At 44.5% G+C, this 280,982-nt stretch overlaps 3 protein-coding genes across 6 annotated transcripts; 1 reads left to right on the top strand and 2 right to left on the bottom strand.

The window, feature by feature from the left end:
* Window positions 1-11,324: 11,324 nt before the first annotated feature.
* Window positions 11,325-41,053, bottom strand: PGAP4 (post-GPI attachment to proteins GalNAc transferase 4). 4 transcript variants are annotated; one of them, XM_060237130.1, is made up of 3 exons: window positions 40,948-41,053; window positions 26,053-26,187; window positions 11,325-14,444 (listed from the first exon to the last, which is right to left on the bottom strand). In XM_060237130.1, the coding sequence occupies exon 3, from the start codon at window positions 14,310-14,312 to the stop codon at window positions 13,122-13,124; it is 1,191 nt and encodes a 396-aa protein (XP_060093113.1). In that variant the 5' UTR covers window positions 14,313-14,444; window positions 26,053-26,187; window positions 40,948-41,053; the 3' UTR covers window positions 11,325-13,121. The 4 variants fall into 4 exon arrangements, 3 of the variants coding, with proteins under 3 accessions (XP_060093113.1, XP_060093115.1, XP_060093114.1); XM_060237132.1 differs by lacking the exon at window positions 40,948-41,053 and adding an exon at window positions 26,646-26,739; XM_060237131.1 differs by lacking the exon at window positions 26,053-26,187 and having other exon boundaries at window positions 40,948-41,024.
* Window positions 41,054-72,504: 31,451 nt separating this feature from the next.
* Window positions 72,505-99,316, top strand: RNF20 (ring finger protein 20). The gene is made up of 19 exons (XM_060237128.1): window positions 72,505-72,694; window positions 73,132-73,299; window positions 73,391-73,538; window positions 74,377-74,559; window positions 77,606-77,724; window positions 80,646-80,792; window positions 81,469-81,546; window positions 81,639-81,758; window positions 87,062-87,241; window positions 87,782-87,917; window positions 88,894-89,015; window positions 89,428-89,822; window positions 90,882-90,999; window positions 91,797-91,946; window positions 93,735-93,947; window positions 94,208-94,333; window positions 96,451-96,591; window positions 97,240-97,341; window positions 97,906-99,316. Exons 1-19 carry the CDS (start codon window positions 72,566-72,568, stop codon window positions 98,080-98,082), a joined length of 2,952 nt encoding a protein of 983 aa, XP_060093111.1. The 5' UTR covers window positions 72,505-72,565; the 3' UTR covers window positions 98,083-99,316.
* Window positions 99,317-103,786: 4,470 nt separating this feature from the next.
* On the bottom strand, window positions 103,787-254,548 carry GRIN3A (glutamate ionotropic receptor NMDA type subunit 3A). The gene is made up of 9 exons (XM_060237134.1): window positions 253,727-254,548; window positions 183,744-184,348; window positions 177,426-178,473; window positions 145,825-145,970; window positions 142,147-142,262; window positions 129,727-129,878; window positions 110,682-110,846; window positions 108,043-108,116; window positions 103,787-104,433 (listed from the first exon to the last, which is right to left on the bottom strand). The coding sequence occupies exons 1-9, from the start codon at window positions 254,486-254,488 to the stop codon at window positions 104,097-104,099; spliced, it is 3,405 nt and encodes a 1,134-aa protein (XP_060093117.1). The 5' UTR covers window positions 254,489-254,548; the 3' UTR covers window positions 103,787-104,096.
* Between the last annotated feature and the right edge of the window lie 26,434 nt (window positions 254,549-280,982).

Raw genomic sequence — 280,982 nt, 5'->3', positions numbered from 1 at the left:
AGTCCCTTTAAATGTGATGGCCAGAACTCCCTTTGGCATTCAATTATGCTTGTCACAACCTTTCTGCTGACTCCATCCCCAAAGTCTCTGGCTGTATCCCCAAAATCCCCAGATATTTCTTGAATTGGACTTGGCAACCCTAGCAATAATAGGTAAAGTTTATACAGTCACCAGGTTCCCATTTGATTGGGGGTGGGGGAACAGTGTAGCAAGAAATATGTCAATAGGAGAAAATGGTATCCTTCTTAATTGTTCAGAGTAATAAACGGAGACTCTGTTATGCTCCATTTGCCTCCTCTCAAGCATCGGATTAACTAACTATCCTTTTCTTATAACTGGGGTGCAGTGTTATATCAGATAAATATATTCCAATATATTGCACTGTAGTACAATTACAGTCTTGGGCAACAGCTGTGTGTTGGAAACCGTTAAGTATTTTAATTTCATGCAGTTAAGTTTCATTTTTAAGTTATACTGCAGGTCTTTAAAAGTTCTTAAAAATCAACCTCCATCAAACAATTCAATTTTTTTTTTAAAATAACATGTCTCAGAAAAGTCAGAGAACTGTTAAACTTGGTAAAACTTACAGTTTATCAAAGAACTGCTGCCAAGAACTAGAATAACAAAATAACAAAATAGGCTTCCCAACCCTCCCACCCTGGCGGGGGACCCCAGGTTTTCCAGCCTCTTCCCCCGCTCCCCCCAAAAAGGGAAGCGGGGGGGGAAACAGCCCCAAGGAGCGTGGCCGCCTTGTCTCGCCGTTTTCGGGATCTGCTTCTCGAGCTGCTTTGGGGGACTCTGCGGGGAAAGGTGCTCTTTGGAGAGCTGGCGGTCCTAGACACCTTCCTGGCCCCCTAGCCCTCCCCGCCCGCCTGGCCTTTCTTCGGCTCGGAGCTTGCTGAGTTCCCCGGCGCGCTGATGAACCGCCGCGGCCTGGACGGCAAAGCGGGAGGCGCCTCCGGCCACGCGACTCCCCTGCTGCTGCCGCCTCTGCCTTCCCCGACAGCCGCCCCTTCGCCCTGGAAGGCCGATGGAGCCGTCTTCAGGAGCCCCCGAGGGAAGGAAGCGGCGCCCGCGACGCAGCCAAGAGCGAGCCCGCCTTTGCGCCGCTGGAGCCTGACTTGGAGGCGGCCGCCTCCGGCAGCGGCAACAGTCTGGGGCCCGCCGCGCCGTCTGGGCGCGTCCTGGGGGCCGCCTCCTGCGCTTCCTCCTCCTCGCCGTTCCCTGCGCAGACTACACGCCCCCGCCGTCCAAAAGCGCGGGAAGTGGCGGGGGGCGCCACAAGGCCTCTTCCTCCTCCTCTTCGCTGGAGTCCGTCCTCTACAAAGCGGAGGTCGCGGCAGCTGCCTCTTACAGCCCAGCGCCTTGCAAAGCCTCCGCAAGCTGCATCGTGGCCAGGGACAGCCTCAGGCTGCCCTCAACCTCCAGCACGGCGCCTCCGGCCTTGTACCAGCCCCTGGCCTTGCCGCCCACCGGCCTCAAAGACGGCTTCCCCCAACTCTACCCGCCTTATCTGAGCTATATAAGGTAGGAGGGGTGATCTCCCCCGGAAAGGTTTGCATTCTCCCCCCCACCCCCGCAAATGCCACACCACTTAAGCACCACAGCGTATTGTTGGAGGGAAGGAAGGCATTTAAAAAGTTGTGAGGTCCCTTTAATTTTGATGGACAGAACTCCCTTTGGAGTTCAATTGTGCTTGTCACACTATTGCTCCTAGCTCCACCCCAGTGTCTCCTGGCTCCACCCCCAAAGTCTCCTGGCTCCACCCCCAAAGTCCCCAGATATTTCTGGAATTGGACTTGGCAACCCTAGTCCAGTAGCACCTTAAAAGATCTATAACACTGATCAGGGTATAAGCTTTCGTTTTTATATCCAACAAAATGAACCTTAACTTACAAAAATTTATACTCTGGTAAAGTTTGTTGGTCCTTAAGGTACTTTTGGGCTCAGATTTTGTTCAACCACTACAAACTAACATGGCTACCTACTTGAAATCCTCTTCTAAGAATTAAATGGAGACACTAATTCCCTCCCCTCCCCACTGCTGTGTATTCCTATATTTGCTTGCAACTAAGTGGGCCTCTAGTTTTCAGACAGGGTTGTAGCCTGCCCTTTTAATGTGATGCTATTTACTAGGTAATGTTACTGATCCTCATGCAATGAAAACTTCAGCTCCTTATTTCCACAATTAGCCCTTTATGAAATTGATGAGACATTTTTCTCCAGGCTCATTAGTAATCCACATTCTTGTGCCTCCCAGCACTTCTCAGATAGGTAGCAGTGTTGCTCTGTAGCCAGACTCTTGTTTGGTCTAGAATTTCAGTAGCTTACCAGGAATTCCATGGGGAGGGGGGGAGTTTGTGAATGAAGCAGCATGAAGCCAAGTGGTAATTAATCCACACAAAGTAGAGGAAGCGCTCTAGCAGTTTTCTGGTTCTTGTGTTTTCATTAAAAATGGTGTATGAGGAGAAGGATCTACAGCAGGGGTGGAAAACCTCCGTCCCGAGGGCTGTATGTGGCCCTTGGGGATTGTTGGACCGAACCGAGCCATGTGGCAGCCTCCCTGAGGCCTGGCTGGCCTGCGAGGATTGTGGGACCCAACTGTGTTGTGCAGCAGCCTCCCCAGGGCCAGGCAGAGATCACAGGAGCCAGATGTACTGTGCTGCAGACTCCCCGGGGCCTGGCTGACCAGCCAGAATTGCTGCAGGGCCTGGAAAAGTTACTGTCACCGTTCAGTTTGCACTTGATTATCCCAGATGGTGTGGCCTAATATGCTAATAAGTGTGTGACCTTATATGCTAATATTAGGGGATGTGGTCTAATATGCTACTGTTTTCCTCAAAACAACTCCCATTTTTAACAAAAGATTGGACCAGGGGGTCCAGTATGAGCACCAAATGAAGGTGCCCCCATCCTCCAATATTTTCAATGAAGGGAAGGCATTTAAAAGGCACGTTTTCTTTTTAAATGTAATGGCTAGAACCTCCTTTGGAATTCAATCATGCTTGTCACACAACCTTGCTGCTGGCTCCACCTCCCCAGATATTTCCTGAGTCAGACCTGGCAAGTTCAAAACACATACCTTGCCCCTGTTCAGACAACATGGTGACCATGCATAGTGGAAGCATTGCATGTAGATATAATGTCTGAAAAGGACTCTGATGTAATGATAAAACCAGGACCTGTGTGAACTGAGTATTCATCTTAGAACATGTGTCCAAGGCCTTCACAGCACTGGCATCTGATGTGGAGATTGCAGAGACTTCCTCAGATAAAAGAACGGCTAAGTCTCCAAAAAGGCTGAAGACCTGTAGAAGGTGCTACTGAATACAGAATTCTAAAAAGTAGGATTCATTTTTCAAAAATACAGAAGTGGAAAAAAGGTACAATTAAGACTTTTGTGAAATAAATGTGTGTGTGTGTACACTGTAGTAATTACAGTGTACATATATTGTACATTTTACTGGCAGTATGTAGTAGATATGAAATATTTACATTTAATTTCTACTGCAAATTTTATTTGCATTAGTTGCATTACAGTAATAATATTGGAACTTCTATTAAATTTTCAAGCTACAAAAAGGACATTAACATTTTTAACATATTGTCTAATATTTAAGGGGGCCCACTTCATCAGGGGCCCACTTGCCATCGGGCAAGCTGACACCCTGGCCATTCTGCAACTGGAACTGGAGGAGGGCAAGGTTTGGGGAAGAGAGGAGCCTCAGTATGCTACAATGCCATAGAGCTCCCCCTTCAAAGCAGCCATTTTCTCCAGGGGAGCTGATCTCTGCCAGCTGGAGACCAGTTGTAAACCAGTTGCCACCTGGAGGCTGGCAATCCTATTTCTGTACTCAGCAAACTTTCAATTTTCCTGTGCTCCATGAACAGGCACACAGAGAATGGAGAAAAAGAATGTCTTGCTCATTTAATGTGTGGAATGGGCAGCTGAGGCTTTTCATGGTGTGGAAGTAAATAACATCCCATACAGCCTCTGTTAATGGGCAAGATATTTTTTCTCCAGGCACTTGCCCAGTGAAAGGTGCACCAATAATGCCATGTCATCCCAGCAGAACTTTGTATTCCACACATCCTTTGTAGATGCCTTTTCAACTGAGTTTCCAGCCTGGTTTTCAAGCAGAAATAAAATTGGTTGCTCTGGTGGAGACTGCCTGTGGTGTGAGGTAGATGGCAGATCGCCTCCTAGTGGTGTCTCATGGAATTCTAAAAGGCTTTGTGATACCACTGTAAACAAAAACCTAACGGCACCTTAAACGCTAGCACTTATTTCAATAAAGCTCATATAGAAATGGATGCTGTTAATCTTTAACATGCCACTGGAAGTTTGTTTTGTTTTTCAGTGACAGAGTAATATAGCTACTCCTTTGCCCTTTTGACACCACTGATCATGGTGGTATACTTCTGAATTGCCTAGTATGGTTGGGAGTTAAGGCACATCATTCTGTAGTTCTGCTTCAGTTGGACTTTGGAGGGTTGATTTCAGAAGATGGTGATGGAGGACCTTGGTATTTATGCTTTGGCGTGCCAGTCTAGAATAACATCATGTAGAGATTTGCTGGATTTATATTGGTGATACCCAGCTTGTATTTCTCTTTGTGTAATCCAGACGAACAACACATATCTTAAATAGGTGTATTGTGTCAGCAATGAGATAGACGGTATCTCATACATCCATGTAAGATGGAGGTACTGCTGGTGGATAGTGCACTGTACCATGGAAGTGGTGGATGGAGTTGTGTTCCCCATCAAAGAACAAGTTCACAGGTTGGGGATATTGTGAGATCCTACATGTCTTATGAACACACAGGTGCACTTTGTAGCCTGTAGCACCTTTTACCGGTGTTTCAGAGGGTAGCTGTATTGGTCTGCTCTAGAACAGCTAGATCGAAGCCCAGCAGTAGCACCTTTGAGATCACAAGGTTTTCAAAGTATAACCTTTCGAGACTCAAAGCTCCCATCATTAGATAACAAAGGGAGCTTTGACTCTTGAAAGCTTATACCCCCCCAAATCTGGACTTGGATCTAGCTGATTTACCAACTGAAGTGCCCCTCTGAGCTAGTGATGCTACAACTGAAGTGCCCCTCTGAGCTAATGATGGGCTTTTTGTGTGCATAAGCCTTAGCAGGTGCCTCCCACCATGCCAGCCTCAGATACCTGTCTTTGTGTAGTACTTCAAGCTCTCCATTGGCATCTAGTCCATTTCTAGGCACAATGGGGACTTTTTAAAAGCAGGAACGCAGAGGCTTGGCATCAGAGGGTGTGGCCTAATATGCAAATGAGTTCCTGCTGGACTTTTTCCTACAAAAAAGCTGTGTGAAACAACGGTGATATGGAGGATGGCCTAATATGCAAATGAGTTCCTGCTGGGCTTTTTTTGTAGGGGGGAAAAGTTCCTGCTGGGCACAATCCAAAGTGGAGATGTTGACTTTCAGAATCTGAAACCAGCAGGGGTGAAGGTATTTGCAGGACTGTCTTCTCCCATGAGCCTTCACATTGGTAGGGCTCACCACTGGAGGTCATTCACCCTTGCCTTTCATAGCTGAGCAAATGTTTGCTGATGTTATCAGCTGTTTATACATGTTCTTCTTGTGAATTCACCTGGTTCCAGTGCTTATATTTTTACGCGCCATTCTGTCAGTTTATTTATCATAGTGTTCATACTCTGTGTTAGAGCAGGGTGTTGAATTTGTGCTTCCCAGATCCTAGTTCCAACACTCTTAACCACCGCACTATGCTGGCTCTACATTCGAAGAACACCCACTGACTGACAGGAGAGTTTGGAGTGCACATCGATGCTGAAAGTTTTATTGCTTAGATTGGAAAAAATTCTTGTGAGCCAACTGAGAGAAGAGCACTGGCACGGATAGTTGTAATGAAAAAGCATTGCAGTGTAGCAGCTACAGCAGGGGTGGCCAACGGTAGCTCTCCAGATGTTTTTTGGCTACAACCCACATCAGCCCCAGCCATTGGCCATGCTGGCTGGGGCTGATGAGAGTTGTAGGCAAAAAACATCTGGAGAGCTACTGTTGGCCACCCCTGAGAACAGTATTTGACTTTGACAAGAAAGACCTGGGTTCAAAGCTCTGTCAACCAGAAAGTTCTCTGCATGACCTTATCACAGTTCAGTATGATTTACCTTACAGGATTCTTGTGAAGAGAGATGGGTGAAAGAACTATGAATAATGCTTTAAACTGCTTTGAGGGAGAAATTAAATAAAACCATAACAGATGAAATCTCTTCATTGAGTTGTAACATTGACCTTCAGGTCTAAAAGTAATTTCATTGCACAGGCTCTGTATTGCTTTGGGAATTGAATCCCTTGGACTAAAACAGGGGGGTGAGGAAATGAGGACTGTATTTAGGAAAACTGCACTGCTGTATTTTTATTTATTTATTTTAGGGAATGCGAAAGTTTCTTGTGGAACCACCACTGCATTCCCAAGATCCAACCCAAACATCACATGGTAACTGTGTGATTTGGACTTGTCTGACTCACCTGGGCCTCTGGAGGGCCCAAAGGCTCCAGACTCCTCTCCTGTCAGCAGATCTGGTAAGAGGGATGTCTCTTGCGGAAAGTACTGTCAAGCTGATGAGCCCATATTGTTTCCAAGGCAAAAGATGAACAGAGGAGGTTCACCATTGTCTGCCTCTGCATAGCAACCCTGGATTTCCTTGGTGATCTCCCATCCAAGTACAAACCAGGGTTGACCCAGCTTAGTTTCTGAGATATTACCAGATTGGGCTAGCCTTGCCTATCCAGGTCTTGTACATAGGAGCAACTGGGACACTTAGAACAATAGAAAGGGACAAAGGACTCCTCTACCATTTAACAGTCATATGGGAGATGGATTTCTGGCTTGTTCACTTTGTCATGCCATGGTGAGAAATATATATCCATCTACAATGTCTTCTACCCAACTATTAATGGTACACACAACATTTAGCTTTACAGACAAGTTCAGCAACATGTGAGGGAGACATAAAATTATCAATGAGAGCAATGACAGGGAGACATAAAATTATCAATGAGAGCAATGACAGATCTTATAAATAAATCGTTTTATTTATAAGATCCAATCCAGATGGGGATGCCATACAGAAGTTGTGAAATCACTTTGGCTTTGAATATTTTTATGGCAGCTGGCACAAGTTGGTTGCCTCTGCCATAAAAAAGCGAGCTATGGCAGATGCACTGATGTTAGCTATCTTCACTGCATACTTGCGATGGGTAGACTAAGTCACATTATTGTAAAAATTGTAAACCATTAAACCAAACACACATGTATTAATTTTTTTTATCCACTATTGCGTCTGAGGTTGGGGTCTATGATTCAGCCCATCACTTTCAGGGAGAGGGTCCCAAGTTCAGTCTATAGTATTTCCAGATCAAGAGTAGCAGCTACGGTATTTAGTGCCCATTCTATAAAAGTATTTGAGATCAGCTATCACATCTCCATCTCCGTCTCTTCAAACTTCGGTAATTGTAGTGAAGTGTGTCTCATTTAAAGAAACCCTGTCTATAGAGACGATTCAAAACACGTAAATAACACAAGGGGGCAAAAGCAAACTCCTCTTGCTCAGCACTAAGGTTCTGTTTGCCATCAGCCCCTGTCCATCGAGTAGCTGCCATTTATAGAAATTTAAAGAGATGTAGGGTCTGCCATCAGATCTCTAGCAGTATCCTTAGGTAGCTGTTGGGGGGGGGGGTGTCTTTGCCTGGAACTTTATAGAATAGCTGCCAATCCAAACACACAGAGAGAAGAGATTGGATTAACACCCTGCCCTTCACTCAGAGTAGTTTACAATCCCCTTCCCTTACTCTCCCCACAACAGACACCCTATGAGGTAGGTGGGACTGAGAGAGCTCTGAGAGAGTTATGACTGACCAACGGTCACCCAGCTTAGCTGCATGTGCAGGAGTGGGGAATCAAACCCAGTTCTCCCAGATTAGAGTCCGCGCTCCTAACCACTATACCAAACTGGGTCTCACTACACCAAACACTCTCTCAGCCAGGGATGGACCAATTATTTGACTCAGTATATAGATCCGGGTGGCTAGCTGTGCTGGTCTGAAGCAATAGAACAAAGTTGGTCCAGCAGCACCTTTAAGACCAACCAAGTTTTATTTAGAATGTAAGCTTTTGTATGCATGCATATTTCATCAGACTTCATGAAGTACGCATGCATACGAAAGCTTACATTCTAAATAAAACTCGGTTGGTCTTAAAGGTGCTGCTGGACTCCAGCTTTGTTCTAATGACTCTGTAAATTCATATGCTCCCAAAGATAGAAAACTAGATTGCTTTTGCTAGGTGTCAAAATATGCTTGATTAGTTTACTTCGGCGTGATACAGTACAACGGTAATTCAACTCTTTTTTTTAAAGTTTAGAAATTGCTTTTTTTAGATTAAATTCCCCCTGCACACACACTTTCAAACGACTGAATGGACGGATGGGTTTCAACAACCTCCTCATGAAATAACTGACACATGAAATAACCTTGCTTGCTTTCAGGTTTAACCTTAAGCAACACCTGAGCCAACATTCTTTAGTAGAACAGCAACCCCAAGTGGTAATGTGTTTTCCAGGTGGAAATGGACAGATAGTATAGCACAGATCTTGGGTTTATAGAAGATAACCTTGGTTGTGTTCAACACAGCAATCCAGTTTATTTCAATTTGTAATCTGGATTCAGAAAGGCAAACGAGAATGTTTCGAATAAAAACATCATCCATGTTTTTGGTTAAAATCCTGACAATGCACAGAGCCATTGTAGCATGGAGGTTAGTGTCGCACTAGGGGTGGAAAGACCTGAGTCTACTAGTCTCTGCTCTGCTATGAAGCTTGCTGGGTGACCTTAAACCACTCACTCAATGTAGATAGATCCAGGTGGGCAGCGATGTTGGTCTGAAGCAGTAGAACAAAGCAAGAGTCAAGCAGCATCTTTAAAACCAACACAATTTTATTCAGAATGTAAGCATTCGTGTGCTCTTCTAAGCACATTTCATCAGACAGTAGGATAGAATGGCAAGCAGTCCTAAATATAGAGAAAGTGGGCAGTGAATCAGCATGCAAAATCATGGAAATGTCCCTTAGCAGATTAAAAGAATCACAAGGCAGAGCCTAGCAGATTGATCTATTACAGTTTTTGTTTTTTTAGCTCAGTGGACACAGGCTGGCAGTCGCTAGGCCCTGCCTTGTGATTCTTTGTAATCTGCTAAGGGAGATTTCCATGATTTTGCAAGCTGATTCACTGCCCACTTTCTCTATATTTAGGACTGCTTGCAATTCCATCCTACTGTCTGATGAAGTGTGTTTAGAAAAGCACATGAAAGCTTACATTCGGAATAAAATTGTGTTGATCTTAAAGGTGCTACCTGACTCTAATTTGTTCTACCACTCACTCGCTCTTCTCCAACCTAACCTACCTCAAAGAAATGTTGCAAGTATAAAATGAAAACAGAGGAGAAAGCTTTGGAGGAAAGGGAGGATATAAATATAGACAGAAAATCCAAATCTTCCACACGATTTCTGTACAGAGCAAGATTTTACCCCTTGTCTGTCACAAACAACAAGGCTTATAGGCAAATTATATTGACATAGATTTTTTTTTTCAGATATAAAATTAACTGCCTGTTTAATTTGTATGAACTGAGACAGGCTACAGTTGCCTGTTTAATTTGTGTTAACTGAGACAGGCTACAGTTGCAACCTCCCTTTCCGTTAGTGCTAGTATTTCCACTCACAGAAAAGGGCTGCTTTTTTCTGTCAGTTCTCCCCTCTCACTGGAGTCCTCCCCTTATAACCCCCACAGAGTTCCTAGGGGTTCATTAACACATAGTGCACAATTCTGATAATTACACAATATGGCAGGAGAGGCAAAAGTCACTGTTTACACTACTCTGCTCTGCACATGCTGCGTAGGGTTGGAGCTGCACACTCTGGAGCCACTTGAACATGCAGCTCACAAAACAAACTTCACTGAGCCTAAATGCCCCCGCCCCCCCACAACACACACAGTATTTTCCTAGTTTGCAGTCTGTGAAGTTGGGGAGAGTCAGTAGCAAGGAGTGACCAGAGGGGCATGATAAGGAAGAAAATGTCTGCCTGATCAGCAGCCACAGTAGTCGTGCTCCCCACTGCTGCTGGGTGCCTTTAGATTTTAGTTTCTGCTCTGCCCCTGCTGCAGCTTCCTGATGTCACATAAGCCACAACATCTGACTACATTATTGCATTTGAAATCCAATTGCAGTGAAGGAGTGTAAGCAAGGTTTCCTTGATCTTGCCGTGTCATCTCGGGCTGGAAACAAAAAGTGCCTTATCTGCATGGAGCATGCTGTCAAGAGCACTTTTGTGAACAGCCTGGGGCAACAGAAAAGACGACCAAGAAGAATGTAGGTTTTGTGAAATCTTGTGCACCCAATGGTGTTGGAAAGTGCCTTTATGTCGCAGCGGACTGATGGTGACCCTGTTGAGTTTTGGATTTTGTGGTTTCACTAAACCAGGTCCCACTCTGTTTAATTTCTGAGATCCGATGAGACTGGGGTAGCCTGGGCCAACCAGCTCAGGGCACGCTCCCAATACGCTCACTTTGGCAGGCCCAAAGAAGACACAAATTCCTTTGGTGACAGGAGTCTACCAGATACCAACCAGAAATCTACCACTGGAACATAAGACAACATTCTGCCCACCTCTAGCCAGATTTGTTCCCAAAAGCATGATGACAGTTAGATCCTCCCATCCAATAGCAGAGAAGTTTTTACTTAACGTCCTTCTATTTGCATAACATGCTGCATGACAGCTAGTAAGAACAAGTATTGATTTTTCATTTAAGATCAGCGTACAAAAATTCAAAATGCATTCAGTCAGTCCAGACCAGCTGAGAGGTGTGGTATGATCTGACTGAAGGTCATTATCGGAGTGCTGAAATATACCTTGCCCTGTGTTGTGTAAGTGGAAATGCAAGATGGGATGCAGCTAAGAGGACACAGTGCGAGGGCTATCGGTGATGTTTTCGCTTGCACAAGAGTTGTTGCATATATAAAATGTTTGGTCGGATCCAACCAGAATGGTATAGAGAGGAACCAGCGTCCTTCTCCCATCCCTGCTATCATTTAAACAGGACCCCTCAAATGACATCTCACATTGCTAAGGAATATGCAGCAGTATAACACATCTTTCTTACTACATCTCTGCATAATTGTGAGCAGTCTCTAAGGGTTTGAACTCCACCTCTTCCCTTCCTTAAACTGGAGAGTCTGCAACAAGAACAGGTGCATAAATCAATTAATCCAGCCTGGAAAAGGGGAATTTTTTTTTTTTATTAACACATTTGTTTGTTACACATCAGCTCCTACTGAAGGAAAACAATTGAATTTGTATGTTTTAAAATTATTTGTGAAAACAGTGCCCACCCTCCTAAAGCTTGCAGTTCACATAGATTATCAAGCGTGCCAAAGAAGTATGGAAACACTTCCTTGAAGCTGTGCACATAGTCTGCATAAGGCACTTCTGCTTCTTAAGAAGCCGTTTACCACAGAAAAGTATGGTGGACGTCAGACTGACTAGCACCTGGGACCAGAAACGGCATACGAAGAAAGGGCAAGGGAACAGGAACAGTTGCCTGTAGGACAGTCCTGAATACCGCTAATCACTCGTGGCTGACTTGCAGGCAAGGAAGTGCTTGAACAGGTCGGGGCAATGGGAAGGAAATTCCTCCCAATTGCCTCATCTTGGGGAATGCATATAGTGGTAAGGCATGCCCAGGACAGATTGGAGGGAAGCAAGTCTGGTAAGAGCACAAAGATCATCCAGCCTACTTGGCTCTTCTACAGCCTGTGGTGTCTCCTCACAATGGGGGATTTGAACTTAAAATCGTCTCCCATGCATTGTGAAGTGGTACATACTGCCATCAGAGAATGGTACCATGTCCACAGAGGTATGATTGGCTCCCAAATAACCAGGAAGTAGATATAGACACCGGGTGAGATTTATGTATCAAATAGGCAGTGATGACCTCCACCTTCTTTCTCGATACCAATCTTTCATTGATATATACACTAAGGAAGGTAGTTACTGACTGCTTTGTCTTATTCTTAAAAGCAAAACAAGACACCTCAGGGAAGGGAAGCTAACTCTTGAAAATGTTTACATGAATAATGTATCTGGAAGCATTTATAAAGAAACTCTTCTGGCATTTCCTGCCAGCCACCAAGCTCTTTTCCTATAACATGCATCACTTAAGAGCTCAGGTTCACGGATGCCTCCTGTGCATCTATATTGCTGGCATGATGCAGCATTTCAGATTGCAGGCAAGAGGCTAAACGTTTTTATGCTCTCCAAACATCTCCCACAAACCACCCTTATAAAATCAGCATGTCGAGAAAAAAGGCTAATCTTGAACCCACCTGCTAATGTTGTAGGTGTAGAATTTGTTTTATATATGGGCTTTTCCTGCCTTTTCATTTTACTCACTGGCAAGTGCTTGTTTCTTGGGGGGAGGGCAGTTCTGCTCCACGTGTGTGTTGCTCCTTCTAGCTTCAATCTGCAGGGAGATATGCTGGACGTAAACCACTGTTAAGCTGAATTGACTACTAGAGGGAGAAAAACAGATGTGGAACAGACTCCCCCCCACCCCCCGAAAAAGGAACAAGCACTTTTTGTTCCTTTGTTTTGCTCGAGCAAAATGAGAATGTGGAAAACCCCCTTCACATATACATTTCAAAGTGACAGAGAAAGAAAGGAGGAACTCACTAATATGCAATGGAACAGAAGAAGAAAAAGCCTCTTTGACAATCCACAATCACTCATTTAAAGCTGTCGCTGAACTGGAAAAGACACAAAGCATTCACTGGCAGTACAAGAGGATGTGCTAGGATTTTCAAGTCAAACAAAGAGCTGAAATGAACAATTGAGGATTTCCAGGGAGGCTTCTTGCAATTGGCAATGACCCGAGATTGCAGACATTGCTGTGCCATCTATTCCCTTGTGCTTGCATGTGAGCAAAACCAGGCAGGTAGCTTGCCTGGCTTCTCCGGCCAGCAGAGCGACTCAGGCTCCACCTGCCTACCCACCCCACTCACAGGAAGCTTTGCAACATCAGAGCAATTTGGGATTGCCATTCATCCTGAGGCTAGAAAACATCCCCACGTGCCGGACCAGATTGGGCTCCACTACAAATGCCCGTTCACCCTTCACGCGCAAGAGCGAGTAAAGGGCAGTATCTTTGGCAAAGCCTGGGCGGCAGTGCAGTTCTTTCAGGTAACCCAAGGCACGGCGGGCAGAAGAGGCAGAGAACAGTATAGCAGGTGTGCAGCATTCTGTGACAGGCACGATGCTGTAGAGCGGAGGGGCCAAGCGGCGGAGTTCCAAAAAGTAGTGGCGTCCCACCAGTTCTACCAGCAGCATGCTATACAGGGCAAAGAAAAGCACAATAGGCCAACTGAGGCTGGAGCGGCTGGAGACCCAGGTGTAGACAAAGCCCAACAGGGACCCCATAAACATGCCTATTCCGAGCCACTCGAGGATCCTCATGGGCTCTGGGTTGATATAATGTTGCAGTCTCTCTGGATGATAGAGCTTCACGTAAAGAGCGTCTTGCAGGTGCGCCTTTGAGAACCGCACCTGCAACAGGTGATGCAAAACTGGAAAGATCTCCTCCTCAGGAACGGCATCGTCTTCCACCAGCAGCACATATTCTGGGTTGTAGGCTTGCAGTGACTTCTCAAGACAATAGGCATAATCCCGCTTCTCCTTTTCAAACTGGTTCAGCAAAAGCTCTGCCTTCTCATGGCCTCCATAGTGGTTCACCATAGCCATAAAATTGGATAGCAGCTTGGCATCCCAATGGCTGCCAGGATCCATTTCCACATTGCAGAGCAAGATCTGGTGGCGACGGCAGGAAGGGCCACATTTCTGGAGGAGGCGGTGGAAACGGGATGCTACCTGAAGGACATAGTGGAATTCAGGATGCCTCTGGACCGTGATGATGGTAATCAGTAACCATGGATGGAAGGCATCGCTGCCCAATCTTTCTGACGTATTTGGGGTCCGCAGTCTCTCAAAGTAACGGAGGGCGCTCAGACCGTCCTCTTGGTTCTGCTTCAGGAACTCTTGGCTCATTGGGCGCAGATACCAGCGCCGCACATAGAAATAGGAGTAGAGGAACTGCTGGCAAGTCAGTGGGGCAAGCACCCCAAAGGTCACAACGGTCAAAGCAAGGAGCTGCACGAATGGGTTGGACCAACGACACAGCCTCCTCCATGGCTGTAGATGTCCCCGTGGGAGCATGGCTGCAGTGCACAAGGGCTGGCAGTTGTGGGCTCATGCCTCAGGCCATTGTTTCCTCTGAGATACAGGATGGTGGTGATGGAAGGATATGAACAGTCTTGTATTTAACTGAGTTAATTGCAAGATTCAAGCCTGGAGAGAAGGGAAGACAAATTGTTATACATATCTATCAGCCTATTATATACCATAAGTAGTAGCCATTTTGACAGCTTTCATGGTAGAAAAGGAGCATATAAATCAAAATAAGCGCCAAATAAATATACCAGGGGCCAAACCTCACATGATGGGTGGCTATGGGATGACCTTGTTCAGACTGATGCAATTTTAGAGAATTTAATCATTTAAAAATGGCTGCAAGGCCCTGATACTGATTGGACCCACGAGATGGCAGCAACAGACAATCTTCTCCCCACACCCCATGTCTTTTAAAATGCTGAAACAAACCCTTTTTCTTTGCCAGAGCTTCTAATGGAGTTTAGACTAATAGCATCTTTGGGGAGGGGGGGGGAGTATCATGACCCAGATGGGGATGCCATCTGATGCTGCCACCACTCTGGATTTATGGTCCCTGGGGAAGTACCCTCCCAAGCCCAACAAAAAAATGCCCCTTTTAGCCGAGAAACAGGCATGATGACCAGGCAGAGAACATTAAAAAGATAAAGGTTTATTAATATAGGGATGGGTATTTAAACAAGGCAAAGTGCTTAACAGATATAACAGTGTATAAAGGAAAATCAAAATAAACCCTAACACAGCTACCTGTACTTCCCCTAGCCTGCTAGTCCTCAGGGCCCACAGCCTTTTCCCCAGGCCGACTGCCTGTGACTCACTCTACCTTCTGAGCCAAAGACTGTCCTCCCAGCCTGACTCTGTGAGAGAAAACAAAACATTGGACTTACCTGAAGGTTTCTTCTCTTCAGTTCTTCAGTGGGGCGAAGGCATCCAAACTAGTTAGGTCACACCCCCTTTTGCTTCAGGCAGGGCTATGCAAATTTTTTGGATATGCCTATTTAGGGAGAGCGAGGGTGCCCTTCCAGACGTGAAATAGCCTAGTCAAAAAAATTACTAATACCACTTATACCTGAACTGTGAATGAGACTTTAATAATGTAAGATACAGAACCAAGAAGGAAAAGGCAGTAGTGTAACAAGAGAATATACCTTTCTCTATGCCGTTCCCTACACACATAATCCTCTGTATGCATGACCTCCTTCCCTATGAAAATATGCAATTCTAAGCAGATTTTTTTTTAACATTTTAAACATTAACATCACAAGAACAGTGGTGGGTAAATTGGATGCCTTCGCCCCACTGAAGAGAAGAAATCTTCAGGTAAGTCCAACGTTTCGTTCTCCTTCAGTGGGGGAAGGCATCCAAACTGGTTATGTAACAAAGACACAGTCAGGGTGGGAAAAATTTAGGGTTCACTCGCTAACAACCTGCTGGAGGACCCTTCTCCCGAAGGCAGCCTCAATGGAAGACTGTTGTTCAATCCTATAGTGCCGAATGAAGGTGGCAAAGGAAGACCATGTGGCTGCCCTACAAATCTCCCCAATTGGGGCTCAGGTAGAAAAAGCAGCTGATGTAGCAGCTGCCCTAGTGGAGTGTGCCGTTATACCAAGAGGTGACCTCAGAGCCTGAAGGCCTGAGGTATATAGGCCTCCTTTATACAGCTTTTTACCCAATATGCTATGGTAGCTTTGGACACTCGTTTCCCCAAGTTTTGAATCCCATACAATACAGAGAATCAGAAAGCCTGAATCCAGCAGTTCTCTGTATATATGCTAGGAACACCCTACGGATGTCCAGCTTATGCCACTGTTTTTCTCGTGGATGGACTGGGTTTGGACAGAATGATGGAAGTGTGATGTGTTGATTTACATGAAAAGGGGGATTTAATTTTGGGACAAAGGTTGGATCTGTCCTTAGGACTACAGAATCCTCATAGACAGTGCAAAGCTCCTTGAGCACAGAAAGAGCCCCCACCTCTGACACCCTTCTAGCAGAAGTAACAGCAATTAGGAAAGCCACCTTCCATGACAGGTGTTTTAATTCAATGAAAGATAAGGGCTAAAAGGGGGGTTTAGTAAGAGCTGCTAAGACCCTTGATAAATTCCATACTGGGAACCTGTGCTGAACAGGGGGGGGGGGGGCAGCTGTGATATACCTTTCAAATACCTCTTGATCTGTTTGTTTGAAGCCAACCCCCCCCCCCCCCCAAACCACAGTTACTCAGGACTGCTGCTATTGCCGCCACTTGCCTTTTCAAAGTGTTGGGCTGTAAACCCTTTTTCCATCCCTCATGCAAAAAGGCAATAATGTCACAACTCAGTGGTTTAATTGGATCCACCTCTTGACCCAGAGCCCAAGTGTGGAAAGCAGCCCAAGTGTAATTGTAAATACGTCTGGCGGCTGGAGGTCTGGCTTGGAACATTATTTCTGTAATGTCCTTAGACAGACCTGAGAGTTCTAAATCCTGCCTTTCAGCCTCCATGCCGTCAATTGCAGCCACCCAGGGTCCGGATGGTAGATTGGGCCCTGATGAAGTAAATCCGACCGAACTTGAAGCTTCCATGGTTCTGTGATTGACAACTGGATCAGTTCTGAAAACCATAGTCTCCGTGGCCAGTAGGGGGCTAGGAGAATCACATCTGCCCTCTCCTCCCTGACCTTTCTCAGCACCCTGCTGAGAATTGGAAGTGGAGGGAAGGCGTACAGTTAACCCCCTTGGCCAGCTGAGATGTAGAGCGCCCAGTCCATCTGCTTCTTTCTTGGTGAACTGAGAGAAGAACTGAGACACCTTGCGGTTCTTGACTGAGGCAAAAAGGTCCATCTGAGGCACTCTGAAATGCTCTATAAGGTCTTGAAACACCTGGTTGTTCAGAGACGACTCCGCTGGGTCCACATCCTCTCAACTCAGTCAGTCTGCTTGTGTATTCAGAATTCCCTGAATGTGCTGAGCTCTTAAACCTGTGAGATGTCTCTTGGCCCATGTCAGGAGCTTCACAGCCTCTTGGTGTAGAAGCAGAGCCCTTGTTCCTCCCTGACGATTTACATGGGCCTTGGCGGTCATATTGTCCGTTCAAATCAGAACAAACTTTCCTGCCAGAAGTTCCTGGAAAGACAGCAATGCCAGGCGAATTGCCCTGAGTTCGAGAAGGTTTATGCTGTTTTGTCTCTCCTCCTTGCTCCAATGTCCTTGTACAACCTTGTCTCGGCAATGAGCCCCCCCAACCCCACAGGCTGGCATCGGTAGTTACTGTAATTTGTGAGTTCTGTACCAGGGGAACTCCACATGCCAAGTTTGCTGGACTGTTTCACCTGGTGAATGAGCTTTTCAGCTTTGTGGATAGCCAGACTAACCGATGTTTCTTCCTCCTGATGTCGTTCTGAAATGGAAGAAACAGCCACTGTAAAGTTCTTGCATGGAATCTTGCCCATGGCACCAAGTCTATAGCTGCAATCATCAGAACCAACAGTCATGCTAGGGTCATCAGAGGTACCTTCCTCCGTGCCTGTAGGGAGACAATCAGAGCCCTGATTGTTGTTCTCTTCTTTGTTGGCAAGAAAACCTTCGCCTGTTGGGTATCTATCTGAGCCCCTAGATGGGTCAAAATTTGCAATGGCATGAGATGGCTCTTGGGAAAGTTTATGAGAAAGCCATGTTCCTGTAGAAACTGGACCACCCTGTTGATGTCTGCTTTGCATCTCCTGTGGTCCCTGGCCCTGACTAAGCCGTCGTCTAAATAAGGATAAGTGTGAATCCCCTCTTTCCTCAAGACCGCTATCAGGGCAACAAGGATCTTTGTAAACACCCGGGGTGAGGAGGAGAGACCAAAAGGGAGAGCCTTGTACTGGTAGTGTTGTCCACTGAAAGCAAACTGAAGATATTTGCAGTGTGCTTGGTGGACTGGAACATGTAAGTAGGCCTCCTTGAGGTCCAAGGATGCCAGAAAATCGTTTTGATGTACAGCTTGGAGTATGGACCGCAGGGACTCCATACGGAACTTCAGCTGTACCACCCAGGCATTGAGATCTCTCAAGTTCAGGATGGCTCACCACTCGCCTGATTTCTTGGGAACAATGAAGAGGATAGAATATACCCTCTGTGAAGTCTCTATAGCACCAGTCTCCAAAAGGTGCTATATGGCCTCCTGCATAAGGTTCTGCTTGATGAGATCCTGTGGTACTGGAGAATGTATAAAATGGTGTAGGGGAAGTGATGTAAACTGAATCTTATAGCCTTTCTCCACAATGGAAAGGACCCATGGATCTTGAGTGGTCCTTCCCCACTGTTGTGCAAACTTCTGCAGCCTGCCGCCTATCCTGGCATCACGGTGCTTGGGGCCTGTGAACTGCTTTATCTGGAATCTGGAATTGTATGAAGAGTGCCGTCCACCTCTGTGGTCCTTATAGTCTCTTCCTCAGGAGGCAGGTCTGAAGGAACGAAAAGACTGAAAGGACTTAAACTTGTATTCCTTCTCCTTATTGGTGGAAATAGATGGCATCTTCTCTTTTGTCTCAACTAAGACCTTCTCCAAGGGACCCTCTCCAAACAACAATGGTCCTGAGAACTTTTCTGTGGATAAGCTGGATTTGGAGAAGGGATCCACCTTCCACTGTTTTAACCAGAGGTTTCGTCTTACCACCACATTGGCTGCTTGTGATCTGGCACAATATTGCATGGAGTCTTGGGAAGTATCAGAGGTAAACTGAGCTTCCCGTTTGATCTTCAGTAAAGACCTCTTAAATGTTAAGGGGTCTATGTTTGGATGTAGGAGGAGGTCATCAGCCCAGACTACTATTGCACAGGTAAAGTTTGAGAGAAATGTGGAAGCTCTAATTGCAAGAGAGGAAGCCTCATGTGCTCTTTTGAGGACTGTTTCATTCTTTCTGCCCACTGGGTCCTTGAGTACACTGCCCCAGAATGAATTGCCACCACCGGGACATCCACCAGAGGTACCTTTAAATCCTCCATGGTGTTATCTAGCAAGACATAAAGGCGCTTGGCCACTGGCTGCAGAGTGGTGCCACCCCCAGGCACTGCCCATTCCAATCTGATAACTTCTTCAAAGTTTTCTAGAAAAGGACAGGCAACTAAGGACTTACTGGGCTTCTTAAAACCTCTCTCATCTAGATTGGCTATAGCCTCAGAAGTCTCTTTTTCTCCTGATTCTATAGAATAGTTAAGAGTGGAAACCACTTTTTCCAGTAGTCTCTGATAATGCTCTGGCTGGAAAAGCCTGGTAGAGCTCTCCTTAGGCTGTACTTCTTCTCCAGACCATTCCCCTTCCTCTTTGTCAGATTTTGCAGTAGCTGAAGAGATGACTGACATGCTGCCTTCTGCCTCAGAGTCTAAGGTGTGTGGCTGATGTTTGTTTCTCTTAGGTGGAGGGAGGGGGGTCAGAGAGTCTTCTCTATCCAGCCTGCGCTTCCTCAGAGGTCTCCTAGCTTTCTTCCTTCTAGGACCCTTCCTCTGTGGAGATGATGCTGTTGACCCAGTAGGACCAGAAGCTGAGGAGGAGGAGGCACTGCGCCTCCTACGGTGGCTGGACGTAACAGATAGCTGCCGCCTGTCGTGTCTGTTTCCTGCCAGATCCCTCTGTTCTCCTGGCTGGTTGTGAGCTTGGGGCACTAGGACCGCAGGGGCAGCCACAGGAGCAGGAAACCAGGTTGTTCTCCACTGATTTCCCATCCAGTCACTAGGTGCCAGGCCATAGTATGCGGGAAAAAATGGCGTGGACGGCAGATTTGCGTTTTGCATGGCCGTTGCAGAAGCCATAGGAGGGAGGTAGGGAGTCCCATAACCGGAGAGGCCAGTCAGTCGTGGGTCTTGCCCAGGGACCACCAGGGGAGACTCACCACCTTCAAGAGCCTGAGCTCCGGCTGCAGGAATGGGCGTGCGATGAGTTGTCTCTAGCCCACTGCGCTGGGTGTCCTCGTTCCTCCCTGTTTGCCCAGAGGCCTCCCAGCCTGGGAGTCTCATGGGGGGGGGGGGGGGGTCCTTGCAGAAAGCAGCAGGCTGAGCCCAGAGGCCTCGGAGCTGCCTGCCGTGCCCAGCTGTTTTTTTTTTAAGTTTCAAAAAAAGAATTTATTGATACAATATAAAAGGTACATAGATAACAATAGGCTGATAACCCAGCATAAAGTACCAATACTGAGATTGAGGAAATAATTGCATACAACAACATCAAAAAAAGCAAAGTTATAGCAACAATTGACATGACATTAGTATAGTGTGATATCAGTCATTAGGACTTCTGTTGATAGCTGATACTTTTTCAATAAAAGGATGCCACTTTTCCATGAAAAAGGAGGAAGCAATTTGCTGAGGGTGGTGGGGATCAAGGTCATAAGTAAGTTTGTCTAGAACGAAATAGTCCCACAGTTTCAGCCACCAGGACTGCCATGAGGGGGAAGATTGCTGCTTCCAGACCATAGCTATTACTGATTTAGCAGCCAAAAACATATGTGAAATTAACTCCTCTGCAGGTTTAGGAATGCCCGAGGAACCTACGAGATTTAAAAGGGCATACTCTGGCGTAAATGGTGGTGAGTGCGATGTGAGTGTGTACTTCTTGATAAATTTGCCTCCAAAAATTCTGAACGGTAGGACAAAGCCACCAAGAGTGAAGAAATGTGCCACTCTGACCACAATTTTTAAAACAAAAGGGCGATACCGGGGTTTTTTATACCAACGTGTGAGAACTTTGAAGGCTTGGAGTTGTATGTTCATCGCCTTGGTTTTGTATATAGAAGAGCTCCAAATAGCATGCCACTGATCATCAGTCAGTTCTGTGTGTAAGTCCCGATGCCAGGCAGCCTGGTAAGAATGTGGTTTTGCGTTAAGGGGGCGGAGCAAGATTTTGTAGATTTTTGAAATCAAGCCCTTTATTGGGATTGAGTCACAAAATAAAAGTTTTTCCAAATCACCAAGGAGAATACGTAGAGGAGGGCTAAAGGGATACAAGTCTAATAAATGATTGAGTTGAAGATATTCAAACCAGGGGAGTTGAAGACCGGAATCAGCCCCCAGGGCAGCTTTTCCTTTTAATGTCCCCTCGGAGAGGATGTCAATGAAGTGAGTCAGCCCTAATTGTCTCCATTTTGCAAAAGATTTATTATGCAATCCTGGGAGGAATCTGGCTGGAAACTTGAGTCCAAAAAAGATTTAAGAAGCCGAGCACTAGCTGAAACTGACTTACTCCTTTTGTGGGACGATTTTCCCATAATCCGGTGAAGAATAAGATGTGGAAACCTGTGTCGGTGAGGGAGAGCGGGAAGATTGGGCTGGGAGCTTGAGTCTCACGCGTCTGCCACCATTCACGCCGATGCCACTCCCCCACCCAGCTGTTGATTTGGGATTGCAGCTGTTCCTCGTAGCCCATCCCCTTTGCCCGAGGCCTCAGACGGGTATGGCTTCTCCTGCCCCCTTTCCTTCCTCTCCAGAAGCTCCTGAGCTGAGCCCTTCTTGGTGGATTTTCCCTCCATCTGACAAGTAGAGGGTTTTTTGTTTTGTTCTGTTTTTTGCTCTGTGTGTGTGTTATCTTTCCGCTGAAGAGGTAGAGCTAGTCTCTAACGACCCTCCTGGAGTGGCAGGGCTATCGAAACAAGAAGGGCACCCTCGCTCTTCCTAAGTAGGCGTATCCAAAAAGTTGCATAGCACTGCCTGGAGCAAAAGGGGGTGTGACCTAACCAGTTTGGATGCCTTCCCCCACTGAAGGAGAAGAACGCAGTTCCACAGCACACAAAGTTTATGTACCCATCTCCTCACACAATCCCTGGACACTGATTAGTTACAGCAGGCACCAGGCATTGCGGGGATTGTAGGCTGCGTCTGCTTTCTACTCCCACGCTGGTCTCTAGGCCTAGGCCTTGTCTCCTAGTCCTGCACAGATCATGACAGGGGGTTATTTGCAGTTTTAATTTATTACAGATTATTTAAATCATGATTTGTAAACTGCCTCAATCCATAAGGAAAGGCGACATATAAATATCTTATCACATACAATTTGTATGCATTAAGATATTTATATGTCACCGTTCTTCATGGCAGCTTACAAATCCCATTTTAAATTGTAATTTAAATCACGGGTGGAGTGCATTGAATTCTTCCATTGTCTTTCTGTGTTAAGAGCTAACAGTGAGTGCTTCAAGAAGCCTACACTTCAGTTTGGATTCTATAAATTCCTCAGAGTTGTGTAAACCCACTGCAGTTCAAGTTCTAGGGTTGTCAACTCCGGGTTGAGAAATACTTGGGAGATTTTGGGGGTGGAGTATGGGGAATAATGCCACAGAGTCCACCTTCCAAAGTGGCCATTTTCTTCAGGTGAGGTGATCTCAAGAATTCCCCCATCCCATTATTGTTTCTGTCAGTCTGACAGAACCAGTTTCCTTCCCTCAAACTGTAATCTAACATTTACAGTAAATCTAACTGTGAGCCTGCCAGAATTCAACATCAAATGCTGACACGACAGGGCCTCAATATCTGCAGAATTTTAGCTTTCCCCCCACTTCATTAAAAAAAAAAAAGTCTTTTACAACATCCACTCTATGAAGAGTTCCGTAGAGCTTGAAACGCTGTGCTATGTCTTGTGTTCTTTGGATTGGCCTCAATTAAAGGCATCCCAAGATTTTGTTCCCTTTTGTGGAATTTGCTAACTTTTGCCTCCTCCTTCAGTCTATTCAGACTCCCAAATATTGGTCGCTTCTCCCATTTGGCCATTAGATTCTAGTCCAGTAGCATCTTAAAGATCAGCAAGAGTTTCAGGGTTTAAAGCTTTGGTGAGTCAGACATGTGTGGAAATGGAGGTCTCTGGGTCCTTTTATTCTAGTCACAAGGTGGGAAGGGTGTTGCAAAGAAGGAACTTTGGATACAGAGGTACAGTGCATATTGTAATCAGCTTGATTAGAGCAGACAAGAAATGCTGTGTGTGTGGGGGGGGGGGAGAAAATTAGCATCAGTCGTGAGATATGAAACTGCCACTCTTAGGTCAGCAATGGAATGACCTGAAGGATTAAAATGGGTTTTTTTGTGTTATGGTTTTTAGTGCTGGACTTCTGTTCATTTTGTTCTGTTTGCCCAGTTGACATTTGATGGCATATATATATAATGCTGGAAGAAGAACAAGTGAATGAACATGAGATGGTATGACAGGTATTGTTAAGTCAGGTTATTGTGTTGTCTGAGTGGATATGGGGACAGACAACACAATGATTGGACCTAACACAATAACTAGATCTTTTAACGGAAAGAACACTACAGGGAGGGAACCTCTCTCCTCTCCTCTTGAAAAAGCATTCCTATTAATTCAAGATATTGGATTTATATCCTGCCCTATACTCTGAATCTCAGAGTGGTCACAATCTCCTTTACCTCCCCTCTGCCCACACCATACACTCTGTGAGGTAGGCGAGGCTGAGAGAGCTCTTACAGCAGCTGCCCTTTCAAGGACAACTCCTGTGAAAGCTATGGCTGACCCAAGGCCATTCTAGCAGGTGCAAGTGGAGGAGTGGGGAATCAAACCTGGTTCTCCCAGATAAGAGCCCGTGCACTTAACCATTACACCAAACTGGCTCACATTTGCTTTTAATCTGCTTTTATCTTCATTATGGCAAACTAAGGAGTACCTACAGACTTTTCTCCAGGAAACATGGGGTAAGATGAAAGGTTTTAATGCCCCCTCTCAATCCCATACAATTATTTTCTTTTAAATTGCAACCTGGTAGCTGCATTCTGTTAAAAACAGCCAGGAAAAGAAAATATTATTGAATTACATGCTATTCTGCTCTTAAACTTTATGCAGAATCCTAAAGGGTTTTATGGGCCAGCGAAGGTAATTCCCTGCTCTGTGCAGAAAACCCAAAGCCAAAAGACTTCCCTTGAAGGGAAGTCCCAACCTCAAGAAACTGGTTGCAATCGAACTGTGTTTACTCAAAGGAATTTTCTCCTCATTCTCAACAAAACTCTGCCCTCCTGTAACTTAAGCCCATTAGATCTAAGTCCTGACTTTGTTCTCCTTCATGTAACAGCCTTTCAGGTGATTGACCAACACAATTGTGTCTCCCTCAACGCTTTCTCTTCTTCACTCTAAACATGCTCACTTTCTTTAACTGTTCCTCGTAGGACTTTGGCATTACCACCTCAGTCCTTGCCTTCCTATATGAGATATCTAATGATTCCTCATAATTTGCTCTAGATTGCTTTAATGCTGACCCCTCTCAGAGAGGGGGGGGGGGTTTAGTATTCTACAGTCTTTGTTCTTGTGGCCAACAGGGTAAAATAAAATCATAAAATACTTTCATAAAATCATAAAATGCTTTCATAAAATATTGGAATGCTCTTTTTTACAAAAACACCCTTTTAAAGGAATTGCTGGATCTTATTTGTTTTATCACATTTATCGTTTAATAATTTTCAAAGGGATGCTATCCCTATCTGCTGCTAGACGGTGATCCAAAATAAAAATTATCAGCTGCTAAAACCTTGTCTATTACATTTTCCTTTAGAAACTAATTTAGGATTCTTTTAGTCATTGCTCAAGATCTAGTGATCAGAAGAGATCTGAAAAGGAAAGACTAAAATTGCATTGATAGTTGCTGCATAACACTGCTGACTCATGGCCAGCTTATGACTGAGTGGCATCCTGAGATCCACTTCACATGCACTAATGCCCTGCCAGGTATTTCCCAGGGCGGGGTATAAATCTGCAATTCTTCTTCTTCCCCATCCTATATCTGTGGATCCTCTCACTTTTGCCTAAATGCATAATTTTCATTTTGTTACTTTCAGTCCAGCATCTCAACCAGGCCTCATTTTGGGCAGGCGCTCACAGGAGCAGAGCTCCTGAACCTCTAAATTTTATTGCACTCTTTCTTTCTCCCTCATCCTCCCCCCCCCCCCATCCAAATGCTTGCTTCTGGGCTCTGTTGTTCAAACCCCCATTAGAATCTTGCTAAGCTCTAAGATTTGATGAACTTTCTAATATTTTCCCCACAAAAAATGGAGAAATAACCAAAACATATAAAGCAGACGGATGGAAATCTTCATCATGCCTCTGTTGCCACATAGGAGACAGTAATTTAAAAAGTATGATGGGAGTAAGGTTTTATTATAACAATTATAATTCAAGAAGCATTCTAAGGTAGACGCTGAGCTGATGTAATTCAGTACACCTTCTAGTGATGTTGGGTGTTTGGCATATGCAAATGAGTTACACTGAGCTCTGGCACCTTTTTTTCCCTTCAAAATGACCTCAATCTCAGCATGTCAAGGTCATTTTGCGTTTTATTTTGGTCTTCCAAGATATCACCTGTCCCTCCCAGTTGTGTCACCTGCAAAGCTGATAAGGATTTCCTCTTGCCTCTCATCCAAGCCTCTGAAAGCAATGCAGAAGACTACAGACCCAGGACAGGGTTGTGTGGCCCCCCATTTGAGACCTTTCTCCAGAGTTAAGGTCTCTGAGAGCAGTTCACCAACCACTTGTGACAGCACCCAACAGCCCACAGGTAACCAATGTACTAAACAAATTATCTTGTGGAATTCTGTCAGTTGCTTTGCTGAAATTAATGTATGTTATACCTACAGCATCTCCATTTTCTATTAGGCTGCCAGACCAACAGAAATGCAGTGAAAAGAGTCTGGTGGGATTTGTTCTTAAAAAAAAAGAAAAAAATAATAATGCTGGCTTCTATTTATGCCCCAAGCTGTTTTTCACTATACTTACAGACTATTTCTTACCTGGTATCACAGTCAGATTGACCTGTCTGTAGTTTCCTCAATCCTCCTTTCTGAAGGTCAGGACAATGTCTCTGTCTCCAGTTATGTGACACCTCACCACTCCTCTGGGATTTCTCAAAGATGACACTGGGGCTCCTACAGTACACCAGAAAGTTCTTTGAGTACCCCGGGAGGCAATTCATCCAGTCCAAAGATGAACTCAATTAAGGTAGCTAGGTATTCTTGTAATCCTCTCACCATTCGTACCATTTGTGAGAAGAGGTTAAGGAAAACTGGAACTGAGTAGTTCCACCTTGTTTTTGTTGTCCGTTAATATTTCACCATTCTAACTAAATAGCAAGCGTACCGTTTCCTTCTGTTTCCCCTTCATTAGATTGTGAGAGATAACTGTGTCTCTCAGGACCTGACTATACAATATACAGGAGTGGTCTTTGCCAATGGGCACCTGCCCAAGGCCCTACTTGGGGGAGGGGGGGAGAGAACCACCAATGGCCATGGAGGGAAAAGAAGAGGAGGCTCCTGCTACCACCACTGCTTTCACCTACCTTAAGTGAGGCTCAAGCAGCCTGCTCTATGCAGCAGCTCTCACTCACCTTGCACAGGGTGAGGGCTGCCCCTTCCTCTTGCAGGGTAGTGCTGGTAGGATTGCCAGCCCTTGGTGGAAGCACTGAAAAGATGCGGAGACTTCTGAGACATCAGTTACTGTTTTGGAACAGGAAATGCTATTGAAATGCTCTAGGAATCTTTTTTAAAAAAATCTTACTTCTTACTCCAGTGAAAAGGAAGAAAGCTAGGCAAAGGTCTTTGCTTTGGGGGAGATGTGAGTAGGTGCCAGGAATCACACTGGCAGGTGCCACAGTGCTCTTGGGCATTGTGTTGGGAAAATCTAAGCTAAAGGCTAACACACAGTCTACAGTAAAGCTTCCAGAGGAGACTGCTAGGATATCCGGGGAGGAAAAGCATATGTTCTGGGAAAACTTCCTTCCTTTGATACAATATCCAGTCAGGAAACCAAATAAGGGAAGCCTGCACCTTCCCAAACAGTAGGGACTACCCAAACAAGATGAGCCACTTGGTTCACCACTTTAGACACTTCCTGAACTTATTAAAAATCATCCGTGAAATAGCAATTTTCTTGGGAAGTATAAGATTACAAAGCAAGTTTCTTGGAGCAGCTCTGCAAAAGCAACTTTCAATTCCTAATTTGAAATCACCTCCCGTTCGCAAGGTAGCATACAGAAGAGTTCAAGGAAAGTATCGACCCAAAGAGGCCACTATCTGAAGGAAGGGGCAACGCCCTGGCCAACCTTGTCCTGACTTCATCTATAGACTTAGAAGGCAGGCTTAAGCCTTCATGTATTTTGCCCTATGCAAGAATGCTGAGGGCCTCAGAATGTGCTGCCCTTTCACCTCCTTCCTGGAATACACATTTGGGGTAACAAGCTAAGGTAAACATCGGTCTCATTATTCTGCACTTTGTTAGCCAATGATTGTGTACAGAGGAATGTATAAGAATAAAGCAACGCAACCACTGTCTCAGAAGGGCACACAGACATGGACAGACTGGTGCGAGATCCTCTACCCTGAGTCGTGTGACATTCCTACAACTACCCCTCTAACTGAGGTCCTTTCTATATCTCTCTGTCTAGTGTTTTTTGACTGTTATTTTAGGATTTCTGGCATTGGCATTTTCACAACAGCAATAATAATAGTAATAATAATAAATGAAAATGCAGGAGCCACATTTCCTCACAGGCCTTTGGTGGTTGATGCAGTAAAACAGAAGGTCATGCAGCGATAGCCTTCGTAGTTGTCCTTGAAAGGGCAGCTGCTGTAAAAGCTCTCTCAGCCCCACCTACCTCACAGGGTGTCTGTTGTGGGGGAGAGGGGAGGTAAAGGAGATTGTGATTGCTTGGAGACGCTGAGATTCAGATTATAGAGTGGATATAAATCCAATACCTTCTTCTTAAAAATCCAATACCTTCTTCTTACTTGCAGTTTTTATAAACCTTTTACCAAACATATGTGTTTTTGTTTGTTAGCTCACCTCACACAGGGCTCTTGAAAACAGCTTCCAAGCAGCCCCACACAGGGTAAAGGCTGCCAACTCACAAAAGGGTCCAGGCAAGTAGGTGTGAAAAACCTCAGCTTGAGACCCTGGAGAGCCACTGCCAGTCTGAGCTTCATATGTTCATATGTTCACTTGATAATTGCTGTAGCTCAAAGTGATATTAAAGTGACACCAAAAGGGATCAGTTTAAACATCAGCCCTTCTGTTTGCAAGGAGGACGCCTGCCTATCCCTTTTACATACTGCAGTGAAATCTGTGCAGAATCTCTCTCTCTCTCTCTCTCTTTTATTTGGGATTTTGCTTTGGCCCAATGTGGCTACCTGCAACTTCTATTTAGGAAACAGCAGATAAAAAAGAGAGCCTATAAAACTGGAACAAACTGCCCTGGGGAAAGGCTATGTTCACTAGGTAATGTTAGTACATCTTTATATCCCACATGATTGTTATGATAGTTACCAAGGGTTTCTTCCCCTTGGCATCCTCCCTTTTAATAAACTTTAGCATCCTATTTGGTGTCACAAGACACTTGATTAATCACTGGCTTTTATAATGGCAATTTTTGGAAATGTCTGGCCCAGAGGTGGCTCTTTCACACACGTTATGCGGCTCTCGAAGCCACTACCACCCCATCAACTGGCTTGAAGAAAGCATTTGTTTCTTTAGATCACTTCTCTAAGCCACGTCAGCCAGCAGCTTGGAGAATGCATTTAAAGTTGCTTTCTTTCCACCTCTCTCTTCCCTCACCTATATTCCTTCCTTCTGGCTCTCAAATATCTAATGAGCATGTCTTGTGGTGCTCAGACATCTGACTTTTCTTCTGTGTAGTTCTTACGTTAAGCAAGTCTGGCCACCCGTGGTCTAGCCTGATTAAGGGCTGTGGACAACCTGACATCTGGCATCCTGTTTTCTTCTGCTCTGTTGGCTTTACTTTGACTGAAATACTTTTTATGCACTGCACAGTGAAATGGTGGAACCTGCCGCCATGGGATGCAGTGATGGCCACCATGCTGTAAGGCTTTAAAAGAAGAGCGGACAATGTCACGGAGGATGGGGCCATCAATGAAGACGAGGTCTGGTTTTGCTCTGGATCGGCTGTTGCAGACAATGCCCTACTGGGGCAAGCCTAACAGGTAGCACTAACAACCTATGTTAACTGTTACCTGTATCTGATTGCAGATAAAACCTATGTCCCATTACCTGTATCTGATTGCAGAAAGCCCTTTACCCACCCAAAGGAGAGATGCTCTTTATGACTCTACTCTATGAAAGAAGAGGCAAACCATTGTTTTTTTTAAAAAAATTGGACCACATCTGTAAAGAAAAAACGGCAAGCCTGGCTCGGGAATGGAAAACAAGTCCAGCTTCTCTTAATATATCAGCCTGTATCTCTCATTTTTATAGAACAAGGCAACACCCTGTTCTACAAGCTCAATAACCCAGCAACGTGGCTCCAACTCTAAATTTGTTCCCTGGAGGGAAGCATTCTTCCTTAGTACATCCTGAGTCTTGGGAAGTCATGCAGGCCTGGATTCACACATAGGTATCCCAGTCTCTGCCACAAAGATTATGCTTTGGCTTGAAACAGGTCCCAGTCCCAAAAATTTCCATCAGAGTTCACAAAGAGATATTCTGGTTGATGCCTATCTGTAATGCCGTGCAACCTACGTCTTTTTAAAGCAGCATGTAAGGCAGCAGTGGCTCAAGCTTCAAAAGGCTGGACATTGCTGGGTAAAACTATGCAATGGGCAAAGACAGCAGAGATTCACAGCAGCGGCTACCCGGAAGTGTCTGCGCTTGGAGAACGCATGCTGCATCTCCCAGCGATTAACACAGCCGGTTTAACCCAGAACACTGACATTCTGCAGCATACGTACAAGAGCGACAGGCTAATGACTGACTGCCAGAACCCTTCTCTTTTTAAAAAACGTTTATATTGGGCCTGTGGCAAGGCAGAGCTTGTGGTATTTTTCTGAAGCCTCTTCTACTGCAAACCAACTCTTTTATACATCTTTCTCTACATCCTGTGTGGGACAGATGGCAGATACGAACAGTTAAAACAATACTGGGTGAGGCTGATCACGGGTTTCTCGTTTGTGTCCTCTGAGAAGAGGCAACTAACAGTCACAAGTCTAGCCTCTTAACAGGACCAGCCCTTTGACTAGGCAAATGAGGCATCTGCCTAGAGCACGGGCCTGTGGGGCGGGGGCACCAAATTGGCAGCGGAGAGGCAGAAGACACATAGGGAGAAACGCAAGGAGATCAGAGTGTCTGTTTGCCGTGCCTTGCCAAAGCCCAGATAGATTGGACAATGTGTTGCCTTGCAAAAGCCACAGGAGTGAAAATGCTTGCACAATGACTCTGCTCATCTGTGTGTTTGGGTGGGGAGAAGGGGAAACTCAAGAAGACTGTCTCTGGAAGGTGTGTGTGTGTGTCAAGGATTTTAAATCTCACTGACTAGAGCTGTATAGGCCAGGCAAGAAGGCAGAGGGACACGGCTCTGTGAAGAAATGTGTGTGAAAGGGAGTAAAGCATTTGTTTGGAGTAAAACTCGACCCTCCTAGGCTGCTCTTTGTTTTCCTGTTAGTCTGGAGAAGTTGGTGAAAATAAAGATGGTTACATTCACTAATTCCTGTGAGTAAACTGCCCCAGAGAGATCACAAACATGTGGGCTTGCACTCTTTATTTTGGCTGCTCTCTCTCTCTCTCTCTGTGAGATTTTTTTTTTGGGGGGGGGAGGCAGTGCTTGCAACCAGATGCTGGGGGCTGAGGAAATGAAGGTTGTATTCAGGGGAACTTCCCTGCTGTATTTTTATTTATTTTAGGGAATGGGAAAGTCTCCTAGCTCCACCCCCAAAGTCCCAAGATATCTTCTGAGTTGGATGTGGCAACCCTATGCTCTGTTCTCCACAGGGAATGTGCTATGATTCAAATGATTCAGGCTGACTTGGCTTAATCAGAAATGAGCAGCATTTACTGTATCTTGCGATCATTGGTAAATCAAGTGTTCACTGATCAAGATTTAAGCACCATAAAGAATTATTGGGAGAAATCTGAGCCAATATAGTAAATTAATAAATGTTTAAGTACATTTTTATTTAGTACATTTTTATCCCACCCTTCCTCCAAGGTGCTCAAGGTGGATTACATGGTTTTTCTCTCCTCCATTTTATCCTCAAAGCAACACTGTCAATTACATTAGTATGAGACCATAACTGATCTAAGGTCAGCCAGTAAACTTCATGGCAGAGTGGACTTCCAGATTTCGGCAACGTGGCGTTGAGAGCGGCTCGGACCGACGCGTCCTGAGCCACTCTCAAATTGACACTTTGGCGGGGTCGCCCACGAAGGATGACCCGACTCTGGGAGCCAGGAAGGCTTCCAAAAGGCAGGAGGATCGAGTGGTAGATCGGGGAGACCAGAGGAGGCGGCTGTTCCCACGATCCAGTTTTCCTCATGCATCCCTGTGCTGATCGCCATTTTTAAATGGCAAAAGCGTCACCCACGGGCTTCTTCTTCTACCTTTTTTCACTCTGCATTCCGGACCTTCAAGTTCTATAAAGGACATGAGCTTCATACTACTGTGTTTTCTCCTCACATTTTATTTTACTTAAGACTGGTAATACTGGCAGGGAAAAAGAAAAATCAGGAGCCGCCCTGAGCCTGCTTCGGCGGGGGAGGGCGGGGTACAAATAAAATTTATTATTATATTATTATTATTATTTTCAGTAAGCAAGTGTCTGAGAAAGAGTGGGGGGAAACCCTCCCTCTTTCTTTTGAAAAAGTTTGCACAACCTGATGTATGGAGAATACCTGCATGTAAGAGACTTCACTAACTTACAGTAGATGACTGAACTTAAATGGCTTTTTAAAAACTTCTTGTGGGTGAGGAAAGTATTTTGCCTCTGGGAAAAAGAACTTTGCTGACAGATCTGAGAGCTGAATTCCAATTTCCATCAAGTGTTTTGATGGAATTTATAACCACGTAAAGAACTATTAAAAGCTGGTGGGGTTCTGATATTGACTATTGACTATAAGATATAATAGGAACTCTGGTGACAACAAGAATACTTGGCAAACTTTTTTACTTTTTAAAATAACAATTGGTTTTTAACCTTTCTTGTGGATATATATTATTTTATTTATTTATTTTTGTTTTGTCTTTACCTGTGGCTGGATTATTTTTTGGATATAGTTGCGAGAGTTTTGGTTTGGGACTCTGGTTTCCCCCCCCCCCCCACCTGTATGTTTTTTCCTTTGCATTTGTGGGTCCCCCCCCCTGCTTGGACTATTGATTTTTTTTGGGGGGGGGGCATGTGCTTGGATTACAAATAGGGCATTCAGCCTGGATTACAGATTTATGGCTTTTTCACCTGGATTATTGAATTTTGGTTGAATGCATTTGTTTTTTATATACATTTAGTTTTTGGGTGTTGGTTCCTCTTTAAGGTGGTTTGGATTATTACAATTTGAACTTGGGTCTCACCTTTGGATTACAAATAGGGTATTCAGCCCTGGATTACAGATTTATACTTTGCATCTTTTACATCTGAAATTTAGCTGGAAGATCAGTTGGTGATTTGGATTATAACTGAACTAGCCTTGCTTTACATAGCAGGCAATGGCTGCAGCTGCAGAGAACTGAACTGAACTGTTTTCCCTACAGACTATCTATTGTGGTGAACTGAAAAGAGACATTTATTATTATTTTTAGTAGTGTTTTGACTAATGCAAATTGTTGATAGAAACCAGAAAATTGTTTTCATTCTTGAACTGTTTGATAATAAGGATATTCTAGGATGCAGTTTATTTTATCTGATACAAACAACAACAAAGCATTCCAATACAAACGTGGAAGAAGTGTTATTGAATTTGTTGGTGTTTTCACTTTTCAGCAAGAATGAGTGGGCCTAAGGACTCTGTAAACAAAAGGACAACAAAGAAGGAAAACAAACGTTTCCTTCGCCTAATCCTCCATCTGGACCAGGTAAATTCACAATCATGCAAGGAGATATGAAAGAGATGCAAGCTGCCTTAATGACTGCTATAGTACAACTAACTAGTAAAGTAGACAACATTGGTGAGCAGATGACAGAGATTAAAAAACAGCTTGCAGAGAATACCAGACAGACAACTGAAACTAATAAGGCCTTAAAAATACTGGAAGGTCAAGTGACAAAGAATACTCAAAAGGTGGAGTATATGGAAAAGGAACAGAATTTACAAGACTCTAGACTCCTACAACTGGAAGCAGACACAGCTGCCTATATGTTAAGGTTTCAAAACATAACAGAAGAAAAAAAAATGAAGATTTACAAAACATTTTAAGTGAAGCCTTGGCTGAAATTTTACAGGTGACTCCTGAGAAGATGGAAGAAGAATTTGATCAAGTTAGATGAGTACCCTCAAGCTATACAAGGCGAAACAAGTTGCCCAGTGAAGTACATTTGAAATTCACAGGAAAGAGGATCAAATATGATATCTTAAAACAAGTAAGAGACAGACCAATGATGATAGCTGGAAATATGGTGAAAATTTTGAGGGAGGTTCCCTGGCCTGTGTGACAGAAGAGGAGCGAATACCAAGAGTTAACAGATTTTCTGAGAAGAGAAATACCTTATATGTGGTTAGTGCCAGAGGGCCTTCTCTTTACATACCAGGAGAACAGATATAGGATTAATTCCATCTTCAAAGCGCAGCATTTTTTTGAAAGAATGAAGGAAAAAGAAGGCAAAGAAAAGAAGGAGGAGGAGGAGGAGGGAGAAGTTTATGGGGAAGAAAATCCAAATGAACCATGGAGATATCATACAAGACGACACTCCAAAAAAGATAAAAAAGATAATGATAATTCAAATCCATAATGGCCTCAATAGTCTCAATTAATGTGAATGGACTTTCTCCTGCAAAAAGGAAGAAGACATTTAGATATTTGGCAAAATTGGAAATGGATATAATTTGCTTACAAGAAACTCATATTTTAAAGGAAGATCAACATCTCTTGAAAAACAAAAAATTAAGTAACTTATTTACAGCAACAGTTAAGTATAAGAAGAAAGGGGGAGTGGCAACATGCGTTAAAGATAAATTAAATCCACAATTGCAATTTGCCTCTGAAGATGGAAGAATCTTACTAGTGGAAATCTCTGTGGACAATAAAAAAACCCTATTGCCAAATGATCATCAAGAGAAATTTTTCCAAGATCTGCGTTTTAAATTAACAAATTTGGAATATGCAGAATATTGTTTAATAGGAGACTTTGATGCAGTTCCGGATAGACAATTGGATAGAAAAATGTCTAAACAGATGAAATGTAAAGGTTCTCAGTTGCCAGAAAGTTTTTGGAAATCAGCAGAAGAAATGGATTTGGTAGATGTATGGAGAACAAGGTATCCCAATTCTAAAGATTTTACCTATTATTTTGCCAGCCACCAAACCTGGTCAAGAATTGACATGTGTTAGCTTTTGGCAAGTTTGACTAAAGATCTAGTTGATACAGAAATCCAAACAAGAGTTATTTCAGATCATAGTCCTGTAATGATAAAGCTAAAATGTCTACGGAAGAGAAAAATATGGAACTTAAATACTTCAATTTTGAAAGATGAAGAATTTCTTAAAGAATCCAAGGCCGAAATGGACTATTTTTTCAAACAGAATATAATACAAGAAGTTAAGATGCAGATGGTTTGGGACACTGCTAAAGCTTATTATAGGGGCCTTGCAATTAGATACAGTAGTAAGAAAAGAAAAGAGAGAACTGAAAACTTTCAAAATTTAATGTCACAAGCCGGAGAAGCTGAAAGGAACCTTAAGAAACAACCAACAAAAGATGAATTCCAAAGAAGGTGAAAGAAACACAACACAAATTGAACTTAATTCTTATGGAAGAGATGAAGATCAAACTGAGATACGCCAGACAAAACTTTTTTGAACATGCCAATAAAACGGGAAGGTGGCTGGCGTATCGGAGAAAAGAGAAAGCCAAAGAATAATTACTTCACTGAAAGATGAGAATAATGAAGAGAAAAGTCAAAACCAAAAAATATATCAAATTGTGGAGCAGTTCTATAGAAACTTATATGAAGAGAAGCAAGTCCAGAAAATAGAGTTACAAGAATATATCAAACAAAATAATCTCAACAAATTTACAGAGGAACAACAAAATTTTTTAAATGAGCCAATAACAATAAGGGAGCTTGGAGAGGCAATGACATCTCAAAAGAATGGTAAAGCACCTGGTCCAGCTGGTTTACCTGCAGAATTTTATAAAGCTAATGAGGACTCTCTGCTTCTACCATTTAAGCATCTCATTGAAAAGATCCAAGAAGAAGGTAAAATACCAGCTTCATGGCAAGAAGCCACAATATCCTTGATCCCAAAAGAAAACAATGACTTGAAAGATATTAAAAATTATCATCCAATTTCCCTTTTAAATGTGATTATAATTTTTTTGCCGCAATACTGGCACAACGTCTGAAGAAAGTTTTACAATCTATAATACACTATGATCAAGCTGGATTTCTCCCTAAAAGATATTTAAAAGACAATGTAAGGCCCGTTTGTAATATTTTGGAATATTATGAGAGACATCCAGAGAAACAATTAGCCTTAATTTGCTTAGATGCTGAGAAAGCTTTTGACAACGTTTGTTGGCATTTTATGTTACAACAGTTGAAAGGCATGGAGTGTGGTGAAAATTTTCTGAAAGTAGTAAAAGCAATATATTCCTCACAAAATGCAAGGGTGACAGATGTTATTAAAATTCAAAAAGGTACAAGACAAGACTGTCCATTGTCACTTTACTTTGCATCTTATCTCTAGAGATGTTGAATAACCAAATAAGGAAAAAGACCCAAATATAAAGGGAGCTGTTATAAAAGATGAATATAAACTTAGAGCTTTTGCAGATGATCTAGTCTTCATATTAGAACAACCGATGGACTCAATTGACTGCCTTACAAATAAGATTAAACAATATGGCCAATATGCAAGATTAAAGATTAATAACCACAAAACAAAATTTTTGACAAAGAATATGACAACAGAACAAATTCAATCCTTTCAGCAGAAATCAGGATTTTTACATGAAAAAAATCGAATACTTAGACATTGTCATCTCAAATAAATGTAGCAGTTTAAAAGCAGATAGTTATGACAATCTACTTAAAGAAATTAAAAAAGATTTGAAAAAAATGGTATGACTTAAACTTATCTTTAATGGGAATAATAGCTTTAATAAAGATGAATATTTTACCAAGATTATTGTTTCTATTTCAAACTATCCCAATATTTTTAAATGATGGGTTTTTTCAGGTATTGAACAGGATGATTGCTAAATATGTCTGGCAAGGCAAAAAACCTAGAATTAAACTCAAAGCATTGCAGGAGAACAATTTTAATACCGAACCAAACTAAGAGCAGGTTTAATAATTTAATACAGGCCCAGATGGTTTACCATAATTTAATTAATTAATTAATAATAATTTAATTAATTTAATACAGAACCAAACTAAGAGCAGGTTTGGGACTGCCAAATTGGCAGTTATACTATAAAGCATCAGCACTGTTATGGGTAAGAGACTGGATACTCCTGAATGACAAGAGACAACTGCTATTAGAAGGACATGATTTGACTATGGGTTGGCACGCATATTTGTGGTATCAAAGACTTGAAGGTCACTCCTATTTTAAAAACCTTTGGTTTTGAAAATCTCTGTACCACATCTGGTCATGGTTGAAGCCGAGAATTTATCAAAAAATTCCAATATGGGTCTTGCCAGTAGAAGCATTTACTCATCCAAATCTTTTAACAACAAACCAGAACTATAAGTATGACTTGTTGGGAAAAAACAATCAACTGAAAACCAAATAAGAACTGGAAAACGTGGATATTAAAATGAACTGGTGGTTGAGAATGCAAGTTGAATCGAGATATGCCAAAGATAAGATAGGCTTTAATACAGAACAATATGTATTTGATAAAATTCTGTTGGGTCCACAAGAAAAGTTAATTTCTAAACTATATGCATATCTACTTCAAATGAAGACACAAGACGAAGTTGTAAAGGACTGTATGGTTCAATGAGCAAAAAACTTTGGATATAATATTGCATTAGAAGATTGAGAGAGACTGTGGAAATTCAATGTCAAATTAACTAGGTCAGTAACCTTTAAAGAAAATCTATATAAGATGTTTTATAGAAGGTATCTGACACGAAAGAAATTATGTAAGCTTTATACTAGTATGTCCAACAAATGTTGGAAATGTACCAAACAGATCGGTTCCTTTTTTCCTATGTGGTGGACATGTGAGACTGTGAAAGGATATTGGAAAATGGTTCATGAAATATTACAGAAGATTACCAAGACACAGATTCATTTTAAACCAGAACTATTTTTATTGAACATATTCCCTGAGGACTATTCCAAAGAAAAAAGACATCTGTTGGCGCACTTTAATACAGCATTTAGGATACTCTTGGCGCAAAGATGGAAGTCTCAAGAAATCCCCACGAAAATGGGCTTCGTGGAAAAAGTTTTGGAAACAGAAGAGATGGACTTCTTATCCCAGTTGTTAACTGGGAAATCTAAAGAAGAAGCAAGAAAATATTGGACTAAATTCTATGCCTGATTAGACGATCAAGATTCTTAAGATTCTCTGATGTGAACTTATTTTTTCTTTTTCCCCTGTATTCTATATTATAAAACGTGTTTCTATTGAAACAGTCAAAACTATTGGATAATTTTAACAAAGAGTATACTATAAAATGTGAAATGGAACTAGTGTAGTTGAGACAAAAATACTAGAGGATAATTTATAATAAGAAGTGATGGTAGAATTATAATTTTTGAAAGGTTTTTTTTCGGTAAAATAATGCCAGAATGTAGTGTGCTTTCTATCTCCCAATTCCCTACCCATGTCTTTTTTTCTTCTGAAACTAATAAAACATTTTGAAAATTATAACTTCATGGCAGAGTGAGGATCTGAGCAGGGTGCTCAGGGTGCCTTTTATCAAGGTAGAATACAATAGGAAATGGGATTAATTTCAGTGGAATGAAAAATAATTGGTTCAAATTAAGTATTCAGCAAGTGGAATAGCACACTGACGTTTTCAGATGTCAGGTGATGAAATCATGAAAATGCTTGTACAGCAACTGTCAAATCATGATTTCACTTTCACTTTAATTACAATTATATAGGGTTTTTTTAAGCTATAGCAACAGAGTCCCCCTGGCTTCCCCCATCTTTTGCCCACCTTGGTGTTTTTAATTGGGCTGGTTGCATAGAATTCTACTGGAGGATGCCTCTTCCACTATAAGAGCACCTGGAAATCATGGTGACAATTCATCCGTTTTCAAACATTAGCTTTGCCAAAGCAGAGCTGCCAAGAAGATCCTGGTAGGGCCCCTGTAAACTGGGCGTTGACTCAATATCATGCCTTATTATCCCACACCACACCTCATTATTTCAACCACTTTAGGGTTGTGCAAAGGCCTCGAGCAGGTGCACTGATCTCATGCTACATACATAAAAGTATTGCACTCATGTACTTACGTATATGCCTACTTTTTGCAAGTGTCTAAAATAAAATACAATCTAACCACAGGAAAAACACATCATTTTAAAACATTAAAACAATAAATAAAAAAGCATGAAAATGACATTAACCTCCTCCCCCCTGCCCCCACCAAGGCCCTGACTCCAAATGCTCTGCTCAACAGCTCTGCTTTACAGTTTCACTAGAAATCCAGAACTGCTTCCGGGAGGCTGTTGCACAGGTTTGCGGCAGCCACTGAAAAAGCCAGAATGTCATAGAGCGCACCCCAGCAGGGAGAAGCAGTTGTACCGAGTAGGTTCCCTGCGTGTCGCTGGCTGCTGCACCAATGTAAGACTTTCTGTTTTGCCATCAGGTTACGGCTGACTCGCAGTGACCCTCTGTAGGGTTTTCAAGACAAGAAATAAACAGAGGCAACATTTTTGGCTGACATCCTTAAATTTAAATCTGACCATGTATAAATGCATCTGTAAGCTCAGTTTCATTTTGATTTTATCTCCAATGTTTAAATTTTCTATTCTGTGTATTTTTATTTGCAACTGTTATGCCATTAAAGGTTTGGTATGGTAATAACCAGAGGCGGTTTGCCATTGCCTGTGTCTGCGCGGCAACCCTGGTATTATCAAAGATTTCAGGTTTTCACGGCTGGTAACATCATTAGGGTTTGTAGAATCTTTCGGGATCAAGTGCTGTGTTCTACTGGAGAAAAACTTTCTGGAAGGAAAACTTTCTCCAGTAGAACACGGCACTTGATCCCAAAAGATTCTACAAACCCTGGTATTCCTTGGACGTCTCCCATGCAGATACCAACCAGGGCTGACCCTGCTCAGCTTCTGATATCTGACAAGATCCAGGACAGAGAACATCCATGTGCACCTTACCAAGCTCAACTACCCTTTGACATTAGGAGAATCCAGGCTTCATTGCTCTATCCTAGGCATGTTTTCTGTAAAGAAAGCCCATCCAGTTTAATGGGGACTTGTTTTTGAGTATGTTATGTAGGAACTGCAACCTAAACCCTCTGGTCTGCAGTGAAGTCCCCCTTTGCCCTGATTTTTAACAGAAAAAAATTATTACAATCCTTTAAAATAAACCACGTTAATTTCCCTTTTTGCCTTCTTGGGGAATAACAGCAGGGATCAAAAGGATTAGAGGTACTCTCCTAGGTGAAGTGGGTGTGTGTACAGAAGGGAATGCAAATACCAACTCATCTGCGAGGAATACCACAAACATCCCCTAGACCGGCCTCATGGTGGCTAAAAGAATCCTACTGGGGGGGGGGGGGGAAGTCCCGGATTGCCTGGCAGCCGCAAAGTAAGAGGAAGGGGACTTCCTTCGGGGGCAACAGCGACTCACAGCAACCTCAGCAGCCCTGCTTTGCAGAACTAAACGGAGCAGAACCATTCACACGGATCCTCCCCCCGCCCCAACTTCAACAGAAATATTCAGCGACGTCCATATTTCAAGGGTAGCGTAGTGATCAAGGAACAGATCAGGTTCTTTCTCTTCGGCATAGCTGGGAGGATGCCGAGCGGATACGCAAGCCGGAGCTCTACGTGGGTCTACTCCGAATTCTACTCAGGTCTCGTTACGGGGCTTACTCCCAAGAAAGCGTTTGGAGGACCGCTCTGACAGTGAAGATCAGCTTCTGAGCGGACGAGCCTAATATTAGCTCTAGATTCCCGGGGGGAGGGGAGAGAACCAGTCGGAAACACCGACAGCTGCTCACCGGCTCACCCCGTCCCCCCTGCTCCCAGGTCCCTTTCCCGACCCCCAGCCTGTTTTCACGCAGCCCCTGGTCAATTTGGGTCGAAGATCTCGGCTCCTCTTTCTTCTCGCCCCACCTCTCCCGCAGCGCATCGCAAAGCCCGACGTCGTCGCGGTTGGGAGGGGGGGGGGTTCTTGCAGAACGGCTGGGAAGCCCATCCCGGCAGCCCTACCGGCGCCTCGGTGCCAATAACCTCCCTCCTTCGGCAACCCTCTTCTCCCCTCGCTCCCGACAAATGCACTGCGCTTCGCCAAATGAGAGCAAAGTCCCGAGAGCAGAAGACGTCTTCCCCTAGCTACAGCGCCCCTCGCATACCTACAAATGCCCGATTCGACTGGGGAGGAAGGAACCCATTGGAGTGGAAGAGCGAGCAGACAAAAGGCGACCCGCCGTTTCACATCCGCACCAGACCGGGCAACCCGATGCGGATATTTGTGCGCCAAGAATGCGCAGCAGAGACCTCTGCGTGTGGAACCGGGGAGGCTGGGTTGGGTTTCGTCCTTACCAGTTGCTTTCTTCCCGCTTGTTGCTCTGCCGGATCGCGTGCCTGTCCTCTGCTCCCTCTCCTTCCCTCTCCCTCTCTCTCTCTCTCGCCGGCCTCTCGGGTGGGATTAAAAGACACGAGGGCGGGACATGTGACCGCCGCTAGGCTGGGAAGAAGCAAAGCAGCGCCGGTGCCCTCGCTTTAAAAATAAAGTCGGTGTTGTGTTTCAAGCGCAGCCGTTAGGGGGACCGGCATGGCGAGCCCTGGGTTCAAATCCCACCGCGAGGAGGAGGGAGCGCTGCGTTTTCTTTTGGAGAGAAAAAAATCCGGAGTTTCTCATAATTACACTTCTGGTATAAAATTCCTATTCCCTGTTGGAACTACCCGGCCTTCTGCAACACTACAGTGCGACTTAAAAGGCACTTTTAACATAGGAAAGCATTTAAGCAAACAAAAACTGTCCAGCCGAAGAGTGTTTAAACGCTTGTGTTTTTTTTGGAGGGGGGGGGGGGGTGGGCGGCGGCATAAACGATAAAATACATTAAATAAATAAATTAATTAGTTAAAACCACAACAGATAAGGTGCTATAATACAAGACAGTGTATATCAGATGGCTGGATGTCATTTCAGGTTTCAATCTTGTAGGCCATTTGAAAAAGGATAGTTTTGCATGCCCTACGGAACTGATTATAGTCCCGCAGGGCTCGAACCTCCGTTGGTAATTGATTCCACCAATGGGGAGCCATTACTGAGAAGGCCTGCTCTCGAGTTGTTTTCAGTTTGGCCTCCCTTGGTCCAGGGATTTTTAAGAGATTTTGGGAGCTAGATCTCAGTGCTCTCTGGGGAATATATGGGGAGAGGCAGTCCCTAAGGTAGACAGGTCCTCAGCCATATAGGGCTTTAAAGGTAATAACCAGCACCTTGTAACGAACTCGGAACACAATTTGCAGCCAGTGCAGCTCCCGCAACCTAGGCCGCACGTGCTCCCACCGGGGTAGTCCCACTAGCAGCCTGGCTGCCGCATTCTGCAGCAGCTGCAGTTTCCGAGTTCGGTACAGGGGCAGCCCCATGTAGAGGGCGTTACAGTAGTCCAGCCTCGAGGTGACCGTTGCATGGATCACAGTTGCTAGGTCGCCGTGTTCCAGGAAAGGGGCCAACTGCTTCGCTCTCCTAAGATGGAAAAAGGCGGCTTTAGCAGTGGCTGCTATCTGTGCCACCATTGTCAAGGAAGGCTCCAGAAGCACTCCCAGGCTCTTGACCCTGCGCACTGGTATCAGCGACGCACCGTCAAAGGCTGGTAGGGAGATCTCCTCCCCTGGCCCGCCGCGGCCCACGCAAAGGACCTCTGTCTTCGCTGGGTTCAACTTCAGCCCACTCTACTTGATCCACCCTGCCACGGCTTGCAACGCCTGGTCCAGATTTTCAGGGGCGTCTCCAGTCCAGCTGCCCATCAATAGATAGAGCTGGGTGTCATCAGCATACTGGTGACAACCCAGCCCATACCTCCGGGCAATCTGGGCAAGGGGGCACATGAAGATGTTAAACAACATCGGGGAGAGAACTGCCCCCTGAGGCACCCCACAGTTGAGTAGGTGCCTCTAGGACAACTCTCCCCCAATTGCCACCCTTTGTCCCCGACCTTCAAGGAAGGAGGAGAGCCACTGTAAGGCTAGCCCCCGAATCCCTGCGTCGGCGAGGCGGCAGGTCAGCAGCCAATGATCAACCATATCGAACGCTGCCGACAGGTCCAACAGCAGCAATACCGCCAAGCCGCCTCGATCCAGGTGTCGCTGGAGGTCATCCATGAGGGCGACCAGCACTGTCTCCGTCCCATGGCCCGGGCGGAAGCCGGACTGGTATGGATCTAAGGTGGAAGTATCATCCAAGAAGCTCTGTAACTGCAACGCCACAGCCCTCTCAATGATTTTGCCCAAAAATGGCAAATTTGACACCGGCCGGTAGTGAGCCAATTCGTCCGGGTCAGATGTAGCCTTTTTCAAGAGAGGGCGGACGATTGCCTCTTTCAGGGGCATTGGAAAAGAGCCCTCTGAAAGAGATCTATTTATGATGTCCCGTAAAGGACATCTTAGCTCCTCCTGGCAGACCTTAATTAGCCAGTAGGGGCATGGGTCCAGATCACAAGAAGTTGGGCGTGCAGTGACAAGGATTCTGTCAACTTCCTCCAAGGTGAGTGGGCTGAAGTGGTCCAGGATCAAACCAGAAGACACGCACGGGGCCTCGAGTTCACTTACTGTATCTAATATGGCAGGGCAGTCGTGGTGGAGCGACTGGACCTTGTCCGCAAAAAATTTCGCAAAAGCCTCACAGCCTATCTCCAATTCCTTAACATTTGGTTTGCCTTGTGGCAATATAGTGAGGTTCCGAATTATCCTAAATAATTGTGCCGGGTGCGAATTTGCAGACGCAATCCTAGCTGCAAAGTATCTTTTCTTTGTGGCTATGACTGCCATCTCATAGGACCTCATAAACTCCCTATAAGATGTTCTAGTCGCTTCGTCACGAGAACACCGCCATTGCCTCTCTAGCCATCTAAGACCTTGTTTCAGCTGGCGTAACTCCGGGGTGTACCACGGAGCCAGCCTAGTCCGAGGTCACAGAGGGCGTTGTGGTGCGATCTCATCAATGGCCCTGGAGAGCCGGCTATTCCAGATCTCAACCAGGCCATCAAGGGGATCACCAGAGGGCCAGGGATCCTGCAGAGCTGTTTGGAACCATTCTGGGTCCATCTGGCTCCACGGGTGAGCCATAATGGGCTCGTCGCCTAACCAGGTTTGGGGTGCCGTGTCTACACAAGCCTTAAGGGCAAGGTGGTCCGACCATGGCACCACTTCAGTGGCTATATCATCCACCACAACCCCGGCCGCAAAGATCAAGTCTAACGTGTGTCCAGCCTGGTGAGTGGGAGCTGTAACAAATTGAGAGAGTCCTAGTGCCGCCATGGATGACACCAGGTCCATCGCCTGACTAGAGGCCGGGTCATCAGCATGAACGTTGAAGTCACCCAGAATTATCAACCTTGGGTGCTCCAACGCCCAGCCTGTCTCCGCCACTGTGTCACCCTCTCGTACCCAGGTTTCGGTCACAATGCCAGGTCCATGTCCTGTTCGAGTAAAAACTCTCGAAGGACTGAGATCTTATTATTAATGGACCTGGCATTGTATAACACCAATGACGGAGGCGGGTTAATTAACCTGGCCCTACTACCTGCCACCGTTGGGATGGGACGCAGATTGTAGGGTGAGCGAGCCCTGATTTGTCTCGGTCTCCCTCCCTTGTATCATCTGCTCCCACTGCCATACCTCCCCCTCCCCAGGAGCACTGGAATCCCTAGACCAGCCATTCCCCACTGGTGGTAGCTGCTGTCTTAACCGCCACCAATGCACAACAGTCACTAGTTCCCTCCAGCCCACTCCGCCCTACTAGGTCCCAACAGTCAAATCGCTCAATAAAACCCACCCCTCAATTTCTCTCGTATATTAATTGGACAAATAAATCATTTAAATCTAATGGCATAATTAAATTATAAATCCCACCCTATTAAATATCTTCCATTTAATTTGCCAATAATATTCATATAATATCAGACCCAATAAATATAATAAATCCAATGAGTTAACTAAAACCGATTTCAATTTTACACTAGTAGTTCCTGAGTGTGGAGGTAGGAAGTTGTTAAAGTGCAGTATAGTATAATATATAAGTTCTTCTTCATTAAAGTGAGTGTAAGTGCAAGGAAGAGTGTCGAGTGCGGTATAGTGTGAGGTGGGATGTTAAGTAGTAATGTGTTAAGGTGTTAGGAGTGATAAAGTGCAAGTCAGTGCACAGCCGGGGTGGGGGAGCCCAGTGCTGGTGCTGTAGCCCAGTGCTGGTGATGCAGGGGTTTCCGGTCAGGAGTCCAAGTCCGGTATTCACCACGTGACCTAGTGAACCCGGGGGGGGGCAGAGACCCCCCTCGTGTTCCCTGCCAGGTGGTGAGTTCCACTGTTCTCTTTGGTCTCCTTATTTCTGGAGGTAGCCGGTCTACTCTGAACTCCGCTCGGGGCCCCTGCTTCGCCCTTGCATCTGACTACTTTCATGGGCTCTCCTCCTTAGCAGGGGTGCCCCAGCTTTCTCTGCTGACACCCCGCACTCTCTCCGTCTTGGCGTCCGGCCGCATCGGCTGCTCAATCGCTGCAACTGTTTTTATAGGCGTCTCCGGCTCTGCTCGCTCTGCAGGCGTCGGCTCCGCTCTTTTCCAGCCCCACTCGCCCTGCAGGTGTCAGTTCTACTGCCCAGCCGCCTCCACCTCGCTCCACCTCACTTCGCCCGGCTCTGTCGGTCGCCTCCCAGTCCACGCCACTGCTTCAGCGTCCTCGGCAGGCCCCGCTCACCGCTGGCGATTCCGCTCGCTCTCCAATTATATCAACACACACACTGCAGACCCTCCGATACCTCTCCACTCTCTCTGCAACGGGATCAACCCAGCCGGATATTATCTATCGGGTGGCTGGTAAGCAGGTATGAATCCTGTTTAGGTTTTTTCAGGGAGCTCTAGCACCTGGGCTCCCGGCTCACCGCCATCTTTTCATCTCAAAAGAATGGCAAAACTCCTGGACCAGACGGTTTACCTGCAGAATTTTATAAAGCTTATGAAGATTCTCTGCTTTTACCATTCAGACGTCTCATTGAGAAGATTCAAGAAGGTGGTCAAATACCAGCTTCATGGCAAGAAGCCACAATATCCTTGATCCCAAAAGAAAATAACGATTTGAAAGATATTAAAAACTATTGACCAATCTCCCTTTTAAATATGGATTATAAAATTTTTGCTGCAATATTGGCGCAACGTCTGAAGAAAGTTTTATAATCTATAATACATTATGACCAAGCGGGATTTCTTCCTAAAAGATATTTGAAAGATAATGTCAGAACAATTTGGAATATTATGAGAAGCATTCAGAGAAGCAATTGGCCTTAATTTGTCTAGCTGCTGAGAAAGCATTTGATAATGTTTGTTGGCACTTTATGTTACAACTGAAAGGCATGGAGTGTGGTGAAAACTTTTTGAGAGTAGTAGAAGCAATATACTCTTCACAAAATGCAAGGGTGACAGTGAATGGCAAATTAACATGTTATTAAAATTCAAAAAGGTACAAGACAAGGCTGCCCATTGTCACCTTTACTTTTCATTTTATCGCTAGAGATGTTGAATAAACAAATAAGGGAAGATTCAAACATAAAGGGAGCTGTGATAAAAGATGACCAATACAAACTGAGAGCTTTTGCTGATGACTTAGTTTTTATATTAGAACAACCAATGGAATCAATTGATTGCCTTATAAACAAGATCAAACAATTTGGTCAGCATGTGGGATTAAAGATTAATTATCATAAAACAAAATTTTTAACAAAAAATATGATGACGAAACAAGTGCAATCCTTTCAGCAGAAATCAGGATTTCTTTATGAAAATAAATAAACAAATATTTAGGTGTGGTTATCTCAAATAGAGCCAGTAATCTGAAAGCAGACAACTATGATTAACTACTTAAAGAAATTAAAAAAGACCTGGAAAAATGGCATGATTAAAATTTATCTTTAATGGGAAGAATAGCCCTAATAAAGATGAATATTTTACCAAGATTACTATTTCTATTTCAAACTATTCCAATATTTTTAAATAGTGGATTTTTTCAAGAACTGAACAGGATGGTTGCTAAATATGTTTGGCAAGGTAAAAAACCTAGAATCAAACTAAAGACATTGCAGGACTCTAAATTAAGAGCAGGCATGGGCCTACCGGATTGGCAGCTATATTACAAAGCATCTGAACTTTTATGGGTAAGAGATTGGATACTTTTGAATGACAAGAGACAAATGCTACTAGAAGGACATGATTTGACTATGGGGTGGCACGCATACTTGTGGCACCAAAGACTTGAAGGCCACTCTTATTTTAAGAATCACTGGTTTCGAAAATCTTTGTATCATACGTGATCATGGTTGAAGACGAAAATTTACCAAAAAATTCCAAGATGGGTTTCCCCAGTAGAAGCATTTAGGCATCCAAATCTTCTAAAACCAAATCAGAGTTATAGATATGAAGACCCGTTGGGAAAAGATAATCAACTGAAAACGAAAGAAAAATTGGAAAGTGTGGATATTAAAATGAATTGGTGGTTGAGAATGCAAATTGAATCTAGATATGCCAAAGACAAGGTGACAGCTTTTAATACAGAGCAATATGTATTTGACAAAATTTTGTTGGGCCAACAAGAAAAGTTAATCTCCAAAATATATGCATATCTACTTCAAATGAAGACACAAGATGAAGTTGTAAAGGACTGCGTGGTTCAATGGGCAAAAAACTTTGGTTACAATATAGCATTAGAAGATTGAGAGAGACTATGGAAACTTAATGTTAAGTTAACTTGGTCAGTTAACTTTCAAAGAAAATTTATATAAGATGTTTTATAGATGGTACCTGACCCCACAGAAACTCTGTAAGATTTATACTAATATGTCCAACAAGTGTTGGAAATGTACTAAACAGATTGGTTCCTTTTACCATATGTGGTGGACATGTGAGATTGTGAAAGACTATTGGAAAATGGTGCATGAAATGTTACAAAAGGTTATGAAGGCAGATTCATTTCACACCAGAACTATTTTTATTGAATATATTCCCTGAGGACTATTCCAAAGAGATGAGACATTTGTTGACAGTGACACACTTTAATACTGCAGCTAGGATCCTTTTGGCGCGGAGATGGAAAGCTCAGGAAATTCCCACAAAAATGGACTTGGTGGAGAAAGTTCTGGAAACAGCAGAGTTGGACTTCTTATCCCAGCTGTTAGCTGGGAAATTTAAAGAAGCAAGAAAATATTGGATGAAACTCTATGCCTGGTTAGATAACCAAGACTCTTAAGATTCTCTGATGTGAACTTATTTTTTCTTCTTCTTTTCCTGTACTTTATATTATTCTTATTTGAATTGTTAAAATTACTAGACAATTTTAAAATTACTAGACAAATTGTTAAAATTACTAGACAATTTTAACGAAAGGTTTATACTATAAAATTTGAAAATGGATTTTGTGCAGTTGAGATAAAATAATAGGAGACAATTTATGTTAAAAAAAATGTGGAATTAAGTTTTTTGAAGGTATTCCTACGCAAAATATTGCCGGAATATATTGTGTCATTTTTTATTTTTTCCCATTCCCCATCCCTCTTCCTTTCTGAAACCAATAAAACTTTTTGAAAATCTAAAAGTTGTTTATTAATCTTAGAACTAATTGTTGACTCTGTGTAATTTGTTAAGTCTGCTGCCACACCTAGCCTCAGCTCTGCTGCGTTAAAGTCTTGAGCTGCTACTTTTATGTGGTTTCTCGCTGGCGGTACCAAGTGCAGAGAACTCAACAATCTACAAAGCTGTTCACAATACGTTCCAGTACAACACTTATCTCCATTCCAATGTAACCCAGTTGGTCTTGGGGTAGTGAATATACCTTCAATACAATTTGTGGGTGGGTTTTTTTGTTTTTTTACATGTTTGTCACAGGGTTGTTAAGCACACATTTGAAATGCTATAAGGAGCTGGTTCTAATCAAGCCTATGCTGGTGCACAATGATGCAATCTTGTTCCCCCTGCCCCTGTTTTGGCCCTGGCATCTAGACTGGCCCCAGGCCTTTTTTTTTTTTTAGGAGGAATGCACAGGGACACAGTTTTGGCTGGTTTGGCATCAGGGGGTATGGCCTAATATCCAAATAAGTTCCTGCTGGGCTTTTTCTGCAAAAAAAAAAAAGCACTGGCTGACCCTAAGGAAATAAAGTGGGATAACTATTTCTAATCAAATAAGTAAAGATTGACAGCAGAGACGGAGTAGCTGCACTTTGCGGAGCTTGGATATGGTGGCAGGGAACAGTGAAGGAGAGGGTCTCTAAATAGGGTTGGCAGCTCTTGGATGGGAAATTCCTGGAAATTTGGGGTGGGTGGGGCCTGGATAGCATGGGGTTTGAGGAGGGGAAGGCCCTCAGGGAGGTATAATGCCATGGAGTCCACCTTCCAAAGCAGCCATTTTCTCCAAGGGGCATTGATCACTCTAATGTGGAGGCCCACTGTAATTCCAGAATATCTCCAGCCACTACCTGGAGACTGGCAACCCTACCTCTAAAGTTCACTGAGTCTAAGCCAATGAGTAATAAATGAGACTCTTGTGCAATCACAAGGAACAGGGGACACTCAAAAACTCTGCTCCATTTTTAGGAGCTTCTATTTCTACTTTTATTATATTTTCTGTCTATTCAGCTTATTCTTATGCCTTAATTAACGCAAGCTTGAATAATTGTTTATCATCTCTTACTGCTTTAATAAGAAATCTGAGGAACCTCCTTTGAAAGAAGCTCCCTGCAGCTGTCTGCAGATTCTTCAGTGGGGAAGAAAAAACACACAAGAACAAGTCCAGACTCATACTCCCCCCACAAGTCAGCTAAACAGGTACACACTGACACCCTGATCTTATGGAAAGAGAGAGTAAGTGACTTTTCCAGCTTTGCCTCCCCAAGCAAATTAAAAGTTTTAGATTTTGATCGGGAAGCTCCTTTACTTTGGCTGACAAACTATGTCCAGGGGGTAGCTCTGTAAACGCCCAAACAGCACCCCATCTTGCTGGGGAGCCTGTAGCAAGGGAAGGGGAAACTGCCTAGAACCCACTAAATGACTACTTGCTAGGCTTTATAGGAGACCATTGTCTCCTCACTGGTGAAACAGTCATGGCTATTTATCAACATTCTAAATGTCCACAACCAGGAAATATGGAACTTCCCCCTGAACTTGCAATTGAATTGTGGCAAGGCTAACTAAACCGACTGGTCAACACCCCCAACTCAAAGCATGCAGAAACCACACAGCAAGTGTTTGAGAGGGGATGGAAGTGAGGGAAAGAAGTTATTGGTGCCACACAATGGCTCCAAAAAAGACAAGTTGCTCTGTATATAGCTGAAAATCACCTAAATAGAGGCCTCTGGGCAAATGGATGAACCACTGTGTTCTATTTGAATCTGCTCAAAGATTGGAGACGCAGCCTATTGATCCTGAAAAACTGAAAAACATTAACACCTAACACACTGCAAATTCTCCTAACCCTTAGACGCCCCATAATTCTGACAATGCTGCTTAATATGCAAAGATTCCTTGCCACATTTCAAATCTTTATTGATAGAGTTTTTGCTGACGAATGTGTTCATTCATTAATTCCTGCTAAAAAAGGCAGAATATCTGTCTCCCCTGGCCTTGAGGCTGCAGCTTCTGCAATAAGCTACCAACCTTTGCTCACTAGGGTTGCCCACTCTGGGTTTGGAAATACCTGGAGATTTTGGGAGTGGAATTTGGGGAGGATGGGGTTTGGAGAAGGGAAAGACATCCTCAGGATACAATGCCATTGAGTCCACCCTCAAAAGCAACCATTTTCTACAGGGGAACTGATATTGGACATCTAGTGATCAACTGTAGTAGTGGGAGTTCTTCCTGGAGGTTGGCAACCTTAATATGCTGGCAGAGTACAATCTAAACTGCAAACAGGTGTTGGAATACAGAAAAATCTAGTTCTAGATCCAAAAGTTCCTGACCCGTCAAAAGCCTTGCTTACTAGGGAATATATAAATATGGATTCCACCTTGAATGACCTAAAGAGGTCACTGAAAAAATTATAGTCCATGGCTGGCTCTTTATACCAACTTCTCCAGGGGAGAAATATAGATAATGTCTCTCTAGCAAATGAGAAAAAGATCCTGTCTCAAGCTCAGGATATTTCTGTATTCAACATCAGCTCTGGCCAAGCAAATAGAGCCGCAGATCCTCATAACTGCAACCAATCTAGTCTGAAAATCTCAACTCAACAACTGGACCCTGAAAGGCCCGGCACAATCATCAGCACTAGAAGAAATCCCACAATTGACCTAGCTTAGTGCCCCATGGAGGAGACAGACTGGACAGAAATACTTCCCTATGGCAACGCAATAGATCATGAGCTGGTATCATCACATCAGTTTCTACTTAGACCTCTATCTCTGTTTGGGGATGGAGAAATTTACCTCCCAGGCAGAATAATCCCAAATGGCTCCCATAGATAATATTGCAAATCAACCAATAAAGGAAGACACCCCCTCCCATGAACCCTTCAGACGAGGCCCCCAAAGGACTATTAAACTCCTAATGCGGAACACTGCCAGATGGCAATCCAAGTCAGATGACGCTTCCTTCAATCTCTTCCTAACCTGGCACAATATTTTCTGTCTACAAGAGACTTGGTGCCAAGAATCATTGCTAGCTGATAGATTTGATAAACTCAGTCACCCACCTTTACCTGGCAAAGGGAAGGGTAGAGTTAAGGGAGGCCTAGCTCTTCTTGTGTCTACAAAGCTTCATGTATTAATTACCATCAGGGCTTTCCTTGTAGAAAAAGCCCAGCAGGGACTCATTTGCATATTAGGTCACACCTCCTGACATCACCATTGTTTCACACAGGACTTTTCGTAGAAAAGCCCAGCAGAGACTCATTTGCATATTAGGCCACACCTCCTGACATCACCATTGTTTCACACAGGGCTTTTTGTAGAAAAGCCTAGCAGAGACTCATTTGCATATTAGGCCACACCCCCTGATACCAAGACAGCCGGAACTGTGTTTCTGTGTGTTCCTGTTCAAAAAAAGCCCTGATTGCCACCCTTGATCCATGTGGTCCTTGGGACCAGGTAAGTGTTATTAAAATAAATCATCATAGTTTCTTGATTGTTAATGTATATCTACCTTTCCAGGGCATTGGACAATCCTGACCACCTTTGAGGAATATCTAAATAAGCTCTTGTTCTTCTTTTTGGGTGCTTTAATCATACTCGCAGGTATTATAATTACAGACTTGGATCTGAGTGAGGAGCCAGCACCATCAATTCTGTTCTGACATCATGTACCTTGCTGGACTATGTAATGTACATGGAGTACACCAGGGGTACACCAGGAGAGCAATCACTTATCAGTCACCTCGGATATAAACATTCGGAGCCAATTAACACACATATCAGAGAAATCAAACGCTGACGCAGATTCCAAATTAAGGTATAGTAGAATTGTATGGACTGACAAAATAGATCAGCAAGAATATCTCAGCTCAGACCAAGCACTTCAACTCCTTAATGATGTGATCCTGGCTAGCTCTATCGAGTTGGCAATACAATCTCACCTATTGCTTAATTCAAGGATGGACAGGACTACTATCCAAATGTCTCCTTCTTGTGCTGCACTGGTACCCACAAAATTAAAATAAAAAACCTGATTTGATTCAGAATTTCTGGCAGGAAAAAAAATAATTGTCCAATTTCAGCAGCATAGACTGAGTAACATTAATTCAGTCTCTCCTGAGAAGTTAAGCAATGTGCTCAAGCTAGATGGGACTGAATAATTCTTCTAAAGAAATAATAATATTATCTCGGGCACAAACAATACACAACCAAGTTCCTCAGAACTGCTTTTCCTGCTTTCTCATGTATTGTGTCTTATAAGACATTCCTAAAATACACTGTGCAATCTTTGATAATCTGGTTTTCTTGGCCCTTCTGAAGGAACATCATGAAGGTGTGTCTGTGTATTAAGAAGGGAATAGCAAGTGTGACAAAATGAAAATGCTATGCAAAGTTCATTTCCCCAGAACTTTTGGGCTGATTGTCAAAAGTCATCCTATAGCAATATTTATTTATTTAGAGAATTTATATCCCAATTTTCTGGTGTTACAAAGGCCAAGGTGGCTAACAATATAAAACATAAAATTAAACTATGAAACTATTAAAATCAATCCCCTTTCTCACACCTACATCATTAAAATAATGTTAAAATAGTTAAAATGTTACAATACATACCCACTGTACTCTCATAAGGCCATGGCTGTTGGCAGGTGCTGTATCTTGGATGACGATGGCTCAGCCGACAGCAGCAGCACTTCCTGCCACCTGTGCACACAGTCTGGCCAGGGTGGAAGGAGGGTGCCACAGGCCTTCTTCTGCCCTCTGACCTCACAATGTGCTTGGGAAGGGACTACCTGGCAAAGTGTCTGTGGGATGGGCTTTTGTCACCAGTTCTTCCTCAAAAAAAATTTCTGGTGTGACTCAAGTCGTGTGAGGGGCACCCAATTCAGTGCCCCCTGTGGGCCTTCGCTCTAGGCAGTTGCCTATTTTGCCTAGTGGAAGGCCTAGCCCTGCACTCAGCCCAGACCCCTAGGGACTGGGGCTTGGCTATCATCGTCCCAGTATTTAAGAAGGGAGAAAGGACAAACATTTGTTTGATCTTGAATTGAGCATGGGGTTGAACTAGATGGCCTGTATGGCCCCTTCCAGCTCTGTGATTCTACGAAACCTTTCAAGGTACTGCGCAATTAGCCTTCTTAGTGTGGTTAGCACTTGTATTGGAAACTCTGGGATTGGATGGATCAAGAAAATATATTAATTAAAAAAAGAAAAGAAAATATATTAATGGAGGAGCAGGCAGGTTTTAGAGCTGGTCACTCAACTATAGACCAGTGTTCAATACTGCGTTATTTAACAGAGAAATACAGCTCAAGGCCATGAGGGGTGTTATATGCTGCTTTTGTTGATTTCAAAGCTGCCTTTGATAGTATTCCTAGACATGGGCTAAGCTTGAGAACTCCACAACTGATAAACTATTATACATACTTATCCACATGTTACATGAAAGTAATTTCTTTAGAGTAAGATGCAGTTCCCAGGGCCCCGTGACTGGTAGCGTCCCACTGGCAAAAGGAGTAAAACAGGGATGTATTCTGGCACCCCTACTTTTAACTTCCATATTAGCTCCATGGTGCAAACTTTATGAAGCTTCCATTCTTCTAAACTAGCAGAATGATTTCCCCCTTACTATAAGTGGATGATACAGAAATTCTCATCTCATTCACAAGGAGGCCTTAGGAGAGCACTTTGGGCCTTTACTGCATACAGCCAGGAGGAACAATTTGTAATAAATTACTAAAAAAAAATCTAACATCCTCACCTTTACCAAGAGGCATGAGAGACATAGATGGCAGATTGAAGGACAAGATATTGAACGGATTAGAGCCTTTAAATCAGAGGCTCCTGAGGGCCGAATCAGGCCCCCGAGCAACTGGCTGTCATCTGCTTCCCTTTCCCTCTCTCTTGCTTCCTTCTGCATCGCAGCTTGCTTTGCAAGGCTTGCTCAATTGCACAGGAGTTACAGAGCAAAACCTCTATTTTCTCCATTGGCTGAGGCTCCTCCCTTGGGGAGGAACAGTTTAGGGAGAGCTTGCTTTGCCAGGTTATTACAATTGCACAGCAGAGCTACTGAGCCATGCCGCTCTTCTTTCTATTGGCTGACGCTCCTCCCCCTCCTGGTCCCCTGGGGAAGGAAGGAAAGAGCCAGAGCTTCCTTTGCCCTGTTCCCAGGATCCCAAAGGAGAAATACCAAGAAAGCAGTGTAGTGTATGGCGTTCATAGAACGCCTTCATTCCAGACAGCGCAACCATTTCGTTATAACGTACCATCGTTAAAGCGTTAGTCCGCTAAAGCTGCGGAGGCAAAGGCGACGACCCGATGCCTCCGCGAAGAGCGCTGGTCATCCGCCAATCACAGCGAGTGGCGGGAAATACGGCTGGCCAGCATTGGACTGGCCAGCAGGGTGAATAGTTCCGGATCTGTATATATGCGGGACCCGGCCCGCGTGTTCTCTCTCTTACCTCGTGTTTGTACCATGCAATAAACTATGTTGCCCTACGTGCGTCTCTCAGACCGGTACATAACAGTGGCGACGAAGGTGGGATTTTAGCCCTTCGACAAGGGCTACGAAGGAGACGCCCGGGCAACTCGTCGTCCCATCGCTTCATCGCTGTATCGCTACTTCGCAACGACCGCCGCCATGACCAGTACCAGCGGGAACACCGGTCACATCGAAGCTTTCGACCACACGAAGCCCGAGGGATGGGAATCCTATTCGGAGAGAGTCGATTGCTACCTGAGGGCGAATCGAGTAACCGAGGACGGCATGAAGCGGGACGTGCTCCTGAGCGTCTGCGGGGCCGCCACCTTTGAGATCGCAAAGGGTCTCTCGGCGCCCGCCCGCCTCACGGAGAAAACGTACACGGAGGTCGTCCGCCTCCTCACGGGCCATTTCCTGCCGCAGCCGTCGCGGGTGGCCCGACGGTTCCTCTTCCACAAGAGGGACCAGGCCCAGGGAGAATCCGCTGCAGACTACCTGGCCGCCCTGCGCCAGATCGCCGGAAGCTGCAACTTCCCGAATTTGGAAGAGACCTTGGCCGATCGGTTCGCTTGGGGCCTCCGCGACGAGAGGCTCCAGCAAAAGCTCTTCGCAAAGGAAGAGCTCACGCTTCAGGGCGCCTTCAGCGAGGCCGTGGCCTTCGAGCGCGCCTCCCGGACGTTCTCCAGGGCCAAGTCGGAAGCCGTCCACCACGAGGAGCTGGACCCCCATCACCCGGACGAAGGAGAAGCGCTCCAGATGCACCGCTCGGCAAGACCAGCCTCCCGAGCCCCACAGCGGCCCCGGGCGAACGAAAGATCGAACCAACGCAACAACCAAGGAGCGAACTGCGCCAGTTGCGGCGACCCCCACGACCGGCGGGACTGCAAGTACAGGACCTGGGACTGCAGGAGCTGCGGGAAGACCGGTCACATAGCGCGGGCTTGCCGAGCCAAGCCCCACCGCCCGGGGCCCACCACGCACCACGAGGCCGCTGAGTTCCACTCCACGGCCTCCACCACGCTACAGGTAATGAACCTGCCCCTGGCCACCCCCAACAAGATTAAGGTGTCGGTCCGCATAGAGGGGGCCCCCTGCCTCATGGAGGTGGACTCGGGCTCCTCCATCTCCATAATTGCGGAGGAGACCCTAAGGCGGTTACACCCCGGCTACAAGAGACTGCTGCGGCCGGCCGACTTTGTACTGCGGGACTTCCAGAAAAACCCGGTCCAGATCGTGGGGTGGGCGAGGGTGCGCGTGGAGCGAGGGTCTTTCAGAGGCCCGCTAGATATCCTGGTAGTCAAGCGACCACTGGCGACCCTGTTGGGCCTCACGTGGTTCGGCCCCTTAGGAATCAGAGTTGAGGTGTCACAAACGACCATGGCCGGGGGGTTCGGGGAGGTGTGCCGAGAATTCCCAGAGGTTTTTGACGGGTCGTTGGGTAGCTACAAGGGCCCGGCCATCTCCCTGCCGCTCGACCCCACGGTCAGACCAACCCGGCTTAAGGCAAGGAGAGTCCCCTTCGCCCTAAAACCTAAAATCGAGGCTGAGCTGGACCGCCTAGTAGCACAAGGGGTCCTAGAGCCGGTCGATTACGCCATGTGGGAAACCCCCATAGTGACTCCGGTCAAACCGAATGGGGACGTGAGGATTTGTGCCGACTACAAGTGCACAATCAACAAGGCGCTCCAGGATAACCCCTACCCAGTGCCGGTTGTCAGCCACGTCCTGGCCGCCCTTGCGGGGTCCAAAATTTTTGGGAAGCTGGACTTGGCACAAGCCTACCAGCAGCTTCCGGTGGACGCCAAAACGGCCGAGGCACAGACGATTGTGACCCATAGGGGGGCGTTCAAGGTGAACCGGCTACAGTTTGGGGTCAGCGTAGCTCCGGGGATCTTCCAGAGTATAATGGACACTCTCCTCAAAGGGATCCCAGGAGTCCAGCCCTTTTTCGACGACGTTTTAATCGCCGCCCCGAACCCTGAGGAGTTCAGCGACCGTCTCAGGGAGGTGCTCCGTCGTTTCCAAACCGCTGGACTCAAGGTGAAGAGGGAGAAGTGTTTGCTGGGGGTACCGCGGGTGGAGTTCCTAGGATTCGCCGTGGACGCAGAGGGAATCCACCCGACCGAGGACAAAACCAGGGCCATCGTACAAGCCCCAGCCCCCACGAGCAAAGCGGAGCTACAGAGCTTCCTGGGGGTGCTCAACTTTTATCACACGTTCATACCCCACAAAGCGGCCATCGCGGAACCCCTACACCGGTTACTGGACAAAAAAGCTCCTTGGGTGTGGGGGAAGAAGCAAGCCGCTGCGTTCCAGGCAGTGAAGGACGTCCTGGTCTCTAACGCGGTGCTTCACCACTTCGATGAGCGCCTTCCAGTCATTCTGGCATGCGATGCATCACCGTACGGGGTGGGCGCCGTTCTGGGGCACCAACTATCGGACGGCCGGGAGGTACCGGTCGCCTACTATTCCCGCACCTTAACGTCAGCGGAGCGTAATTACGCTCAAATAGATAAGGAAGCCCTGACGATCGTAGCGGGGGTTCACAAATTTAACGATTATTTGTACGGTCGCAAGTTTACGATAGCGACCGACCACAAGCCTCTCTTGGGTCTGCTAGCCCCCGACCGGCAAACCCCCCAAATCCTGTCTCAGAGGGTGCTGAGATGGAACCAATTCTTAAATTCATACACCTACACACTGGTACACAGGGCGGGTAAGGCAATGGGCCACGCCGATGCCCTCAGTCGTCTACCACTGCCGGACACGGGGCCCGACCCAGCACCAGCCCACCAGGTGATGTCAATTGAGGCACTCCCTGACCAGCCCATACACGCTGCCGAAGTGGCAAAGGCCACAGGGAAAGACAAAACCCTAGCGAGGGTGCTCGACTGGGTGGTGAGGGGGTGGCCAGAGAGGGACCTGGGGGGAGAGTTCAAACCGTACAAAATGAGGCGGGAGGAACTCGCGGCCCACAAGGGGTGCCTGCTATGGGGGAGCCGGGTGGTGGTTCCCCCTCCCCTTCAGAAAAGGGTCCTTGCATCACTACATGAAACGCACCCGGGCATGGTGAGGATGAAGGCCCTAGCCAGGAGCTATGTGTGGTGGCCGGGAATGGACGGAGAAATAGAGGACTGGGTCCGGAGATGCAGTGCGTGCCAGGAATCGCGGCCGGACCCACCCAGCGCCCCGGCCACAAGGTGGGAAACCACTAGGAAACCCTGGTCCAGGCTCCACATAGACTTCGCGGGGCCGTTCCAGGGGCAGATATTCCTTATAATCGTGGATGCATACACAAAATGGTTAGAGGTCCTCCCTGTAGCATCCACCTCCTCGGCAGCCGCCATCCGAGCCCTGCGCCGGGTCCTATGCACCCACGGCATCCCAGACACCCTGGTCTCGGACAACGGGGCCGCCTTCACCTCGGGGGAGTTCCAGGCTTTCCTTCAGAGGTACCTCATAAGGCACATCAGGTCGGCCCCCTTTCACCCCGCCACCAACGGCCAGGCCGAGCGGATGGTCCGCACTACCAAAGAGGCCCTGGGCAGGATCGTGCAGGGCGACTGGGATCACAGGCTGGCCGCATTCCTTTTTGACAACAGGGTCATCCCAAACCCAGCCACAGGGGTCAGTCCCGCTGAGCTCCTCATGGGGCGCAAGCTCACCACAAGGCTGGACAGGCTGCACCCCGACCGGGCCGCTGACACACGAGGGTCCCCCGAGGTCCGAGAGGCAGCCAGGGGGTTCTTTGCCGGGGATCCAGTGTTCGCCCGCAACTACGCCGCGGGGCCCGAATGGGTGGCTGGGCGGGTGCTACGGGTCGTGGGCTCCCGTCACTATGAAGTATCCACGGAGGGGGGCCAGATCCTACGCCGGCACATCGACCAGATGCGGCGCAGGACCCTACCCGAAGCACCCACAGAAACTAGAGGGGCAGCCCAACCCGAGGAGCCTACCACAACCCCGCCGCCATCCATGTCACTGCCGCCTCCTACGGAAGCCAACCAAGCCCCCGAACTCGCCCCGCAACCCTCGGATGCTCAGGCTCCCGAGGAGACGCCGGGGCCCGAAGTCATCGCGACTCCGCAAGCCACCCCACGACGTTCAACTCGAGAGCGCCGGCCTCCGACCTACTTACAGGACTATGTTACTAACTGAGGGGGGAGGGGTGTAGTGTATGGCGTTCATAGAACGCCTTCATTCCAGACAGCGCAACCATTTCGTTATAACGTACCATCGTTAAAGCATTAGTCCGCTAAAGCTGCGGAGGCAAAGGCGACGACCCGATGCCTCCGCGAAGAGCGCTGGTCATCCGCCAATCACAGCGAGTGGCGGGAAATACGGCTGGCCAGCATTGGACTGGCCAGCAGGGTGAATAGTTCCGGATCTGTATATATGCGGGACCCGGCCCGCGTGTTCTCTCTCTTACCTCGTGTTTGTACCATGCAATAAACTATGTTGCCCTACGTGCGTCTCTCAGACCGGTACATAACAAGCAGCTTCCGTTGAGTGCTAATTTTTAAGCATGTTTTAAGGTTTGTGGTTTTTAAAAATCTTTAATTATGTTTGTCCTTTATAAAGTTTATATCTCTGCTACCTAATCTTAAATAGGCACACACACGGCACAGCCCAACATGACTCAGCCCGACAAGGTCTCATTTATGTCAGATCTGCCCCTCATAACAAATGAGTTCGACACCCCTGTTTTAAATATTTCAGTCTAGTCTTCCAGTCAACAGGGTCATGGAGAGCCCAAACACTGCATATGGTTGAGAATCTCCACAGAATGACCTCAACCATTCTTTCTTCTTTAGAAAAAGGGCTTCCTATATCCCTGTAGCAATGAAGGTTTTCCAGAGGAAGGTGATTGCCTGACTAATGTATGGCTCCCAGCTTTATATTTACAAATATCTTCACCTCTTGAAAGCAGTGCAAGATTTTGCAATCATTTTCTGGGTTTCTCAATGTATACTAAATGCTCTCCTCAGGCTGGAGGCAGGGATGGATTAACTAGAGGCATGCATCTGGGTTCAAACAACCACTTACTGGTTGCAATTAAATTGTAATTCGCATGGATTTACCCCTCTTATTCTTAGAGAGAGAACTATTGCTCAAATTGACTGAGAACTGCTGAAGGAAAGTTGCAAGAGTACGGTTTCTCCCTTCAGCCCTGTTACATCTAGGCTTTCAGAAAGCCAAAGTAAAACCTTAAGCAACAGATTTGGGAATTGGCCCTTTAAGTCTGATAGGGCTGGCTGCAGTGTCATCCTACAGTAACATACCTTTCCAAAAACCCTTTCTTTCCAGCAGGTTATTTAACAGCACTAAATACAGAAGAATATTTACTCTGGAACGCTTCAGCGGTCTGCCCTCAGTCTTGCTAGAAGGCAGATACCTCTGTATTCCTCATACAGAATGGTTGTGTCCCTGTCAAATGGGAAAGATTGAAACTGTAGAGAGCCTGTATTATTGCACTGCTCCTACTATATTGATATTTGCTCATATTATGGCACATCAGTTAGTAACCTCCCCAGGAATGTAGTAATCTCCACAGGAAGATCAGAGCAGTTTTATATCTGTCGTCTTCTCTCTGATCTTTCTTTAGAAATAACTCGCAATGTTGCAAAATTTTGTAGAAGAGCATGCAGCAGAATACATAGGAAAAGGAAAGGTCCCCTGTGCAGGCACCAGTCATTTCCGACTCTGGGGTGACGTTGCTTTCACAACGTTTTCACAGCAGACTTTTTACAGGGTGGTTTGCCATTGCCTACCCCAGTCATCTACACTTTCCCCCCAGCAAGCTGGGTACTCATTTTACTGACCTCGGAAGGATGGAAGGCTAAGTCAACCTCGAGCCGGCTACCTGAAAATCCAGCTTCCACTGGGGATCGAACTCAGGTCGTGAGCAGAGTTTAGGACTGCAGTACTGCAGCTTTAACATGGTTAAACAAGGCTGGATTATAATGCCACTTTATTTACAAAATTATTTGCTGATCCTAGTATTGCATGCAGCAAGGTTTTAAGCTGATTATATATTTAAATAAACTGAACTTGGTAGTCAACTGTGTAGCTGATCCTTCCCCCTTGTGGTCATGGGATACAAAAAGGGGTGCAAATTTTCTGGGAAGATAAGATTGGGAGGCTTTCCTCCCTTGTCCTCCACCAGTCAGCCTGGGTAGGTGGAATGCAAATGAACTTCATGGATCCACATTGAGAGTGATAAGGCTATCTGCACACTTCATTACTCCATCATTCAAACCTGACGGTTGAGAAGGAAACTCTGGAAGAAGCTGCTGTGCTCTATTGATAAGTCCTTGTGTGTAGTTGTAAAATGATGTCAGAGATGGTTAATTTCTAACATATTAGACCGGAAACCCAGGTTATACTGACCCAGGGCTAATGAGGACTTGACCTGCTTTCCAAAATTCCCTTTTGTCCTCCCAGTAGCTCCCAGAGTATATTCCCATGCAGCACAGCAACCAGGATGTGCCAGAGGTGGGAACCGCAGATCACAAGCTGTACCTGTACGTGTAGCAAAGGCATCCAGCTGGAGCCAGCCCAAGCAGACACTTGCTGTTTCGGAAAGAGTCTGATCTTCTCTTCCCAACATCTCATTACATGAAAAGTAAAGAAAAACAGATGGCTTTTAAAGGAGGGAGTGGGAGAAGGGGATGAATAATGCTGGAATCTTCAGTGTGGAAGATTTTAACATGGAATGGGAGGCATGGTATAAATGGAATGTCCGGCTGGGAGAACCCTTGTTCCGTCATGGAAGCTTGCTGTGACGTTGCCAACTACAGATTAGGAATTTCTGAGAGATTTGGAGGTAAGTCGCTGGGGAGAGTGGAGTTTGGGGAGGGGAGAGAGTTCAGCAGTGGTGTGATGCCGCTGTAATTTCCTCCAAGGGAACTGATGTCTATAGACTGGACGTAGTTTCTAGTTTGGGAAAACTCCAGGCCCCACCTGAAGGCTGGCAGTTTACCCCACTGGGCTATTTGGAGGATGAAATGGAGGAGAGGAGGCTGAGATGAGCCAGTTTGGGCCCCCACTAGACCAGAAAGTGGATTATAAATTAATAAGTAATGAAAGTGTAAAAGGGAAATATGACACGGGAGGCTGAGATAAAAAACAAACAACATTGAGGCAGAGAGGGCAAAAGGGGAATAGGGAAGGGACCCTCAGATGTAGAGAATTTATACTTCACCTGTCTCTGATGTTCGAACTTGATCTTTGGTGCTCTCAGGTTAATTGTGGAGGTGGAAGATAGTTTCTAGGGGAAAACTTGACTTAACTGGGGATTGCAAGAGCTACTATTTTATTTTCAAAAACGGTGGGATTTTTGACCATGTGGGTTGAGAGGAGGTGTAGGGATTACCTTACTGAAGCTTGGTCTAGGGCAGGGGTGGCCAAACTGTGGCTTGGGAGCCACATGTGGCTCTTTCACAGATACTGTGCGGCTCTTGAAGCCCCCACCGGTGTTGGCTGGCTTCGAGAAGGCATTTGCCCCTTTAAATCACTTCTCCAAGCCAGTCAGTTGGTTAAAGTTAGTTTCTTTCCACATCTTTCTCCCTCCTCCCATCTATTTCCTCTCCATCCCTCCAATTTCTGATGTTCATATCTTGTGGCTCTCAAACATCTGACTTTTATTCTATGTGGCTCTTCCATTAAGCAAGTTTGGCCACCCCTGGTCTAGGGTCAGTGGGAAAGGAGATGGGCTTACCTTTTTGTTAGTTTATTCGGGAAGGCAGCTTGATTGCTTGCTGTAGAATCTGTTGGCTGTTGTAACTCTGCATACAAGAGGATCTGGGGGAAGGGGAAGAGTTGAGAATTCTCTCACTCAGGTACACCTGGCAGTTGGCCCCACCCTCTCACTGGTTGGATGTTGAGCCTCTTTGACTGTTGATTTGACTGTTTAATTTTTGTATGGGAACTTCTTCTCTTCCTTACCTGGGCTTGGAGCTGTAGCAAGTTAACCTATTTTTGAAGTTAAAGTGTACACAAGTTCAATGTATCTACATGAATATGTCATGTAAGATGTCCTAGTTTTATGAGTAAAATTGGAGTCATATCATCTTTGTAATTCGTTTTGAACAGCATTTCCCCCTTAACAGAGAAACAAGAAGGATAAGAGATACTGCAAAAACCTTCTGTGTTTCCAAGGCAAATTGGTTTTTTTGTGTGTGTTCATTTAGCCCAGAGGTTTCCAAACTTATTTGGCCTAACACCCCCTTTTCAGAAAAAAAAATATTCAGCGCCCCCCTGGAAATCTTCAGCTCCGACTAGCACAATGGAAAAGTGCCACTGCCCAGCCTCTTTCAACCCAAAAGCAGCAGGTAGCGGTAAAGAGAGCCAGTTTGGTGTAGTGGTTAAGTGTGTGGACTCTTATCTGGGAGAACCGGGTTTGATTCCCCACTCCTCCACTTGCACCTGCTGGAATGGCCTTGGGTCAGCCATAGCCCTGGCAGAGGTTGTCCTTGAAAGGGCAGCTGCTGTAAGAGCTCTCTTAGCCCCACCCACCTCACAGGGTGTCTGTTGTGGGGGAGGAAGGTAAAGGAGATTGTGAGCCGCTCTGAGACTCTTTGGAGTGGAGGGCGGGATATAAATCCAATATCTTCTTCTTCTTCTTCTTCTAAAATGAGGCATTCTTCAGATGCTTTCTTCGAGGGCAATGTTTGCTCTGCAAAGAAAAAGTTTGCCTTGCAAAGAAAAGCAGTGGCACAGCAGTGCTGTCCAGGGCTTTTGGCTTGCAATCATACCACATAGGAAGGGGAAGTAAGGAGGCACCCAGCATTACCCCCTGGCAGGGTGGCACCCTAGGCGGTTGCCTACCCCGCCTACTCCCATGCACTGGTCCTACAGAAGACACTCTGTGTCTGGGGCATTGCAGTTGGTTGAAATCAACAGAAGCAACCACGTGGTAACCAGAGGACTGTAAGAAACCTGATGCTCTGCAGAAAACCTTTTGAGGAGAAAACTACAGGTTGGAACTCTTCAGAGAAGTTTGTGCAATTGCCTCAGTGCTTCTGCTGTCCTGACTTGAACTGTATTGCTGAGAGAGAAACTGCAAGCAACCTTGAGAAGTTGCTAGCTGTAGAAAGTATTGGCTAGGATAGACTAGTAAGTTTTTTTTGTTTCTGTGTTTCTTGTTTGTCTGTACGCCTCTATTTTTTTTATTCTGTCTTGTAAATAAATCGCATCCTTCTTATATTTTAATTGGAAGGATTTCTGCTCCTCATTACTAGTCTACTTGGGTGAATTCACAGCAGGAGGGGCCTGTTCCCTTGCCCCTCCTGTTCCTTATTGCGTGCGCAAAGCACATGCAGCCCAATGACATCACCAGAAGTGACATCATTGAGCTGCTTGTACTTCGCACAAGCACTCACCCTGCCCCCTCCTGCTTCAATGGGAGCCAGCCAGCTCCCTTTGAAGCGGGGGTGGGGCAGCCTGAGCGCTCGCAAAGAAGCGTCATCGGACACCAGCAGGTGCAGGGAGATGTAGCCTGGCAGGTGCATGGAAGCCGGCTAGGTGCGGGGAGATGGAGGCTGGTGGGGAGGCGGACGCCAGTGGGGTGCAGGGAGGTGGAGACTGGTAGGGAGAGGGGGTGCCCGAGGCGCCCGCCTACTTGGCCTACTCCCATGTGCAGGCCCTGACTAAGTAGAAAAAAAAAAGGAACCCTCTATTTTTGTTAATTGGAATTTTTCTCTAAATTAGAAATTCTGGACCCCTCCCAGAATCCTGAGAGCCTCGTGGCGCAGAGTGTAGTACTGCAGTCCTAAGCTCTGTTGACGACCTGAGTTTGATCCCTGGCGGTAGCTGGGTTTTCAGTTAGCTGGCTCGAGGTTGACTCAGCCTTCCATCCTTCCAAGATTTGTAAAATGAGTACCCAGCTTGCAGGGGGGAAAGTGTAGATGACTGGGGAAGGCAATGGCAAACCACCCTGTTAAAAAGTCTGCCGTGAAAATGTTGTGAAAGCAACGTCACCCCAGAGTCGGAAACGACTGGTGCTTGCACAGAGGACCTTTCCTTTCCAGAAGTGTGATGTTTTGACACCTCCCACTCCTCTTCTCTTCTCTTCTCCCTTTATGCTTCCACCGCCCCCTTATTTTTTATTCACCGTCTGCCAATTACACCCAAAGCTACTTCCGCCCCCCTGGATCATTCCAGCGCCCCCCCAAGGGGCAATATTGCCCACTTTGGGAAACACTGATTTAGGCCAAAAGAATCTTCTTGAATGGGTTTTAATCATGAACTGTCACTGGTTACTGCTAGTTTCCTTTGTTCTAGGAGGATCCTAGTGAGATACGAGCCACTGGGCTTTAAGGTTTCAGTTTCCTTGCCTCTGAAAAATGAGCTGTGTTAACAAATTTACTTGGATTAATTTCTGGGACTTGTGGTCTTTACTACGGTATATGGTGCATTGTAAACAGGATCCTATTTATGTAATTTCTTTATTGCTCAATGTGTCATGTTAATACTTATGCTATACTTCTGGTTCCAGGCTTCTAATCTCCTAATGCATTAGTTATTGAATGTCCCATTTTGTTGATTGTACTGACTCACTATATGTAATCTGCCTTGACAGATGAAGAATAAGCGAACTTTTGGTTAACATGGAAAATCGGCAAGAAAAAGCTGGTGAAGTAATCAAATGCTGCTCTGCATCTAGCATCCCCTGAACTACCCTTGTTCAAGCCACAAGATTGTTCAGCCTTGATCTACAACAGCATAAAGTAACAGTGCAGGGGGAGCAAGTTGAAGCGTAGTCATGATTGGGACAGAAGGTATCTCCCTGGTGGGAACACCAGCTTTTCAGCCTTCTGCTAGAACCTCAGCGAGCTTAGTTTGGACCCACTGATGGACCTTCTGATGGCTGGGTTTTGGTCCCTGTGTGACATAGAGTGTTGGACTGGATGGGCCATTGGCATGACCCAACATGGCTTCTCTTATGTTCTTTTGTCTGCTCCCAGTGCTGCTGCATGTCTGGACTGCAGCCCTAATCTTTTGACTGGAGGGCTATGAAAATGTTGATAAGGAGAAGCAGAGACCTGTCCTTGGATTGCTCCATGCAGGATTTCTCAGTCTGTCAGCTTCCCACACTCATTTGGTAGTCAATTGTTGGTGGTAGTGCATGCTGGTGGTAGTGACCTTTTGCCCAACAAGTGGAATGTAACAACAGGACATCATGATCATTGTGAGGAACTCATCATAGTGCCCTTTGGCAGTGGGGCTGTTGAACAGTTCTTGATGACAATTATGAATACCTTCTATCTTATTAATGTACTTGGTGGGGAGGTGAATGGGACACAGTGCATCTGTACCATTGCTGTGCTATAAAGCTATGCCTGATCTATGGGATTCAGAGCACATTCATGGCCAAACTGGATTAACTACAGGCCTAGAAGAGGGCACAACACCCAGTGGAGTAACATAGCCCAGGCTGACCCCCACACAATACACTCATCATTAGGCCACGAACACGGGTCATTTTGTAGAAAAAAAGGTGGTGGAGCTCATCCAGAGATTGTTATGCAGCTGCACCTACTAGTCAGTGGACAAGGTGGGAAGGAGGAGGTGGAACTCTCAGAAAGGTTCAGGAGCTGTGCTCCTGAGAGCTCCTGCTGAATCCGAGGCCTGGCCATGAAAGAGATGTGGGCTGTGTTGTAGTAGATTTGGGCTGTGTTGTAGTCTGTGTCCTGCTCTCCCTGTATCCTTTGCACATAGTGGCATCCCATGTCTGTCTATCAGGGGCATGTGGGAGCTCCCATATTGCTTTTGTTCACTTATTGCAGTCCTACATTCCAGGGATGCCACCTCTGCTATACATACAGTGCATTCTCCTGCTTGACAGTGCCCTAATGTGCCACAGTTGCATGTTTCACCTGTGCACATGGGATGCCCCAGGGGGAACATTCTGTGCAGTACTGTTTACATGTGGGTCTGTGCCGAATGAGCTACATGGGATGCCCCGTTGGGCAGCACAGACCAGTTTCTCAAATCCTAGACATAGAACCATTGATAAAACTGAAAACATTGGTGTGTGACTACAAGAAAGATTTCTTGTAGATAATGCTGGGCTGATTCCAATAATAAATCCTTGAAGCATGCCAGTTTAGCATTATCTCTTCCCACTTCGGGGAATTTAAAGCCCTTTCTCCATTTATTTCCCCTGTACTTTACATGGTTCAATTCATGAAATGTCATATTCAGAAGCAGGAGTTCTGTGTTAGAGTTGCTAATCTCCAGATGGCATCTGGATATCTCCCACTAGTACAATTGATCTCCAGACAACCATAATCCTCTGCTATTATATCCTGCTGAACTGAGCTTCCTTCCTTCCCCCAAACTCTGCCAACCCCACGATCCACTCCCCCAAATTCTTGGTATTACCCAACACCAAGCTGGCAACTCTAGCAATGATGTGATGCCACAGAGCCCACTCTTCAAGGCTGTCATTTTCTTCAGGGGAATTGGTCTCTGAAGTCTGGAGGTCAGATATAATTCTGGGAGAACTTCAAGTCCACTTTGACCTTGGTAACCCTACCCTGAATGTAGAAGCCAGCTTCTAAGGGAGAGACTAGAATTGTTGAAAGTACATCATACATGTTCCCATGACTTCTGGCCATCTTACATGTTGCTGGTTGTGAGCTATGAAGACTCATTACAAGGGCCCAATGAATCTCAGTGCCCCTTTACAATTACATACATACTGCAGAAACACTGGGCTAACTGCACTTTTTCTGCATTGCACCACTTTTCAATATACACATTTCATGTTCAAATACTCACCCCCTTTACATATCGGTTAATGTTCAAAACAATGTTTATAGCTATGGAGCCTCCATGCATACCAGATGCTTTGCCAAAATGGGGGAGGGGTAGTTGTATTCATGTTCTGCATGGGAGCTTCTTGGAGACATTTAGTAGATGATCAATGGAGGCATTATGGAAGTAGGATGCTTTACTAAAGATTAGTCTTGTTGGTCACATTATGACAAAACACTTTCATGTGTTCTAGAGACTTGTCTCATTGCAAAGGATTTGCAAAATGTCAAGTTCAACATACTTCTTCCCTAGTGTCAGGCAGTGGGGTTCACAACAAAAAAGACCACAGCTTAATGAGACCTTATAGCATAAATGGATTTACTGTGGTGAATTTTATGGAAGCATTAAACGCTAGAATCTGCTTGCCTTTAAGGGGCAACAAGCCTTTTTTTTTTTCTGTTTCACAGGAGACATTTCCCTGCTGCTCATTTATCTATGCTATGCTCATATTGGGAAAGTTTAAATCAGTAGTTTTATCAGGCAGCCTATCACTCAGCAAATCAATAGCACTGTCTTGGTAAAATAAGTCCTCCTCCCCTCTAACTTTTTATTGCTGGTTAAAAGTTGCCAAGTCCAATTCAAGAAATATCTGGGGACTTTGGGGGTGGAGCCAGGTTGTGACAGGCACAATTGAACTCCAAAGGGAGTTCTGGCCATCACATTTAAAGGGACTGCACACCTTTTAAATGCCTTCCTTCCATTGGAAATAATGAAGGATAGGGGCACCTTCTTTTGGGGCTCATAGAATTGGACTCTCTGGTCCAATCTTTTTGAAACTTGGAGGGTCTTTTGAGGAGAGGCATCTAACGACATACTGCAAATTTGGTGCCTCTACTTCAAAAAACAGCCCCGCAGAGCCCCAGATACCCGTTGATCAATTCTCCATTATTCCCTATGGGAATCGATCGCCATAGGGAATAATTAGTGCCCAGCAGACATTTCGCTCCCCTCCCCCCTTGCTGTCTGATAATCCTGAAGTGGGGGGAGGGCCTCCAAACCGGGGGATCCCTTGCCCCCACCTGGGGATTGGCAATCTTATTGCTGGTCTACTTCCCATAAGCGAAATCGTTTTCAGTTTAAGGGAACCCAGTTTTGTGACCGCCTTGACGTCTATGCACCTGGTTCCGTTAAAAACAACGGCCGCGCTGGCAATTAGAATTCACGGACGCGGGGGCGGGGGACAGGAGTGGGAGATGTGCAGCATCATCCAGAATTAAATGGCTTCGAGGGGAATAAAGAAAGATGGCAGACATCTTTTTTTCGGGGTGAGGTTAGCTTCCGATTGGCAGGACTCCACGGGATTTGGAGGCCATGTTGGATAAGGGCACGGGGACCGTGACGTTCCGCCGGTCGTCCGCGAAACTCGGAGGCCATGTTTGATGAAGGCAAAGGCGCTTCTAGGTGGCCGAAAAGAATGTGCGACCGGTTGTCATATTTCGTCTGGGCAGAGAGACAAGAAAGCGGATTGGTTTCATCTTCCCAATGACTGCTTCCGCCAGGGACGGCCGTGGGCGGTGTTAGGCCCGGCTGGGGAGCTGGTGAGTATGGCGGGATGCAGGGGCAGCGGGCTAGAGGAAGCTCGGCGATTGCAGCACGGGCGAGGAGAGCAGTTGAGATTGGCAGAGTGTGGAGTGACACAGCTGGGGTGGTGGTTCCGTGGCCGACTGCTCGCTGTCTGTGGAAGGAGTTGCGCACCCTCCCACCCCTTAACAACAACAATAAATACTACCTCTGGAAGCCTGGGGAAGGGGAATGGTTGGTTTTCATTTGAGAATTTATCACAAATAGTCCCGTGGCACCTTAAAGACTCTCGAAAAGCACACACTCTCGTGAGTCAGCTATCTTTGTGCGTAAATTTATAAAAGGAAGATGGAATTGGCGTGCCTCTCTTTCTGTTACTTGCAAATATACCTCCAGGGATGTACAGCTGTAATGAGGTGCACTCAGACTTGCAAAAGCTGAATAAGCCATGTTAGTCTTGAAGGTGCCGCTGGACTCTTGTGTAGTTGTGCTGCAACGTAATGCATTTTCATGCTGCCCTCCTTCAGAGGAGCACTGAGTGGTGCCTTTGGATCTCAGGCACCCCTATTTATTCCTTACAGCCAGAGATGTGGAGTGGAAAATTTCCCACTGCTTTATGTTACTATGGGGGGGAATGCCTATTTGTAAAGTCTCTTATTTTGTAAAGTTAATAGCAGTGAACAGACACCACTGTCAATACAATGTTAGGAAAGCTTGTCAGTTTTCAAGTTGTATTCTGTGTTCTACTGATGTGTAAAGGGGGGCATTAAAACCATAAATACATACATACATGAATTTTTCTCTTTGGCTATGCAAATCCAAAGCTAGAAGTCCTAATTATGTTTATATCATGAGCTTCGGGTGTGCTGACTTCAGTGGGTTTAGACAGAAGTACTTCATGGTATGATTGCTTTGTTAGTGAGTGAAGTTTTCAGTGTTTTGGGGTTTTCCCCCCATAAAATTAAGCAATATTAAGGAGTGGTATTATATATTATTTACATTTTTATAAATAGTATTTCAATAAAAAATAATATTCAGCTAACTTTAAACCACACTTGTTTTTTTCCCCTCACCAAATATTTCAATTACTGTATATAGGGAGATAAAATATAACATAGGGTGCTACTAAAATCTTACTAATATACACCAAAATAATTGTATTAGATTGGATCACATTCTATTTAGAGTGCTGGGAAATTTTCCAATTTATATTTTTCTAGGAAACCCACATCAGCACACACAACAACCCGGTGAGATAGATTAGGATGAGAAAATGCAGCTGGCCCAAGGTTACTCAGCTTTATGGCAGTGGCAAAAAGGGAGGTGGTTGAACTTGGGGGCCTTAGACCTAACCAAACAGTAACCACTGCACTGTGCTGCCTCTCCCCCTTGAGAAATACCATTCCCACAGAAGAGAAGAAGGATTTTAAAAAATGGAAGGGGGGGGGGGGAAGGTAGAGCTCCTTCAAAATTGAAGAGGCCACCACCTGCTGAATTTCTTCAAAGTTCCAAATATATATACTTTGGGTGTTTGTGTTTTCTCTTTTGTCAAATGCTCTGTACCCTTGTAGCTTGGTCTGTCAAGTTCTTCCCTTGGTACTCAGAAGATCTTCAGTATATGGTGTCATTAGTTTAGAACAGGGGTGACCAAACTGCGGCTCAGGAGTCACATGTGGCTCTTTCACATATATTCTGTGGCTCTCGGAAGCCCTCACTGCTCCATTGGCCAGCTTGGGGAAGTTATTTCTCTCTTTAAATTACTTCTCGAAGCCAAGCCAGCCAGTGGCTTGGAGAATGCATTTAAAGTTAAAGTTGCTTTTTCTCCCTCTCCCTCCTCCATCTATTTGCTTTCTTTCCACCTTTCTTTCAGTTTTTCCTCCCTCCCTTGTGACTCTCAAATATCTGATGTTCATGTGATGGCTCTCAAACATCTGACATTTATTTTATGTGGCTTTTATGTTAAGCAGGTTTGGCTACTCCTGGTTTAGAATAAAGCAGGAGCTCCCAAATGTTTTCTGCTATTTCTGGAGATCGTAGGGCAATGCCTTCACCTTGGGCTACTGCTGTGTATCTTGCCTAGAGATGTAAAGCTTCCAGACATTTTGAAACCCAAGTGGGGGAAAAGTAAGTTTTTGTACTATCAAACCTAATTTTCCACCTTAAAAGCATAAAATGCATCATTTATGACTGGCTTAACATGAAAAATTGAAATAGTTGACATATTTAGGGAAATTAAAAGTTATAAATGCTTTAGTTTTGTACAAGCAGAATTGCAAATATGCCCAATACTTAAGAGAAAACTGCAAACTGAAGCACCTTCTGCTATCTCAGCAAGCATACCTTAATTTTACTGCCTAGTTAGAGAAAGCAAAGTTCTCAATTAACCTTTCAGTTTTCCTCTGAGGCTTTGGTGAAGTTTCTGCTCCACCTGCCTCCTTCTAATCTTTTTTCTCCATCCTGCAAGGTAGGGCAATAAGCGACTTTTTAATCTAGTCTGTGGGTAAATTTTCCACAGTGGTTTGAGGGAGAGGTAAAAAGGTCAGCTGTGTCATGTCAAAAGAACAGGAGAAGGCTTACAACTGTTGAGAAGCAGTGAAGCCCTGCAAGCTTCCCTCATAATGATTGGTATCCTTCTAGATACAGAAACACATCTTGGACTTAGGAGTTGTATATGTCTACAGCAGACCCACTTTATCTTTAAAAGCTTTTTTAATACTTCCCCAATTTTTCAGTTTTTCTGTTGGAAAAACAGGGGGGGAGGGACTTCAGGAAAAATGGGGGGGGACCTCAGGAAAATCCTGGAATAAAACAATTTTTTCACTAAATGCCACCCCTCCCCCCCCCCCCCCCCAGTACTTCACTTTGCTAGTCTTGCCAGCAAGGGTCTGTTTTGATCCTTTGCCTTTCCTCCCTGTCCTTCTATTGTCAGTTCCATGTTTCTGCTTTCAGTCTTTCAGTCAGGCTGGGTGTGATCTCAGCATACTGGAGAAAGCTGCCATATCCCTTACCTGCCCTGCTGTATTTAACCCTATGCAAGGTGTCTCTCTCCTTGTTTGTTTGTTTTCTGTTTAACAGGTTTATATGATCGCTCTCTGGGCACCCTTACTCAAGGAGGCTCACAAAAATCTTTAGACATATTGGCCTAGAAATCATGAATTTGAGATCCATTGAGAAACAGCTGCTAAAGAATCATATAAGTGAAAAAAATGTACAAATTCATTTCCTGGATTTTCAGAACCATGTATAAATATTTTTAGTTTGAAAGCAATTTGCCCCAGGGTAAAATATTTACGTACAGTGTGTGACCCATGTGAAGTTTATTTCAAACATGCATTCACTGGTTGAAATCCTGGAACAAAACAGTGCAGGCCGAAACAGGGACACCATATGAAGGCTACTGGGATAGTAAATCTGCTTAGGATGGTGCTAAAAATAGAGAAGCAGCAACAATAAAATAAACTTTTGTCTCTTTCACGCAAAACCTTAACGAGTAGAAATCTTTAGCCAGTGAAGTCACCATGTCTGGAATTGGGAACAAACGAGTGGCGGCAGAGTCGAGCCCCTCAGGGCCTCCAGAGAAGAAGGCCGGGGTTGAAGACTCAGGGACCACTGTGGAAACCATTAAGCTGGGTGGCGTCTCCTCAACGGTTTGTATTTCTCTTCTGCCCTCTTTCACCAAACCCCGGGGAATAAATAAATTGGTTTAATTCTGCTCCTGTATTGTGGTGTGATCTTGTCTTTAGTCTCACCTTGACTCCGGTCATTCCTAAGGTCAGCTCAATCAGCTATTTGGGTGATTTGAAGCCCGGTGTGTATCAGATGCAGAGAAGAGATAACAGTATTAACTGATCTTTCCTCTCACATTACAGAATGTGCATACCTTAGCATATCTAGTTCAGAACTCTTTTACCTAACCAATGGGGTTTCTGCATGGAGCTTTTTTTGTGTGTTTGTTATATGGAGGGGCATTCAGTCATGTGACCCTCCAATTGCTATCCCAGGAGGTACAGCCCAGACTCTCAGACTTCTCATCTCAGCAAGAGAAGTGCCTTTGTTGTGATTAACCTTCTTGGGATGATTGCAGGAAGAGCTGGACATTCGAACTCTGCAGACCAAGAACCGCAAGCTGGCTGAGATGCTGGACCAGCGGCAGGCCATTGAGGATGAGCTGCGAGAGCACATTGAGAAGCTTGAGCGGCGGCAGGCCACAGATGATGCTTCCTTGCTGATTGTCAATCGCTACTGGAGCCAGGTCTGCTACCCATTTGTCTGCTCTGCAGTTCCATTTCCATAATGCGTTCGTTCTCCTACAGTTAACTGGAAGGGTTTTTGTTCTCTTTCAGTTTGACGAGAACATCCGCATCATTTTGAAACGATATGACTTAGACCAAGGCCTGGGAGATCTCCTGTCGGAACGGAAAGCCCTGGTTGTGCCAGAGCCGGAACCAGATTCTGACAGCAACCAGGAGCGTAAAGATGAGAGGGAGCGAGGTGAGGCCTGTGATCCTGCCTGTTTTTAAAAGATTATTATAAACACTCAAAATACATTCAGCCATGATACACAGATAAACACCATCTCATACAGTTTTATCAACTTAGGTAGAGATTTGAAATCTTAACCATACACCCAGTTCAATACTTCCTTTTTAATAGTCAGTAAAAAAGATCCAGTGCCAAGCACAAAGTCCTTGTGCATTTTTCTTCATACTGTAATCTGTCAGCATTGATTTCTTGCCCATGATTATTATAAACTTGATCATTATCTCCAGCCTTGGTAAAGTAATGTAGTTTTCAATGCTTGCTTAGCAATGAACAGTCTAGCTGCTGGTACCATTAAATATGATGCTGGGTACCACTGGTTCATGGGTAGCTGTTCTGCCCAAAAGACATATAAATGACATAAAGGGTATGTATATATATTTTACTCCAATGTCTCTAATCCCTTTCTGAATCCTATTCCAGTCACCTTTTGTAATACGGCATGCCCACCACATGGAGATAGGAGCCATTATGTTTTTCTCCTCTCCAGCACATACCTGCAGTGTTGCATACATTTTTGCTTATCTGCTAGGTGAACAGGCAATTTTCTCTGGCCTCTACATTTTTTTAAATAGTCAAAACACTTTTTAATACTTGTGCATACTTTGGCTTAACCTTCCGTTTTTTAAATCTGTCACCCAGCTTTGCAACTTGTTTGTGCTTTCCCCCATAATGCCATTTTCAGTAACTTAGGTATACCCTTGAGAGGTAGAAAAGAATGTCTTTTTTTGGGTTTATGGGACTATTGACATCATTTTGTGTCTTATTTCCTTGCCTTGTTGTTTCCTAGGGGAAACATTTGAGCCTGCGTTCTCCTTTCTGGCTACCCTGGCCAGCAGCACCAGTGAGGAAATGGAATCTCAGCTGCAGGAACGCGTGGAGTCTTCCCGCCGTGCTGTCACTCAGATTGTGACCATGTATGATAAGCTGCAGGAGAGAGTGGATATGCTGTCCCAAAAGCTGAACAGTGGAGGTATGGCATATATCGAAGACTCTTCCTCCTTGGGTAAATGTTTGTATCTGACAAAGGGTGTTCAACTGCTAAATGACAGAAATAGTATTTAGACAAATCCTCTCCCTTTGAAGTTGCCCTAGTAAATAATTGACAACTTATGAGACTTCTCCAGGTGTGCTGCACAGTTCACAGAAGCTGTCTGAAGAAATGTTTTCCTTTTACTCACTGAATGTTCCCCACAATGATTAAATGGGGCACTACATGAAAGGGCTTAAGGAACTGGTGAGGCTGGTGCAAGCCCGTCTTGCTTAGTCATCCAGCTAGCTTGTTCCTCCAGTAATGCATTTGTTTTGTAGAGTTCTTTTCCCTTCTGCTGTGGGTTATGATTCAGGGCACCACTGATGCCTGGCTTTATTCTTAATGGACTTTTTGCTTTTCCTACTTCATATCTAATGGTCTCTATCTAATGGCCTCTACTGAGAGCCAGATCCAGAACTCTTAGAAGAAGATGAAGAAGATAATGGATTTATATCCCGCCCTCCACTCCGAAGAGTCTCAGAGTGGCTCTCAATCTCCTTTACCTTCCTCCCCCACAACAGACACCCTGTGAGGTGGGTGGGGCTGGAGAGAGCTCTCACAGCAGCTGCCCTTTCAAGGACAACCTCTGCCAGAGCTATGGCTGACCCAAGGCCATGCCAGCAGGTGCAAGTGGAGGAGTGGGGAATCAAACCTGGTTCTCCCAGATAAGAGTCCACACACTTAACCACTACACCAGACTGGCTCTCCAGGTAGGGTTGAATCCTACTGAGAGCCAGATCCATTATTTTTTTCTCCCTCCTCCCTTGGAAAGCTGTGTTTATACAAAGTGGAGTTGGGCACTCCTATTCTTCCCATGCTGTTCATTCTGGCTACAGCGTTTTCTTTCTTTTTTTGTAATTGTATTTAATTACAAAGCAAATTAAGGAAGTGCACAATGGGCTAGACCCAGTGCAGAGTTCCTGCAGGTGCAAAGACTTCTGCCCACAAACAATCATGCTGGATCCAACCCAACAGTTTTTCTATGACGAAGAGACACAGCTATCAAAATGCAGCCATCAGATGCAACAGGGAAGACTCCTTGGAGTTTAGTTCAGTGCTGAAAAACAATTCAGTGGAATTTCCAGGATTCCTATAACCCTTTAAAGTTATTAAGTCAAGTCAAGTCAGCCTTTATTGGCATAAAAATAATAGTATGTTATTAAGTCATTCATTTTGAAGTTGTTCATTCTAGTTTGGCTGTTGACCATTCCCGATAATCATGCACATCTAAACTATTCCTGCCATGTTCCAGAATTTCCGCAGTACTTGGTCTCCACTGGTAGACTGGGTGAGTTCTGTTTTAAGAGCTGTAAATGTTTTCAAGCAGCGATGTGATAAAAACTAATTCAAAATCCATATTGGATTTCTCTAATCAGCTCTGCTATATCTAACAGTTAAATGACTAGTCCCCATGCCAGTCACAAAAGCTACATACAGTAGAAAAGCGAAGGATTTCTGCATTGGAGGGGTCTCCCCAAGTATGGGGAGGTGTTTTTTTTGCCACTGTATGACAGTGTTGGACTGGATGGGCCTTTGGCCTGATCCAGCATGTCTTCTCTTATGTTCTTATGGATAAAGAAATAGCTTGAAAATGAAGGGGAAGGGGGGGGGGAGGGACTCAAATACCCCGATTAATGACTTAGTGTTCTCCAGAAAGTCAGAATACTGAATGTGGTTAGAGTCAATTAAAGAAAATAAAGCAGGAAGGATTAGCTTGCTCAAGCCTTCGAGACCTTACAGAGTGTCGGAAGGGGATATTTTAGGACAGGGTGGCAGGTGTAATTCCTGATCTATCCCCACCCAACCCGTGCTTACTTGTGGACTCCCAGCCTGAATCCTTTACTGTTCCAGTTATTTTTCTGTTTTACTGCATAACCATCAGCAATGTATATCATTTGGATTAAGAAATCAACGTGTACTTCTCCTTCGGTGGGGCAAGTCATCCAAACTAGTTAGGTCGTGTCTCCTCTCATTCCTGGCAGGGCTAGGCAAATTTGTATAAACTGTATTGTTTCAGAGCGAGGCTGATCCTCCGGTTTTGATAGCCCTGCCGCTCCAGCTGGATGCTTGAGCCTAGCTCTGCTTCCTTGGAGACTCTTACCTTATTAGTATGGCAGACAGAAAACCTTGAAGAGAGGCCCCATCACCAGTCTTAAAGAGATCATTAAGACAAACATCTCCCGCCTGAGGTTCCAGGCATTCAGTACTGGCCGGCAGCAGATACATCTATGGTGGCGCAAGCTGCTATCTGGGCTGACAGACCTGAAACTTTGGCTCATTTCGCAGCTGGCCCCCAATTGCACAGGAGAAGTGCGACAGAGATCGAACCAGTCTGAGCCTAGACCTGCTTTCTTGGAGTCTCTTGCCTTGCTGGTACGGAAGACAGAAAGGCCTTGAGGAAAGGCCCTATTGCTGGTCTTAGAAGGAAGGAGGAAACCATTAAAACAGGCCTCTCCAACCTGAGGCTTCAGTCTGCACTCTGCAGCAGCATGGGCCTTTGTTGACACCGGCAGACCTGATGTTTCGGGTCATTCTGCAGCTGGCCACCATCTGCTGGAAAATCCTGACAGAGCTCTGCTGGGTCTGAACAGCCATGAGGATATTGCAAGAGATGGCCTGTCCTGTACAGACTCAGAGGCTTCTGGGCCTACAGGGAGTTAGAGGATTGGAACTGCAGGTGGGACCCCACTCCCAGGCTCCATAGGGGTAGGGGGATAAGAACCTCCAGCGTGAACAAGGGCTGATCCAAGCAGGGGCAGCAGCATGGCAGAGCAGCCCTCCCCAAAGTCTTTCTGAGGCCTTTCCCAGTGGGAGTAGCAGTTCAGAATAAGGGTCAGGTGATCTCATAAGCAGGACTGTGAGTGGCGAGTGGAGACTGGAGAAACTTGAACTCCCCCTGCTGACTGAGGGGTATCAATGGAAAATGACTGCAGAACCCAAGCCAGTGCTTTTCACAGTGGTGTCCCCAATGCATTTCTTCCTCCAGATGTCTCTCTGATGGAGGAGGCTGTCCAAGAACTGAACACCTGCTTTGCAAATGAGAACAGGCGGCTACAGGAACTGGCAGATTTGCTGCAGGAAAAGCACCGCACCATGTTGCAAGAGGTACTAAAGGAAAGGAATGCATGCTGAAACAGCAGCGCAAAAATGAAATGTTTTTGAATTGAAAACCAAACAATTGAAATGTTTACACCAGGGCCCTTCTGCTACTTGAGATACCAAGGAAAGGGAGGAAGTGTTGCTGACTGGGGGCATGTGTGCCGGCGGGAGATATGGTGAAACTGAGCGTCAAAGACGGGTTTCTGACCTACCACATCCCTGCAAGGATGATTCCACTGTCAATACAATATGATAACACCCGATACAATGGCCTTTTAAGACAATAATCCAATTCCATGTCTCATGTATTCTACCCACTTGGTCCCAGACAGAGACCCTGGGTTCTTTATTACTCCATTTCAATAATTTCTTCTTGGAGAGCCAGTTTGGTGTAGTGGTTGTTAAGTGTGCAGATTCTTATCTGGGAGAACTGAGTTTGATTCCCCACTCCTCCCCTTGCACCTGCTAGCATGGCCTTGGGTCAGCCATAGCTCTGGCAGAGCTTATCCTTGAAAGGGCAGCTGCTGTGAGAGCCCTCTCAGCCCCACCCACCTCACAGGGTGTTTGTTGTGGGGGAGGAAGGTAAAGGAGATTGTGAGATGCTCTGAGACTCTTCGGAGTGGAGGGCGGGATATAAATCCAATATCATCATCATCTTCTTCAGTGGTACAAGCTTCAATCAATTTATTCGGATGCGTCACTATGTAGTCACTACTTCAGTGTTTCACTCTCCAATATTTATTTCCTTTATGTAATTTACTTCATTAACAAATGATTCAGTAGGTGGATTCAAGCCTCTTAGTAAGTCAGTTGCTTACAGTATGTGGCTTGGATCCACCTACTGAATTCATTTGTTAATGAAGTAAATTGCATAAAGGAAATAAATACTGGAGAGGGAAACATTGAAGTAGTGACTACATAGCGATGCGTCCGAATAAATTGATTGAAGCTTGTATCACTGAAGGAATTATTGAAATGGAGTAATAAAGAACCCAGGGTCAGTGTCTGGAACCGAGTGGGCAGAATACACAAGACGTGGAATTGGATTATTTTCTTTAAAAGTCAAGTGTTGGGTGTTGTTATATTGTATTGTTTATAACTGTCACTCCATTTTGTATATTGCATATTGATTCCACTGTCCCCAGACCTGGGACTAGGGGTGTGCATTTGGGTGTACCTGAACCGGAAATATACCCCAAAATCACCTTATCGGTATTTTTGGGGTATATTTCAGTATCCCAAATGTATCTGGGGTTTTTCAGAAAGACCAGAAAAAAATCCGGGATATATTCGGGAATTACCGACAAACCCAAACAACAGCTGGAGCAGATTGCTCCTGCTACTTGGCTGCTTTTGGGCTTTCTTATGTGGTCCCTTTAAACGGGGGGTGTTTAAAGGAGCAGCAGAAGAAAGCCTGCAAATCAGGCGAGGGGGTGCACTCCCCGCTGGCTCAGCTGGGGCTCTTTTGGGCTGTTCAACCGAACTGCTGAAGAGAGCTGCATCAGAGCCCATGGGGAGAGTTCTCTCTGCAGGATCAGCTCCTTGGTGGGCTCTGTTGGGCAGTCAGGTTTAAATCAGACTGCCCAACAGAGCCCCAGAATTCTCCCCATAGGATCAGCTGTTTGGAGAGCTCTGCAGAAAGTCCAGTTTAACCCAGGCTGCCAAGCAGAGCCTTAGACTTGAGTGTTCCCCCCCTTTGTCTGTGATGACAAAACTAGATATTTTCATGGCAGATTGTAGCTTGCCATTATGTCAGAACTGCAAAACCATAGTCTGGACGTTCAAAAGCAAGATCAAACCAATGTTTGGAATTCTGGGTTGTAGGAGACAGAAGGTGAGCTGTAATTTTGTTAAATCCATGTATAAAAAGTAGAGAGAGCATTCCTCATAACAGTACTTGGCGATAACACAATTTCGCTAGTTTTTTCTAAGCTAGTTTAACACCTTTAATGGCTAAGAAATCCCAGACCCTTAAGTCCTTGGCAGGGTGTGGGTTCAAAAGTCCTCGACTTTTAATTTGGAACTGTTACACTGGAGGTTGAGATGTTGTTCCCCTGCCTTCTGAATAGTGTCATTTCCAGTTACATATTAATTTGAACTTCAGCCTGAGTTGAAACAGGTATAGAACTGCCACTATTGTTCCAGTATCAGCTCAGGCCCTGACCTTTGCCTTTGTGTCTGTTTGGTGGCCCATTGTTGTTGGTAAGAAGCTGATTCAGATTGGGAAGCTGTCTATAAGCAAAGAAAGGTCTCTTGCCTTCTCTCATATACTGAAAGAGGACTACTGTTATGGTTATAAACCATTGTGATGCACTGTAAGTTTTAGCCACACATTTAGAAGGCGGGACTGGAAACACAGCAGTAGCCTATTATAAGACAGCCCCCAAAGAGATAACAATTGTTGTCATCTATAGTTGCCAGTTCAAACTATTTCAATGCATTCTCCCACCAGCTAGAAAACTGAAATTTGGTAATATGCGCAGTGCAAGCGAAGTCCAAAATCGTGATGTTTTTATTTCTAATTATTTATTTTTAATGATCAGAATTTAGGAGATGACATTTGCCTTTATGGTGAGGTCAGGATTTTATGGCACAGGATGGCAAGCTCTCTTCCCTCTCGAGGTAGCTTGGACTTGGGGAAGGGGAGATTTTGTAATGGAAGCCAGAGAGATGATTTGAAAATAGCAGGTGTGTATTATATTTGGGCATGGGGATTTTTACTGATAGACTGAAAAAAAAAATTATCTCCAAATTTTTCTCCAGGATAGAATTTGTAGCATATTTAATAAAGGTGTCGAAGTAAAGGATTTAAAAAAAAATCTGTGGGATAAAAGTGCACAAAGTGAGGTTTAGGTAGTCACTCTGCAAATGAGCATGAAGAACAGCATTTCTTGCGTTGACCCATTTTCATGTTTCTTTTGCTCCAGTTTTCCAAATTACAAGGGAAGGTGGAGACAGCAGAGTCTCGTGTGTCCGTGTTGGAGACCATGATCGATGACCTCCAGTGGGACATTGACAAAATCCGCAAGCGGGAACAGCGGCTCAACAGGCATCTGGCAGACGTCCTAGAACGTGTAAGCACTAGGCCAGGCTGGGAGCTTTCCAGTGACTTAGCAGTGAGACTTTTTAGCTTTTCTGCTCCTTTGCACCATGGCAAAACTGGAAGTTATACATAGCATTATAGACTGTACGAGGCACATGAAGAGAAATTATGCATCACCACATGCCCAGTGGGTACAAGTTGCAGAGTTTGACCTGGCTCAGTACAGAATTTAAGCATAGAGTACCATACCCAACAAGGAGAGGAGCAATTCATTGGCTGCCTGCATTATGCAGGATAGATGCATTTGATAAGATCAGCTGACATCCTTAGCTCCCCCCTCCCTCTTCTGAATGTGAAAGCCAAGTTTCTAGCTTTCAGAGAGCCAGGGAGTGTTTTGACGGGTGGTGGAGAGGGGAGGCCACCTCCATCTTCACTAATCAACATTAATATTGACATTCATTATCAGATATCTATTATTAAGCCTGTTTATGTAAAACTCAGATTACCTGCCCATGGTGAAGAATGATGGTTAAAAGTCTGTCGTCCTTACCCATGAGTACTTGAAAGTAAGCTCCATTATACTTCTTGGGTCTCATTTATGAGTCAGCTTAAACATAAATGTAGACTGAAACCACTGTCTTGTATGTGTGAAGGCGAAAATTCTTCATTTTTGTTGACAAAAATACCCTTATGCATCATCTTTGCAGGTGAATTCAAAAGGATACAAGGTGTACGGGGCAGGGAGCAGCCTATACGGAGGCACCATCACCATCAACGCTCGTAAGGTGACTCTCACACTTATGCTGGGTGATCACTGGGTGAGAGATGCAAAGAGAGGTCTTAACTTGGATGGCCTTTTTTACATTCTCCTGTACAGTTTGAGGAGATGAATGCAGAGCTTGAGGAGAACAAGGAACTCGCCCAGAACCGCCTGAGTGAAGTGGAGAAGCTGCGTCAAGATTTCGAGGAGGTGACAAGTCAAAACGAGAAGCTAAAGGTAGTGAAAGTGCACTTCTTTTTCTGAATCAAACCCGGAGACATATGTCATTCTTGGACCCACCCCCAGTCTTGTATTTGCATGTATTTATTTGATATGATTATAAGCCTCTTTTTTATTAGAATAATAATACTCACAGCAGTTTTTAAAAGTTAATGGGTAACCATTAGTACAAAATGACAAAAATCAAAGCAAAAGTCAGGTTCTTAAACACAACACCCAAAGTGAAAGTTAGCATTTATAAATGGTGGTGGAAAGTGCTGTCAAGCCACAGCTGACTTCAGGTGAACCCTGTAGGGTTTCTAGCCAAGAGGTGAACAGAGGTGCTTTGCCAGCACCCAGCTCTGCATAGCCATCCTGCTCTTCCTTGCTGGTCTCCCATCCAAGTACTAACCAGGGTTGACCCTGCTTATCTTCTGAGAGCTGATGAGATGAGGTTACCCCAGATTAGAGCAGTAATAAAATAAGCAGTATAAAATCTCAGTTGAAGTAGGTCAGAATCAGTAAAATCAGTAAAATTATAAAAGATATTCTAAAAGCAATAAAAATAAATGGTGGTGGAAAGCTTGTTGGAGGGAGGAAAGAGTTAACCTGCTTTCTAAAAGGTTAGCAAGAAGTGACCAGCTGGACATGTGCAGAGACAGAGGGTGCATTTTTTCTAGTCTTTAATATGCTGCTAGACTTCTGTCTTACTTGCTACGGAGCTTAGGAGTCTGCTGAAAATACCCTGATTGGATTTGGTGATGAATATGCATGAGGTATTTTCAGAGGAACTCTTGGTTCCAGACACAGTTTCAGGTGGGTGATTAAAAGGAGGGAAGATCAGAAACTCATGCAAAGATGCAAACAGCAACTTCTTTTTATAGGCCAGGAAGCTCTGTCAGGCTTCTGTATTGTGAATGATGGACTGCTCTAGTGTACCAAAGAGGCCAGAGTTTAACCTCCCTTCTAGTGAAGGTTGTTTTGTTGGAAAATGGAAAGTCCAGGGCAGGAGGGGTGCAGTGGGTGGGTTCACTGGGTCCCAAAAGCCTTTAATTTGATTCTGTTTCTTGAAGCATTCTAGTGTAGTCTGTACAAACGCGCCTCTTTTACCTTGTTTTGTGAACTCTTTAGTAAGCCTTTAGTAACTTCATTTAAAGGCATCTGGAATTGAAGTTCTAATTTTGTTCCAAATATTATTTTGGCTTTATCTTAGTAATTACTTTTGGCTTTTTAGCCAAGACTGTAGATGGCAGTGTTGGCGCATTTAAAAAACAACAACAAAGCACAATGGCTATGTTATGTTGAAGAAACTCCCAGTCTGTAGGTTGTACGGTCTTAAAAATGAGTTCAGGATATGGTTCAGGCTTGATTGGATTAGGTTGTATTGGGTGCAAAATAGCTGTCCAGGGGTACCAAAGGCCTTCTGGAAGAGAAAAACCAATAAATAGTGACATTCCTTGTGAAAATGTAAAAGCCAATAGTTAGTCAGACATCTCCATAGCACTGAGTGGAACACATGCGTCTCTAGTAAGGCGGAGAGCAGAAGAAAAAAAATGTGGCATTTGTGTTAATGATGCTGGATATTGATTTTTCACTGAATAGTCGATGTTAGCCATATTAAGTAACATCACCTAGTGCTTGGAGGGCAACTGATCCCCATGAGCAAAGTCACATTTCTCCCTTAATGATTTGAGTGCGGTATTTCCCAAGAGTGTAGGTTGCTGATAAAATTCTAAACTTTGCAAAAGAATTCCCAAAATACCTTTTTATTCAGACTAACCAAAATAGCCAGTAAGTGTTTTGAATTTCCTAGAAACTGTCTGGAAACTTTGATGCAGTGCTGTCACCATGTGGCCAGTTAAGAAACGTGCAGAATGAGTTCCTCCCTCCCTTAGCAGCTTGATATATAGATCAAGTTCTCTTGAGTGTGTGGGAAGCAATTTTGGAGTATTAAAATAAATGCCGTTAGTGTTGTTTTGTGAGTTTCACCTTTTGTCTTAAAAAAAAAAGGCAGGGGTAAGTGGAACTGGTAATTTGCCCATTTCCATTAAAAAAAAAAAAAGAAATTCCATGGTTTAGGCAGATTTATAGCACAATCCAGAGGGAAGGGGGCTGAAAGCGCTCTGGGAGCAGACTTCCCGCTATGTGGGTGCCAGAAGCATTTGTGCTGTCCTATGACCGGCGCCGCCACAGTGGAGGGGAGTTACGTGGGCGGGGGGCCGCCCCAGCGCTGCTCCGCCCGAGGACAGCAGTGCCTGAAGGCTGTGCCCAAGCGTGGGCGGAAGTGAGGCAGAGCGGGGCACTCAGGCGGAGGAGGGGGTGGAGTTGGGGGCATGGTCAGACTTAGGTGGCTTCCTGAGCAGTTTGGGCCATGACACCGCCCCCCCTCCCCGAGAGGTGCAATGTTACGCCTGCAAAAACAGTGGCATGTCCCATAGGCACTTGTTGAAACCAAAACCAAAGGTTGCCTCCGCCGCTGTGGAAGCTCGCAAACCCCTTAGGGAGTGGCGTGATTGCCTCACCAATCCCCTCACACCTTGGCCTGGCGAGCCCCCTCCCCGTCGCCCAATTGCAGTTTCCCCCCTCCTAGAAATACTTCAGCTCTGCCTTGCACAACTCAGTTGTTAGGGAGAGGAGCGCATGGCGGGAAGTTCTGTCGGCAAGCTCCCGGCCATATGGACTTAGAGCAAGGGACAGGCAGGCACATTGGTGACGGGTTTTGCACCGTGCTGTAGCTTTGACAGTATCTTTGACTTACGTGGGGGAGAACGAGGTCTCTCCCCTGGGGCTAACTGCTCTTGTTTCCAGGTCTCCACAGGTTTTGGGCTCGCAGATGCTCTGCATGCGAGTGAGGACTGTTGCCCATGGCTGAGTAAGTTTCACTGAGCACCCCCACTATCCTCCCCCTCCCCTCGCTCTTGGCTGCTTTGCGTGCGAGCGTCTCTGGCACATGAACAAGGCAGTTGGCTTCGACAGGGGTCATTTGCTGAGCCCACTCCCCTGTGCTGCTGCTTTCCCCGTTCCCTTGGTCTGCCCTCTGCCGCATTCTTAACCCCTGGAAGGGCACGGGGGTGGGGGAGGTGCGTGGCAGCTGCCCCGATATGGGGAGGTGGGTCAGAGACTGTCCCTTTAAGAGAGCGCCCAGCTGAAATGCAGCCTGCTCTTCCAGCTGCCGCCCCTACAGGTGCTCTTGTTCTCTGTCTCTGTTTTGCAGGTGGGACTCCAACACAGAGGCTTCCGCATGTGTTGCTCCACCGCCTCCCCACTCCCTCAGCTGTTTCTGCCTGCCACTCGGAATGGAACCCCATCCACGGCGAGACTGCCCAGCGCGCACTAGGGAAACTGTTGCACTCTGTTCCGGAAAAATAAAGTCTGAGCTGTGCCCTCTGTTGTCTCTCCTGCTTGGCATCTGCTACACGTTCCCTGGGCAACCCTCCCCCCACTGTCAGTGGCCTCTCCGAGGGAATGCCTGGGAGAGTGGGGAGACTTGATTCTTGGGGGGGGGGGTTAGACGGGGGGCGTCACCCCTCAGCCTGCCCGGGCTGACGCCACCCCTCAGCCTGCCCGGGCTGACGGCCTACCCAACCGCACAGGGCTGTTGTGTGCAGAGCACTAAGGGGGGTGCTGCTGAAGTGAATGCATGCCCAGCGGCTCACACTCTGAGTTCTGCGGCCCCCAAGGGAGGTGTTCCTTGCACATAGCAGGGGGTGGCAGCAGGGCAACACCAGGGGAGGGGCTCCGGGTGGTGGTCTTTTGGATTTGGTCTGACTTCTCCCAGACACACATTCCAGCCACCGTCTAGGACAGCAAACTCCTGCACTTGGGACGTCCTGCTTGTCCACGCATGCCTCTGCCCACCTGCCTGCCATTGGCAGAGTCTCTGACAGTGGGAGGGAGTGGAAAGATTGACGGCCTCTCGGGCTTTCCGCCCCCTCGCCTGATCACGTGCAATGGGCTGGCCAATCCCGTGGTCCTGTGTTAACCTGTGCCCACCTCCACCTCGACAGCGGGCCAATGGCGTGCGCCTAGGCGGAATCACCATGGCAGTGGGTTCTGTCTCACTCGTTGGGCCGCTCTTCCCCCTCCATCTCCCCTTTGGGAGCCGACTGACCGCCGACGCTAATTCTGCACTCGAGCACAGCTACATGGTGGTTCTCTGGATTGGGCTGCCCGTGATCAGAGACCTCGCATAGCCATGAAGCTTAGTCAGTAGCCTTGAACCCATCACGTTTTCTCAAGCTACTTACCTCACAGACATGTAATGGGGGTAAAAGGGAGGGGAAATCTATCTCACGAGGGTGTTGTGATTGATATAGAGAGAAGGAGATGCTATGTAGACCCCCTTGATTTCTTTGATGGAAGAATGGGATAGAAACGTTTATTCTGCTAGATCTAGGTAGACTTCTAAATGATTCTCCATGTGCAAATTGCATCCTGAATACAAAAAAGTAACACATTAAAGATTTCCAAGCTATCATTCTTCGACGGAGACATGTTTTTCAATAACTTGTTTTCAAAACATAATATATTGGCGTGAACTAAATTATACAAATGTACCATTGTGTTTCAGCAGGCCCTACTCACATCCAGCAGTACTACTGTAGGCCTCAATTTGCTTCTCATTCTGTGGGCAGGAAAGGACGGAACCTGCGTTTTGAGGTTCATAGCACACTTGGAGTGAAACAAGTACTCACTAGAACTGGCCTGTCATGTCCATCCATCATATAAAGACAGGTTTATCCTGCTCCTGGCCTCCAATAAACTGGCCTGTTTCTATTATGGGGGCTAAATGGGGCGAGAAGAAATGATCTAACCAGCAACTCCTGACTTCAGACATTGAATCCTCCCAACCTTCACCCCACCAGCAGTTGACGTAAAAAAATTGAGATTTTGCATGTGTGTGTGTTGTGGCATTTGTAGCCATGAGCTGCAGACTGAGAAGAAGTGTGGTGCAATGGTTAAAGATGAGGACTGTGGAGACCTACGTCCAAAACCTCACTTAACCTCAAAGTTCTCCGTGGGGACCTTAGCCCAATCTTTTGGCCTAATGTATCTCACAGCATTATGAGGATAAAATGGAAGAAGAGAGACCTGTGAACACCATAGTGATCGCCTTGCAGGATGGTGTAAGGTGATGAACAGAGCTGTGGTTTAGAGGACAGTTGATGGTGTGAGGGATGATGTCTAAGTGAAACCTTATGGTGGGATATTGAGCTCTGACTTGATTCACTTTGCGGGTAGTCTTGTTGCTTTAGCTGTCATAAACTATGACTCGACACCCTTTCCTTTACTGCCCTCTCCTTTTCTGTTGCTCTGGCTAGGTGGATCTGAGGCGAGCTGTGGAGGAGGTGGTGAAGGAGACCCCAGAGTATCGCTGCATGCAGTCCCAGTTTTCTGTCCTGTATAATGAGAGCCTTCAACTGAAAGCGCAGCTGGACGAGGCCCGCACTCTGCTTCATGGTACCCGAAGTACTCACCAGCGCCAAGTGGAACTCATTGAGGTAACCGCCTCTTCTCTTTTTATTCCCTCCTAACTCATGGAGATGGTGATGCCTTGTGTTAACCGAGTGTCTGCTTGCTGTTAGCCAGAAGAAGACTGCAGATTTATACCCCGTAGTGCATATTTTGTGTTTGCTTATTTTAAAAATAAAACTAGCAAGACTGAATGATGGGGCTGGTGTTGGATTTGCCCCACTTTGGTTATAGGAGTCTTTTGTTGCTTGTGAGAGTTTGCTTCTCAGACTCCTTGCTGGGCAAGCTTGGAGGAACAAAGACAGCCTTTGTTACCAGAGCTGTACCTTAAAAGCATAACAGCAGCTGCCAGTTGGGCATTCTGTGGATGTGAGGAAAAGGCTTTACAGAGAGTGTTCAGAAGATCTGACAGAACTGAAGATACTTCATTAATGACTGCCATGTAAGCTGTGCAGTTAATTCCCGTCTCTCTTAATTTGTGGTCTCCAGTGGGGAGGGAAGGTCTTCCTCCTTTCTTCAGCTTCTCAGCTGTACCAAAGCTGGTTTCCTCATTATTTTTTCCCCTACAGCGTGATGAAGTCAGCCTGCACAAGAAATTGCGCACTGAGGTCATTCAGCTGGAGGATACTCTTGCCCAAGTCCGCAAGGAGTACGAGATGCTGCGGATTGAGTTTGAACAGACACTGGCAGCCAACGAACAAGCAGGTGTATTTATTTAGCTTACTGTGACCCAAAGTGGTCCCTGGGATGGTTTACCAATATTCATTGATGTATGATTATACAATAAATACTTCCACATTGAGTCTCATAGTATGAGACCTTGACAGATTTTGCACTATCTGTTTCAGGGCTGCAGCAAGCGTTGGCGGTTTTGCGCAGCAAACAAACTGCTAAAATGTTTGCTGCATGAAAACGCCGATGCTTGCTGCAGCCCCGGGGCAGATAGTATGAAATCGGAAGGAAGCCACGCTGAGAAGACAAACATGAGAGCGGCGTAAGGTGAGTGCAAAATCAGTCCTTATCTTGGATATGCAGTTTAACCTGCAGCCTCAGCTGCATGCATAAGCTGTTCAGTGCTGAAAGCCTTTATCAGTTTTTTTTTAGTTAAATCAACTTGTTCTGTAAAAACTGGTTAATCTATCAGGTCTTCCCCACATACTGGGGATTTTGCTTCATTTTAACAATATCCCTGTTTGAGAGGGTTTTTCTTCTAATTCTTGTTCAATACTTGCTTGTAGTGTACTCTTTTTCTTACTCTCAAGTGTGGCTATACTTTGCCCACCCCTTTTTTAATGAATCACCATGGTCAAATGGTTTAACTATTTCTCCATGATTATAGAGAGTTGCTGTAAAATCTTGAGTTAAATGGCCTTGTAGCCTGCATGATCTGGAGAAATCCAGAAATGGTGTGCAGAGTTTTGTATTTAAGAACCATAGAAGGCATGAGATGAGCTTCCAGCAGCCAGGAAGGGAGGTTTGTTTGCTTTGTGTATGTGTTTCTCTTGTCCTTTCATTTCTTACTCCTCTGGAGACAATGTAGTATTTTGCTTCCTTGTAAATTCTACAAGAAGATGCAATGCAGAACTTGGGTATCCATTTTAGATTCAGCAAGGCAGTTGTTAACACTAGAACTATGTAGAGCTCTCTGTAACTCTCCTGTGTGATGGCTTCTCTTCTGTAGGACCCATCAATCGGGAGATGCGTCACCTCATCAGTAGCCTCCAGAATCACAACCACCAGCTGAAAGGGGAGGTGTTGAGGTACAAGCGGAAGCTGAGGGAGGCTCAATCTGACTTGAGCAAGGTAAGTGAAACAGCAGAGGGAGAAGCTATTGGGGAACTGTGCTTGGTTAGGTCCAAAATTTTTTATCTGCTTTGAGGTGTCGAAGATGGACCTCTGGGGACCTGTGGAATTCTTTTTTTGTCTGACAGCTTCCAGAACTCCAGCAATGGCCTCAAACCCATGCAAACCGTAAACTTGTTCAGTTGTTTGCTAAGACTGTTGAGGTTGCATGTCAGTTCTGTAAAAGAACCTTGTGAGTGTGACAATGAGGATGGGTGCGTCAGGACCCATAGGGCACAAGCTTAGTGGACTGCAGGAGGAGGAGGAAACAGGGAAATCCTGCTTTGCAAAGTCCATGGATGGCAAGGAATTCCTGTGAGAAAGCATTGCTTATACGTTTTGCATATGTATGTCTTCCCTCCCATTCTCTCAGACCCGTTCCCGCAGCGGCAGTGCCCTCCTGCACTCCCAGTCCAGCACTGAGGACACCAAAGAGGAGCTGCCTGAGATCAAACAAGAGCCTGACGACATCTCTGCTTCATCCACGGCCTCCAAGGCTCCCCCCGAGGATACCTCTGAAACCAAGGCAAAGCGAGATGAGGAGGAGAGGGAGCGCGAGAGGCGGGAGAAGGAGCGGGAGAGGGAGAAGGAGAAAGAGAAGGAAAAGGAGAGAGAGCGGGAGAAGGAAAAAGAGAGGGAGCGGGAGAAGCAGAAGCAGAAGGAGTCTGAGAAGGAGAGGGAATCTACCAAAGAGAAGGACAAAGGGAAGCACGACGATGGGAGGAAAAAGGAGGCAGAACTGATCAAGCAGCTGAAGGGCGATCTCAAGTAAGGCGGGTCCTGCAGTTGTCATTACTTCATGGCAACCTGAGGTGGAGTTGGTGGGGGTTGAAGGGACATGCCATTGTTGAACTGTTTGTTTCTTCAGCAGGCCATCTGAGTGCTGCTTGTTATCCTTCTCTCAAGACTCCAAGCGGCTTGCAAGTAACCATGTAATAAACAACTTACGTGCCAGGCACGTAGAAAGTGGATGCAGAGCCTTCTTGGCAGTTGCAGGGACGACCAAGTTTCTTTTCAGATGTCCTTTCTGTATGATTGTCTACAGGGCTTTTTTTGTAGCAGGAGCTCCTTTGCATATTAGGCCACACACCCCTGATGTAGCCAATCCTCCAAGAGCTTACAGGGCCTACTGCGAGCTCCAGGAGGATTGGCTACATTAGGGAGGTGTAGCCTAATACGCAAAGGAATTCCTGCTACAAAAAAAGCCCTGGTTGTCTATATGTGGGAGGTGACAATAATGAAGCACTGGGTTTAGGAGTCATTGTGAACCCTGCCCAGCCCATTCCCATTCTTGTGCATTCACTTTGTACTATGTCTGAATTTACCAATGAGTCGTTTGTGGTTATTTCTTTACTGCCAGTATAGGCTATTGGAAAGAGCGTAAGTCAGTGGGGCTGTGGGTTCCCCCCCCATCCTGTTCAGTTTAGGAATTAGAAATATCAGATGGGGAGGAAGAATCTACCATTATTTGACAGGATTTGCAGCTTTTTTCCTCAGGAATGCCAGTCCCCTAGTTCTTTGAATGAGCAGTGATTGCTGTATACTTCCTCTGGAACACCCAGTTATGACCATGTCTGTAGCCAAAAACTGACATGTCTGTCTGTTTTTAATCGGCTGTACCAGATGTGTTTGGATGGCACTTTCCCCATTTTTTTTCTGAGCAACTTCTGAGAGTCTTGAGTTAAGATGGCTGTTCTAGTCCTGGCATGGGGGCAGGGGATGGCGGTGGAAGGTGCTCATGCTTCTTGATTTGAAGTAGACAGTGTTGCCCTTTTGCGGCCCTTGATAGAATTTTGCTATGTATCTGTTATCTTTCTATTTGCTTAGGAAGGCCCAAGAGAGTCAGAAGGAAATGAAGTTGTTGTTAGATATGTACCGCTCTGCCCCAAAGGAGCAAAGAGACAAAGTTCAGTTGATGGCTGCAGAGAAGAAGGCCAAAGCTGAGGTAATTCCATTCGCCATTGTCCAGTCTCCCTTGTCCAATAGAGAGTAGATTTGAAATGGATTCTGTTATATCTGCGAAGACCTGAGTTTTACCTCTTGAAACAGAGTTCTGTCTGGGGTGGCACCCACTCTAATGCTTTATTTTGGATCTAGGCAATCACAGCTCATTCCTTGAAAACATTTACTTTTCTAGAAAAAATTCCTCAAGGAGATCTTGAGTGAAGCCTGGTATGTTACAGTCGCTCTGACCTGGATGACCCAGGCTAGCCTGATCTTGACAGATTTCTGGAACTAATCAGGGTCAGCCCTGGTTAATCCTTGGATGGGAGACCGCCAAGGAGGTCCAGGGTTGCTATGCAGAGGCAGACAATAGCAAACCATCTGTTTGTCTCTTGCTTTAAAGACCCTACATGGTCACCCTAAATTGGCTATGACTTGATTGCACTTTCCCCAACCTTAGAATTCTCCTTCCCTTGACTTGGATAGCCCCGATATCATCAGATGTCAGAAGCTAAGCAGGGTTATTATTTGTCTATTATTTGGATAAGAGATGAGGCCATTATTTGGATAGAAGAACTCAAAGGAATATGGTAGCTGCTATGCAGAGGCAGGCAATGGCCAACCACCTCTGAACATCTTTTGCCTTGAAAGCCCCACAGGGTCCCCATAAGTCAGCTCTGACCTGATGGCCAAAACTCAACAGAGTTCTCATTAAAAAAGGAGAGAGAAAGGATAATCCTTTCTAGTTTTAAAAATCTCATTGCCCTTCTTCTGACATTCCTCTTCTGCTTGCCACAGTTGGAAGAGCTGAGGCAAAGACTGAAGGACCTGGAGGACAAGGAGAAGAAAGAGAGCAAAAAGATGGCTGATGAGGATGCCCTCCGGAAGATCCGAGCTGTGGAGGAGCAGATTGAATACCTGCAGAAGAAACTGGCTATGGCTAAGCAGGTGAGGAGTGTTTTCTTCTTAGGAAGAGTGGCAGTCACAGTCTCTGAGGTTTTGGACCTCTGGCTTCTTGCAGTAAGTGAAGGGTGATGGACTGGTGCAAGGGTGATAGACTCTGCTCCTGTTTCTTTACCACCAGTCTCTTAGTGATATTTCTGCTCTTTTCTTGGCCACCAGGTATCATTGGGACATCAGTTAGCTAGGAGGTATTTGCATCTTCTCCACTGTGTCTTGTATCTAATTTCAAACCTGGCCCCAAGAATTTGTACCCCAAAATCCACACAGTGAATTCAAGAAGGACCTGTGGGGAGTGGGGTCCCCAAGTTTCCCCAGACTTGCAGGGGGGGAAGTGGTGGTAGGAAGTGGGCGACAGAAAAAAAAATGCGCTGAGATCTCATGAGGTTCTAGGCCAGGAGTGTTGAACTCAGTTGCTCTAAGGGCCGGAGCTGACATAAGTGAGACCTTGTTGGGCTGAGCCATCTTGGGTCGGGGAGGTTAGGTAGCAGAGATATAATCTTTATAAATGACACAGGCAAACATAAAGTTTTTTTAAAATTTTTTTTAAATAAAACTTGCTTAAAACATTAGCAATTATTGGTCTTAAAGGTGCTTTCTTTGTATCCCTCCCTTGGGATTCAGGGAGCTGGGCAAAGGAAACTTTAGCTCTTTCAGGAGACCAGGAGGGAGGGAGAGAAGCTTTAGCCCGTAGAAGGAAGAGAGGCTTGGCTCAGTGGCTCTGTGCAATTGAGACAGCCTGGCAAAGCAAGCACTCCCTCCCCTCCTTCCTCCCCAAGGGAGGAGCCTCAGCCAATGGAGAAAATAGAGGCTTTGCTCTTTAGCTCCCAAGTTATTGAGCAAGCTTTGCAAAGCAAGCTGTCTTACAGAAGAAAGCAAGAGATAGGGAGAAGGAAGCAATTGACAGCCAGTTGCTCGGGGGCCTGATAGGAGCCCTCTGGGGGCCTGATGTGGCCCCCAGGCCGCATGTTTGACACTCCAGACTGTATGTTTGACTAGGCAGTCCCGCAACAGCTGCCAAAATTTCTGTGGTCATCACAAGGGGAAGAAGAATGGGCGAGCATAAAGATGGGGAGGGGAGGAGAGCCGGTACAGGAGGAAAATTAAGCAAAAGGCTGAGAAATGGGTATTGGAAGAGGGGAGGAATTCCTCTCCACCATAGGTTTTGTGAGCTTTCATTGTATGCATGCGTATTTCTACATAAGCAACTGAATCCCTGAAGGTGCACTGGAGCAAAGTGGGCTATAGGATGGGGAATCATCTTGTGAATTATACTGCAAAGGCCCAAGAAGGCCAATGCTGGAGAATGCAGTGGAACCTACTGATCTGATATGGGGAAAATACCTTCCCTCTCCTGTGTAGAACTATCAGTTCCTGAGTGTGAAAAATCAAACTGATCACAACATCTTCTGTGCTGTCAGTGGACCGTTTATTCAAAAGGCTTCACTCTTTCTAGTCACTCTTCTGATTTTCTAGTCTTTGGGTTGCAACTAGTCTAAGCTGAGTTAGCGTGAGCTAGCTCACTGGTTTTTAGCCTCCAGCTCACACATTTTTGTCTTGGCTCAGGAAGGATGATCCCAGAGCACAATGATTTATGTAGTAGCTCACAACTTTAATGCCAGTAGCTCCCAAAGTAGAGTTTTTTGCTCACAAGACTCTGCAGCTTAGATGGAACATTGGTTGCAACCTTGATGAAGTTTGTCTTTGGAAAGGGGCCTGGGTAGTTGCAGAAGGGCAGGGAGGAGCTCATGGCCTGACTTCCCAACCCATTTACAGGAGGAGGAGGCCCTGCTCTCTGAAATGGACGTGACGGGCCAGGCCTTTGAGGACATGCAGGAGCAGAACATTCGCCTGATGCAGCAGCTGAGGGAAAAGGACGATGCCAACTTCAAGCTCATGTCGGAACGCATCAAATCCAACCAGATCCACAAGCTGCTGAAGGAAGAGAAGGAGGAGCTGGCCGACCAAGTCCTGACCCTAAAGACTCAGGTAATTAATTTAATTGGATTATCGGAGGGGGAGCAGCAGGAAGCAAGCCCACCACCTTCTTGAGCCAAAGCATGTATGAAGACTGCAGCTCTTTCAGTGTTTGAGAAATTTATTTGACTGTATCATACTTGAGATTATGCATACGGCGTGTTTTCTGTAGGATTGTAGGATGTACAATTACCATTACCTTGGGACATATTTGGAGCCCCCGCAGGCCAAGTGGCTCAATGTGTCGTTCCCTCTGTGGTTGCCTTTCAAAGGTGGATGCCCAGTTGCAGGTTGTACGGAAGCTGGAGGAGAAAGAGCACCTGCTCCAGAGCAACATTGGGACGGGAGAGAAGGAGCTGGGCTTGCGAACCCAGGCCCTGGAGATGAACAAGAGGAAGGTAATGGCTGCTGTCCCCCAAAACTAATCCTGCCTGCCTGCTGCGGAGGGTTGAAAGGCAGCAGGGTGGATGCGTGATTCTGTTTGATCTCCTTGTGGAGGCTGCATTGCGAAGTCTCAGATAAAGCTGTAATTAGGGCACAAAAACAGAAATTATAGGCTCTCTGGAGTTTTTTTTTTTTTTAAAGAATAAAAAACAAGAAAGCAATGACCACAAAGCAGTATGACAAAAATGAGAAAGGGCAGTGGATGAAAGGAATAACTGAGCGCCAAAAGAATAAAGAGGGGCCAGCCAGATGAAAATAATGAGGCTGGCTGAGGTTTCCGGGGGAGAGAAGCGATGAGAATCTCGGGGAAGGAGAATGAACTGAGGGCTGGAGGTCAGGAGAAGAAGAGGAGGTAATTACAATGTTGTGAGAGTGTTCTCCGCCTCCAGAGATCACACATGGCATGGGTGGTGTCACTGTGTCTGCAAAAACTACACTTGTGAGGTGTATAAATTCCTGAGACAGAGAGGAGAGCCTTGCTGAGGCTCCTTAGCCCAACCCTCTGATTTTGACAGCAGCCTGCCAGAATCCAGGCATAGGCCTGCAGGGGAAGGAGGATACTCACAGAAGCTGGTGCAGGGCCAGCAGCCTGAGAGGATACCAATTCTGCATAATGCTGCTTTTCTAGTCTTGGAATGTGATAATGAGTGAGGCTTTTGACTTGTTTAGCTTTGGATCTGTTTGTGTGCATGCAGGCTGGTTCTTTTCTCAGAACATCCCTATAAAAGCTTAAAAAACAAACACAGAGTGTTCAGAGTAACACATGTGGACTTGGGATCAGAGTATGAGACAGGAGAATCCAGTTGGCAGCTGCGATAGCTGTCCTGTGGTGTTCATTGGTTGCTCACATGGCATCAGCGGTGCAGAGGATACATCTGTTATTTTCTTTGAAATTTCTAATTCCATCCCATTGGGAGAAAAAGATCTCTCATACTTACTTTGGGAGTTGAGAATAAAATTATCAGCATCTTCATGCCTTAATAACAACAACAAAAAAGGATATTCTGGAGTTAGGAAAGGTGCAGAAAGAGGTAACCAATGTGATCAAGAAGAAGAGTAGGTTTTTATTCCCTGCTTTTCTCTACCTTAAGGAACCTCAAAGCGGCTTACAGTTGCCTTCCCTTCCTCTCCCCAGAACAGGCACCCTGTGAGGTAGGTGGGGCTGAGAGAGCTCTGAGAGCACTGTGACTGGCCCAAGGTCATCCAGTTGGTTTCATGTGGAGGAGTGGGGAATCAAACTCAGTTCTCCAGATTAGAGTCCGCCGCTCCTTACTATTACATCGCAATGGCTGATCAAGGGGCTGGAGTGTTTTCCCTTATGAGGAAAGACAAAAAGAGTACAGGCATTTTTAGTTTAGAAAAACAGTGTGTAAGCAGGGGCATGACAGAGATACAGAAAGTAATGCGTAATTTGGAGAAAGTGGTGAAGAGAACTTTTCTTTTTTTAACCCATTACAGTCAGAGTCATCCGGCGAGCCTCATAGATTCCTGACAGTTTCTGTCACAAACCCCAGTGCATCAGTACATTGAATTCAGTGCCTCAAGATGTGGCAGTATCTCCTGTCTTTAAAAAAGGTGCAGACAGATAAATAGGTAATAGGTCTTCCAGTGACGATTAGCCATATTGATGTGCCGTGAATGTCAGTTGCTGGGGGCAGGTAGCAGTCAGGGAGAGCCATTGCCTTTGTGTCCTGCTTGTGAGCTTCCAGGGGGCCCCCGTCACACTTCTTTGGGAAAGCAGAATGGAGCCTAGGTGGTGTAGCAGTTGGTTAGAGTGAACTCAGGTGCAGGAGATCCAGGTTTGAATCCCCACTCTGCTTTCTGGGCTCGGAGAAGGCAAAATGAGGGAGACTGGACCACCTAAGCCACTCTGTGCTCTTTGGAGGGAGGGTGGGATCAGAGCAAAGCAAACTGACTGACAGATGGATGGACGTAAAAGTCAGCTTGGCAGCTCAGCTGCTTGGAAATGGAGAACGGACCAGACATCTTGTCGACGCTGAAGTCTCCTTACTTGCATCTATCTACAATATCTGCAGCAAAATGTGCATTTGTGTTATGCATTTATTTACAGGCCATGGATGCTGCCCAGCTTGCCGATGACCTTCGGGCGCAGCTAGAGCTGGCCCAGAAAAAGCTGCATGACTTCCAGGATGAGATTGTGGAGAACAGCGTGACCAAGGAGAAGGACATGTTCAACTTCAAGCGGGCTCAGGTACCCGGCACCCTTGACCAGCGAATCCGTCTTTGCCTCCTGTCATCTAGCCTCGAGTAGAGCAAGGCTGCTTCTTGTCCTTTGCTGAATCTTTGTCCGTGTGCTCTGCCCTGTGAACTCCAGCCTGCCTTCAGCTGCCTTCCTTCACTATTCTTCTCACTGGAAGATAAAGGCTCCAGGTGCCTCTGTTAAGAGCTGCATTTCTGGATCAGACCAGTGATCTGCCATAGTACAGCAGCTCATCTCCAAAAGGGGCCAGGGTGCTGGGGGAGGTCACAAATGGGCCATCGTGGCAAGAGGTCTCCTGTTTACCTAGCATCTGGTGCTGAGCATGTGCTGCTGCTGGAACTTCCGTGTAGCCTGATAACCATCTGTGGGCTGATCCGCCCTGATTTTGTCTTGCCCCTTCTAAAAGCGGCTGTGTTTCTGATCAGACAGCACAGCTAGTGGTTTTGGATTTTGAGGAGCAGCTGTTTTTTTGGTGGGTTAGAACCCAAGAGAGTGGCACTCGGAGATCTTTGCAGGAGTTTACCCTGCTCACAGCCTGGGAACCCTGGAGATCTTTTTTGTGCCTCTCAGCGGAGCAGCTCTCAGGAGAGAGATTCTGGCCCCAATGATGCATCTACATGCTTAACATTTTCCCCGCAGGAGGATATCTCGAGACTACGGAGGAAGCTGGAGACCACCAAGAAACCTGACTTGGTACCCAACTGCGATGAGATCCTTATGGAGGAGATCAAAGATTACAAGGTAGGCAGCTTGATCCAGAAGCCTCTTTTGGATGGTGGATTGGGCCCAGTCCTGCTTGGGGTTGTACCTGGCTACAGTATCCATAAGTTTCTGTTGAAGGTAGTCAACGAGGCCAGGGGTAGTCTGAAATTTTCCCATTTGGGTAAGTTGGAGTCCTTGATATTTCTTCATTAAGGTACATACACTCAGTTTTTTCCTCTAATGGAGACCCAAAGCAACTGTGACAACCCACTCCATTTTACCTCATAACAGGCATCGTCGTAGGTTAAACTATGTGTGTGACTGGCCCAGGGTCACCCAGTGAGCTTCTCTGGCAGAGTAATAACGTGGGTTTCTCAGATCCTAGTCCGGAACTCTAACCCCATGTTGACACTTCATATAGGATATCAATAGGCTATAATCCTTATAGGGTCATAGTCCCAAGGACACGCTCTAACCCCTTTGTGCAAACAAGTCCTTCAGGTAGTTCTGTCTTATGGCGCAGGATGCCAGGTGAGAGCTTGCCCTCATTAGCTCTCTGGTCTACCAGCACTGTCTTGCAACGGTATGTCTTCTGCTCTGCAGGCTCGCCTGACCTGCCCCTGCTGTAACATGCGCAAGAAGGATGCCGTGCTCACCAAGTGCTTCCACGTTTTCTGCTTTGAGTGCGTGAAAACCCGCTACGATACCCGACAGCGCAAGTGTCCCAAGTGCAATGCTGCTTTCGGGGCCAACGACTTTCATCGTATCTACATTGGCTGAATCTCGGGCTGGGTAGAGCCAGAGAGACCTCTCTGTCGCTGACCGTCCAGGCCCCTCTTTCACTTGCAGGCTGGAAACTGCGTCTTTCCATTGGCTGTGTTCCTTTGTCTATTTTTTGATGCAATTCTCCACTGGTTAGAGAGTTAAAATGGGGTTATCTTCTGATTCTCTCTACCTTGTTTCTTTCTTGGGACTGCCATCCCAAGCACGATCCTCCCTCGTTGCCTCTGCTTCTTGGGGTTGAGTGTCTTTGTTTACTTGGGCTCTGATTCAAACAGCCCAGGTGAATCGGCCTTACACTGGAATATTAGTTTGAATAGTTATAAGCCGTCTGTCTGTCTATGTTTGTCTCTTAAATTTAATTTTCAATTTTGTTTTCTGAAAAAAGAGGACTTTTCTTTCCTGGGCAAGGTCATTTCCCCCGCATCGTGTCTGCCCGCACAAACAGGTGTCTTTGTTTTGAGAGGCTTGTGATAGTTTGACAATGGCTGCAATTCATTCCTGATTGAAATGGTTCAGCATTGACCCTTGTTACCCGTTAAATAGCTCGGTGTGCTGGGAAGAAGGAACTGCATGGCGGTGAAGAATGAAGAGTGACACGGAACCAGCACTGTGCTTCAAACGACGACTCTGCCGCCCTTCTGAAAGGGAACAAAAATGGCCAGTGAAATTCTTTGGCGGAGGGACTGGCAAAGAAGGTGCCTTTTCTGTGGGCTTGTGCACCTGGATATGCTGAAGGAAGAAGAGGAACTTGGTCTGATTTGCTCTTCAGTTCCCTTTTGTGGGTCCTACATGTGACATGGTATGGGAACAAGCCTTGGAGATCATGTGCACTGCCATTCCATGTGTGCCAAGTCTTCTGTGTAAACAGAAACCTACATATATTGACACATAAATAAGATCTCTGTCTGCCCCCCCCCCAACAGCAGATGGATCGTGCATGTAGGGCCTACTCATGTAGGTGTTCATGTTAGGCTGTGTGCCCAGTGCAGGGGCTGTCTCCTGTGCCCTGTTCTGCACAGGATCCACATGTGGGACTGAAATACGATCCATATACTCGAGACCAGCTTTCCATTAAGAGGCCTCCTTGGACTGCCAGACCGGCACATCCCTCAGAGAATCTCTCTCCTTACTCTTCTAGAAAAAAAGGCATTCTGTGTTTTGTTCTTCTTTTGCCATGAGGGTGATTGATTGGAAGTGCATCTGTTCAATAAACTCTGTGTCATTCTGTAAACTCTTTGGGGACTCTATTTATATTGCTTGTGCTTTGTGCTGCTTCTGGATTTTTTTTGCATACCAAGACTTTAAAGCGCACACTTCAGAGGCGACAAAACCTTCCTTAGAAGTATTTTGTGAAAGTCAGATCAACTCAAGAAGCTTGCAGCAGAGTGCATTTAAAGGCTTTCTGTCAGCCCTTCTTGCCCACCTCCCTTTTCCAACTTCCATCAGGGACCTGCTACCTTGTGAAAAGGTAAGGGTGACAGTGAGGGACCTTTTACATTAAGCCCATTGGGGCTGTAAGAAGACTGGGGAAGGAACTTCTTAACACTGCCAGCCTGAGATCCTTCCATCGCTGCTCTTAGGAAGGACCCCCCTCCCCATCTGACTTCTGCTACATCTGGCAGCTGGATACTAATCCAGCAGCCTTATTCCAAGTAGGAATGATATTTTTCTCCCACGGCCTCAGGAGAGCAGCAAGTGGCAATACTAACCATGCCCCAGGGCAAGAGAAGGGATTGTGTTAATGTATGTCCTTGATTGAGTGTTCTCTGTGCACTGTCTCAGGAGAAGATTGTCTGAAGGTGGAGTAGACAGGTTTTAAAGAAAGTGCAGTACACCTTTGGGAACCCCGGAAAATGGCTTTTTATAGACATGCTTCATGCTTTTGTGGCTATTAGCCACAGTGTGTGTGTGTGTGTGTGTGTGTGAAGTCACAGTTCAGCTGAAAGTTACAGCTAATGCCTAGCACTGTGTCCAGTGGCATTTGGCTGCTAAGCAGTTTCAACATAAAGCGTCAGGAGGCAAAACACAGCTTCTGGTGGTGATACAGTGGATAGCCCTTCCATGCATGGCAGGTCAATCTTTACACAGGCTATCGATTCCATTGCAGGCTTTTATTGCCAGCTGCCTTCCTACAAGCTTTCTGGATGTTTTTTTTTTTAAACTCCCAAAGCCAAATGAGTCACAGTTACCCATTTGGTGGAATACTAGAACACGTTACATAAAGGACTCGGAGCCCCTACAGGAGCTGATGACTCCTTTCTTGAGCCAGTGCGCATGGCTTAAAGATAAAATTAGACACCTGTTTCCAACTGGGCAGTGTGTGCCAGTGCAGACAGACTGTTTAAATGTGTCAGTGAGAGATCATGGGGCAGAAATTGCTATGTAGTAGAACAGTGTTGACTTTTAGCTGCTCATGTCAGTAGTAACTATTCACACTGCTCTCAGTCCTTTCAAGCTCATAAACTCCTTGGGGAAGGCTTTGGGGAGGGAGAATGTTTCATTAAAGTGTCTTTATGCATAGATGGGGCTGTATAATGATAATTCAAGCCCTGAATTAATACCTTAAGAAAAGAATGAGGATGGTGTGGGGAATTCATAGTATTGAAATTTGAGTCTTGTGTGTGATCCAGCTTTATAAAACTAATAGTCCGAGTTACAGCGCATGATTATAGCATTCACATTGACTTAAGAATTCAGCATGTGCTTAATGGTAGAATCTTCAGCACCTAATAGCCTCCTAAGCCCACTGGCTTCAATGGACTTAGAAAGGTGTAACTTTGCTTAAGTCTGCCCTGTAAATCTCTCCGGTTCAAAACAGTGGGCTACAAGTGCTTCATGTCAACTGGATTTGTCCTTAGCATTTCAGAGTTCTTTCCCCAGTAGTTCAGTAAAACTACTTTATAGTTATCCATTTAACAACTCTGTGAGGGAGGCAATTATCCCACTAGTGCAGATGGTTCAGCTAAGGCCTCTTAGTCTTAGCAGAAGCTACATTTGAACCAGGGGAATCCTAATTCAACAACACCCCTTTAAAAAGTCATGCTCCTTCTGTACTAGAGGCTGAGTTTATAGAGAAGTTGTAGATGCGGTACACAGGATCTTTCCCCACCCCTGGTTAGATGTTTAACCCATGGAAATTACCTTGCTAGATCAGACCAGGATTCCATTTAGTCCTGCATTCTGTTTCTAACCTAGGCCTTTTAATTAAATTTTAGTTAATATGTTTTATTTCATTTTGCAAGCTGCTTTGAGAATGTACTCAAGAGAGGCAGCATGAAATCTAAACAACAAATGGGGCATGAAAGATGGCAATCATCCTCATCTTCCCAGTAATTAGAAGTGGTTCTTTCTGTCTCATAAAAGCTTACACTGGCCAATAACAATCCTTTATAATAGACAAAGAAGTTTGCAATATCGGGGTTGGGTCTCTTTTTGAAGGGGGGGGGGATGAAATGATTTTACCTCAGCGTGTTTCCTCTCATAATTGTGACACAAGTGCTGGTCAGCAAACTCAAACCATCGTACAAATCAACCAGCCTAAAAATAGTATTAAAATTTATTTAAAACCAAAAACATACAACTATGACGCCCCCCTCCCCGAAACCAGAGTTTTCATCCAGAAAAAGAAGATGGTCAGGGAACTCCTGAAAGTCAAGGAAAGACTTCATTATTAATTTTACACCAAAGATGTTAAAACGTATTTTAGTGCTGGCTTTTGGTTGGGTATCTGAAAAATGCTGCTTGTATTTGAGAGGGAAAGAGGTGGTTTAGAGTGGGGTCAGACTGTTACTCATTAGTGTTTGTAAGATGTCTTGTTAGAAGGTTGGAGGGGAGATATATACCAAGATTTGCTGGTAGGTTCCATCTCCTCTGTATAGCCACATTCAGGTGTTTACTGAAGCATTTGGAATACTCCCTGAAAGATATGCCCACACTCACAGACTACTGTTTCCTCTTATCAACCCCCAGTTGGCAGAAGACCTTGAACCTAAACTTGTCATACAAGTCTAGGTTCAATTTCCATATGACTTCTGATGGCACAACCTAGCTCCTTCGTAGTCACGTCCATGACACTCTGTATAAGATGTCTTTAACAACGGAAGGTTTGGTTATATGCTGTGCTGGTTACAACCAAGTGGACATTTCAAGCTTGGTACATAATCCACTTTTAGCAATGTGCAGATTGACCAGGCTTTGGGGGCAAACAAAGACCGAGGGGATCACACATCTCCAAGAAAAATGATCCCTACCAGCAATGCATGTTAAGGTGGGGTGGGGTGGGGAAATGATTTTTCAGATGGTTGTATACCATATATTGTTTAACCCACTGCTTGCATGGTACCTGCATAAAGAACAGACATTTACAACTGGATAGCAAGCCACCACTGGCAACTCACACAACACGTTTCACTGAAGGATACCACTGCGCTCCAAAAACATTAAGCCATAGGGGTGGCTTGGGGATGACCAGGGGGCCTGCAGTTTCCCACCACCAGCCCAACAGGTCCCTCGAGTGTGATTGGGAAATGTAGACCAAAACGTTGAGAGAGAGAGACTGGGAACTGGCAATGCCATCAAAACCCTACAACAGATAAAACCATCTGTAACGTTCCAAAAGAACAGGATGCTTTGTTGGTTATTTCTGTTGGGAGAACAGGGCCCGCTAAAGGTAGCCAGGAGAGTCTTTGCAAATAGGAAGAACCTGAGAGGGCCCTGCCCCTGCCTTGGCAGCTAATTCTGACTAGATAAATAAGGAAAGAGTAGGGTTGCCAAGCAGCACCAGGCAACCAGCAGGAGGGTTGTGAGGGGAAGTGTCCTGGAAGAAAAAAAGAAAAAATAAGACCTTGTCTACTTAAAGGAAGTTCTGACCAAAGAGTTCCTGGTGATTTCCAGAACTACCCGTGTCATTTTTGGGTAGCTCCAGGAATCTCCAGGCATCTCCAGGCACTGTATGCTCAGAGTCCTGTAAGTAGATGAGGTCTTGTTTTTCTTTTGAATTTTTCTCTCCAAGACAATTGTGACTACCCCATTTGCTCCCAGTTTGATCAGGTAAGCATTGGTGGGCAAGGGCTGCAGTTAACTGGAAGTCACCCACCATAAGTAGACAAATGGGAGAGCATAATTTCACAGGAAAATATATTGCATTTGGCCATTGGTTTAGCTCTGCCAAATGATGGGGTGCTGAAATCTGGACTATAAAGTTTCACTTTCCAAATGAAAGGGGATTATATTTGAACACTCGGTCTTGCATGTATTCAGCTATGTTCCATGCAGGTAGTAAATGGCACCAGAAGGAGAGGTGTAGCATCATCTTTTCCCTGATGGACTAGTTGACTACATCTGGAAAGATTTTGGACAGGAACATTTGAAAATATTTGAGTCCAGAATTCTGTACCCTCTATTTCCCCTCCTGTGTAGTTAGTGGATCTCCTGTGCAGTTAGTGGACTATTGCTTGTGGTCATAGCAACATTTATCCTTTCGGTCTGGCTCTTTTAGGGCACCGTCTCTCCCAGTGACCAGACTGGTGAAGAGAAATAACTTTGAGTATAAGAACACAAACAGGGCCTTGGGATTGGCCATCTGGAAGGTGACTCCAGCCAGGCTGTAAAAATTTCAACGAGCAAAATCCACACAAAAGCACCACCGGGACACACAATTCGGAATCATTTAAAAGTCTCTCTTGCTCTTTTTTTTTAAAAAAAAACCCCAATGCACAGAAAGGGCTTAAAAGTGGAAATTCCGTTTGAGTGTGGTGAGAAGGAAAACAGGAGGCCGTGTGGTGTGGAGGCTCTCTGTTTTCAGTAGGCTGAGGTCACTGAGAGGCTGCCGTCCCATGGAGATGAAGCTAGCCAGGAGCTCAGAGCCCTGCCCCACTGCTTTTGCAGAAAGGAGCCGGAGATGAAGAAAAATATTGCTTTTTGATTTCTGCAGCCACTTTCTGGCATTACTCCCCCCAAAGTGTGTTTTTGAACTGTAACAGGAAAAGGGTTACGGTGGGGAATGTGGCCCCTTAGGACTCAACGGTCCTGTTTGTCCTCTGAAACTCTTCCAGCTCCAGTTTTCTGCTCATAGCCAGCTGCAGTTCGTGTTTGATCACCTGAATCTGCTTTTCCAGCTCAGAGAGTTCTTGCATCACTGAGGTCCTCGCCATGTTAAGAGATTCTGCTTTCCCATTGGTAGTCAAGGAGGCCGGGGGCTCTCTCTTCAGTGGGGGGAGAGAGATGTCCTGCTGCTGCTTTAGGATCACTTCAGTCTGCTGTTCCTCACTGCAGATGTATTTCTTCCGATGGCAGTTGCCTGGATTGGCTGTGTTCCACACCGAGTGCTGGCTGTTCCCCGCATTGGACCTATACAAGGGATTCACACTGAGAGTTAGGAGACAGCCAACTGTTTGCACTTGTGCTTTGTCAGAAATATAGAAGTAGAAGCAAAAAGCTCTTCATGGTTTTGTAGCCAAGGCCACAACAAGGGTAGGACACTAAGGATACAAAATTCCATCCATCTGGGTTATCCTGAGGACTTGGGAAGCCAAAGCCCAGGCAGCAGAGGGAGGGGGGCTCAGTAGCAGAGTGTCAGCTTTGCATGCTCAAGATCCCAGATTCAGTCCCTGGCATCTCCACTTAGGCACTGTGTCAGGGTGAGCTCTAGAATCACCCAGAACTCAGTGGTTACACTGGGAAAATGTCAAGGTTCTGTGAATACCTTAATACCCCAATACACCCTGATTGTGGCAAAGCAGAACTTGGATGCCTTACCTTGGAAAAGACGTTTAGAGACTAACACCTTTAATTTTGCAGCCCCTGGTCTTAACTACTGGAACTGTGCTCTATGTAGGGCTATCCTTGAAGAACATCTGGAACCTTCAGGTGTTCCATGGTGGACCACCCCATTTCTTGATGGGCTGTGTACATGTAAACTCCACTCCTGTGCAATTTGCAGTGTTAGTGTCTAACAACCCGCCCCCTCCCCCCCCCAATGGGGATCGACACAATGCAATTTTTCAGACTAGTCTTCACATAGACAGTTTCTCAACTCTCACTAGTTCCAGGCCATGGCCTTGAAGGCACATGAGTTAGCAACCTGGCTAAAGTTACAGAAGTTTTGATGCAGCTAATGCCTCAATGGGACTCCATCTGGAGACCCTACATATGCAGTTGTCAACTTGGTCATGGAAAGGTGGGATAAAAATGTGGTCAAAAATGAATACTGATGTCCATGTCACCATCTACAGTTTGAAACCTGTTGAGCTTAGTAAATTACTAGGATCCTACAAGCTGCTAATGAACAATCCAATTGTTAAGGAGTCTTTGCTTCTGCTGTAGGCCCCTAGGAAACCTTGGCTCCATCAGTCAAAAAATAATGTACAATTGGCAAACACACCAGATTAACCTGATACTCTACAGAATTCATCTGTTTCCATACAGAACAATTGCTAATGACTTTACACATTCTTTGACACAGCAGTGCTTTGTATAGCTGCTGATCAGAATAAGTCAGAAGAACCACCTTCATCCAAGGAGTGTCTTCACAGAACCAGGAAAATGGCATTAATAACAAAACCATCTTATTACATGAGATCTATGAATATATACAGTAATAAAGTCAACGGGTTTATAGGTCGATGTTTATTGCATTCTGGAATTTCAAATAAATTATGAGATAGGACTCAGACTTGTGTGTCTTTTGATTTGATATGTATGATATCTCTTCTTCTGTATTGTTATATAGAAAGCTTTTTTTAAAAAAAAGGACAGAAAAAATTCTGATGCATGTAAAACTGTCAGAAGGCACAGTGCTGGTACATTATTAAAAAGAGACTTTGGGGAAATGTATGAGTGATGGAAGTATCAGTCTATTGTCCTCCAGGGAAATACTAATAATATAGTAGAACTTACTTTCATCGTTCCTCAGTTTCATACCATTTTCCATACAGCAACCATCTAAAGGAATAAATGAGTGCTATCATGTAATGGACTGGGACAAGGGGAGCTGTCTTTCTCTGTTAATTCCTCGGCCGCCTGGGGTCTGCTACTGCAACACAGCCCAGATGAATCCACAATGGAAACACAACGGATTTGTACAGGCTTGTTGCCAGAAGGGTTCCAATTAGAAATGGCAAACATTAAGGAGGTATTTCTATGATGATTTTCTACCCTTCTGTAATCTCCTTGGCCGCTGTGTTTCAAGTAGCATATATTTTTGTACCACTAAAGCAACTGGAAAGTTATGTTTGCCTCAGGATCTAGTTCAGTCAGATTTTGAAAATACACCCCTCGGTCCAGCAGGGTTCATTATGAGGATATGAAAGGGGCAGAGCCATGGAAAAACACAGGCAGATACCATTATTATTAATTGCACTGGGAATGATACCGAAGAACTAAGAGCAGCTGTCAGATTTGACGGGACGTTGCAATGCTGGTCTATACTTAAGCTTCTTGGAGAACAGGTTGTGAATGTTGTAAATAGCATCGTTATTTTAAAAATTCAGTGGAAGGGAGGTTGAAGTTAGAGCCGTGTTGGTCTGAAGGAGCAGAACAAAGTGTGTGTCCAGTGGCACCTTTAAGCCCAATAAAGTTTTAATATATGTGCTGCTGAAGCGAGCGCAAGCCCAATAAAGTTTTATTCAAGGTATGAACTTTCCTGAAATCGTGACAATGATTTACTTAAAACAAAAGGACATGTATTTCCTGGTGATGTTTTATGTAGACTTGCAGCAAGAGCAATTAACAGGCAACTTTTATTTGGTTTCCCACACAAGTGATATCCAGACTAAATGGTCTTTCAATTTGTTTATTAAACTACGTATTTTGCATTGGATCCTAACTTTTTATCACTTTACATTCTTAACCACTACTCACCAGCTCTATGTAGTTCTGCTCACTGTACCCCATTCCCTCGTCTGAAGAAGTATGCATGCATACAAAAGCTTTCATTCTGAATAAAACTTTGTTGATCTTAAAGGTGCTACTGGACTCCTGCTTTGTTCTACGGCTTCAGACCAACAGGGCTGCCCACCTGGATTTATTTGAATATATTTATCACTTTCAATCAGTAGATGCAAAATGGTTTTATTGTACATGCTTTTCACATGGTTGTTACACCCTACTTTTGCTTTATCTTAATAAAAAAAATATTACATAGCTTTTGATTTTGGTTTTGCTTTGGACCTTTAACTTCCACCTCTTTGGTGGAAGTGGTTTGGTGTAGTGGTTAAGTTTGGTGTAGTGGTTAAGTGGTTAAGTTTGGTGTAGTGGTTAAGTGTGCAGACTATTTGGTGTAGTGGTTAAGTGTGCAGACTCTTATCTGGGAGAACCGGGTTTGATTCCCCACTCCTCCACTTGCACCTGCTGGAATGGCCTTGGGTCAGCCATAGCTCTGGCAGAGGTTGTCCTTGAAAGGGCAGCTGCTGTGAGAGCCCTCTCCAGCCTCACCCACCTCACAGGGTGTCTGTTGTGGGGGAGGAAGGTAAAGGAGATTGTGAGCCGCTCTGAGACTCTTCGGAGTGGAGGGCGGGATATAAATCCAATATCATCTTCTTCTTCTTCTTCTTCTTCTTCTTCTTCTTCTTCTTCTTCTTCTTCTTCTTCTTCTTCTTCTTCTTCTTCGTGAGTTTGAGTTTGTCAAGTAGCTTCTTGCCTCTGCTGAGCAAGGGCACGCATATGACGACTCTTGGTCTGTCTTGTCAATGGTGGGATCTGACAGGAGAATGATGTGTAAAAAGCTGATGTGCTTGGTGTTGCAATAACATTGCAGAAAGGCATGGAATCACAACAGTTCTTTATGATTTATGACTTGGTCAGCACAATAATTGAAAAAACCCTCTTGTTTGTTTGCCTTGTATAATGCTATCTTTGCTACTGTTGGCATCTTCCTTTTAATAAGAGGTGTTTTGTGTCTGGGGAACTGATATCAGAGATTCATCTGTAAACAGATTTTGAAAAAGGGATTATTCTTACCTCTTTTCAACTCGCTTTGCTTTAGGCTGGTGCTTGTCTTCAATGAATGAACTATTTAGAGCTCGATGCAATCTCTGGAGAAAAGGAGGGGAAAGTACATTCGTCAGTATAAAAAACTAACCTTGAATTGTGGGGGATTAATACAATTCAGTTTTTCTACGCATTTTCATTGCACTTCTTGCATTTATGTGTTTGGATTTAGTATCATGGTGAGTGGGGAAGGCTAATAGCTCACTGGCACCATTTGCGGAAGGCCTCAGGTACAGTTCCTGACATCTCCTGTTAAAAATAGATCCAGCAGTGAAGCTGAGGAAGACTTCTGACTGAGGTCTCAAAAGAGCCGCTGCATGTCCCAAACAGACCATATTAAGCTAGGTGGGCCACTGACTTAGTATAAGGCAGCTTCATGTTGTCTAAGACATCATGCAATGAATTCAGAGTTTCCAACCTCCAGGTGGAGCCTGGAGTAGTTTGGGCATTACTACTGATCTCCAGACTACAGAGGCCAGTTCTCCTGGAGGAAGTGGCAGCTTCAGAGGGCAGATTCTATGGCATCAGATTCCTGGTGACATCCTTCCCCATGCACAACCACTGAACCTCCAGGAATTTCCAAGCTGGAGTTGGCAACCCAAGGTGTGTTTCCTTAACCACAAGTGTACATCAGTTGCATTTGCAGCCCTCTCTACATAATGGTCCTGACAAGAGTAAGTAGGAGATTCAGGGGATGCCAATCTTGATGGTGACCCACTCCATCTTCGAAGTGTAATGCTGATGGTGCACAGTTTCCTCCAACATATTCAAGTTCAGATATACATTTATGAAGGCAAAGAAGATACAGAGAAGCCAGAAGTCTTGGAACTTCTGTTCCAAAGATGTTGAATCCTCTTTCCAAAGCCATATAGGCACAGTTGTGCAATTCAATTAGAAGCAGGTAGGGTGGACTCTTTAGTACAATCCACACCAGGAACTGTGAGCAGTCTGTGAACATAAAAGTTGTTCCTGTTTACTGAGGCACAGAAGTACTTGGGTAGTTATACTCAGTTTTTAACTCGGGAGCCTGATGTGCAGGAGAGCAGAGTCCCACAAACTGTCCTCTACTTCCTTGAAATAAATGCAGTTATTTTAAGAAAAGCTATGCAAGTTTTTGGATAAGCCAAGGAGCATAATTAATATACATTTACCATACTTGTAGGTTTCCAGATCTTACGTTTTGGATAAATAAGAACCACGTTTCTTGCTTTCTCTTTTTCTACAAGTTTATTAATTGCAAGGACTTTTCTAATGAACCCTGAAAATGTAAGAACCACTAGCATGAAGAACAAGGCTTCCTTTCCGTCATTGTGCATTGCTGTTATCAATCCCCTGAGGCACCCAGGTCCCTTGAGAGGGTTCCTTTTCTGATAGCTGCTCTGCCCCAGCTCATTCTTCACGTAATTAAAAGCCTTTGTTAACAACAAACAAGGCCACCAATTATACTTGAGCCACACTGATCCATACTTGGAGCAGCATGGGATACTCTCCTTTCAAATGCTGTTCCTTAAGATAACAATAATAAAATCTAGGATAAGTACTCTTTGAAACTCTTTTACCAGTATTTAGAAGAGGGCACATAATAATGGTGATGCTGCTGCTCTGTGTCTACATATGATAATGCTCTGTATCTACATATACTGCATGGATCCTTAGATGATACTGTGTCCCAACTGATGGAGGCTAGGCAACCCACATCTGGAAAGGCAAGTAACTTGGCTCTGCTTTCAAGTTATTCCAAAGTTCAAGACAGTTTGGTGTAGTGATTAAGTGCGTGGACTCTTATCTGGGAAACCTGGATTTGATTCCCCACTCCTCCACTTGCAGCTGCTGGAATGGCCTTGGGTCAGCCATAGCTCTTGTAGGAGTTGTCCTCGAAAGAGCAGCTGCTGTAAGAGCTCTCTCAGCCCCACCTACCTCACAGGGTGTCTGTTGTGTGTGTGGGGGAAGGTAAAGGTGATTGTGACCACTCTGAGACTCTGAGATTCAGAGTATAGGGCGGATAAATCCAAATATACCGTATTTTTCGCTCCATAAGACGCACCTGAGCATAAGACGCACCTAGTTTTTAGAGCCGTTTGTGTGAATTTAGAGGCGTTTGTGTGAATTTAGAGGCATTTGTGTGAATTTTTTGCAGTATTCGCTCCTTAAGACGCACACACTTTTCCCTCCATTTTTTTTGGGGGGGGGAAAGTGAGTCTTATGGTGCAAAAAATACTCTTTTTCTTCATTTTTCCATGTAAAGTGAATAACAGCTGCTTATGTATATTGGAGAAAGGAACAGGTGAATCTGGGGCTCCTGCTATGAAAGTCAATCCACTTCTTGGACCTAATGACAGAAGTTTACCCTACTAACTGTGGTCCAGACTGTAGGTCATTTACTCTGTCCTGTAGAATTTTGTCAAAGCTATATGGAACTCATTGTGATTTCCCTTCATCTGCATAGCCCTACCATTGGTTCTGTTTCTTGGTCACACTATGAGACTGGCTTTTGAAGTCCTATATAACTCACCCCATCCATTTCAGTTTGTTTTGGGGGGCAGCTGAATCCATTTAAGGGGGAAAAGCCATTCCATCTTGAGACTGTTCTGTTGTGCCAGAATACATACCTGACTTGTATGGAGCCAATATTTCATTCTGGATTTCTTTTTAATTCGTGGGATCACCAGTCTGTATACTATGTGTTCCCCAATGGTAGTGAGAATGGATAAACCAAACCCAACACACAACATCACAAAGAGTCCTGAAAAGTGCTTGATTCCCATCTGCAGGGTCTATTAGGAAAACAGAGAACATTGACATATTAATGATATCAGCAAAACTAGAATATGTAGGTAGCTCGATTGATTTTTGATTCTCACTGACATTTCATCTGATGCTGCTTTTATCTATTAACCAGGTAGACCTCAGTTTTCAAAACCCAGGATTCACTTTCAGCACCAACCATTTAAACGTTTTTTTTTAAAAAAACCATGTAGTTAGTTTTATCATGTATAAATAGCCTTTCAAGTGAAAGCTTACTATACAATATACTATACAAAGGGGGTTTACTATACAATGTAATAAAAGAAAATCAATACATAGCTAGTAAGGTACAGTGAAATCAGTTAAAATAGTAAGAGATACTACAAGTCAATACAAAATCAATAAAATACAAATAAACAAAATACAGATTTCCATTGAGGCCACACCACATCTTATTGATTCAGCTTAAATGCCCTCTGGCCTATGTGTTTAGGGTTGCCAGTTCTGGGTTGGGAAATTCCTGGAGATTTTGGGGGTGGTGCCTGAGGAGGGCAGGGTTTGAGGAGGGGAGGGGCTTCAATGGGGTATTGAGTTCACCTCTCAAAGTGGTTGTTTTCTCAAGGTGAACTGATCTCTGTCACCTGGGGATTAGTTGTAATAGCAGATCTCCAGCCACCACCTGGAGGTTGGCAACCTTATTTGAGCAATATAAATCCAGCATTTCATTTCCTCTGAGTTTGTTTCTCCTCTGTTCCATTTTTCTCCTCTTCTTTTCTCTTTTAAAAACCCTACCAAAATGGCGGCAGCATCCATACCATTGGGATAACTTGCCTTATGTCTGGGCATAAGTCAATACTGGACCACAGCCCATCACCCGAATGCAAGCATTATAGACCAAACTGATCAGATCTCTTTTTTCTTATCTTTAACACCCCCCCCCCCCCCCCAAATATGATACTTCTACTTCTGGTGAAACCCATTTCAGATATATACAAAATCTAGTAGTGTTTCATGACTCACCAGTTGAGCATCTATGTACTAGACCAGCCACCTTAAACCTTTGCAGGCCTGGGCCCTCCTAGGTGGCTGTAAAGGACTTACAAAGCTGAACACACATGACAGGAAGAGAGGGAAGCCAGTCTTATGACCTCACTGGTGTCAAGGTCAGGCAGTAGACAGAGGACCAAGAAAGGTGGGGACTGCAAATACAAGCTGAGCACCAGAAGAGGTACTGTAGAATGGAATCAATCAAGAAGCAATCTAGAACCCCTTTGTATCACCATTTATTTATCAATTTATGTTACTTGTAGTTCAATTTTCTTGCTGGGACTCAAGGCAATCTTCTCTGACCCATCTACTGCAAAGCTAGAGTGGCATTATAATTTGGAACCCTACCAGGTCACCCAAGCTCCCAAGAAAAATATAAAAAAAATGGCTGTTGGCCTGATGGCATGATATCATTTCCAGGGGAAACCTAAAAGCAATAGCAGTCCTCTCTAGGACTTGCTGTAAACTCTGTAGTTTTACCATAGAAGTTCTGGTGATTCATAGAGAGGTATGACATCACTTCCTGGTTTCCCCTGGAAGCAACATCAATGGCACTGACCCATGTTGCCTCCACTCCTTGGTGGTTGCTAGGCCATGTCTGGTACCCCTATCTCTGGCTCATGCTAAATCCATAGTTGCCAGGGCACAAAACTTTCTTTTATTTGTCTGTCCCTGTCATTTATATATCACTTTTACATCATAATGTGAAAAAGACAGGATTTTACGGAGCAGGAGGTAGGATTGTCAACCTCCAGATGGGAGCAGGAGTTCTCCTGGATAATTGATCTCCAGATTACAGTGATCAGTTCACTTGGAGAAAGGGGCTATGATATATTTATTGTATACATATAATGGAACAGTCTGTTTCTCTCTTAATATCTGTGTGATTAAGTTTGGTCCTATAGCGTGGACCTCTCATTTCAGTTTCCAGTTTTGTATGGCAGCTGAAGTTGTTGGTTGTTGGGGTTGTCTCCTTGCAAATAAACAGCTGATTCTTTGAGCCAGCTTGTCTCTGCTGAATGGACCTGAGAATGGGTGCCTGAGTGAGTACTCTAACCTGGGAACCCACAATCAAAGGGGGACATTACAGTGGCAGCTTCAGAGTTTAGACTTTATGGCATCGAGCCTCTTCTCTCTTCAAACCTCCCCTCCCCAGGCTCTGCCCCCAAATCCCTAGAAATTTCCCACCTTAGAATTGGTAACTGTAGTAGGAGGGATGGGTGCTAGGTAGATGTTTCAATTACACCATGCCAAGTATCATTTTTTTGCTGATAGAGGAGATGCCAACATTGAGCATGAGCAAATGAGAAAAGAAATACAGTATGTCACAGAAGTGAGTACACCTCCTCACATTTTGTAAATATTTAAGTATATCTTTTCATGTGACAACACTGAAGAAATTACACTTGGCTACAATGTAAAGTAGTGAGTCTACAGCTTGTATAACAGTGTAAATGTGCTGTCCCCTCAAAATTACACAATACACAGCCATTAATGTCTAAACTGCTGGCAACAAAAGTGAGTACACCCCTAAGTGATAATGTCCAAATGGGAAGTTCCACATGGCACCTCACGGCAATGAACTCTCTGAGGATCTGAAAAAACGAATTGTTGCTCTACATAGATGGCCTAGGCTATAAGAAGATTGCCAAGACCCTGAAACTGAGCTGCAGCATGGTGGCCAAGACCATACAGCGGTTTAACAGGACAGGTTCCACTCAGAACAGGCCTCGCCATGGTCTACCAAAGAAGTTGAGTGCCCGTGCTCAGCGTCATATTCAGAGGTTGGCTTTGGGAAATAGACATATGAGTACTGCCAGCATTGGTACAGAGGTTGAAGGAGTGGGAGGTCAGGCTGTCAGTGCTCAGACTATACAACGCATACTGCATCAAATTGGTCTGCAGGGCTGTCATCCCAGAAGGAAGTTTCTTCTAAAGATGATGCACAAGAAAGCTCGCAAATGGTTTGCTGCAGACAAGCAGACTAAGGACATTGATTTCTGGAACCATGTCCTGTGGTCTGTTGAGACCAAGATAAACTTATTTGGTTCAGATGGTGTCAAGAGTGTGTGGCGGCAACCAGGTGAGGAGTACAAAGACAAGTGTGTCTTGCCTACAGTCAAGCATGGTGGTGGGAATGTCATGGTCTGGGGCTGCATGAGTGCTGCCGGCAGTGGGGAGCTACAGTTCATTGAGGGAACCATGAATGCCAAAATGTACTGTGACATACTGAAGCAGAGCATGATCCCCTCCCTTCGGAGACTGGGCCGCAGGGCAGTATTCCAACATGATAACAACCCCAAACACACCTCTAAAACGACCACTGCCTTGCTAAAGAAGCTGAGGGTAAAGGTGATGGACTGGCCAAGCATGTCTCCAGACTTAAAACCCTATTGAGCATCTGTGGGGCATCCTGAAATAGAAGGTGGAGGTGCTCAAGGTCTCTCACACCCACCAGCTACATGACATCGTCATGGAGGAGTGGAAGAGGACTCCAGTGGCAACCTGTGAAGCTCTGGTGAACTCTATGCCCAAGAGGGTTAAGGCAGTGCTGGAAAATAATGGTAGCCACACAAAATATTGACACTTTGGGCTCCATATTTTGGACATTATCACTTAGGGGTGTACTCACTTTTGTTGCCAGCAGTTTAGACATTAATGGCTGTGTGTTGTGTAATTTTGAGGGGACAGCACATTTACACTGTTATACAAGCTGTAGACTCACTACTTTACATTGCAGCCAAGTGTAATTTCTTCAGTGTTGTCACATGAAAAGATATACTTAAATATTTACAAAATGTGAGGGGGGTACTCACTTCTGTGACATACTGTATGTTGCAACTGCTTTTCATTAAAGCCTATGTTTAGAGATCAGTTTCAGGGACACATTTAATGAGGGGGAGGAGGAGAAACTAATTACAGCAACAGGGCTGGAGGAACATGAAATGATTAACTGCAATAGCAGCAGATTTATAGACTGGCAATGTCTCTAGTCGTTGACACCGTACAACGTAAACAGACATTCTCTTTAATCGTAAAAGAAAACAAAACGATTCCAACATATTTCAGTGCCTTTCTAGAGCAGCCAGTTTTCCTGACCTATTACATTATTAGTGAATGCTGCAATCCAACTCTCCACTGATTACTTTGCAGAATCCATCTGGCCAGGATCTCTGTTTTCAGGCTGGCACGCCATCTCAACTTGCATGGGATTTATTCAGCAGTAATGTAAATGGATCCAAATTGGCAAAGGCATTGTGGTGGTGGTAAGAAGGGACAGTATTGGAAGGGAGAACTGAAAAGGTCTGTTTTAAGGTAAAATTGTACAAAACCAGTGTTTTTTATTAGCTAATACCTGCAAGGTAACTATAGCAATCCTATTAGGTCACATAATCAAAGGAATGCAATGTTTGGTTAAGGGTTCCATCAATAACAAACTCACAGAGGCTTTTGGGGAGCCGTAACTGTATTGTAGATGTAGAATCTTTCCCCGCTCCCCCCTTTCTAATGTAAATGCCATGTACAATCATGTTGATGCTTCAGAGCTGATTTTGTATCGGTGAGATGAAATGAAATCTTTTGCATGTGAAACTGTTCCAGGGGCATGTCTAACAAAGGGTGCAAAATCCTACCTGGCTTCTTTAAATGCACCTTCTGAAAAGTTTAATAAAAATGGCTCTTTTTTTTTTTTTTGCATCTTCACAAAAAAGAAAAGAAAAAGAAAAAAAAACAGGGGGATCTGTTTATTTAGATAATAATACCCCACTTTCCCTCACAATGAAAGTCCAAAGCAGCTTACAACATCACTCTCCCCTTATTTGTTTTCTTCAGACCCATCCCCTTCAGAAACACTGCTTTTCTGGCAAAAGAGAATTTAGGATTCAGGTTTTGTCTCTGTCCTTTCAGTATATCCAGCCTAAAGAACACAAGGCATTGACCCCCTGTTCTCCACCACCACTTCACAGGCTGGTGGGGAAGGAGGAGGGGCTTTCTGGCATTGCACCGATGTGCAATGTCACTTCTAGGGCAAAATGAAAAGTGACATCATTGAGTTGTGGTGATACTGACATCTGACACAGTGTGCTGTCACAAAATGGCTGCCACAGGAGGTGGTGCCAGTAACAAAATGAATACTCCAGCTTACTGTCCATCCCACAGTGAAGATCCTTGTGCTGTAGTGGCTGCAGCCACCAAATAACTGCAAAGTCAGTAAAATCTCCAATGGCCCACCAGAAGCCTTGCTGGGCAGCAGCCCCACATGGCCCCGCCAACTTTGTAAAAAACACTTGGCAGGCACCAGAAAAAGTGCTGGTGGGAGCCATGGCATGTTGGAGACCCTTGCTTTAGAATTTGCTTGAAAATCTGTAATTTCCATACTGTATGGATGCAGTATGGAAATAGAAGACTGGGAAAAAATTTGGAAAGAAAATTTAAAACTGATAAAATCGGCCATCCTTAGAGAAAATTTATATAAAGTAATCTATCGTTGGTACTATACACCGGATAAATTATCTAGAGCATATCCAGAAGTATCAAATGTTGGAAGTGTAAGAAAATAAAAGGTACACTGTTCCATATGTGGTGGTAATGTGGCATAGCAAAGAAATATTGGATCCAAGTATCTATATGGATACATAAGATATTAAAAAAGCAAATCCCTCATTTACCAGAATTATATTTGTTAAATGTTTGCAAAATTGAGACAACCAAAGCGGAGAGAAAGCTTTTATTACACATGATAACTGCTGCCAGAATATTATACACAAAGCATTGGAAAACAGGGGAAACATCTAATAGAAAGGAATTTATTGTTAAAATAATGGACATAGCAGAAATGGATCTGCTCACTACCAGATTACGAGAAGGAAATGTTACAGAATGTGAGAAAACATGGGAACCAATGTATAAATGGGTGAAACATTTTGAAATTGTAAAATAGATTAAGATATAGCTATTAGATGATATCCTAACGTTTCTTTTGATGTTAGATGTTGTATGTGATGTTTGTGTTAAGTTTTGTAATAATATGTCTTAAATGTTTGAATGTTTGTTGATTGTTAAATGTTAATAAACAAAAAAAATTAAAAAAACCCCCAAAGAAAATCTGTAATTCAACCAGAGTTTGGGGCAAATCCTAAAGTGTCACCCTGATGCAGTGACACCAATTTCATTTTCATGCCTGAAGTAATGCCATGCATTGGCACAACACTGGTGAACCTGCCCCTGCCCCCACATCTCTCCTGGCAGGTTGCCTACTGCGACTGGAACTGCTAAGCTGGAGCTCCTAAGGAACCTTCCTAAAATGGCTGTTCTGCCAGAAGAAGAGCTGCTGAAAGTTTCCTCGGCTTCCAAAAGGTTTTCAGAGGTCATTGGCAAAGCGACAAGCTGCTCTGTTAGGCATGCATCATTCTTGAATGGCCTACTCACACTGCCTTTTACACAGTTAAACAAAAATTATGGAAACAATCCTTCATCTTGCCCTCCTGCCTTCCAGTAAAGCTTCATGTAGTGACTCCAATCTCAGTGACCTCAATCCCCGCCCCAGGCCCCCAAGCCTTGCAAAAACCAGCAGGAAAAATTTGCTAGTAGACGCAGGATGACGAAGATATTATTCACCGCCCCTCATTTTGCCATCACAATAACTCTATGAGGTGAGTTAGGCAGAGAAAAAACTATTGCTCTCAAGGTTACCCAGGGACAGTTGCACCCTAGTTGGCATAATGCCATATCACTCACTCCTTGCACAAAGCTGGAAGTGATATCATTAGTTTACACTAGGCTTGCCAATCCCCAGGTCCCAGTGGGGGTTCTTCCACTTTCCCAGGCTCCTTCCCATCCCCAATCAGCTGGCCAGTGGGGGGAAGCCCCACCCCCACAGCCCCCATGTGACTTTCCACCTCTGGAGGCTTCAGTCTCCGAATGAAAGGCTTCCTCTTGGGATGGTGTGTTTGTGTTACTTTGAAGAAGTTGGCAGCAACTCATGAGTAGAGATGCCAATCCCTCATTTCAGAGTTCCCAGAAATGGGGGGGGGGGGGGAATGTCTGCTGGGCACTTTATTATTTCCTATGTGGAGATTGATTCTCATAGGGTATAATGGAAAATTGATCTGGAGGTATCGGTGGCTCTGGGAGGGGGTTGTTTTTTTAGGTAGAGGCACCAAATTTTCAGTATAGCATCTAGTGCTTCTCCCCAAAATACCCCCCAAGTTTAAAAATGATTGGACCAGGGAGTCCAGTTCTATGAGCCCCAAAAGAAGGTGCCCCTATCCTTCATTATTTCCTATGGAAGGAAGGCATTTAAATAGGTGTGCTGTCCCTTTAAATGTGATGGCCAGATCTCCCTTGGAGTTCAATTATGCTTGTCACACCCTTGCTCCTGGCTCCACCCCCAATGTTTCCTTGCTCCACCCCCAAAGTCTCCAGATATTTCTTGAATTGGACTTGGCAACCCTAGTTCACACTGATGGTCTAGGATTTGCCTAAAAGGCACAAGATGATGATGTTACTTCTGTTTTTGCATCCAAAGTCATGTGGTACATGATACTGGTGAGCCTGCCCCCGGTATTTCATCCACCAGCTTGAGAGGCAGTAGTGGGGAACAGGGGTCACTTCCAGGAGATCTTCCACTGTAGCCATAGTGGGAGAACCCGACCCCCTATGCATCTGCTATATCACACTGGCTCTTGTTGGGTGTTTTGTTCCTTCCTTTCTTCATCAGCTTGTTCCTTGTGCTGCAATCCTTTTCCAAGCCAATACCTGGCTCAGATCTTATCCAGTTTTGCTTTTCCCCCTCCCTCCTCCTTGCTTGCCTCTTCAAATATTGTCCTGATATCTATTTCTTGGTCTGTGATACGTACAATCTCCCTGGCCTCCGTCATGATGCAGTGACACCGTTTATGCCCCGCCAAGTCCCTGTGCTGCTCACAGGACAAGAGATCTCTGAGTGCAGAGCCAGTCTGAAGCACATGGGAATATGCTGTTCCTAGATCAAAATTAAGTATACTCATTTTAGAGCTAACAGCTGATCTACATATGCAGATAAAATGATGGTGATAGAAAGCTCCTTGAACTGTTTCAGATGGGAGAGGAATCACATCCCCTCATATTAAAAGCCAATTAAATAAACAGCAGGTCTGGAAGAGGATTGTAGTCTAGCCTTTTCCCTAGAGTGTTAATTATCCACATGCAGAAAAAGAGCGATGTGCCATCAAGTCACAACTGACAAATGAAGAGCCCATCCACAGGCATTAGAGGCAAGAGACAAGCAGAGGTGGTTTGCCACTGCCTTTCTGGGCATAGCCGCTCCAGTCTTCCTTGGCGGTTTCCCATGTGTGTATTGACCATGGCTGATCCCGCTTAATTCCCAACCCCAGGCTAAGCTGTGCTATTAGGGCTACTATTCCACTGGGAGTATAGAAACAACCCTCCCCCCCACACACACACACCTGAAATGATACAGTTCAAGAATCCTAACCAGGGATGTGTCTGAGTGTATAGATAGCTGACCAGACGCAGCAAACAATTCCTTTGAGGTTCAAGATAAGCTTCACTGCATTAAAACTGCAGCACTGATCTAGCCGCAAGGCAGTGCGGTTTCAGTAACATCCCCCCTTTTTTTGTTTGCTTTTCCTTTGCTTCAGCTGCATTTGCAATCTAATTTATTTCTCCCGCTGAAGTAAAGCTTGATAATGAATGCACTGTTGGAGAAAGGTTTCCAATTCAAGATCATTCCCTTCATATTAAGAATTGATTCATTAAGTATGGCAGCCACGCTTGATTAATTAAGTAGCGAGTGTAATGATTCCATTTACTTAATAGAGAAGAAAAAGGCATTTTTAATTTGTACAAGCTGGTGCCAAATCAAAGAGTGAGTGGGCAGTGTGGTAACAGGCTATATTGGGGCTTTCCCCTCCCCCACAGCTGCAAAAAGGGATTTCTCTAGATATGGAAAATTTGCAAAAGATTTGCATTTGGAGCCTCTCTAGCCCTCCCTTTCCTTTAGGAAGCACTTTGTCCAAAGCAATAAAAATGGTATTTTTGCTATGTTTCAAGAGTAGCTTACATAAAAAATAAAATAAAATAGAAAGGCGATTCAACATCTCCCATGTCCTTTCCAGGAGAACTTTAAACATCATAGTTTTGCATTGTTCTTTAATAGAAATTAAAACAAACAAAAAAATAAATCAGCATCAGCTATGGTTGCCAACCTCCAGGGTTTCACCAGGAGTTCCCCTGCTATTACAATTCATTCATTCATTTCCTTGAAGTGAGCAGAAAATACTGAGCTAGTCTGATTTGGTGTAAGGTTGCTTCATATATGTAACTTTCTGTCTTTATGTGACTGAAGGCATCCAAGAAAAAAACAATCAGGGAACTGACACATGGCTAGATGAAGTTGGCAAACTGTTCAGAAAAGAAGACAGCATATTGCATACCACAAGTTTATATACAAAAACTGGAAATAAATCTGAGGTATTTCATCTGGGTGAAAAAAGTGCAAATGTGTTTGTTTTGTGTCTAAAATTGGTCAGAAAGCTGCAGAGCTAGTGACAAAACCAGGAAGATGGCTATTTCATAGTTTCAAGGGGTCATCCCGATCAATACTTCACTTACAGATATGGCCGTGGTTGTATCATTACTCTTTGCTGACACTACTTTGTTTGCGAGCCAAAAAAAAAATTGTATCAAAAAGGATTCCGGGGGGAATTCTATGAAACCCTGCGCTGGTTAATATAATGATCCAGGTCCTATTGCAGAATGTTCACAAGGAAGAATCTCCTCTTCTTTGCTCTTCTAACCCAAAGAAATGGTGGTGGACTCAGCAGAAATGTACAGGGATTGCTGTGGGTTCTAGAACACATTTCTATCACAAGGTTATAATTAGATGCTGTCCTAATGACAATCACGGGGTCACCAAGTATGCTATTAGAAGGAGGGGGGCTGTGCATTCATTCCATCTTCAGCATTTCCAGGATCTGAAATAACAGTGATGATAAAGACCTTTGCCTAAGGCCTTAGAAAGCTGCTGTCACACAGTGTTATTATCCAATCCCACAGTTCCTTTGATGGAACAGCGCTTCCATTTGCAGAAGAGAGTGGTGATTGCCCCTTGCAGACCCCCATATCACTCTCTGTGCCATTAGTGAGGAATCTGCTGACTCCCAGCAACAATACTTCAGGGGACTCAGGGAGCTGCAACAGGAGAGGGAAGTAGGTAGGTTTGTGGATGTTTGGATGCACACCAACACTGTGTTAGATAGACCAATTGTCTGACTCCACATAAGGCAGCGTCTTATGCTCCAATTAACCAAATGTTTTCCTTCTCATGTGATAATATTTAATCTATTTCATGTACTTACAAGAAGAATTGAAGACAAATAACCCTAATCCAAAGGCAAATATGATTTTTCAAATACATGACGTTTTAGAAAAGTAACAGAATTCTATAGTAGCTTTTTTAGATGTTCAGTTTTGACACTCCAGCTGTGCATAACAGGAGTAGAAGAAGAAGATGAAAAAGATATTGGATTTATACCCCACCCTTCACTCTTTAATCTCAGTGTCTCAGAGCGGTTTACAATTCCCTTTACCTTCCTCCCCTACAACAGACACACTGTGAGGTAGGTGGGACTGAGAGAGCTCTCACGGAAGCTGCCCCTTCAAGGACAACTGCTGCGATAGTTATGACTAGCCCAAGACCACTCCAGCAGCTGCAAGTGGAGGAGTGGGGAATCAAACCCCGTTCTCCCAGATAAGAGTCTGCACACTTAACCACTACACCAAACTGGCTCTCACTTGCAACACATATATTTTCTATGCACACCAAACTTTGGTACATGTAAATGAGCCTTTGAAGAAATATCTTTGCATGTACCAAAGTTGTGTGCAAACAAATAATATGCGCATTGCCACATTTCAATAAAACGGCCACCATGTGTGTCGGAAAGATAACAATTCTTCTTGTAAAGTGTGCACTTTCATTCCATGTAACTGGAGAGCCAAAATGGAGTCTCTCCAAAAAAGGACTAGTAAGGAGAGCCCAATATCCCACCAGGGCACTCTCTGCAAAGAAAGGTTAAATTCTGTGCTGTGAATCAATGATTCCAGTTAAGCAAATTTGCATGTTCTTGTGTGTGTTTTGCATAATTGATTCTATTTCTGCTGGTCATGGGGAGGACAAGAAGTTCTGCAGAGGAAACTGACTGGAGATTTCATTAGCCACAGCTGACGCATCTTCACAGTTCTCTGGGCAGCCAAAAAAGGCATGGAAATTTTTCCTTCAAAAATATGAAGGCTGAGATCTTCAGAATGCTGAATTCTGAATCCGGATTATTTATTTGTTTATTTATTTATTTCTGTACAATTATAGTCCACCCTTTCCCATGAAGGGCTCTGTGGATTCCAGCAAGCTAAAACATTAAAACCAACAGTAAAACATCAGAATAGTTAAAAACTATTAAGCCAATTAAGTAAAATTAATTATTTAAGATGGTATAGATGGTATGAGCACATGAGGCGTAATTATCATAGGCAGCCCAAGTTGCCCAAAGATGTCAACAGTATTGGCCCCAATTGAAGTGGCAACAGGGCCGAAAAAGCCCTAGCCCTGGTTGAGGCAAGCCGGATGTCCTTTGGGCCAGGAATGGTCAGAAGATGTTGGCCGGTCAATTGTAATGGCCTTCGGGGCTCATATAGGGAGAGACGATCCTGCAGGTATGATCAAGGATACATGAAGTACAGAGAGACCTATATGACATAGTCCTTTAAAAATTGAATTCCCTGTGTTAAAAATATTATTATAGTTATATTTATATCCTGTTTTTCTCCTCAATGGGGATCTAAAGCAGCTTATAACATCATTCTCCCCTCCTCCATTATTTCCTAATAACCGCTCTCTTATGAGGTAAGTTAGGCTGAGATCAACTGACTGGTAAAGACTGCCCAGCCAACTTCCTTGGAGAAGTAGGATTTTGGACTCAAATCTCCCAGATCCTGTCGTTAAACTCTAACCCCTGCCTCCTGAAATTTAAGGACATCTAAAATGTCCAGCTGGATCAGATTGAGGATTCATCTAGAGCCCCATGTTCATAAGGGTGGCTTGCCAGGTGCCCCGCCACCACCTCAGAAGTGATGGCCTCCTCTCTTTGTAACCCCATCATGGGTCAGAGGAAGACAGTTTCTGAATTTAGGCCTCCATAGAACACAAAGGTTGTAATCATTGGTGAGATGAGGGCTTCCTCTTACACATGAGGAAAAATAAGGGCCAAATTACACATAACAATGAGGAAAAATAAAACAGGAGTTCACGGCACCTTCAAAGACTAACAAAATATATTCCAGCATATGTTTTCTTGAGTTAGAGTTCACTTCATCGGATATACTGGATTGTATGTTCAGTGGATTGATGATTTTATATCCACAACTCTCCCTCACTCTTTATTGTGGATGTTAAAAGCCACGGCCTAATGACTGCAGCTCATGAAGTGAGCTTCACCTCATGGAAGCTTATGCTCAAATGTATTTTGATCCTCTTTAGGTGCCATGGAACTGCTGTTTTATATTGCTGCTACAGCTGAACAAGATATTGTAACGCTGAGGTCCAGGAATGGATCCCCACATGTATGATGTATAGTGCAATCCTAAACAGAGCAACCTTCTAAGTCCATTTATTTCCATAAAGTTTGAAGGGTGTGACTCTGCTCAGAATCGTACCATAGCTGCAAAAAACAGCTATGAAGATTGCCTGGATATGGACCAGGGTTGTGGTGCTGGCCAAAGGGTGTGTTATCTGTGTCCTCTGTGTTTTGAGATTGCCTCCCCCCCATGCTGCTGTACACTGCAGGAGCAGGAAATCAGTAGACAGAAGAAGAAGAAGAAGATATTGGATTTATATCCCGCCCTCCACTCCGAAGAGTCTCAGAGTGGCTCACAATGTCCTTTACCTTCCTCCCCCACAACAGACACCCTGTGAGGTGGGTGGGGCTGGAGAGGGCTCTCACAGCAGCTGCTCTTTCAAGGACAACCTCTGCCAGAGCTATGGCTGACCCAAGGCCATGCCAGCAGGTGCAAGTGGAGGAGTGGGGAATCAAACCTGGTACTCCCAGATAAGAGTCCGCACACTTAACCACTACACCAAACTGGCTCTTTGAAGCCAGGGTTGCCAACTCTGGGTTAGGAAATTCTTGGAGATTTGGGGGTGAAACCTCAGTAGGGTGCAGTTTGGGGAGGGAAGATACCTCAGCAGGACATAATGTCAGGGAGTCCTGCTTTCTAGAGCAGCCATTTTCTCAAGGAGAACTGATTTCTGGAAATCAGCTCTTATTTGGGGGGATTTCCAGCCTCCACTAGGAAGCTGGCAACCCCAGATAAGAACAATATGTGTATTTAATGGGTTCTGAGGATGCAAGCAGCAGGGGTGGGGTGGGGTGGGGGATGTTTCCAATCAGGTACAGGTACGTTTCCAATCACCCTAGGCAAGGCTAACTTCTGGTGCCCCCTCTTGCACTGATAACATCACCGAGTCACATGGGAGCACCCAATTCAGCACTCCCAGAAGGCCAGCACCCTAGGCAATTGTCTAGTTTGCCTAGTGGCAGGGCTGGCCCATGCTACATGAAGACAGAGGTAACCCCCACTGCCTTCTCCAGAATCATGATCTTAATCCATTTGCCAGTCTGTCTATCTGGAGATCCAGTCTTGATTATGCATACAGTCAGGGCTGGCTCGCCCACTAGGCAAACCAGGCGGTTGCCAAGGGCTCCGGGAGGGGGGCGCTGAATTGGACCCCCCCCTCCCGGTGCCCAAGACAACTGCCTAGTTTGCCTCTTCTCCCCTGCTGCTGCTGCTGCCACCAGCCACAGACAGCCCCCTCCCTTCCCTTCCACCATGCTCCACCCGCCTCCTGAAGCTTCAAAGAATATGCAGATACCAATTGCCTCAAAGCCGGTAGGGCCCAGCCTTGTTGCACTTTGGGGGAGAGGGGAGGGGGGGAGGGTGAAGGAGCACAGTGCTGTGGAGGGAGGGTGGGAGGCAGCAGGGGGTGGCGATGGGGTGGGGTGCCGGGCAGGGAGCCTGCCTGGGGTGCCATGCACCCTAGGGCTGGCACTACATACAGTTAGTCTCAAGGGATGCATGAAGAGGGATCAGATGGTCATAAGACAACTTCAAGGAGGAGTGAGGATCAAAGAGGGGAGAGGAACACAATGTAAGCCAATTTTGGCCCCTTGTGGGATAAAGATGGGGTACAAATGAAGAAAATACCTAATATTTTTTTTAAAAAAAATTTCATAGATGAACTCCCAATGAATCCATTTTTTAAAAGCTCCTAAAGGAATCAGGACTCTCCTTGGTTAACCTTAACCCCAGAGTTTTGATCACCTGTCTAAAACAATGATTTAAAGCACCAGCAGATAAAGTGGCAGCATCTTTCCAGCATAACTAGAATTCTTCAAAGCGGTCTGACACAATCCCCACCCCCCCATCCCCACCCCAGGGCTGGACAAGGATTTGGGATGCCTAAGTCATCATTGGCTTGAACTAGGTTAACAAAACGCAGGGACCCTCAGCCATTGCAAGGTGTTAACTAGCTTTGCAAACCCAGAAAAGTGGCCATTTGCAGCTGTTGTGAATTGTCTCTTGGTTATGTTTGAATTGTAACAGGCTACATACATACCCGTACGGTTGGACACTGTGGCATTGTTGTGCTCAGGATTGCAACTGGATTTTCCTGTGCGGGGGACAGGGCTTTCTTTGAGCAGGAACGCAGTTCCAACTGGTTGGCACCTGGGTGTGTGGCCTAATATGCAAATGAGTTCCTGCTGGGCTTTTTCTGCAAAAAAACAGTCCTGGTGGGGGACAATCCAATCCAGCGCTGTCTCCAGCACTGTGCGTGAAGGCAGCTACAACTACTTCTCACTTCATCCTTCCTGCACTTCTTTGGTCCTACTGTTTATTTACTTATTTTTCATAACCTCATATATAAAATGTCTGCATCACGAGGGCCTCACTACATGCATGTGGCAAAGTGGATTCCACACCATGCTGAAACCCAAATCTTGCTATTCTTGAAGGGGCTGCTGAGTGCCTGTATGCTGACTGCAGTCAAGCAACTTCTGTTTCATGGCCACCCCATGAACTAATTACCTCCCAAAGGTTAACAGCCTTGCTCAGGCCTTGCAAACCGGGGGCCATGTCTTCCTTGATTGCGTCAATTCCATCTGCTCTGGGGTCTTCCTCTTTTCCTGCCGCCTCTAACTTCTCCAAGCATTATTGTCTTTCCCAGTGACTCTTGTTCTCTAATAATGTGACCAAAGAATGGTAGCCTCAGCCTGCTCATTTTAGCTTCTATGAGAAGTTCTGGCTTGATTTGATCTGAAAACCACTTATGTCTTTTCGGTGGTTCTCAGTGTCTGTAAAACTCTCCTCCAGCACCACATTTCAGAGGAATCAATGTACTTCCTGTCAGTTTTCTTCATTTTTCAGCTTCCACACCCACACCTAGTAATGGGGAGTACTATGGCATGAATTAACCCCATCTTGCTTGCCAGTGTCACATCCTTGTACTAGGGATTCTGCTTTATTTGTGCAACCCCTCAAAGGCTCCACTAGGTGTCTCTGTTTTTGTACAGATGAACTATCCCTCCCAAGGCACAACCAGCAAAGGTTGCTTCTTTGTGATTTAGTGTTTTAACACAATTCCGTCCCAGTGTTCTAAACAATCACCATTTCTACATTTTCACTGCACAGTTGCCAAGAATTGCTTAAAAAAAGAGAGAGAGAAGAACTTGCCGGGCTCTCTCTTTCTGACCTTTTAAAGCCACTCGTTAAAAACGAACCCTGACATCCATTCTGTGTTCCTCTGCCCAGCTTTTCTTCCTGGCAAAATGTGAATCTTGCCTGTAACCGTGCTTGCGGTAATTGAGTACAATTGCCCAGTGGTTCTTTTAACAGGATTTCATCCAAGAGGATGGCATTCCGAAATGTAAAGTACCAAAAGGTCACAGACGAGACCGTTCGCCTGTTGCAAACGTGCTCTATTCAAAGGCAGCCTCCTTCCGGGCATGTTTAATCGGCTTGACATGGATTCTGGATAGCTTGGAGTGCAGTTTGCTTGGGGTAAGCTGCTGGGAATGCAAGCACACCCATTGCTTTCACAGAGATTGCACAGGGTCTGCAGCATTCTCTGAGGTGGGGGAGCTGCTAGGCTCAGAGTTTTTGGCAGGGCCCACTGCCACAGAACCCCCTCACAACTGTGTGCTGCCAGGGAAGGACATGAAGGTAGTATACAATCGTGGTCCTCTTGGCAGAGATGGTGGTGGTTTTCCCAGCTGCGTATACTATACTACCCAGCACCCTTGGGGGAAGAACATGCTGTCAGTAAGAAAGAAGGACACACAGGCAGGTGTTTCTCTCTCTTTCTCTCTCTGTGTACTGGAAGCAGGGCTTTTTGGTAGCAGGAACTCCTTTGCATATTAGGTCACACACCCCTGATGTAGCTAATCCTCCTAGAGTTTACAGGGCTCTTCTTACAGGGCCTGCTGTAAGCTCTTGGAGGATTGGCTACATCAGGGGTGTGTGGCCTAATGTGCAAAGGAGTTCCTGCTACAAAAAAAAAAGCCCTGGCTAGAAGAATGGCACAATAGGAGTCCCGGTGGTGGTGTAAGGAGGCCCTGGGCAATCAGTGTCTGGGGTCTGGGGTCCGAGTCGGAAATGACTAGTGGACCGAGCGTTACAGGCAGTGGCTAGGTGGTTTAGGCTGAGCGGGCTGAAGCTGAATCCGGCGAAGACAGAGGTCCTGTGCCTTGGTCGCTGCGGCCCGGGAAGGGAAATCCCCCTGCCAGTTTTTGACGGCGCGCCACTAACAGCGTCGGGCAGGGTTAAGAGCCTGGGGGTGCTGTTGGAGCCTTCACTGACAATGGAGGCCCAGATAGCAGCCACTGCCAAGTCCGCGTTTTTTCACCTTCGGCGGGCGAAGCAGTTGGCCCCCTTCCTGGAACGTGACGACCTGGCAACAGTGATTCATGCTACGGTCACCTCGAGGTTAGACTACTGTAATGCCCTCTACATGGGGCTACCCTTGTGCCGGACCCGGAAACTGCAGTTGGTGCAGAACGCTGCTGCCCGGCTGTTATTAGGGCTCCCAAGACGGGAGCACATTCGGCCGGGGCTCCGGGATCTGCACTGGCTGCCAGTAATATTCCGAGTCCGGTACAAGGTGTTGGTTATTACCTTTAAAGCCCTATATGGCCTAGGACCTGTCTACCTTAGGGACCGTCTTTCCCCACACGTTCCCCAGAGAGTACTACGCTCGGGTTCACAAAACCTGCTGATAGTCCCCGGGCCAAAGGAGGCCCGTCTAAAATCCACCAGGGATCGGGCCTTCTCAGTAACGGCACCTTATTGGTGGAACCAGCTGCCGGAGGAGGTGCGGGCCCTGCGGGACCTAGGGCAGTTCCGCAGGGCCTGTAAGACAGCCCTCTTCCGGCAGGCCTATAATACTGACTGACAAGGAAATCTTTTGGATGGAACAAAATGCATCTGTAGACCGCCGGTTTTTATCTATCTTGCTTTTATTAATTTATGGTTTTAATTTTACTTGTAAGTGTTTTAAATTGTAGTATTTGTATTATCATGTTGTAAGCCGCCCTGAGACACTTCGGTGCGAAGGGCGGGGTATAAATCCCAATATAAATAAATAAATAAATAAATAAATAAATAAATAAAATCTGGAACTGGCCCTGGGATGCTAGGCATGCCAGGACAGATGCACTGCAGCTTTGCTAGCCCGACCAGCTGTGAGCTTGGCACAGCAAGGCTTTCCTACTTCCCCTTCCCACTGCAGTCCACTGACCGCCCCCCCCCGCAAGTTTGTACTCAGAAGGTCAGCAGATCCTCAGAAGCTGCACCGAGACAAAGTGGGCATCTGTAATGGGAAAGAAAAACTAAGAGAAATTGCTGTCCCCTTGGTGCAGTACTGCAGTCCTAAGCTTTGCTCACAACTTGAGTTCGATCCTCAGTGGAAGCTGGGTTTTCAGGTAGTTGGCTCAGGTTGACTTAGCCTTCCATCCTTCCGAGGTTGGTAAAATGAGTACCCAGCTTGCTGGAGGGAAAGCAAAGATGACTGGGGAAGGCAATGGTAAACCATCCCGTAAAAAGTCTGCCGTGAAAACGGTTGTGAAAGCAACGTCAACCCCGAGTCGGAAATGACTAGTGCTTGCACAGGGGACCTTTCCTTTCCTTTCCTGCCTGAAGAATTACAAGTGCCCTTATGCCTTTGGAACTATATATCAATTGCAGGGTAAGTTCCAGGAGTCATATTTTGTGTGTGGGGGGTGAAGGGTGGGGGGAGGGAAGTGGGCAGAAAGTAGCTTGGAGCCCCTGCCAGAGAGTGCTTATGCCCCCTCCCATCCCCAGCACTGTGCCTCTGTTTATACTATTCAGGTATCCACGTGTATGTATGTGTATACACACACATCTATATATATGCACAAACACATACATACACACACATATCTATACACACACACATATATACAAACACACACACATATATACACACATACATATATATGAAAAGTAGGAACTCCGCCTCCTGCATGACCACCCTTGGCACTTGGCCACCCTTGGCCACTGTTGGCACTTTAACTGCTTCTGGCAATAGTTGCTCCAACAAAATTGGCAGAAATACATCCCTTGATCCCACCACCACCACTCTTTTCTGCAATATTTTGCAAGCCACAGCTTTCTTTATATTAGAACTGCCTCCTCCCCCCTGCCAAGTTTCCTGACATTTTCTTCCAGGGAGGTTGGCAAACATCAGCACTCAAGATGTAGTCTGATCAATGACTGCAGGATATCTCTTACCTCTGTCACAGCAAAGCTCCTTTTCCCACACGGCACCACCTTGTACCACTTGTCATGCAAAACGTCCATGAAGCCATGGGACTTATACTGGCTTATAAATTCGGAGATGTTTGAAGTTAGTGGAGAGTTTGGAGGAAGGCCAATACCATACCCTAGGGAAAGAGAAGTCACTGTAATCACAGTAGCTGAAAGGCATTCTCAAGAAATCCCTTTTCACCATCCTCTTGCAGGAATTAATTGCTGGATTGTTTCAAGATCTAGATTTGGGCTATGGGGCATCAGTTGGCCATCATTGGCCTAATTAGCAACAGGGAATTTCATTCTTCTACACAGACATTGACATACTTGCTTCTCAACATTAAATGTGTCTGATTTCCCAAACTTCCTGCCCAAAACCTGCTTCCTATGTTTTTCTGAATTCTTTTCAGCTTTGTCTACATATTTCTTGAAAGGTGATTGCCAGCTGAAGCCCAAACTGAATTAGGGCAAATCCAATTTAGAATTTGCTTTCTGACCTAGCATCTCCTGAGACTGGTTTTGTGGCTGCATAAATGAATTAGAATATTTAGATGCTGCATTCTCCAGCAGGAAGATCATATAATTCCAGCATCATCTGTTTAACTCAGTGTGACCCTCTGAATGTGTATCTTAATTTTGGCATTAAAGGGAAATAATAGACTACCAGATCTTCAAAACAGAAACTCCTGCCTTAAATCTGGCCTCTGTTGTGTAAAAATGTGTCACCCTGTTCAGACTCAGTGTTGATCATACATATTGAGAGGATTGTCTCTTGATACACAATTGTATCACCAAAACTGTAATACTTGAGTGGCTTAAAGTCTGAGGGGGAAAGCTCTTTGCAAGAGAACAGAGACTTGCCCATAGCAACTCTGGAGGAGGATCTAGATAAGGATAACCAGAGCTTTTTTTTGTAGCAGGAACTCCTTTGCATATTAGGCCACATACCCCTAATGTAGCCAATTCTCCAAGAGTTTACAGGGCTCTTAGTACAGGGCCTACTCTAAGCTCCAGGAAGACTGGCTACATCAGGGGTGTGTGGCCTAATATGCAAAGGAGTTCCTACTACAAAAAAAAGCCCTGACGCTAGTGGCCTCTTGAAACTGCTTTTTAAGTTAAAATACTGGGCAATGCAATCACAGTTATCCTGTGTCACACCTGTTTTGGCCCCTATGGTGGCATTGTTGCTTAGAGTTTCCCATTTTCTGGTGGTGGCTGGAGATCTCTTGGAATTACAACAACTGGTCTCCTGGTCTCATTTCCCCTGTTGAAAATGGCTGCTTTGGAAGCTGGACTCAATGGCAGTATATCCCTCTGAGGTCTCTCCCCGGCCCAAGTCCTACACTCCCCAGGCTCCACTCCTAAAATCACCAGGTATTTCCCAAACCAGAACTGGCAACCCTAATTGTAGCTTCACCCCACAAAGTTGGCTATGCAGAAGGGGAAAGATGGTCAGCAAATTGCATCTCCTGTTTTATCCACTCCTGAGGGTACAATCCTAAGAAAGTGTTGGAGGGAAGCAATGCGGCCTTTGGAAAATATTCCAACAGATGTGGCTGTCTTCCTTACCTGAAGGCACACACTTCTACCCTTCCCCTGTTTTTGGACACACACACAAACAAGAAGCAGAGTGAGATGGCAACTTTACTAGCATTTTGCATTCAAAATTTGGTGAAGTATTGCATCATCTTTTGGGAATTGCTTCCCATGATAAGAGAAAGGCAACATCAGGTTTGCACCAGTTTTTTTTAAAGCTTTTGTGCCTATTAAGTGGGTGAATTCACAAACAACTCTGCAATTTGCCAGCGGGAGATTGCTAATTGCTTGTATAATCGCCCATTTAGCACATGCAGATTCATGACTGTTTTGTGGAACGGAAGCCCACTACGCCAGGCGCTGAACTCTTCTGTTTTGCAAGCGCCACGCTGGAAAGTGGCAGGAGGTCGGCAGCCCCAGTGTCATGTTACACAACTCAGAAATGAGGCAAAGTTGTGGTGTTTACATGTACGTACACAGGAAGCTATATTTAGCAAGCTGAGCTGGCCCGCTCTAGGGCCTTGCCCGTTGTAATCAGCTAAGTGCACACATCGAGAGGAAATGGCTAGTCTGGGTATAGAAAGTTAAAAGTCCAGCTCTGTCGAGAAGAGACAGGAAATCTGATCTACCAAAAATAGGGCAGGCTGAAGAATCACTGCGAATCTAGATTTGGCAACCATAAAAAGAACTTATGTGCAGAGATTCAGAATGCACCCTCTTTCCATCCTCCCATAACCGCCTGTCCAAATGTAGCAGAAGGTACTTGATTGGCAGCTCTTCTACTATAAGTAGGAGATCCGTGGGAAGATAAAACATAAAAGTATCCCTTCCCTGCAAGTTAACAGTCAATTGATAAACACAGTGTGCACTGCTTGGGGTAATTTCAAGTTCTTGTTGCCTCACGTGCTTGCCATGGGTCCTCTCAATTGGATGTGCTTCAGGAGTTCCATGCTTTGAACTTAATTTCTGGATGTTTGTAGCCTGAATTTGGGTCAGGACTGTGGCACTTGTGGAAATGGTGATCAAGCCTTCCTTTCCATGTGCTGCTTGTCCAACCTGAAATGACCCAGGAAACCATTATTTGATTATTGGCAGGGCTTTTTTTGTAGCAGGAACTCCTTTGCACATTAGGTCACACACCCTTGATGTAGCCAATCCTCCTGGAGCTTACAGTAGGCCCTGTACTAAGAGCCCTGTAAGCTTTTGGAGGATTGGCTACATCAGGGGTGTGTGGCCTAATATGCAAAGGAGTTCCTGCTACAAAAAACCCCTTATTATTGGGGAACTGATGTCTGCTGAGCAGCTACATGTAACTTTCCCTAGAGAAGCACTCAGTGGTTCTCCAAGGCATTCCAAGTTGGGAAAATAGCATGGAGAAAGTTTTACTATTTTCTCCAAAACTAGAAACACAACTATTTTAACCATCTCGACCTTAACTCTTTGAAAGTTTCATTTGTGTCAATTTCATCATAAGAGAAACCTCCTTTATCTTATCTAACCGCTCATGTACTTCAGGAATGTCCTTTCACTTCCAGTGTTGTGCAAACACTAATGTGTGGGCTGTGATTAAATTCAACAGTGAAGAAAAAGTAGCAAAGTCAACCGTGAAGTCAAAGCTGATATTTAAAGCTGTAAATCAAACGTGGGAGCAAAGACACAGAACCTGCAATGGGAAGCCATACGGCAATCTGAGAAAGGCGCCATTGGGAAAGGAGAGTTTTATATGACATCTTCTCCTGTCTGGTTAGGTCGCAATTAGGGTGGCCAACCTCCAGGTGGAGCCTGGAGCTCTCCTGCTATCACAACTGATCTCCAGACTGCAGAGATCAGCGCCCCTGGAGAAAATGGCTGCTTTGGAGGGTGGGGTCTATGGCAGTGTATCCTGCTGAGGTCTCTCCCCTCCCCAAGCCCCATCCACCTAGGCTCCATCCTGGGTATTTCCCAACCTAGAACTGTCAACCCAGGTCACAGTGCTTTTGGAATTCTGGACTCTTCTCAGCTTCATTTATCTAGATCTGAAACATGCCTGGCCTCCCACAGCAGTCAGTGGGGTGCAGAGCACTGACAGATTGCTCCTGATAGTGGGGGTAGTAAGAAAAAAAGGGACGCCAATAATTTCTTATCACCCTTCACAGTTGCAGGAGGAGGAAGAGGAACTACCCAGCATATTCATCAAAAGAGGTGGGAACGCTCAAAGTCTTTGGAGGACCCAGTTCTTTTTGCCATTGCCAGAGAGAGAGAGAGAGAGAGAGAGAGAAAGAGAGAGAGAAAGAGTCTAAGAGGCAGACAGCTGCTAATGTATTCCAGAGTGTAAGATGCTGCTGGTAAGCTGGGCTCCAAGTTACTTTGATGCCAGCCTCAATACAGTACGGTTTGGAAGCTGTGGACTGGAAATTAGATCTTCAACTCAAGGTGCTGATTGGATGGAAAAGTCAGAAAGGCTGCTTGGGAAAAGTCTTGCGGGGGGAGGGGGGGGAAGACTCAATTTAGGAAGCAAATCTGCACTGCCAGCATGGAAGCAGCAAGAGCAGAAGCTTTGTGCAAGAAAGAGGAATGAATCTTGGGGTTCTAAGCTCCATGGGTGGGGACAGATGGGTATTCTAAAGTTTAAGGGAAGTGTGGTTATTCTTGAAAATGCATTCCCTTTCAGTGTTTCAGCAGGATCAGCATTTATCAGTCAGGAAACACAGGACCCCAGGAAGTACTTCTTCACCCAAAGGGTGATTAACATGTGGAATTCACTGCCACAGGAGGTGGTGGCGGCTACAAGCATAGACAGCTTCAAGAGGGGGTTAGATAAAAATATGGAGCAGAGGTCCATCAGTGGCGATTAGCCACAGTGTGTGTGTGGATGGATGGATGGATGGATAGATAGATAGATAGATAGATAGATAGATAGATAGATAGATAGATAGATAGATAGATAGATAGATAGATAAATTAATTTTTTTTGGCCACTGTCTGACACAGAGTGTTGGACTGGATGGGCCATTGACCTGATCCAACATGGCTTGTCTTATGTTCTTATGACCAAACACCACTGAGCCCTGACCTGCTTACATATAGAAGAGGCTGAAAACACTCTCTTTCTCTCCAAAGGGTAGCAATGGCAGGATGATTGGGTCCCCAAAGGGATTGAGCCCTCTGGCCTACGCCCATAGACATGGGAGCGGGCTGTGGGGGCACTGCCTCAGCTTCCAGGGGGCCCTCCAAGGTTTTTCATCCTTTTCCTGAGCAGGCAAAGTATCATCTCCTGTAGCCAGGAGAGCTGAGCACAGCACAGTGCCCTGCAGCAGCCAAAGCAGCAGGCAGAGAGGAGGGAGCTGCTGGCTGCCAAGTGCCAGGGTGGGGGAGAGGGAGGTAGAAGGAAACCCCCCTGCTTGCACGCAAGGTGCAGTCCCTTTTTGACTCCAAAGTTTTCGGGTTGGCTGCCTCAACTTGGCCACTTTCAGAGCCTCCAGTTTTTGCTCCTGCCCCAGAAAGCTTCTTTTTTGTTTATAACAATTTTATTATCCTGTAATATTTTGCAATAATACTCATCAACTATTATTAAAAGTTCATTCAAAAACATTAAATTTTTCTTCTCCCTCCCCCCTTTTTTGACCTCCAACAGTGTATTTTAAGTAAATTGCTAAAACTAAAAGGTAATTTTTTCAAATAAAGAATCTTCATAAAAAAAATTACAGCAAGAAAATAGAAAGAAAAAACCATATATAATAATTATAATTCATCTTCATTATAATCCTTTAGTCCTTATCAAAAGAAAATTAAAAAGAAATTATATTCCCGCTTTTTGACCATAGCCCATGTATACTTCCTCTAAAGTTCAGCTATTGTCAAAAATTGCCAAATATCCTTTAACCTTCCATTGTTTTTCAACATTTACTTGAAATTTTCCCCATTCGTTTTTAAACTTCTCTAAATCATTTTCTTTTAAGATTCTTGTGAGCTTGTCCATTTCACTCCAATGCATAACTTTTAAAGTCCAGTCCCACTTTTCTGGTAGTTTATCCTGCTTCCACATCTGTGCATATAATGTACTTGCAGCTGAAAGCATGTACCAAATTATCGTTGTATCTTGTTTCGGAAATTATTCCATTTATAATCCCAACAAAAAAATGTCTGGTGCCTTCTTAATATTATAACCCCAAATTTTTGAAATCTCTTGCTGAATCATTTGCCAAAATTGTTTTGCCTTTTCTCAAGTCCACCACATATGGTAGAAAGATCCTTCGTGCTTTTTACATTTCCAACATCTGTCTGACACCTGATTGTTCATTTTTGCCAATTTCTTAGGTGTCATGTACCTATATAACATTTTGAAACAATTTTCTTTAATGTTATAACATGTCGATATCTTCATAGAGTTCTTCCATAAATACTCCCATGACTCCATCTGTATTTCTTTATTTATATTTATCGCCCATTTTATCATTTGACTACTTCATCTTCCGTAGACCATTTCAACAATAGTTTATAAATTCTTGAAATCAATTTTTCGTTATCACCAAACAGCACTCTCTCCAGTTCTGTTTGTTCTTGTCTTATTCCATCATTTTTAATGTCCTGTTCAAGCAAACTCTTGATCTGTTGCAATTGAAACCAGTTATATTTATATTGTAATTCTTCAGCCGATTTTAATTCCACCTTCCCTCCATGTATTTTTTAACAATTGTTTGTATGATAGCCATTTCTCTTCATTGATATCATAACATAATTTTATTACTTCTGTTGGCACAATCCAAAGCAGTTTCCTTTCATCTCCATATTTTTTATATTTAACCATGTATTTAACAAATTGCTTCGTATATAGTGATGTGTGAAAAAACCGTCCATCTTACTTTTCGCATAACACATATATGCATGCCAACCAAAAACATTTCCATGACCTTCTAGTACTAGTAGTTTTCTATTTAATAACGTCATCCATTCCTTGATCCACACCAGGCGTACTGCATCATGATACAACTTTAAACCTCCCCTTTCTTTTGCATCAATCAAAATTTTCATTTTAATTCTTGGTTTTTTCCCGGCCCATACAAATTCTGAAATTTTCCTTTGCCATTTGCTAAATTGTTTATTATCTTTCACTATTGGAATTGTTTGAAACAGGAACATAATTCTTGGTAAGACATTTATTTTAATTGTGGAAATTCTGCCCAGTAAAGACAAATTCAACTTGTTCCATTTTATCAAATCTCCATCAATCTTACGCCAAAGCTTCTCATAATTATTTTTGTACAAATCAATATTTTTGTTGTGATTTCCACACCTAAATATTTTACTTTAGAAGTAACTTCACATTCTGTTAAATTTTGTAGTTCTTTCTGTTTACTCTTTGACATATTTTTGCACAATATTTTTGATTTTTCTTTGTTTATGTAAAAACCTGCCAGTTCTCCATACTCTTGTATCTTACAAAGCAACAATGGTGTTATATGAGTGAATTTTCATTTATAAACATTACTTCATCTGCAACTGCTCTGTATTTATAAGAAAAACCTCTCAATTTCAGTCCCTCTATCTCTTTATCTTCCTGAATTTGCATAAGCAAAACCTCTAAAGTCATTATAAATATCAATGGAGATAGAGGGCAACCTTGTCTTGTTCCTTTACTAATTATCATTTTTTCCGTCAAATCTGCATTTATACAGAGCCTTGCTTGTTGTTCAGTAAATATCGCCTTCACCATTCTTATAAAATCTTCTCCCAATCTCAGTTTCTCCATCACTGCAAACATAAAATCCCAATGCACATTATCGAAAGCTTGCTCTGCATCTGCAAAGAATAATGCTACTTCGTTTTCAGGATGTTTCTCATAATATTCAACAATGTCTATAACTGTTCTGATATTATCTCTAATTTGCCTCCTGGGAAGAAATCCTGCTTGCTCTTCTTTAATAAAATTGTTCAAATGCTGTTTAAGGCGTTCTGCTAGAATTCGAGCATATATTTTATAGTCATTGTTAAGTAATGAAATTGATCTGCAGTTTTTTACATTCGTGGCGTCTCTGTCTTCTTTTGGTATCAACGAAATTACTGCTTCCTTCCATGTATTAGGTATTTCCCCATCTGTTCTTATAATATTCATCAATTTCTGAAGTTTTGGTGATAATGCCTCCACAAGCATTTCATAAAATTTTGCTGTAAAACCATCTGGATCAGGTGCTTTCCCTAATTTCATTGAATTAATTGCCGCCTCTACTTTTCCTCTTTCAATTGGTTCATTTAGTACCGTCTCCATATTTTCTGTTAGGGGATTTACTTTAATTTTCTGTAGATATACGTCAATTTTTCCCTTGTCCATCTTTTGACCTTTAAACAACTTAGCGTAGTATTTATAGAATTCTCTTTTGATTCCTTCCTGGTCAACAATGTCCTTACCTCCCGATACAATTTTGTTAATAATTTTATTCTCCCTATTTTTCTTCATTTGCCAGGCCAAATATTTTCCAGGTTTATTAGCTCCTTCAAAAGATTTCTGTTGAAGTCCTTTTAAATTCCATTCCACTTCTTTGTTTAACAATTGGCTCAGCTGACTTTGTAATATTGTAATCTCCCTTACAATTTTCTTTTTCCCAGGTCTCTTTTTAAGCTCCTTCTCCTTTTTCCCAATCTCTTTCTGACTATCCAACATTAGCTTGTCTTTGGCTCTTTTGTCTTTATTGTTCAGTGTAATTAAAATACCTCTCATTACCGCTTTATATGCGTCCCACACAGTTGGAAATTGAATGTCCTCTTTTTCATTTATTTGAAAGAAAGACTTGGTCTCCTTTTCCAGAGACACCTCTACTTCCTTTTTCTGTAGCAAATCTTCATTTATCCGCCATCTTAGAGTCTTTTTCACGGGTTTTGTAGACCACATTAATGGATTGTGGTCTGCCCCTACTTTAGGAAAAATCTCTATTTTTTTCGTTATAAGTCCAAGATTTTTTGTACTCCATAGCATATCAATTCTTGAGAAAGAATTATGCCTTGCTGAAAAGAAAGTATAATCACGTTCTTTAGGGTTAAATTTCCTCCATATATCTTCCAGACTTTCTTGTTTTACTAACTCAAAAAATGACTTTGGTAATTTTCCATCATTATTTTTTTCCCCAGATCTGTCCAAAATATTTTTAACTGTTCCATTAAAATTCCCCATTAGCATGATTTGCTCATATGTACTTGGTCTAATTGTTGCATAATGTCCTTAAAAAAGAGTCTTTTGCTCCATTTGGGGCATACAATCCCAATAACAAAGTTCTTTTGTAGTTCAACATCACTTCCACTGCAATATATCTGCCATCATCATCCTTGAAAATCAATTTTGGGTCCAATTCTTGTTTAACATAGAATACAACTCCCCTTTTTTTCTCCTTAGCTAATGAACAGAATTCCACACCCAGTTGTTTATTCCATAAAAATTTATAATCCATTTTTTTAATGTGTACTTCTTGTAGGCAAATTATATTACATTTTTGTTTCCCAATCCAATGAAACGTTGCCTTTCTTTTTTGTGGTGAATTAAGTCCATTTACATTTCAATATATTAATTTGTAATCCATCATGATTTTCTATTTTTAGTCTGTACCCACAAACTCCTTATGTTCATCCAAGAACTTCGTCATTTCCTGGGTGCTTGTAATTGTAAATCTCTTCCCTTTATGTTCAAAACTTAAACCCTCTGAAAGTATCCATCTGTATCTTATTTCATTTTCTCTCAGCTTTTCAGTCAATTTTTTGTATAATCTCCTGTCATTTATAACTTTCCTTGGCAATTCTTTCATGATTCTTACACTACTACCATCCACCTCCAATGCATTTTCAAGTTGTTTACTTAGAATCTTTCCCACCATGTCTCTTGTCACAAATCTTACAACCACATCTCTTGGTAGTTTGTTTTTTCTGGCATACTCTGAATTAACCCTGTAAATATAGTTGTAAAAATAACTAGTTTCATCAGGGTCATCCCCCAAAAACTCAGCAATGATTTTTATTATGTATGTCCTTAAATCAGTCTCAATAGATTCAGGCACCCCTCTCAGATGAATCTGATTTTCCATTAGTTTACAGTCTTGTAGCACTGCTTTCTCCTGCATTTTTTTTATAGTGGAATCCACTGTGTCAATTCTTGAGTCTTGGTCTTTCACCTTCTCTTCAACCTCCTGCACTTTCTTTAACGCTGCTTGGGAGTCTTTTCTGAGATCTTCAATTTCTTTTGTAAATTCTTTTTTAATCACCTCTGGACTGGATTCAATGTCTTTTTTTTAATTCTTTCTTACTCTCTGTTATTGAATCCTTTATTACTTTTACCAGTCTTGCCTCCATGGCCTCTATTGCCTCCTGCCATTTAGACATTTTTGCTTCTTCAAGTGTCCTAGCCCTTGTACGAAACTACTTTGCTCCTGCTATGTTCACAGACATCACTGTCTGCCTATTGCTGAAATAGGCTCAAAAGTTGAGCTCATCAAATTAATTTTTAATATCACAGTCTTATAAAGACATGCCCTTTTAGATGAGCTTAAAATCACCGTTCTCAGAGGCTCCTATTATTTTTTTGAAGTTTTATTTTCTTCAAAATGGTGTCTGAGGCTTTTCTATTCCCTTTTAATTTTTTTCCCTTTTTCTCCTAAAGTGCGCCAAAATTGAATCAAAACATATAGTCCAATAGATCTCACCTTTTAATGGTGATATCTGCCGGCTCCACTATTTTTAAAGTCTTGTTTATTTTTTAAATTTTTTTTAAACTTTTGACCTTCTTTTAATGGCCGCCAGTACTTCTCTATGATTCATCGTTCCAGAGAGGGCTAGAAGGCTTGCAGTTTTCCCTTCTCTTAATGGCCACTTCCTTCCTTTCTTGCCACAAAGTCTCATTCTCGATGGTTGAGAAGTCTCGCGTTAATTCTGTAACATCATTTCCTGTGACATCCCACAAGTACGCAGATCTGTTTTAGGAGGGGGTTGTTGAGCCCGACCACAGGTATGCAAAACAACAGTTGTTTTCCTTCTTTTAACCTTATTTCTCCAAGTTCATTAGTCCCAAATTTATCCCCTCCTTTATCTTCCTTACTTTAACATAACATAGTTGGATCCAGACCTTTATCTTTATTTCAAATAAGTCTTATTTTAGTCCCGGAGTGATAGATAAAGATCTTTTATCTTTAAAATTGCGATCCTTTTAAAACCGTTCTCTTCAAAAGTAGACGTTATTCAGTTCCAAAGAAGCTTTGAATCCTGATGAATTTAAGTCAATTTAATGATCTCAGAAGTCCTCTGTGGATGTTGGAATGCAATCCTTCTCCGGGGACCCTTCAAAGCCAAAAAGGAACCCCACTGGAATTCCTTGTCAGCCAAAGTAAATCTCCTCAGAATTTAATATGCACGTCTTGGGCTTCTCCCTGCCTGGGAGAAGAAGGCAGCAGGCATTAGGATCGTCTTCTCTGCCCAGAACAGAGGCTCTGGTCTGCTCCTCTAGTGAGAAGCACCTCAATCCTCCATGTCTCAAAACCGGAAGTGCCCCCCAGAAAGCTTCTGAGAAGTGGCAAGCCCCACCATGGATGGGAAAAGGTGCCCCAACATTCTAACCCCCCCACTTTTAAAATCCTGGTTATGCCCCTGCTCCTGCCTCTTTTGATGAATGCATGACTCCTCCTCTTTCTCCCACAGCTGGACAACATTGTTCATGAAAAAGGGTTCTGATAGCACAATTGCTCCTGCTGCTGCTTAGAGGGAGAGGATCAGGTGAGCATCTGCACTCCTTGCTGCTGCATGCTTACTCACAGGGCTGGTGTTAGCATAGCCTGAGGTGGGGCAGCTGCCAGGGCCCAGGGCTTCTGGCAGGGCTGACTGCTTTTGTCCCTCTACTCACTTATTTGCTAGCACTCCACCATGCTCCCAGCTACACTCACCATGGCAGCAGTCAGCATGGGCAGTGGGCAAGCTCACACATGGGTAAGGCAAATATACACAGGTAGGTGGGAGGCCTGTGGGTGGAGGGAAGGGAAGGAGGGCATGTGTGAAGAGCTGGGGGTGGGTGAAAGAAGGGAAGGGGGGCTCAAAGCTCCACCCCTCAAAACCTAGAACTGGTCTTGCACACCCAGGTGAATGAATGAGCATGGATCAACAGAGCACAGGGGGACAGTAGCTGCTACTCACTTGCTTACACCTCTGTCAGTCTCTCGCTGTGCTCTGCAGGGTCTGGAAGAGGGAAGAAAAGTCTTCCGTATTCATTCAAGTCCAGAGTTAAAAGGAGCAAAAATCATTGTGTTCTACTCCTTCAGGATGACCATGTTTGTTTTCACACATGTGAGTGATACAGTCACTAACACCCTTCAGGAATGGCCATGGAGTCATATTGCCAGGGATTCCCCAAAGCTTGGTTTTCAGGGTGGAAGAGGAGAAGGTTTGATTTGGTTTTACCCACCCTTCACTACCCAAAGGAGTCTCGGAGAGGCTTACAATTGCCTCCCCCTCCGCTCCCCACAACAGACACCATGTGAGACAGGTGGGGTTGAGAAAGCTCTGAGAGAACTGTGACTGGCCCAAGGTCACCCAGCTGGCTGCATGGGGGAGGAGTGGGGAATCAAACCCAGTTCTTCTGATTAGAGTCCTCTGCTCTTAACCGCTCCTAGCCACTATGCCAAATGAATATACAAACCATTTTCTCCTGTAGGACATACGTCTTTGTTAAGCTATAGTATCCCAAAATGCAGAACAGACAGAGATTTCATTGCTTATTTATCAGCGTTCTGAAGGAAAAAATAAATTATTTTCAAGTATAATATGCAGTTTGATTTCTTGAGCAGCAACTGCTTATAAAGGCAAATGAGATCCACAAGAAAGGCTTACTGAGACACAGATTTACATGTAGGAGCTTATTCGTACCTTCAATAGCAAATGGTTTCCCAACGGTCAAAAGTTTGCAGTCTGCATCTATTGATACCTCATAATCCAGGAGCGCTTTATCCATGATGAAGGCATCGAGTATCTCTGGATCGTGCCTGAAATCAAAGTACAAAATCGAACAACTCCCCTTGGAAAATGAACAAGAACCGATGCAGCTGTACTCATTTGTACAGAATTTGTATTGTTTCCGGATGGAAATTCTGAATCTATTTGACCTAGTCCTCAGGAAGCTTTTGCTACCAACAGAGCACAAAATCAAACAGAAATCTAATTTATGTCAGTAAACAGAAGCGTGTCATGCAAACAAAGGATTGACACATAGGGACAGAAGAATCACTTGGTGGGATCAGACCAAATAGCTAGTTAATCCAGCATTTGGTTTCCAGAACAGTCCAATGAGATGTTTCTGGGGATTTTACAGTCTTTGAAGGAAGGACCATGTTTACTCAAAATTAAGCCCCATTTAGCTCAGTAGGGCTTACTCGCCAGTAAATGTGCTTAGGAGAGCTGCCATGCTTTCTGTTGAGAACATCCACACTCCACCTCTGGTTTCATCAATTAGACAAGATGGTGGGGGAGCAGAACGAGGAAAGATTTTTGCTTTGCACCCTGGAGAACAGCTGCCAGTCAAAGCAAGCTGGATAACCTTATGCATTTGTTATAAGCAGAACACAAAGTCAGTAGTTGTCTCTATTGTTTGCATATTCACAGAAAGCAGTTCCTCGGAGATAGCTATATTATTGCAAAGAGCAGCACTGAATGTGAGCTGGCAGATGGAAGAGTCAAGCATAATGGTATAGATGTATATTACATAATTAAGCTGATTTCCCCATCATTTTCTCTCTGGGGAGTTCTAGGAAACATTGTGTGTGTGTGTGTGTGTGTGTGAGAGAGAGAGAGAGAGAGAGAGAGAGAGAGAGAGAGAGATCTCTAAGTGCATTTTCAGCTCACCAGACTACATTTCCCAGGATTCTTTGAGGAGAGTTGTAGAGCATGGATCATTTCACAGCACAATATAGTAACCCATGTTTCTTGTTGAGTTGACGTAAAGGACTTCAGGTTCACAGTTATGTGCTCAGTTTCTGGTGGCTTCTCTGAGTTTTAAAAGCTGACTTCAATTACAGTGGAATTTCACTTCTTATTTAGAGTCAGTTTGGAGTGCTGTAACTACAGCTAGGGAAACACTACTCATACCTTTCCCATTAATTTACATAACATATCCTCATTGTTTTTGTGCTTGTTCCATGTTATGAACAGGATGTTATGAAAGGACATTTTAATGTCCCTATAGCTGATCCAGTATTTGCATGAGAAGATTTAAGAATCTGTCCAGGGCTTTTTTTTGTAGCAGGAACTCCTTTGCATACTAGGCTACATCAGCGGAGTGTAGCCTAATATGCAAAGCCTAATATGCAATCCTCCCAGAGCTTACAGGGCTCTTCTTACAGACCCTACTGTAAGCTCTTGGAGGACTGGCTACATCAGGGGGGTGTAGCCTAATATGCAAAGGAGTTCCTGCTACAAAAAAGCCCTGGATCTGTCAATTCATGTGGCCGGGGATAATAACAAACATTTTACATGGTCTATCCCTGTCTGTGGGGCTTCTGTGAACCGATTGGTAGTGGGCAGTGTTGACCCAAGGGCACATGGTGTCCCAGGCAGGTACCCCCATGCCCCCCCATGCTTACCACGACAACGCTGAGCCATACCAGCTTCAAGGTCTGCATGTGTCTGCAGAGACCCGTGGAGGAAACTTCTCCCCTCTCCTTTCCGGAAGCAGAAGTGAGGGGGGAGAAGCTTCGTCCAGCAGTCTCTTCAAAACACACACAGACTTCAAGGCTGGTATGGCTCAGTGTCGTAGTGGTAAGCGTGCGGGGGAGGGGGGGAGAGTGGCAGAAGAGAGGGAGCTGGCGATGGCAGGGCAAGCTTCTTGTGAGGTGGACGGGAGTATGGTGGAAGAGAGGGAGTTGGTGGTGGCAGCAGGGCATGCTTCTCAGGGGTGAGCTGGAGTGTGGCGGCAGAGAAGGAGCTGGAGGTAGCAGCAGCAGGGCGAGCTTCTCGGGGGTGGGCAGGAGCACAGCAGAAGGGAGGAAGGTGGTGGCGGCAGGGGGAGGGAGGCAAACTAGGTGGTTGTCTTGGACACCAGGAGGGGGGAAGCCCAATTCAGTGTTCCTCCCTTTTGGCGCCCTAGGCAACAGCCTAGTTTGCCTAGTGGGTGAACCGGCCCAGGTAGTGAGGAGGATTCATTGCTAAGTGTGAGCTACTATGCATGTGAATATAGCCTGTTCTAAAGCGATCCCTGAATCTTTGATTGCCACCAGCATTCCAATCCAAATAATAAATAGAGTAGAAGGATAATGTCAGAGAGCATAATAACCAATTGTTGTATTTATCTGATGGTTTTAAAAGGCCATTTCATCCCTCTGAATTGAAATTAATGTGCCTTGTAAATGCTAAAACATTCATCCTAGCTGAAACACATACACAGATAAACCATTCACAGGGAAATAAATAAACTAAGATTGTATTGATCTATCTCCCAAAGGCTAAAAATACTCTGCTCATTACAGCCAAACTTAAGGATTTCAAGTCCACTGCCAAATTTTATTCCTGCCTGGGACCCTCAGGAACAGCAAAGGGGTCAAAGGTAGTATAGGTTGCAATGGCAAAGAGGAAACATTCGCAAATAGCATGGCCCATGTCTCTTACTTTCCTTCCTCTGTTCTTGCTTTTCCCATGTCTAAATTTAGATTATAATTTAGATTATAGTCTAAACTCCTGGGGGATCATGGATTGTATCCAGGCTACATTTTATGCTTATGGAAGACAATTCCAGCAGCAGGGTAGAACTTCCCTGCCTCCCTCCCACTGAAGCACATTGATCTCCCTAAAATGATGCTCCTGGGGGATATGGGAACCTTGGGAAGAAGAAGAAGAGAAGAAGACTGCAGATTTATACCCTGCCCTTCTCTCTGAATCGGAGACTCAGAACGGTTTACAATCTTTTGTATCTTCTCCCCCCACAACAAACACCCTGTGAGGCGGGTGGGGCTGAGAGGGCTCTCACAGCAGCTGCCCTTTCAAGGACAACTCTTGTAATAGCTATGGCTAACCCAAGGCCATTCCAGCAGGTGCAAGTGGAGGAGTGGGAAATCAAACCCGATTCTCCCAGTTAAGAGTCCGCACACTTAACCACTATACTAAACTGGCTCTGGAATGGCATGAAGGGCAAACTGGAAGGTGGCAGCAGAAAGCAGGAACTGGAAGAAATGACCTCTTCCCTTCCAATACTGGAAATTTTAGTCTGATCTATGTTATTCTTTGAACTGCCTTGGATATTGAGATATTTTAAAGGGATATGCATATATGTGCGTGGGGAGGGGGAATGACAGTACTGAAATATTTAGTGAGGGCACAATGCCTCTGGACTGTGATTCTGCAAGGGCAGTATTTTTCCATGTGCTAATATTTCCATAATATGCAAAACACCTCATCTTCCCATCCCTCCATCCATCATAATGGCAAGCATTTTAGTAACATACAAGATGGAAAATCTGATTTAGGGATATAGATTGGCTTTCTCAAGAGTTTTGGGGCTCCAGTCGTACCCAGTAGAGGTCACATAGAATGTTCATTGAGCACACAGTGCACACTTACTTCAGGTACGCCACTCCATCTGGAGTTGCAGGCACATTGTACCTCTTCATGTACTCATGCATATCGGGAAAGCTTTGCTTGAAATAATCTTCAGCACTGCTTTCTCGGACAGTTCCAAAGCGAAATCCTTGTGAAGGGTGATGCAACTGGAGAGAGAGAGAGAGTTTATTATTCATTTTCTCTAGCATTTCCTGTTCTGGACACATTAAACTGATAATCGCTATTTTTACGCTTAGAAAGCTGCATGAGTAACACTGAGATATTTGGTGGGATATAAACCTAACCTTATAATCTTCTAATCAAGTAAGAAATCAACACGTTATAGAGGCTTTGTGATGGTGGAGATAATTGTGAGTTCCCATGTCTCCTGGAATTGCTTGGTAATATTTACTATGTGGTTCTTATCTATTTACTTAATAGTAGTAACAACAGAGCTGGCAGAAGGCAAGCAGTACAGGTTCTTTTCTCCTTGCTTCATTGTCACTATAATTCTGCAAGGTAGGTGAGGTTACTGTTGCCAACTAAGATATGCAAAGTACTCACTTTGTGTCAGTTGTCAAACTCCATCAAGCGTCACAGGTAGAAATAAAAAAAAAATCAAAGCTGCATGTCAAATGCATTTGTTATCTGGCTTAAATCTTTGATATCAAATAAAATATCAAATCATTAAATTAGACTGTCAGTTGTCTACTATAAATATTAAATTGTCAGTGAGTATTCAGAAAACATTCCAATTCCAATAGCCAAATAATATGATAACATCCAACATCAAAATTCAAAGGGGTCAGTTTTTTTTTTTGTGGGGGGATAGCAAAATAATTTCCACTCTCACAAGAAGTTTCTGTACTGTGGGAAAGCCATCTTGGACAAAATGTGACTGAGTCTGGAAGGCCCAAAAGAGCACTGCGCTGTTGATTACCAAGATGACCTTGCTAAAAACGTAGCATATGCCAGTCTCTTCTTAGCTCTTCTGGAGGACAAAGCCAAGAGAGCAGCTCTTAAGGCGAAAAGTGCTGCTTATAGCTTGCTTGTCCTTAACATTCAGTACCACTTATTCACTGTAGTGCTGTTGTTAGAGAAGGGAAACAGTTCCATAATCAGGCTTTTCAGCGGCCTACTTTAGCACCTCATTATGGTGTCCGTTATTATAGCATTATTACACCTTTGCTGTTCCTTGGCTGAGATGATCTCCTCCAGCCCACATCACATTTCAGAGACTTTAAACAATACTGCTGAAGACCCTCCCCCTCCAGTCACCTGTCATACTCAAAAGGTACAATTGTAACTCTCAGTTATATAGAAAATTGAGAACTGAAGAGATAAGCAAGCTCTGTTCCTTGACAAAATTAATTTGCTGCTTTATTTATGGTCGAGTCTGTCAGATCAAGAGAATGGTTCTGCCCAGCAGCGCTAAGGAGATTAAAGAATATTTCCTCCAAAAACATTATTTTCACTTCTAAAGGCAACAAAGCGCTTCATGGGACTTAACACATTTATCGGCACAACTGATTGGCATGGCTGACAAATAAGGTGCCCATGAATGTCCACTTCAGAGACAGAGCAACTTCACCTGAAACAATAGGGCTTCCAGCCAGTCACAGTGTGGTTGTGCTGTTTGGTAAAACCACAGAGTTTCCAGTGATTCCTAGGGTGAAGTGACATCCCAGAAGTGATGTAACATTGTTGCATTGTTGTCATTTTTTTCTCTCCCACAGGCTGATGGAGCAACAGCAGATAGAGAGTGTTGTTGACAAGAGGTCTCCTGACATAGCAGGTGTCATGATCTTAGGCCTAAAGAGGCTTGCAGGATCCAGAGAAACCTGTGTAGGAGTAGCTACAGGGCCTACATCTCCCAGGATCCCTTCTGTCTCTCTGATTGGGTGAAAGCAGTTTTGGAGATAAAACTTGCCCAGAGAGATGGGATCTGGGAGGAAAGCATAAAAAGGTCAAGCTACAGACAGGGTGGTTCTCTCTGGGAAGGCTGGAGACAGGTTGCAGTTGGAGGGGGATTCCTCATCCATGGAGGGTGAGTTGGTTTGAAATTAGAAGAAGGGAATGTCTAGATAGTTGCATCAGGGCTTTTATTTCTTACTGTTTTTTTATATTCACTGTTGCACTAAAAAGGTTTTTTACAAACCACTTATTATTTTTGAGCATTTATAATAAACCCATTGTTACTGTTAAACTGCCTGGGTCCTCACATCTCTTTAGTCACAGATAGAAGGAGTTTGCTAATAAGGAAAACAGGGCTGGATGGGTGCTCATACAGACCCTTACCAGAGTGGTGGCTAGGGTTGCCAAGTCCAATTCAAGAAATATCTGGGGACTTTGGGGGTGGAGCCAGGAGACACTAGGGGTGGAGCCAAGATCAAGGCTGTGACGACCCTGAAGGGGGGGAGGGCCTCCAAACCGGGGGATCCCCTGCCCCCACCTGGGGATTAGCAACCCTACCGGCCAGCAGGGAAGGTGAGGAGGGCCTCTCCCTCCAGCTACCAGCGCAGCTCCCCTCTCGCCTTCTGCCAGCCTTCCGCATCGCCCCCGGCCTTACCCAGTCCTTGGCTCGGAAGGCCAGCATGCCTCCGCTGCAGCCATGCCGCCTCCTCCCGCCACGGCTCAGTTCAGCGCCGCCGCCTCCTCCTTCTCCTCCGACGCCGGCCTAACATGCTCCTTGCCGCCCGCGCAGCCATAGGCCCAGCAGAGGGGCCGGGCGGAGAAGCCCCCCTTGCCCACGCAAGCCGCCTCCACCCCTGCAGGGAGTGGAGGGGCAGGGCGCAAGTCCGGCCTGCTCTTGCTCCTCCAGCGTTGCTGCTCGGGGTCCTAGAAGGACCCAGATTCGGGGCTCGCCACGCTTCTCCGTAGCTGCTCCTCCGAGATGGGCTCAGGCTGAGCCCATCTCGGAGGAGCAGCTATGGAGAAGAGGCGGCAGAAGAGCAGGTACGAAGAAGAGGCGGCAGCCGCGCAGCGGCGTCGCCCGCTCCTTGGCCCTGTTCCCCCCCTCCCCCGGCTTCCGTTTTTTTGGGGAGCAGGGGAAGAGGCTGGAAAAACAGGGGTCCCCCGCCAGGGCGGGAGGGTTGGAAAGCCTAGTGGTGGCAGCCAGTAAAAGGCCCTTCCTGGTCCCCTGCTGTGTGACAGCAGGAGACCTGGCAACAGTACCTGAAGGCCTGCTGGTAATGCCTACCTTGCAGCCTCTAACTGGGTAGAACCTGGCCTGGAGATGGTTGCCCTACCATTTTGAGCCATATTCCCTATGAAAGGCTACGTGGAAGTCTCTGGGCTTAAATGCCTCCAATTTGAAGCTGACAGCAATTAAAGAAAGAAATAATAAACAGGTCTACTCAGAATTCTACTCAGGTCTATTCAATATAAATTACTCCCAGGTATGTGTTTTTAGAATTGCACTGTCGATTAATTGCACTGTAAATTGCATTTTCATTGGTTGTATAAATTGGCTTATATTTGCATATGAAGGAAAATGTTCTCATTGCAAAAATTTTTCCTTCCTTCCTTCCTTCCTTCCTTCCTTCCTTCCTTCCTTCCTTCCTTCCTTCCTTCCTTCCTTCCTTCCTTCCTTCCTTCCTTCCTTCCTTCCTTCCTTCCTTCCTTCCTTCCTTCCTTCCTCCCTCCCTCCCTCCCTCCCTCCCTTCCTTCCTTCCTTCCTTCCTTCCTTCCTTCCTTCCTTCCTTCCTTCCTTCCTTCCTTCCTTCCTTCCTTCCTTCCTTCCTTCCTTCCCTGGTATCAAAGGCAGCAGGGCGTTCTTTTAAGGTGGTGGTTGCCATTCAGAATTAATAATAATAATTACATTTAAAATTTGCTTCTCTAGAAATTGGGGACATCATTTTAGCTGATTGGAATGCTTCTGCTTCATTAACCTCACTGATCAAACATTGTTCCAACTCCTCCCTCCCTCCTTCCCAATTTCCTCAGCTGGGCTGTTCACAGGAAGCATTCTTTCCCTATGGATATTCACATCTGCAGTGAGCAAAGCTTCCCCCCAGCCAGGAGGTCTCTTCCTCCACCCTCATTTTGCCAAAGCATATGTGGTCTCCCCAACAGGACCTACATCTGAACAGGTTCTCAATGCAGGACTTCACACATACCACAAAACTCTACATTCAGGTTTGTTGTCTGCTTTGAGCTTCCTTTCAGACTGCCTAGGTAGGGCCTTCTGTTTCATTTTGAAAAGTGAGAGAGTGTAGTTAGGTGGAAACAAGAAATCCAACTGCTATGCAAAATGTTGGTCCCATAATTTGACATTAAAGTGCTCAAATATTGTACTTCACACACTTTACACATGCTTTACTGAGCATATGCTATTTTTTTCCTTTTAAAAAGGTTCTTGCCCTCTTTCTGGCCACCCTGTTGGTAAGACTTGCCAAATGTATGTTAATTTTAAGTGCCAAATACAGTTTACATTTACAACATAGTGCCTGGGCCTCCCTGAATACATACCAGTAGCCCCTCCCTGCTCTGTTGCTTTGGCCTCTTGCCCTGTGACAGATTAGTCACCACCCCACAGGATTTTTCCTTTCACGGTTTCCTGCCTGCTTCACTGTATTAGGGTTTCCTGCAGGATTTAAAACACTCAGGAGTTTAGAATCTGAGCTTGGGTATAAAGCCACTCAAGCCTGGATTGATAACTGAGGGATAATGAGGTAAACTGACAGGGTGGTTTAACTTTTATTGATGAACAAGAAAGAAGTTTATTCAGAAACATGCCACTGAGGTAAATATTAACATCTAACTAGGAGCTATGGGATGTTAGGGTAGTACTCTGGATACTTTTCTCAGGAAGGTTTATAGCACTCTGTGGCCAACATACACACTAGTGGGGGTCTATTCTCTGAACACTGTCAGTTCCACAGAGAAGGAAACTGAACCAAAGAGGTGACATCTCTACAGATCTTTAATTCACACTCCTGTTAAATGTATCCTCCTCCCTCACACAGTTTCAGACCTCTCGCTCTCAGCCCTCAAAATCTGACTAAATGTTCCCCAGCCAGATCATAGCCTCTCCCAGTACACAGCTCCTACTGAATAATTCAGACTACTGCTTGCATTGGAACTTGTGCTGGGGTACATTTTTTGTGTTCTATCTTTCTCACACACCTTGAGTGGAATACCTTGGACAGCATTTGAAAGCTGGGGGTGACTAGCTGTGGCTGTGGATGTTTTCGCACTGGATATCTGGCAGACTGGATATTATTCAGTGGTTCATATTATTTTGACTGCTTGAGTCTGCTGTTTCTCTTACTTTTGGAATTATTCCTCTGAATAAACCTTGTAGCTGCTTTCCACTTTATCTGGTGTGTCAGTATTGCTTCCAAGCTTGTAGAGATGCCTCATCACTTTGCTAAATATGCCTTATAGACATGGTATAGATCATGTCTCATATTAAAGGGTGTTCCTAGGGGTAGAATCTAAGCCAGCAGCTCCTTAAGCTCAGAAGTGAGAGGGTTTTTCTCTCTTCTGATCAAGCTATTTCAGTATAGATTTTGGGCTCAAATTGAAAAGTAGGCCACATTTGCATTGTCTTCCAGAGTTTTAAAGCTCCAGTACTGCAGTCCTAAGCTCTGCTCATGACCTGAGTTCGATCCCTGGTGCAAGCTGGGTTTTCTGGTAGCCGGCTCAAGGTCAACTCAGCCTTCCATCCTTCCGAGGTCAGTAAAATGTGTACCCAGCTTGCTGGGGGAAAAGTGTAGATGACTGGGGAAGGCAATGGCAAACCATCCCGTAAAAAGTCTGCCGTGAAAACGTTGTGAAAGCAATGTCACCCCAGAGTCGGAAACAACTGGTGCTTGCACAGGGGACCTTTCCTTTTCCCTTTCCTGTTCCTAACCATGTGCACTAGAACTCTGCAATGTATTTTCCCCTATGCAAGGAGTCAGCAGTGGTTGTCACAGTGAATAAATGATAAACATGCGTTTGAGAACCAATCCTAAGTGGAACCTTTCAGTTAAGATTTGCCAGAGTGGATAAACTTTAACTCAGGAAATTTCTCCACAGCTAATAACACGCAGCCATGAAGTCATCTAAAGATCTCTCTGCAGCTTTAGATAACATAAATGCATCCTTGGAATTAGCTATTCCCCATTTAATTTGAAGACTAGCCAAACAGAAAGGTGAATAATTGCCCATAACACAGCAGGAGTAATCACTACTATCAAACACACTATCTCTGGAGCTTGGAAAGGAATGCTTTTATTGCAGTCTTGCACTCACTGATTCATGATGATTAAATCTAAATGAAGTGAAGTGCTGCAGATTCATCTCCTGCTTTGTGACATGGACCTTCTTGCAGAAATGCAGATCTGGAAGCCCAAGGTTCCTATAAAAATCAGAGGTATTTAACACACATTGCAGGAAGAAACTGGGGGCAGGGGAGAAGAGAAGAGTAGTAGTTGGAATAGGCTTCCCAATCCCCAGGTCCCAGTGGGGGATCCCCTGTTTTTACAGGCTTCCCCCCCCCACCCCCAGCCAGCTGGCCGGCGGGGAAAGCCCCGCTCCCACAGTCACCATGAAGTTTTAGAGCACCTGCAGGTTTGGAAACCTGCAAACAGGTCCGTTTTTAAAATGTGTGCCTTTAAGGCTGAGCAGGAAGCAGTAGGCTTCCCACCCCCCCCCCCGCCCTGGCGGGGGACCCCTGAATTTGCAGCCTCCTCCCCTGCTCTCCAAAATTCCGGAAGCGGGGGAGTGGGGGAAGAACATGCGTGCAGGCATCATGTTGTTGTAGAGCTCCTGATCCGTTTGTAAAATGTATGCCCCTTTAAGGCTGCACAGGAAACAGGAAACAGAAAGGGCTTAATGGGAAAGGGTCAGTAACAGTTTCCATGGAGAATGGCCCCTCCCTTTCTTTTGCTTTCGTTTTCAGAGCAAGTAAAGTTCTGCAGGAACAAGACCCAGTAAGTATTTGTGTGTGTAAGAGAGGGAGGGGGGCAGGGGATTCACTGGTTTGGAGGCCCTCCCCCCCTTTAGGAAGCATGGGGGGAGGGAAATGTCTACTGGGTACTCTATTATTCCCTATGGGGAACGATTCCCATAGGGAATAATAGGGAATTGATCCGTGGGTATTGGGGGCTCTGGGGGGGGCTATTTTTTTAGGTAGAGGCACCAGATTTTTAGTATAGCATCTAGTGCCTCTCCCCAAAATACCCCCCAAGTTTCAAAACGATTGGACCAGAGGGTCCAATGCTATGAGCCCCCAAAATGGTGCCCCTATCCTTAATTATTTCCTATGGAAGAAAGGCATTTTAAAAAGGTGTGCTGTCCCTTTAAATGTGATGGCCAGAACTTGGAGTTCAATTACGCTTGTCACATCCTTGTTCCTGGCTCCACCCCCAAAGTCTCTTGGCTCCACCCCCAAAGCCCCCAGATTTTTCTTTAATTGGACTTGGCAACCCTAGGAAGCAGAGAACAGGAAGGGCTTCATGGGAAAGGGTCAGTAACAGTTTCATTGGAGAACGGCCCCTCCCTTTCTTTTGCCTTCAGTTTTCAGAGCAAGTAAAGTTCTGCAGGAACAAGACCCAGTAAATATTTGTGTGTGTGAGAGAGGGAGGGGGCAGGGGATTCCCTGGTTTGGAGGCCCTCCCCCTGCTTTAGAAAGCATGGGGGGGTGGAGGGAAATGTCTACTGGGCACTCTATTATTCCCTGTGGAGAACGATTCCCATAGCAAATAATGGGGAATTGATCCATGGGTATTGGGGGCTCGGGGGGGGGGGGGCTATTTTTTGAGGTAGAGGCACCAAATTTTTAATATAGCATCTAGTGCCTCTGCCCAAAATACCTCCAAAGTTTCAAAACGATTGGACCAGGGGGTCTAATTCTATGAGCCCCAAAAGATGGTGCCCCTATACTTCATTATTTCCTATGGAAGAAAGGCATTTAAAAAGGTGTGCTGTCCCTTTAAATGTGATGACCAGAACTCCCTTGGAGTTCAATTATGCTTGTCACACCCTTGTTCTTGGCTCCACCCCAATTTCTCCTGGCTCCACCCCCAAAGTCTCCTGGCTCCGCCCCCAAAGTCCCCAGATATTTCTTGAATTGGACTTGGCAACCCTAAGTAGTAGTAGTAGTAGGAGGAGTTGGGTATTATACCTAGCATTTCACTACACAAAGAAGTCTCAGAGTGGTCTACAACCACCTTCCTTTCCTCTCCCCACAACAGTCACCTTGTGAGGTAGGTGGGGCTTAGAGAGCTCTGAGAGAACTGTGACAGCCGCTGTTAACCACTACACCACACTAGCTTTTTAAGGCCTAAGCTTTAGTAGAGATAATTTTTCATAGGATCTACAGCAGAAACTGATGTACCAATCTGAACATGGATGCTATTCATGCTACCTGTCTCCATTCAGAATTCCTTTGTTGGCTCAGTCTCTCCCAACAACTAGTTCTTCATATCCTCTAACATTTCACAGATGAAAATATCCCTCCCACAGCAAGGATTAGTGCCTATCCTCACTTACACTTTGTGGAAGGCTCCACTTGTGTGACTTTTTGTGGCATCTGCTTTGATTGACTAGCCACTAACTCTGTCATTCAGGTCTTGGTTCTTATTTCATATAAACAAACAAATATTTCTTGTTTTATTTTAACAAAGTGTTGTTAATTATGTTGTTAGTCATGTAGGAGACTCATCAGCATTAGAAAGGTGGGCTATACATATATTCAGCAAAATGAATAATCAGTTACAAATGAAGATAAATGTTCTAATCCAGAAGGATGCACACCTGTGTTAGCACCCCTGGGCTTTTTTTGGTGGGGCTCCGATCCAAGTGCTAGCCAGGGTCAACCCAGGCTTGCAGCCAAGATCTGATGAAAATGGACTAGCCTGGACCAGGGTTAATTTTTTTTTAAGTGTAAAGGTAGATAAACTTTGTAATGCAAACAAAGTTGCCTCCTTACCATGATGCCTTCTTTCCCCCAGCCCTTCTCCTGCCGATGGGCTAACTGCAGATCTGCTGCTGCTGAGTACTCCCAAAGCAATTTCACCCTGGAAGCTGTTTTCTAAAGGAAATAGAACAGCTCAAACAACCCCATGTCAGCTAAGTGATTTCACAGTAGGGGCTTCTGGCTTTTTAAATGGAAAATCTGGTGTTCCAGCCGTGCAGTCCAGATGGCCTCCAGAATATGGAACAAAGCGAAAAGAGCGGGGGAAAGACACCAATTACATATCCCACCATATTTGATTGAGATGGTATTGCTTTCCAGGGAAACCTGGGATTCCTTGGAAGTGTATCTGCGGCTCCCTGATGAGTAACCTAGAAAACATAGAGAGCTTCCCCAAATGAAAGCGTTCCTACCACTACAGATCTTCCCCCTGTAATGTACTACTGTACAAAAATGCTATGTGTTAGGCTGCCAACTTTTAAACAGGCATCTGTTGTTGTCCCCTCAATAGCACTCTCAGTTGTTTGGAAACAGCTGTTCCCTAACAGGAGAATGCTTCACTTGGGACCTTCCAGCTTCTTGCGATTGCCCTCTGGGCAGCCATTTTGTGATTGGCCCAGCCACCCATGGCAGTCATTTTATGATGGCATCCATTACACTTTCTCAACATTCTAAAAATGTCCAGAGGCTCAACAACACTGAGGACCCCTCATCTTCTAGCAAACCTCTCTATTCAATGTAACAGGCCCTCCAAACAATTGAGGGCATGCCATCAAAAAACTGTTGCTTTACCACTGTAAACAGAGCGTTTGCAACTTATAAAAAAAGGCCCCAAAGGTCCCTTAATTCCCTCTAAATCTTCTTATTGCCATCCAGAAATGCATAGTAGTCAGTTTTATACATTTGGATGGAGAATGACAGGGGATGTTGGCCAACAGGGATGGACACCAACTTAAAAATTCTGGTTCGCTTCTGCCCTGAACCAAACTGCAAACCAAGCCAAGCCAAAAATGCCCTGAACCAAACTGGCTAGTTTGGATCCCCCTTTCTCACAGCTGCAGCATGGCCAGGAAGGGTTAAGTGGTTGGCAGACTTTTAACCCATCTGTTTTGCTTCCTCCTGCTTTGAAGTGGGGGGTGGGGAGAGAACAAAACTGATGGGTTTAATGGCTTGCAGCCATTTAAGCCTAACAGTTGATGGGAGACCCCACTGTTAAATTTAAATGGCTGGCAGCTTCTTTTAGCCTAACAGCAGGGTGAGTGCACCCATCAGCTATTAGGCTTCCAAAGAGGGGGGGAGGAGGAGTGAAACTGACCAGTGAAACTGCATGTAACTATTTCAGCCTAACATTGGGGCAGGTGTGCCCATCACTGGTTCATTTTGCTTTCCCCCACAGCCATTTAAACCTAATAGTGGGGCAGGCACCCATGTCGGCTGAAATTCATAGTAACCATTTCATTTGTCCATTTTGCTTGCAACCAGAGGGAAGTGAAACCAACCAGTGAAATGACTGGCAGCTATTTCACCAGTCCATTTTACTTCCCCTCACTTCAAAGGGGGGGGGGATCAAAACCAACCAGCGAAATTGTTCACAGCCATTTAAACCAAACAAGTCAACTGTGGACCTGCAGTGCTCAGCTGTTAGGTTAAAAGGCTGAGCAACCAAACTGGACAAAAGTCCAGTAAACGTTTAGGGAAGGCATCTTTCCCAAACATTGATTTTGGGGCTCCAAATCAGGCCAAGTTCATGCCTAATTTTAGCTCATAAACTGGTTCATGTCTGTCCCTATTGGCCAATACTTCTTAAGTAATGGCATTTTAGAAAATACTGTTTCTGGACTATGAATTATCGTACCAGCAGCAACATCACCAGCATGAGTAATAGAACAGTGATCTCTTGACTGAAAACTAAATGATCTGCCTGTAGTCATCAACGACCTTGGACTTCAGCCCCACTGAGAAGTTGGTACGCTTGATTTACTGGTATTGCAATAGTGGAACTTGAAGCTGCCTCCTCGAATGTAAACAATTTAACCTAATTATAGCAGAACTCACCCAGAATGTAGTTTTGCTGCTGACTTGCAGTCAGTCTAACAAAGTGTTTGGTTCAGGAAACAGAGCCACCAATCTTCAAACCAAATCTCCCTTTCAAAACCCCAGTGAGGCTTAAATGGGGCTTATTTGGTGTCTCCTTCCACTTTCCTTCCTCAAAATGCTAATGTTTGACGCATTTGCTTTGCTTCATTGCTTTTGATCTTATCTGAATTTAGATGGGTTTTTGCTGTTGATGTTGTTCTAGTTCACTTACAGTTTAATTGCCAGAAAGGATTCCCCCCCCCCCCTCAGAAGCCCACAAAAGACAGTAGAAGGACACCAGCAATTGTCAGAACCTAGAGGGTGTCCATACTTAAATCTATACTGGAGGATACCAACTCAGATAACAACTTAAGACAAATCTGCTGGATCAGAGCAATAGAACAAAGTTAGTGGCCCCTTTAAGACCAACAAAGTTTTATTCAAGGTGTGAGCTTTCACATGCAAACATACTTCATCAGAACAATTAAATGGAATTAGAAAAAGCAGTTGTACATATAGTGGTGGTGGGTATTTGCATGCTAATTTACTACTATGACTAATTCTTCTAATTCCATTTCACTGCCTGATGCAGTGTGCTTGCACATGAAAGCTCAGCCCTTGAATAAAACTTTTTGTTGGTCTTAAAGGTGCCACTGGACTCTAACTTTGTTCTATTGCTTCAACATAGTTGTTCACCTTGAACTATCTTTATGGACCAGAGCAATGTTTCATCCAGTCTAACATCCTTTCCACTGGCCAACTACTTTATTTTTCTTCCACTCCTGTTGTAGCTGGACACTTTACAAAATGCAATGTGTGGGACTGGTTTATTTCTCCAGCTCTGGTAATGCCCAGGTTAAACTGGAATGGCAACAAGCAGATGCTATTACTTGGTGGTCCAAGCAATGGGCAGGAGAGTCAAGAGCCACCAGGGGTCACCAGACAAAGATTCCCTCTCCACCTCTGTTAGCTTACTTAGGCCCAACTCAAACATCTTGTGAAAGGAAATGACAGAGGGTGACCACCCACCAGGTGGGACCTGCAGTTCTTTCAAAATTACAACTGACTCCCAGGCAACAGAGATCAGTTCCCCTGGAGGAAATGGCAGCTTTGTATGGTGCACTGTATGGCATCATTTCCTTGCTGACCTCCCTCCTTCCCCCAAAGTCCACCCAAATATCCAGGAATTCTCCATGCCCAAGTTGGCAGCTCAAAAATTGCATGATTTGCCTAGCTATGTGGGTTCCCATGACACCAAGGCACACTGGAATTTCGCATCCTTATCCCTGACCCTCTGAACAACCTTTGAAAAAGCAGAGGACTAGGCTTCTTCTTAGGGCTGCCAGCAATGCAGTGGAAGGGGAGCAGGGACCCGGGGGGAGGGTGGGGGATGATGCTATACTGACAGTGTGACATCATTTCCAGTGAACATTCAAAAGAAGCTTCATGTCACTAGTGCAGCATTAATATTAAGCTCTAGGAGTGTTGTGTTGGCATCTCACCAGTGACATGAGGCTACTTTTTGGCATTCATTGGAGATGATGCAATGCTGCTTTAAAACTTATATTTCTCCAATTACTCACAACTTAACCTACATAACAGAGTTGTACTATGAATAAAATTGAGGGGACAGGCAATCCCGTGCATATTGAACTGTATTTTTGGAAGAACAGATAAACACAAAAAGTTAAAGAACCTAACATAGCACTCTATTTTCTAAGCTCAGTTCCTTGTTTCTAAAATGAAAACACTATTGACTGCTATTCAAGTCCAGCAGCACCTTAAAGACCAAGAAGACTTCCATTGCGTAACCTTTCAAGAGTCCAAACTCCCTTTGTCAGATACAAGTGGGAATGAAAAAGAGAGCTTGGATTCTCAAAAGCTCAGGCTCTCAATTGGAAATCTTGTTGCTCTTTAAGATGCTACTGAATTCTTCTACTACAGACCAACATGACTACCCCATAGAAAGTTATTGATCAATGTTGTGGGGAAAAAGTTTTAACGTTAATGATGCACTAAAAGCAGGTTTTATTCTGGAAAAAAGAGTTGCCACAACTTTCAAAAGGAAATGAAGAAACACCATGGGTGTTTTCGCACTTAGCGTTTGCTCCCCTTATTCCACGGCGCAATTATGTCCGGCTCATTTTCCTCGTTTTCGCACATGGACTCATTTGCGGAGTCGCTTTCCATGAAGCCCCGGCTCAAATCGTTTTCCCACTGGCATCGACTTGAGTTCGATGCCCTGTCAATCATTTTTTTTTTAAGCGCAAGTCTGGTTGCGTAAGGACGTAATAACGTAACATCGAGCAGTCACAGCTGTTCCTTCCCCTTCTTTTCATGGACAAACGGCATCACGTGTGCTGCTTCTGCTCATGGATTGGCTGTAGCTGTAGGATCCTCCACAGCCCTTTATGTATTAACAGAAGCATTCACAGTGGAGAATCCTAGCACTAGATTCCCCCCCCCCCAAATTCTGAAGTTGCGAAATATCGCAATACGAAGAGAGAGAAATCGAGGTGTGTGTGTGTGTGTGTGTGTGTGTGTGGCAGCTTCTTCCTTTCTCAGCCTCGCTCCCTCCCGGGTGGCGAAGCTGGGATTTCCTCTGCGCTCTTTCCCCTCCCTGGCTGGCGCTTGCAACGGGGACCTGACTGATTCCTGCCGCCAGAGCTCCCCCCCCGCCCCATTCTCTCCTTCCCCTTCTGTGGCGCGTGTGAAGAGCGAGCTCGCGTCTATTTTCTAACCGAGCGGAATGTAGCCAGGGAGAAGAATGCAGGACTCCAACTTCCCATTTTATACATGGCGATTTTGTGCAGGTCCAGAAATCCTGGTGGCACAGCTGAGGGAGGCATTGCCTTTTTAAAACACACACACATGAACGCTTTGGCCCACGCCGGCACTAGATTTCTCCCCCCCCCAACAATGTATAATGTAGTTGCGAGATAACGCAACAGCGAAATAACGCAGGAGGGTTTTTTTTTTGTTAATTCCGAAATATCGCTATTACGCAAGAAATATGAAGTTAAAAAAAAAAAATGGCCGTGCGGGCACTTTTGGGAAGCGCCACGAACGGCTGATGATTGGCCAAGGGGGTGGATGGGGTGGGAGGACGGAAAGGGAGAGGGTGACGCCCACAAAGCAGTCGATCCGGCGTGGATGGATTTCCCACAGCAAACTCCGAGGAGTGGATCCGGTGTGGATCCGGAGGTTTTCAAAAACTCTGGAAGGATGTTGAAAAACATACTCCGGCGTGAAACCCCTGAAGCGCTGGAGCAAACCGCAGCGCCGGAGCAACAGGTGGGAAAACCAGGAAAAGATCCGGAGGTAAATGGGGTGCTACGCCGGAGTAAACGCTAGTGCGAAAACGCTCCATGTCTGCCCCTCACAACCTTGTAAACATTTTTTTGAGAATTTGGTTTCCACTAAGAGGTGCCAGAACTCTGTTCTGCTGTGTTCCCCCAGGAAAAAAGCCCTGACTGAAAGCACTTGAAGAAAAAAGCAATGTGTTTAGCTAACTATGTCCCATAACACCCACAAACAGCCTGGACTCAGCATATGTGTAGGCATGGTTCCTCCCATATGATATAGGGTTGCCGACTCAGGGCTGGGAAACTCCTGGGGATTTTGTGTGTGGAGCCTGAGAAGGGCAAAGTTTAGGGAGGTGAGGTACTTCAGTGGGGTACAATGCCAAGGAGTCCATCTTGTACAGCAGCCATTTTCTCCAGGTGAACTGAGGAATAGTGGGATAATCGCTACATCACATTGGCTAGGCAAGCCCCAGTATGGCTAGGCATCTGCAATTACAACATGGTCTTCACAGAAAGGCTACCAGGCAGTCTTATTGCTGAAGTTTTAGGTGTGCCATTAAAACCTGGCTTTCTACATTTTTTATTTAATTTAGTTAGGAGTCACCCTTCCCGGGGGAGGGGGGAAATAACACTGCTGTTTTATTGTGCTGATGGTTCTCTGGGAGATTTGAAATGCCATCCTAAGCAAAGTTATGCCCTTCTAAGTTCCACTGAAGTTAATGGGTTTCAAAGGGCATAACCCTGCTTAGGATGACACAGTTGGAGGCTGATAAATAATAATGTAATGAGGCCACTTTGATCAAAATAGCAGCAGGTTCCTTTGATGGTGATGATAATACCCTCCAGGTTGAAAGACAGTGACTGAACGTTGTCCTTTCCCTTCACTGTTTCACATACCCAGCACACAGTATGCTTTATAACCAAGGGTGAGTCAATAAAAGAGTTTATCCTAAAAAAAATTGAAGTCCTTTTGTCCCACACTCCTTATTAAATGTGTAATATCGAAGAAGAATCCTGACACTAATGAAATGGACATCTTATGAATTGCCATCCTTTTGAGGAATTCCAGCAGACACATGCAAATATACTGGAGGAGACATTTGACTACTACGGTGAAAAAAATGGCGAGCTTCAGCTCCAGGAGAGCATCTAGTCCAGTATTCTCTTGAATACAAGGTCTTTCAGCTGACTTATTGGTTACTCATAGCAACTCACCAGTGATTTACACTGCTGCCACTACACAAACGGGAAAGCAGATGCATAGAATACAGTGTGATAATGCATCCTGATGGGTTTGGAAGCTTTATAGTAAAAAATTAACAATGGGGGACATTTAACAATACAGTTGTAATCAGAATTACACCCTCCTAAGTTCATGACAAAAGTATCCATCAGCTTTTAACTTAAGTATTTGTGTATGCAAAGTCTTCATGTAGAGGAACCTGCTTGTCTTGTGGCCATCTTCCCTTAGCAGGTGAAAGTCTGTCGTCATCTTTTTACAGCAATATAAACTCCCAGCCTTCTTTTAACTGTGGCACATTTCCTTAAAAAATTAGAAATGGAAGGGCATTGCTTGAACCCCCGAAAAGCCTTGCAAGAGTAACTGGCCTATTGCACTTATATCCTACCCTTCCTTCTAGGCTTGCCAGGTCCAACCCAGGAAATATCTGGGGACTTTGGGGGTGGAGCTGGGAGATTTTGGGGGTGGAGTCAGGAGACTTTCCCATTCCCTAAAAATAAATAAATAAATATTAAAAGACTAAAGGCACAAAAATAGGTGCAAAAACAAAGGGATAAACCCAAGCAATATGGAGCCATAAACAACCAAAAAAGGTGAAAAACACCAAATGTGGGAAAGCCCTTACTGGGTGACTTGACCAGCTTTTAATGAAGAGGTGGTAAATGCTGCCCACTGTTTAACACATAAGGGAAACTGTTTTCAAAGTTTAGAACTGTTCTGTGACCTCTCCCTCTGGGTTTTGTGTCTAAATCCTCCACTATCGCTGAGCAGATGTGCTTCAGAATGAGTAATGCTTAGCATTTACGTTCTTGCTTTTAGAGTGTACAAAGCATGTCACATACATTTACTCAGCTCTGTGTGGTATTCTTATCCTCACACTGCTGATGGGGTTCTGAGTTCATAGCTAAAGTGAGGTATGAACTGGGCCCTTTTCAGCTCTCACTCTCAGCTGCTATACTGTGAAATCAGTCAGTTGCGAAACTTTAATTCTTGTGGCATTAATGGTATTATCCCTAAAAGGATCAGGACAAAACTATGTGTGAATCTGAGATGAATGCACGTATGAGGGAATTTATCTTTACCTTATTCTGTAGAACAGTGTGGCTCCTGAAGTACAGAAGCTGGATCTCCCTGCAGATCTCCCTAACTTGCATTTTCTGTTGCATAACAAATAGGATGTGTGACCAGGGAGGTGTGAAGTCTGCATTAAACATACTAAAATTCTGTAAACATAAATCCAAATTCTGCATAAAAGAAAAGCTAATTCTATGACTGGTATAAATTCTGCAAGTTTATCATAGATGATGTATTTTGCCTAATTTAATCTATCTACTGTTCTCCTCTATGACCTTTTGAATATGAGTGGAAGAACATCCTTCTCATGTGCTCAGGATGTTCAGGCCCAGGCCCACCAAAAACAGTGGCAGAGCAACTGCTTGGCATTCAGAAGGTCCCAAGTTCAATCCCTGTTGTCTCCTGTTAAAAGGATCAGGTAGTAGCTGATGTGAAACACTTCCACCCGAGACCCTGGGGAGCTGCTGCCAGCGGGGCCAGCCCTAGACTGTCTGGCATCCTAGGCACACCGTACCCCCCCCCCCGCACACTGATAATGTCACCGAATCACATGGGAGACCCAATTTGGCATCCCTGGAAGGCTGGCACCCTAGGCAATTGCCTAGTTTACCTAAAGGCAGAACCAGCTCTGGCTGCCAGTATGAATAGACAATACTGTCTTTGATGGGCCAAAGGTACAATTTAGTATAAGGCAACTTTCTGTGTGTTTATGTGAACCCTCGCTCAATTGCCTCATCCTGTGAGAATCTGGGTAACATAGAGTAGTCTTATTAGATGGCAAGCAATTTGCCTTGCTGATGCTGAGTGCTTGGCCAAGAAAACTGACCTCTCTGCTACAGAAAGTGAGGCAGATGCCTTATTGTTCAGCCAAATTGCTAAGGTAACCAAAACAATGCATCTCAGTAGAAGGGCTTTTCTGCATTCTCATTGTCCTCGCTTGTAAGTTTCTGTTTCTTTGGGGTTTTGTTTCCTGTTCTGCATGTATTTTGCTCTCTCTAGTGGTCAGTTTGATATTATACCAGTTTATATCCAGCATATCTCCTTGCAGATTTAATTTAATTAATATCTAATTAAGATTTAATCTGCAGGTTTTTAGGCCAGACATAACTAGGTGCATTATAGAAATAACCACTAGAGGGAACAAATACATGCAGAACAACCCCCCCCCCCCCCAAGGAAACAGGAATTTATAAGACAATTTGGGATTCTCTACTACTGGGTATCCATGGGTCCTTGCAGCCCAGTATTGAAAAAAGGCTGGGAATGAACAAGGGGGAAATACTGTGGCTTCAGCAGCCCTCTCAGAGATCCAAAGAGGCTCAGGACCACTTCAAAATTTTGAAGCTCCTAGCAACAACAACAATATTGCTGATGCAATGCACATTAAAAACAAATAAGGACATTTGTCAGATGCCCAAAAATCAAGAGGGGTCTAAAACTGAGGCCCTCTTTGAGCTTGAATTCCAGGCCTCATGACCTCCTGTCCTCTCCTCCACCTCTGCTCAGCCCTGGCAGTCAATGAAGGATGAAGGGAGAGAGTTGTGGGGAAAAGACAGAAATGATGTTGGGATCCAACTGTATAAAACCTAGGTTATTGTCTATGAACCATGTTGTGCTGTCATGAAGTAACAAGGAGGTTGGGCAGTAAAATTGTAGCTTGCTTGGTTTGACAAAATTCCTTGCAACAGCCCTGCTTGCATATAACAACACCAGCTTAGCTGCAGAAGAGTGTTGTTTGGAACAGCAAGAATCCTGCAAAGATGCATTGGCAATTCCCAAGAACTTGGCTAGATCTCAAATTGCAGAACACCATCTACCAGAAGAATATCTGACTGTGAAGATTCATAATAATAATATATTGCAGATGACAGGGAACAACTTTCCAAAGGGTGAGTGAAGGAGCTCTCGGCAAACATGAGATCTGAATTGGCACCCTTCAGGATCAAAGTTTATTCTCCTAGTCACTGCCGTACTCAGGCTCTCATAGCTCTGTTCTGACAGTTCCTATTTCTCTCAGTATGACTGGACTGAAAAGTCTTCCTCCCCATCCAAAAAAGAAAAGAAAAGATACATTTCAGAGAATCCTACACACTCCCATAATTGAGAAAGTAAATTTGGAGAAACCTCATCGCACAGAGTCAGCGACTTAATTCTCCTCAGACTCTCACCCCAAATCCATCCAACAATTTGGAAAAGCTCCAGCTGGTTCTAAGGGACTCTGACTAAGTTTTCTATTTTCTTTTGATTAAATGGCTCTCTGTTGGACCAATATTTCTTAGGAGCAAATGTCTCTCTTTTTTATGAAGGTTTTGGCATAGGAGGAAGATAGGCAGTTCTTGAGAGGGATTTGAATTTCTTTCTTGGCAGCAACTGAAAAAAGCTTTGAAGGTGTCCCAAGATAAATTAATTAAGCGTGGTGGTAAGGAATGCTGTCCTGGATTTCAGTGTTGGGAAATGAGAACATGACAACGGTACATCTTCATAGCTGTGTGCTCCTCATGTCACCAGGTGCTGTATTACTATAACACATGCTGAAGAATAAGGTGGGAGGAGAAGCGCCAGACAAGCTGCTTTCACACCGGGAAGGCCAGCCTCATGCCATTATCTGGCATTTCTGTCTTTTAGATTTTTATTATTTCAGATCGATAGCAATTAATCTACTTCTGGAATGTAGTCGAAGAAGAAAGTAGTAAAGAGAAAAATGATGCAATCTTCAGCTGCCACTCCAGTAACAGCAGGCTGGGTCATACAAGTAAGGCAAATCACTTAATCAGATATATTTATGTACTCAGTATATATAATTTTTACCCTGCCCTCAGGACAGCATACATGGTTTTCGTATTTTATAATTTTTATTGATTTTAACTACAAAGAGAAGAGGCACAAGCATAGATACATTAAAGAGGGGAAGGGATAGATACAAAGTGGGAAAACGGAAACAAAGAAAAATGCAAATATGTCAGTTACAATTCTACCTCCAAATGAAATACCCAATTCTTTCTACCTGCAAGTATGAGGTTCTCCCCATATATTTTACCATCTTTATCTTTCATTATAGATTTTTTTTACTAAACTATTACCTAAAATACAAGTCTAAACAATTCTTCTTCAGCACATATATGTATAAAAGAGTCAGAATTGGCTGGCTAAGCTTAACCATATTTAAAGCACAGACCAACTTGTTAGTTTAACAATATAGTCATTAAAATAAGCATATGAAACAAATATCTTTATCCTTCTAACTAACTTAATTCAAGCAGAAAGAAAGAAAAAAAACAGATTTAAAATGTCACAGAACATAGGGAGAAAAAAAATAACAAACTAAAGATAAAACCAACTAGTTTATCCAACCATACTAAGAGCAGATCTACCAGATTACAAAATAATTGTGCTGTCTGCCTTCTTAACAATTGATCCAAATTAACTATTTATTTATATAACATTTTTTGCAAAACTTTTCAATCCTTAATATCTCACTTTTTAAAAATCGCATATCAGTTCTTATTAAAAATTCCATATCTAATTACCTACAGAGGGAACAACAGTTCAAAGACACTTCTTCCTGAAAGATTTCCACGTCTTGATTTTTTGCTGCTTAACCCAACCATATTGAAAATACAGACTAGCTTATTAGTTTAACAATATCGTCCTTAAAATGAGCATAAGAAACAAATAGCTTTATCTGTTAAGAGCAAATCTACCAAATTACAAGATAATTATGTTGTCTATCTTCTTATCTTCTCCCAGATGGCGCCCCCGGGCTACTCGGTCTTTCACCAATCACGGACAACTGGCCGGGGGGGGGGGAGGGGTGGCGCTATTCGTACAGGAGGGTTACTCCTTCAGGGCTCTTCCGGCCCCAAAGATCGATGGCTTGGAATGCGCCGGTCTGGCATGGGAAGTGGGGGAGGGGTTGGCGATCTGGCTGGTGTACCGTCCGCCTAACGCACCAGCCAGCGCCTTACCGGCCCTGATGGAGGCGGTGGTGGGCTGGGCGTTGGAGTTCCCAAGGCTTATGGTCTTGGGTGACTTCAATGTCCATGCAGACGACACGGCCTCCAATCAGGCGCTGGACCTAGTGTCTTCCATGGTGACACTAGGACTCTCCCAATTTGTTATCACCCCCACGCATCAGGCTGGGCACATGTTAGACTTGATCTTTGCATCCGGGATTTTGGTGGATGGTATCGCAGTAGAAGCGGTGCCATGGTCGGACCACCTAGCCCTCAAGGCTCGTGTGGGTGCGCCTCCTCAACCCTGTATAGGCGGCGATGACCAAACATTTATATTGAAACACCAAATGAGATTGTAAAATATCAAGCCAGAGTAAGAATAAAATAAAGGGATTGTATATTCTAATATGTATTTGTACCACGGTGTGATGGAATGGGCCTGTGCTGGCCTGCAGGCCCTGTTCAACTCTGCCCTCCATTCTGGAGAGGCTTTTCTCTCTCTTCAGTAAACCTCCACCATCACCTGACCTTTGCAGGACTGCCCACAGAGAGGGACAGGACTCTCAGCTTCCAGTCCAAGTTCGGAAACCTTGTCTGTGTGTCTCCCGCTGCCCAGCTCCTGTTCACCATGGGGACCACTTACTGCCTTGCGCACCCCTGGAGGAATAGCTGCTTGTCAACTGCATGCCTTCCCTCAGTGCTCCTTTTAAAGTAGTGTGTCCAAGATGATGGACAAGCCCAGTGCATGGGGTTCTGCTGCCCGAGACAGAACCCCAATGTGCACCCACCCCCCGGAGAAAAAGTTATTGCACGCGTGGCATGATGACATCACCCAGAGGACACCGGCGCTCAGTGCTTCCCCTCCCCAGCGCTCTCCAAGTTTGGAGAGTGCTGAGGACAGGAAGTGCCATTCTTTCTGGGTGCTGAGGGGCCGGGGGAGCTCCTCCCACTCCTCAGTGCTCAGAAAGGACATGCGATCCTTCCCCTCCCCAGCGCTCTCTGAGTTTGGAAGGTGCCAAGGACAGGAAGCAGAATTCTTTCTGGGCGCTGAGGGACCGGGGGAGCTTCTCCAGCCCCTCAGCACTCAGAAAGAACATGTGGCACTTCCCCTCCCCAGTGTTCTCCGAGTTTGGAGGGTACCAAGGACAAGAACCACAGTACTTTCTGGGTGCTGAGGGGTTGGGGGAGCTCCTCTGACCCCTCAGAACCCAGAAAGAATATATGATGCTTCCCTTCCCTGGCGCTCTCTGAGTTCAGCGGGTGCTGAGGACAGGAAGCTCCTCCGACCCCTCAAAGCCCAGTCAGAGGCTCAGGGATGGTGTAAGCAGGGAGGGGGTGCCCGCCCCTGCGGGGAGCTGGCACCCTAGGCAATCACCTAGGTCACTGACTCCCATGCGCCGGCCCTGATGGTGGAGGTCTATGTGGCACAGAGAACTACACCCAGCACCCAAAGTTATAAAGTATTAATTAAAAAGAAAATGTTCACAAGTAAACTTATAGTACAGCATGAGACTGAACAAGGGTAAATGCAATTCCTCTGGGATAGGCTCCTTAGTTTAGGAAGTTACAGATGTCTACCGTCATTTTTACCTTGAAGTTTCCTTCAGCTCCTCAGGCTAGCACATGTTGAATGGCTGCCTCTTCCAGACCTCAGTTAAGAGTTCCATCTGCTCTGATGGACTCTGCACCAAAGAGTCCTTCTTGCTTCGAGTATTATCTCCTCTCTTTCCCCCACCCACTGACCAGGATCCTTTTCAGACCACCTAAGTATTTTGGTATGGTAATTGGCCACTAATGGGTTTTTTCCTGTCATTTCAGACAAACCCATTTTAGTAACTGGCTGCTACTGGAATACTTTTACCTGTTCATACAATCCCGCTTCTGTCCTGTTGGTGAGGCGTGCCTGAGGTGTTGTTGATGAAGACTGTTTCTATTCCATTTTCAATCCCTGTTTGGTGTAGTGGTTAAGTGTGTGGACTCTTATCTGGGAGAACTTGGTTTGATTCCCCACTCCTCCATTTGCAGCTTCTGGAATGGCCTTGGGTCAGCCATAGCTGTCCTGGAAAGGGCAGTTGCTGTAAGAGCTCTCTCAGCCCCACCTACCTCACAGGGTGTCTGTTGTGTGGGGGGAAGGTAAAGGAGATTGTGACTGTACTGAGACTCTGACATTCAGAGTATAGGGTGGGATATAAATCCAATATCATCATCATCTTCTTCTTCTGCTTCTTCATCTGAATAACTATGGTGGGCTAGGTAAAATGCCCTGTAGCACTTCCTAGTACAATGTTTTCTTGTGCCCTTTTTCACTGGGTACATGATCTTCCTTTTTTTTTGGGCGGGGGGAACATTCTATTGGGAGTGCTATGGTGTTGAATTGCTAGACAATCAAATGATAGTACTATTTTGCGGTCTTGTTTCAGCACCATAGTGCTCCCAATGGAAAGTTTTTGTTTTTTAAAAAAACCTATCAGGAAGATCATGCACATGTAACAGAAGGGTAGGAAACAGAAAGTGGCACAGTGTGAAATGACACAGAGCTTCAGAGATGGAACCCTACCAGAAGGAAAATCTCAGTGTGAAACCCCCAGTCCCATAACGAGACAATAACAAAAACATTCTGGTTGATGAAGGTAATGTGAAAATGGCCCAGGTCAGGCTCGGTCAGAGAAGCTTTTCCTGATAACTCCAGAATTTTGTTTCCTGAAGCCTCTCTAAAATTTAATGCCTCCAAATCTCTATTCCCTGCTTGAAGGGGGGTGGGGAAGGGTGACCATCCCATTGTCTAGGCCTATTAGCATTTGTATGAAGGTGGGCTGATAATGAGATAAGTTTGGAAAGCTGTTGAACTGACTTCCCCCTTCCAGTTTGTTCTCTGCCCAGAAGTAAAAAAACTTTTAAAACTTGGAGTGAAGATTTTGCTCACTTCAAACCTCCAAAGAAAAAAAATGTATTTCTTCACATACACTTCTACCCAAAAAAGAACAGTGAAGAACATTGTTTTTCCCAAAGAAGTATACAAAATTGTTCTCCTCTTCTCCATTTTATCCTTCCAATAACAGTCTTATGAGGCAGGTTAGACTGAGAGAAAGTAGGGTTCCACAGACTGATTCCCATAGGGTATAATGGAGAATTGCTCCATTGGTATCTGGGACTCTGGGGGGCTATTTTTTGAGATAGAGGTACCAAATTTTCAGCAAAGCATGTGGTACCTCTCCTCAAAACATCCCAAGTTTCAAAAAGTTTGGAGCAGGGGGTCCAATTCTATGAGCCCCAAAAGAAAGTACCGCTATCCTTCATTAAATGTGATTGCCAGAACTCCCTTTGGAGTTCAATCATGCTTGTCACACCCTTGCTCCTGGCTCCACCACCAAAGTTTCCTGGCTCCATTCTCAAAGTCCCCAGATATTTCTTGAGCCGGACCTGGGAACCCTACACAATGCACACAATTACTTGAAGATAATCCATACATTTCTGCTGTATGTTTAGGAGAGAGGTACATTTGGTGAATCATTTTGCCCAAGTTTTCTTTCAAGAGCAAAACTTATAGAGAATCCCATAAACAGTATAGATTTCCAGGTTTGGGATGCAGCTTCTCTTCCCAAAACCTATTCCCCCTAGCCTGACAGACCTGTGTATCATCCTATTCTGAGCCTTTGATGCCTGTATAGTGAGCAGAAACAAACAGATGAAACATTTCTGGCATGGAGCTGACCTCTCCTCTTGATCGCCTCTCGGTATGAGCCCACTCAGCGGCAGAGAAAGGAAATGATTCTCAGTCCCTTACCCAGTGACAACTCTGCAGCCAGTGGATTTCCTGCATCACTGAACACCCTGCCCCCCCCCTCCCCAGCCGGGTTCTGACTGATGAACTCCTTCACTGCCAGCACCCTCTTTATGGTGCATTTTGACAATAAGTCAGGCACTTATGTGTACATCTGATCTCCGTCTCTCTGTACCTGCTTATTTCTTGAGGGGCATGGAGGTACCCTGGCAACAGGCACTTTGGATAGCAAAGTTTTTAATCTCCATTTCAGGGCAGAAAAAGTCTGTTTAATATTTCAGCGCAGGCTGTCGGCTTGCTTGAAAGCTCACGTGGGATTTTATTTCTATGTCAGACTTGCCATCTGCCAACCCCAAATCATACTTGTCTTCCACCACCTTGAAAAGGTTAGCATTCTTTAAAGAGGGGGGAAAAACACCAGCCTTTAAAACAAAAAAGCTGCATATTAAAAGGGAGCGCTTTTGCTTTGGAGACAGCAAAGAAGGAAATGTTTATGAATAAAATTTGATATGTTTGACTTCCTTTCTTTACTGTACATGATTCAATCTGGAGGGTACTCTTTAGCCACAATATGTCTACGGCTTTCCTAGAATCTTAATTTAAAAGTTCTACTTATGGTATATTTAGGGGGAAATTAGATTGGACAGTGCCAGCTACATCTGTCTTATATTTCTGCACCTCTAACAAACATTTGTGACTGGGGGCTACATTTTACCTCAAATTAGAAGACCCTTTCTGTCTTTCTTATACCAAAACTTGTGGGCAGTCAGTGAAGTTGATGGGCAATAGATTCAGTACAGAGAAAAAGAAATACTTTCTTTACTCAACAAGTAACCAAACTGTAGAATTCATTACCAGAGGACATAGTGATGGCCACACGCAAAGATGGCTTTGAAATAGGATTAGGCAGATTCATCATGGAGGACAGACCCATCAAAAGCTACTCGCTGTGCTGAGTAAAGGGAGTTTCAGTATTCACAAGCAGTAAGGGGACAGGGCTGCCAATTCTGGGTTTGGAAATTCCCAGAGATTTGGGAACAGAGCTAGGGCTGCCAGATTCAAGATGGCAAAAAAAAAAAAAAATCCCAATTTCAAGTTCAGGCTAATGGGGTCTGAACTTGTTGAGACTGAGGGAAAACCAGGTCAATGAAAGTATCAACCCAGTGTGCTGCAGCAGTGAAAAAGGCAAATTTTGTGTTAATTTAATTTAATATTTCCATTTATACCCCACCCTATCCCACAAGTGGGCTCTGTTAGAGATTATTAGGAAAAGGACTGAAGATTTTAAAAGGCCAGTATTATAATGCCCCTGTATGTATCAATGGGGAAGCCTCATTTGGAATACTGTGTACAGTTCTGGTCATCAATGGGGATGAGAAGCCTCAAAGTCCACATTCAAAATTTGCCATTTTTTCCAGGAGAACTAGTTTCTGTAGACTGGAGATCAGCTGTAATTCTGGGAGAGCTCCAGACAACATTTATAAGTTAACAGATCTACAGAGGAAGGTCTTGGCCTCTATGCCTTGTGGTGCCATCCAAACAACTAGCTGGCTATTTTGTGGAACAGGATGCTCAACTACATGCTCCACTGCTCTGATCCAGCAGGCTTCTTACGTTTATCTGTGGGTGAGATGAGTAGACTCCTACCCACGTACCCATTTTACTGCTCTAGACACTACTGCTTCAGGTACTTTCTCCCAGTCTTGGAGTCAGTTGAAGTGGGAGAACAGTTAACTGGGATGACTAGGATTGCTAAATGCCCTCACCCATCTGGCGAAGGGATTTGAGGGGCATTCCAGGGATGGGTGGGGACATTGCACAACATCCCTGATGCAATGACATCACCCAGAAGTGATGCTCTGGTATCTGGGCAAAACTCTATGATTTTTTCACCCTCAAAATCATAAGGTTCGCCCAAATACCAGAGCATCCCCACACAACATCACCAGTGCAATTATGTCACATGACAACATCCCTGTTTGGGGGTGGGTTTTTCCCCCCACCAGCCAGCTGGTTGGCAGCAGATTGAAGCCTCCAAAAGGTGGCAACCCTATGACAGATTTCTGGGTCATAAGGTGGGGAAGAAAGGAGGATTTGTTTTCTTTCCGACATGTACCCATTTTCAAATTGTGAAGATGCAGAAATTAGAATAAACAAACATGGACTCTCAAATTACCTCTAATTTGGCCCGCACGCATTAGTGCTCTAGAAGTCCAGTAATTTGCTTCCCTTAGTCCTTGGGCCAGAATGAAATGCTACAGAAAACACGCTATCACTGCCCATCTGCCTCTGCCTTCTATCCTGGTAACATTGTGAAGTTCTTTTCTACCATTTTACCATGGATCTGTGCTAGAAATATACTGATGTAAATGTGGCCCTCAATTTGACTGCAATCCACATTAAAATAGCCTAAATGACTTTCTTTCTATCACTATTAGATAGCTCGGACAAGACTTATACCCAGCATAAGGAATACTCCAAATCTGGACAGTGACCTCCACAAACAGCCATAAGGGTTAAGTGAACAAAAGGACAAAGCTTTTCTACAAACTTTGAAGGAATACTGAGAATACAGATAGAGTAGTGGCAGAGGCTTAGGAAGAAAGAACAGCTCTGAAGTTTGTTTGAAGGGCAAGAGCTTTTGTTATATAAATTATTCTCCCTTTGATTACTGTCTAGTGCTATGTTTCTGATATAAATGAGATCTCAGGACCAAATACTTGTAGGTCCAGTTTTGTTTAAGATCTGGATCAAAGCCAACATTTCATATGACCCTTTCCCCTAAGATTGAATATTCCCACATTTCTTCATTTTGGTTTGTTCCGTGGAATCAATATTTTAAACATTTCCTTAAGGGTCAAAGCTTTCTACTTGTACAACCAACATTTTTGTTGTGTTTGGAGAGGCCATGTATGTTATAACATATCATTCCCAGGAGACTGTAACAGAAATGTTACTACTATGCACAGTGAAAGCAGTGGAGGTGTGAATCAAAGTTGCAGACAGGCATTTGTGAAACAATCATGTACCCATGTCCTTCAGTAGTGAGTTGGTGCTAAACAATACCTGTTCTATATCTAATGTTGAACCATGCCCTAGAGATTAGATTTTTTTTTTTTAATCTACACTATAGAGTCAGGGACAGACAAGGATTTTTCTACAAACTTGGTGGAAGCCACAGATTTGCAAAAAAAAAGTTTGAAAGCTTGAAAAAATACATTGGTCAGGTTAAGTTCCTCCCACTGGCCAGCTGACTGGTGGGGGAAAACCCACTTCTGAACAGTGATGTTGTTGTTCAATGTCCCTGATGTGATGATGTCACTTCCAGGTGATGTCATCATGTTGGGGACATTGTGCTGTGATGCTCTGGTTTTGGGACAAATTCTATGGTTTTGAAGCAAAAAAAACCATAGAGTTTTGCTCTAAAACTAGAGTGTTGCCTCTGACATTGCTGATGTGATGATGTCACTTCTTGGTGACATCATTGCACTGGTGACATGTGTGTGGCTTTCTGCCCACCCCTGGTACGCCTCCCAATTCCTCGCCCCCCCGTGATAAGAGAGGACCTGTGAACCCTATCACTGGGATCTTTCAAGGTTATACTGTGAGATCTTGGGGTCATTTTGGAAGCAGGCTTGTCAATCTCCAGATCCAGTTCTCCCAAAATTACAATTGACCTCCAGACAATAGAAATCAGGTCCCCTGAAGGAAATGGCAGCATGGGAGAGTACGGATTCATTTTCTTGTGGACCTCCCTCCTCTCCCCAAACTATGCCCTCCCAAAGCTCTTTCCCCAAATCTGCAGGAATTATCCAACCCAGAGAGTTGGCAACCAGAGTTGGCAACCCTAGGCAGAGGGGTTGCTAGGCAATTGCCACAATATTACTGAGGCTTCCATGCCTTAGTTATTGTTAGTCAAGTGCATTGAGACAGACTGAAATGGTAAAAGATGAGAGGGAAGGAAGCAGGGGAAGGAGGGAGAAGGATGTAAAGTTGAAGGGGGTGAACAGAAAATACAGAAGTAAGGCTTTGTGTGGGAGAGGGAGATGCTGGATGAGGGAAATAGGAAATAGTGTGGAGAGAGGGATATGGGAGAAAATGAGATCTCTCCTGCTAGTCTTTGCAGGTCCCATACATGCTCATGTGTATATAGTACAAGGCAAGATGAGTCCATAACATATCAAGAAACAAACCATAGGGCATAATCAAAATGAAGTATTTATTTTAGGGGTGAGGAACACATGGTACAGTGGAAAGTAAAGCAATAGAAGGTGGATACTACTACTACTACTACTTACTATTCCAACTACTATCATTATGCTTATGGCTATCTAGATGCTATCTAGAAGTAAAAATCTGAACATACACAAATGAAACATTGGGCTGTCAAAGCCAGTATTATCTTCTCTGATTAGCAGTGGCCCTTGTGGCAGTTTGATAGAGGTCTTTCACATTACCTAGGGTTTGGTTTTGGTTTTTTTTTGAGCTGGAGGTGCTGAGGATGGAAGCAGGAGCCTTCTGCATGGCAAGCAGGCACTTTACCACTGTGTCATAGCCCTTCTCAGGATTCTGAATATAGACTAGCTTTATGATCATGAATACATGAAGCTGTCCTAGAGGAGGCTACATCAAAGGCAGCCTTTGGCCTCTGTGCCCTGTATGTTGGCTGCTGTGTGAAACAGGATGCTGGACTAGATGGACCATTGGTCCAATCCAGCAGGGCTCTTTGTATTATTCTTATACTGAGTCAGACCCTTGGTGTGTCAAGGGCAGTATTGCCCACTCTAGGGTCTTATGCTGAGATTGTTCACATCACTTATTATTTGTCTGATCCTTTTAACTAGAGATGCAAAGGATTCATCCTGGAACCTTCTGCATGCAAAGCAGATGCTCTAACACTCTCACCTTAAAGTTAAGACCACGTCATGCCATAGGCTCATAAACTAAGGTCACGATTAGAACGTTATGCATCTGATCCACTGTCTTCCCTTGTAACAAATCTCGAGTGGGAGCAAGCTTAATCTGTTGCAGCAGATACAGGTCTTCTCTCCCACTAAGATCAATAGGATTTACAAATACTTAACTGTGGCAGGATTGTGCCTTGACTTCCTAAGTTGCAATCAATATTTTCTGAGAACCCACCATATAATTACACCTGCAGGGGAGCAGCAATGGATGGGATATAGTTCTCTCAGGGGCGTTTGTATGTCTTAAGTGCTGTCCTTTCGGCTATGTCTTGCCTTCTCCTCCTGAATGAATTCCACCACAAATTCAGCCAGGCAGGAGCTAACCGCACACAAAGAAGAGAGGAAGGATTTGTCATAGCCAATTAAGGAGAGGACGAGAGTCACCCAGAGGCTTTCCAGTTAATTAAACACATCTGAAAAAAAAAAGCAGCCCATTAATTTGATAGGAGTTGGTCTGGATGTCCATGCAGGTTGCTGCTTGAATGCTGAGACTGCCAAACCTCTAACCATTATTAATGTCAACCGCACCCCTACATCTGTTTGTCAGCTGGAATGAAGAAATGCTATTCTAGATTCTCAGCTGTGATAGAAGGGGAAGCATCATTTCTCTGTCTTGGACTTGAGCCTCCCTCCCACACAATCCCATCCAACGCAAACAAGCTTATGAATTGTTATCACTGAAATTACATAAAAGATGACATTATTGCAGGGCTCGCAGAATGGGCCAGCCCACCATGGACTCTTGGAGCTACTGTGTAGCAGTTTGAGAGTTGGACTGGAATCTGGGAGATCCAGGTTCAAATTCCCACTATGATATTCGTCAGGCTTCCACAGCAGAATGGGAATTTAAACTTGGGTCTCACAGAACCTACTATAAGACTCTAACCACTACACAACATTTTTTTCTGGTGGTTTCTATTGGACTGTAGTGAGCAGCCAGTTCTGAGTGAGTCATGGAAGAAGCAGCAAGGTACTTATTTGCTCATGGCTTCAGTCTCTGGATTTAAGTATCCACAGATGGGGCCATGTTGAGAGATATACTAAGAAAAATCAGTTCCAGAATCTTTAATCTGAAAAATGTATTTTAAAATATGAAAAACGGAGTTGTTTCAGTTGCATGCAATGCCCACTCCCTAGGGCTGCCAAGCTCCCACCAAGGGCAGGGAATCCCCTGCCCAGGAGGGCTCCAACTCACCAGCAGGGAGCAGGCTGACGGGGGGATTCCTGTCCCCAAAGAGCCCCATTAGTGTGCGCCATCCCTGATGCGATGACATCACCTGGAAGTGACATCATTACACCAGGGATGTTGCTCCGGGGTGCTCCAGGACTCATGCTAAAAACTCTATGGTACCATAGAGTTTTACTGCAACTCCTAGAGTGTTTCTGGCAGCCTTACCACTCCCCTATCAGACAATCCAATGGTCTTTGGTTTCCCATCTTTTAAAAAACAATTTTCAGATTAAGGATTCTGAAACTGTTCCCTCCATTGTACTAGTTGCTCACAGGCTAGATAAGAGCCCTGGATGGGCCACTTCCATCCTCTGGGCCTTAAGTTTGATACCCCTTACTTATGTTATGCTTAGCTCTTTCTGGTGTTCCAGACTTCTAAAATCCTGATGCACTGCTTATTGAATATCCTGTTTTGTTGATTGTACTGACTCCTTTAGTGTAATCTGCCTTGAGACCCTGTGAGAAAGGCAGACTATTAAAAATGCAAAGAAAAAAATAAATATGTCTTTACTCAGTTACTCAAAACCATTCCACTGACATGGGATTTGAGTTGAAGAATAGGTATTGAAGAATAGGTATTTGCCCGATTACATAGGGCAAACTCCTGGCAATGCTTCTCATTCCCTCCTGTACTCACTGGAGCAGCAGGGTGAAAATGAAGTGGGAGGTGTTCCAGATCTGTATGGTCTTGGGAAATTCCTATAGTGTTGCTTGATGCTGCTATATTTTCCCCCATGCCCTGCCCTCAATCCCTCCAGGGGGTACCATGCTCTATGGTTTATTCTTGCTGTGGCCATCAAGTGATGAATGTGTGAACAGGACTTTTTAGGCTCTTGAAATTATGAACTATGAAATGTGATCATTTATGAATTCTTTTACTGCAGCAATGATAATGGGAATACATTGGATTCTTTATTATTATTTATTATATCTCATATTTTTATCCTGGTCCTCCTTACATAAAGCTCAGGGCAGTGTATGCAATTCTCTGCTCTCTCATTACACAAAACACTTTAGATCACTCTAATCTATCCAGTAACAGAAAGATCCAAAAGTCAAATATGTCAATACACAAGAAAAGCATTTCTTACCTTTGGGTCATGTATTCCAGAGAGCTCTTCATAAATTTTCTCTCCCACCATGACAGCAGCCAGATTAGCTGTGTACGTTGACAGACAAAACAAACAAAATATAGCCCAGAGGTTCATTAAGAACCTTCCAGTCCAGCACTTGGGGGGTTTGATGGCAGCTGTTCTACCAAACAAGATGGCATAACAGACGTTCAAGGCAGAGGAGAAAGAGAACACTTTGTTCCTGTTCCTTCCCTTTGGGGTCATCCCAAATGGGCTTTTCCATTCATACAGGGTGAGGAAGATGGCGGTGATGTGGAGAGCCACAAATATTCCCAGCCACATGGTCCAGTGGAGTGGCCACATAAATGCTCCAATAGGAGCTGCTGTGTCTTTGGTTCTCACCAGGATGCCCAAGCTAGTGGAAAAAAATGGGCTGGTGAAATCAATCACTTGGCTACGGGCGGTGTTGATACTGAATGATGTCACAGCCATGTGGGCGGTCCCAGCCAAGAGGTCCCCCACAAGACCCGTCCACTGGCCATTTTTCCAAGCGCCATATTTCCCATCCCCAACAATGTAAAGGTCAAAATCAAAGTTCATATCTTCAGCCAACTTTTCCAATAGATCTATACAATAACCATAGCAGCACTTTTTTAATTCAGTGGGCACTGTGTCATTGCCTCCTTGGAGGCTTTCAAAGAGAGTATCCAGCACTGCTGAATTATTGGTCAAGGGATCCAAGCAGAGCTGCCCGGCTGGGCATAATCCTTCATCATCCACATTCCTTGTGAACACAAAGGGGTGTTCAATGAGGGTCACTACTCTCAGGTGAAGCCTGGTAGGATGCTGGTTGTGGCTCTTGTGCCTCTGGGCCTGTTCTGGCCAGATTCCATAGTCCATTATGATCCTGCCTTCTTGCCAGCTCCCCAATCGAGTCCACATAGGATTCCCTACAGGATCATGCTGCAGATTCCAAATGAAGAAATTGTCTTCAGAACTGATGATGGAGGAGCCTTTTACTTTAATGTGGCCACTAAGCCCGTAAAAGGTGGTGTTGGCTAAAAACCTGTAGGGCAAAAGAAAAATGTTAAGACCATTCACCTTAGGCAATAAATTTCTCAACATTGATTTAGACAGGTGATTGCTGCGTCCTTCCATGCCTATGTTCTTTCTTGGCATCTCTCCTGGGTTTTTCCTGGAAATGCCATCATGCCATCACTGATGGCCATCTCCTCCTGCACCACCTGGTCTCTGCCTGGCAACCCTAAAAAACAAGAAGAAGAATTGCAAATTTATACTCCGCCCTTCTCTCTGAATTAGAGACTCAGAGCGGCTTACAATCTCCCATATCTTCTCCCCTCACAACAGACATCCTGTGAGGTGGGTGGGGCTGAGAAGGCTGTCACAGCAGCTGTTCTTTCAAGGACAACCTCTGCCAGAGCTATGGCCAACCCAAGGCCATTCCAGCAGGTGTAAGTGGAGGAGTGGGGAATCAAACCCGGTTCTCCCAGATAAGAGTCCGCACACTTAACTAATACACCAAAAGGGCTCACTCAACTTCTTCTCTGGGATGACAGTCCTATTCCCATGGGATGTGTGTGCATATTCACCTGTCTTTCTTCATTTAAAATGGTAAAAAAAAAAATAAATCTCATACATTACCTCCTCCAACCTAGATTTCCCCCTCCAGGATTCTATAAACTGTCAGAGGCTTGAGAAGGCCAATTTCCTAATTTCCCCCTGTTCTCCTCTTGATTTGACTCTCAACTGTTTTCATCATTCTTAGGACAATAAACATACACAGTACTAGTCACAGTGTTTGGGGAGAGTGCTGTTTCTTAAAAAACAAGAATTACAATTTTAAAGATATGTAGAGAGACCCCCATGCAGAACCTCCTATATTGTCTGCATAGGGTTGCCAAGTGCCTCCTGACAACTGGTGGGGGATGGGGAGATTTATGAGGAGAAAGAGAAAGGCCTAGGCCTCATTGCTGGTGTCACACAGGAAGTGACATTATCATGTCAGTGATATCAAGGAGACATTCTGGTATTTGGGCAAAAAACTCTTATGGTAAAATCAGCTTTTTAGCAGCGCCTGGATGTCACTGGCATGATGATATTTCTTCATGGAGTAAAAGGACAGGTCCTCTTGTGGATCAAAAACTGGCTAATTAATAGGAAGCAGAGAGTGAGTATAAATGGGCAGTCTTCGCAGTGGAGGACGGTAAGCAGTGGGGTGCCGCAGCGCTCAGTACTGGGTCCCATGCTCTTTAACTTGTTCATTAATGATCTGGAGTTGGGAGTAAGCAGTGAAGTGGCCAAGTTTGCAGATGACACTAAATTGTTCAGGGTGGTGAGAACCAGAGAGGATTGTGAGGCACTCCAAAGGGATCTGTTGAGGCTGGGTGAGTGGGCATAAACGTGGCAGATGAGGTTCAGTGTGGCCAAGTGCAAAGTAATGCACATTGGGGCCAAGAATCCCAGCTACAAATACAAGTTGATGGGGTGTGAACTGGCAGAGACTGACCAAGAGAGAGATCTTGGGGTCATGGTAGATAACTCATTGAAAATGTCAAGACAGTGTGCGATTGCAATAAAAAAGGCCAATGCCATGCTGGGAATTATTAGGAAGGGAATTGAAAACAAATCAGGCAGTATCATAATGCCCCTGTATAAATTGATAGTGTGGTCTCATTTGGAGTACTGTGTGCAGTTCTGGTCACTGCACCTTAAAAAGGATATAGCATTGGAAAAAGTCCAGAAAAGGGCAACTAGAATGATTAAAGGTTTGGAACACTTTCCCTATGAAGAAAGGTTAAAATGCTTGGGGCTCTTTAGCTTGGAGAAACATCAACTGCGGGGTGACATGATAGACTTTTACAAGATTATGCATGGGATGGAGAAAGTAGAGAAAGAAGTCCTTTTCTCCCTTTCTCACAATACAAGAACTCATGGGCATTCAAAGAAATTGCTGAGCAGTCAGGTTAAAACGGATAAAAGGAAGTACTTCTTCACCCAAAGGGAATTCCAACATGTGGAATTCACTGCCACAGGAGGTGGTGGCGACTACAAGCATAGCCAGCTTCAAGAGGGGATTGGATAAAAATATGGAGCAGAGGTCCATCAGTGGCTATTAGCCACAGTGTGTGTGTGTATGTATATATATATTGGCCACTGTGTGATACAGAGTGTTGGACTGGATGGGCCATTTGCCTGATCCAACATGGCTTCTCTTATGTTCTTATGTTCCTGTACAATGCTAGCCATAAGGCCTAGGCCTTCTTTCTGCTGGCAACTCACTTCCCACTGGCCAGATAACTGACATCTGGGGGTAGGGCTTGGTGATGGGGGATCCTTGCCCCCACCAGGGGGGGTCTGGCAATCCCATATCTGCAGATGGTCTTGTTTTGCTACCTTCTGACAGACATTTGTCAATGAACTTCAATATTTAAATTGTGGGACAATCTGTCTCAAACAAGCACCAAATCTCTCCTTTTTTAGGCTCAGCCAATCTGCCCACATTATTAATTGGTTGGACTAGTGTAACAATGTCAATATTGAGCAGCCCTTGAAAGCAACCCAGAAACTACAACAGCTTCAGAATAAAGCAACTCAGGAATAATTAGGGGCTTGCTCATCACATCTCTGTTATTTAAAAACAGCTAAATTTGCTGCCAGTTAATTTCCAAGCTCAATTCAAATGCTAGTTGTGACTTTTAAAGTTTTCATGGCCAAATGTCTGAAGGACCATGCTTCCCTTATTTCCCATAGGCCAACTGCAGTCTTTAGATCAGCACATACTGGCTGGCCCCTTGGCTTTGGACTGTCCATTTGGAATTCACCAGAGCCTGTTCCTTTATCAACATGGCTCCCACCTTGTGGAACAGGCTCCTTGACAAGATGGTCTTGAAGTTTTCAGGAAGCACTGTAAGTACGGTATATAGTATTCATCAGGGCTTTTAACATGGTTTAAACTGTAGCCATTTTCTAGGGGATGCAAGGTAAATGGGTTTTTACCATATTTATTGGAACCGATTCTACCTCTGTTTTACTATTCCACTGAGTACAGTTTGAAATCTTCCTGCAGCCTGAGGAGTCTTCTTCAAACTTAAGTAGCTCTTCCTAGGTCTGCTTAGAAGGAGTTTAGTTCACTGAATTCTTTTTTGGGCGGGATGGTCTCCTACATATAGATATCAGAGCACTGGTGTATCTATTTAACCCAGAAGAGCTTTAGTAGTAAAGTTGCCCTGGTAGATTAATTAAATTGTTCCGTATTCATTAGTTTGATGACTTGGTCATTTTGTTTTTTTATCTCACTAAGTCTAGAACAGAGCAGGAAAATGAGAATGGGCAGCAAGTCAAAACCACACAGTGCTTTAATTACCTAAGGAGCAGAGTTAAAACACCATAATTTACAGACGAGATGGGTCTTTCAAAGTCTAATGCTTTCCCCCCTCCTGTAACAAGGGCAATCATGAGATTAGGAATTAACTCAGCAGAAATGTGGTTGTCACAAAGGCCTCGAGTGTAAGTGCTTAGTCATGGAAGCACAGCCTCAAATCTAAAAGAGAGCTACTCATGCTTTGCGGTTCAGAGAGCTTGATTCTGATGGCTGCTACAAATCCTGTGAGGCCAGCTTTTAATCCTCAGAAGGGTTTTTAAATGTTGCAGTAAAGGATGCAAAAGAACATGCAAAGAGTCTGGTATGGTCCATATAGTCCTGTATCCTGTTCCCCAATATTCCTGTTTCCTTAACAGCTAACCAGATGTCCCTGGAAGCCCTATAAGCAGAGACGGCCTCTCTCTGCTGCTGCCCCCCAGAATTAGTATTCAGTGGCTTCTAAATATGTCAGTTCCCTTTAGCTGCTGTACATAATGACCACTGATGACTCCTCTATGAATTCTTCTAAATCTCTATCAAAGCCATCTAACCCAGTGTCCATTACTGTATCTTTTGGCACTAAATTTGGCCTGTACTTATAATTTCCCCGTGGTGTGTCTGATCAGGATCATTTTATGACTGCACTAGTTACAAGGACTTAATTTGTTTTTGGATTGATTTACTGACTGCATTTATACCTATTCTTTCTTCTACCATCAGTTATACCTATAGAGTTCCTTGGTGTTTTCCCATCCAGGAACTGACCAGACCCAGACTAGTTTAACTTCTTCAACGATACTGAGGATAGATCCAGATAAGTTAGCCATGTTAGTCTGTTGCTGCAAAACAGAAGAGTCCAGTAGCACCTTTAAGACTAACAAATTTTATTGTCACATAAGCTTTCAAGAAACACAGCTCTCTTTGTCAGATGCTGTATCAATAAGAAGAAGATACTGGATTTATATCCCATCCTATATTCTGAATCTCAGAGTCTCAGAGCGGCTTACAATCTCCTTTACCTTCCCCTCCCCACAACAGACACCCTGTGAGGTAGGCAGGGCTAAGAGAACTCTTACAGCAGCTGCTCTTTCAAGGACAACTCCTACGAAAACTATGGCTGACCCAAGGCCATCCAGCAGGTGCAAGTGGAGGAGTGGGGAATCAAACGGGGTTCTCTCAGATAAGAGTCTGCACACTTAACCACTACACCAAACTGCCTCTCTATCACATGACTTTAGACTCCGGGACCTTAAGCACAATTTCCTGGAGCAATCCTAAGCATGACTACTACTGCTATGATGACTACTACTACTATGACTACTACAACTATGACTACTACTACTTCTACTACCATCTCCACCAACAACAATTCAGTGCCACCAAGTCACAACTGACTTATGGAGACCCTTCATGGAGTTTATAAGGCAAGAAATGTTCAGAGGTAGTTTGCTATTCCTTTCCTGTTCATAGCAACCCTTGTTTTCTTTGGGTGGTCTACCATCCAAGTACTAACCACAGCTGACCCTATTTAGCTTCTAAAATCTGACAGATTCAAGCTAGTTGCTATTCAGGGCAGGCCTTGAATTCAGCAGGAGCTCACAGGAGCACAACTCCTGAAACTTTCTGAGGGTTCCCCCTCCTCCTTCCCACCTTGCCCATTGAATAGTAGGTGCAGCTGCATAACAATCCCTGGATGAGCTCCACCACCTATTTTCTACAAAACAACCTCTGATTCAGGGTATTCGCAAACTGTATAGTTTGGGTGCTGTATGAAATGGGAAAAGCTCTCTGTTGTGTGCATGCACATGCATGAGTGTGTGTGTGTAAGTGAGAGAGACCTGGGTTCCAAGGCCTGCATCCCCAGCAAAGGTCTAATTTGGTCATTCAAACATTGTTTCAATATTAGACTCATGTTCCTTGTGTTTACAAGGAAATTAATTGAGAGAGGATCTTACTTTGATAAATATTGTCCTGAAGTGAGATTTTTTTCTTCCACATTCAAGCAGTTAGTGGTGCTTGGAATAAGAGCCAGTTCTGGTTCTATCATTGTAGCAGAAGCAACAGCTCTAGCGACCAGCTCCATTGCATCCTGTACATAGTCTTCAAAAAAAGACTGTGATGTTTTCCCATGAGCTATGAGACCCAATGGCAAACCTTCTGTCCTCAGCTCTTCTACATTATGTGAATCCCCAAGAATCCAATGAAGTTCAGGAGGCATCACCCCAAACTGGGTAGTTATCTCAAAAATCCGTCTTGTGCTTTCCATGTCACAGCCAAACATAACCACTGTTGATGTTGTGTCTTTAATGTTCTCCAGATGAACTTGCAAGTAGGTCAAGAGGTCACTGGTTGACGTGAGGTTTCCTGTGATGTTTATAATGGATCCCAAATGGAATTTGGAACTTTGCTGTGTGAGGAAGAGAAAGTCGGTGATGTTCCACTCTTCCTGGCAGACCATCAAACTGAAATTATACCAGTTGTTCAAGGCCAAGATTGAGAAAGTGACATCTGCATCGAAGCTTAATGAGCTTTCTAAACTCAACTGTAGGTGAAGAGGATTCTGTAAGATAAGAAAGATATTAATTAGAATGACTTGAATGCAAAGATAACATTTCTTTGCCTTTTCCCTCCTTTGCAGCCTTATCTGCCAACCTTATCTGAAAAATAGCCCATAACGGTAGAATCCTAATGTTCTAATATTTTTAATTTTTATTGGGCCTCTGCTACACATACAATTCATATCTACACATAGATTAATGTCCTTGACTTCAACGAAAGAGAACATACGAGCTCTCATGCTACGTCAGACCCATCTAGTCCAGCATCCCACAACCAATTAGACACCGTGGAAGACCTACAAGTTAAGCAAGAAGGTCAACCCCCCCTCTTACATAATATGCCCCCCCCATTCCATAACTCAACACTTACTACATTTGGCTTAGCTTTCTTTGTTTTAGGCTCTTGGATTCTACTGAAAGGTAAATTAAACAACCTGGGCTATGACAGAGTTGCTCACAGATCAAGGGATATGAGGCTGTTTATGCAGCACTCCTCAGTTTCCTAAGCACTTTGGAAGTACTGTAACCATATGGAGGTAACTCTTCGTTTTACCCATACTGAAGGAGAGCTCAAAAAAAGTCTTGCAATACTTTTCAGAAAGATATGAATTACTTAGGCACCAAATTCCCAGGTTTCCAGGTGGTGTGGAAGTTACCTGTGAGATTTATAACTATTATGTTTATTTACATAATTCTGCATAACACATTGACCATAGAATCCAAGACTTAGAAAGTACCAGCTAGGCATGCCAATCCCCAGGTCCCAGCGGGGGTTCTCCTGCTTTCCCAGGCTCCTTCCCGCCCCGAGTCAGCTGGCCGTCAGGGGGGAAGCCCTGCCCCCACAGCCCCCATATGACTTTCCACCTCTGGAGGCTTCAGTCTCCGATTGAAAGGCTTCCTCTTGGGATGGTGTGTCTGTGTTACTTCGAAGAAGTTGGCAGCAACTCATGAGTAGAGATGCTAATCCCTCGCTTCAGAGTCTCCAGAAACGGGGAGTGGGGTGGGGGAGGAAAATGTCTGCTGGGCACTTCATTATTCCCTAGGTGGAGATCGATTCTCATAGGGTATAATGGGGAATTGATCTAGAGGTATCGGGGGCTCGGGGGGGGGCTGTGTTTTGAGGTAGAGGCACCAAATTTTCAGTATAGCATCTAGTGCCTCTCCCCCAAATACCCCCCAAGTTTCAAAACGATTGGACCAGGGAGTCCAATTCTATGAGCCCCCCAAAAGGTGCTCTTATCCTTCATTATTTCCTATGGAAGGAAGGCATTTTAAAAGGTGTGCTGTCCCTTTAAATGTGATGGCCAGAACTCCCTTGGAGTTCAATTATTCTCGTCACACCCTTGTTCCTGGCTCCACCCCAATGTCTCCTGTCTCCACCCCCAAAGTCTCCTGTCTCCACCCCCAAAGACCCCAGATATTTCTTGAATTGGCAACCCTAGTACCAGCTGACTACCCAGTGCAAGACAAGACCATCTCTGCACTGTCTCAAATTCCAAAGTGTGCTGTCAAGGTTAATAATAATGCATGTACTTTTGTCTGCCTTCTCATGCTCTCTTTTTGAACTCAGAAACGGGTGTATTTATTGTATAAAGCAGAGGTTCTCAGCTGTTTATATCTTACATCCCACCAATCCCTCTATCAAAGCCCAAGGCCCCAGCATGATAGTAAAAGCCCAGTTTTTCTGACAAGGACATTTTTTTTATTTTTACAGACATTCTCAGGGCCGGATTAACAATTAGGCCAAGTAGGCACTGGCCTATGGGCCCCCACACCTTTAGGGGCCCCAGGCCAGCTCCCCCCCATTTCCTCCCTGCTTGCAGCCCTCCCAGGCTGCATGCGCAACTGAGCTGCTCTTTGCCCAACTTGCCTGGTGTGGCTGCTGCTGGCATTGTTGCCAAGTTTGCCTCTGCCCCGCAACTTTGTCAAAGGGGCTTTTGAGAAGGCGCCTGCAGGCTGAGGCTGCAGCAGGGGCCATGGGTGGTGGTGGGAGCACTCTGACTCTGAGATAATTTGCGAGGGCCCCTGAAATTTTGACTGCCTAGGGGCCTCCACAGGGTTTAATCCGGCCCTGGGCATTCTGTTATTCCTACTACCATGTGAAAGTGTCACAAATGGCAGGAAAGGTTGGCAGGAGATGGCACATCACACTTGTGAGTGGACATGGGAATAAGAACTATTATGAAAACCCAGTGCTTTACCAAGAAGAAGAAGACCGCAGATTTATATCCACCCTTCTCTCTGAATCAGAGTCTCAGAGCAATTTACAATCTCCTTTATCTCCTTCCACCACAACAGACACCCTGTGAGGTGGATGGGGCTGAGAGAGCTCTCCCAGAAGCTGCCCTTTTAAGGACAACTCCTATGAGAGCCATGGCTGACTCAAGGTCATTCCAGCAGCTGCAAGTGGAGGAGTGGGGAATCAAACCCGATTCTTTCAGATAAGAGTCTGCACACTTAACTACTACACCAAACTGGCTCTCAGACCACTCCAGCACCCCATCAGTTGAGAACCACTGTTATAAAGCAACGTCAGGAATTTAGTCTACAAGGAGACAATTTGCAGCATTTTAATCCATGCCTGCACAAAAAAGCCCATTCCCCCAATGGGTTTGCAAGGAGTCTGTGATATAATTTTTGGATTAGAGAAGTCCAGATGTAATTATCCTCTGCGGGGCAGAGGCAAATTTTTGGATTAGAGCCGTCCAGGCTATTCAATCTCTCTGTCTGTCAATCAGTTGCTCTGTTGTGGGTCAGCTGTGCACAGTTAGCCCTGAAAGGGCAGAGGACTTTTCAGAAGAGGAATGGGGAGGTGAAGAAGGTCCCAGCCCACAGCCAGTTACAGACAGCCTGCCAGAGGAAGATACTTCTGCTCTGCCAACCAAGGATTCACAGCCTGATAGCAGTACAACTCTATGACTCAGTATCAGGGAGCATCCCACCACCTGCCTTGCTGCCCTGTCTCCAGAATCTTTGAAGAGTAGACAAAGGAGGGTTTGACATGAGACGCTGGGAAAGATGGTGGCGTGCTTGACCAGTAGCCTACTGACACCTGAATCCAGACAGTGAGGATGGGTGTGTGAGCACCTGTGTGATACAATTCAGCTGTAAGAGGAGTGTCTCTGATACAAAGGGGTGGAAAAATTTACTTATTTATTTCTGTATATTTATATCCTGCTCCCCCCAAAACAGCTTGGAGTGGAAACAAAAGGAAACAAGGCATCACTTTACTCATGACCCTGCCCCAACTCATGACCTGTGGGCCATGTTTTGGACTTCTGGATTTGCCCATGAACCTGTTGCTGCCACCAAATTACCTACACTGTGTTCAGCCTGGGAGCTAGACTCTGACCACACTGCACCAGTTGTGCCCACTCCTCATCTTGCTCACGCTCAGCCTGCCCTGCCTGTGCCTAGAGTGTTCAAGGACACTCTCACTCTGTCTCTGTCTCTTTCATACCCAGTGGTTTGTCTTTTCTTTTTAGTATATGAGTACACTTTATATGAAAAAAGTTTATATGCAAGAGCCCTGTGGCGCAGAGTGGTAAAGCTGCAGTACTGCAGTCAGAGCCCTCCGCTCACGACGTGAGTTCACTCCCAGTGGAAGCTGGTTCAGGTAGTTGGCTCCAGGTTGACTCAGCCTTCCATCCTTCCAAGGTCGGTAAAATGAGTACCCAGCTTGCTGGGGGGGGGGGGGGGAAGTGTAGATGACCGGGGAAGGCAATGGCAAACCACCCCGTAAAAGAGTCTGCCGTGAAAATGTTGTGAAAGCAACGTCACCCCAGAGTCGGAAACGACTGGTGCTTGCACAGGGGACTACTTTTACCTTTGCCTTACACTTTATATAGTTGGAGTAAACAACTGTCTGGGGTACAAAAAGAAGAGATAAAGACCCTGCAGGGGACAGCAAGAGGAAAGGCCAGTTAGATAGGATAGTGAGGTCAGCACCTTCTTTCCAGATAAGTGTCATTCCGGTCTCCAGATTGCTACTCTTAGGACAATATTCTGCTTCTTCTTCACAGAAGAATATTCTGCTTCTTCCACACAGAAGAGGGAAAAGGATGCTCTTTCACCCTATTCCCATATGCACAGTGCCCTATTCTCTCATACACCAATATCCCCATTGTATGTAAATGTTGGAGGCAGGTAGCTGCAAACTGTTGTCAGTTTGGCTTAATAGATCACAAACTTTGTCATGATTTTTTAAAAACTTCAGAAAAAATCACATACAGATACGCACAGAGTACATTAATAATGTCTTGATGGGGAAAATGGTTTTTAAGGTATCAGAGAAACACACAGAGAAGAAATCCAGCTACTTGCCATGACAGGAGTGTTTCTTGTGTTTCGGGGAAAAGGGAGGAAGGAGGAGGAATTGGGGTGGTTACATCAGTTCTTATTGGAATGTCCTATGCTGTCCCCTGTGAGGCATTGGGTGGGTTGAGCCTGAGGGTTTCCCTTTGGTCTCTGTTAGGAAATGCTGATTGGAGTTAACTAGCAATAACAACAGAAGCAGCAGCAGACACATTAGCATCTGCAGAAGCAGAGAGGGAGGCGACCGGTGAAGCATGCGTAGTGGGAGTGAGTCCAGAAGGGCCAGGGATGGACTGAGATCACTGGAGCCACAAATCATGGGAGCTGGGATTCTTATGTTAGGGTTGCCAGCTCCAAGTTGGGAGATACCTGGGGATTTTAGGGGTGGAGCCTAAGGAAGGTGAGCTTTGGGGAGGAAAGAGTCTTCACTAGCCAGTTTGGTGTAGTGGTTAAGTGTGTGGACTCTTATCTGAGCGAACCAAGTTTGATCCCCCACTCCTCCACTTGCAGCTGCTGGAATGGCCTTGGGTTAGCCATAGCTTTGGCAGAGGTTGTCCTTGAAAGGGTAGCTGCTGTGAGAGCCCTCTCAGCCCCACCCACCTGTTGTGGGGGGAGAAGATATAGGAGATTGTAAGCTGCTCTGAGTCTCTGATTCAGAGAGAAAGGCGGGGTATAAATCTGCAATTCTTCTTCTTCTTCTTCAATGGGGTGTAAAGCCATGAAGGCCATCTTACAGAGTGGCCATTTTCACTAAGTGAACTGTCACCTGGAGATAAATCATAATAGTGGGAGACCTCCAGCCAGCACCTGGAGTTTCGCAACCCTATGCCACACTCCCAGCTTTTTTACCACTCTCCTCCAGGGTTGTAAGATCTCTATGATTTTGTAGCAATGGATTTCCTCTTCAAGTATATTCTTAGCCACCACATGGTTAAACCTGCCCTAGCTGGCTCAGGTGGGGAATGAGCCTTACCTTAGGTATCTGTGGAGGGCTGGGGGCCTGGGGCCCATTCATGGGCAGGTATATCCCTGATCCACCCCGTGACGTTTTCAAATCTATCTGTCACTTCAAGACAACGAAGCTCTCAGATGCAGGAATTGAGGACTCAGAAATCAAGAGTCAGGGAGTAGGAAGCTATAAGGAAGGGCTGTCCAGTTTTGTTTTATGAGATTAAATCAGTGTTTCAGACAAATAAAAGTGTCTGAGCACAAATTTCAACATTATATGTCAAAAAGATGAAAAAAACAAAACAAAGACAGAAACAGACCCGCAAAACACAATGATAAACAAAAGAATGAAATACTTTCTGTTCCTCAGACAGCAGGAGATACAAACGGTCAATTCTCCAGTGTTCCATGATGTGATGCCATTGTTCCATGATGTGAAGTGCATCCAGATGGTAGCGTAGGCACAAGGTGGAAAAAGATTGACAGAGAGATCACAAAATGTATTTCTGGACCTTGGATGACATCAGGTAGAAAGCTCTGGCCTTGCATTATGGGTGAAGTTTATGATGCATTGGTTTCAGAACTTTTTTTTTTAAAAAAAAAGCTGGAGGGAAACCCCTTTTGTTTACATCCATTTTGCAACAATAATGTGTAGGAATAACAATGAATTGATGAACCCTGGTGTCAGGAAGGCTGCTGAAGTAGAACAGAGCGAAGGGAAGAGAGGGGAGATTAAGAGATATGAAACTGACTTTGGAGGTCTCCAGCCTTTGAACAGAGAATTTTATTGATACGTTTTTCTTTCCATTGTGTTTGTAGAACCAATGACATGAAGGATTTCTTCATTCCACATAAGCAGCAATTCTCTCCTCTCCTCCAGTTCTGCTCTGCATTATAGTCACTTTTAATTGCCTCTAGAACTGGGATCACCCCTTCCCTCATGTGTAAAATGTGGTCAGGGGGATCAGTTTGGTATGTGGTATAAACAGAGAGAATTTCATCCAAATATGATAGAAAACCAAGAAATCTGTTTCCTGTTGAAATTAATGCAGACAAAAATGAACACAATAATGAAGACTAGCTCACATGATAGTGCAAATAAACAATGTTTTGAAAACAAAAATGAATATGAGGGAATTGTGCACATCTGTCATTTCTGATGTGCTCAAGATACAAGAGATGAAGATGACTTCCACAATGTCCTCAAATGCCTTCCCACAGATGGTTTTAACCTTAATACAAACATAGATTTCAGATTAGAGAAGGGAAGCGAAGTGTAAAGCTACAGCCAATAGATGAATACCACACTGGGCCAAGGCAATTAGCAATGCACGATGCATTTGAAAACATTGGATAAAGAGTTCAAGTCATAGGTCACAGAACACTGCAGATCAATTCAATTGCAAAAGTGAGATCTCAGTGGCGGCAATGGTACCTGGATCAAACTGTTAAATTTTGCATGCTCCAAAGGATCTGCATAAGTGGCGAGCATGGAAATGTCTGGCCAGCCCATAGAAGAAAATAACAACATGTAGCTGACTTGATATAGAAGTAAAACAAGTTGATCTAGAATTTAGGATGAAACTAAAGCAGAATCATTTCACCAGTAGAGGCCTACAGGAGTGTCTGGCACTCAAACACGTAACTGCTGCAGTGATGAATCATCAAGGGGTATCATTTGAGGCTACTGCCTATAACTGCCTGAAGTCACCTTCCACCCACCTCCCCCTTAGCTACCTCCATCAGAGTACCTAACTCTCCTTCCCTTTTCATTCTCTTTAACACAGTTTAACATGCCATTCCTGCAGCACTTCTTGTGAGACTCTGAGAAGCCCTGTCAGGCATGCCTGGAGAAGCCATGTCCCACTGAAAGCAATGCCTGGGGAAGCAATGTGGGGAAGAGCGTAAGTTATTCTGTCATATGATTGGAGGGCAGTGAGGAAGGAATAGTGGCAGTGGCAGGAGTGGCCACCACTGAAAATCCACCACATGCTTCATAGAGCTGGCCCTGGATATAAGTCCAAGGAGATGCTACACATGAAAGATAGATGCAGATGCAGCTAGCTTCTTCAGCCAATCACATCCAATTCTCAACCTTCTTACAGCCCGCATGGCTTTTGTCCATTTGTGTTCCTTGATCTCTGATGGTGATGGAAAGTGCTGTCAAGTCACTTATGGCAACCATGTAGGGTTTCAGGGAAAGAGAGAACAGAGGTGGTTTGACATTGCCTGCCACAGCTGACTCTGCTTAGTTCCCAGGATCCAATGAAATTGGGCTACCCTGGGCTATCCAGGTCAAGGCAAAAACTATTATACCAGCAGTCACAACTTACTCCAGATTAGTTTGTTCTATATCCTCTCTTCAATGATGGAACAAAGTTGATTAAAGATTACATTAAACTTCATGTCTTAAAATATCATTCAGTACTTTTAGTGTTTGAGTCCAAATGCATAAGATTTCTTATTAGGAAAAAAAAAGGGGGGGGGGGAGAACCCTAGATGTAGAGCTACAAACCTGAAGCACAGAGAGGTCCTCCGCAGATTCCAGGCGGCTGGACTAAAAGTTAAGCGGGAAAAATGTTCCCTCTGTAACGATCGCCATGCGGTACATCAGCTTATGTTTCAAGACATAACACTCCTGCCCCCTAGTTCAGGACACATAGTCTTGCAGGAAGCGGGGGCCTTGAATTCCCTGGTCAACCTCCTTGGGGTTACTTGTGGAGTAGGAGTGGTCACCGGGGCTGCCGGGGCCGCGGCTGCTGCGGTGGATGGGGTGGCGGTTTCCCTGCTAGGGAGTACCGCCGGCCTATGGTTGTCTGCGCCCTGCTGCTCTGCTGGTGTCCCTACTCTTGGGGTTTCGCCCCCGCTCCGGTGTGGCCCTTCTGCCCGCTCGGTCAGAGCTGTCGGCAGGGGCGGGGTAGCTCTCCACGGCAGGGCGGCTGCTGGTTCCTCCTCATTCCGTACTGCAGCCGGCTCTTCCGGCAAAGTGCGGCGGCGCATCTGATCTATATGCCTCCGCAGAATTTGGGCCCCCTCCGTTGAGACATCATAGTGGCGGGACCCCGTCATGTGGAGCACCCGACCCGCTACCCATTCGGGGCTGCTAGCGTAGTTCCTGGCGTATACTGGATCCCCCGGAAAGAACCCCCTAGCCGCTTCCCTGATTTTGGGAGAGCTGCGGAGATCAGTGGCCCGGTCAGGATGCAACCGGTCCAGCCTAGTGATCAGCTTCCTCCCCATTAACAACTCTGCTGGGCTCACCCCTGTGACTGGGTTGCGGGTGATTCTATTGTCAAATAGAAAGGCGGCCAGGCAGTGGTCCCAGTCGCCCTGTACTACACATCCCAGGGCCTCTTTAGTGGTGTGTACCATCTGCTAGATGGGTTAGATAAAAATAGCAGAGGTCCATCAGTGGCTATTAGCCACAGTGTGTGTGTGTGTGTGTGTATATATATATTTGGCCGCTGTGTGACACAGAATGTTGGACTGGATGGGCCATTGGCCTGATCTAACATGGCTTCTCTTATGTTCTTATGTTCTTATGCTCTGCTTGGCCGTTGGTGGCCGGATGGAAGGGGGCGGACCGTATGTGTTTTATTAGGTATCTCTGCAAGAACTCCCGGAATTCCCGGGAGGTGAACGCGATCCCGTTATCCAAGACGATGGTGTCAGGAATCCCGTGTGTGCAAAGGACCCTGCGCAATGGTCGGACCGCCGCCGCCATTGAGGTGGAGGCTACCAGGATAACTTCCAACCACTTGGTGTAAGCGTCCACCAGAATGAAGAATGTTTGGCCCTGAAAAGGCCCCATGAAGTCAATATGTAACCTAGACCACGGCCTTCTATTGGCTTCCCAGCGGTGGACCGGGGCACTGGTTCAGACTGGGACTCCTGGCAGGCTTGGCACCTTCGAACCCACCCCTCGATCTCTTCAGCCATTCCTGGCCACCATACATAATTGCGCGCTAGGGCTTTCATCCGTACAATCCCGGGATGCGTCTTGTGTAGGGCCTCCAGCACTTGCTTCTGCAACGGGGGGGGGGGGACTATCACCCTGCTTCCCCAGAGAAGACACCCCTTGTGCGAGGAGAGTTCTTCCCTGCAAGATGTGAAGGCCCTGAATTCTTTGACCTGTTTTCCCTTGGGCCATCCCCTCCCCACTCAGTCGAGAACCCGCGCGAGTATTTTGTCCTACCCCATGGCCTTCGCTACCTTGGCGGCATGTAGGGGTCTCTCTGGTAGTGTTTCAATGAGCATCACATGGTGGGCTGGGGCCGGGTCCAGATCCATGGAGGCCAGCGGAAGGCGACTGAGGGCATCCGCGTGACCCATTGCCTTGCCCGGGCGGTGGACCAGGGCATATGAGTAAGAGTTCAGGAACTGATTCTACCGCAGGACACGCTGCGACAGAATCGGCGGTCTGGGGCGAGGAGTCCCAGGAGCGGCTTGTGATCCGTGGCGATCGTAAAACATCTACCGTACAGGAAGTCATTAAATTTATGCACCCCCACCACGATTGCCAAGGCCTCCTTATTGATCTGGGCATAGTTGCGCTTTGCGGGGGTCAGGGTTCTGGAGTAATATGCTATCAGGACCTCCCTCCCGTCCGGGAGTTGGTGACCCAGGACGGCGCCCACCCCGTATGGTGACGCATTGCTAAAACCACCAGCAGGGCTTCATCAAAATGGTGGAGCACGTTATTGGATACCAGGAGCTCCTTGACTGCTTGGATGGCGGCTGCCTGCTTCTTTCCCCAGACCCATGGGGCGTTTTTATCTAAGAGCCTATGTCTGCTAAGGCCGCTTTGTGGGGCAAGAACGAATGTTAAAAAATTTAATAACCCTCAGGGCCTCCTCTAGCTTGTTGAAGCTACAGTTTCTCGCTATTTGGCAGAGAGCGGCCAGGTATTTGGCTGCCATCTCTCCCGTCTCTTGGTCCCTCTTGTGGAAGAGGAATCAGCGGGTGATGATTGAGGGCTGGGGCAAGAAGTGCCCCATGAGGAGTCGGACTATCTCCTCATATGTCTTCTCCGTGAGTCTTGCGGGGGCCGAGAGACCCTTGGCGATCTCGAATGTGGCCTCTCTGCAGACGCTCAGGAGCACGTCTCTTTTCCAGCTGTCGTCTGTTATCATGTTTGCTCAAAGGAAGCAATCGACCTGCTCCGTGTAGGTCTCCCACCTCTCTGGTTTAGCGGGGTTGAACTCTTCGAGGCGACCGGTCACTCTGCTGTGGTTAGCTATGGTGGCTGTGGTGGCTGGTGCTTCCGTTTCCCTGGACGGCGTGCCTTCTCCGTCTCCGGCCAGCTCCGCGAAGGTCCTCTTCGGGAGTTACCTGGCTAGAATCCCATCCTCGTCGCCACTGTAATGTACTGTGTTGCGAGACAGGTTGAAGGCAACATCCTTTATTCAGTAGTCCATTACAAGAGAGAGAACACGTGGGCTGGGTCCCGCTTATATACATTACTCAGAACTGCCCCCCAGTCTGACCAGTCCAATCCTGGTCAGTCAAACTTTCTGCCACAGATCTTGATGGGTGGGGCGTCTGGCGAGCTACATCCGGGGACCCGTGGGGTCACCTCTGTAGCGATCGCCATGCGGTACATCAGCTTATGTTTCAAGACATAACAAGAGTTTTGTCAAGAGAACAAGCTGGTCATAGCGAACACCCTCTTCCAACAACCTAAAAGGCGACTCTATACGTGGACATCACCTGACGGGCAACACAGAAATCAGATTGATTATATACTCTGCCATCAAAGATGGAGAAGCTCCTTAGTCAGCAAAAACAAGACCTGGAGCTGACTGCAGCTCAGATCATGAGTTACTCATTGCAAAATTCAGACTTAAACTGAAGAAAACTGGGGAAGCCATTAGGCCATTCAGGTTTGACCTTGATCACATCCCTTGTGAATATACAGTGGAGGTGAAGAATAGGTTTAAGGAACTAGAGTTGATAGACAGAGTGCCTGAAGAACTATGGATGGAGGTTTGTGACATTGTACAGAAAGCAGCAATCAGCACCATCCCAAAGAAAAAGAAATGTAAGAAAGCAAAGTGGCTGTCTGATGAGGCTTTATAAATAGCTGAGGAAAGAAGGAAAGTGAAAGGCAAAGGTGAAAAGGAAAGATTCACCCAACTGAATGCAGATTTCCAGAGAACAGCAAGGAGAGATAAGGAGGCCTTCCTGAAGGAACAATGCAAAGCAATAGAGGAAAATAATAGAATGGGAAGGACAAGAGATCTATTCAAGAAAATTGGAGAAATCAAGGGAACGTTTCTTGCAAAGATGGCCATGATAAAGGACAGAAATGGTAGGGACCTAACAGAAGCAGAAGAGATCATTAAGAGGTGGCAAGAATACACAGAAGAATTATACAAAAAGGATCTCAATGTCCCCGACAAACATGACAGTGAAATCGATGACCTTGAGCCAGACATCCTGGAATGTTAAGTCAAATGGGCTTTAGAAAGCATTACTAACAACAAAGCAAGCAGAGATGATGATATCCCAGTTGAGCTATTCAAAGTCCTAAAAGATTATGCTGTTAAAGTGATGCACACATTATGTCAACAAATTTGGAAAACACAACAGTGGCCACAGGATTGGAAAAAGATCATCTTGTTTATATTCCAATCCCAAAGAAGGTTAATGCCAAGGAATGTTCAAACTATTGCACCATTTCACATGCCAGCAAGGTCATGTTAAAGATCCTAGATGCCAGGCTTCAGCAGTACGTAGATCGGGAACTACCAGAAGTTCAAGCTGGGTTTCGGAGAGGTAGAGGAACTAGAGATCAAATTGCCAACATTTGCTGGATTATGGAGAAAGTATGAGAGTATCAGAAAAAACGTCTATTTCTGTTTCATTGACTATGCTAAAGCCTTTGATTGTGTGGATCACAACAAACTGTGGCAAGTCCTTAAAGAGATGGGAGTACCAGTCCACCTCACATGTCTCCTGAGAAACCTGTATAAGGGTCAAGAAGCAACTGTCAGAACAGGATATGGAACAACTGATTGGTTTAGAATAGGAAAAGGAGTTCGACAAGGATGTATATTGTCACCCTGCTTATTTAATTTATATGCAGAGTACATCATACCGAATGCTGGCCTGGATGAAGCAGAAACTGGAATTAAGATTGCCAGGAAAAACATCAACAACCTCAGATATGCAGATGACACTACTCTAATGGCAGAAAGTGAGAAGGACCTAAAGAACCTCTTTTTTAGGGTGAAAGAGGAGAGCACAAAAGTAGGCTTGAAACTCAACATCAAAAAAACTAAGATAATGGCATCTGGCCCCATCACACCTTGGCAAATAGAAGGGGAAAACAGGGACGTAGTGACAGACTTCACATTTCTGGGATCCAAGATCACTGCATATGGTGACTGTAGCCATGAAATTAAAAGATGTTTGCTCCTTGGGAGGACAAATATGGCAAACCTGGGCAGTATAATAAAAAGTAGAGACATCACCCTGCCAACAAAAGTCCACATAGTCAAAGCGATGATATTCCCAGTAGTAATGTATGACTGTGAGAGCTGAACCGAGTGCAGAAGAATAGATGCTTTTGAGATGTGGTGCTGGAGAAGACTCTTGAGAGTCCCTTGGACTGCAAGAAGATCAGATCAGTCAGTCCTAAGGGAAATCAACCCAGACTGTTCACTGGAAGGCCAGATGCTGAAGCTGAAGCTCAAATACTTTGGCCATCAAATGAGAAGGGAGCACTCCTTGGAGAAGATCCTGATGCTGGGAAAGACAGAAAGCAAAAGAAGAAGGGGACGGCAAAAGATGAGATGGCTGAACAGTGTTACTGATGTAACAAACACGAATTTGAGCAGACTTCGGAGGATGGTGGAAGACAGGAGGGCCTGGCGTGACTTTGTCTATGGGGTCACAAATAGTCGGACTTGACTGTGCGACTGAACAACAACAATAAATGTCTAATCAAGCAAACAGGCTAGAAAAAAACATAACATTTATGGTATTAATACATTACATTCCAACATGAGTGATCTCAAAGCAGTTTACACATACATGCTGGCTTTATTCAAGAATGGCAATGCTAGTCTAAGTAGAGTCACACTTTTCTATATCTAGTGAAGTCAGTGAGTTTACAAGAGGGTAAATCTGTTCAGGATGGCACTGTTAGCCATTGAAACATTGCTTGTAACACAAAGTCCCATTCTTCTTGCGATCTACTGTAAATAATGATGTAATTGGCCAGGTTTTTCCTCCTAGGGACTCTTGTCAGTGATTCATAAATGATATTCTGGAATATTTCTGTTGCTGATAATCTTAGTGGCAAATACTTTCTTGGATGTCAGTTATGAATCATTGTCAGGAACACAAAGAATGTAAAATCTGAGCAATGCCAACAAGGTCAAATTTCAACAAGACTGCCAATTATTTTAGCAACTGAGAAGAAGATATCACTCTTATGGGAAAACATGAAATCAAGAAGGAGAAGAAGAGAAGAGACTGTATTTATACCCCTACCCTTCATTTGGGAGTCTCAGAATGGCCTACAATCTCCTTCCCCTCCCCCTTCCCACAACAGACACCCTGTGTGGTAGGTGAGGCTGAAAGAGCTCTTTGAGAACTGCTCTTGAGAGAATAGCTCTGAGAAAACTTGTGACTGACCAGCAGCTGCATGTGGAAGGGTAGGGAATCAAACCTGGTTCTTCCAGATTAGAATCTGTACATCTAACCACTACACCAAACAGGCTCTCAACAAAAGATCCTCCATGTTTCCTAAAGATGAGATCTCATCAGACCTAATAAAAATACTAGCAGTTGAAGCGGCAAACAATCAAGTGATGTAAGCAAGATTAGAAACCTTCCAGAATTAATCAACCGTGTCTCAAGAATTATCCCCAATTATCTGCAATCAGATCCACTACAATGCTTAACAGACAATGTAGAGTAGGGAGGAACCCAGAAACAACAGAGAGGTTTCCAAGCAATAAAAATTAATCAGCGCAGCTATAATGGCTTGTTAACAAACCCTGTGAAGTAATTATATATGCATTGGTTATGAGACTTGGAGGGTGCAACAGGCTTTTGTGTCATAGCATATGCAATCAGAGTATTGACTGAGTAATATTTGCAGAGAGAAAGTGAGGCCTTAGCAATTGTTTGGGGATGGGAACATTTCCATTTATATTGTTATGAAGTGCCCCCCCCCCACATCAGTAAGGAGAGATGTCTTCAACAACTGAAACTCAAAACAGCAAGGATTGCAAATCTCGGGGAAGAAAGCCTAAGTGGCTCTACTCAAGAAGTAAATTCCATGTTATTCAACTGGGCATACTCCCAGGAAAGGGTCCATAGGATTGCAGCATATTGCTACATTCATTGCTTCATTCAGATTGAGCCTTGATTCTACCATTCATGCCTGAGCCTCAGTGCATTTAGACATCACTTTAAGATGACAGTCTGCCATGTGCGCACCCCACTAGCCTTGTCCCAGTCTCATGCAGCTTTTTCCTGCAGTGCTTCTGCCCAATTTTGCATATGCTGCCGTGGGGCCTCAACCTGCCCCCTCCTCTTTCCCAAGTTCCCTCCACAACTGTAGGATTCTCTGAAAACTGGATTTTGAAGTCACAGGGCAAGTCGCAGGTCCACAGCAGCATGCGAAAAATTAGGCAGAAGCACCGCTGGAAAAAGGAGTATGAAACTGGGACAAGGCTAATGGAGAACTGGCCATGGTTTTTTTTGCCATACTTCCCCTGCCCTTCTTTCTTTTGCCTGAATTGTGCTGCACCAAAGCAAATGAAATCAATCCCACTATCAGAAAAAAAATGATCCTTGTACAAAGGAAGATATTAGACAATGAACTGGAGCAATGCAAGAAAAGGTTGATGACCTTTGCCTACAATAAAGACACTCTCATGACTGTAGCTGTTGTTCTGAAGGAATCCCAATAAATTGTGCCAAAAATGAGTACACTTTCTCACAATGGATTGAAGGAACTGTAAAGCCTGGATGAGATCAAGGTTGCTTGCCTTGCCTAGCTGCTGTACCTCATATGATTGAGAATCACTCTGAATGACTGCATTGCTTCCAAAGACCACAGCTAGGACGGAGTACAGGAAGATGTGGTATTTTTCCTTTTTTCATCAGGGGATTATCTTTCCATTTTTCCATCAAGAGATTATCTGCTGGTTGTTATGGATGAAGAACCTCAGAATGCCTTGACATGAAGACAGTAACTCTACATCTGCTACAGAAGCCATTCCAATACTGGACTAAATAATTTCTGGTTTTGAATTCCAAACCAACCAACCAGAGAATGGTTTTCCTTTTCAAGGAACAGTCTTTTGGCACAGTTAAATCCTGCTAGGTGTGCTCACAGGGAAATGACACCTGTCTAAATCAAAGCCAATGGAGAAGCCTAAAGATTCACAGGAGCTATTAGGAATATGTGCAGAGCCTCCGTATTGCAAGTGACACAACACACACATGTAAGTAATATACAGGTTTCTCAACAATTACTCCACATAATAGAACTGATCATGCGCTTGCAGTAGTGACATTCAATGAAAACATTTCCACCTGTGCACCAGAATACTCTCCTCTGACCATGAGATGACTCTGATTTCAACCCAACAAAGCAAAGAGCAAATTAAACATGAGCGTCTGTAGAAATGGAAAACACAATGACAAGGAGTCTGTGATGCATGACAAGGTGACACAGTCTTTGTGCCGCACATAGAGGAGTGGAAATTAGCAACAGTCTTTGATGGAACTCTAGTGACAACAAAAGAAGTTCAGGGATCTAAAAGCCCAACACAGAAGAGAAATGGTTCCATCACCACAAATCTAATTTCAAGGTCTTTTAGGAAACCTTTGTAAGGACAAAGATGGGGATAAAGATGTATGACAATCTAAGACCCCAAGTAACGGAAAAGAAGCAGCAAGCGACATAGCACAGAATGAGCAATACCATTGTACAAGGTGTTGATATCCATTAATGTTCTTGAGAGATTAGGTGTATCGAGCATATCTGAAAGAGCATATCAGGATAACTGTTGACTGTATATTATATGCTGAAGTGGTGTTTATTTAGATGAGAAAGGATATTGCATCCTGCACAGATTGCTCCTCCAGAGTCAGATGACTAGAAGATAAGGAACATGGAGTTGTGAACCAGGATCAATGACCATTGTCTGAAAAAAATGTGCTCTTTGCTAATCTGGTGTGTGTGCATGGAGATTGCATGAACATCAAACTAAATTCATTAATTCATCCTGAAATTAGTTGGATAATACAAATGCAAAACCAAAGCCTTTGTCAGTTCATGAGGATGACACCAGCTGTGTCATGGTCAGAGGAGAGTATTCTGGTGCACAGGTGGAAATAAAAAGGTAAAGGTAGCCCCCTGTGTAAGTACCAGTCATTTCCAACTCTGGGGTGACATTGCTTTCACAATGTTTTCACAGCAGACTTTTTACCGAGTGGTTTGCCATTGCCTTCCCCAGTCATCTACACTTCCCCCACAGCAAGCTGGGTACTCATTTTACCGACCTCGGAAGGATGCGTGAGAGAGATCAACCCTGTACAAAGTTTTCTCCTTCAGACATATAAAACTAAAACTGCCACAAAGATACCAGATCTTAAAAAGAAAATAGAGAAAACAGTATAGCATCTTCTAAGCTCCTTTAATTTCTGCTCAACTCAGTTGAGGTACAAATGATCCCAACACTATCAGAATATAAAGGTAAAAGTAGTCCCCTGTGCAAGCACCAGTCATTTCCGACTCTGGGGTGACATTGCTTTCACAACATTTTCATGGCACACTTTTACTGGGTGGTTTGCCATTGCCTTCCCCACTCATCTACACTTTCCCTCCAGCAAGCTGGGTACTCATTTTACCAACATCGGAAGGATGGAAGGCTGAGTCAACCTGAGCCAGCTACCTGAAACCAGCTTCCGTCGGAAACCTGAATGTACTTAAATATATATTACTATTGGATGGGCATGAAACAGTTGGCCTCATAAAGGTTAAGGGATTCATTAGGACTGCACTTTAGGGCCTTCAGCCAAGATAGAGCCAAACCATGTGGGTTGATGGTTACATTTTTATGTTAGTGATAAGAAGTATCTGGTGACTACAGTGGATTGCACTGTATTTAAGTTGTCATTATCCATGTTCTCAAAACAGTAAGTATCCTTTATGTACAATTAAGTATCAATCAGAGCAGTATTAACAAGTCAGATCCAAGCTTCAATTTCCATTAATGGGAAGCACTTCCATCAATGGAATGGAACTTTTCTGTTTCCCCTTCTACTGCAGCCACAGAACTCTCCACAATAGATCTCAATTAACAGCAAATTGAGTCTGGATCTGTGACAGATAGGAGGCTATCATGCCCCCGAAGGGGAAAACAGCTACCCAGCTGAGCCTATGGGAGTACTGCTCCAGCACCCAATCACTTTTCAGAAAGGGGATGGCATGTGGGAGAGAAGCACAAGAGGAGTTTAGTCTAGATCTGCCTCAGGGAGACAGCAGCAATAGTTTTCAATAAAGCTATTACATACCTATCTCCCAATAAGTTTAAACTTCTTCCACATTTAATTTTAGTACCTCTTATCACCAGGATTTCAATCCAACATTTATTTCTTAACCCTACAATGTTAATCCGAGCCTCTCCCCAATAACATCTCTAAGAATTTCAAATTCTTCCTTTCTACCATTCCAACAATTCTGTCCCAACAATATCTTTGTTATTTATTCCTTTCTTATTTTTAACCACCCTTTTATATATTTCCCTCTGCTCATTAACTAAATGATCTAAATAATTCCCCCCCCCCAATATCACAATCTTTTCTTTCTTTCACCAAACTGCCCAATTTTTAACCAATGCTTACAATTTTTAAACTACATCTTTAATAATCCATTTCTCACAAAGTCAAAGGATATATTAATTTCTTCTCCATTTCTGCCAAATCAAAATTTATTTGTCTTTTTCTTTTTAAAAATCTTCCAATTTTTAGTCAGTCCTAATAACATAAGTCTGTCAAAATTTTCTGGGCTGTTGTGTTTCTTTTCCTCTTCTGCAGTTACTGCGCACCCCTGTGTTTGTTTCACACCTACTACTGCTGCGGGCAGTTGGGCTTCCATTTCCTCGCTCTCATCATTGCTTGATGTGCTGGCATTGTCTTCTCCTTTCTGTTCTGTTTTTTGGATCTTTGCGGGATGCTCCTCCTCTTCCTTTCTGATAAGGTGTTCTTTCTCCTTCATAAACAAGGCTACAACCATCAACTCCATTTTAAAATGATTCTCATATTGCTGGGCTTCTTCTTTTCCCATCATCTCTGTCTTCTGGTCTCCTGATATTATCTGGTTTGTTACATCCTGTGGCTCATTTATACTTTCAGTATTATCGCTAGATGTCGGGTCACGCATCAGATTGAGGCACTCATGCAAAGACTTTTGCAGTGTTTGCATCTCATTATGAAATTGTCTCAAAAAATTTCTAAAGCCCCATTTATATCCCAACCCAATTCTACCTTTGACCCCATCATGCCCATTCAATAAAGAAAAAACTGTGAAAATTTGTACCAATCAAAGGACCTTCTGCCAATTCTTCTCTTTTACAATGTTTCCACTTTTCACTTTTATTTCAGTTTGTCTTTAAATCAGTCCACTTTGTATTCTCCAATCAAAATCCAATGTTCCACTTTATTATTTCTCCAGTCATCATTTTTTTAAATTTTTCTTCAATTCTCAAGCCCCATTTTTAAACTTTTAAGACTTTCAGCACTGAAAAGGTGGGGGGGGGGGCTGAGGGGGACTAATGATGTCACCCCTCCCCTCGTTTTCTTCACTTTTCTCCCGATTCAAAACAACTAATGGAGTTTTCTTTCTTGCAAAAAGACAAATACTTCAGTGACTTATTTGTAGATGTTTCATTCAGTGTAGAATATCACTATTTAATCTTCATTGCTCTTGGACTAACGAGCAGTTCACTTCTAGTGCCATTACCAAAATGGCGACCGCATGATGGAGCGAAAGGCAAAGAAGGTGCTATGAATCCCGCACCTGTCAGAATTCTGCACCATCACCGCACCTCTTGGTGCCAGAGATCCTTACCAGGTCTCTGGTAGAGCCCACCTTGAGGGGCCCCTCCATTCACGCGGTTCAGAAGAGCTGCTGGGAGGAGTTTGGCTAGTTGTTTCTGACACTGAAGCTCACATGACTCGGAAGCCGGGCTTGGAATTTTCATTGGAGCGGGCCTAAATGCATAACACAACATATTCTGCTGCATTTGAAAAAAAATCAGCTCACCTAGACATTAGCTAATTCACCCTGAAATTTGATTCAATTCCATTAGCCATTTTAAAAAAATATTGGGCACAGGTTGGAGTGGGAAAAAAAAACCCAGTTCCATTTAATCAATTTACACATTTGGAGATCTATCCTAGAAAACGTAAGTCTTCTTTAAACTGTGATTTGGCTCACAGAGCGTTGGAGTGTTTCCTTTTTTACAAACAGGCGATGGATCAAACTCATTAGTTTGATTTACTGATAGTGTTTGGGCCTGTCTATTAGGCATGCTAATGATGAGTTGGGAAATTTCTGGAGATTTGAGCAAATAGCCTGGGAAGAGTGGGGTTTGGGGACCTTTGCAGGGTAGAATGCCACAGAGCCCACACTCCACATCAAACATTTCCTCCAGGGGAATGGATATTTGCTGTTGTAAATCCCAGGCGACTGGCAGACCGCATCTGGAGGGTGGCAGTCCCATGTATGATGCATTGTGCTGTTCATTTTCCTGTATGGAAATGCTTCTAGCCCTATTTCAGTATTTCTGTTCCAATCAGAAGAGGTTATGCAGAGTGCTGTCACTTCTGTTTCATTTAACAAGTAAGGGCTTGCAGTTTACTTTCTGCAATCCCAACAGCCAGTGCTAATTCACACAATTATATTGTCTCAATGTGTTGCGTCATGAACCATCCACAGCAGTAAACTTAGTTATTCATTCATTTGTTGCCTACCCAGCTTGGGAATCCAAAAGGAGCTCAAGTACAATAAAACTGTCCAAAATACTCATCTACAAAGACAATGAAAACAAGGAGTTACCCAGGCAGGTGCCTTCGCAAGTGTATTCCCAGTCTTGATTTTAGGATTGTAAGAGTGTGTATACTACATGTGTGCAGTTGAGAGATATTTAGGAAAGTAGGGAGGCAAGTCTTTAAAAGATTAAAAAAAACTTTTATGGGCTAAAAATGGAGATAGAGAAAAGGATGAGGAAAAAGTGCAAACAACACAATTCCATGGGTAAGCACTAGTGATATCCAGAAATATCTCATTCTCATATAACTTAGCAGAGGCAACCAATGGGCGGACATGTGTACAGTGTCCCCAAGGAAAACAGCAAAGAGGAACTTGTAGAGAGAAATCTGAGAAGGGGGGAGGGCATGCAAATAGATGCCAGAAAGAGAGGGGGAGATTCAGGGAACAGGAAATGGGTCTAGAATGGGAAGATTTGACTGGTACAAAGTAAGAGGATGGCTTCAGTGAAGGGACCAAGGGAAAGAAAAGAAGGAGATTAGAGGAGAGTGGACTAAGCCAGCATGGCTGGGCAGTATGGTTGGGCAGAAAGCATGAGGAGAAAGTCTGGGATGGATGGCTTGAGGGAGGGAAAGTTTCAGAGCTCAAGACAAAGTTGAAGGACAAGAGAACAAGAGTCTGAAATCTCATGGAAGGGTAAAATGGTGAGAGGGAGAAAGATGGGGTAGCGGAGTTAAATCATATGTTGCTGATTCTGTAGAGTGAACATTGTCCATGCAGCTTTGTGGTGGTGAATGGCAGTTTAGCCCTTGTTTGACTAGGATTTTTTTTTAAAAAATAAATCTGAAATTCTGAGTAGACAATACTGACTTTGATAGACCGAGGGTCTGATTCAGTATAAGGCAGCTTCTGGTCATGTGATGCTAGAAGACAAGGAGGGTGACTTACCTCATCTGGACTTCCTTTGTAGGCTATGTTAATTTGTCACAGGTAATCCTTTCCTAATTAACTCAGGAAAGCTAATTGATAGTTCTATCTGATGGTTCAATATTCTAATGACATTCTTTGGGATGTTAGCTAAACATGCAAGAATGTGTGTTAATGGCTCATATATGCTGGTCATCCCATTCTCCCAAATTTAAAGTGATCTCATGGAGTCACAAAACAGGCAACAGAATTGCACAGTTTTCTTGTGGAGAGACAGCATTTTATTTGATTTTATTTCCTCAATAGGTCAATTGAAAGTTCTTGGCTTGAAATGGAGTCTACTTGTTCTACTAGTGTACTTCTTCACCCAAAGGGTGATTAACATGTGGAATTCACTGCCACAGGAGGTGGCGGCGGCTACAAGCATAGCCAGCTTTAAGAGGGGATTGGATAAAAATATGGAGCAGAGGTCCTTCAGTGGCTATTAGCCACAGTATATATATGTGTGTGTGTATGTATACACACACACACACACATATATATTGGCTACTGTGTGACACAGAGTGTTGGACTGGATGGGCCATTGGCCTGATCCAACATGGCTTCTCTTATGTTCTTATGTCTTCTCTGGATTCTGGATTATAAGGTATTTGGGGTGACAGCTGTGTTCTCAACCACATCTTTGCAAAATGGAGAATGATTTTTAATGCTACCTGATGTAGGATCAGAGCTACTGGATTTGCACTGCATAGAAACACAGGCAGATGCATTTATTTGTGCTTCGTTCTGCTTATACATGGTTAAGATGTTAGTCATTAGAATGTCACCCTAAATGTTCTGTATGTGCTGACGGATGATGTCACCTCCACTGCTAGCAATTTTCCAATGGTCACAGCATTATACTGTGAGTTTGTGGGCCACTTTGCTACATTCAAAGTGGTTGCAGGAAAAGGCTCTGATATACAATGTTATGGCCCAGGACCATATGGTAAGTAATACGATGTATGCAATTTCTCAACATAATTATATGTTGAGGAGCCTATCTGAATTAGAATGTAAGACTGGACTCAGTTGTACTGTTTAGTCAACCATGCAAGTGCTGTTTCTGCATCACAGATAAACATCCCTTCTGATTTCCTTATTGGCTCAGGTGTGCTAGTTTCTAGTCATCAGAGCTGAATGATGAGAAAAAATGGACAACATCTTGTGATCATGCGCAATGCAGACAGCCAGGGCTTTTTTTGTAGGAGGAACTCCGTTGCATATTAGGCCACATACCTCTCTGATGTAACCAACCCTCATACAAAAAAAGCCCTGCAGACAACTACTTAGATAATCAATGGTAAGTAAGGGTGGTCAAAGAATCTGGTCACTGTAGTTCCATCCTACATCTTTTGGAGCTGTTCCATCCATTTACCTGCCTTACAGCAGAATATCAATCGCATTGTTTTTCACAAGCTAGATTTCAGAATTAAGATCTGAAATATTCATGAGAGAACCTTTGAAAGGAAAACTAATTTAGACCACCTTAAAGATCCTTGACTCCTCACAGCAAAAGAGATGTGGCAACCAGCCAGGCTCCCCAAACAAACTGACATTGACCGTTGATTTCCTTTAAAACACACACGCACCCCTTCTAACGATCTTCTCTCTGATTAATTTAAGGCTTGTCTGAATTTGTCTTGGAAATCATTTCTCTTTGGACCACACAAAGAGCATGCTGAAGGGTTGCTTTGCATTTTGGAAGGCAATACATCCCCCCCCACCACACATACACTAATAGGCATGAATATTTAAGCTTTTATACAAGGGCAGACAAGCAGTAGGGGGGAAAAAAGAGAAAAATATGAAGAGTCAGCCATTTTCAGAAACAATGATCTATTATTTAGTCACATCCCTGGTTTCAAATGAGGATAAATACGATAGCTTCCAAAAACGGCAGGTGTTCTTACTTAGAGGGCATTTAAAGGAGGTGGGAGAAACTGGTACCTAAGGTAGGCTACTTTTTAGAGAAGAAAAGGGGACCAAAGATGAAAGGCAGCCCTAATTAAGCATGGCCTGAAGTCAAAGCTTAATAGTGTCACTAAGTGAGAGGCTTCTAGACACTTTATACTAAAGCCTACTTTTGATTGTCTGTGCTACTGGATTTGCACTGCATAGAAGCACAGGCGGATGCATTTATTCATGCTTTGTTTTGCTTGTACATGGTTAAGATATTAGTCTGAATACCAAAACTCATCCTCAACTTGGATAAAAAACCATGGCTCAGAGTGGATTCTGCTACCTTTGATTAATGTTATAGTAATTAAAATGTTAGTGTTAAGCAGACCATGATTCAGGCAATTTCTGTCTATCACATTTCTGCTTCCAAGATGGCTGGTCTGTCTTGCTATTATTTCCCTATACTCAGGTAGAGGTTGGGCGCAGCTCGACAAATTGAACTATGGTTTTGATGAGCACTTGAGATCTTAAGAGCCATTGTGGTGCAGTGGTTAAAGTGTCATGCTAGGATATGGGAGACACAGGTTCAAATCCCTGCTCAACCAGAAAGGCCTTCTGTGTCAGCCTGATCTATTTCATAGGTTTGTTGTGAGGATAAAATGGTGTGTGTGTGAGAGGGAGAAGCATCCTCTACACTAGTCTCAGCTCCTTGGAAGAAGCATGCAACAAAATGTCTAGACAGGTTAACCAATGAATGATAGTTAATGTCAAATATGGTTAAGCTTTATGCCCATAGTGGCTCTTATTTATCACCACCATCATTTTGCTTCTGTTTCTGGGATGTCTTCGTGACATTGCACCCTCTCCTTGAGATCCAGTAGTAGTAGAAGAAGAAGATATTGGATTTATATCCCGCCCTCCACTCCAAAGAGTCTCAGAGTGGCTCACAATCTCCTTTACCTTCCTCCCCCACAACAGACACCCTGTGAAGTGGGTGGGGCTGGAGAGGGCTCTCACAGCAGCTGCCCTTTCAAGGACAACCTCTGCCAGAGCGATGGCTGACCCAAGGCCATGCCAGCAGGTGCAAGTGGAGGAGTGGGGAATCAAACCGGGTTTTCCCAGATAAGAGTCCGCACACTTCACCACTACACCAAACTGGCAGTAGGTGCTAAAAGAGGTTTCAAGAGGCTGCAAGAGAAGGGCAGGGGCAGCTTCAGACTCTAAGACAAGAAGCAACTATCTTGACAAAATAATACAGATGCCCAGGATGACCACGTACCACTCGGGGAACAGCTGCCAGTTTTCATCCATAGTAGAGAGTGGTTCTAAGCAGTCACAAAGTAGTGAAGAACCACATATAGGAGAGCAACAGCTTCTGCACTGAGCTTTAGATGAAAGTCTGATCCATTGGGACTGGTCAGATCAAAGTGAGTCCAGAGGGATCCTGGATCATAAACCTAGGATGGAATCCTTGTTTCTATTTTCATTTTTTTTAAAAGTGAGATTGATAATCGATGACTGCACTGACTGAGAGGGATAGGACTGACATTGTGCAAAGTTTGCATATGAATGGCACAGCCTATAAAATGTGAGGAAGCCTATGGGGTGGTTTCATACAGTATTGGGAGATTCCAAGCCAAGCATCCTCCAGTGATGGAGGCAACTGCTTCTGAATGGGTGCTGCCTAGAGATGCTCCTGGGCTTTACTTGGGGGAAGATATGCTGTTTTGTTCCAGTTTCCAAAGAAAGGGGAGGGTGCTCTCCTTCCTGCACAGCCAGACTCCTAGGCTCAGAGATACAAGAAAGCCTCTCTTTTTGGCCAAGCTGATGGTACAGTATGCTGTGGTGCTTAAGAGTGGCAGACTCTAATCTGGAGAACCAAGTTTGATTCCTCACTCTTCCACATGAAGCCTGCTGGGTGACTTTGGGCCAATCACAGTTCTTTCTTAACTCTCTTAGCCTTGCCTAACTCACAAGATGCCTGTTGTGGGGAGAGGAAGGGAAAGTGATTTTTAAGCCACCTTGAGACTCCTCAAGTGAGACTTCTTAAGAAAAAGTAGGGTATAAAAGTCAACTCTTCTACAGGGTTGTGTCCCACCTGTCTGGGATAAACCCATGGCTTAGCTAGTCAGTCAATGAGTAGGGGGCAACTTAACATTCCCTGTATTTCTTCTGTCATTCAAGAACTCTGGATTTCATCCCCAGGACTTGAGAAGAAAGTGTGTGGCAGGAAATGCACTGGCGGATGCTTGAGCATCACTGCACTGACTTACATCCCTTCTTTGTATAGGTCTCAGGTTTTCTGGAGAATTATTGGTGACGGGGGGTGGGGGGGAGTGAAAGTGTTGACATTAAATAAGACTGCAGCACACCAAATATATATTTCCCCCTGTAACAAAGATAAGACTCTTCTGCCAACACAATCAGCAGCTGAGCAGTCGTCCTGGGCCCTCTTCCCCCCCTCCCCCCAAAAGGAAGTCAAATCTGGGATGCACCAATAGTTTCATCATTCTTTTTCCCTGGACCATTAGAGGGCACTCTCCACCCACTTTGCAAGTGAGCATTCTGCACGACATCCCTCGCCCAATTGCCAAGATGCACCTTGCTAGGCGCATAAGTCTCCGGTTCCTTGATGTCCCTTCAATAATCTGCCACGCTTCCTAGCAACGCTGCAGCTTTCCATGACACGACAGAGATGTCTTTGTAGCAAGAAAATGACTTGGGAGTCTGGCGTTCTTTCTGACCTGTCTGTAATTACCACTGCAGTGGCCATAGTACTTTAACGAGCAAGAGAAGCTGGTGGAGAGACAAGTCGAGGCACCTGTGCTTTGTGTTGGCTGGATCAAAAGAGGCTGGGGAGGAATGGAAAAGACCCCTATGCATCTGTGGCAAGGATGCTAAATTAAAAATGTATTGCTTGCCTGTTGCTCATGTTTCTTCTGTGCGGGACACGTGGCAGTTTTGATGTGGCAAACCCATGCGTGCTACAGAGGACTCTTTCACACATTATGGTTTTTAAGTGTACACATCAAAGGGTTTCATTGCTCAATGAAACCTGTAATGCACACAGCCAGATTAGTTTTTGCTAGGCACTGGAAACAGTCTAAAACTCCTAATCTTCAGGATTGATTACCGGTACTTAAAGTAAAGAAAACATATACTCTGGTGAAGCTGACTGCTTACCAAAAAAATAAAGACATAGTTTAGCCTGCTCATGGAATAGAATGAGTCAAATGATGGAATTGTTAACTGATAAGTGGACTTATCTGTAATGTTTTGGCCCTTTCTTAAGATAGACTCTTTTCTGTGTTTTGAGATTAGGTAACTTGATGTACTGTATTGTAATGTGCTGCATGCTAGATTTATGGAGGACTGGCTACATCAGAGGCCCTGTACTAAGAGCCCTGTAAGCTCTTGGAGGATTGGCTACACCGCTCCCCCCCACTCAACGCCAATGTTGACATGTTCCCAAATATGTGCATCAGACAGCTACACTCACCAGACAGCCACCACTCCCTCTGTGGTGAGTACACACAAGCCTGGATTGTTTTGCACAGTGAGTTGGTGTAAGGGAAGTGGGAGTTTATTCCTGGAGTCTTAGATGGACCAGTGTGCCACAATAGCCATGCAGGCTGGTGAACTGTTGTCAGCAGATGGAAGGTCATGCAGTCGTCCTCCCCTGTCAGTGGGGCTTGACTGATAGAAAAGATGGGAAGGGTGATTCCCCCCACTGCAGCCTCCTGGCCTACATGGTTATTACACCACAACCCCAGAAATCACCTTCTCTGGGGTAAAAAGACTGGCTGGAGGGGAAAGTGAAGAAGATTTGCAGCTGTCTGTGCCTTGTATGTTAAACAGCCATTGCCAGTCCAGTGGCACATGATGGGGATCATGACTTTTGGGCAGAAGCCTAATCTTTCCCCTATGGCTTCTTCTTGAATGACTGTTCTGTGGGATACAATCCAGTAAGAAGAAACAGCTGTCAGAACCTCTTTCGGTCTCCTTTCCAGCCACAAAGTCAGTTATCAGTGACACGCAGAGCCTACCCTTGCGTGTTGTATCTGGGGCTGTCAAGAGGGGTCAGCATTTTAGTGGCCCACTCAGAAAGTCTTTCTCCTGGCCAGTTGCTGAATATCTAAAATGAAAAAAAGCACATTTGATGCATTTTCTCCTTATATTTCTGAAAATGCCTCTTTTCTAGTTAAAAACAAAACAGGAGCATATGCACCAACGTGGGCTTGATGCCGTTAGAAAAAATTACTTCTCATCAGAGGAAAAGGACACGCTACCCACGTTCAGACGCACTGTGTGCTTGTGATGCACATATTGAAATCTAACTATCCAAGGGTCGTTTTGTAGAAAAATAAGTGGTGGAGCTCATCCAGGATTGTTATGCAGCTGCACCTACTATTCAATGGACAAGGTGGGAAGGAGGAGGAGGAACTCTCAGAACGGTTCAGGAGCTGTGCTCCTGTGAGCTCCCGTTGAATCTGAGGCATCTATCTATCTATCTATCTATCTATCTATCTATCTATCTATCTATCTATCTATCTATCTATCTATCTATCTATCTATCTATCTATCTATCTATCTGTCTGTCTGTCTGTCTGTCTGTCTGTCTGTCTGTCTGTCTGTCTGTCTGTCTGTCTGTCTGTCTGTCTGTCTGTCTGTCTGTCTGTCTGTCTGTCTGTCTGTCTGTCTGTCTATCTATCTATCTATCTATCTATCTATCTATCTATCTATCTATCTATCTATCTATCTATCTATCTATCTATCTATCTATCATCTGTCTGTCCGTCCGTCCATCTTACTTTCAGCCAAAAAAGAAACACATGTCAGAAGTAATTTGCCATTTGTCCATAAAGCAAAGAAAAGTAAATCTTCCCTTGAGGGAAAAGGCACTTGGTACCCAGAGCAGACTGTTAAATGAAAACAGCCCTGGAGAAAGTCAAGTCTAGCAACCAGAACTGCAGCAGGAATCATTCAGCTCAGTGGGCCTGCCTGACAAGGGGAATTGGCCCACCCACTGCCTCATCCCCCAAACCGGAAGCAGCGCAGGAGGTGAGCTGACACAAACCACCAGGGCAGATGGGAGGTCTGGGCCAAGTGGTGCCTGAGACTTGGGCAGAGCTGCTGTGGCGTGGCTCTGGTTGCTCCTGGCCCCAGCAGCCCTCTAGGGCAGTGACCCATTGGGAAATTTCCCTGGAAGTTAAATGGCTAGTCCACCCCTGTTCTGTACATTCAGAAGCATTTAAATACCAGAAACTGAAAGTAAACAGTTTCAATGTACTTTCTGTACTTTCAATGCCTGGGAAGGAGTCAAAATAGGTCGCTCTCTGCGGTTCTCAAATGGCAGCAGAAGAAGGTTGCCAGGTCTGGGTGGAAAAATACCTGGATACTTTGGGGGTGGATCTGGAAAAGGGTGGGGTTTGGGGAGGGGAGGGGTCTCAGCATGGTACAATGTCATGCAGTCCACCTTGTAAAGCAGCCACTTTCTCCAGGGGAGCTGATCTCTGCCACCTGGAGATCAGTTGTAAAAGCAGGCGATTTCCAGTCCAGTAACCGGGTTGCTGGCACCCCTATCAGCATAAACATGTGCTTGCTTATTCAGGAATAGGCTCCATTTTGCAGAACAGGGCTTTCTCCTGGGTACTTTTCCACAGGGCTGCAACATTAGCCATGCAACTAACTGGCTATTTCCCCCCTTTCTTTCCACTGCACAATTGTTGACAGAATTTGCCTCATCTTCTCCTCCAGCAGCTGGTAATGGGAAAAGAGGGGAGTCAGCATCTTGTGGGGCTTTTCCTATTGTAAGATGGATCACTAGATGGCTGACTCACAGACCAAACCCATCCATTCCCCTGTCCCAGAGAAAGGAACAACTCTTAAAAATTGGGTTATCAACTTTCAGGCGGGGCCTGGAGATTTCCTGGGATTACAACTGTTCTCCAGGCAATAGAGATCAGTTCATCTGGAGAAAATGGCTGCTTTGGAAGGTGGACTCTGTGGCATTAGACCCCATTGAAGTCCCTCTTCTCCTAAAATCCTGCCCTTCTCAGGCTCCCCTCCCCCAATCTCTAGGTATTTCCATACCCAGAGCTGGCAACCATTTTTTAAGCGGAACTTGCTTAAGCAGTCTGAAAGAATTCTTTCCCATTTTGCTGTTTGTTAACACGATGACAGTGATGACAATTTCATGATGGTTAACTTATTATTACTGCTGCTATGGCTGGTTTCATTTCTGTGAGGTCTGAAAGTGCAGTCTCTCTGGGTAGCTAACAGAAAGGCAGACTCATGAAAAAAACCTGATCCAGTTCCTTGCTATATCTAGGGATGCCAACCAATCAGGAGAGATGGGTCAGGATGGATTATGCGTCCTTTTTGGGGACAGTTGACAGAAATGCCAGAGGCAAGGCATCTTCTCCAAGCCATTTTCTTTAAAATGATGCTCCTTGTTTTAAGGGACAACATTTGTTCCAGGCTCCACGCATGGATATTTAAGAAACATTACCTCACCTAGGGTAGGAAGAGAGGATCCCACAAAATTACAGCTCAGCTCCAGACTACAGAGATCAGTTCCTCTGGAGAAAATGGATGCTTTGCATGGTTGATTCTAGGGCATTGTACCTCACTGAAGTTCTCCCCAGGCTCCATGCCCAAATCTCCAGGATTTTCCCAACCTGGATCTGGCTACCCTATCTCTCATTCCCCACTAGTGAACAGGGAAATCTGGTAACCATACCCCCACCTGTCTCAGTCCCACTGGATTTCACCTCCACATCTACCCAATGAGTTTTGAGGTCTTCTCCTGGACCCACCAAAATTTGCCATGTTTTACCTTCTGTGGGTCCATCTATTAAGCCAACAGCAAACACTGCAAGTCACCAGGAGACAAGGCAATGGTGGAAGCCTATTAACAAATGCCCCATTCATGAAGCTTGCTTAGATAAAGAAATGTTTGGACCTTGCACCAGAATGTGGCAAACTTCTGTGCCAGGCAAAGAGACAGGGAGAGTGAATATAGTTCAAGAAACCACAACCCAAAAGGCTGTTTCCCTCTTAGTCACCTACTTCCAGAAGAGGTTGGGAAACAAAGCCATGCCTGTGAAAACACGTTTTTTTATCTCAAGAATTGGCAGCCTTAGTTCTATTTATCTTTGCATACCTGCAGAACTGCACATGTACAAGAGGTTTCCTGTACTGACTCCCTGTCCCTTACTGGTCCTTATCTGTTACACAGCTGTGAGTGTACATATGAAGCACGTTGCACACATTGCTGCACAGAGTGAAGGGATCAGCTCTGTTTCTCATTTGAGAATGCGTAAATGTTTAAAATCCCATCAATAGTATCAGAAGGGATTAAAATAATTCTATCACAAACGAATCTTCCAAATGCCTTCAGTAAGATCCAGGACAGTTCAATGGTCTGAGTGGAACTCATTCCCATCAGAATCCTTTTCTTACTCTGTGTAGAAAATTATACAGCCACAATGGCCTCACATTCCTCTCCTTGACCCTGGGAAGGGGAACTCACCAGACAAGGCCCAAACTGTCAATGGTCTGAAGTGGAACTGTTGGTGAGAAAAACACTGTTATGTATTGGTTGTTTTGGCTAGGCCACACACCCCTGATGTAGCCAATCCTCCTGGAGCTTACAGTAGGCCTTGTACTAAGGGCCCTCTAAGCTCTTGGAGGATTAGTTACATCAGGGGGGCATGGCCTAATATGCAGAGGAGCTCCTGCTAGAAAAATAGCCTGTTAGTTAAATTGAAGCATACTTCATTGCCCTCCAGGACCCTGATGCCTACATTCCGATTGGCTGTTCTTTTAGAACCAGCCAATCGGAACACAAGGCATTTATCTCAGGGAATGCAAATAAAGGATCCTGGAGAGACCAATAGGGTGGATTGCTGCCCACATAAGGGGGCGTGTTTAACTCAGCCCAAATGGATATAAGGAGAGGTGTCGCCTGTTTGTATTCTCTTTTGCTCTTGTTCAATAAACGTTCTTGCTTACTTCAAACTGGCAGAACTCACTATATAATAAACATCCTGCTCCTTGAGAAATTTCTGTGTGCTGCCCATGGCCAAGAAAGCAAAGTGCAGATATTATATTGGATATTTTCCAGGAAACATGAACTTCACCTCCTCAGCGATGGTGTACCAAACTTCCTCGCTCCACCTCCATGCAGCACTTGCTTAAGGAGCATCTGGTGAGCTTCCAACTGTTCAGATTTCTGCAGTCTGTTTTTCTGACTGTAAAATATTCAGATCTGAAATTAAGTCGAACTGCAGAGCATATAAATCAGCGTGGAATTTGGCCTGAGGCTTCTAAAAGATACCGCTACAAGGCCACTTCTAATGCTGTTATAAAATGGATGTGGAAAAAAAAAAAGAAAGCGAATTTTAAAAACTGGTCTTTTTAATAAGAGCCAAACATTTTTACTGTCACCTTGAAAGTGACTTTGAAAGGGAAATATATAGAGCCATCCGTCACGGACAGGAGCAGTGCTCTTTCTGTGAAACTGGGCAAAGGATGTCAAGGGAAACTTTGGGTAAGTTTGGACAGGCTGGTCAACGTCTCCTTAAATTCAACAAGTCATGCCTTATTTACTTACTATTATTTAAATACCCTACTTTTCTCCACAAAGGAGCTTACAACATAGCTCTATTCTCTTTCATTTTATCTTCCCAACAACAACCTCTTGAATTAGTATACTACTAAGGTTGTCAGCGCTGCCTCAGGAAATGCCAGAAGATTTTGAGGGCGGTGCCTGGGGAGGGTGGAGTTGATGTTATGAAGATATGACATCAGGAATTTCCCCTATTCTTCATGTCACAGAGCATCATTATGGAGGCCTTGTCCCAGCCATTTTTGCTCCAGCTCTTCAATTTCTCAAGACTGGGGCCAAGAGTGGGGGTTTCCCTGTCACAGGTGGGCAAATGGCAGGCTTATATAACTCACTTGCTGGGCCTTGCACATGGAGCCAGTGGGTGTACAGTAGGGTTTCCAGGTCTGTGTTAGAAAATACCTGGAGACTTTGAGGGTGGATCCAGGAGAGGGCAGGGTTTGGGGAAGGGCCTCAGCATGGTATAATGCCATCCACCCTTCAAAGCAGCCATTTTCTCCAGAGGAGCTGATCTCTGTCAGCTGGAGATCAGTTGTAAAAGTGGGAGATCTCCAGGACCACCTGGAGGCTGGCAACCCTAGTACAGCCCCACCTGGAGCACTGTTTTGAAAAATAGACATTTTCACTATCTCAGCTTCCATAAGGATGCAGGTGTAGCTTCGATAGTGCATAGTAGTGCCCTTGCACTACCAAATTTATTGCATCTGCGACCACTCATGCCTTGCCTACCCAACATTATAATGTTTGCTGCTAGGAACAGGGGCAGCCTAGCCCAGCTGGCAGATCAGGTGGATCCATGAAGTTCACAAACCAAACTGGAAACCGAGGCATTTCTGCCTTTAAGCTTTTTTCCTGCGCTCTGTATCCAGACCCTGCCCTGAACATCTAAGCAGTCTTTCACTGTTGGTAGCTGAGCCCAGAGGCATGGACACCTCATCATAAGGATCGACACGACCCATTCTTTTCTGAGCTACAAAGCAACAGTAAAAAAATATGGAAATCACCTATCCGGCTAAGCTGATTACGCCTCACCTGCACATATGGAGTAATCATCATAGATACAACACTCCAGTGTTTTGCTGTTGTCTGGCAAACAGTGTGAATGCTGTCCGACAGAAGCAGTTCACACATTCAGCTGTGAATCACAGAGTGATAAGCTGCTACTGACAAATATATGGTGTGTGTGTGAATCATCTGCAGTTGCTAACTGGACAGAATTTTACTGACCTGACCACAGTTTCATCTTCTGGCCTTATTGCCAAAACAGGAAGACACAAAGCCAAGGGGGGGGGGGATGGTGTGGTCAGTGTTTTCATTATTTATCTACTTTCTACTAGACTGATTTTCACAGTGTTGTCTTCTGTCAGACAGGCAAGGAATTCTGCACATGCTCGGAAGCACTTCATTCCTTTTCAAAATGTTCACTTTGGGGGGGGGGAATACTGCAAGTATTTAGAAGTACTCAGTATTGGATGCCAGATTTTTTTTTGCAACTTAACATTAGAAATAGCAATTATCTCTGTTGCAATCCAAGGGATATCTGCACAAAATTAGTGCTGTGATTGTCCACGTGGTTAACAACCTGATCTCCAAGTCACCCCCGGTTATGTGTTTAGCTAGGGAGTTTACTTTGCATTGCCTTAAACGAAATATTTTGTTTTTGGCAAAGCACATCCCGGGCACTAGTAATGACATGGTGGAGGCATTGTCTTGCCAACAGATGGAGTGTTTTCAGCAACTCACCCCAGAGGCTGACCCATTGCCTGTGCGCATCCCAGCAGAAATGTCAAGGACTGGAGGGATGAAGTTGGCTGGGCAATCCAACTTTCCATAGCGCTTAGCACTAAAAGGTTGTATGACCGGGTGGCTAGCCAATTCACTGTTTTTAGGGAGGAGGTAGGGATACCTGATGCTTGGCCAGTCCTAGCAGAACATCTAATACAATTCTGTGTGTGGCAGAAGAGGCGGGGCCTAACAGTTAAGACCATCAGGGGACAGATGGCGGCGTTGTCCTTTTTGAGTATGGCCCGAGGGCTCAGAGATGGTACGAAGAATTCTCACATCCAGGAAATGTTGGAGGGATGGACCTGGGAGGCTGGACCATGAGCAGACTGCAGGCAGCCCATTTTCCCTACTATCCTTAAAGGGTTATATGCCACCGTTTGTGCCTCCATTTTTGAAGAGGCGGTTTTTCACGCAGCCGCGTTGGTGGCTTTCTTTGGGGCCCTGCAGGTGTCTGAGCTGGTGGTGCTGTCCTGTCATAATGCTTCAACAAGGGCCCTGCAGGTGGTGATATCAAATTTTCAGGCGGGTCAGGTATCGCTACGTGTCTCTCTCTCGGCTTGACTTCACGAACGAAGATTTAAGAAGGGTGCAGTAGTCCACGTCTGCTGCAGGCTCGCTGGTGGCTGACAAGACCAATGCGGGACAGGCAGATCCGGCCACAGTGGCTGCAGGGAAAAGTCTGATTTGGGGTTGGTGCTGTAGCAGTGCGATTCTTCCTCAATCTTCTTTTGTCCTCAAGACCAGCTATGCGTGCGTTCTCAAAGGAAGAGACAGCCTGGTGGATGGTGTGCCTCCATGCTTTGCGATCTGAGGCTAGGTCAGACCACTGGTGATGGTTGATGCGACAGGTGCCAAGGGATTTCTTCAAGGAGTCCTTGTACCTCTTCTTTGGTGCCCCTCTATTTCGATGGCCGGTGGAAAGTTCGCCATACAGAGCAATCTTGGGAAGGCGGTGGTTTTCCATCCTAGAAATATGCCCTGCCCAGCGCAGCTGCGTCTTCAACAGCAGTGCTTCGATGCTTGTAACCTCCGCCCTCTTGAGGACTTCAGTGTTGGTCACAAAGTCACTCCAGTGGATGTTGAGGATGGTGCGAAGGCAGCGCTGATGAAAGCGCTCAAGGAGTCGCAGGTGATGACGGTATAAAACCCACGATTCGGAGCCGTAGATGAGGGTTGTCAACACAACCGCTTTGTAAACATTGATCTTTGTGCCTTTTTTCAGATGCTTGTTGCTCCATACTCTTTTGTGCAGTCGGCCAAATGCACGGTTTGCCTTTGCCAGCCTGTTGTCGATCTCCTTGTCAATCTTGGCATCTGAGGAGATGATGCACCTCAGGTAGCTGAACTGCTGGACTGTCTTCAGTACTGATTCACCCACAGTGATGCAGGGAGGGTGATAATCTTCCTGGGGTGCAGGCTGGTGGAGAACTTCTGTCTTCTTCAGACTAACTTCTAGGCCGAATAGCTTGGCAGCCTCTGCAAAGCAGGACGTCATATGCTGCAGAGCTGATACCGAGTGGGAGACGAGTGCAGCATCATCAGCAAACAGTAGCTCTCGGATGAGTTTTTCCATTGTCTTGGAGTGAGCCTTTAGTCGCCTCAGGTTGAACAGGCTGCCATCAGTGCGATAGCGGATGTAGACACCCTCGCCATCATCTAGATCTACTGCGGCTCTTTGAAGCATCATGCTAAAGAAGATCGTAAAGAGAGTTGGCGCGAGAACGCAGCCTTGCTTTACACCTGTGCCTATTGGGAAGGGCTTGGTCTAAAACTGACCAAGGGCAGTGTGGTTGCACAGTTACCCTGCGAACTTGTTCAGAGCAGGAGTTGTGCCCAGTAGCCACCCTTGCACATTATGTGGAGCTGTGGGGGGCAGCGGCTGGCCTCTTGTTTTGTCATAATGATAGAACACCCTTGACTAAGTATCAGTTTGGGGTGATCACCAGCTGGGCATTGGCAATGTTGGGCCTCGGGGGCATGAATTTGGCACCCATTCTTTTAGGTTAGGTGCTGCTTCTACAGCAGTGGCTATAGGCTATGGGGGAGAGGCTAGCCATTATGTTGGGCGCTGGAGGTCCAGGGCCTATTGCTCCTATGTGCGGCCTCTGGCAGCCTTGAGATGAGATCCCTCCTGCCCTGCACACACACACCCCTTAAAATTTTGTTAGAATTCCAGGGTTACAGTTTTAGGGGGAGCAAGTTCTAACTGTTTTTCTCTTCTAGGTGCTATGGCCGGTGCTGACAGGAGGAGGATCCTCATATGCGGCCACAGTATCATATTTTGGGCAGTGCATCAGGCCCAGAGGACGCTGGTTGGCTCACAGCTGGGCCTGAGCGAGCGAGCCATCATCGAGTGGCAAGGACGCCGGGGCATGCAGTGACTGGGGCTCCTTTCCCTTCTTTTTGTGAGTAGGAGGGGCCCGCCACCTCATATTTTGGTGATACACCTGGGGGAGAATGACCTGGGCTTGATGAAGGGGAAAGCCCTTTCATTGCAGGCCCAGGTGGATCTCACCTTGATTGGTGAAAAGTTGCCGGGTGTTCACATCCTGTGGTAGGCTATGCTGTCACGCCGGGAATGGCGGGCGGCTTGGGACCCAACGGGGTTGGAGCGCGCCCGCAAGAAGGCCAATGGGGCCTTGCAAATAGCCCTAGAGAAGGGGCTCAGTGCTTATGTGCCACATCCTTCCATTCTAGCCACCCTGGGGGAATTGTACAGACCAGACGGGGTTCATCTCTCGGCAAAGGGCAACGAGGTTTTCCTGGCTGACATATGGCAAGGGCTGTTGCAGGCCCTGGATGGGTGTATGGGCACAGTGGCCTAAGCTGAGGCTTGACCCTGATTGTGGCTGTTTACTGTTGGGCACCTGTTTTATTGGGTATTGGTGAGCACCCGTGGCACTGCACTGTTGTGGTGAATGGCCTCCCTGGAGTGACCGTTAAGTTCTAAGGCCCAGGGCCGAATCCAGGGAACCTTGGGATCCTGTCATATGGAGAGGCATCCCAGGCTGTACGGTTTGGGAGAGGGTGGAGCGCAGGTGAGTGGGGATCACGTGGCCTTGCCGGCTGGATCTGAGCCAGTATGACAGCTCACACCCGGGGCTTGGGTGCTTGCCCAGTTCCAGGTCAAGGAGGTGGACGGGTAACGACCCCTGGCTTGACCTGACCCACTGTTTGCCCTTGCCGTTATGTTAAGCTGGATAAAGTGGCCCTTTAGTTCAAACCTGTGTCTGTCTCATTATTCCGACTGGGGGGGCAATTTGGCCCCCACCCAGCTGAGGGGCTGACTGGTCGCTAAGGCTGGGGGCCGCCATTGCCCCCCCCCCCCCAGAAGGAGAGGAGGCAATGAAATCGCCCAGACCATCCGGGTGCCTGCGGGGCGAGGCACGGCTTTTTAAGGCCAGCCCCGCCCCCAGTGGCGCAGTTTGAGAGCCACTCTTGGCCTGCCTGCCCTCTAATCAGTGCAGGCACAGGCTGGTTGCCTGGTTAAAAGGGGCCGGGTAGGAACTTTTTGCCCCCAACAGATTGGCTGGTTGGGGGTGTTTTTGCCTACCCTGCGCTGTGAATGATGGGTGCTGGCAACTGGCTTGGGTGCTGCCGTTAAGTAGGTTAGTCACTGGCTGCTAACTGTTGGGCACCTGTTTTATTGGGTATTGGTGAGCACCTGTGGCACCTCACTGTTGTGGTGAATGGCCTCCCTGAAACGACTGTTAAGCTCTACGGCCCAGGACCAAACCCAGGGAGCCTTGGGATCCCGTCACATGGAGAGGTGTCCACATCCCAGGCTGTACGGTTTGGGGGAGGGTGGAGTGCAGGTGAGCAGGGATCAAGTGGCCTTGCTGGCCGGGTCTGAGCCGGTGCTCGCCCAGTTCCAGGTCAAGGAGGTGGATGGGTAACGACCTCTGGATTGACCTGACCCACTGTTTGCCCTTGCTGTTATGTTAAGCTGAAGAAAGTGGCCCTTTAGTCCAAACCTGTGTCTGTCTCATTATTCCAACTGGGGGGGCAATTGTCTTTTCCCTATCCTGCACAGTAAGTACCTTGCCACAAAATATATTTGTCTTTAAGGTTCTGCTGGACACTTGCTTTTTTCTACTGCTACAGGCAGATGAATGCAGCTCCCCATCTTGATCTATCTTTCTGCTAAATAGTTCTGCGCCTTCCTCTGACCTGAATTGGGGCTTAAGTAAATGACAAAATCAATGACACAAGGAAAATTTATGAATGAATTTCCCATGGGTTATTGAATGCTAAACAGCAGCTGCAGATTTGGACTGTGAAGTGTGTCTGTGTTGTGGAGGAGGGGAGGGTTAAGCCTTTTCTCCACATAGTTCTGCCAAAAAGGAATGGGCTCTGATAAGGGTCTTATTTGCCCCAAAGGGGAAATAAGAGCTCAGAAAGGGGGTTACTAAGATGAGGACATGGGATGGGGGGAATTAATTTTCCTTCCACTACATGTCAGTGTGATGTAGTAATTAGATTTAGATTAGGATAGGGTTGCCAGCCTCCAGGTGGTGACCGGAGGTCTCTTGGTACCAGAGATCAGTTCCCCTGGAGAAAGTAGCCAGTTTGGAAGGTAGACTCTATGGCAATAGACCTCATGAATGTCCTTCTCCTCCCCAAATCTCACCCTCTTCAGGCCCCACCCTCAAAATCTCCAGGTATTTCCCAATCCAGAGCTGGCAACCCTAGATCTGAGACACCCAGGTTGGAACCCCCAGTCTTCCATGAAACATGCTGGGTGACCTTGGGCTAGTTACAGATAGCCGGTTTGGTGTAGTGGTTAAGTGTGTGGACTCTTATCTGGGAGAACCAGCTTTGATTCCCCACTTCTCCTGCTGGGCTTTTTCTACAAAAAAAGCCCTGGATAAAGAAGTAACTAGAAATAAATAAATATGACATAGCCCCTATCCCGAGAGGATTCACAGGCTTTATTTTTAACCCACTCACCTGCAATCCATGTACAGACCTTATCTAGTTTGACCTCCTCCACATCACATGGGTGACTGCAGCCTATCAAAGATTACACAGCTAGCTGAAGGACAGCCCAGTGCTGTGTCTGATATGCTGACATTAGTCTCAGTAAATAAAAATGAGGGCACTTGAGAACGGCAACTGAAATTATTTTGTGTGTGTGTGTGTGTGTCTAGAGTGCTGGAAAAAAATGCTGAAAAGTGGAGGTGATCTTTAGCGCTGGCAAAAAATGTTCAAGAAAAATGAGACATCCAGGCCCAACTCTAATATGCAGCAGCTCCCTCATTTCCCTCCAAAAGAGAGCTCAGCTGAGTGATTTGCAGGTATTAAGAGTTATCAGCTGTGATTGTGTAGCCAAGGGGATTCTGTTCCTAATAGCAAACTTGCATTCCCCAGATGCTGGCTGCTTCAATATTTCTGAAATGAAAATTAGGCTATAACTAAAGTACAGGGAGTCTCATCTAGGGTTGCCAGATCTCCCATGGCCACTGGTGGGGGATAGGTGGGGTAAGTGTGTCAGATCTAGGTTGGGAGACTCCTGGAGATTTGGAAATAAAGCCTGGGGAAGACCTCAGTGGGGTACAAAGCTATAGAGTCCACCCTCCAAAGCATCCATTTCTCCAGAGGAACTGATCTCTGTAGTTGAGCTGTAATTCCAGGGGATCCCCAGGTCCCACCTGGAGGCAGGCATCCCTAGAGTCACTCACCATTACATTTTGCATCTCTTCACTCCAACAACCCACTTTCCCAACAACTGAGGGTGGGAGCATTGAGATGTCTCATGTCACAAGATCTTTATGCAGAAGACCTAGATGGCACAGTCAGTTATAAAGGAACAGTCACAGGGATGTTGATCTTGACAGTGTCACTAGGTTCAGAACAGCACACAACCTGAGCCAAGTTATCTAAGTTAATGCCAGGAACATGTTTGCATCAGTCTAAAAACAAGCAAGAGTGATTATTGTAATAATCTCTGGCTAGACTCCGGGTGTATTAGAGAGAGAGAGAGAGAGAGAGAGAGAGAGAGAGAGAGAGAGAGAGAGAGAGAGAGAGAGAGCATCTTCTCCCATGACTTTCCGCACCTGGTGAGTGGATATGAAGCCAATGGGCGCTATCACCTTCTGTGGAGGTCTCTACTGAAACAGGGAGGCTTTTCGGGGTAGTTTTCATCTGCGGAATTTCCTCCAAAGGTAGATCCACCATATCATTGACTCATTCAAGAAAGCTCTTAAGTCCTTAAGGTGTTTTTTCTATGCCATATTTGAACAGCAGATATTTAGCTGTTTTAGAGTCAACAGCTGCTTTTGCAATAATTTACAGTTTTAAATTGATTTGAAAAAGATCATTTTAGTGGGTGTGATTATTTCTTTACTGGATCTATACCTCACTTTTCTTCCCTGTGGGGACCAAAAATGGCTTATTACATGCCTCCCTTCTCCATTTTTTCCTCACAATCACTCTGTGAAGTAGACTGGGCTAAGGATGTGTGACTTGCCCAAGGCCACCAAACCAGGTTTCGTGGCAGAAAGGGGATTCAAACCTGGATCTCCCAGATCCTAGTCTAGTGCTCTAACCACTGCACCACATTGGCTCTTTTTGTACTTCATTACAAGCTACCTTGGACATGATAGCTTAAACCAGGGGTGGCCAAACTTGCTTAACATAAGAGGCTCATGGAATAAACATCAGATGTTTGAAAGCCGGAAGGAAGGAAGGAAGGAAGGAAGGAAGGAAGGAAGGAAGGAAGGAAGGAAGGAAGGAAGGAAGGAAGGAAGGAAGGAAGGAAGGAAGGAAATAGAAGGGGGACGGGGAGGGAGGGAAAAATAGAAAGAAAGCAACTTTAATTTTAAATGCATTCTCCAAGCTGTTGGAGAAGTGATTCAAAGAGACTAATGCCTTCTCCAAGCCCACCGACAGGGCAGTGGGGGCTTTGAGAGCCACACAATATGTATGAAAGAGCCACATGTGGCTCCCACTGGCTTAAATGGATTTGAAATATGAATTTATGGAAGATGGATAAATCAAAGATTATTTTCCAAGATGGCTTACATGGGACTTCCAGGAAGTACAGGTGGGGATACCTCTTGCTATGTGCAACAAAAAGGAAGAGACTTTGGCCTCCATGCCTTTCTTTTGGGCAAAGTTAATATAGCAAACAGGATTTGGGACCAGATGGACCACTGGTCTGATCTCCAGTATGGCTCCTCTTGTGATGAACAAAGATGGTTTGCCATTGCCTTCCTCTGCATAACAGCCCTGGGCTTCCTTGGTGGTCTCCCATCAAATACTAACCAGGGCTGACCCTGCTTAGTTTCCAGGATCTGATAAGATCTGGTAGCTCAGGCCATCCCAGTCAGGGCCTCTGAATATATGCAATATCTACTTATAACTTGAGGACTACAATTCTTTTTCTCTGAAAGACTGCTAGTAGGATAACAGAGCTTGTAGACAAAACAAATTAGCAACATAGAAATCTTCACTTTTTTAACTACTAGAGAGGAACATTTAATTAATGGGGACACTTCTTGTGGGAGGTCATAATCTAAGACTGAGACAGTACATTATTTCTTGCTGATGTTGCATTTCTTATGCGGTGCCAGGTGTACTTCTTTCCTTTCTCCAGGAAAAGGCCCCGCATGAAATGGTTATTTCCCCCTCTTGAACATCTGTTTTCTTGCTGAAAGTTATAAATATCTTTTTGCTGACTAGATTAAAAACAGACCAGATCCCATTAACTGAAAATACGCATGGCCAGCTTCCGTACTGGTGTTGCCCCAAACATCTGGAAAGCTGCTAATAGTCTCATCTGCAACTTTAGCTACTTTCTCTGCATTTTTTTAATGAATGCCACTGGTGTTAAACTAGTGTCAGTGGACATGTCATAAAACAAGCTTCACCTGCTGAGATTCTTCCTTTTTCCCCCCACAAAAAAGCCACTAGAAATTCATAATGGATCAAATATGGTAATCCTTAGGCTTGGTTGTGGCTTCCAGTTCAGTGGTTCAGTAATGAACGCAACTTCCCTTTGAGGAAATGGAGTGACAGAGACCTTATATATGGAGGGAAAACCAAGCGTCATGAGATGTGACACCAAGCACATGGATCTTATACATTGTTCAGGGGGTTGACTAGATGACCCCAGAGGTACCTTCCAACTCTATGATTCCAACAAGTCCATTAAAATATTCATGCAATATCCACATACAATACCCACACAGCATAAAATACCAGAAAGAGAAATGATAGAAAATGTCTTCTTGGACCTTGACTAGCCAATATTCATTTATAGAGGCTCATTTCCAACAACTACAGCATGAGTAATCAGTCTGCTTCCATATTTCAGTAAAGGTACTCACAGAGTTTCCACAAGACACCATCAAAAGTGAAACATCCTGACAAAACTCAGTTGCCATTGTGGGCCCAGGGGAATAAAGGTGAGGGCAGCTGAAGGAAGAAACCCCAAACACAAGTAACTTGGAAAAATGGCCACAGATTTGATTGAATACAAATGCAGGGATGTTGGTGCAGCATGGGGACAGATCCCTGGATTGGGTGAACCACCTGCCATCTGATGAACCACACTGAGGGAAGGGCAACCACAAGATGCACTGTGTGGCTTACTCGCTGCTTGGTGGTGAGGCCTGTTGACAGGCCCCAAGCTGGGCAAGCTGTTGAGTTCGCTGCAACCCAAGAGTCTTTAAGGGGGTCCCCATAACATGGGATGCAGACATGCAGTCGCCACCTGCCTAGCCAAAGGATCCATCCTGATGCCTACACCACCCAAAGCTGTCACAAAAGAAAAAACAGTAAGCATCAAACCACAAATGTAACCCATTACAACCCAAACACAGAGAGGGTGGGAGGGAAAGCTGTGCAGGAGAAGCTGGGATGACTTTAAAGTTGGTGCAATGGCACCAAATTTGAAGTCAAGGGGCATGTGGGCAAAGCCCCCAGAATTGCCTGTGTCAGCCCCCATTGTGATGCCAGCCCTGCATGCAAGAGGCAGCTACCCATCATCATGGGACCCTGCCGCTGATGTTGGCCCATGCAGCCAGTAGGCCAGGAACTACATGGCTGCCTGCTGCTCTCGGTCCTGGAACCCACAAAAGGAGTGCAAGAATAAGTCCTGGCCACAGCTTAGCATAGCTATATAGCTATAGCTATTCCAGAGTGCTAAAAACTCAAACGATCTCAAAAGGCTAAAAACACCATTAGAAAATCCATGGATGGCTAAAAATATTAATATTAACCAGTCTGGGCCGAGACAGGGTCCCTGCAAGGTCCCAATGTGAGATTCAGCATGGAGCACCACCTGGGTGATGCTCTGGTTCATATAAGCTTTCTCCCTCAGATATGGGTGGGAAAGGCTGCATGATTTAAGGTGAGTACAGGTCTCCATATGGAAGGCCAGTGGAGAATGTACCCACATCTTTAGTACACAAGGAGAATAGCACCAGTAGTATTCTTCAATCAGGTCCTTGCCGCAGTGTTCATAATGAAGATGCAGCTATAGTCTTCTCTGACTCACAGCTAGCAGAGACGGTCAATAATCAATAAAAGGATAAGCAACAGGAGGTGGGTTCTACTTCATTTATGAAGAATGAAGCATTGTACTCAGAGATAAGTCTACAATTGCCTTGGAATGTTGGGCCTTAATTTCCCCCCACACCCTGCTATTCCCCCCCTACGTTAAGTATGTTGGGAGAGACTTTATACATACTAAAAAGAGAGAGAATTCTCTTTCAGTGAAAGCTAAATTCTGTTATCTGTATGCATTCTGGAATGCAATAAAAATATGTCTTTGTGTGTGTGTGCCTGCTGCCTTAATCTGCATTTTTTCCACTACTAATCATGGGCAGTGACCACAAATCAAGCAGTAGGATCCTACCCTTTGTTTGTGCAGTTTACCAGATATTGTCCAAAATCCAAAGCCTAGGTTTGAAATGTTAAGAGGCAAGAGGCAAACTTTTTCTGTGAAAAAACATTGTCAAGTGACTGACAAATACCAAATTTTACTTTGGGGGCGGTTTGATGCACTACAGAAACTTGATGACCTATGTTGAGACACTCTTCGTATGCACTGGAGAGAGACAAGGGATTGAATCCAATGACCATTTGGAGGAAAAGGTCAGAAGGAGACAGCTTGAGCACCCCAAATTCCTCAATATGCAAACCTCCAGGCCAATAATTTTACAAGAAAGACTCCTTGGCTGCACTGTCTCTCTGTGCCCTCTGGAAAGGAGTCCTTCCTCACATGGAGGTTATAGTAACTTTGTGGACATTAAGCGCTTGGAGAGCTAAACATTATGTCAGCCATAACTGTCCTTGTGATGTTATTTATGCTTCCTTATGTTAAGGACAATGCATTAAGTATTAGCTCTGGTTATAAAGCATTTCCATAAAGTGGAACTTGACATCTGGTTGGCTGAAACACTGGCTCCTGCATTAACGGACTTTCTAGGTGGCAAAGACCAAATGGTAAAGTTGAAAGGAATCAGTGCAGGCCAACTGAGGGACAAAGCCGCTTGGCGGCTCTTCTGGTGCTCTGTCCATTCCGTGCCAGTTCTTTGGGACCTGGATTGTCAGATCAAAAGCATATACATTCTGAAACAAATCTGAAGACTGACCTTTCTGGCATATTTATGTGTGGATGGAAGAATTTTGGTTTGGTGGAGTATGTTGGTGTAGAACTATGGAGAGCCAGCATAGTGTACTGGACTCTAATCTGGAGGTTTGATTCCCCACTTCTCCACAGGAAGCCTGCTGGGTGACCTTGGGCCAGTCACAGTGCTCTCAGAACTCTCTCAGTCCCACATACCTCACAAGGTAGCTGTTGTGGGGAGAGGAAGGGAAGGTGATCGTAAGCCACTTTGAGACTCTTCAGGGTAGAAAAAAGCTTTTAGGGGTCCATAAAAACTAATCAAGTGATTCTGCCACCCCAGCCCCCCCTCCTCTTTTGCCACCTGGGAGAGGTAGCAACAGCACTGGAGAAACATCTCCTCTAGGACTACCCCTGTGAACAACCCCTGTGTTCAGGATGGGCTCCAGAGGTACTGTCACTTCAGCACAACTTGGGACCACTGGAACTACATTGTGTCCCTGTTCTATGTGTGGAGTGTAGGACATACTCCAGAAAGGTTGATAACCTCCAAGTGAAGACTGGAGACCTCCCCGAATTACCACTCATCACCAGACTGCAGAGATCAGATTCTCTAAAGGAAATGGCTGCTTTGGAGGGAAGACTCCATGGTATTATACCTCACTGAGGTCCTTTCCCTCCCTCCTTGAGGTCAACCCCAACATTTCCAGGAATTTCCTAACTCAGCATTGGCAACCCTTCAATGGAGGCAGCAGCACTATGGCCTGCTCTGGATTTGGGTGCAGCAACATGAGATTAGTAAGTAATCCTCTCACATTGCCATTTTCCAATTGGGTGACCTGAAATGGCTGAGCTCCCAGGGTTCTTCAGTGAGAAGACTGGTAATAGCAGACAAGGTCATCCTGAAGGATAATTTGTCATTGTTCTTCCCCTACATAGCACAGCCATGGGATGTACATCCCAGACTCAGTCCAAGTGGGGCAACAGTGAAGCTTAGTAGTTTGTGCTCTAGAATATGTCCCAGAAAACTTTGCAGCATTGCCTGAGTCCTGTGGCAAACAGGCAGGGCTTCTTTGACAGATGAGATGAGGTGGAAACATTTGAAAGGTGCAGTAATATCAGTCACATCCAGTCCTCCAGAACTATGATTCTCTACATCAAAGCTATTTATTACTATGATTTATTCATAAAATAATCTGCAGCAGATTTTTCAAGTTAGTCATAGAAATTAGTATTTACTTAATCCATTTAGGATGTTCAAAGCACTACTCACATTTGATTCCAGTAATTTTTATAACAATCCTTTACAGAAAGCATTCCTATATTCTGCTTCCCCAAATCCAGGGTGTCTGATCTGAGTATTATGCAAATTTTTGCTACTTATGCAAATCAAGCACCTCAATTCTTGACTTTTCTACCAGTTGCTTTATGGCTCCCCATCGCCCCCCCCCCCCCCCGGGCAATTACCTCCCCAAACTGGGAAAGAATCAGAAGAAGTGTTTTTTTTAACTGCTGGTTGTTCCTCGCTCCCCCCCCCCCTCAAAAGCCAAGAATGTCAGGGAGAGACATAGTAAGCATGCCAGTCATGGCTGTGACTTCCCTTATTGGTCAGAACAATGGAAGATGGGAGGGGGCTTGTTTCTCACTAAATAATTGGACAGAATACTTCTGGCACATTTTGTCTGATGTATTTATATCTATCAGTTTTAGACACTTATGGCTGGATCCTATTGAAAAGATCCATGCACGTGTGTTTGTGTGTGTGTGTTTGCTGATTTCCTCCACCTGCAGCACCCCTCCAACTTCTCTTCATGTTATTCCTGGGTGTCCTCTATCTCCTTAGAACATCATTTCAGGTGGCATTTGGGGCTGTATCAGGACTGAAGAGATGGGGAAGTCATACTTCCATACATGGAAATTCTTCCAAACATGAAGATTTTAGATAGTATCCAACCATTATTAAAAAAAAAAAAAACACCAAGGAAAATGGGTACAAATTAGCATTGGGTGGCATGTTGAGGATCTGGACAAAATCCAGAGAATTGTGATGAATCTCCTGGGGGCAAGACACCCCCTCGTAAGATCTTCCTCATTACACAATTTATGGTCTACTCCTGTACCAGTATTTCTAAGGAGTTTTTTTTTTTTAAGTTTGAAGAGACAAAATTGGGCTTGGCTAACTAATTCTGGATTTATGACTGAGGGAAAATGCAATAAATTAACAGGAAAATTGTTTACTTTTACAAGTGAACAAGATTTAAGCTCATTTAGAAGGAAACACAAGATTAAGAGAAATATTAACCAACCAGGAATTGTGGAATGTTAGGTTTTACAAAGTACATGCCCATGAAAAAACTCAGACAGATTCATAACATATAAATAGAGAGTTTTTATCCTGCAACTAAATTACACTCCAGACCAGGCCTTGGATTCAGTGGGAGCTCACAGGTGCACAGCTCCTGAACCTTTCTGAGAGTTCTACCTCCTCCTTCTGAGAGTTCCACCTCCTTGTCCGTTGTATAGTAGGTGCAGCTGCATAACAATCCCTGGATGAGCTCCACCACTTATTTTTCTACAAAACAAACCCTGCTCCAGACTTAGGAAACCTTGTAGCACTTTAGTTCTTGAGTCTGAGAGACTTAACCAGAAATTTGATATCTTCACTGATCTTTAGTTCAGACTCCTGTTAAACTAACCCTTGTTCCTCCTCCATAACTCCCAAATGTCTCACTCTCAACCCTCTAAACCAAACTGACTAAACCACCCTGGTCCTAGCCACAACCCAGCATCACGTTAATCACACGCAAGCCCACTATTGTCAATGGTCTTGACAATGCTCAACACTCAACAACAATGCTCAGTGTTGACAATGCTCAACACTGTTTTGGCTTGTGGCTTATAACAGGGAACAACATCTTTGCCATTAGCTCTTCTGGAGGGGTTTAATATTTCTGCAATCAAAAAGAGCACCCTAAGTGAGGATGTAATAAATAGTGCTCTAGAGATTATGCTTGCTAAAAATAAATAAATAAATAAATAAATCTTCAGGGAGTATTGGATCAGAACACAACACTAATTGCTTGGCCAGCAACTAAGTACACAGTACCAAGTGAGTAATTAATTCAGACCAAAAAATGGCCTCAGAGATGACAGGGCAAATGGCAGTTTGGCTGTAATGGTTGCTGTCACTGCACAATTTTAAATCCGAGTTCACAAGAGAGCACTATGAGGGGCTATAGACCATTTATGGGACAAGTGTTTTGTTGTACTTTATATCACCAGACTTAATGAATGTGATTATTTTCAAAAGGGGAATTTTGCTCCATAAATCTCAGAGGAAGAACCACAAATGCTGCCTGTCATAGCCTTGACCGTATTAGAAAAGACTATATGGCTCTGGGTCAGAAGGTGAAGGAGCTGGGCGCACGGGTTGTGTTCTTGTCAGTGCTTCCTGTTGAAGGCCGTGGCTTAGGACGAGAAAGAAGAATACTTCAAATAAATGACTGGCTACGTCGATGGTGTCGTCAGGAAAGATTAGGATTTTTGGACCAGGGCTTACGCTTTTGAAATGGTGGTCTTCTATCGGGAGATGGTTTGCACCTTACGGCGGTAGGAAAAAGGGTGTCTGGTAACAGCCTTGCTAACCTAATAAGGAGGGCTTTAAACTAAATTGCACGGAGGAGCAAGACAACAATTCAAAGCCTCATATGATGCCAGAAACTGGGGATAAGAACATTAAAGATTTGCAAAGAGTGGCGCATATGCTAGGTAATGTTAACTTGGCTTGTACGGAAACTAAACCCTCGGATTGCATAAAAAGTGGATTCTGATGTCTTTACACTAATGCACAGAGTATGGGAAACAAACAGGAGGAACTGGAAGTTCTTATAACGGAAGAAGACTGTGACATAATAGGCTTTACTGAAACTTGGTGGGATGACACTCACAACTGGAATATTACGATTCAGGGGTACAACTTATTTAAAAGGGACAGGCAAATGAGAAAGGGCAGAGACATAGCAGTATATGTGAAGGAGGTATATACTTGTGAGGAAATATGTGAATCTGAGCATGGCAGCTCAATTGAGAGTCTCTGGGTAAAAATAAAAGGAGTAAGAAATAACAGTGATATTATTGTGGGCAAGAGCCCCTCCCCCCATGTGGACTTTCCCCCACAGCTGCTGTGTGACTGCAGTGACAGCAAGTCAGATCTGAGGAACTCAAGCCCATGTCTAAGGAACCAACTCACCCAAATTTATAACATGTAGCTTGGCCCTTTATGATAAGACAGTTTTGGTATTCGAGGAAATGTGGGAAATTTTAATGCGCTCTTGTGAAAAATATCAAGTTGATTTCTGCACTGAGGCTGCTTTTAAGGGTGCAAGACCAGAGAAAAGGTGGCAGCTCTGGGTCAAGTTTGTCATGCAGGACTGAGAAAAATGGCATTCCCCATCCACATAAGCCTGTATTTCACCATGAGTCTCAAGTAAAAGGGTAGACAGTAGATGAAATAAATAAATAGAGTCGTAACATCCCCCACTTCTACACAGAGTCTGAAAAACTCTACAAACAAAGACAAACCATATTGATTTAGCAATCAGATTCAGTTTTGGGGTAAGTGAATGTTTATTGTGAATCTAGGGGCTTAAATACACAACTGAAATTTCCAGTGGTCATGACACAGAGGCTGTCTTTTGCCAGCAGCAGCTACTTTCGATCATGGTTTTCTCTTGATTCCATTAGTTTGCTCTTTTAAGCTGCCCGGACTTTCATCGGTTTTCAAATCCCCTATAAATACATACCTTTGTCAAACTTGGTCAATATCCAGCTTTCATGAGACATCCTGTGTTTATTGAAAACCAAAAGAATCAGAGCATCCACTATTACAGAAATACTGAAATATTTACAAAAAAATGCCCCGGCAGCATTTTTTGATGCTTAGTAACATCCTCCCCCCTCCCCCCCTATTTGTAACAGAAGCAGTACAGGGAATATGGTTGAGACCTGGTGATGAATCAGCAGGAAAGATACTGTGATTAGATAAAAGGGGTGCCCAGCTCAGACGTCCCTGACATTTGATTCCTGCTATATAATTCTAATGCTTAAATGATGACTGTAATTTCCTCATTCATTTCTCACTGGCAACAGCTAATGGTCCACCACCGTGCTGTCTCCCACCCCTCCATCTGCCACCTGCAGCAATTCAGATTTCTGCGCCTGAAACCTTTGAGATAAAAGTTAATTAGCCAGCACAGTGCAGATCAGATCTTTCCAGGCTGGATGCTTTCTTGTCAGGTAAGGCAAGCCGGTCTCTCTCTCTCTCTCTCTTTCTCTTTCTCTGTGTGTGTGTGTTTCTCTAGTATCCACTATCAAACCTGTGAGATTCTCATCTTGAAGGAAACTCTGGACAGCAGTTCCAGAGGAACCAATCTTAACATTCAAACCATCATCCTTCCATCCTATGGAGAGCATGTGCTTATTTTATTTATTTCATCAAAGCAACATTCCCTTACTCCTTGTGACTGTAAAGAGTCGGGGAGGGACCAACACCGAGCGTGGAGAAGAACACACATTGTGCACAGTCAGTCCCAGATTCAGTCCCTGACATCTCCAGATGTAGCATGCCTGAGCCATTGGTGCCATCACCAATCAGTGTAAAAAATACTGGGTGAGATGCACCAATGGCTTACAGCTGCATGGCTTGAATAAGTGTTGTTTCTACAAGGAGTTCACAAGGGACTCAAACATAAACAGGCAAGGATCATGGGGTTGGTGTCATAGAATCAGAATGACAAGGAGTGGATTTTTCAACTTTTCACAGGCCAACTGAGGATGATAATATGAACTTGGCTAAATGAGCACTGGGCTGAAATGTTCCATTACTCTAACAGCAGAGCCTTCTACCAATAGAATGTGCTCTTTCCATAGCCGCTTCCTTTGGTGGAACTGAACCTTTGTATCCAACCCGTAAAATGTAGGGATGTAATCTTTTATATACAATGTTGTGGGCTATCTCCTTTGGTCTTCAGCAGTTATATTCCATTTCAAGCCATTTCATCTCATCTATCAAAGCACCAAATGGTGAAATTACTTGAAATGCAAAGAGCCAAGCATCATTCTTGCAGTTTTGGATTTTTTTGCTCTGTATGGGAAGCAACATGGAAAGAGACACACAAAGTGGAGGCTATCATGGTTATTGTTGAAGGGAAGTGCAAGGTTGGCTTCAGGATGAGAACAGGATAAGATAAGAACTCCTGCCACAATGGCAGGAGGTGGTGTAGCTTCTCCAGGAGAAGAAGAGTTGGATTTATACCCTGCCCTTCACTTGGTGTCTCAAAGTGGCTTGCAATAGCCTTCCTCCCCCCCACAACAGACACCATGTGAGTTAAGTGGGGCTGAAAGAGTTGTGTGAGAACTGTGACTGACCCAAGATCACCCAACAGGCTTCATGTGGAGGAATGGCGAATCAAGCCCGGTTCTCCAGATTAGAGTCCGCTGCTCCTTAACCACTACACCATACTGGAGAAAAGGCTAAAGCATTTGGGAGCATTTTTAAAAAGTAGAATAACATATCTAAAATTGGACATGATTGACGTATTTAAAATTGAGATGTGGAGAAAGTGGATAGAAAGACTGTTTATCTCCCATTCTCATACCACTAGATCTTGGAGTCATCCAATGGAATTCTGACAGTGAATTAAAGGCAAACAACGTAAGAAATTCCCTTCTATATGATGTGGTATTAGTATTAGTCTCTGGTATAGATGGCTTTAAAGTAGTATTAGATGGAGATATGGAGGGAAGTTCTATCAAATACCAAGACGGTTAAATGTTGTCTTCATCTTCAGAGACAATATATATCTCTGAAGAACAGTTGTTGGTTGACCCACAGCTTCATATGCTGCTTGAGGGCTTCCTATGGGAAACAAGATATTGAACTAGATGGACCATTGGCACAATTCAGCAGCACCTTGAGATAACCATATACCTACCTCACAGGATTATCGTGAGGATAAAATGGATGAGAAAAAGCCTCTTTGGGTTCCCATTGGGGAGAAAGTTGAAATATAACTATATAAATAAACAAGTCATCACTTGTTGCAATCATAATGTTAGCTGCTTTTGGTTCCCATTGGAGGGTATCTCAACCACAGTTACTCCATATATAGAACCAGTACTGGCCACAGCAGCATCTGGGCTCCCCTGGGCACTTACCACAGGGTTACTTGGATGATTAGTACCATGTCCTGGGAAAAAGAGTCCTTTTGGGCTTTATTTTTTAATTTTAATTTAGTCGATTTATAGTCCGCCCTTCCCCATAATGGGCTTTGGGGTTTGTGAAAGAGGGAGGAGGATCTCCTTTTGCGCACCCAAAAGTCATATGGGACAAAAGCAGAATCATCTGAACTTGAGCAGAAAAACTTGAACAGAAAAACTTGAACGATCCAACCAAATATACATGAACGTACTCTAACCACTCCTCCACTTGCAGCTGCTGGAATGGCCTTGGATTAGCCACAGCTATTGCAGGAGTTGTCCTTGAAAGGGCAGCTGCTGTGAGAGCCCTCTCAGCCCCACCCACCTCACAGGGTGTCTATTGTGGGGGGAGAAGATATAGGAGATTGTAAGTCGCTCTGAGTCTCTGAGTCAGAGAGAAAGGTGGGGTATAAATCTGCAGTCTTATTCTTCTTCTAAATCCCGGGTCAGTTATTTTTTGCTCTGGAAATCAATAAACACTTCCTTTACATTTGCTCATTCTGGAAGGACCAATTCTCTTATGGTCTCTGACCAACAAAAAGGCTTCCAAATGCCATCATATCTGCACATTGTGTGTAGGTAAAGTGCTGTCAAATCACAGCTAACTTACAGCAACCCCAGCAAGGAGCTTTCAAGTCAAGTGAGAAGCAGAGATGGTTTGCCATTGCCTTCCTCTGCAGAGTCTTGTTTGGTGGTCTCCCTTCCAAGTACTAACTAGTGCTGACCTTGCTTTGCTTCCAAGATCTGACAAGATTGGGCTATACCTTGCTACCTTCCCTCCCACAATGTTAGCGCATCCCATCCCATTCTTTCTGCAGTTTTGCTTGAAAAATGCATTGGGAAACATTCACCCATCTGTGGCTTAGCTTGCCCTTTTCATCACGTAACTGAATCGATAGGGTAATGATTTCATACAAGTCAGCTGCAGAGATGTTTTGTCATGCCGTGCCAGATAAATGAAACAAACCCAAGCACCAAGAGTGCATGCCTTCCCTTTGAGAACTCCCCGAGTAATTAATTTCTGCAACTTGCCAGCTCTTGGTTTTAAGAAATGGCTACAACTCCCCCCCTCCCCAAGCCTTGCTAGCTTTGAAGCATTGAAAAGGCAGCTTCCAACAGCCATCCACTTTGAGCTGACAGCTGTAGCTGCAAAATGTTTATTGGCTAGGTTAAGGGTTCACCGAGGAAGTTGGGGAAATGGAACACAGAGAGCTGCTCTTTTTTTCTGAGATTATCAGTAGTTGCTCGGCTGGCCCATCAAAAGACGAAGCAGTTCCAGATCACTATCTGTTAACTTTAGCAGGGAAACAGAGTGGAATTCACAGGAACCAAAGATGTTTCAGTGCCCGAGGCAAAAAAAAAAGCCCTGAATGGCATCCAGTAAATATATAATAATAAACCAATAAAGGTCAATTTTCTGTTACTGAAATGCCACAAAACTCACTTGGCTATTGAAAAAGCTGGCCCTTAAATTTCAGCTTGCAGAAGAGGTTGACTAGACTGGGGGCTGATAACACACTATGGAAGACAAAGGATAGGCCTGATATCCCCACTCCCTGTCCTATGTAACAGGTGAGTCATGGGTTTTCCTCAATTCTGGGGGATGCATTACCCAATTTGGATTGTGACTATGCCACATCTGAAGAATGTGCTTCAGACTCCCCTTCCCCACACCATTTTCCCCACCTCCAAGGATCCTATTCAGCTCACTGTGGAAACCCACATATACATTTGTGGATTTCCCCAGCAGACCAAGAAGACACACTGGGACTGAAAAAGTGGATGAGGGAGGAAGGCTGAAGCCTCTTCTTCTCCATGTGCCACAATCACCATCCAAATGATGTACTGCTTGCACATATATTGAGAAGAGCCCACAAATCATGTGTGACTGTTACACACGACACAGAGCGGGGACCTGTATTTTCCACCAAGTATGAGTCAGTCCCATTAGGTTGCCAGCTGACCAGGAAAAACATCAGACTGCCCTGTTCTTTCACATTCAGTGTCAGCTTGATGTGCAGAAATCACAGTAAAGCTGTACACTGTATAGAGATAACCATCATCACTTTCTAAGATACTGCAGATCAAACCAATGATAAAGCCATAACCACAGGAGGTAGTTCAAAAGCTGTCAATGTAATGTCTGTATTCTGGTCAACTCATTTATTGTTATTACTATGTCAATATTATTAACATTTATCATTGTAAGTGCAGCAGTTACCAAAGTAACCTTACAAGTCTCCTACAAGGTAGGTAAGCCTTATTAATCTCATATTGCAGATGGAGGGGGGGATGGTTCTAAGGCTGCAAAAATAGCAGCATGTTCAGGATCATACAGTAAGTCTATGGCTGAGGTGATAACTGCTCAGTTATCCCAAAGAAGCCTTACTCAGAGTACAAATGCATGACCACAAAGGAAGTCCTGCATTCCCTTATTTGGTGAAATCATTGCTTTAATGCATCTAGGAACTGCAGTTGTGTGTTACTGATCGGACCAAAAATGGATTGAGTTGGAGGGGGAGGTTCAATTGTGTATTCCACAATGCAAATTGATACAATGTGTGGAAAATTAAATGTGTGTAGCTGCTGTACCCAATATCGTGGAGACTTTAATACAGAGAGTCCACTTGTGTCACTGCTTCTTCAGATGCTATGCCCTGTTTCGCTGGACTTTTCCAGTTGGCTGCTAATGACAGCCTGTAGCAGACTGAGTAACTAAAGAAGGGCCATGGTTGACTGGTAGAGCATGAGCTTTGCATGGAGAAGGTCCCAGGTTTGATTGCTAGTATTTCTAGTCAAAGAATCTCAGGAGGGAGGTAATGGGAATGACATGTCTCTGCCTAAGGCCCTGGAGATCTGCTGCAGTAGCTGGATCAATAATATGACTCAAACTGGGGGACCTTTTGGGTGAGTTCACATGAATTGAATGTCTGGAGAAGATGGGAGAGAAGGATTTGACCCTGCAGCTCACCCACCTTTACAAGTCACAGACGAGGGGTGCAGTGTTGCACTCTACAAGCATCAGAATGGTTTGGTTATCCAGATGATCTAAACATTTAACACACATTAAAAATGGAGTGCAATTGAACATGTAGTCATGTGTTTCTTATTCCACATGAATTGAATTGTAAAAGTGCCTCAAATAGCATTTCATACATGAGCTATTGGGTTCTCTTCTGTTATGAAATTCTAAATCAAGAAGAAAGTAGGCCCATCAGAGATTATATGAGGCCACAGTTTAAAATTTTAAAACAAGCAAACAAAAACCACCTAAGAGAACATAAGAACATAAGGCCAATGGCCCATCCAGTCCAACAGTCTTTCACACAGTGGCCAGCCCTCCCCCACAGGTGCCAACAGAAGGTCCACCAGTGGAGCTAGAAGACTAGAAGCCCTCCCACTGTTGCCCCCCTCCCCCCCCAAAACACCAAGAATATAGAGCATCACTGCCCCAGACAGAGTTCCATCTATACCTTGTGGCTAATAGCCACTGATGGACCTCTGCTCCATATGTTGATCCAATCCCCTTTTGAAGCTGCCTATGTTTATAGCTGGCACCACTTCCTGCGGCACCTCTTTCCCGAAAACATTTGTTTAGAAATGTCAAGAAATTAATCTGGATTGTTTTCCAATGATGTTGTGTTTAACTCAAATGTTGGCTTTTCTGCATGAGACTATGAGAAAAATGTCAAAGCATTCTCTTGCTAAACAAGCTGCATGCCAGAAGCTCATTAAATTAATGACCCAAAGCTGACACCTGTACATATTTTAGGAGCTCTACCCATATTACCCATCTCTGCCTTGTCCTCTACTCCCACAAAGTAGAAAGTGGGAAAGGAGAACGAGGTAGAGAAAGAGATTCTTTCTATTGACTTCCTGGCTACCTATGTGCTAGCTAGCTGGCAAACTGGTATAGCAATAGCTACAGCAAAGAATGTGTGTGGGAGTTATGAGGGAGGGACATTCTTCTCTGGCTTAGATTGCAATGCCAAATAGACAGGTGTTAAGCTCCATTTTGGATTGAAGGTAAGCATTTGCTAAAGCTTGGATTCCTAATCCCAGGTGTACAGTTTTGGCACCAACTTTTAAATATTGTCCATGGATGGATGGAAACTGCCATTGAGAGTCAGCCAATTTATGGCAATCCTGTAGAGTTTTTAAGGCAGGAGATATTCAGAGTTGGTTTGTTATTGCCAGCATCTGTGTCACAACCCTGGACTTGCCTGGTGGTCTCCCATCCAAATACTAATCAGGGCTGAACCTGCTTAGCTACTGAAACTGGATGAGATTGGACATTCAGGTCAGGGCAGAAAAAATAAAGTAAAATACTGTCCATGGCAGAAATGCAACTAAAAGATCTGTTCATAAAGCCATAGCACCCTTTTTTATAGTCTCAGCTTTAGATACGATGCCACCTAATGTGTGGAAAGACCCTGAACTCCTTGGTTTCCTATGTGCTTTGCCCTACATGCAGTGACTTGGGGTCAGGTCATGGCAGAGTGATATAGTATCTGTATCACATGCAGAAGGCCTCAGATTCAATGGCTGGCATTTCCACTCAAAAAGATTCAGGTAGTATTGTGAAAAACGTTTGCCTCCAACCCTGGAGGGTCCATGCTGCTAAGACCAGACAGTACTGACCATGGTAGATGAACAATCTGCTCGTTATAAATTGGCAAAAATATATTCTGAGGTTTCAAATGAATATTGGAAATGTGAAAAGCATGTGGGTAGCTTTTATCATATGTGGTGGACACGAAAACTGTACAGATTTATTGGGCGAAAGTGCATGAATTTTTACAAAAAGTTTTAAAGATCACTATTAAACCTGAATTATTTTTGTTAAATATGATGGCTCAAATAACCAATAAGAATTGTAAATATCTGATAATTCATATCGGAACTGCAGCTAGAATAATTTTTTTACAAGCATTGGAAAAAGAGAGAAATACCAACTATAGAAGAACTTGTTCAGAAGATACTAGAAACAGCTGAAATGGACATATTGACAGACATTTTAAAGGATAAATCCAAACAAGAAGCATTGTAGAGATGGACTCCTCTTTATGAATGGATAAAGAAGAGATGAATACAGAAATTTTTAGAACTTTGATATAACATTGATGCCAGTTAGAAAGTAATATTAAACTGTAAGTTAAAAGAAGTTGTTTTCTTTGTATGTAATGTTGAAGTTTACCACTTAGGAGTTAAAAGCGAATGAAGACAATTTTTATTACAAGAAGCGTGATATAAGTTCTTATTCCTCCTTCTCCCCTTCCTTCCCCCTCTCCCCTCCCCAATCCCTTCCTTTATACTTTTACAATAAAAATTCTTTGAACACAACAATCCAGCTCATTAGAAGGCATCTGTGACAGTACACAAATCAATGGTTAAAAGGTGATAATCCTAGATGTTCATTCTTGGTCACTGTCTTCCACCAGGTGACATTGCCCTTTGCCTCTTGTTCCCCCCTCCCTGAAAGCTTGAGAGCCTAGCAATGTAACATCTATACTAGAAGTAAGAGAAAGTGACTTTAAATTAATTGAAGGGATGCTATTTGGGCACAGAATCTGTGATGTTCTAATGGAGTTCTTAAAATACACACTGTGGTGTCATCTGAACATTCAGTGCTTCTGAAGATTGCATCGCTATCCGGCTTTATATTTGGGGGATAGCCGTTAAGTGCTCCTTTAAGCTGAATTTCTCAGAATGTTAAGGGGATTGTGATGACTACATTTGGAGTTGCAGACAGGCTGAGCAATCCAAGGAAAGCCTTTCTCAAATAGCATTTTCTCTGGGTATAAAAGAATGAAGGAGAAACATTTTCCCAGGTAAATGATATACCAAGCCATATATTAGAAATTATTCATAAACAAAGCAAAGCTTGGTATATTCAATACTGGAAAACAGGAGATCCAGAAGCAAAGTGTACTTTTGTGCTGCCAACATAAAGTTCATTTCCTTGCAAGGAAGAATTAGTGGCTTCTGTACTAATTAGCTTGCCAAATAAAAACCCAGATAGCTCAGACATTACTGGAGGATGGATTCTATATAACGTAAATGAGTGAAGCTTAATAGCAACTAGAAAAGCACAAGTGAATTATTGAGAGTTTGTTGGTTGGCTTCCAGGATGCTGGCAGCATATGTTGGGTACACTGTAGGACCAAGAAATGAGAGAACTTGACATCTAGACCAAGGGATGGGAATCATACTGCACATCCTAAAGAAGATAAAGAAGACCCTGCTCTATTCTAACGTTTGGATTCCCGCTCCACATCCAGAAAGGAACTTGGTTGAAAATGGTTATATAACATTATTTTAAATGGCTAAAAAAGGTTAAACTTTTGAAAAACTGTAGAGGGTGCATGAATGTGAATGTTTGTAGTTTCTGTGGATTTGTATAAGCTTGGGAAAAGCAGCCAGTGAAACAGGACCTGAATATTGGTTTTGTCTGTTGCTGGGGGTACATTGTGAATGGATTTGAAATATACACATCTTTGAATAACTGCACTGGCACCAGTAAATTGCATGTGAAGATAGTGAACTGTATTCAGCTTCAAGACTATAGAGTCTCAGTGCTTTTCATATTCATGCGTATTGGATTTTCCAATGAAAAATTTATTGAAAGCATTTTGAAACTTTATTATAAAGACTATTTATTTGTTCACAACAGACTCGAGAGGGTTTTTTTGGCCACAGAGCCTTAGGGCTTGTCTCCTGCTTTCCATTCCATGCAACTCTTCAGGGACTGCTGTCCTCCAGGTGGTGGATGGAGATCTCCTGGGATTAGAAATGATCTCCAGGTGGCAGAGATTGGAAGGAAAATGGCTGCTCTGAAGGAAGGACTGTGTGGCATTATGCCTTGCTGAGGTCCCTCCCTTCCCAGATCCTGGCCTCCTCAGGCTACTCCCCCCAAATATCCAGGAATTTCCCAACTCAGAGCCAGCAACCCAACTGAGGAACTCGGGGGTGTTGGAAGTGGCTGCGCCAGGTCCTACTAACAATAAAACAACTCAGGAGCCTTTGTGTATTGGTGTGGATCCAACCTTAGGCTAAGGAGCCTTCTTCCAGCTTAAATAGGCTGCCTCCCATTGACTGTACTTAACTTGTTGAATAATAACATAAAAAACCTATTTGATTAATCAGTAAAACAACAGACAGAAACATCTTTAAAAAAAAAAAACTTATGTCAGCAGAGCATTTTCCCTTTGCCCAGGTTCAGGCTGCCACCAAAGCTCTCTGAGATGACTCTGTTTTGCACCTTGCTAGAAAGCCAGAAAAATAGAAAAACCCCTAACCTCTTCCAGGGAGCTGGTCCAGAGCCATACAGCAGCCACTGAAAGAGTTCAGACCGGAATGTTGTTGAAAATTCATAGATACAAGGGTTTCTGACAACAGCCCTTTCTGAGAACAACAAAGCTGCCACATGGGAGCCTGCAGGAAGAGATGGTCCTACAAGTATGTGGGTCCCAGGCCATCAAGGGCTTTAAAGTTGAGCACCAACAGCACCTTGAACTGAACCCAGAAACCAATCTGCAGCCTGTGAAGGGGCATCAGGAGTGACATGATCCAGCCTGCTAGCTCCTAATAACAAATGGTATTGTGCACCAGCTCCAGTTTCTGGATCATTAGGGTAGCCTCATGTAGACTGCATTACAGTAATCTAGCCTTGAGATTAATGAAGCATGGATAGTGGCTGGATCAGGCATCTGGTTGAAAGAGCCTGACTAAGAAAAAGCATGTTTCTCTGTCAAGGGCACCTCTTTCTCTCATAGAAGATAAGGATCCAGCAAGACTATCAAGCACTTAACAGTCTTTCAGTGAAAGCTGCACACCATCAGGGGTAGTGAAAGCATTCTCACATAAAGCAGTAGCCCTTCCAGCCAATATCCCTTTTGCATTTCATTCAGCACACACTATTTGCATTCAGCCACATGACCACTGACTGCATTCAGGCACTGGGTCAGGACAGAGACAGCAGCAGCTGGTGGCTTATTCAAAACAATATACTATAGGGTGTCCTGAGCATACTGATGATGATACACTCCAGAGCTTTGGGAAGTCTCATTTAAGAGCTTTACATAGATATTAAATAACATGGGAGATAGTACAGAGCCCCATGTTAGCTCCCAAAGGAATGATTCAGCTTCTTCCAGTGTCAGCTCCTGATGAAAAGGACTGGAATAATCTCAGCATTGCTCCTCCCAGACCAGGCAGGAGTGACCAAACTTGCTTAATGTAAGAGCCACATAGAATAAATGTCAGATGTTTGAGAGAGGCAAGACAAACGGATGGAAGGAAGGAAGATGGAAGGAGAGAGAGGTGGAAAGAAAGCAACTTTAACTTTAAATGCATTCTCCAAGCCACTGGCTGGTTTGGCTTGGAGAAGTGATTTAAAGAGACAAATGCCTTCTCCAAGCCAGCTGATAGAGTAGGTGGGGCTTCAAGAGCTACACAATATATGTGAAAGAGCCACGTGTTTGGCTACCCCTGTCCCAGACCCATCTTACCTTTTGGGGTCCTGGGGGGGGGGGCGGATAGAGGACACTGCACAAAACCCAAGGCTGGGTGCACCTGCACATGGCTTGTTCAGGCCAGGAGTTGCCTTCCCTGATTGGATGTAGCTTACTTGCATTGGGATTTGCCTTCCCTGAGCTGGATGCAATTCACCTGATCTAGGAGCTACTGTCCCTGGGCCAGATGTATCCTTTGACCCTGGACTGGACTGTCCCAAGTGGGTGTGTATGGGAAAGCCCACCTGGATATTCCCTGATAGTCCTCGTGGCACAGTCAGGACCACAAGGACCACTTGGCTTAGCTTCTTCTGAGCTTCCAAAGATCCTCCAAGGCAGCAGTCACCAAGAACTTCCCACCCCTGTCCCACCTACTTGTCCCTCCATGTATAGGGTTGCCAGTTCTCGGCTGGGGAATACCTGGAGATTTTGTGGGTGGAGTCTGAGGAGGACAGGGTTTGAGGAGGGGAGGGACTTCATTGGGGTAGAATGCCATTGAGTATACCTTCCAAAGTGGCCATTTTCTCCACGTGAATTCATCTCTGTTGCCTGGAGATCAGTGGTAATCCCAGGAGATCTCCAGCCATCACTTGAAGGTTGGCAGCCCTAACCATATATCTGTCTTGACATGACTCGGAATTGGCCAATGGGAAAGAAACAACCAATACTTCTCAGGAGGCTGGAGTTAGACTTGGCTCATAAGTTACATCAGCGGCATATTTGCTACTGTGGTTGCTTCACACACTGCTCTGATATCATAAGAACATCACAATCCTGTGGGAAGAGCTGACAATGCAGTTACTGGTGCCAAGGTGATGGGTAGAACACATGCATCACTGGATAGTATGTGCCTCTTGTGTGGACAAGAAAACCCAGGAATCTCCAGAGATGTGTGGATCCAGCCATTGTCTGTGCAGCTCAGCTTGATTCTTTGCCTCTTTACTCAGGAGTCCCATTGAATTCCATAAGGCTTACTCCCCAGTAGGCTTGTGCAGGATTGGCATCCATGGCTTTGTTTCCTGTATTGTATCTGGGGCAGATTTCTTCCTTGCATGAGAGTATGCTACTGTATACAGTCAGAAAGTCTCCGGATGTAGCACCAAACCCTCCTCTCCCTAACAATTACTTGTCAGAGCTTCAAAGTGACATGTGCTGTTATCAAGGAAAATCCAGGCTGCCTTTGCCAAACGATTGCTTCAAATTGCTGCATTTTCTTTCGAGTTATGATTTATTCTTTCCAAATGGCCATCATGAAGTAAGCAGCCGTCCCTGGTAATAACAATGTTTGGATTTATTGTCACCAGACATTAGCAAATAAATCTTGAGGAGGGTGGGTACAGCGGGGGGGGGGGGGGAATCAAGCCATTCTATCAGATTGTTCCTGTTTGACATTACCCTGATGTGTCGAGTGTTTACATGAAGGGCAGGTGTGACAGAAGCTTCTTTTTAATCTAAATTCATGACTGAATATATACCATCCCTGCCTTTGTTATATTTTTAGTGGTATCAACCTTTGGAAAAAAGCTACAGTATTTTTCTGGCATCTCCCAGGATATCTCAATGGTCATACATTCAGGTTGCATTGCCAGTATCCAGATGGGGCCAGGAGATCTCCCAGAATGTAAGAAGAGAAGAGATTGGATTTATACCCCACCATTCACTCAGAGTCTCAGAGTGGTTTACAATCTCCTTTATTGTTCCCTCCCCACAACAGACACTCTGTGAGGTAGGTGGGGCTGAGAGAGCTCTCCCAGAACTACTCTTGAGTAGAACAGCTTAGAAAGAGGTATGAGTGACCCAAGGTCATACCAGCAGCTGCATGTTGAGGAGTGGAGGAATCAAACCTGGTTCTTTCAGATAAGAGTCCGCATGCTTAATCACAACACCAAACAACTAATCTCCAGGCTACAGAGATCCTTGGAAAAAATGGCTTCTCTGGAGGGTGGAGTCTATGGCATTATATCCCATCGAGGTTCCTCTCTCCCAACCCCACCCTTCCCAGGCTCTGCCCCCAAATCACCAGGAATTTTCCAGCCCAGAGTTGTTGACCCTAAATTCAGGCCAGGGCTGTGCATTCTCTTCCTCCCAACTAAATTTTGTTATTCAGTACAATTTGATCACATCCAGGGTTTTTTTGTTTTGTTTTTAGCAGGAACACACAGGAATACAGTTCTCACTGGCTTGGTGTGGCCTAAAATGCCAATGAGTTCCTGCTGGCTTTTTCTACAAAAAAAGCCCTGATCACAGTCTCTCACCAATGAACTCAAAGCAGTGTACACAGCTCTCCATTCTGCAATATTCTGGGAGGATGGGCTGACCAGCCTAAAGTCACCTAGCCAGCTGCATGGCAGAGTGGGGAATCTGAACCCAGGAGGGCTCCATCATCTGTTATTCTCACTACTACACTATGCTGGCTATGTTGTGTACATTCTGTATGCAATGTATGACTCATACCAGCTTAACACATTAGCATCTTGCTTGAGTTGCATAATATATTCTAGACAGTTCCAATAAGAAAACCAGAAATTATTCTGTTGAACTATGTAGAAATGGTTCATCTATCAGAAATTGATGTTAAATTTCTTAGCCTCTGCAAGAATAGTGCTTCTATGCTATTGGAAATCCCACGTACCTAGCAAAGGGGAACGATTATTGAAAATGGGGGATGCAATGAAAATGGTAGCATACAACAAAAATGGTAAAGTTAATAGCACTGCTGGATTCTACAACATATGGATGTGAGCTGATGACCATTGCTTTAAGACTAGCAGAAGGAAGTGACTTTATGAGGGTTTATTTCTTAGGTGTGTTGTAAAACAGTATGTTGTGCTTAAAAATATATGAAGTGATAAGTTTACTTTTTGGCCATAGCAAAACAAAATAAAAACATTCTGTTTCTGGCAGAAGTTGGCCAGCTGTGGAGTTTTACGTAGACCTCTGAAGCTTTGTTTCCTGATCAGCACAAATATTATTCAGTGAGCTTAATGGAAACTGCTTGCCAGGAATTCCCAAGCAAGTTGCACAGCTATAGGAGCCAATATTCTACCATCACAATTGTTTGGGGGATGTTCAGTCATAGGGCTGGGCTTATGCACAAACTAAGCAAGCACCTATTTATGGCCTCTGATTAAGAGAATCCTATAAATGCAAAACAGAAAACAACAACTAAAAATGCCACTTTTTGTAATCTTATGGAGCTTCTTAAACTTGACCAAGTATGTGGCCTTAGTGGGAGCAAGCCAAAGCAGGTCTACTCAGAAGTATCACCCATTTTCAACAGGCCTTTGAGATCTAACCGGGAGAGAGCTGCCACCCTACATCATTATAGAGTACCATATGATCACCGCTTATATTATATTGTAGTGACACAGCACCATGAAATGAAATGTTTTTTTTGAATAATTTTAAACTGTAGTTATTTTTTATTGGTTTTTAATTTGTAAAAATGAATGTTGCTAGCCGCCCTGAGTCCACTTGTGGAGAGGGCGGGATAGAAATTTAAATAAATAAATAAATAAATTTTATTCAGTGGAACTTACTCCCTGGAATATGTTCTGAGGCTGTTGCAGCCAAAATGCCTGTGAGCCGAACCAGATATGGGTCTGATTCAGGGATGCCACTGCCACTATAAAGCTTAAGAAGAAGAAGAAGAAGACATCTTTGGATTTATATCCCACTCTCCACTCTGAATCTCAGTGTCTCAGAGTGGCTCACAATCTTCTTTATCTTCCTCCCCCACAACAGAAACCCTGTGAAGTGGGTGGGGTGAGAGAGCTCTCGCAGCAGCTGCCCTTTCAAGGACAATCTCTGCCAGAGCTATGGCTGACCCAAGGCCATTCCTGCAGCTGCAAGTGGAGGAGTGGGGAATCAAACTTGGTTCTCCCAGATAAGAGTCCACACACTTAACCACTACACCAAACTGGCTCTCTCTCTCTCAAAAAAGGTGCAACAGGATATGTTCTTGTTCTCTCCTGTACGTTTTCAAATGCTGCACCACTAGGGAGAGCCAGTTTGGTGTAGTGGTTAAGTGTGTGAACTCTTATCTGGGAGAACCGGGTTTGATTCCCCACTCCTCCACTTGCACCTGCTGGAATGGCCTTGGGTCAGTCATAGCTCTGGCAGAGGTTGTCCTTGAAAGGGCAGCTGCTGTGAGAGCCCTCTCAGCCTCACCCACCTCACAGGGTGACTGTTGTGTGGGGAGAAGATACAGGAGATTGTGAGCCGCTCTGAGTCTCTGATTCAGAGAGAAGGGCGGGGTAAAAATCTGCAATTCGTCTTCTTCTTCTTCTAGGGGTGCTAGACCCCTTCGCTGGGCAAAGGGTCTCCTGTTTTCAGCCCCACTATTGGCCAGCTAGCCTGCGGTGGGGGGGGGATTACCCCACCAAAAGGGAGGAATGCTGAAAATTAACATGACATTCCTATGGGACCCAGAAACGATGTAGGTACATCAGGGATGCTACTCTGATTTTTGGGCAAAACTCTATGGTAGAAGCTAATTCTACCATAGAGTTTTGCCCCAAAACCAGAGCATTCCCCCCCCACACAAATGTACCTACATCACTTCTGGGTCATGTAGGAAGACACATTAATTTCAGGCATTCCTCTCCACTCCTGGTAAGTGTACTCCCCATCCCTTGCTTCTCCAAGGGACCTGGTAACCCTATACAACACTAGGACTGCCAGCTCTGGCTTGGGAAATACCTGGAGACTTTGCAGGTGGAGCCTAGGGAGTACAGGGTCTGGGGAGGGTCCCCAGCAGGGTACAAAGAGTCCACTTCCAAAACAGCCATTTTCTCCAGGGGAACCGGAGAAAATATCTGGAGATAACTTGTAATAGAGGAAGATCTCCAGTCCCCACTTGGAAGTTGGCAACCCTATGCAATACCTACAGTAGAGGGAGGATTTTGGCACTTGAAGGGGTGTGTAGGGGAGACAAGAACACCCCACTATATCATGCTGTGAGGGCCCAATCTTGACAGCAGAACTTTAAAATCACTTGATCTTCCCTGGGTCAGACCTGGAGATGCCATCATGTCTTGTTTGACTGTTAAGGTCCCAGGGTGAAGCCCACTCATCCTCAATCTCTGCCATGCTCCACACACTCTAGAGTGCCAGAAGAAGCGCTGCATACCAATGTTCTGTAACACTTTCCATTTCTGCATCAATCATCCCCACTCAAGCAGAGAGCTACTCTGCAGTGCCAGTCAGACCAGCCCTGAATCGAAACTTTTGACAGTGATTATATACCAAGATAGTTTTCACTGCTGTCACCTTCAAGCAACCTTAGAAAAGTATTTTTGCCAGGAGTTTCCAGCCTCCAAGGAACAAAGGTCTGCTCCCCAGATGTCAGCTCCAATCAATACTCTGCCAGAGAGCTGGTGAACAAGCTAAAGCTGCAGTGTTGCAAGACTCCCTTCCTCCCTCTCCTGTCTCCAGACTGACTAATATGCTCAGATTACACACTGGAAAGATAGTAGCTACAAGGATATAGGGAGTATCTCCGGGTTTGTTCTTGTAATGAATCGGGACAGTTCTTCCCACATGAGCCACCTTCAGGTCTACTGAGATATTCATAGTTTCAGGTGGCTTTTTGTGTTGGTCTCCAGAAGAAGAGTAACTTCTTAAAGACCAATACAATTTCCAGAGTGTAAGCTTTCACAAGACAAATCTCTTTTACTCAGATCCCGTCATGAGAGAATTCATTTTGTCCCCCACTCAAAAGCCAGTTGCCCAAAGGGCTAGAGCTATTGCTGAGATGACCAGAGCCTTTCCTGCAGTAGCCCCAAGGTTGGAATGGAGCTTCTGAAAGATGAGATAGTGCGCCGTTTCACAAAGACTTACTGGTTTCTGCAGGCATTTGGACGTTTGTGCTGCTGGAAGAGGCTGGTTGGAGGCTGTCATTTTTTGCTGATCTGCTGGCCTTTTTATGTAATCGCTGTCAGATGTTTAATGCATATCGTTTGTTTTATTGCCATGTTTTAGCTAATTCACTAACCTCCCTGAATGGCTTAAACATTAGAAGACCATGTCCTGACCCCCTTAAGGATTACATGTTCACAGATGCAAACCTCTGTGTGCACATTGCTCGCTCAATGAAGAATAGCATGCAAACTGCACATGTGTGATTCCACAGTCCAGCCCCATCAGCAAGGGCTGTGCATATATAGCTTTAGATCAAGATGGACAGCCATGTTAGTCTGTCTGTAGTAATAGAAAAGAGCCAGTAGCACCTTCAAGACTAAAAAGTATCTTGGCAGGGTATGAGCTTTCATGAATGACTGCTCCCTTCTTCAGATACATATATAACATTGTTTACAAAACTGGCTATTTGGGAGGGCAAGTGCTGAGTAGAGAGCTTGGAGAGCTACAGCAAGCCATAGTAGACAGTGCAGAGCTCCAGCAGTCATTATTGGCATCACTGTATAAGGTAGACCCTTATATTATAGATCTCCTGTTGCTTCCTTATACATAATGACCTGGATCAGCAGGCTGACTTATGTCCTTAGATGACCTCTTAGTTTAGTACACATGCTGGCAGATTTGTTTCCAGTGTCCATTTTTGTACATTTTAACAGTCAACCCAATTGCCTCATCCCAGATTACTCAAACAAGGGGTGCATCAGCGACCAGCTTCATCAGGTTCTAAATATATAGTTCGAGTTTATTGTTGCCTGGCCAGCTCTTCCTCTGGACAGCACATAGAGGACAAAGAGAGGAAAGTCTATGCAGAACCACGAGAGGGCAAACCACATGCTGGCCTCATGAAAGAAACAATATGAACGACTTCAGTGCAAAGTAAGGTACTGTTTTTTTGTTTTGCTGTTTTTGTTTTGTACTGTTTTGCATTGCTCCTGGTGTCAAATGCATAGCCGCATGCAGAAATATTGCAAAACGTTTCATTCTTTCAATAAATTCAAGTCCAGTTCATAGTTATTCCAATGGTTTGGTTGCCTATGGGAAGCTCAACCACAGCTAAGTTGGTTGTTGTTTGCTGGGATTATTGCACACAGGGTTCAGCTCAGCCATAACAATCAGAGAAATACCTCCATGATGAATGTTTTCTCTGCCATGGCTGTAAGGGGCTTCAACCAGAAATCCTTGAAATGAAAAAAAAAATGCCTGGGTGGCACAGCCTGGGTTCACATGATTCGGAGTCCCATTAGCAACCATACTGCTGTGATATCTAATGTACTTAAAGCATATCTGCACATTATAAAGAATGAAATTTTCTACAATAATATATCTGCATGTAATGATGCATGGTCAAAAGGCATGGAAAATGGCATCATTTGGCTCAGGCAACCTAGAATCTTTAAAAAAAAAAAAAGGATCATTCTGTCTATTAAATTCCCATTTTGTCCTTCCCCCAAGAACCTCTGGGTGACAAACATAATCCCCCTCCCCCAATAAGCCTCTGAGGTAAGTCAGACTGAGAAGGAGTGACAAGGCCACGCAATGAACTTCATGGCAGAGTGATGGATTGAAGATGTTTATCTCCAGTTCTAATCTCACACACTAATGAGTGCACTACACCTGCTTCCTGTTTTCTATTTGTTGATATCTGGTGTGGAGATCAAATATGTCCAATATTACATCCCATTCATTTTTTTTCCACATCTCACAAGGAAATTTTGCATTTTTCTCCAGTAGCAGGACTGCTCAACACCAGATCGCTCTGACTGTGACACTCCCTTAGTTCCGCTTCTCTGCTGTATATCTATTAGGGATAGACTTGATGGGACTGGTAGCACATCTGTTCAACTGAGGACTCACTGAACTGAGTGAAGCCCACTGGTCCCACATCAACAGACTTAATACCTCTCCTCTCTTTTTTGGTGCCTGCTTGGGATTGCCAGTAGTGGTTATGTGGCAGGCTATTATGTCTGATAGACAAGGTGACTGACTTAATGGATCACAAGCCATGAACTGTAAAAAAGAAAATTAAAAAAAAAAACCACAAGTACAGTTTTTCTTTGAGCTTCCATGTGGACCCATGCATATGGATTTGTTAAACTGGGGGAGGGGAAGCTAAAAAGGATGTGAGGAAGAAATAACCAGTGCTCTATATAGAAGCTTGTATGTTGTCTTCTCTCCCTGACTCTTTGCCACTCCTCCACACACAAAATATATTCTTGAGGTCAGTTACTTGCAAATGTATCCTATCCTATGCATGTCTATTCAGGTATGTCCCACTGAGTACGGTGGAGTATAGTCATCACTAAATGTGCCTAGTGTTCTTGGTCCTTGAGTTCTTCATGGGGAAAATAATAGCTTTTTCTGACTTAAAGTGTCCTTTTTGGATTATAAAATGGTAAAACTTAAAAAATGGCTGTTCTCATCAATTCCTTGGGTCAAAGATATCTGAGTCAGATCTGTAATCTCTGGCTTGTTGCTCTACCATAGTTCTATATCCTAAATGCAAGCAAACTAACAAGCACAAAAACTTCTGGGAAAGTTCCTTGTTAAAGGATAGACCAAACCTGCTTTTTAAGTAATGGTGGAATCCTAAGAAGAGTTGCAGCCTTCTAAGCCCACTGACTTCAATAGATTTAGAAGGATGTAACTTTGTTTAGGATTGCCCTGTAAGACTGCAGTGATCATTGCTGTAAAAGTTATAAAATACTAACACAAATAATAATGCATCTGAATTTCACTCTCGCCCATATATCACTCTCTGTTTTTCTGTGTCTGTACCTGCAGAGAGACACATTCAGAGTTGACTGTATGAGCTACAACCAGTCTAACTTTCTTTAACCCATACATTAAATGATTCCTAGATAAATGGAATAGGAGATGAACAGATACTTTAAGGGAGATCCACGACGAGTTGTTTAAAAGTTTCATGAGTTTCAGAAACGACACAAGTGTCTTCAGCAGGCAGACACGTTCAGACCAAAGTTAAAACGAAATGGATCTATCAAGCGGTCTTGTTTGGGTTAGGTGGATTATCAGAATTCAAAGTTAAGTAAGCAAAAAGCCTGTCCTCTCATTCTCTGGAACCAGACCCGGAACAACAGTCACCCTGATTGCCAGCGTCTTGGCCAAGTGAAGCTAATCTCTTTAGTGGGTAGGAAATAGCAGAGGGAGAAAAGCTAGTGTAGCAAATGCCAACGCACAAGCGAGCGCTTTCCCTCCAACCTTTGTTTTTTTTAAAAAAAAATCGAGACGGGCTGCAAAGAGAGAATACTTGGACAGGGAGAAATACTGGAGTCGTCTTTGCCTACCAAAGCCTTGGGTTAGGCGGTGCGCTGTCCGTGGTGCTGATTCCGTCGAACCAAGCGCAAACTAAAGCAGACTCGCTTGAGCTCTCCAGTCTGCGCGGGAGCCTCTCCCCCACCCCTCCCTCGAAAGTCTTACATATTGATAGCGGCTCCCTCGAACAAGTTTCCTCCCCCAATCCCACGCAACCTCCACAGTGGCGCGACCCCCCAGGCGTGCTCCGACCGGGCTGGGCGCCCCCTCCCCGGTCCTTACCTGGCTCTTTCGGGGGAACTCGTTGAGCACGATGCTGATGACGGGGATGCGCAGAGCGGTGGCCACGAAGTCCATCTCTAGCATCTCGCTTCTGCTCTGCGGAAAAGCGAGGATGGCGGAGACCCCTTGGACCACCACCGTGTGGCAGATGCTCTGCAAGAAGGAGACCGGGTCGTTGCTCCAGGAGGCGCTGGGGGAAGAGAAGGGGAAGAGCGGGAGATCGCCCAGCCCGGCCTCGATGGCCATTACAACCTCCAGGGACAGATTGTAGGGCAGGAGCCCTTTGACGCGGTTGAGGTTCTCCACCGCCCCCAGGAGCGCCTCCCTGGGCAGCAAGGGCGGGAGCTCCCGGTCGCGACTCCCGTTGCCGACGAGGTTCCCGGCCTCCAAGTGCGCCCTGCTCCTCAGGCCGGTCCCGATCCTCCACCTCCCCTGCCATCCGGAGCCTTTCCAGCCCGTCGTCCCAGGCGTCTGCAGCAACGCTTCGGGGCCGCCCCCAGCAGTTGCTTCTCCCGCAGGGCTTCCCGCGAGCGGGATGTCATTGCGCGCCCCCCAGTCTCCGGCGCCCTCTCGCGAAGTGGTGGCAGCCCAAGGCTGCAGGTGCGCCGCCCCGATCCGGACCGTGTGCCCGATCCGCTTGAGGATCTGGCAGGGCTGCGGGTGGCAGGAGGAGCCGGGCACCCTGGCCAGCACCAGGGCGCAGGGGGGCAGGAGCAAGAGGCAGACCCTGCTCAGGAGCCACCACACGCTCAGCCTCCACATCACTGGAGAGCCAGGGGACCGACCGGCGCGCCCTGGAGAAGCCCGCTTCTCCCCGCCTGCCTTGCCGCCTCAGTTTCGTCCGCCGCCGCCGCCGCTAGGCGCTCCCAGCCATACAAGTGGAAGGGCTCCCCAGTCACTCCGGGCGCCTCCGGGGCTCCAAAAGCCGGCATCGGCCAGGGCACCGACGGGCAGCCGCCTGCCTTGCCTAGGCGAAGGCTCTGGAGCCCCGCCTCGAGATCCCTCGCCGCCGTCCGTCTTCACCACTCCCCCAACTCGCCCTGGGGCTCAGCAGCCGAGTCGCCAGAGCCACGCAGTAGTCCCCGGAGGGTCGCCACAGCCCGCCCGCGGGCACCGCGCCTTGGGGCTTCGAGGAGGGTCCAAGGGGGGGATCCGGCGGCGGCGGCTCTCCGGCTGTCCACTGGCGACGGCAGGGAGCGGGATCGCAGCCTCCCGAGCCGCCTCATCTCCCTTCTCCGACGACTTCCCGCTTCTTGGCGGGCTCGCTCCCTCCCCGGCACCTTCCCGTCCCGCTTGGGAGGCTCTTGGCGAAGAAGAGCCCGAAGTTGCCGAGCGGGAGGCTTGCCTGGGCTGAGCGAGCGGCAGCCGCTCGTTTGCTGCTTGCTGCTGTCCGAAGTGGCTCCGGTCGGTCGCTTGGCTGCGCTAAACTCCCACCGACTGGCTGCCAAAGGCGCCTTTGGAGAGGAGAAGCAGGTAGCCGCCGGAGTCGACGGGCGAGCTCGCCGCTCGGAATGCTGGGGGTTGTAGTTCCCTGGGAAAGCAAAGCACGGGTTGGGGGAAAGCCTGGGGGGGAGCCCGGGATTTCGGGAATTGCCGGGATCCCTGTTTGCAAGCCCTCAACTTTGCTTTTCCGTCGCGCCGTCGAAGTCTTCCCGGAGAGCAGACGGATCTGCACGAAGACCCTGTGCACCGATTTTTGATGCAATCCGACGCACAGTTGTTCAAGACGCAACCTGCCAGTTTCAATGGAATCAAATCGGGAGTAACTGTGCATGGGATAGCACCGGCCGTCTATGCGGGGGCTTCGCGCACAGCCGTCTGCTCTCCGGGAAGACTTCGACGGTGTGACGGAAAAGTAAAGCAAAGGACTTTCTGCGGGATGATTCCAATTCCTTTTATGCCTGTTGACTCATGGAGAAAACATTGCACCCCGCTGTGTTGCGCGGTCTAAGGCGTCAGTTTTAAAAAAACAGGAAGGCGGGATCAACTTGGGTTACCATCTTTTTTCCTCTCGCAAGGCTCTTGTGCATAAAACCTGCATGTTAGGCACAGAGGAGCCATAGCTCCGTAATATTTGATTACTTACTTGCTATTTCTCCCCTAATAGGAGCCAAAGCAGCTCACTCGTTCACTTGTCCTCCGCTTTATCCTCACAACAACACCCAGAGCCTGTGACTGGCCCAAGGGCATCCAGCAAGGATCCATGACAGAGTGGAAATTCCAACCTGGGTCTCCTGGAGCTTTTGCTTGCAGAAGAACTCAGGTACAATCCCTGGCATCTCCAGGTTTACATGAAGGACCTCCACCTGAGAGCTACTGCCAGTCAAAATAGACAACACTGATCCTGACACTGGTCTGACTCAGTAGAGCCCAGATTAATGTATTCAGAACAGACAGAAATTCAACAGGTGAAGCTTTCACACCCACCCACCCCCTGGAGATGTAGTGCTTGGGGGTGGGTGGTGGGGCTAATGCATCCATTTGTTGCATATTCTTCATTTATTAAAGGCACAGGAGCTTTGCCCAGCGAGGCAGCGACAAAAAGTGGCACTTCTACTTCCAACAACTTAAGAAGGAAGCAGGAAGTAAGATCTCGGTATAAATGCACACTTAGATTGTGTTGACAGGTGGGAACATGTAGGTGTGAATGAGCCATCCCAACTGTGCCACTACCACAACAGCAGTATCCCTTGATGACCCTTCAAACACAAAATGTTTGCATGGCATCCATTCACACATTCAGCATGTGAGCCATCACATGGTGAAGAGTCATGGAAGGCCCACGCATGTATGAACTGACCCACTGAGGCTATGGTCACATGGCAAGGCAATCAGGACTGCTTCGCAGGTGGTGTGTTGCTTTTCAGACTTCTCAGCCTCTTTTGTTAAGAATCAATAACCAATCCATGACAGAAGGGGAACTTGAAACCTCCAGCAAAGGGCTACTTTATACTTAAGAGGAAAAACAACAGTAGCAGTTGTACAGTGAAAGACAACCCTTGTTCTAAGAGGAAGTTGGAGCCACATCTTTCCAGATCTGCTGGTAGAGGTTGTTTCAATAATAATAATAATAATAATAATAACAACAATAACAACAACAATAATAAGTATGAATCTTCTCATCCCAGCCAATGCCGGGCTCTAGGCGATGTACAACAAAAGGTACACATAAAATCAATAACACCAGTATTTTAAAACAGTTGCAACCCTTAGTTTGTGTTCCTAGAAAAAACATAGGTACAACCAGGTTTTTTTTAAAAAAAGAGGTGCTGGAACTCTCAAAATGAAGGAAAAAACACATGGGTGCCCCTCATGAACTTTTACACATTTTTTTTTTGAGAATTTTGTTTCCATGAAGAGGTTCCAGAACTCCATTCTGCCATGTTCCCCCAGAAAAAAATGTTCCAGGTACAACAATGCTACATATCAATGACATGCCCAGAGTCACACCATAGCCATTGTCAGCAGATTCATTCCTGATCCTTTTTTGGCCATGTGTGTGTGTCTTCCCTTTTAAACATAGGCCTATCATTCATAAATTATATGATGGAAGTGAAATTTGTACTCAGCAGCATTCATGGGGAAGGATAATAGCTCAGCAACATCACATTCATTTTGCATGTTGAGGGTGCCAAGCAGCTGCTGAGTTAAAAGATCTTCAACACATCTAACACTGAGTCAGATCTTCAAGGTCAGTCTTGTCTGTTCAGGGTGGCAGCAATTCTTCAAGTGCCCCGTCTTTCACAGGGCTCGGTTAACAATTAGACCAAGTAGGCACTGGCCTATGGGCCCCCATGCCTTTAGGAGCCCTGAGCTGGCTCCCCACCCCCATTTCCCCCCTGCTTACAGCTCTCCCAGTCTGCATGAGCAGCCAGCAACTGAGCTGCTCTTTGCCCTACTTGCCTGGTACGACTGCTGCTGGTGGTGTCACCAAGTTTGCCTCCCTTTGCCTCTTCCCCACTGCTTAGTAAAAGGGCTTTTAAAGAAGGTGCCTGCAGTGAGGGCCATGGGCAGCAGGGCGGGCACTCCAACTCTGAGATAATTTGCAAGCCCCGCCCCCCTGAGATTTTGACTGCCTAGAGGCCTCCATAGAGTTTAATTCAGCACTTGTCTTTCACATTACTACCTGATACTTTTAACTGAACTTGGGACCTTCTGCATGCCAAGCAGATGTTCTGATACTGAGCTACAGCCCTTCCATGGAACAGCCTCTGCTTGGAGACCCACTTCCAATTAGAATTAACAACCCTAGGCTAAAGAGACCACTAGTTGACTCAATATAAGGTAACTTCATATGTCAGTTCCCATGTCTTAAATACCAACATATGAAGTGAGACTGGAAACTGCAAGAGGGACCCAGGAAATGGCTGCAAAGCATTGTGTGAGCAAACAGCAGCTGCTGTGTAGGAAAGAGATGACTGGCTGAGCTCCAAAGAAGAGCATAAGAAGTTCCACAAGCCCAAGGAGGCTTTGGAGTTGAGTTGCTTGAATCGTAGTCCTCCATGCCAGATGGCAAACCACTTTTGAAACTGCAGGGAGTTTCAAAAGCAGATTGCAATAGAATGCAGGGAGGTTATTGTTCCGAAGGAAAAAAAAGGAACACAAAAAATCAAAGGCCCATTTGCTTAAGCCTCAGGTTCTTTGGAACCTAGACATTACATTTGATTCTCACCCAGTTTAAAGTAGTCTTTTTCAAGGGAATTGCCTCTACAGGTCTAAAACTGACAATTGAAATAGGAACATTTGCTTAACCACGGTTATATACCATTAAGTTATTAGGGTAATCCTAGAGAACCAACTACTTTGGCTTCATTGGCTTCTAGTTTATCCCTTTCCACTTTAAATTCACAAATGCTGCAAAAAAAGGCAGAAAAATGATGGAATGGAAAGTAGTGCCAGGGCCAGCCACAACATCTCCTAAGGTGGGGCAGCTGCCAGGGCCAAAGTTTTGCAGAGGTCCATTGCTTCTGACCCACCACCCACTCACTTGCTACCACCATACCACCCATTCCAGCAGGGAAAGCATTGTGGGTGGTGCAGGTGACTGTGAACATGGGCAGTGGGTGGTCTTGCAAGCAGGCCAGCCAAGGACACACAGGCAGGAGGATGGGCAGAGGAGGAGAGGGAGCCCTGAGAGCTCTCTGCCTGGGGCCTCCCAAAACCTGGAAGTAGCCCTGAGCTGTACTATAGAAAACCAGCATGTAGAATGGGGGTCTTGGTAAGACTCTTTGTTCTTGTTTACTAGCTTTTTACTAGCAGGAAGTCTGCACATGTAGAAGCACAAGTGAACATTCAAAAATAGTATCCCATAGCTGTAGTGTATGTGTGTGTGTGTGTGTGTGGGGGGAATGTCAGAGCTCTACAGAATTTTGCAGCATTTTTGGATGCCTTCCCATTTAGGGTTGTTAATATAAAAAGTGTTCTGTGTTTATTTATTTATTTTCATTCGATTTATATCCCGCCCTACTCCACCGAAGCGGGCTCAGGGTGGCTCACAACACAAACATTCTAACAATAAAATTAAGAATTTAAAAACATTAATAATTTACACAATAAAATAAATGCAATTCATCAGTGTGCTACCCCACAGTCTTCCTTAAAATATTCAGATGCCAGTCAGGTGTATGCCAACCGGAAGAGGACTGTCTTACAGGCCCTGCGGAACTCATGTAAGTTGTTCCTTGAATATAAATTTGATCCGGAAGCAGTTATCGGGTAAATTCACATCATATAAAGCTGCAACTCCCTGTTTCCACGTATGTTGTAGGCAGTGTTCCCTCTAAGCTGAGTTGGCATGAGCTAGCTCTCAGATTTTTAGCCTCCAGCTCACACATTTTTGTCTTAGCTCAGGAATGATGACCCCAGAGCACAATAATTTATGCAGTAGCTCACAACTTTAATGCCAGCAGCTCACAAAGCAGAATGTTTGCTCACAAAGCAGAATGTTTGCTCACAAGACTCCGCAGCTTAGAGGGAACACTGGTTGTAGGTCTCTTGGGGTCCCCACTGAAGATTAAAGAGGAGTAAAAATGAATCAGATAAAAGAAAGGGATGGGGCAATTTCCCCCTTGTCCAGTTGGCAATCTTATTCCCACCTGAATGTCTGTAAGATGGACTCTGTTCAGACTGTGAAAAGCTTCAAGCTTTTGATTTCTATACCTCAAGCTGCTCTTAAAGGCAGCAGAGGACCAGGCCACTTTTCTGTCCCAATCAGTCAGCAACTCTTCCAAGTAACAACACGCCCCCCCCCCCCACCAACCACTATTGCCAGACAGTTTTCATGACACCAGAAATGTCAGCTATGATTATATTGACCTGTAGATCCCATACAGTGCCTTGGGAGTTCTGCAGAAGGGGGATGGCAGAATAATGTTTGACTTTCTCAAATATGATGAAGACTGAGGTCTTAATCTGAATTCCTCCTCCCTCTGTCTTTCAGATACAAGGATTTATTTTATCACTTTGGAATCAGGCCTTACACTTTGTCCAAACATTGGCCAGAATATACAATACATATGACATGAGTTGAGATATGGGTGCCTGCTCAGCCCAACTCATTGTTACAATTTGTCAATTTGGAAATGTTGTGTTGCCCCACATGGCAGTGGAGTTCCAATCTTTTTTTAGTATATGTGCTGCCAAAGTGAGCACAGACAGTGGAGTCCAGAAACAGGCCCTCTGCTGCACATTTCTACTGGTGAAAACGGGGCAGAAAGAAGTCTGAACCACTTCCTCTCCCCATTGCTGTGTTTGGAGTCACACAACACTTTCATCAATCCTATGTATGGGAATGAATTTAGCTGGACACCTATGTCCTGACTGATGTCATATGTATCATGTAATTTGCCCCTAAGTCTTCCTTCCTAGTACCTAGAAAGACCTTAGTTGAGCCAAAGAATGATAGTCTTGCTGAAAATAGAATGGCAGAGTTAATGGGTCTTCCTGCTAAATATTTTAAAACAATCTGGAAAGAGACAAAGATGGTGTAGTGCAATTGGGGACTACGCTGCTTCAGATTGCAGATGGAGCATGTTTTTGAATGTATTAAAGAAAAAGGGACTTTAGAGAGAAAGGATGAGCACAGTTCTCTCCCTGATAGTTTAGTTTATCACCTTTAGCTTTTCATATGGTGTAACATTTCATATATAGCTTCTTAACTTTAGCCTATATGGTCTAGAAGTCAACCACCTTTGTCTACCACCACTTTCTGAGAGAAAAGCGGGGTATAATAAAGTAAAACCATCAATAAATTGAATAGCATGGTGAGTTTTCTACTTGGATTTTCATAACTGAACACAGCCACTGATGAAAAGAGAATGCATTCTCTCTGTGTGCATTTTGGGTAAAACTCTGAGGTATGTGGTAAGCTCCTACTGCTACTTATTTCCCTTTGTTATATCCAATAATGCCGGAATCAAATGACATAGTCCCCTCTGAATTTCCCTCTGTCAGGTCCAAAATTTGTGTTTCTCTTTGTCTTGTACTTAGTGTGTCCCCCCACCCCCTTCTGTTTTTCTGCCATTCTGCATGGGATTCTACCAATTTATTAATAATTTTTTTACTATTGTTATTTATTTGACGAATAATAAGTTATAATCACACTCATATCCTATTCTTCCTATAAAGAGCTGTTGGCACTGTGAATGTGTCTGCCTTATATTACCTAGATCCTGACAACAGGACTTTAGGCCGAGAGATAGTTACTAACCCCAAAATCACCTGGTGAGTTTTATGGAGCAAAGAATTTTAGTCTAAGATTCTATGATATAAATCCAACGATCTGTCCACTTGACTGCAGATAATGTACACAATTTGGAAATGGCAGGATAGGAATCCCAAAAATATAATAAATAATTTTTTTTTTAAGTCCTGGTTGCTGACTTTTTCCTACAATGTTCTCTGTGTGTGTGTGTGTGGTGGTGGTGGTGGTGGGGGTAGCCACACGGAAAACTGAAATTTGTTCTTTATGTTTGATATGATCTTTATGTTTGATATGTTCTTTATGTTTGATATGTTCGATACAAGGTGCTGGTCATTACCTTTAAAGCCCTATATGGCCTAGGACCTGCCTACCTGAGGGACCATCTCTTCCCACACGTTCCCCAGCGAGCACTAAGATTAGGAACCCAAAACCTCCTGGTTGTCCCCGGGCCAAAGGAAGCCCGCTTGAAAGTTACAAGAGACCGGGCCTTCTCCGTAATGGCTCCATCTTGGTGGAACCAGTTGCCGGAAGAGGTAAGGGCCCTGCAGGACTTTACCCAATTCCGCAGGGCCTGTAAGACATCCCTCTTCCGGCTGGCCCACAACTAATCGGCACTGAGCACTGAGTACTGAGTACTGAACATCGAATACTGAACATCAAATACTGAACTTGTAACCGATGAGTGTAGCTGTAGGACCGCCGTTTGATTTTAAAGTGTATGTATATAACAAATGTTTAGATTTTTAACTGTAAATTATGAAATGTTAATTTTAATGCTTAATTTTAGATTTTATGTTAGTTTTATATGTTGTAAGCCGCCCTGAGCCACCTAGTGGGAAGGGTGGGATATAAATCTTAGATAAATAAATAAATAAATAAATAAATGTATTCAGAGCAAGAGAACAAGTTTAAGTGGTATGCTATGTCTAAAGGTTCTTTACAGGAGAACATTTTTGCTTTACAGGATGTGCTACATAAGACCAAACAAAATAACAACCCCCCTGCCCTCAAGTGAATAAGCTATAGAAGATTGGAGATGGGGACATGCAAATAGGCACTGTATTGATATCACTTTCAGGGCAAAAGTGGACGTGACATCATGTTGGCATGGCATGATGATGTCATTTTGGGTTCATGCCAGAAGTGATGTTGTAGCATTGGCACAATGCCTATTTCCTCATCATCCTATTGAGCAGCAGTGAGGTTCTGAGACAGCCGGGTGGAAGGTTTGCCACCAGAGCACGAGATCTGGCAGCCCTAACCCAATTTCATGCAGAGGTGCTGTTTTTGGAAAACAGTGCCTCTGTGTGAAATGGTCTTATATGATTGATCCCTGGATGTGGGACCTGTGCTATGGTGCTTGTTGATGGGTTTCCTCAGGGCTTTTTTTTTTGAGCAGGAACGCACAAGAATGCAGTTCCGGCTGGCTTGGTGTCAGGAGGTATGGCCTAACATGCAAATAAGTCCTGGCTGGGCTTTTTCTACAAAAAGTCCTGTGTGTAACAATGGTGATGCCAGGGGTTGTGGCCTAATATGCAAATGAGTTCCCGCTGGGCTCTTTCTACCAAAAAAGCCTGGGTTTCCTGATACCCATTAGCTCCTTCCCACAAGGAAAGAGGCAGTCCTGACTTTCTTCATTGGGGAAGAAGGAACTTATGGAGAACTTAGGAGACATCACATTTATATCTGCAGGAAACTCCATTCAGAAATAGCTGTCTCCATCATAGGGAGACACTTGGCTTTTAACCTACCAAAATTTTGTGACTGGTCACAGTATACCAAGGCAGCCATTTTTATAATTGGTTCTGGTCCTCATAGCGGCCATTTTGTGGTGGCACCCACTTCCTTTTCTCAACATTTCAAAAAATCCCTAAAGGCTCAACCAGATTGGGGACCTCTGGTCCATATGTCTAATGATAATGAATTGCTTTTGTAGGTTGCTGCCATCGCAGTAATCAGGATATTGACATATAGATAGAGAGGCAAATAATGACTCCAATTTAGCTTGGTTTGTCCATCAACCTGATGTAGTTGGAAGGTGATCACAGGGGGCCATCACATATCAGAGCTGACCAACGGTTAGGGTTGTCAGGCCCAGTTTGGCAACTAGAGGAAGACCGAGGAGCGAGGAGATGGGGACGGGCTATCAGTGATGGTATAACATCATTTCTGGAGAAAACCTAGAAGTGACATCAGTCCTCATCATAGAACTTCTAGTAATTCATAGAGAGATGTAATATCACCTCTGAGTATCCTGATGACTTTCTTTCTTTCTTTCTTTCTTTCTTTCTTTCTTTCTTTCTTTCTTTCTTTCTTTCTTTCTTTCTTTCTTTCTTTCTTTCTTTCTTTCTTTCTTTCTTTCTTTCTTTCTTTCTTTCTTTCTTTCTTTCTTCCTTCCTTCCTTCCTTCCTTCCTTCCTTCCTTCCTTCCTTCCTTCCACCCACCCACCCACCCACCCAACCTCACAAGCAGGAAATGGGAACTGAGGACAAGGAATCCCACACCCTCACTGGGAGGCTGACAACTCTACCAATAGTTGGTTTGGCTTTCCAGGCAATTGTAGGCTGTCTTGACTTGAACTGAGGCCTACCATTGTCTATGTAGCAATAACTCAGTTCTGTTGGGCAATGTGCTATGTTCATTAGAACAAAGGAAGCAGAATAGCACTAAGACACCTGACAAAGGCACTTTTTATCACTGCTGGTAAAACTTACAGGTTGTTATATTCATCTCCAAACACCACATGTGGGTTTCCATTTGGCTATTCTGTGCACATTGCTTCTGCTCTAATTAACGTATTTCAAAAGAGGAGAAACAAGATTTTTTAATGGAGGAAGGAATCTAGAACAAATCATTAGGCTGAGCATACGTGACACAATCAAAAGCTACAACCGCATGGGGTACTATAAAGGTTTTATTGCTACTTGTTTGGAAAAACACATATAATGCAGCCATCCCAAACAAGTGGCTGTAACAGATTTTATAGTGCCCTGTGCATTAACTCATATTTCTCCTCATAGCTTATATTTCCCCTGATCACATTTTGTATTCTTCAGCTGCAGCTCTGCTTTTGAATGTTCTACCTGGGGACAAAGCCAAGCAAACATGTTTGCAGTCTCTGGACATATCGACTGATATTTATTCCATTTCTCCAGGGAGCCCTGATCAAATTCTATGAGCAGGAATCTCTAACAGTTCCATCACCAGTCTGCAGTCCCCAGAATTCTCTGTGGGGGGTGCCACAACAGTTAAAACTGGCACACTGAGAGTTTTTATTTATTTAGTTTTCAAAAGTTTTTATTAGTTTCAGAAAAGTTTAGAAAATAGGAAACAGAAAAAAAGGAGGGGTAAAAGCACAGTACATTCTGGTCTTGTTTTTATAAAATACTTTCCAAAATCAAAAGGATAGTTCTACCATATTTTCTTAACATATGTTCTCTCTTGTTATTATTTTAATCTAAACAATATATATATATATGTATATATTCTATTTTAATGGTATATGACTCCTACAAAATTGGCAAAGATGAACAACAAGATGCCAGACAGATGTTGGAAATGCAAAAAAACATGAATGTTCTTTCTACCATATGTGGTGGACTTGTGAAAGAGCGAAAAAGTATTGGCAGATGATCCAACAAGAAATTTCTAGGATCTTGGGATATGAATTCAAGAAAGTTGCAGAGACTTTTCTGTTGGGATTACAAATGGAAAAATTTCCAAAAGAAGATAGAACTATAATTTGGTACTTGCTTTCAGATGCTAGGACACTATATGCGCAGTTATGGAAGCAAGAAAAAATACCAGAAAAATGGGATTGGATTGTAAAAGTTATGACATGGAGTGAGATGGACAAATTAACAAGAACTTTAAGAGATTATGATTTAGAAGATTTTAAAAGGGAATGGAAAAAAAATTGAAGTTATGTAGAAGACGAGTGGAAAGTTAAGGGACTTTGGACAATTTTTGATAATGATTAAACTTTAGGAGAAAGAAGAATATTAATTTTAGTTCTTAGTAATTAAGGGTACCTTTTAATGTTGGTATTTTGAGTAAATAACCCTGGCGGGGGTCAAGTAATGGGGGGGAGGGGTGATTAGAAAGAAGCATATGGGATAGATAAAAAGAAGTTATTAACGGAAATTGTTACCATATGTTATCAATAAAATTGTTTAAAACTAAGATAAATATTATAATATAAACACAGGAAAAAAGAAAAAGAAATCAGATCACACCAGAGAATCTTAAGTCTTGAGTGTCCAACCAAACATAGAATTTCACCCAGTTTTTTCTTGCTTCTTCTTTAGATTTCCCAGCCATCAATTGGGATAAAAAGTCAAGCTCTGCAGTCTCTAAAACTTTTCCCACCAAGTCCATTTTCGAGGGAATTTCCTGACATTTCCATCTCTGCGCCAAAAGGATTCTAGCTGCAGTGTTAAAATTTGCCAGCATGTGTCTCATTTCTTTAGAATAGTCCTCTGGAAATACGTTCAATAAAAAAAGTTCTGGTTTAAAATGTATCTGAGTTTTCATAATCTTCTGTAACACTGCATGTACCATTTTCCAGTAGCCTTTCACCATCTCACACGTCCACCACATATGGTGAAAAGTACCAATTTGTTTGGTGCACTTCCAACATTTTTTAGACATATTAGCATAGATCTTGCACAGTTTCTGTGGGGTCAAGTACAATCTATAAAACATTTATAGAGGTTTTCTTTAAAAGTCACTGACCTAGTTAGTTTAACATTGAATTTCCACAATCTTTCCCAATGTTCTAGTGTAATGTTGTAACCAAAATTTTTCGCCCATTGAACCGTGCAATCCTTTACAACTTCATCTTGTGTCTTCATTTGAAGTAGATATGCATATAGTTTGGAAATTAACTTTTCCTGTGGTCCCAAAAGAATTTTATCAAATAAGTATTGTTCACTAGTGAAGCCTATCGCCTTGCCTTTCGCATATCTGGATTCAACTTGCATTCTCATCCACCAATTCATTTTAATATCTATGTTTTCTAGTTCAGTTGATTTTCTTTTTCCAACAAATCATCATACCTGTAGTTCTGGTTTGCTTTTAAAAGATTTGGGTGAGTAAATGCTTCTACTGGTGACACTCATCTTGGAACTTTTGAATAGATTTTAGGCTTTAACCATGACCAGGTATGGTATAAAGATTTCCGAAACCAATGATTGTTAAAATAAGAGTGACCTTCAAGTCTTTGATACCACAAGTAAGCATGCCATCCCATAGTCAAATCGTGTCCTTCTAACAACAATTGTCTTTTATCTTTCAACAACATTCAATCTCTAATCCACAACAGTACAGAAGCTTTATAGTACAATTACCAGTCTGGGAGACCCATACCTGCTCTTAATTTGCAAAGTCTTTAATTTGCAAAGTCTTTAATTTAATTCTGGCTTTTTTGCCTTGCCACACATATTTGACAACCATCTTATTTAGCTCTTGAAAAAATCCACTGTTTAGGAACATTGGAATAGTTTGAAAGAGAAATAATAGTCTTGGTAAACATTCATTTTTATCAGAGCTATTCTTTCCATTAAAGATAAGTTCAAGTCATGCCATTTTTCCAAGTCTTTTTGAATTTCTTTAAGTAATTTATCATAGTTGTCTGCTTTTAGATTGCTACATCTATTTGAAATCACCACACCTAAATATTTAATTCTTTTTTCATGAAGAAATCCTGATTTTTGCTGAAAAGCCTGAATTTGTTCTGCTGTCATGTTCTTGGTCAGAAATTTCGTTTTATGATAATTAATCTTTAATCCTGCCCAACAACCAAATTGTTTAATCTTGTTTATGAGACAGTATAGAATCCATTGGTTGTTCTAATATAATAACTAGGTTGTCTGCAAATGCTCTAAGTTTATATTTTTTCATTTTTTATCACAGCACCCTTTATGCTTAAATCTTCTCTTATTTGATTGTTCAATATCTCTAATGATAAAATGAAGAGTAGAGGTGACAGTGGACAGCCTTATCTTGTACCTTTTTGTATATTAATTGTTTCTATTAGTTCGCCATTCACGTTCACCCTAGCATTTTGTAAGAAGTATATTGCTTCTACTGTTCTCAAAAAATTTTCCCCACATTCCATACTTTTCAATTGCTGTAACATAAACTGCCAACGAAGTTTGTTGAATGCCTTCTCAGCATCTAGACAAATTAAAGCCAATTGCTTCTCTGGATGGCTTTCATAATATTCTAAAATATTACAAACTTTTCTGACATTATCTTTCAAGTATCTTTTAGGCAAAAATCCTGCTTGATCATAATGTATTGTAGATTGCAAAACTTTCTTCAGACGTGCCAATATTGCAGCAAAAATTTTATAATCCACATTTACCATAAAAGGGAAATTGGACGGTAATTTTTAATATATTTCAAATCATTATCTTCTTTTGGGATCAAAGATATCATAGCTTCTTGCCATGAGTTTGGAATTTGACCTTCTTCCTGTATTTTTTCAATGAGGGGTTTAAATGGTAGAAGTAAAGATTCTTCATAGGCTTTATAGAACTCTGCTGGTAGTCCATCTGGTCCTGGTGATTTGCTATTCTTTGGGGCAGTTAATGCCTCTCCAAGCTCCCTTATCGTTATAGGTTCATTCAAATTTTTTTGTTGTTCTTCTGTGAATTTATTAAGGTTATTTTGTTTAACATATTAAACATATTCTTCTAAGTTTGTTTTATCGACTTGCTTGTCTTCATATAGTTTTTTATAAAATTGTTCTACAATTTGTTGTATTTCTTGTTTTTGCGATTTCTCTTTATTATTTTCATCTCTCAATGTTGCAATTATTTTTTTAGCCTTCTCTTTTCTCGTCCTATAGGCCAACCACCTTCCAGGCTTATTGGCATGCTCAAAAATGTTTTGGTTAGCATACCTTAATTTAATCTCCACCTCTTCCATAAGAATTAAATTTATTTTGTGTTGCATTTCTTTCACCTTTTTTTGAAATTCATACTTTGTTGGATGCTTTTTAAGATTCTTCTTAGCTTCTCCCATTTGTGACATTAAATTTTGGAAACTTTCAACTCTTTCTCTTTTTTTTTTTAATGCAGTATCTAATTGCAAGGCCCCTGTAAAAAGCTTTTGCAGTATCCCAAACTGTTTGCATCTTTACTTCTTGTGTTATATTCTGTTTAAAGAAAGATTCCATTTCTAGTTTAGTTTCTTTAAGAAAATCTTTATCTTTCAAAATTGCAGTATTTAACTTCCATGGTCTTCTTATTTGTGCACCTTTTAATTTTATCATTACAGGGCTGTGATCTGATATAACTCTTGTTTGAATCTCTGTGTCCACTAAGTCTTTAATCAAGCTTGTAGAGAGTGAACACATAACAATTCTTGACCAGGTTTGGTGACTAGGAGAATAGTGAGTAAAATCTCTAGAATTGGGGTATCTTGTTCTCCAAACGTCCACCAACTCCATTTCTTCTGCTAATTTCCAAAAGCTTATCGGAAGCTGAGGACTTTTAGTTTTAATCTGTTTATGTGTTTTCTTATCCAACTGTCTGCCAGACACGGCACTGAAATCTCCTATTAGACAATATTCCACATACTCCAGATTTGATAATTTAAGACGCAAATCTTGAAAAAATTTATCTTGATGGTCATTTGGAGCACAGATGTTTGCAAGCAAAATTTTCTTATTCTCCACTGTGATTTCCACTAATAAGATTCTACTATCTTCAGAAGCAAATTGCAGTTGTGGGTTAAATTTGACTTTAATATAAATTGCCACTCCCCTTTTCTTTTTGTATGAATCTGTTGCTGTAAATAATTGCCAAGTTTTTTGTTCTTCAAAAAATCTTGATCTTTGGTTAAGATATGAGTTTCCTATAAGCAAATTATATCCATTTCCATTTTTGCTAAATATCTAAAAGTCTTTCTCCTTTTAGCAGGAGAATTAAGTCCATTTACATTAATTGAAACAATTGAAGCCATTATGGGTTTTGTTTATCACTATCTTTCTTATCTTTTTTGTACTGTTGTCTTGTACGATGTCTCCATAGTTGGTTTGGTTCATCACCAGAACCTTCTTCTTCTTGCTCCTCCTCCTCATCCTTTTCTATGTTTTCTTTCTTCTTTATACTTTCTAAAAAATTCTGAGCCTTAAAAGTGGAGTTAATCCTATATCTATTCTCCTGGTACGTAAAAAAGAAGGCCTTCTGGCATTAGCCACATGTAGGGTATCTCTCTTCCTCTCAGAAAATCTGTTAGTTCTTGGTATTCTCTCCTTTTTTGTCTCATTGGCCAGGGAACCTCTCTTAAAATTTTCACCGTATTTCCAGCTATCACCATGGGTCTGTCTCTTACTTGTTTCAAAATGTCCTCTTTAATCTTTTTTCCTGCCAGCCTCAAATGGACTTCACTAGGTAATTTGTTTTGTCTTGTGTAACTTGATGGCACCCTTCTGACTTGGTCAAACTCATCCTTCATTCTCTGAGGAGTCATCTGTAAAATTTCAGTCAAGGCTTCACTTAATATTTTCTGTAAATCTTCATTTTTCTCTTCTGGTATGTTTTGAAACATCAACATATAAGCCACTTTATCTACTTCCAACTGCAGGAATCTTGTAAGGTCTGTTCTTTTCCCAAATGTTCCACTTTTTGAATATTCTTTGTCACCTGGCCCTCTAATGCTTTTAAGGCTTTGTTGGTCTCCGCTGTCTGTCTACTATTCTCCCTAAGTTCTTGTTTGATCTCTGTCATCTGTTCATCTATATTGTCTATTTTACTTGCCATCCGTGTTATAGTAATCATTTATGTAGTTTGCCATTTTTTCATGTTACCTTGCATAGGTGTAAATTTCCCTGGATCCGGTTGGCCACCAGGTGAATAAGACGGTTTCCCTTCTTTGATTTCTTTTTTTGGGGGGCGGTTCCTTGGGAATGGCTCTTGCTTTACTATCCATTGTTATTAATGTAAGCACACTCAGAGTCACCAGTTCAAAAAAACATATCTTCAGCGTTTGTTTTAAAGTTCTGTGTTCTGTTTTTAGCAAAAGAATAATCTTCTCCAAAGAGTTCTCTTATTGCCAGATGGTTCTAAAAAGAAAACAGGCTTCTAGTTTCTCTCAACCATTTGTGTTAGTCAAAACAGCACCGAAACTATTGACAAACACAACATTCACCACAGTAGATATTCAAACAGACAAAACAGCAGACCACAATTCACTGTCCAATAATTTCCATCAACATTAATTCAAAGGCAAGCCAACTCTCCACCTTGACTTTCAAATATCTTCTAAGCAGCACAGTAGGTAAGTATAGCTTTGTAATCCAGGGCTGAATACCCTATTTATAATCCCAAAAATGAGAACCAAAATTAATTGCAGAACAATAATCCAAACTGAAAAACAATAATCCCAACAGACAAGAAAAAAAATCCAGCAGAACCAAAAAGAGAGAAAAACAACAACTCCAAAAGTAATCCAACCAGTAGTAATGAGAAAAAAAAACACAGGTAAAAGATAATCCACATGTAAAAATAATCCAATCACAAATAAACCAAGGACAAAAGAAAAAAAAAACCAACTCTAGGAGCTATATCCAAAAGAGAATAATTACATCCTTAACATCCACAGATAAAAATAAGAATAAAAAATCTTCTTACAACCAAAAAACCTAAAGTATAATGTCAGGTAAGCACCAACTTGTAGGTACAGTTTAAACACTTCAAAGCTTCAGCTTCTGTTTCAAAAAAGTCTTACAGCCAAGCCTCTTAACATCCATATACACTTGTCAATAGGAATCTTTCTCCAAAGACAAAGCTTCTTCTTCCTTCCACCAAATAAAATCAATCAATTAAGTTCAGGCACCAAGTCTCATATATGATACAGATTAGTGTAGACTCCTGCAGGTAATTTCAGTGTTCAAAATAGGAAAAAACTTTTGCAAGCCTTGAAGGAGAAGGGGGAGAGAGTTCCCTCCCCGCTTTCTCAGTCTTTTGCCTCACTTAAAGTCTGCAGCTTCTTTATTCCTGCATCTCTGACATACATCCAGAAGAAATATAATAGTCAGAACTTACATTAGTAGAAGAGTCCATGTCATTTATCTTTAAATTGATTGAAGATCCAGAATGTAGAGTGTTGAAAGTAGAAGAAGTAAAACAGGTGGCTGACTTTTGACCATTTAAAAATGGTGATCGGGACGCTGAGGCTTGGGAAGAGCGGGATCAGGAAGCAGCCGCCTCCGCTGGCATTCCCGATCCACCACTCTGATTCCCTTGCCTTCTGGGATCCTTCCTGGGCCCCAGAGTCAAGTCTACCTTCGAAGGCGACCCCTCAATGCACCAATTTGAAGGCAGATCAGGACATGACGGTCCGAGCTGCTTTCAAAGGCAAGCCACCAAACCCAGAAGTCTGCACACTGAGATTTAAAAGGGTTGCATGGATCTGGTATGGTATAGTGGCTGGACTCATACAATATGGAAGAACCATGTTCAGATCTGTTTGTTATTATTTATTTACCTCTTTTACGTTGGAAAAGGCAATGTCTGGTGTACAAAGAAGAAGAGAAGAAGACTCTGCAAGGGGCAGCAAGAAGGCAATTTGATAGGATAGAGGCATTATCAGCACCTTCTCTCTCCTGTTATTTTCTCTCAGAGCAATTTCCCCCTTCTGCTCAGAAGTGCCGCACTCAGTCTTTCCCTTTCTCTCAGCTAGAGATGTGGTTAGGAACCTATCTATGTCTCTCTTCTTTCATATCAAGTATATTAGTTCCTAAATGAACCTTTAGCTATTCTTTAATCAGGCTATGCACCATTTCTGTACCAACTCCTCTGCCAACATTTTATACCCTGCCTTTCTCCTCATGGGGAACCCAAAACAGCTTACACCATTCTTCCCTTCTCTAGTCCCCATTCTGACTGAAAATCTACTGGGTGACCTTGGATCAGCCCCTCTCATACACCATAATCTATCTCACAGAGTTATTCTGGCTATTAAATCTGGAAAGGGAAAAAATGGGAGGATAAAAGTGTGACAGGACTCAGTGGTATTTTGCGGACTATCATCATCATATTTTTATGGAAGTAATCTCAAAAGAGAGACAGCTTGGTAGAGCAGTTAGAGCCAGACTAGGATCGAATCCCTATTCTGCCATGGAAACTAACAAGGTGCCCTTGGGCCTGTCACCAAACTAGGTGATTGCCAAGGGCACCGGCCTTCCGGGGGCATCAAATTGGGTACCCCAATGTGATTCAGTGACATTATCAGTGTGTGTGTGTGTGTGTGTGTGTGTGTGGAGGGGGGCAGAAGTTAGCCTTGCCTAGAGTGTCAGACATTATTAATGTTATTGACTTTTCATGGAACTGTTGTTGTTTTTCTTGCAGCAAAAGAGGCTGGGGTGTGGGGTGGATGTGAAAAGACATCTAGAACTCAAAACTTATTGTGCACTCTCATAGTTTTTGGGGATATTAACCCTGTTGATTTAAATAGGTATTACAATTATTCCATTTTTCCTGAGAAGTTGGGAACTCTTCCCTTGTCTTATCTCTGCCAGGGAGGTAAGACTACTTTCTCCAATTCAAATAATTTCCCCATGAAAATCCCATTTCCCTAGGGAAATGTCATCCTCCTCGGGGGAAAAAAATAACTAGTATTTTGCTGCAAAATTGTGATCTTTCCCCATCTCTTGGGGAAATGGTCTCCTTTAAAGTGCTTGCAACAGCCAAAGCACATTCTGATTTTTCACTCTTCTTTTCCTTTGATAAGAGAGAAAGACAGCAAGAACATCATGCTGCATGAACATATTGCCATGGATTGTTTCCTTTGAGGCAGCTGCAAAAAACACTTTCAAGCGGTTCATCTCCAGCATGATGCCCAGAGCGGTTGTCCTCCTCGCACTGGCCAAAGAGAGACTGCAGGGCACTTAGTGCTGGTCATTCACCTCCTTTCAAGTGATAGCTGCCATTTGAAAGGAGGCAAATGCATTCACTCCTTTCCTGTGGCCCTCAGAGAGATTGCTAGCTTGGGCAGTTTGTGGAATGCACTCTCACTCAATTTTTGCTGACTCCTGCTATCAACAGCTCAACATGAAACACACAAGCCATTGTGTACATTTGTTGGCTAGGCAACTTTTATTATCACTTTCCCCTCAGCTTCTTTTTGCTTAGAATGAAAGATGCCTCTCCTTTTCATCACACTTCTTGAACATCTTGACATTCTTCTAAGCAGGGCTTTTTTTTTTTTAGCAGGCATGCACAGGAACGCAGTTCCAGCCGGCTTGGCACCGGGTGTGTGTCCTAATATGCAAATGAGTTCCTGCTGGGCTTTTTTTTGTAGAAGTGGTATGACAGCTAAGAAGCATGTCCAAATTGCTTCCTGGAGAACCCAAGCTACGGACATCACCATCATAGGTTATGTGCCTCTGTTTTCGAGCCATGATCACTCAAATGTATTCTCTACCTCCCCAATCGGATATCAAGAAAAGCAGACATTCAAGATGTTGAGCATCTATGGCAATTATCCCTAATGTGGCTGCTGTGGCTGAAATGGCACCCACCTTCATGTTTCCCGGTGCCCATTACTATCTTCCCTAAAGCAAAGAGTGAGTCCGGACAAAGAGTGAGTCTTGGAGCAAGAGGTGCTTCAGAAAAGCCCAGGACTCTTTGTTTCTGCAGGAAGAACCCATTCGGAAATATGTCAAAAATTGCAGAGGAATTATGGCAACCTTGAAATGTTTTCAAGGCAAGAGATGAATAGAGGAGGTTTGCCATTGCCTGCCTCTGCATAGTAACCCTGGACTGCCTTGGTGGTCTCCCATTCAAGTACTAGACAGGACCAGTCCTGTTAAAATCAGATGAGACCAGGCTAGCCTGGGCCATCCAGGTCAAAGTATGCAGAATAGCAGCCTCCATTTTAGAAGGATGCTTGGCTTGGAACTCCTAATGTTTTCTGATTGGCCTCAGCCTCACACGGTAGCCATTTTGGGGTGGTGCCTGTGTTCTCAAAGTTCCAAAAGTACACCAGACTCATCAGGTGATCTACAGTGTGAGCTCTTACAGGAGCTACTTGAAATGCTCCCTTGAGCTTCCATAATCTCTGGGCATTAATGTCACTAATGTCAGCAGCTGTTTACAGACAAACAAGCAGTTTGTGTCAGTCACAGAGTGGCAACATTAGCAGCGATACTATTGACTGAGCATACCCAGGGGAGAATTCAGTTTGATCCGTAGAATGTAGACACTTACACATTGCCATCGTGGAGGCTTACGTATCTCATTGGCAGTGTGGATCCATGTAAAAATGCACTGGGAAGAAACCACAACTCAGTGGTTCTGGCAGGTTTGCCAACCTCCAGTTGGGGCCTGGAGACCTCCCAGAATTACAACTGATCTCCAGATAATAGAGATCAGTTCCCCTGGAGAAAATAGCTACTTAGGAGGGTGGTATGGCCTGGAGACCTCCCAGAATATACCCTGCTGGGGTCCAGCCCCTCCTCAAATGCCTCCTTTTATGAGCTCCACCCCAAAATCTCCAGGAGTTTCCCAGCTTAGCAACCTTAGGTCAGAGTGCTGCATGCAGTCTGTTCACTCCTTGCCATTTCCATCTGAATAGAACCTCTAATAGTGAGTGCTGAGTGAAACCATTCTATGTTTGAGACCCTCTACTAGGTAGAATCCATATTTTAGTGGTAGATTTTTTCATGGAGATGGTCCCTAGTTCAGTTACACCAGTGGGAAGGACCTTTGCATGACTGCTAACAGACCATAGCAAATCTACAATATGGGTGTATTATATGGTCCACAAACCTGACTAAGGAAGCTTTATGCATGCACCATAGAGTTCGGAAGCATCTGCCTAGAGATACCACATGAACAGACCAAGAGGACAGACAAAAACCAGAAGAAGGGCAAAGCACCACAATCTCAGTTTTAAAGGGCATCCACACAGAAGTCAAAATCGGGATAGTGATCTACCAAAACAATCTGGTTGTCTCTTGATGAGATGTAGAATCACCAATATATGCTGAAGTGCTCCACCGCTAACCACTACTGTTGTTTTTTTGCATTATTCTTTGTCCACCGTTGCTCCCAGGAAGAGACTGTTTATTGATAGATTACATGCTTTGTATGCAGAAGGTCCGTTCTTTGGCATGTCCACTAGGACGAATCTCTAGTAGCAGGTGCTGGATAAAATCTCGCTCTGCCTGAAACCCTGGAGAGGTGCTATCAGTCTGAGTAGACCATACTGAGATAGAGCAATGAACTGACTTGGAATAAGACAGCTTGCTCTGTTCATACCTATCCCTATTGTTTGGTACATTCAATCTGATGCTGATTTAGTAAGGGCATCCATTTCACTTAGCCCTCCATGCACTGCTAGCAGATTTGTTACTTCTTCTGGTTTCTTATATACAAATGTGGGCGAAAGTTTAACAGTGCTGTCCTAAACAGAGTTATATCCTACTCAGTCCATTGACTTCAGTCAAGAGACCTTCTCCCCTGTATTCTTCTCCAAACCTGAAATGGCTTCAGGTGCTCTATTTGCCTCTTTGCAGAAGCATCACATGGTAAGGGATCTAAGTGGGGTATAATACCATACAGTCTGCACTCTGAAGCAGCCATTTTCTCCAACGAAACTGATCTCTGTAGCCTGGAGATTGGTTATGATTCTCAGAGGTCTCTAGGCCCTAACTGGAGGTTGGCAAGCCTACCTTCATAGCACCAGCTGTAAATGACAAATGCTGGCATCCATCCAACTACATGAACTATGGGGAAGCCTAGCTACAACCTGAGCCTTTACCAAACATGAGAACATACCACATTTTTGTCAATACAGATGGCCAAGCAATGAACTCATAGTAATTTTATTAATACTGACATCTGTATTGGCTCTTGTATAAGTCTAGTTCAGAATCATCCAAATCTTTATTCATATGCTTTTGTATAAATTTAGGGGTCTCCCCCCACATTTTTTTTTCCTGGATACTTTGAGTTGCAGGTCTCAGTCCAGTCCTGAGCTTCTGAATGCAAATCAGTTCACAGCTATATCACTTCCTGCACAGAACTTGAAAATTTCTGAGGTGGAGAACAATTTACAGGGTTTAGCTTACAAATATTAAAGCAAGGCAATTCATGAATCTCAGCGAATTCACTGTGTTGTGTCCAAACAGGTAACTTGAGTAACAAATAGAAGTAGAAATTACAGTATTTAAAATAATGTCTTGTTTGCCCGAGGAACTTGTTGATGAGCTGACACCAGATAATGGAAGTGGTCTATTACAGAAATCTCAAAATGGAATGACTAATGGAAGCTGGAGGGGTGATTCTCAGCAGATGTATGTGCGGGTGGTTTCATTGAGAAAAGTCTCTGGACTCATTCAGGCTTCCCTACATCTAGTGAGGAACTGCTTCCCTGTGGTAAGACTCCATGGTGGCCTGGGAGGATGTGAGCAAATGAAGCATGTGGGTGGGACCAAATATGTCACTCCTTCCCTTACAAACAACCCCAGGTTGGGTGACAAGGTGGCATTGGTAAGGGAATGAGCCATGGCATCGGCCTCATCTGCCTAGCTTGTCTGTCCACATTTTCCTGGCACAATGTGGAACCTCATTAGGGGATAACTACTCCTTTCCTGCCTATCAATAACTTGACTTGGGACCAGGGCTGGTGTTAAGGAGTTGACCAGATAAACTGCTGCCTAGGATGCCATCTGGCCAAAGGGGCAGTGGGCACCCCTCCCACTCCCCTCATGCAATTGCTGCTGAGGAGCTCATGGGTCTCCCTGGTGCTCTCTCTTTCTCATATGTGCGCTAATTCTGGCGGCTGCTGCTGCTTCTTGGCGTTGAGATGTCCCAGGGCCCAGACCTACTGCTGCTGCCACCTCTTCCTCCTCTCTCTTCCCACCTCTTCTCCGTGTCCTTCCCCTCCTGCATGCTGCTCTCCTCGCAGCTGCCACTTCTCCTTCTTGTTCTTGGCCTGCTGCTTCTACCAGAATCTCTGTGTTAACCCTGCCAGTGCTGTGGGGATGGAGGGCTAGGAGAGCCTGGCCAAGGTGGGCAGATGCCCTCTTCATGTGATGGCTTTCCCGCCTGGGACTGGGGATGGACAGGGGTGAGGGGGAGGAAGAAGGGGGTCGAGCCCAGCCCAGAAGTGACCAAAGAAGCAGCTGAGGGGGGAGTCTCTCTTGCCATAGCCACTGCCCCAACTGGGAAGTCATGACTGGTTTGCATTTGTCTCTCTTTCCTCCACCACCCCAGTCTCTTGGGACTCATTGAGAGTTAAGTAGTCAGTGCTTTCTTCCGGTCAGAGTTAAGGTTACAAGGAGGTGGGTTGCAACAAAAAGCAAATTTGTTTGCAGCACCCAAAGCAAAAAAAAAGGAAGCCCCACCCATTTTCTCCCTTCCTGGGCTGTGTCACTTGTGCATAAAAGAAAAGGCATTTGCACAAGAGAAGTGAAGCATCCCCAGTCAGTGCAGTCGCTCCAATTTGGGAGGCAGCAGCCTGGCTGCCACAGGGGTTCATCCTTTCATCGGGGCATGGATCTTGGTGGAAATGACTTCAAGGTAAGCTTTTTGGGAGGGGCTCAGAAGAGAAAGAGGGGGTGCCTCTCAGGCTGGGGCAGCTGCTTCAGGCCAGCCCTGCCTGATGCCTCCCTGGCTAATTTCAGCCTCTTGGTCTCATGTGTGGCTGGGAAGGGAGGCTGGAATCAGCTGGGGCTTGGAGTGAATCAGGCCTTTTTTTAAAAAAATGGGCAGTGGGTGGGAAGCAAATTTCCAAGGAAGCAGGTTCTGGCAAGCTTGAGAGAGAAGTAACATGGGGGGGGGGGGGGATACTAGGAGTCAACTGGAAAGCTAATGAATTGTAGGGTTGACCGGGGTGGGGTGGGGGCAGGTAGCCTTGCATATGATACAAAAAAAGCCTGTCCTGCTTGGGACAGACTGGAAAAGATTACTGGATTCCTGCACTTACATTGTTTGCCATCTCTAGAGGCACTCACAACATAAAAGAAAAAATTGCAAAACATTAAACACATGAAAATTAACCAGCATTAAAAACCAGACAACAATACCCCAAAGCATAAAAATCTGAAAGCGCAGAAGCACGTGCAACTACATTTCAAAAAGTACATAATCCCTTTCCACTCCTCAATCCAAATATCTTCCTTCCAAGTTTGCAAACTCTGATGGAGCAGGACCCCTGGAGTGGAACAGGAAACAGTTTACTCCTTGCTTCTCCTCTTTCCCCATTTTTGTCTTTCTCTCCCCTAACAAAGTCCATTTTTTTTACCATGTGTCAGCAGAGATTGCCCAAATGGAGGGCTTTTCCAGATTCGCATTTTCTTCCTGCGTACATTCCCTTTTCTTCAGTCCTCCCTCCCCATGTTCTGCATGTGTTTTGCTCCCTGTAGTGTTGTGGTCGATTCGATATTATACAAATTTATGTCTGCTACATCTCCCTGATGATTTAAACTGCAAGTTTTTATGCTGGACATAAACCAGTGTAAAGTTAAATTGACCACTCAAGAGAGCAAAACACATGTGGAATGGGGGGGGGGGGGAGACCAACCAAGGAACAAGAATTTACAGGCTATGAAAATAAGAATGTGGAAAAGCCTGGAGTCTCTAAACTCAGCAGTGTCACTTCTGGGCTCTGAGGCAATTAGAAATGGTTCTGAGAGTGCTTAGTTTGCTTTTGAGAGCCCACTTCTGGGCTTACAGAAATGTTATAAGCTTGAGCTTGGTTGGGTTGTTTACTGGAGTGTCATTTAATGCCATGAACAGTCTGAGGTTGTGGGAAGCCTGTTTGATGATGAAATCTGATCTCATCAGATTTTTACAACCTTTCCTTTTACAAGATAGTGGTGGTCAGTGTGAAGTCTGTTGAAGCCATGTGTATTGTATATTTGCCCATCTCCTTTTTTCTTTTTTTTTTCCAAGGTGAAGAGAAACATGGGGTTGGTAGAGTTTCAGCAGAAGAAATCATGTTGTATTAGAAGCATTAACCTCTCTCTCCTCTCACAAGGCACCATGCTTCTGAAATTTAGCTCTGAGAAATGATGCTTTGAAGGTCCATGAATGGATCTCTTAACATCTCATTTGATATGATCATCACCAGGGCTTTTTTTGAGCAGGAACACAGCTCTGGCTGGCTTGGTATCAAGGGGTGTGGCCTATATAATAATAATAATAATAATAATAATAATAATAATAATAATAATAATAATAATAATAATAATAAAATTTTATTTATATCCTGCCCTCCCCGCCCAAGCAGGCTCAGGGCGGCTAACAACATCCATAAAATATACAATACAATAAATATACAAGACTTCAAAATCAACATTATCCAAAACAATTATAAAATTCACAATTATACAAGTGAGTTCCTGATGGTTTTTTGGTATCAAAAAAGCCCTGAGCAAAACAATGGTGGCATCAGGGGGTGTGGCCTAATATGCAAATGAGTTCCTGCTGGATATACCGGATTTGTCGCAAGGTGTTGGTTATCACCTTTAAAGCCCTGTATGGCGGAGGACCAGTTTACCTTAGGGACTGTCTTTCCCCACATGTTCCTCTGAGGGTACTTAGATCCGAGATGCAAAATCTATTGGTGATCCCTGGGCTGAGGGAGGCAAGATTAAAGTCTATGAGAGAGAAAGCCTTCTTAATTGCTGCCCCCTATTGGTGGAATCAGCTGCCAGAAGAAGTTAGGGCCTTGCCCTGTTCCGTAAGGTCTGTAAGATGACAATATTCCAGCTGACCTTCAGTCTGAAATGACTGATACGGGAGCAGAGAATGACATCTTACACTCTGAACGCCATCTGAAATGTAATATTGTCAACTGATATTAGCACCAAATTGTTTTTAACTGTTTTAACTGTTCATTTTTAATTATAATGTAATGTATGTGATTTTATTGGTTGTGAGCCGCCCTGAGCCTGCTTCGGTGGGGAGGGCAGGATATAAATCTAATAAACTAAACTAAACTCTACAAAAAAAGAGTCCTGATCATCACTCATAGAAGCTTGCTTGTGAGGAAAAGCCCCCTTTTCCAAACATTGTAGTCACCAGCATGGTTGCCAGGGCGCCTGGAGAAGTGAGCTCGCACATGTCTGGCCAGAGAGTGTGGGCAAAGCTATCCAGGAACCTAAAGGGACTTATGTGTACAAGCAGCCACAAGGTATGCAAGCACTCTAACCCGGTACAGAGTGCTTGCTAACACACACGGACATTTCCCCGTCACTGCATGGGCCAGCCATGGAGCAGAAGAAGCTGCGCCGCCAAGGAGCTATCCAGGCGACCAGTTGTGAAGTGCTGAACATGGAATCCACCGTGTAACGCTAACACCACTCGTAGCCATCTTCCTGCCAGGCTGGACTTCATTCCCTCATAGTGGAAAGCTCACGTACACACCCTATGTCACCCTTAGCCCGCAAGCAACCCATCTGCCCCATGAATGGATTAACAGCTCAACTGTTGCTCCTCTTTGTCTGGCAAAATGCTAGACAAAGGATCCTGCCCAGAAGATGATGGGAAAAGAGGAAGAACATCTCCTGCTAGATTCAAGTCTTTTGTCTAA

Source organism: Heteronotia binoei, chromosome 4 (genome assembly GCF_032191835.1).
Source record: "Heteronotia binoei isolate CCM8104 ecotype False Entrance Well chromosome 4, APGP_CSIRO_Hbin_v1, whole genome shotgun sequence".
NCBI lineage: Eukaryota > Metazoa > Chordata > Lepidosauria > Squamata > Gekkonidae > Heteronotia > Heteronotia binoei.
Note: the sequence above shows the minus strand (reverse complement) of the source record. Positions and strands in the feature narration are given on the sequence as shown.

Coding starts and splice junctions, on each gene's coding strand:
- PGAP4 (XM_060237130.1), bottom strand. CDS start 14,312: ATGCTCCCACGGGGACATCTACAGCCATGGAGGAGGCTGTGTCGTTGG.
- RNF20 (XM_060237128.1), top strand. CDS start 72,566: ATGTCTGGAATTGGGAACAAACGAGTGGCGGCAGAGTCGAGCCCCTCA. Junction 87,242..87,781: donor GCCAAGTGGAACTCATTGAG/GTAACCGCCTCT, acceptor TTTCCCCTACAG/CGTGATGAAGTCAGCCTGCA. Junction 96,592..97,239: donor TCAACTTCAAGCGGGCTCAG/GTACCCGGCACC, acceptor TTTTCCCCGCAG/GAGGATATCTCGAGACTACG.
- GRIN3A (XM_060237134.1), bottom strand. CDS start 254,488: ATGTGGAGGCTGAGCGTGTGGTGGCTCCTGAGCAGGGTCTGCCTCTTG. Junction 184,349..253,726: donor AGTTCCCCCGAAAGAGCCAG/GTAAGGACCGGG, acceptor CTTATCTTACAG/AATCCTCTTCACCTACAGTT. Junction 142,263..145,824: donor GATGGAGTGGCGTACCTGAA/GTAAGTGTGCAC, acceptor CTTTGATTTCAG/GCACGATCCAGAGATACTCG.